Raw genomic sequence first — 288,358 nt, 5'->3', positions numbered from 1 at the left:
TGGCTGAAAATACACCATTCTGTCCTCCTTGCCTACAAGGAGCCAGGAATAGAAACCTCCCCCAGGTTTTAGCCCAGAGAGACCAGCAGCCAGATCACAGAAACGTGTCCTCTTTGGTTGAATCTGCCGCATGGGGGGGTGGGCATCACCTTGGACCTGCTCGAGAGCTCCATGAGATGTGCCTTCCAGAGTCGTGGCTATGGGCTGGACTTTGAGCTGTCACCAGTCAGTTTTCTGACCCTGTGGGGACAGAGCTTTCCTTGTTTCCCGCTTCTGGGGAAGCACCCTTAGTTCAGCATGTGAGCCTCAGGGTCATAGTGAATTGTCCCTGTGATGAGGCATGTAGAAGAGACTGGGTTCCTCTGTTCTTGAAATTGTGAAAGTCAAGAAACAGAAACAAACTGATCTTTAAAAGTTACTAATGGATATCAGCCCTTTGTCGGTCGTGTCATTTGCAAAAATCTTCTCCCATTCTGTGGGTTGCCTCTCTGTTTTCTCGACTGTTTCCTTTGCTGTGCAGAAGCTTTTTATCTTGATTAAGTCCCAAAAGTTCATTTGTGCTCTTGTTTTGCTTGCCTTTGGGGACGTGTCTTGAAAGAAGTTGTTGTGGCCGATGTTGAAGAGGTTACTGCCTATGTTCTCCTCTAGGATTTTGATGGATTCCTGTCTCACATTGAGTTCTTTCATCAATTTTGAGTTTATCTTTGTGTAGGATGTAAGAGAATGGTCAAGTTTTATTCTTCTGTATATAGCTGTCCAATTTTCCCAGCACCATTTATTGAAGAGACTGTCTTTTTTCCATTGCATATTTTTTCCTGCTTTGTCAAAGATTATTTGATCATAGAGTTGAGGGTCCATATCTGGGCTCTCTATTCTGTTCCATTGGTCTATATGTCTGTTTTTGTGCCAGTACCATGCTGTCTTAGTGATCATGGCTTTGTAATATAGATTGAAATCAGGCAACGTGTTGCCCCCAGCTTTGTTTTTCTTTTTCAACATTTCCTTGGCAATTCGGGGTTTTTTTCTGATTCCATACAAATTTTCGGATTGTTTGTTCCAACACTTTGAAAAATGCCATTGGAATTTTGATTGGGATGGCATTGAAGGTATAGATTGCTCTGAGCAGCATAGACATTTTAACAATGTTTATTCTTCCAATCCATGAACATGGAATGTTTTTTTCCATCTTTTTGTGTCTTCTTCAATTTCTTTCATGAGTGTTCTGTAGTTCTTAGGGTGTAGATCCTTTACCTCTTTGGTTAAGTTTATTCTGAGGTATCTTATGGTTTTTGGTGCTATTGTAAATGGAATAGATTCTTTAATTTCTCTTTCTACAGTTACATTGTTAGTGTATAAGAAAGCAACTGATTTCTGTGCATTGATTTTGTATCCTGCTGCATTACTGAATTGCTGTATGAGTTCTAGTAATTTGGGGGTGGAGTCTTTTGGGTTTTCCACATAAAGTATCATGTCATCTGCGAAGAAAGAGAGTTGGACTTCTTCTTTGCCAATTTGAATACCTTTTATTTCTTTTTGTTGTCTGACTGCTGTTGCTAGGACTTCTACTAATATGTTGAACAATAGTGGTGAGAGTGGGCATCATTGACGTGTTCCTGATCTTAAGGGAAAGTCTCTCAGCCTTTCCCCGTTGAGGATATTTGCTGTGGGTTTTTCATAGATGGATTTTATGAACTTGAGGAATGTTCCCTCTATCCCTCTACTCTGAAGAGTTTTAATCAGGAAAGGATGCTGTATTTTGTCAAATGCTTTTTCTGCATCAATTGAGAGGGTCATATGGTTCTTCTCTCTCATCTTATTAATGTGTTCTATCACACTGATTGATTTGCGAATGTTGAACCACCCTTGCATCCCAGGGATAAATCCCACTTGGTCGTGGTGGACGATCCTTTTAATGTACTGTTGGAGTCTAAGAACTTCTCAAACTCAACACCCAAAAAACAAATAATCAAGTAAAAAAATGGGCAGAAGACAGGAACAGACACTTCTCAAAAGAAGACATACAAATGGCTAATGGACACATGAAAAAATGTTCATCATCACTAGCCATCAGGGAAATTCAAATCAAAACCACATTGAGATACCACCTTACACCAGTTAGAATGGCAAAAATTAACAAGTCAGGAAACAACAGATGTTGGTGGGGATGTGGAGAAAGGGGAACCCTCCTACACTATTGGTGGGAATGCAAGCTGGTGCAGCCACTTTGGAAAACAGTGGGGAGGTTCCTCAAAAAATTAAAAATAGAGCTACCCTATGACCCAGGAATTGCACTACTGGGTATTTACCCCAAAGACACAAATGTAGTGAAAGAAGAGCCATATGCACCCCAATGTTCATAGCAGCAATGTCCACAATAGCCAAACAGTGGAAAGAGCCAAGATGTCCATCAACAGATGAATGGATAAAGAAGATGTGGTCCATATATACTATGGAATATTACTCAGCCATCAGAAAGGATGAATACCCAACTTTTACATCAACATGGATGGGACTGGAGGAGATTATGCTAAGTGAAAGAAGTCAAGCAGAGAAAGTCAATTATCATATGGTTTCACTTATTTGTGGAACATAAGGAATAGTATGGAGGACATTCAGAGAAGGAAGGGAAAAGTGAAGGGGGAGAAATCGGAGGGGGAGACGAACCATGAGAGACTATGGACTCTGAGAAACAAACTGAGGGTTTTAGAGGGGGTGGAGTGGGCCAATGGGTTAGCTTGGTGATGGGAGGAGGGCACGTACTGCATGGAGCACTGAGTGTTATACGAAAACAATGAAACATGGATCACTACATCAAAAACTAATGATGTATTGTATGGTGACTAACATAACATAATAAAATAAAATAAAATAAATGAAGAAGAGAAACTGAGGACAAGTTGATCTATTGTAACAGTAAAAAAAATAAAAAATAAAAATTACTAATGGTCTCTTTGTCTCTCTCTGTCTCTGCCTCCCTCTTTCTCTTCACAGATGGAACAAACTCATCTTTGGAGAAATCTGCTCAGAAGTCCAGAAATAGGATGATAAAGTCCCTGCATGAGAATGTAGACTGTGAATTATCATCATCATGTATTTATAAGGCACCTGTTATTTGCCAGGGCCCATTCAGGGTGCTAAGCAGGCAATAGGGAACAAGACAGACAAAAATCTGTCCTCGAGGAGCCTACAGCCTGATATTAGGGTGATTAGGTAGATGTTAAGCGAAGTAAATAGTAAGATGGTTGATGTGTTGGATAGTCATAAGTGCTATGAAGAAAAACAAACCAGGAACCGAGAATAGGGAGCTGGAGATTCACTGATGGTGATGGTGTGTATGTGTGTGTGTGTGTGGGGGGGGTGTTCAGTTTTAAATAGAGGGCCAGGGATGGCCTTATTGGGAAGGTGACATTTGAGCAGAGACCCAAAGAGGCAAGAGAGTGAACTGTATGGAGATCTGGAAGGGAACTCCAGGCAGAGGGAATAGCTAGTGCAAAGGCCCTGAGGTGGGAGTGTGCTTGTGTGGCCCCAGCGACAAGGAGGCTGGTGAGGCTGGAGTAGGGGTGATGAGGGAGCAGGGCAGTGATGATAGCAGTGGGGAGAGGTCAGGTTGCCCCTCGCAGACCATGGCAAGGGCTTGGCTTTCAGTACCGGAGAGATGGCAGCCAGGGGGTGTGTTGAGAGAGGAGAGTCATCACGTGACTGGCTGTTATCAAAGCATCGGTCTGAGGGCTCTGTTGACACGGGCTCTGGGGGTGGGGGGGGGGCAGCAGGGAGCCCAGGGAGGAAGCCCCTGCAGTGACCCAGCTGAGAGGAGAGGGGGCTCAGACACGAGTGGGAGTGAGCAGTCAGAGTGTGATGTGGTTGACACAGCGGATGTGACTTGCTGACACTGCAGGGTTGTGGGGGAGGGGGTGAGGAAAAGAGAGGAATTGAGGGGGTGGATGTCAGGAGTCCAGTGTTGGACGTGCGGGCTTTGAGACGTCTGTGACATGGATCTGAGAGGCAGAGAGTCTGGAGTTTGTGATGCTGCATGAGGTCGCCACCCGAGGTACGGCTGTGATGTGAAGGGATGTAGCATTTCAGCCATCTTCATGACCCAGAGGGGCTGTGGGGCCCTGGCAGGGTGACGTGGTGAGAGAGCCTGTCGAGGCTGCTTCTGGGGAGGACTTGCATGTGGGAGGTCAGTTGGGGTGCTCTTGGGATCAAGCTGTGTGAGGAAAAGTCGAGCTGCAGGGCAGTCCCAACAGAGGCCTCAGCCAATGCCGGGAGGGCATGGGAGCCAGGTGGCCCTTCAGGGGTGACCTGGAGAAGGCCTTGGCTCTGGGCCTTGAGCCATCAATGCTACCTGAGCTGGGGAGCATGTGCCTGGGTCCCCGGGAGGCCCTGCCGTGTGCACCCTGGCGCCCGCTCCTTAAAGCACCCCACTGCAGGGAAGTGAGCAGGCCCTTATGGTAGCAGGCCAGGGTCTATTCAGAAAGTTGGTGAGTTTGGGGTTCCCTGGGGAATCAAGACTGGTGGAATCCGGGAGCTGTGATGTGCCCATGATTCAGGTTATGTTTCTTTTGTGTTCCATAACTCCCCAGCTGAGTGTTGTGAAGTGAGTCTGCCTGGTTCTAGAGACTTAAAGGCCCACCTCACTAACGTCCTTGGGTTGGGGGGCAAGTGAGGAGCAGAAGCCTGGAAGGGGTGAAAGAGAGAAGGGGAGAGCGTCAGACCAGAGTGGCAAGGGACAACACACCCAGTCCATATTAGTGCCATGCCGAGCATTCCTTGGGAACTTCCAGAAGGACCTGGGAGGATACTGGTGGAAGTGCGGCTTTCCTGTTGTCAAGGAGACAGAGGTTCAGACTATTATCACTCAGCCAGAGAAGGGAAGGGTGGCAGGGTGACCTTCTGGAAGGCCAAGGAATTACAGTCATCAATTTCATAACTCCTCCATTGTTTTCCTGGTCAGCCGGGAAAAACACTGGGTAGCCAGACTTACAGGGACCAAGCTGTTTTCTGGCTAGGTCCGTGCAAACCACGTCACTCTGTTTTCCCCCAGCTCCTTACAGTGACATATAATGATGCACAAAAGTGTTTGTAGTTTCTACATTAGGACCTTAGTGCCAACAGTTCTTGCTTGAATCCTGGCTTTGCCGCACATGAGCTGTGTGACCTTGGTTAAGTCACCTCACCTGCTTTTTTATCCATAAGGAGATAAGGTAGATATGGATTTTTGTAAGGGTTGATGCAGGAAGGCACCCATGAAAGCATGTCCTTTCATCGTTGGCATTTGGGAGGCATCAGAAGACCTCAGTCTTTTTTGTCTCTGTAGTTAGGAGCCCATGCCTTGGACCTGAAAGGATGTGCCAATTTTCCTGGCTCTCGGGGAGAGGAGGGTGCTTGGGTGCCGTGTTCCAGGAACCGCCCACTTGGGCAAGTTTCTTATTTGTGCCAAGACCATTCTCTTCCACTCCATCCTTGACTCCTGCCATGGGCACGACTGGTCTCCATCTACCCAGGCTGCAGATAAGCCAGGAACAATGTTATCGTGGTTGCCAGGCCCTTTAGGGCAGAATTCCTTTGTTGGGCAGTCTTGGCTCCTGTGGGGGTTCTGGGTGGATCCAGGGTTAGATGAAGTGCTGAGAGGGCCTGCGGCAGGGCCTGGCTCCTAGTAGATGCTCAATGAGGGTTCACTGGATGAATAAGTGACAGAGAGCTCTATGAGCTGGTGGGTGAGACCTTCTTCTGGAAAGAGCAAGACTGGCTTTGGAATCAGCGCTCACATATCCCTGAGTGTCAGGGGAGGGGGACAAGGCTGTCTCTGGAGTTAGGAGGCTCCAGACTGACTTCTGACCCTGTGATCCTGGGCAACTCCATTTCTTTGAGCCTTTTAAAAACATCTGTCATGTGGAGATAGGGACAACAATTTGTCAAGTGTTGGTGAGGATGCAGAGCAGCTGGGACCCTTCTGCCCTGTTGGTGGGAATGCAAAATGGTGCAGCTGCTGTGGAAAATAGTATAGTGGCACTTCAAAAAAATTAAAAATAGAGCTACCATATGATGCAGCAATTCTGCTTCTGGGCCTAGACCCAAAAGATCTGAAGGTAGGGTGTTGAACAGATATTTGTACACCCATGTTCCTAGCAGCACGATTCACAGTAGCCAAAAGGTAGAAGCAACCAGATGTCTATCGATGGGTGAACAGGGAAAGAAAATGTGGTCTATATATAGAAAGGAACATTATTCAGCCTGAAAAAGGAGGACAATTCTACTATATGCTACCATGTAGGTGAATCTTGATGAAGAAAGCCAGTCACCAAGGGACAAATACTGTATGATTCCACTTATATGAGGTACCTCAAATTCCTAGAGACAGTAAGTAGAATGGTGGGGTGCCAGGGGTTGGCGGGGAGGGGAATGAGGTGTTAGTGTTTAAAGGGGACAGAGTTTCAGCTGAGGATGAAGAAAAAGTTCTGGAGATGGATGGTGGTGGATGGTTGTACAGTGTGAATATACTTAATGCCACTGAACCATACACTTGAAAATAGTAAAGATGGTCAATGTTATGTTATGTGAACTTTTCCACAATAACATTTTTAAAGGGCTGTACATCCACCACCACCTTCATGACAACAACTTGCCTTGATTGGATTTGAGCCTTTTCACTTGCCTACATGAAAAATGGCTGAATCCTGAATAATTTAAAATTCTGGGTGAATTCTGGATGCCATCAACTCATCCGTGTATGGTTATGGTGCCCCTTTGGGGTCAGAAGGGGAGAGGAGATATGGAATAGATGACGTCTGTATTTGAATGTCCCGGAGGTTACTCAAGGTGGAGATGCCACCAACTGAGACATCTTTGACTCTAAAATGCTCCCCCAATTCTCACTGTGGTCATTACTGTTACCCTCATAAGATTTGTGCCCTTGAAGGAGAAACATGAAAACCCATGGGTTGACAAAAGAATGACCTCACTATGGTATCTAACCCACTATTATGTCTTCATCGTGAGTCCAAGGAAGTACCCTTTGCCCCCATAAAAGGAAAATCTAAGACAGATAGGAGGGTTATCACATTAAATATCTACTGGTTGTATCTTTTCTTTTTTTTCATGAACAACTACTCAACATCACTCAGCATCAGGGAAATCCAAATCAAAACCTCAATGAGATACCACCTCACACCAGTCAGAATGGCTAAAATTAACAAGTCAGGAAATGACAGATGTTGGCGAGGATGTGGAGAAAGGGGAACCCTTCTACTGGTTGTATCTTGAAATAACTATCGTAAGAAAGCACTTGGAATGCTGATTTGTCCTGAGTGGGTTCCTTATGTCAGTGTTTTTGAAAGTGTAGACCGGGCACCTGGGTGGCTTGGTCATTTAAGCATCTGCCTTCGGTTCAGGTCATGATCCCAGGGTCCTGGTATGGAGCCTTGCATTGGGCTCCTTGCTCCACAGGGAGTCTGCTTCTCTCTCTCCCTCTGCCTGTCCCTCCCCCTGCTTCTGCTCTCTCTCTCTGTCAAATAAATAAATAAAGTGTAGACCACCTGAGTTGGAATTGCTTGGGGCTCTTGTAAAAAGAGACACAATCCAGGGTTCTACCTCAGACGTACTTAATCAGGATTTCTGGGGGTGGAGCCTGGGAATTTGTATTATTGACAAACCCCTTAGTGATTCCTACTGACTGAGAAGCAAGAGCCCGGGGCCAGCCCAAGTGAATTAATTAGGAAGCCTGGGACAGACAGTGGCCATCTTGGGTAGCCACCATTTTGGTGGGAGAAAAACCAGTGGTGACCACCAGGGGACTGAGGTGTAGTAGTAGGGAATTGGCAAGCAGGAGGCTGGGCTAACCTGATCATTTCTTTAGTCTCAGAAGGGGCAGATTCTGCCCCCTTTTTGCTAGAGTCCAGAGATGGTAGTTTTTGATTGACATATGGTGTGCAGGGAAGGCAAATCTGTATTCAGAGTATCTGTTTCAGAAGAACAAAGTGTTTCCCTTTCCATGATGGAAGTGGTTAAATATAATCAACCTGTCGCCAGGTCACTGGCTAATCACCTCAGAGAATAGTGCCATATCGGGACTCAGTGTTTGGTCTTTGGTGCTGGTGGACTGAGCACTCAGTGGTAGCCTGGCCAGCGTCAGTGAGTGGAAGCCCGTGCATAACCTCCCTCCCTGCCACTTGGACCCACCGGGCCATGGCAGCAATGGCGGAGGAGAGAGCCTGACTGGTGCCCACAAATGGGTCATGCTGTCAACTTGGTTATTTAAAATCCCCCTCTGCTGAAGTTACCCTTTGGTGAGCATTAACATGGGATACAAATCTCTTCACATTCTTTAGCCATTCAGAGAAATCTATCAGTATCCCTCTTCCTCAAACCTCCTTGGCACCAATTTTTCAGTAATGTTCCTTCCAAAGTTCCTGACCATCCAGCTAAACCATGTTCCACAGTCCATGAATTGGTATAGACCCTCACCTTGTCATTTCTTGTGGGCAAAATGCACAACCAGGTGCACAGTTCCTGGTTCTGCCCCTGGGAGGATTTCCCTTCACCTGTCCTCAGAGATGCTCCATAAAGGGACTGTCATGCTTCAGTGTCCATTTTTGGGCTTTGAACACAGTTTTCTGTAACCATGACATACCCTCAAGACCCCGAGACCAACAAGTGAGGTTACATAGACTTTATTTCCAAGAACAAACAAGGTTCACAGTCAGAAATAAATGGGTAGAGTCTGCTCTGGGACACCTATGTTCATTCAGCAGCTGTTTCATGAGTACTTACAACATGGACAGAACGGGTAGTGATGGGTCCTATCATGGACCACTAAGGACCAGTTCAGGAAGGAAGAACTCAAAGGAACCCACTTCCTGACATCAACAGCAATGAGACAGAACGAGTTGAAGAAGCCTCCTTGGTGCCTCTCTTTTCCCACCCAAAGCCCCTTTGGTACTCGTGGGAGGTGGGTACCAGTATTAACTTCGTGCTGGCCTGGGTCCTTGAATGAATGATGCTTGTTCCTGCCGACACCATGAATCCTAGGTGGTAATGGGTACATTCCTTGCCCTCAGTCACTCAAGCACACTGTTACAGACAGCTTTCCTGTCTTGATGCCTAAGCAAGATGAGAAAGGTCTAGCAGTTGGTTTATTTTTGTAAATATTTTTTATATAAATAGATTTTTATATATTTACAAAATATTTATATTTTGTAAATATTTATTTTATAAAATACCAGTATTGGTATTTTAAGAGTTGTGTATTAACCTACTGCTGTGAGATCTGACTCATATGCAGCAAGGACTATCACCCCCTTTGATCTGCACCTCCTGGTTCTTAAGATACCACTCAGGGTTATCTACTTTGTGCAGGCTCCAGATTTCTGGTTTCTTTCATACTCTGCTCTGTTTAACATTCTGATCCTTCTGTTTGCCGTTTAAATAATTTCCTATGGTTGTTTCTTTCAAATGCTGAGGAGGGTTTTAGGCAAGCATACATTGCAGCTTAAAAAGTACTTGAGGTATAAAAAACCTATCATCTATCTATCTATCATCTATCTATCTATCTATCTATCTATCTATCTATCTATCTATCTATATCTATCATCTATTTATCTATCATCTATCTATCATCTATATCTGTCATCTATCTATCATCTATCTATCATCTATATCTATCTATCTATCATCTATCTATCATCTATATCTATCTATCTATCATCTATCTATCATCTATATCTATCTATCTATCATCTATCTATCAATCTATCTATTATCTATCTATCTATCTATCTATCTATCTATCATTTATCTATCTGCCGGTCCATCGTCTATTGTGTTTAGGCTCAAACACACACACACACACACACACACACATTATGTTTAGAGTTAAATATACACACACCTAGGCACACACATTCATGGCAATTCTGTTACCATGGAGACAGTTCTACAATGGCTTAAAAATTGCTTAATGTATAAAAGTATTAAAAGACTATATCCAGTAGGGCACACACAGTTCCACTAAAAAAAAAAAGACCATATTTATTCCTCAGGATCTGGGTCTTTCCCATGAACATGCAGTAATGAAACTTACAAAATTCTCAAATTTAAGAAATTCAGTGCCCCTACTGACCATAAAAACCTATTTGTAGGCATTGAGTCATTTGCCTGTATTTAAGAAGTGTTTGCCAAATTATTGGTACTGCTTTTTTATTTTTATTACTGCTACTAGCATCCTGTTGAGGGTGGGCAGTGAATGATGAGGGTGAAAGCAGTACAGAGAGATGAAAAGGGCCCTTGAGACCATCTGTGTGTGTGTCATGGCCGTCCATCCAAGACAGGCCAGTCACTTCCAGGTACTTCCTTGGGTGAGTGCAATAGCCAGTCTTCACTGAGGGGTCTCATGGGACAGCCCCATGGTCAGTGCTGGGCTGGGCAAGCCCGGGCATGGGGCACTTGCTTTGCCCTATGGTGGAAGGCTGCCCTGGCCAGAGATGGGAGGGGTCATTGCCAAGGATGCAGGGCAGGTGGCTACAGCTCACAGATGTCTGCTCCCACCACCAGGAGACCCAGGTCCAGGTGTTCATTGTTTAGACTCATCCAGAAGAGAGGAGTGATCCTCCAAGCGTCAGGTTGAAGGAGTTTCGAACTCCAATGCAGAAGGTTCAGGAAGAGGCTTTGAGAAACCCACAGCTGCTTTGCAGGGGCCTGGGCTGGCGTGGTGGGAGAAGGGACCACGCAGCCCGGGGTGGGAGCTGGCTCTGCCCACCATGTGCTGCATAGCTTTGGAGCATCGCCTCATCCCAGCCTCATTGCTTCCCCAGTGAGGAGGAGGAGGTTGACGCTCAAGACTTCAGAGACCCCACCCATATCATCTCTCCCCCAGGGGAGGTAACCTCTGTGTTATTTCATTTCTCTGTATCCCCTCCCCCTGCCCCCACAGTACTTAGAAGCCTGCCTCTGACAGATGAGCAAGTGAGCACAGTGCTCAGGAGCTCCGACTTGAGAGTCAGATCAATGAGGGTTCGAGTCCTGGCTCCGAAAAATGGGCACCCTGAAAGGGCCCATACAACCACAGGGTTGTACGAGGACACAGGTGACTAGAAGCACCCCGTCAGAGCCTGATGAGTAGAAGTTCTTATGAATAGGAGCTCCAAGGACCCCTGTAGACTGGGTCCAGAGCAGCAGCTCTGATGGACATGGCCTCCCCAAGATGTTTCCCTTGGTTGTATTCAAATCGGGTAACAATGGGCCTGGCGTTCTGGGAGGGGCCGAGGGTGGTCCCTCAGATGCCGGTGGCCAGAGCCCACAGGGAGGTCAAACACCTCCTGGACTGGACGTCTGCACCATGGACAGGGATCTGAGTGACGATGACAGTAAGTACAGCTGGGGGGACCTGGGGAGCTCACTTCTGTGGCCAGCACCGGCCGAAATCTTCCCTTTGGCCTCTATGCTGTCTTGGGTTCTGGGTCTGTGTTGCTGAGAGCATCCTTCCTTCCTTCCTTCTTTCCTTCCTTCCTTCGTTCCTTCCTTCGTTCCTTCCTTCCTTCCTTCCGTGTGGAAAGCCCATTTGCAGCCTGCTGGCTGTTCTTCCAGTATGTGCCTCTGGGCAGTGGAGGAGGATGGTAACAACCAAGACAAAGAACTTTCCTCCCTGACCATGGTAACCCCACCCCAGTCTTGTATCCTTCCATCTTCCTTTCTCTGGCTGACCCTTCCCCAATGCCCTCTCGCCGCAGCCACATGTGAGCCTGAATACCACACTTGGGCTCAGTTCTGAGGTGAGGTTAATTTGAAAGACATTCCTGGAAAGTCTTTACTGGCGATCTTCCTCTTGCCAAGAGGGGTGTGTTCATTATTGCTTGAGAAACACAGTCCTGGTGACCCCAGTGCTGTCATTCCTGGGACAGAAATACAATGGAATCTAAGGACTATTTAAAGAGATGAAGACAGAAATGGCATTTTATTTATTTATTTTAAAGATTTTATTTATTTGACATAGAGAGACAGCGAGAGAGGGAACATAAGCAGGGGGAGTGGGAGAGGGAGAAGCAGGCTTCCTGCTGAGCAGGGAGCCCGAGGTGGGGCTCGATCCCAGGACCCTGAGATCATGACATGAGCCGAAGGCAGACGTTTAACAACTGAGCCACCCAGATGCCCCAGAAATGGCATTTTAGGAAGAAATGTGCCATGTTTAAAAAAAAAAAATGTTTGATCCTGAATTTGGAAGGGACAATGTGTGGAAGAGTATCAGATTGGGGATTGGGAGGCTGGGGTTCGGGTCCTGGCTCTTCTATGAATTGGCTGTGTGATCTTGGGCAGGTAACTTAACCTCTCTGAGCCTCAGTTTCTCCATCTATAAAAGGAGATGGGTCAGGATTCCCTAATTTGAAGACCATGAAGGTGAGGGCAAAATGTTGAATGAATGTAGTTTTCTGGGGGGGGGGGGGGGGTGGTCCTCAGCTTTCATTTGAATCCCAGAGGAGCTTGTGACACTAGTACATTTTCACGGTTCCCGAACTTGGGGACTTTGAAGGCCCTGTGCAGGTCCAGCTGTATTGTCTTTCAGTTTCAGAGCTGAAGTGGGATATGAAAAAAGCCCGTGTAAATCTAAGCAACACATTTAAAATTTTGTTGGAATCCTTTTTCATATTGAAGTGGGAGACTGTACAGAGATATTTTATCATGTATTTGAGCTGGACCTAATCTGATCTCTGATATATTGGAAATTGTGCAGTCATAATTTTATAAGGTTCTACTAATAATCAAATGCAATTTTTCCTCTTTGAAACACTGCTTATTATCAGTCTTGCAGTTTACAATAGGAGTTTCTTAGTAACAATGGGCTAGGTTGGATCTGGATTCAGATCCAAGCTCTGCCTCCTAATTGTTGGGTGACTTTGCTCAAGTCGCTTAACCTCTCTGGGCTACGTTTCTCACAATAAAAACATAGATCATGTCATCTGGAAGACTTGGTGAAAGATTAATTGGATGTGAAGTGCCTACAGCATCACTCAGAGTCGAGTAAGCATGGAATAAATGTTGACTCTAGAAAATTATCAGATTCTGTCTCCCAGAGCTTTAAAATTAAACTGCTATTAATGAAAAATATTATCACCTGCAGTGTTTCTGTTTTGGCATCATGCCTTTTGGTAAGCCAGGTGAGAGTAAGGTTAACTCTTTAGTTCCCTTAAAATTCTAAAGACTCTGATTCCATCATAGTGTCACCCTCCATGCTGGTTTCCAATATAATCAAACCACAGGGTCTAGTGCAAGGTATGAGATTGTTCAGAAAAGTTTTTAGAAAAAATGCTGATGAACTCTGAAACTAGGTCAGTATTTGTCCAGGTTTCGGAAAGGGAGCCTGCTACGGGACTTAACATAATTGAAATGTCCCTCCTTAGGCGAGAGATGGCTGCCCACTTTGTCCCAGTAGAGTTACCCGCCCCAGTCACGAAAATGTCGTCTCCTCAGTTTTTGAGTCTGGAATGTGGGCAGCCTCAGAAAGAGAGTATCTTCTTCCAGTGACACACTGTGGGACTGAAAGTGGGCATGGACAGAGACATTCTGGGATGTGGCGTCCACATGGAAGTCAGCATGAAGGTCTCTTAACTCGGCCTTAGCTCTGACAGCATTCGGCTCATGGCAACACCTCCCGCCATCGGCCGAGACGCTTCCGGTGATGGGCTGGTCCGCCTTCCATAGCTGAGGTGGTCAGGAATTCTTTCCTACATTCATTTGATCTCTCTTTCCCTGGCACTTGTACTCTTTGGTCTGGATTCTACAACCCCACCCCCGCCCCCCGCCCCCAGGCTACTCAGAACAGGTCTGTTCCCTGTTTAAAATAAGAAGCCTTCAGAGTTTTTTCTTTTCTAGCATGACCAGGTCCTGTTTTTCCAACGGGCCCAGATGCAATGTGGTTTCAATCACTCTTATCTTAGAGGGAGATATCCTAGCCCAGAGATGAAGAAGAAAAATCCCCTCCCTTATTCTAAAAATCATATCCCTTGTAATACAACTTATTTTATTACAGACTGAATCCCCTCCCAGAAATGGTGTGCAAGAGCCTCTTCAAGTCAGACGAGCCCCACCCCATAATTGGAGGAGGGGGCTGCTGTGATTCTGGACAATAGGACCTAGATGGCAACTCCTTACTCCTGGGCGCTGATAGCTGGGGATGGGGAGAAATGATCCGAAGCCACACTGTCACCATCAGTGACCCAGTGCTGAGGGATGGGACTCTTCCCTCGGTACCCTGGCCAGCTCTGTTGCCCAAAGACATTCTTTAGTGTTCCCCCAGGCCAGCTCTGAGTTGGCGACCAGAGACTGGATGAAGCTATCAGGGTAACTTGGTGGGAAAGATGCTGGACTTCATGGCAGGAGCCCAGCTTCCAAGGGCCTTGGTGACTGACCGTGGGGCGTTAGTGTATCTCGCACATCCCTTAGGAGGGAGGCACGGCCACCAGGAGCACAGGCCCTCCCTGCCAGTTTGGCCCTGACCTCTTGGGACAACTCTTAATGGAAAGATAGAGTGTCCCTTTTTCTCTGTTTTCCCGAGTGCTCCTCCCACTGACTATGTTCCCTGAGCCCTGTTGTAGGGAAAGAAGACCAGGGCCCTAAAAAATAAAGTGACTCTCCCCCCAGACTACACAGTAGGCTAGCTATTTGGAGCTGTGCTCATGGCTGGGGGTATAAGGATGAATGCACTGATCTACTTTTCAGGTGTTCAAAGCCTCGTGGGGGAGGCAGACCTCCAGCTGGACTTTTTCTGAATAATTCTTAAAAAGCTGTTTGGCAAAAGCAACAACAGAGTGCGGAGGGGCACAGGGAGGGGGCAGCACCCCCAGGCAGGCTTTGTAGGACGTCAGGCCTGGGCTGAGTCAGGCTGAGGGAGTGGAGGGGGTGTGTCCTGGGCAGGAACAGCCAGAACAAGGCCTGGGAGAAATGGCACAGTACACATGCCAGGGTGAAGGCCAACATCAGTGTCCTGAAGTGACAAGGCAGCCCTGAACACCCCCTTTTCCTTCCCTGCCCTGTGGCCCTCTCTTGGCATGGTGACGCTTTCTACAAAGCAAGACCTACACATCCCAACTAAGTGGACGTTTGTTGTAACATTTGCCGGGTTGCCTCTTGGCCTGCCAGGGGGTCCTGAAGAACTCCAAGGACAGCTTAGCCCCGGCCTTCCCCCCATTTCTCTTGATGCTGATCTCACTCCCACGGTGGGCCTTGTGTTTGCTCTCCCAAATATGTTCTCGTTGGCTCCCACCTGAAAGCTCCCACACGTCTCTCTCCTCTCAAGCCCCAAGGAGGCTCTTCTCTCTCCTCCCCCCTTTCTGCTCTGTTCTTTGTCCCCACCCCTCCCCGGCCACAGGGACTGTTTTCCCTTCTCTCACTTGTTCTGGGCAACGTGGGAAGGTTTTTTTTAAACCCAGCGGGGGAGGAGACTCCACAGGTAATATAGGGCCAGTTAATACAGGGCCTTCTCTGCTAAGGGCCGGAGCTTAGATGTTAGTTGTGGGCTGTGGTGGGCGCCTGGGTCGCCCAGTCGATTGGGTGTCTACCTTCGGCTCAGGTCATAATCCTGGGGTCCTGGGATCGAGTCCCTCATCGGGCTCCCTGCTCAGTGGGGAGTCTGTTTCTCCCTCTCCTTCTGCCGATTCCTCCTGCTTGTGCTCTCTCTTTCTCTCTCTCTCAAAAAAAAAAAAAAATTTAAAAAAAAAAAGCTTTAGGCTGTAGTGAGCCACTGAGGTGTTTAAGAGACGGGATGGCCTGGTCAGCCTTTCTGGTCTTGCTACGAAGACTCTTACATAACATAGCCAATTATTTGTTCTTCTTGGCAAGCAAGACTCTTTTCTTTCTCTTGTGCTCACCTGACTTCTGTTTTTATTACTTTAAATTATGGTAAAATACACGTAACACAAAATTTTTAATCGTGCTGTTCGGCGATATTAAGTACATTCCCATTATTGTGCAACTGTCACCACCATCTATCTCCAGAATCCTTTCATCTCTAACAGCATTCAACAATTCCCCACTTGCCTCTCCTCTTTGCTCCTGGCCAACCCCATTCTATTTTATGTGTGTGTGGATTAGACCACCCGAGTCTCTCCTGTACCATCTTTAGTGTCATTCAAACCACAGTGTATTTATGTGCACCGACTGTATGCAGGAAGGGGGGTTCTCTGTCTGAAAGGGGCCCTCACGCCTGTTGGAGGAGACAAGGTAGGAAACAAACAAAAGCAAGATGGCAGTGGGGCGCCATCTGAACAGAGAGGTGGACTGATTTTAGTGTTTTTAAGATGATTTGTCCTGGAATCAGAGGCAGAAGATGTGGACTCCTTTTATCCTCAGAAATAAAGGGAATGGCATTTTAAAAAGAGGAAGTTAAAGAGGTTATTTGTGGGGCGCCTGGGTGGCTCAGTTGGTTAAGCGACTGCCTTCGGCTCTGGTCATGATCCCAGGGTCCTGGGATCGAGCCCCGCATCGGGCTCCCTCCTCGGTGGGAAGCCTGCTTCTCCCTCCCCCACTCCCCCTGCTTGTGTCCCCTCTCTCGCTGTGTCTCTCTCTCTGTCAATTAAATAAATAAATAAAATCTTTAAAAAAAAAAAAAAGAGGTTATTTGTTAGTTATACCTTGCTCCACAAGAAAAATTCCTTTCTACACAAAAGAAAAATTGCTGGTGGCTGGTGAGCACTACCTTAGAGGTGCTTTGCAAAGCTTTCTCAGCAACCACTTGATGCCATTTGCATGGAGCGATAGGGCGTTCAGCGAAGTGGAAAGGTTCATTGGCTCAGAGTTAGGATCTGAGTCTTAAGCACTCTTTCTGGCTCTGCTGTGAATGTGTGAGCTTGTTGCCCCAGATCCCATCTCTGAGTCTCGTGCTTCTACAAAGCCGGGAAAACAGAAAACAGTGGTTGTTGTTAAATGCAGAAAAAGATCACACCCGCGCCATCCCTTTGTGAGCTACAGGACACAATGCATGTCTTAGGGTGGGGTGGCCCAGCTGCAACTCAGCCCCGACCCCGTGGAAACAGTGATACGGCTGGGGGGGCCCCCTTCGGAATGCCCCACACTGGGCGTCACACAATGACCCGTGACGTCCACGTTCCTGTTGTACCCGCTGAGTCTGCACAGGAAATGACGCATCTGCCCATAGGTCAGCCCAGAGCCCTTTCTTTTTGTACATAACATAATGGTGAGATTAATTTAGTTCTGACGAATTATGACTGCCCTGCGAGGTCAGGGCGGCTCCTGGCTGATGGATGGAGCTCTGAGTTTCCCACCTCTTATTCTTCCCCTCTTCCTGCCTCTTTGTTTGGTTTCCAGCCGGACGTCGCAGCTGTATGGCATTTCTCTGTCTTCTAGCAGCGCAGAGTCTGGATGCCCCAGCAGACCCAAGACCTCGGGCTGGGCGGGGGCCTTCCCTGGGGAGAGGGCTGTGCAGGTCTTGCCTTTCTTTCTATGCTTGACATTTTCATCTCTGGCTTAAAGGAGCACAAAGAGAGAGGAAGACCCTCCCTCCTCAGGTCCAAGGCATTGACTGAGCGTTTCTTGAATGCCAGGCTCGGGGCTATGAGCTGTGTGCACATTGTCTTATTAGATGGGCACTAATATCATCTGCTCTGTTTCACAGCTGGGGGGCAGGGGGTTGAGTTCTGCAAGGATGTGTGGCTGGCACAGTATCATGCAGTCCATGACTCAGACGTATCAGAGCCCATGTTCCTAACCACCGTGCCTCAGGAATTCTGACTCCGACAGACAGCCTTGGCTACAGTCCAACCCTGACCTTTATCCTAAACGCTGATAACCGGGCTCACGGGAATTGTAATGACATGCACGGGCCCTGGTCCCAGAAAGGTTCAAATTCTAGCTTCCCTCTTTCTGACCCTCCCTCAAATCTACCCATGAGTGTCTAGGGCAGCGTGGGCAAAATAAGGCTCAAGGGCCAAGTCTGACCCACTGCCTGCTTTTTCAAGTTTTATTAGTACAAAGCCATGCTTACGTAGTTGTGCATTATCCATGGCTGCTTTCAGCTGAGCTGAGTAATTCAAACAGACCGTATGGCCCACAAAATCGACAGTATTTACTACTTGTCTATTTGCAGAAAAGGTTTGCCGATTCCTGGTGGCTAAAATAGCTGAAAATGCTAATCCACTTATCAGGAGCAAACAGTGTTCAGAACCAAGGTATGAATGAAAATTCCCAATGAGTTGTCATCTTGGGGACTTCAGTACACTTCGGCAGGCACCAGTGTGAAGCTTTGGGTTGACGTCCCTTTGCATCACACCCATCTCTACCCCGGGTCTCGCACCTGTTTCTGCACAGAGTTGTTTGTTTACAAAGATAAGCTTTCCTGCTAAGAAAAGCACTCGCTACATCTATACCCATTCATCTATTTCAGCTGCCTTTGTACATTTCCTGCAAGGAGAAACCGCAGAGATGCGAATGCATTCCTTATTGTCAGAGGCCGGAGACATTTCTAAGTTGGGGGGATTGGAAGAACAAGATGGTTCGTTTGTCTTAATGACCCCCCTCCTCCCTCCACTGTGCATGGCCGCGGGTTTCAGCCTTCCTCCCCACCTGCCATCCCACTTCCAGAGAGCCCCAGCTGCTCCAGCTTAGAATAGGATCTGCTGCTTCTTCTGGCCTCTGTTTTTATTAAACTTGGAAGGACAGGGCATATTATTTTTATTTTTGTAGAGGGAAAGAGTGCTAGGCTTTAAAGAGCTGAGGAAAAAAAAAAAAAGGAGGGATCTAGGGGGTGAGAGGGATCAGCTGTTGATCAGAGTGTGTTCAGTGACTTCATGCAGAGAGAATTACTTTCCACCCACCATTTACCAGCTTACCCTTTAAAGTCAACTTCCTGTAATCATGTTGGCCACTGGAAAGACAGAGCTGAGGAGTTCTTATGCCCCAGCTCGGGGGCTGTAGGGAATGGGTTTGTGTGGTGGCCCAGTGTGCTGGAACTGGAACAGGGGGCCTCTAGCCTGCTCTGACTTCACTGCTGTTCACCCTAGGACTACTGGAGTAACCTCTCTGAGCCTCAGACTCCTCATGTGGAGTGGAGTTAGAAGTCCTGCCTTCTGTATCTCCAGGTGGGAGGGTGGGGTGTAGCAGCAGTTGTGGGGAGATGCTTTATGAGTTGTCCAGCGTTTCTGGGAGCCAATTCTTATTTTTATGCTTTCCTCCCTTGGAGACTCAGGGCTATGGGTATCTCTTTCATAGCCTGGCAGATCAAGTTGAGGGTTTTTATAAACCTAAACCTAAAATATTGAAGTATAATTAACATGCAGTGTTACATGAGTTTCAGGTGTAGAAGGTGAGGTTTGAACAGCAGGTATGTAGTGAGTGATTCTTCCGCAGGGGCTGCCTCATGAAAAATGCTTGGGAAGAACATGGACTTTGGAGAACAGTGAGTCTTGGTTTGAACCCAGCTCCATCACTCATGGGCCTCATGATCTTGGGTGAGCCACAGCCTTTCTGAGCCCCATCCACCTTTTAGGAGAATGGGGTGACAAGTGTCAGTTTGGGCCATCCGAGAAGCGGACACCCAGATGGCATTAGAGGTGTCAGAGGTCCCTCGGAAACACATGTGAAAGGAAAAGGGCAGTGGGAGTAGGTGTGGGCCGGGACCGCCTGCAGGACCACACTGCAGGGGGGGTACACCTGTGAGAGGAGAGTGGGAAGCAAGGCGCCTCAGACCACGGTGTGGCTCCAAGAAAGTCTTGCTCAGGTTTGGGGGGAGTCCCAGAGCCAAGACTGTCTATTATGGGAAGCTGCATAAAAAAAACCACTGTGCACCTCAGTACCTTAAGACTGCCCCCATTTTATTATAGTTCATGGTTTTGTGGGTCGGGAATTTGGGCAGGACTCAGCTGATTCTTCTCCTTGTGTAATCCATTAGGGTCTGTCTTAGTGTGGGTTGCTACGACAAAACACCATAGGCTTCCTGGCTACTAGAAGCAAACGTTTATTTCTCACAGTTCTGGAAGCTGGGAATTCCAAGATCAAGGCACCGGTAGACCCAGGGCTGGTGAGAGGCTGCTTCTGGCTTGCAGCCTGCTGCCTTCTCACCAGGAGCTCCGAGGGCAGAGAAAGAAAGGGCCCGAGTCTCTTTCTTTTCCTGCCAGGGCACTAATCCTACCACGGGGGCTTTGTGCATGACCTTATCTAAACCTGATCACCACCCAAAGGCCCGAACATGGAATACCATTCCATGAGGGGATTAGGGCTTCAGCATATGAATGTGGGGGGCCACGGACCCACAGTCTGTAACAGGGTCACTCAGGGGTACTCAGTGGGCAGCTGGCCTGGCCTGGCGGAGCCCGACGGCTTTGCTCGTGTGCTTGCTGGCTCGGCAGGATGGTGGGGTGGCGGGAAGGCTGGGCTCTGCTGGGCTTCTCTCCATGTGGTCTTAGGGTCTCCATGTTGTCCATGTGGTCTCCCCATTAAGGCAGCTTGATGTCTTTACACGGCGGCTCAGGGCTCAAGAGGGCAAGAAGTAGAAGCTGTGGTCTCTTCATGGCTTCTGTGTACAGAGTTCCCTTGCTTGAAGCAGTCTCAAGTCTGCCCGCGTCCAAGATGAGGAGACATAGATGCGTCTGTTGATGAGAGAAGCGTCTAAGAAGTGTGAGCCTCTCTAATTCAGTCGCTGTCCCCTGGGGTCCTGGGGTACGATCCTGCTTCTAAAGCACCTGTCATGGTGGTTGGCACAGAGTAGGTTCCCAGCAAGCAGAAGTTGCCGTTCCGAATGTTTTTCTCACCAGGATTATTCGTGCCGCTCCTATCACACCCCACCCCATCCCTGCCTGCCCTGCAGATGGGGGCCCGAGTGAGACTGGCTTAAACTGTGAGCCTTTTCAATAACGCACCCAGCCTCACTTGGCAGCTTCCGGTGAACCGCCCCTCCCTCTCTCCTTGCCACCCCCCGGAGGCTCAGGCCTGCCTTCCTCCCACAGGTGTGGTGGACCTTAGCTTCGAGGCCGAGAGTCCTCCGGCGCCCCCAGCCGAGCTCCTGGAGAGACTGCCCAGTTGTGACTGGCTTCTTCAAGGAGGCGGTAAGTCTGTGAGGTCTTGGTTCCTGCAGCCTCTTCCTGGGGCTCCTGCTGGTTGGGGAGATGTCTCTGCACCAGGCCAGTGCTGGGATGGCTCGCCTCTCCTCTGGGGAGCCCTGGGAAGCCTCTTGTCACCATTGGGGGGGGGAATGGGAGGACATGGGGCATCAGCCCTGTGTCCACGAACATTCCATGACCACATCCCTGTCGAAGACTGGAATCATCCTGGTTTGAGAACCATTCTTCTTGCGTTAGCTGCATTAGCATGTGGGGCTCTTTCCCTTTGTCTCATTCAGCCTCACGTTCAGCCAGTCTTTCCTTCTTTCGCCCCACAAACACCTGTGCCTTTGAGCTAGGCTGTTGAGCCCCTGACCCCTCCCCTCTCCCCCAGGACAGCAGATATTCTTCCCACCTTTGGAGGCTCCCGGGAGACCCCTGGAACAAAGGTGCTGGTCCTCATTCATGGAACACAGGTGAGCTGGTGCCATCACATAGGATGTCGCCCTTGCCCGCCCGCCCCCAAGAACCTTCCTTGGGGATTTTAGGGTCCACAGATCTCAACCCTGCCAGGGCCTCAGGATCCCAGACCTGCTGGATCAGATTCTCCAGGGACAGAGGCCAGGAATGTGTATTTTACCAAGCTCCCCAGGCTGTTTGGCTACCAAACTGGGGTTGAGAACCGGAGTGTGGACCAGGGGTTGTAAACTGTAGCCCCCGGCTCTAATCCAACCCACTGCCTATTTTTGTAAATCAAGTTTTATCAGAACAGAGAACCACAGAGAGCGTGGCTCTCTGTTCTCACTTGTTTGCTTACTATCTGCGACTGTTTTTGTACTACACCAGCAGAAGGGGGTGAGTGAGGCAGAGACTGCACAGCCCTTGAAACCGAAAATATTTACTCTCTAGTCCTTCACCGAAGAAGTCTGTTGACCCCTGGGCCCAGGACTCTGGGCAGAGTGCCAGCTTTGTGCAGAGAGAAGGTGGAGCCCCGCTTTCTGGGTCCCGCCTCTTGGCTGGGTGGCTCTGTCCTGCCTCCAAGGAGTCTCCGGTACTCCTGGCCCCACTGCTGCCCGGAGCGCCTCCCCTTCTCCTCCCTGGCCGCCCACCTTCCCTGCCCAGGGCAGACCCCGCTTCCTCAGTGGAGCCCTCTGGGCCATTCTGGGCCCCACACCTCCTGCATGCACGCAGGCCCCCCGATGGCCCAGGCACGGGGTGCTGGAGACATCCCTGTGCATGAGAGGGGCATACTGTTCGGAGTCGGGCTGCTGTGGAGAAGGAAGTGAAGATGGGAGGGAGGGGAAGGAGGAGAGGACTCCCGCTTCCCGTAGGTGTGGGCAGGGGCGGGCTTGGCTAGGAGGGGACATGGCAGCTGGGCCTCAGGGCAGGCTTTCCTAGGAGGACGGGGAGGCCTCCAGAGAGAGCGCCAAGGAGGCGGCCATTGGTTGTGCGCCCCTCACAGCCACAGCCGCTGCAGCCCAGCAGGCTCACGGTGCTCTCTGCGGGCACCGCAGTCAGATAGCTCCCGGCCGGGGTCTTCCTGTGAAGCCTGCTCACAGCTCCTCTGGCCGAGGTCAAGGTCTCCAAGGGCAGGCACGGGGTCTAGCCTAACTTTGCGTCCTTCTAGCTGTGTGACATCTTCTACAGACTTCAGTTTTCCTCATCTGTAAAATGGCCTAATTCATGTTTAAATGTGTGTGTGTGCGCGTGTGTGTGCGTGTGTGTGTGTGTGTGTGTGTGTGTGTGAGTTCTGAGATTCTTTCAGCCCTTCTCATGAGCCTTGCGCTTTAGCTAAAGAAGTTTTGCTGTCCTCTAGAAAGAACTGTGTTTTGCTGTGGGCGTCTGTTCACACAGCTCCCTGCGCCAGAGACACCTCCCCCCCCAGCCAGATGGAGCCCTGAGTGCTTTCCCATCATGGGGGGCCACAGCCAGGCCCTTCCCTTTCTCCCGACCTCAGTTTCCATCTGTGTCAAGAGCGGGCTGGCTGGCCCGGCGGAGCCTGGAGGCCCTTTCCAGAGACCCTGCTTCTGTGCTCTGTCCCCAGCAGAGTCCCCATGATGACAGAAGAAGTGGCTCGGGAAGCCCTCCTCAGCTTTGTGAGCTCCAAATGCTGCTATGGCCGCGCAGCCGCCGGTGACCTCGTCATCCAGGAGCTCAAGCAGCAGACCCTCTGCAGGGTAAGGGGGCCTGGGCCTGGCGGGCACCCCAGGGTGCCTCAGGCATTAGGTCCTGGGTGGGGGGTGGCTTGTGTGATGTCAAATGGGAGAAAGGAGTCCTGGGGGGGGCAGCGCGTATGAAGAGGGGTGACCCTGAAGCCCTTTGTGCTGCTTCTCTGGTCTGTGGTCCACTGAAAAGCTCGAACGTGCTGGGCATCATGGGAAGCACATCACATGTACGTCATATGAAGTCCTCAGTGGCTACCCTACACGGTAGATATGATGGTCACCTGTTCAAGGGGGAGGAACTGGAAGTTTAGAGAGGCGAAGTTACTTGCCCCAAATGTACAGCTAGAAGCGACAGAGCTAGGACTCTAACTCAGGTTTGCTGGCACCAAAGTCCACGTCCCTAAACACACGACTAACCTGCTTCCAGGAGGGGTGGGCCGAGAAAGCTCCATCTACCCGCCTTGTTCCCCAAGTCACATCTGTGCCAAGAAATCATTAATTCATTACCCTTGGGCCTGAAGCTCCGGGGAAATCTGGTACTGAGGCCACAACAGGTGCCTATGTCACTGTCTTCGTTGACTGGGCCACGGGACAGATTTTAAGTCCATACTTTCTAGTGTCACTGGCACAGCCATCCTCTGGTGAGCGTACAATCCCACCAAAACCGCACAAGCCTCACAGGGAGTGGTTAGGACAGGAGGCTGGGGGAAGAAGTACCTGTGTAGCTGTGTGAACTTGGGCAAGTCAACCAACCTCTCTGAGCCTCTGTTTCCTCCAGTGTCAAAGGAGGAGCCAGCTGGTGTCCAAGACCCCTTCCTGTTTTGTGATTTTTGTGGATGGGCTCAAGAAGGAGGCTCTTGACATCAGGCACACAAATCCCTCTGAAGAGGACGTTTGGAGAAGCAGACTCCATCGGTCTCCATCTATCAAAGGGCAATTTTGCTGCTCCACAGCTCGCCTTGTAGAACATTCTGGGTATAAAGAAATGGGGGGCTGAAACCACCCCAGTTGTGAGCCTGTCAGGAGAAATTTCCTGGGGCTGACTGATCTCCCCACAGACGTCTGGGGGTATCTGGAGCAGAAATCGTTGTTGCCGGCTTGTCCTCAGCAGCCTATGGTGCTGGGAGTGGGGCCTTTCGATTTCCCCTCCGAGGCTCAGCAGGTGGGAAGCTTCTTCGTTTTGTATAATGCTGTCTTCCTAAAGGGCATGAGTGTGAACATGCTGGGCTTTTTTCCCTCTGTAGTATCGACTAGAGACTTTTACCGAATCCAGAATAAGCGAATGGACATTTCAACCCTTTACTAGTAAGTGAAATCAGTTTAATTGGGAGCAAATCTGATAGGGGCTGGTGGAAAATATCAGGACACATCTTAGCCACTAACCCTGGATAAGATGCGCTTCTGCTTGCAGCCTCAGTTTCCCCATCCCCTGTAAAAAGAGAGGGTGAGCTTTCATCTTGGACTTCCCAGAGCTGATCTCAGCAAATCCTTCCTGTCTGGGAAGTGGTTTGCAGAAAGACCTAAAAAAAGTCTAGTGTTTGCCTTTGGTCACAGACAAAGGCAGCGTGTGTGCCTGGGCATCCGCCTGCCCTTGAGGCCACCTCCAGTGCCTCCCAGGGTCCCTGTTCACTGTGCCATCCCGCCTGCTGCTGAACCCTGCTTGGAGGCTGAGGGTTCTCCCTGGGGAGCCCTATGCCCTTCCTTCTCTGATGGCCACTCTGGTTCGTCCTTCAAGACTCAGCTCCTGTGTCACCTCTTTCATGAAGCCTTTCAGGATTTCTTCACCTGCTGACACTTTCCCCAATAGAAGGAGCCAGTCTTCTGAGTTTTCAGAGCCTTTATGCCGCTCTGGTCCAACGCTCTCTGCATACCCTATGACCTCGTAGGGTGGTTGCCCCTGTCCTATCTCCTTGAACGGAGGAGCGGGGAGGAGGAAGGAGGAGGGGCGGATGGTCACGATGGTGATGGTAGTTATTGTTGTTGATGCCTCTCAGGGGCCAGCCCGGTGCTAAGCATTTCTATGCCTTCTATTTAATTTTCACTACCATCCTATCTGGTGGGTTCCCTCTATTTATCTCATTTCGGAGAGAAGAGAGTTGAAGGTCGGAGAGGTAGAGTAACTTGCCTGGAGTTACTCAGCTAGGAAGTGGAAGAATCAGGAGTCAAACCAGGTCTGTTCAACTCCAACACATGGTTAAGTCCAACACTTAACCATGGACTCCGAGGGGCTCCTTGTCTACCTGTCCCGTAGCCCAGGATCTTGCCTAATGCCTGGCGTCAAGTGAAGGCTCCGTACTCTTTGGTAAATAAATGAAAGCTTGTCCTTGCCGCTGTTCGCTGGCCTTACAACGATCCCTTTCTGTATTAGACCAGTCAGTGGATGGGCCACAAAGAGGGACCTCCCCCAGGCTTTGGGACATCAAGGTCCAGGTCCCCCCGATGTTTCAGGAAGATACGAAGAAGTTTCAAGTCCCTCACTCATCACTGGTCAAGGTAACGTGATTGTTGGCATCTTTGCCCTTCTCTCTGAGCTGCTTTCCTAGGCACTGTATATTTCCTCAAACTTTATCTTTTTAGAAAGGAAACCCAGAATGCAGACCGGTGGTTCATTCCTTGGCTATCAGCAAGGCGAACTCTAAGGAAACTCAGAGTGTGGAATATAGACCCATACAAAATTCCATGCAAATTAGGGAGTAGTCACGTAGCGAAAGGATGATTCCATTTATCAAACTGTCACCAGCTTTAAACAGTGAGTGTTCACATTCCTAGACCATCTGAGTGTTTTTAATTTATTTTTGTTTTTTATTTTTGCCTGACAGTAAACAGCTGAAGTGATGAATGAAACAGATATAAAATACAGCTCAAACATTATTTGGATTTTCAGCAAAGTCAGTAAAGGGACAGAATTTGACTTCTGTCCCATTTTTTTTGGAAATATAATCATGACACGAGGCGAGGCTAACCTAATGTATTACAAAAGCACAGATGAGATATTTCCTATTATGTTCTCATTTTCACTTTTAGAACTTGATTCAAGCATGTAACTTTCCCCTCTGAGTTTTTGTAGCGTCATATGATGATGAGGACTTTGAGAGGTCCAGAGAAGTTTCCATTCTTTTCTCAAGAGTGGAAAGGTTATTTTGATTCAGGGATTAGATTCCAGTAGCTAACTCTTTGCCCTTCACAGAAATGCTGTGCATTTTTTTTTTATGACTTCTATTCCCAAGGACCTCTTAGCTAGTCAATGGGCCAAGGACACCGGCCTTTGTGGTTTAGCCTGGGAGCATGAGTTAGGACATGGAGCTTGGAGAACAGACTGGGCTGGGGCCCCAAAGAGATGGTAATATGATTTCTTTGGTTTGGCATTCAAGGCCCTGTGGAATCCTAGGCAAGTGAGAATGGCCGTCTTCCCACACTGGGCCTGGGACTGGTGATGCCATGGGGTGGGTGTGGGGCTGGTGAAATCAGGAGGCGTTGGTGCTTGGGAAACTGGAGCCAAGGAGAGCTTTTCACTTCCAGGGATGCCACAAATGCCATGGGCGTGGGCGTTACAAATGCAGCGGCTGCCATGGGGCCGGCATGGTGAGTCCTGGGTGGCTGCTTTTGAGTTAATGATCGTGGGGGAGGAGGGCCCCTGCAGGGATGGAGGGCTGGGCTGGGGGCCCAGGGCTCCTCCACTAACAGTGTGACCTGAGGCAAGTCATCCTCCCTTTCTGGGCCTCCATTTGCTCACCTGTAAAATGGGAAAGTTGGATTGGGCGTTCACTACTGGCCTTTGTTCACTTCAATGGTTTATGGTTCATGATTTTAATTCTTCTGTTTCTCATCTGTCTGCAAACATTTGTTGAGACTGAGTACTCGCTCAGTGCTGGGCCCCTGTAAGAGGACTCAGACCTGGGGGCCTTCCTATCGGGGACCCTCTGTCCTTGGGGAAGACCGACAGGTGACCAGCACATGTAGTATCCAGTGATGAGTCTGAGAAGGTGAAGTTCAGGGGACTTCGAGGGGCAGAATAGATGGGGGCCTTGGGTTAGTGCCCTAGGGCTGCTGTAGTAAATTACCACAAACTGAGGGGCTTAAAACAAGCGATATTTATTCTCTTACATTTCTGGAGGCTGGAAGTCCAAAATCAAGGTGTGAGCAGGGTTGGCTCTTTCTGGAGGCCCTGAGCCACACTGCTAGCTTCTGGCAGTCCCCAGTCCTTGGTACACCACTCCGTCCTCTGCCTCTGTTGTCACGTGGCCTTCTGCACGTGTGTCCTGGGTCCCCTCAGGCGTCCTTTTGAGGGCCCACCCTAGTGCAGCATGACCTCATCTTAACTAATGACACCTGCCAAGACTCTTTCCAAATAAAGGCACATTCTGAGGTACTCTGGTGGATGTAAATGGTCGTGGTGGTTGGGGACGGGGTAGACACTGTTCAACCTAGTACAGGTCCTTAAGTGCACAGCCAGGCTCTGGAGCCATCAGCCTCCTCTTCAGAACCCTTCAGGGCTGCTGACCTCCCAGGAGGAAGCCCACGCTCCTCCCGTGTCCTCAGCTCTCCCCCTTCGCTCTGATCTTTTAGACACACATTGACCACTTGCCTCTCTAGGCCACGCCTTCCTCCATCCTTCTCTCTGCCCACCTGCCCTTCCACGCTTTGGACGCCCACCTTCCCCCTGCTGTGTACGTTCCTCCGCCTACTCATGTGCCACCTGTGGGGCCCTTCTGTTACCTCTGCCTTCACCCCTGCCATATGCCTCCTTCGGGCCTTCTTGGAGCCCCTCCCTGTGGTCTTTTGTGTTCCTCCCTCCACCCCTGCTCTCCTTCCTCCCCACCCTCCTCCCTCAGGCTTTTTCTGGAGTGTCTCCGGAGTCCACTCTGAGCCAACTGTGGGAGTGTAGCCTTGGGGCCTTTCCAAGACCGAGCTCCCCATCCCCAACTCAGCCAGCCTGCCCCTTTTCCCAGTCCCTTTGGCCATGACCATTTGGTCAGGGTGCAGTCTCAGAGGTTGTGGGGATCCAAGAGGAGCAGGGGAGGATGGTGTCTCAGGAGAAACACAGATGTGAGGATGTAGCATCTTTGAAGGCTACAGCTGGAGGGGCCCAAAGATACACAACATTCACCCCTCCCATCTTCCAGCTGAGGGAGCTGAGGCCCAGGGAGAGGAAGTGGCTTGTTCAAGGTCACCATGTTGGGATTTGAAGTGGGTCTCAGGATGCCCTTTGCCCCTCTTCCCTGGGAGGCCAGTGGGGGCTGAGCCTCTGGTGTGTCTGCAGGTGAGGTGCCCATCCTGCAGCGGAGCCAAGCGCAAAGCCAAGCAGTCCCGCAGGTGTCAGATGTGCTCGGGGTCTGGCCGGCGGAGGTATGAGCAGGTCTCCCCATCACCGAGGTGAAGGGGTCTCACTTACCAGCTTTCTTGCTTTTCATCGTCTGCCCTTCTGGAGGGCAGTCAGGAGTCCTGTCTTATCACTCTTGTGCCCCAGAGCGCTGTGCCTAGCAGGTGCTCAGTAAATATTTGTAGAATGGGTGAGCTTTCCTCCAGGCTTGCTATTTTGAGATGAGACTAGAACTCATCCAGCCATCTATGGGTCAGATGTAAGGAATGAGGCACTGTGGAGAGGAAGGGAGGAAGGAGGGGAGACTTCTTCCTGCTCACATGGTGGGGAAATGAACACAGAAAACCAGATCTGTAGGTGAGATCTGTAACTCTCTGGGGATCAGGACCTAGGCAAACCCTTATTTATAACTCATTGCAGGGCTTGAGTGGAGGAGTCAAGGAAGGTTGGTCGACTGACTAAACAATCAACAAAGTTCCATCTCTGTTCACAGGGCTTTGCAAATACTGGGTCATTGCATTTTGTAAATCATGTCCTTAATGTATTTATAAATCTTTAAAGGGAAACAGGAAACCATGAGGAGTGAGACTATTCAAAGTTGTGTTGGTTAATGATACTTTTGGTTCATTGAAGCCCCAGGCCATCCTTCTAAGAAGCCAGAGAGCAAAGCTTTGGCAGACCTGCCACCTGTGGTTGATAAAGAAGGTCTTTGATTTGGAAAGAAGCTCAGGTTTCTTTTGTTTACAAGTGAAAGAATCCAATTTCAAATGAGCTTAACAAAAAAAATTCTGCCCTTGTAACAGAAAAGTCCAGGATTATATTTCTGGAATGGCTTCAGGTTCCTCTGGATCCAGGTGCTTAAACAATGTCACCAGGACTCTGTCTCCATCCCTCACCCTGCTTTCCTTTGTGTTGGCTTCATTCTCAGGCAAGCTGTCTCTTGTGGTGACAGAGGGGACAACCAACAGCTCCAAGCTTAGTAGCCTCAGTTGAAAAGGATATCCCTTTGCTGATAGTTTCACAAAAAGTTCGAGGGCAGATCTCATTGCACTCACCAGGGTCGTGTACTCATCTTTGTGCCAGCCCCTGTGGCCGGACAGATGGAATAAGCTGATGGGCCAAGCCCAGGTCCCAAGCTGGTCATAGAAGGGGTGGGGGCAAGCCCACAATCCAGGTGGTCAGAGTGGGAAAAGGGTGGTCTCCAAAGGGAAACTGGGGCATTGCCACCAGAAGCAGGAGGTCTAGACGGTGGGCAGGTGGAAGCAATTGAGGCTCACCTTAGTCCACCTCTATGAGGAAGGATTTGGGGTGAGCCCTCGAGGAGCTGCCAGCCCCCCCCCCCCCGCCAACTACCCACATGGTACTGACCATGTGCCCCTCTCAGGTGCAGCACGTGCTCAGGGAGGGGCAACAAGACCTGTGCCACCTGCAAGGGGGAGAAGAAACTGTTGCACTTCATCCAGCTGGTCATCGTGTGGTATGTGGCAGTGTCTCAACGCTGTGGCCCAGTGGGGGTGGCTGGGGGATGTGGCCTGGACTGGTTTCTACAGAGAAGCTCCACTTGGCTGGGGCTTTCACAGTGCAGGGACCTGTGCTGGAAGAAAAGGGCTTCAGGCGCCTTGGGGAGGGGAGAGGCCCCTGGGTCTGAAATCCCCGTGTCAGGGGAGGCCCCCAGGCATTGCGGGGTTCTCCTGTGGGGCACCGCACGAAGCACTTCACAGGTGAGGACCGAATGAGGTAATAGAACAGAGCTGTCGGTACTTTACCGGTTTCCCATGGTACAGATGAGGATGCTAAGGAGCTTGCCCGAGGTCCCAGCGGTAGGAATGCAAGCCCTCCAGCCTGGGTTCTTCACCTCACGCACCGTGTACTCCGTTCCTCACCCTCTCCACTTCCAGGAAAAACAGCCTGTTTGAGTTCATGTCTGAGCACCGACTGAATTGCCCTGGGGAGCTCCTTGCTAAAGCCAAAGGAGAAAGCCTCTTTAAGGATGAAAGCACCATGGTAAGGAGGGCTTCCAAGACCATCACAAGGGAACCTGGGTTCTCCCCCCACTCCTGTGAGGGCTGCTTCTCATGGAAAGACAGGCTGGGCGGGAACAGTGCTGCTGAGCAGGGGAGAACCTGCTGGGACCCAGGGGGGCCAGTTCTCTCTCGAATTCCACATGCTCGACCCCTCCCTTCCTCCCTCCACACCCTGACACAAACCTTGAGACCCTCCTCTCATACTAGGCACTATTGTAGGCCTGGGGATACCGTAAAACAAAACCCTTGCCCTCATAGATCTCATAGTCTGGTGAGGGAGAAGGTAATAATATTTCATCCCAATGTCAGATGGTGGTAAGGGTCACGGAAAACATGCAAGCAGGGAAAGAGACAGGAATGGGTGTGGGTTCAGCTGGGGGCTGGGAAGTGACACCAGGCAAAGACCCGAATAGTGCAGTGGGGGAGTGGACCCTGTGGGCTCTGGAGCCAAGGTGTCCAGCAGAGGGAGCTGCAGAGGGAAGCCTTGAGGAACAGCAGAGGGCAGTGGGACAGGAGGGATGTGAGTTGTGCAGAGCAAGGAGCTAAGACATGAGACATGCCAGTGGTCCTTGGCCCTTGGCCTGCTTTTGTAAATAAAGTTTTATTGGAACACAGCCATGCCTGTTTGTTTACATATTGTCTGTGGCTGTTTTCCTGCTGCAAGGGCAGAGTCAAGTAGTTGAGACAGAGACCCTATGGCCTACAGAGACTAAAATAGTTATTGTGTGGCCCTTTATAGAGGAGATTTGCCAACCTCTGCTGTAGGCCTTGGCAGGGAACTTGGCCAAGAAGCCTTGGACATCTGAAAGGGCCTGTTTTCTCTAAGAGGGTCAGGTACTCGGCCTCCTTTTTCTTTTCTCTCTCTCTCTCTCTCTTTTTTTTTTTTTTTTTTTACAGTAAGTAGCGTTTGCAGATTGGCTTTCTTTCACTTTATAGTATGTATTTTTAAAAACTGAGGCATAATAACATACATTATTCCCAGCTGTACAGCACAGTGATTCAATATTTGTATGTGTTGTGAAATGATCACCACAATGTCGAGTTAACATCCCTCGCCATACACTTACAATTTTTATTTTCTCACGATGAGAACTTTTAGGATCTAGACTCTGAGCAGCTTTCAAATATACAACACAGTACTATTAACTGCAGTCACCACGTACATCAATCACATCCCTAGGACTTACTTATTTTATAACTCTGTTTGTACCTTTTTACCCCCTTCTCCCATTTCATACCCTACAACCACCCATCTCTTTCTGAATCTATGAGTTTGTTTATTTTTTAGATCCCGCGTGTAAGTGAGATCATACAGTATTTGTCTTTCTCTGATTTATCTGCTTTAGCATACTGGCCTCAGTGTCCATCCATGTTGTCGAAACTGGCAAGGTTTCCTGCTTTTTTATGTCGGAATAATAATCCTCAGCTTCCTTTCTTTGCCCTAGTCAGTCTGGCTCAGCTGGGGCATCGCCCCTTAGGAAGCCCCACCCCCCGCCCGAGTCAGACAGCAGCAGAGGGGTGCTGGGTGAGAGAGTGGGCTGCAGGTGAAGGAGTGCTCGGTCCACAGCCCCCCTTTCTTGGTGCGTAATCAAAGGAGGTTAAACAATCCCCAACCACTCGGGCCCTCCCCTGTCTGGGCTCATTTTCCCGCCCCTGTGAATTAGAGCTGCAAGGCTCCAGGTGCTGACAGCCTCAGGCCAGCGAGGTGGGCTGCATCTCTCCTGCAGGTGTACCCCATTGTGGATTTCCCACTGCGGGAGATCTCTCTGGCCTCCCAGAGGGGCATTGCCGAGCACAGCGCTGCCCTGGCCTCCCGGGCCCGAGTCCTGCAGCAGGTGAGTGGGGTGGGGACTGGGGGCTGTTGGGAGGCTTCTGGGGTGGGACTAGGGCTCGGAGGGTGCTGGCCCTCTGGTCACATGAAGGAATGTCTGTTCCCTTTGCTGGAGGGCCCCCTCCAGAGAAGGGAGGGAAGGCACCAGCTAGGGGAATGGTGAAGGAGAGGAGCCCTGGCTTAGGAAGGGGGGTGGGGTGGGAGGGGGAGTACTAGAGACTGACCAGAGGCCCGTGTGTCCAGGGGGCAGAGAGCAGAGCAGTGTGGGGCCTCAGGGGCAGGCAGGACCACTGGACGTAGAGATTAAGATGAGAGCAACGGGAAGCTATTTATTGTAGGGTTTCAAGCAGGACTGCGGCTCAGCGTGATTTTGACTCTAACCCCGTGGGTTAGAATCTTCAGAGAGGGAGAGGGAAAGTCCAAGACTCGGGGTCGTAGGCAAGTCTGGAGCCCAGAGTCCTGCCCCTCAGGAGCACTTTCTGTCGTGGGCAGGGATGGCTTCAGGCCTAGCTGCTTTGGTGCTGTGTTGGGATGGCCACTAGGTGGCGGTGGTGCCCGTTGCAGCTTTGAGTGGTCATGGCAGCAGGTGGCGGGGGGGCCGGGGGAGCTGGGGGTTTGGCCAGGGAATGGCCAGCGCCGGAGCTCCTGAGTCTTATAGACTGGGCTTAATTCCTGGTTTTCCTGTGTCACAATGTGGTCCTGGGCCAGCTACTTCCTCCTCCCTGAAGTCTGATTTCTCACCAGTGTTTGTACCACCTTGGGTTTTGGTAGAGAGGCAGTACTTTAAATGCCTGGAACCTGGTGCTCAAAATGTCCCTTTTCCCTCTGGTCCCTTTGCAATAAGTATTTCGCCTTCTCTCTCTGCACGCCTCCCCTGTCTGCAGGAGAGAGAAGGATGCACTTAATTAAAAAGTAATGATGACCATCTTGGAGTAGCAGTGGGCCTCAGAAATCACGGATTTGGGGCACTGCAAACTCAAAGGCCTGCCACCACGGAGTGGTAACATGGGTGGGAGAGCCGCCTTATCCAAAGGGGTGGGCCACCACTCATCTTTGTGTAGGCGAAAGGGCAGCGGTTTCAGACCTTCTGAGACTCCAGATTTTTATATGGAACTTCCAATTTTTCAATATTGAGAACAAAAATTTGAAAACGCTAGGAATACTACATGGGCTGACGGGTTGGCTCCAGCCTGTGGGCTGTCGTTGGCTACCCCTGCCTAGCCCCAACCCATGACGTTTCCAGTAAATCAGAGGAAGCTCGGGGAGTGGAAGTAATTTACCTAAAATCACACAGCTGCTTAGTGGAAGAGCCCAGGAGCAGAACCCACTTCCTAGCTCCAAGCCAAATGTTGCTACTCACTGTGTTCAAGATACACACAGTGTATCTCCTTGAAAGCCAGTGCAGGTTTACCGGGGTCTCCGCTGAGGGGGATCTGGGGCCAGACACACCGCAGGGACAGTTCCCGTCCCAAGTTGGCACCCGCTTGTCAGCTCTGGCACATGCTTGTGGCTCCAAGCCACGCTCTTCCTTCTTAGGGCCTCAGTGTCCTCATCTGTAGAATAAGCTGGGTTGGACGGTGCCTTAGGTTGGGGTCTGCAGAAGCAGCTTCGAGACGAGAGCTTGTGTGCAGGACATTTATGAAGAAAGGGCTCCCAGGAGAAACCTGTCAAGGAGGTGGGGGGCAGAGCCAGAGAGGCAGGGGTCACAGAAGGGCGCAGTGTGGTGAGGGTCGGGTCACTGCCCCATCCCACAGGAGCTCTGAGCACCAGTTACACCTCAGCAACGGTGTGCCTGGGCTGAGGAGGCTGGCCTCGTGTTGTTTGGTTGTGCTCTCTGTGTGCGAGGGGGGTTCTGTATCTCAAGGACAGGACCCTGCAGAAGAACGATGGGCTGTGAGTAGCAGAGAAGAAGCAGATGTGCAGGAATGTGAGTGAGACAAGAACAGTGTCCACGGAAGCCCCCAGAGCATCATCCCTGTGGGACTTTGCTCTTGCCTCACTAGTGTTAATGGCGTGGGTCACACGAAGAGCCCCCAACATTGGGGTATTGACTCCGGGAATGGGAAGAAGATAAGGGCCTGATTTTAGCAGCTTGCAGACACTTGCAGTTATTCTGGGATTCTTTTACTTCTGAGACCATCTGATTTTGAGCCCTTGATTTGGCAGCTGGGGCAACTGAGGCTGAATAGGGGAAGTGAGCTGCCTGAGACCACACAGTGTGTCTGTGACAGGCCTGGATCTTCGGGGCCTCTCCCCTACAGGACAGTCCTGTCTTGGGCAACACAAACACCCTGTGAACCAGTCCCGGAGCGGGGAAGGGTAAACAAGGGGCAAGTGGGCGGATTTTGTTAAAAGAGAGTGCCATGGGAGAAAAGGGCTCTTCTATGAATCTTTTTGGTCCTGCATTTGTAGACAAAGATGCATGCTGATATTTTGCTCAGGATTGAGAAGTTAGCGAGTTGAGTCAGCCTGAGCACACACCTGTCATGACACCATGCCCCCCCCCCCCCCGCAGCCCCCATTGCTCTTAGACCTGGAAACTGCTCATCCTGGAGGGTGACCAAGGTGTGCCAACAGATCCGTGGCTGATTACAAGGCAGCCACTTGATGGCAGCTGATGTCCTAACCAGTCTGTAGCCTTTTGAATCAGAAGCAAATGGAGGCTGGATGGGGTGGTATTGTTGTCCCTTTTGATCCCGGTAGAAAAGGTCGGAAAGAATCCTGCTGCCCAGGCACTCAGAGCAGTCATGTGGGCTCCCATCTTTTCTTGTCTCTTGGTGTCCATTTTGTGTCCTCCATAACAAAATATCAAAGAGGGGTCTTCTGCCTTTGATTTCCAAAATTATCACTTAGACACCACTTTCTGGCATACAGGAAGTCCCCGGATCTCATTTGGTGATCTCAGCAACTCTGTGGTATAGAAGCTTTTATCCCTGTTTCCTAGAACAAGCAAGTGCAAAATCATGCAGGGACCTTCATGGAAGAGGCACTTCTTGACTCTGAGTCCCCTCTTCCTGCCACAATATCACACTGCCCTTCAGCTGCCCCTCCCGTGCAGTGGGGAGCCTGCTTCTCAAAATCCCCTGCCCGGCTTGTTTCCCTTTCCCTGGTGGCCTCTGGACCGTCACCTACTGCAAGAGGACTTGGAACTGTTCCCAAGGAATGGAACTTCCTGAAGTTAGACCCTCAGAGGGGACCCCAACCTAAGGCACCGTCCAACCCAGCTTATTCTACAGATGAGGACACTGAGGCCCTAATCCTGGGCTGTCTACACCATCTCCCTTTGGGCTTGGGGACCCCATAGATGTAAGTCTGGGACAAAGAAGCATCTTGTGCAGAAAGAACTTTGGGGTTTTGATGCAGACCCTGGACCACGGGACGTGCCCAAGGAAGCTCAGCTTCAGCGATGGGGAGTAGCTTTCCTACGTCAGCTGTATGTAGCTGTCCCTAACACAGCAGCACCCGAAGCTGATGGAGGTGTGTGTTTCAGTAGGATGCCAGTGTTCTCCTCCCAAGGTGGTCTGCCGCATTCCATTCAGGGTCCCACAGTTTGGGAAGGTTGTAGAGTAGCTGCTCAGAGAAGGGGTCGGAGCACGAGGGGCTTTAGGACCCCTCTGCTGGGGGCAGTGAGTGCCCCAGGCTCTTAGGTACAGGGTGGTGCTGGGAGGAGATTTGAGCATTAAACACACAGGGCTTGACCTGGATGGTCTTCCAAACCTGAAATTCCATGAGCCCACGGGCCTCAGTTTCTCCATTTCTAAAAGAGAGGGAGGGTTTGAGAAAGACCTCTCTCCAAGGAAGGTCAAGGCAAGACCATGGTGAGGGAGGGAGAGTCCTGAGAAAAGAAAAGCCTGAAGCGGACCACCAGATTTTGGAATTTCTTTGGTGTCATTGTTTTACCTTAAAATTTAATTCAAATTGTATAATCGACTCCCTAATATCTCCATGGCTGTATTAATATAGAAATGCTTAAAATGGCTTTATCTTCCACCTTTCTCTGCCCTTCCTCCCCATCTAAAAAGTAATGCTTTTGAAAGATGTCCCATTTGGCTGGTAGCCTACCATACATCCTGGGACGCCCCTGGGGATGACTGTGCCCCCACTTTGTGAAACATATCATCAGATGGTGGCTAACGCTGAGAAGTCCATTTGGACCAGAGCTTAGTGTGTGTGAAAGAGTGTAGTAGGAGACACACCTAGGAAGGCACATGGGAGCCATAATGCCAACTCCAGAGCGTGAACTTCATCTCCTAGGAAGTAAGGAGCTACTGAAGGTTCTTGAGCAGGCAAGTGACGTGAATAGAACACTGAAGTTTTTCTTGGCCAATTGTTTCCCTAGCGCCAGACCATCGAGCTGATCCCCCTCACAGAAGTGCATTACTGGTACCAAGGACAGACTTACGTCTACTATATCTATGGCACGGACCACAGAGTGTATGTGGTCGATTACCCCGAGCGGTACTGCTGTGGTTGTACCATCATCTGACGCGGCCCAGCCATCTCCGGAGCCAGGAGGACAAATGAGGTCCCAGAGTTTACTCGTCATTGGCTACATTGGACAATCCTATACAAACCCCGGTGTGTCCTTCTAGACAATCCAGCTTATCATCTGTCAAGCCACAGGTCTTTCCAGAGTTCCTCTGGTGGGATCCATCATGTGTTTAACCTATGAGAGTTCAGCTACACCCATTTTTTTGGAACAAACAATTTAAGCGGGTGGGGCCATGCCTCTGGTCTCCAAGCTAACGTCTTGCCCCGATGGAGCTTGTGGTTAGATTTTGCCTCTCCCTTGGCTTGTCTCTGTTCTGCTGTGCTGCTGCTAGTGTGAGCCATTTGCTAAGCCGAGCGTTACTCAGATGTGTAGAGCTATCCTACAAACTGGCTGCCTCTTAATGTGCACCACACAGTGCTCTTAGGCTTCGAGAACAAAATTTACCCCCTATTCTGTGGGCTAGGAATTCAGATGCAGACACAGTGGAGGTAGTTTATCTCTGCTCTGTGATGTCTGGGGTCTCACCTGGGAGATGTGAAGGCTGGGGTGGCTCAAGAGCAGGGGGCTCAGATCATCGGAAGGCTGGTTCACCCAGATGTCTGACCGTGGATGGTGGCTGTCAGCTGGGACATCCCCGAGGATTGTCAGCTGGAACACCTGCAGGCCACTTCTCCATGCGGCCTGGGCTTCCTCACCATGTGGCACCTCTCGGGGTAAGCAGCCGTCATGCACACCCCAACTGAAGAAATAGAGATCTGTTTCCAAGCTGGAGAACAAAGCTGCCGTGTTGGATAAACTGCAGGTCTATGCGCTGGTCTCTAACACGGTGCATGTGCAGGGGTAGGGTTTGGAGAGTGATTCTGGAGATATGTAGATTCTTACATCACCTGCCGACCTTAGAACCTGCTCATTAGTAGAACCTGAACTGGGTGTCCTGTGCACCCAGTCATGTGCATGAACTCCCACTTTGTGCAGCAAGGCTGGGTGGGTGCAGGGGATGCTCTGTCGACTGAATGCCCAGTCTGCTTTGGGGGCCAGCTGGGCCACTGTGCACCTGGTTGGGGGTAACCAGAGGCCCCTGTCATCTTATTCCAACTGCACCCCACCTGGAAGGGGATTGCTACACCCTGAGAGGGCCAGGCTATGCCCCCTTGTTCCCCAAGCTCTTGCTGGCCTGCAGCCCCTGTCCCCCTTGGTTTGGGAGGATGTGGACATAACAGGCCTTGCTGAGGGAAGCTTGGGAAGTCTGAGGCCACCCTCCAGGGCACTGTTGACAAATGATATGCAAATGAGCACTCGCACCCTCACCTGCTACACCCCTGCCCCAGGATTCCCCATATCCCATTCCGTTGCTGCTGTACCCCCGAGTCTGGCCAAACTACTGGTGGGGTCTTGCTTACAAGAGCATCAGCATTTGGAGGGGTGTCCCGCTCCCTTGGGGCTGCATGGAAGACTAGGGAAATTGAGAAGCAAAGGGATGTGAACCAGGAGGCTGAGTCACCTGGTCCTGGCCAACCTTCCAGGCTCAGACTTTGCCTCCCACGCCGGCTGACCCTAGCCAATGCCACACGCTCTGCATGTGGGGGAGGCTGAGGGCGGGATGAGGTTCGTCCTTGCCTTGCCTGGCTCTCTGGCACCTGGGGACGGAGCCTGGTGGTGGCAGGGGAGACAGAGAGAGAATACTACGAGGCTCCCTTCCTCCGCTTCCTCCTGGAGGTCTGCAGTGCTCAAGTCTGGGAGGCCAGCACTTCCGACCCTGGTGTCTCTACAGCCCACCTCTGTGGGGCTCACCCAGGATGCTGCTGCCCCCTGGGGGCAGGCAGGGTTTTGGGTTGTTGCAGTGACTGGAAGTGACACTCCTGGCATTTGGTGGACATAGAACAGGAAAGCTAGCTGGCTACCCCTCTGCACAGTGAAGCCTGTTTCATGTCTTCCACGACTCGCAGATCCGCCGCTGACCTTCACCGAGAACTTCATTACCAGAACCTCAGTGGGGACTGCTGACTGCGGTGCTCACCCTCACTTACCGGTCAGCTCTGCTCTTTGATTTTCCCGTATGGTTAGGAATTGCTCAGGTCCTCTCACTTCCTGAAGTCCAAACTCGTAACTCCCTGACGACTTCGTTACAGCCCCTCACGCCGTCCTGCCTGAGCATCACAACCGGAAATACGTGCAGTAAAATGTTACTTTCTTCTCATTTCTCTGTTCTCTTTCCGTTTGGGCATTAAACTGCTTTTGTGTTTGTTGTTTTTTAAAAACATGGTATGTAAGTGGACTATACCCGAGTGTCATTTTGGGATTAAAAAAAAAAAAGGAACCTCAAGTACGGTAAGGTTGTGGCTTGGTGACCTGTACTTGCTCTTGATGTGTGAACACAGAAAATCCAGCGGGAATAAAGTGGGGCCAAAGGGACACTGTTCCTGTTCAGCACCAGGGGGTCACTAGCCCCAGGGCCCTTAGTCCCCTTGGTTCTGGCAGAAGTCCCAAATAAATCCCGGATCCTCCAGCCGTTTCATAACTCTTGCGTGTTTTTCCCTGTAGTGTAACCTATTTTTATGGCCTTCGCTGCAGCCAGGATATGACTTAATTTTCTATTTCTGCCTCTTTCTGTCAGCCCAGGGCTGAGTTAGCTGGTAGTGTGTAGACCTAAACCTAGTTGAAGTCACTGGGGGATAGAGAGTAGAACACAGGACAGCCCTGACCCCAACACCGGCCACCACGGCCTGTGGCTCTGGTCTAAATTCTGTTTCATTTTAAAAGAACATCGGACTCCAGTGATTTGCTTTTACTTCTTCTTTTTTTTTTAAAGATTTTATTTATTTATTTGACAGAGAAAGACACAGCGAGAGAGGGAACACAAGCAGGGGGAGTGGGAGAGGGAGAAGCAGGCTTCCTGCGGAGCAGAGAGCCCGATGCAGGGCTGGATCCCAGGACCCTGGGACCACGACCTGAGCTGAAGGCAGATGCTTAAGGACTGAGCCACCCAGGCGCCCCTGATTTGCTTTTTCTTTATTGCTCTGCCGAAGGAGAACACTAGCTCTGCTCCTCACTAGTCACTGATGGTTAGTCTGCCAGGTGGCCAGAACCATGCTGGGCTTTGTGAGGGTTTCACAGAGATTGGCAGACTCTGCCCTAAGACTACAGGATAGTAGGAGAGAATGTATGCAGAGGGAAATGTAAGCATGGACATGACTCAGGTAGCTTTAGAAGGTGAGGATACCTGAGACCCAAGTAGTGATTACAGGTGACGGAGACTCAAATTGACTTCAGCAGGAAAGGTCATTGATTAGTTCTTATCCCTTAATAAAGGTCATCATGAGCTTCAGGTACAGCTGGATCCAGGGATTTGAAGGATTTCATTCCAACGTGGTCTCCCCAGCCCTCCCGCCCTCTACCTTTCCTATCTGCTTTTCTCCCTTTTCCTTTTGTTCTCAGGCAAGCTTTCCCTACCTTGGCAATGAGACAGCTACCAGCATCCTGGAATTTCATCATATGAATTCAGTAACCCCTTTGCAAGTGAACTGGCCAAAGAAACTCCCACAGAGATCCCAGGGAGGGTTCTCAGTGGCTCATTTTGGGTCACATGCCCGTCCTTGAACCAATCACTGACCAGTGAATGCAGTGACTCAGTCGGCCAGCCTAGGTCACATGGTACCCCTCCCCTCAAGCTGGGCTCAGCCTGGGGCTATCAGAAAGGGCCCTGGAAGCTGGGCACCTGCCCATTAGAGGTACAGACAGAAAGTGCTGAGTTTATCCAGGGATGGTGTTCAGGAGTTTTCTATGTACTTTGCCCCAAATGACATCTTTTTTTTTTTTTCTAAAATTTTATTTATTTATTTGAGAGAGAGAATGAGAGAGAGATAGAGCACATGAGAGGAGGGAGGGTCAGAGGGAGAAGCAGACTCCCCGCTGAGCAGGGAGCCCGATGCGGGACTTGATCCTGGAACTCCAGGATCATGACCTGAGCCGAAGGCAGTCGCTTAACCAACTGAGCCACCCAGGCGCCCTGCCCCAAATGACATCGTAAGCCAGAGAGGCAAGACTGGGGCTAGGTCCTTTCCCTGCCTCAGCCCTGCCCCTCCCTGCCTGTGTTTGCTGGGGTTGTGGGGCGGCTACACCTCTGCAGTTTGGCTATTAAAATAACAGTCTGGACTGATCTTGGTCTCAGGGGAGGCATAACGGCCCTGGAATCAGAGAGGGTATATGCGTGCTTGTGTGTGCATGGGGGGTGTGCACAGGCGCGTGTGGATGTTTGTGCGTGTGTGTGTTTGCCAGATGGGGAGGCTACTGCTTAGAAGGCAGGAGGGACTTCCTCCCCGACCTGGTTTTCCTGCCTTCACTCCAGGTCCCTGTCATATCTCTGGAGTTCCCAGGACCTGGCCTTCATCACGTGGTTAGCTTGTTGAACCCACGGCCAGCTTCAGTTTCTAGGTCATGTGCAGCCCTTGATATGGAGACTGATGAGAGAACCGTTTCCTTCACAGTCAGGACAGACAACCCAAGTGGAGTTCTGTTGCTCAGCAGCAGAGACCCTTCTGCCTGCAGTGGCTTGGACCCCGCCGGCTCCCGGCAAAGTTCCAGGCTCCATCTGCGCACACTGAGGGCTCAGCGGTCCAGGAGAGGGCATGGGTGTGGGGTCATCTACCTCTCAGATGAAACTCCTGCCCTGCCTGTTATCAGCCATGGGACACAGCCATTCCACTCACCTGGCAAGAGCCTGCTTCCTTACCTGGGAGAAGGGGATGCCACTGCTTGCTTGGCAGGGTGGGTTGGAAAGGGATGAGGTGTGCCGAGCTCAGTGCCGGGGAGGGGCTGTGTCCTGCCTGAAGGAAACGCCTTTGGGGGGCGGGCAGTACTTGAGCGGTTGTCCCAGGGCCTCTCTGGGTGACGATGAGCCAAGCCTCAGGTGCCACAGTGACTGTGAGAGCTCTCTTTCCCGCCAGACCCCCCTTTCTTCATCCTGCAGCTCAGCTCATCCATCCCTACCCCAGAGGTGTTTCTCCTCACCCTCAGCTTGGGCCAGATCCGGCCGCCCCTCCTCAGAGCTGGGATCTCCGCAGAAATCACAGGTGTATTTTCTCCGTGCTTTGACCTGTATCTATCCCCACGCTGGCCCACCCACCGGTCCCACGGCAGGACTGGGTGTTGCTCATCACTCGGTTACCCGCAGTAATATGCTCTTAGTAAATACTACCAAGTGTGACTCAGTGACTGAATGAAGGTTCAGGATATGGATGTAACACAAAGAATATTGCATCTTAATTCCAGTCTCCAGTAGCTGTGTGGTGCTGAGTAAAGTCTTTTCATCTCTTGGGCTTCAGTTTGCTTTTCGTACCATGAAGAGTTGGTTAGATCCCTTTTTCCTTTTCTTTTTTATGGCACCCTTTCCTTCTCCCTCAAATAAAATCTTATGTGGGGCACAGATATTTAAACACTGCTCACAGATCAAGTGGAACTGCTGTGACTGAGGTATGGATGGGGTCCCAGAGCCCTCCCCTGATGCCTGCCCCCTCTTCACCTTGAGCCTCCAGGGGCTTGGTGCCCACTTGAACATGGCGAGGCCAGAGTCTCTCATAATGTTCTGGGAGATGGCCTACATCTCTAACAGACCACAGGATACTCCTGGAAACTTTTTTTTTTTTTTTAAAGAGAATTAAATCCTTGATGTGAGCTTGTTTTCTGATTATTTCTCAGAGTGAAAAATTTTTATAGATAAGAAGGCACTATGAATGTTCTGTCTACTGGTGCTCTGGCCAGTTGATAGTTCTCCTGTATTTTGTCTGGAGCTAAAGGGTCCCGGGACATCCAGCTATAGGGGTTCCCTCTTTCTACCTTGGTCTCCAACCTGGAGGAGAGGGTTGCTACTTGTCTTTATGTCTACAAGTCTGGGGCATTCTATGCTCCCCCCCCCCATCAGCTAATTGCGATTTCCAGCTAAAAGAAAGTGTGACCTGGACAGAGGGAGTTGATATTTTAGGCCAAAATCAGTCACTGTCATTTTAGTTATGATTAGTTTCTGTCCCATGGTCAGAGAGTCAGGCATGACTTTCAGGGGGCTGGGACACAGGGCGGGGCCTTCTGTCAGGGAGCTAGCACAGTGTGGACACAGCCACGTGGTGTGGACTCTGTGGTCACAACCTGGGATTCCCATCCTGGCTCAGCTGTAGTTCACCCATGTGGACTCGTGGACCTTTGATTGCCCAGAGGCCCCATCTGTCAGACGGGTACATTGTGCACTGACTGTTAGGATTGTGGGAGACAAAATGAGTGGCGTATACGGTCTGCATGGCATGTGAGACCTAAACGGCGTGAGAGGTTAATAGTATGAGCGTATACAGGAAGAGGTAACTACTGGGAGGAAGAGATCAGACCCGTAGCATGGGGAGTTGAGCAGAAGGAGGGTGCTGTCGACTGAGTGAACATTTGTGTCCCCTCAGAATTCATATGTTGACATCCTAACCCCTGAATGTGATGGTATTTGGAGATGTGGCCTTTGGGAGGTAATTAGGTCATAGGGGTAGAACTCTCATCCGTGGCGGAGGAGGGCCCTTACAGAAGAGACAGGGAAGCTCCTTTGCCATGGGAGGATATAGTGAGAAGACAGCTGTCTCTGAACTAAGAAGCAGGCCTTCACCACACACCGGACTTCCGGCGCCTTGATCTTGGACTTCCAGCCTGCAGAAATGTGAGACATTAAGATTTCTTTTGTTTCTAAGCCTCCCAGTCTATCGTGCTCTGGGATAGCAGCCCAGACTAAGGCAGAGGGTGTCTAAGTACAGAATCTGAGGCTCTGTGATACAATGCAGTGGTTTTCAAACGCCGGTCCGGGTGGTGTCGGGATCTGACTGCACCAGCCTCCCCTAGAAAGTTTGTCGAAGATCCAGCTTCCCAGTCTCACCCCTAGATATTCAGGATACCGATGGCTGAGATTCTGTAGCCTTAACCAATGCCCCAGGACGATTCTTGTGCATAGTCAGAACAAGAAATTGACATTTGGAGTCAAAATGATTGGGCTTTGGAATCAAAATTCTCCACCTTTAATTTCAGTTGTTAGCTCACTGTGGACTTACCTTCTCTAAACTTCAGTTTCTTCCGTGAAATGGGGACAGTCCCTGCCCCTACCTATCTCCCAGTGTTGTTTGGAGGCTCATATAAGACACGGAATGTGAATGCACTTTGCAAACGAGCACACCACATATATATATCTCTTATTATGGGTGGGAAAGTTTCCAAGGCTTCCTGCTGCTTTTGACCCTGTCCACCAGGGGGCAGCAGGTGCACGCACAGGAAACCTTGGGGCAGTTTCTCCAAGTTGAGTTCCTTGTCTGGCAAAATCAGAACTTTAGGAAGATTGTTCTCAGCAGTTCCTGGGCCATGGAGACCCTTGCAAGGCCCGGGCCTCAGGGAAATCAAGGTATCTTCAGAAAGTTCTTCAGAGATGCATTTAGTATATTTATACTAAATAGTATTCAGAGGCTCCAGTTAAAATGTTTTATCCTTCCAGAAGGACACCATGTGACTGACATTTAGGAAGCACAGCTCGAGATGCCGAACTAGAAGTTAACGGTCCAGGTCAACACAGTAGCTCTTGAATCCAATTCATTCATTCACTCACTGACTCATCTGCTCACTCTTTCAGCAGACAGGAGCTAACACCTTTGCTATGCTGGGCACTAACCAGACCAGGCACGGGGAAAACAAAGGGGAATCAGGCACAGAGATAGCCTTGAAGACAGTTCTCAAGATAATGGTGAACATTTTTGGAGCATCACCCATGTGTCAGGTGCTGTTCTCGATTCTTCATATGTGTTAACTCATGGGAGCCCTGCTAGGTAGGTATTATTACTACCTCCACTTGACAGAAGAGGGAACTCAAGTCCGGAGAAATTAAGTCAAGGTCCCATTGAGCGCCTGGGTGGCTCAGTCAGTTAAGCGTCTGCCTTTGGCTCAGGTCATGATCCTGGAGTCCTGAGATTGAGTCTCACATCGGGCTCCCTGCTCAGCAGGGAGTCTGCTTCTCCCTCTGACCCTCCCCCCTCTCATGTACTCTCTCTCTCTCTCATTCTCGCTCTCTCAAATAAATAAATAAAATCTTTAAAAAAATAAATCAAAGTCCCCCTTTGAGGGGAGAAGCAAGGATTTGAACATGGGCTGCCTGCCTCCAGAGCCCATGATCTAGCTGGTTTAGATGGGGGAGGCAGACATGATTAATGACTTAGCAATGAGAGCTGTTAAGAGACTGGTGCCTTAGTCACTCCATGTTCCCAGGTGTGCTGAGGATCTTACTGAGCTGGGCAGTGGGGCAGTGCTGGAGAAAGGATGCCCCCCCCCCCGGGGGGGATGGGGGCGGAGATTGGAGGATAAATACTCCAGCTCCCTATGGTGGGACCCCTCTGAGACGTGTCTGCATCGCCCTCTGGTGCTCCGCAGTGGGACTGTGCTCCAGGTGGTCCCTGCGGTACCTGCTCAGTAAGGTGTGTTCCCTGCCTTCCAACCTGTTCTGTCTCATTTCCCCACACTCCTCTTGTTTCCTGGGATTGCCTTCCAACTAAAGTATCCCCATTGCAACCCTTGGTTCAGGACCGGCTCTGGGGGGAGCCCTGCCTGGGATACCTATCTCCCTGAAGTTTGTATCCTTTAAGGAGCAGAGAGCTGGATCCAGTTCATAGCTATAGCCCCAGCCCAGAACATGCCCGGGCTGAGTGGAGGGGAGCTGGAGGCTGCAGAGACATGGGAGACATTGATTTGGCCCTGTGGGGAACAGCAAAGGCCCCTCAGAAGAGATGACATTTGAACTGCTGAATCTGGATCCACTCTCCCTGCCTTACCTCGCTATTAAAGTGCATTCTTCCTCATTGATTTCCTCCTGGCCTTTGGCACCCACAAGCTTCCCTGAGGTCTCCAAGAGTCATGATCCAACCCCTGCAGAATTCCAGTGCCCGCTGAGCCCTGCACTATCCCCCTCAAAGCATTTTCTTCCCACGATTTATCAGCACTGTGAACCAATTAATTGCTTTTGCTTAGCTTTCTTTAGTTATCTGAGGCCACAGGTCACCTTTTGGGGCCTCAGTTTCCATATCTGTAAAACGGGGATGGTAATACTCCCTCACCAGGCACTTGTGAGACTTGTGAGTCTCAGTGTAATAATGTGAGGACAGGCTGTCCTCACAAGGGCTTCTCTGGGAACTCCCAGCACAGCGCTGTCATTTTATGCATGAAGGTAGCTCAGTCCCTAGCTGTTTCTCTTCTCCCCAGTCCCTGGGTGCAGGCAATCTTTCAGTCTGATCTTTGCCCTCCCTCATGATGTCCTGGGTTCCTAGAAGAAATCAAAAGGAGAGATGCTCTACTTCTTGCTTGTTTCTTTTGGATGCCCCTCACACTCGGTAGAAATCCAAGCATCTCGTTAGGGACACATGGCCAAATAAGCAGTCCTCCAGACTCCATCCAGGAGACCCAGCCCTACATCTGGGCCTGATTATGCTAATAGAGCCCTAGTCTCCTCCCACCTTAGTATACTATGAAGCTCTGTGGGGTTCCTCTAACCTGGCCTTGGGAAGGCATCGTGATTCCTTCCAATTCCTGTTTCTGCTTTCCACTGATTGAAACATGTAATAATCATGGAGAACATTTATTAAGCCTTTACTGAGTGCCAGGTGCTGTTCTTACCATTTTGCATGTGTTTGGCCCTAAATCTTCTTAAAGATCTTGTGAAAGAAGGAGTTTTTATCCCCATTTTACAGATAAGCAAACTGAGGCCCAGAGAGTGTAAATCACTTGTGCAAAGTCACAGAGCAGAGACATGCAGAGCCCTCCCGCCTGGCTTTCCATCTTGGGTGTAAATGCCGTATGCCAGGATAGATGGTGAGCTTGTGTGTGTGCGTAAGAGGGGGTGACCCACAGTCCTCCAGGGGTGAAGTGTGCCTGAGGCCGGGTGGGCAGAGCAGCGGGCCAGCCCGTGGGTGGCTGGAACAGCTGTGGCTTTGGGAGGCCCCTGCCTGGCAGCTGCTGAAAGGAAGTGTGTTATTCTTCTTGGATAGAAATTTGGGGCCCAACTTTCTCTGTGGCCAAAGCTGACTTGGCCTCTTCTCGAGGTGGGTTGGTCCCAGGTCACCTCTTCTGCCACACCCGAAAGCAGGAACTAGGTTTTGGGATGCAAGTAGCTGTCCAGCCCGTGGCTTCCTGTGTGTGTCACTGTCCGGGGGACGGGGACTCATGGAGCCCTGTGTGGTCCTTCTCCCTGCCAATAATTCATGGGGCTGGAGTTACTCATACATCATACGATATATGATATATGTAGGGCAACCACATGGCATATATATGAGAAACTGTAAAGTCACCCCTACGTTTGAATCAATCCCAACTATGCTCTTTCGAGCTTGAAGACCTTGGCTCATCAATCTCTGTGAACTCAGTCTGCCCATCTGCAGAATGGGATATTAGTAGTAGCTCTTCCTCCTGGAGCTGTTTGAGCACCAAGGGTATGTAATGCGCGGAAAGCCCTGAGAATGGGGTCTAGCACACACTAAGCACCCCATAATGATTACTATTATTAATCCAATGTCAGTGATGATGATTGTTATTCCTGTTACTTCTGTTTGGAGATCTTTGTGGGGCTTAAATGACTTAATGTGTGGCACACAGTAAATTTTCATTAAAGGGTAGTTCATTATTTTGTTATTTTCTTTTTACTAAGCTCTTTTACCCTCATTTGGTCCTCACTCTGGATCTAAGGGAAAGCTGGAATTCCTTTTGTCATTTGAAAAATATTCAAACAGATGAGTAAAAAAGCAAAATGTCTTGTTCCAGGTTTCCTAAAGAGCAAGGGTCAAAGTCGTCCATGAAATTTAAAATTTTGGGGCTCAAAACGCCACATCCTTCTTAGGCATTGAAGACTCCTTTAAACTGTCCTCTGGTTATATTGGAAACCACCTTTTAAACCACGTCAGCTCTTAATCGCTTATTTACGAAACACCCGTCCACCTCCTGTCTCGTCTGATGCACAGGCCTATGTATTGTAAGACCCATTTCAAAGATGGGAAAACTGAAGCTCAGAGAGGTTGCACTTCCTGCCCAAAGTCATGTGGCGGGTTGGACCAGAGTCAGAATCTTCTGGCTTCTCCATCTCCAGCATGGAATTAAAGAGAGTTCCTTTAAGACCAGAAGAGGCTCGGGTGTCTCAGGAAGCACATACTAACACAGAGCATGGGTCTTCCTTCCCTGTCCTGTCTTCCCTGATCACCCTTGCAGCTCCAACTGTCTGTGAGGCCCCTGTCACTGATTCAGGCTCTGTCCCCTCTTGTATCTGATGACTCTGGGGGAGCTGTGTCCTAGAACCAAACGTGCCCCACTTCTCACAGCACAGACCATGTTTGGACATCCCGAGCCTCCTCTCCCAGCGTCTGATCCCTGGCCATCTCTAGGTTCAGCTTCCAGGCTCTTCTCCCAGATCTGGGAGATCTTGCCGCCACCTGTCCACTGTGCAGCTGAGCTGGGATGCTCACGCCTCACCTACTGCCTTCTCCAGACCAAGGCAGGACACTCAAAGACAGAAGAGGAAGGTGTGCAGAGGGGAGATGTGGCTGACGCCATCAGCAGAGTGACTCAGGTCCGGCAGAAAGATAACATGGGTGTACGTGTGGGCACCAGAAGCCTGGCTCACCCTGGCTGAAGGAGTCTGTTGGCCTCAGGGGTTTTCTGCCCGGGGGCCCGGGTGTACCCAGAGGTTCAAACAGTGCCCTGGGGAACCTGTGTCTCTCCATCTCTTGTCCAGTTGGGTGGTATGCTGTCCACCTTAGTTCCAGGCTTAGGCTGACTCTCTCAGCAACTCTTGCAGCCAAGAGCACATGGCTTTCCTGGTTGCTCCAGAAAAGTTTCCAGGACTGAGACTAATGTGGCCAAATGGCCCAGTTTGGGCCAGCTTAGTGCCAATGGCTATGGCCCGGGTGATGAAATGAGCTGATTAGCCAAGCCTTGATCCAGGGAAGGGACCAGCCCCATGAAAACTGCCTGGATCCAGAAGGAGAAAAGGCTGGTTCCCTTAGGTTAATCTGGTGCTGTTCCCAGAAGGGGAGGAGACTCTAGGCAGCCAGATAAGATAAGCAGTGACCAGACCAGGGCAGCATCTGTGCACACTCTCGACGTGGGCCATTCCCCAGCCAACCTCTTTCATCCTGACACGGTGTGCTTGGACCTGTTCAATGTCACACGTGATAGGAACCCGGGTGCACATTTTCCTTTGAGGATGCAGGGACTCTTTGTCTATACCAGGCCTGAGTTCAGTCTGAAGCTGGGCACCCAAGTCAGGCTCCTTGCTCTCCATCCTTCCTGTGGCGCACGCCCATGGAGGATCACCCTGTCTCATAGAGGGCGGAAGACAAAAAGCCAGTTGCTTCTAAGGGACCTAGGTTGTCTTCAGGTGGTGCCGAAGGCAGCCTCTTCCCTTAGGATGACGGAGTGCCTGAGCATAGGCTGGGCTGCTGGAGCCAGTGCAGGCTGGCCCTGGGCGGCGACGGGCAGACTGGGCAGGTGGTTTGGGTCTGTGGTGGTTGGTAGGCATGAGGGAATCTAGACTCTTGCAGGGGACCAGACCAGATCCCATGATGCAAACATGAAAATCCTCCAGGCATCTGCTTCTTTTTCTCATCCCTCCAGCGTGGCTCTGAGAGAGCGTTCTCACAAAGAAAGATCCACTTAGTGGCTGCCCCGTATAGCTGCAGAAAAGCCTCCTTAGCTTTGCCCTGGAGCAGATCGCTGCAGACGTGGCAAACGATCTGCGAATGGATGGGATTTGTATTGACAGACACATGTTAATCCAGATCAATTAGGGAGAATGATTTTATTTATTTATTTATTTATTTATTTGCAACACTCCCCCAACAAGGCTTTGCAGCTAATAGTGAGCTGGAGTGTGCAACACGAATGACAAAAACGTGAACTGGGATGAGAAACTGATTTGCCAGACTGCCTCCAGGGGAGGGCATGGTATGGTCGGGAGGAAATGCTGTGATGACCTCTTGGAACAGAGGGCAGGATGCCTCCGGAACGGCTCTGCATAACTGAAGAAGTTTGAAGTTGGGGAGGGTGTGACTAGTTTTGAAAGCCAGCCGCTGTGCGGAGAGGGCGGGCAGATGGGGAGAATAGCACTGCTGAGAAGGGCCTGATGAATGTTCAAGTGTCAGGTAGGGAGCTTTTCAAGAGAAATTCAGGGTGCTGGCAGAGGTGGGCCTTCCCTGGGAACATACAGAGTGTCAGTAGAAATTATTAAGGAGTCCCCAAATGTTTGGTGGGCTGAATCTCTTCTCTTTACTCGTCTAGCTCTGGGACGCTATCCAGGATAGGCTCTCTTGCCCTCTGGCTTCCTTTGGGTTTGGCCAACAGGGAGCTGTGGGTTTGGCCGATGAGGAGCTTCCCTCTATGTCTGGTCAGGGTCTTGGAGGGAATGAGGAGAGTGATGTGGGGGGCTGTTTATCCCCCTGCTTCCCACTTTCACATGGCCTTGAGTTGGCTGTTGCTAGATCCTGGGAACCCACACCCTGCCCACACCTTTGTAATATTTTTCTCTATTAAACTGTCCCTAAATTATCCTAATTTGAGTGTGCTGGCTGTTTCCTTCCAGGACGCTGACCAACCCACCTGGGATGAGTGCATTTCTCACGGACGCCTGAGAGGGACGGGTCATGCGTCCTGGGTGAGGGGCTGAGGCAGCAGTGCACCCAGGCAAAGGAATTGCTGACTTCCGGTTGTCGCGAACAGGTGCTCTCCAGGGATCTTTTGGCGGCCTGGCTGCCCCTAGCAGCTATGGTGGCTCGGAAGTAAAAAATGTGAGTTCCAAAATAATTAGGGTGGCCCTAGGAACTTACCCAGGCTTGAGGCTGGGGACATTGAGGATCTTGAGACACAGGGAATGGGGAATCTGAGAATTGCTGGGTGTGATCATTTCCTTGATTGAAAACTGAGGCTGTAAGTGACTCAAGTTTCCATGTCAAGGTCAAGTAGATGGCAGCGTCGAAAGAGCTGTAGGGGAGCAAAAATGGGGTTTGGCTTAAGATCAGCTCACAGTGTCAACAAGAGGAAGAGTCAGACAGGTAAATACAGAGTGGAGTTGGCCAGATCGAGTTGGGTGCTGAGCTGGAGCATTTACACAATGGTTCGGGCAAGGCAGCTAGGACACTTCTGTGGTGGGGACACTGAGAAATGCCCCTTCGTTTTGCTGGTTATACATTTATAATTCAGGTTCATTACAGGGCACTTGAAAACCACGGCATAAAAAAGAAATACCCAGGTTCTTCTTCCCACTTAGAACTCAGTTGCTATTTAAGTATATTTTCTTCCGAGTTGTTTTCTTCAGTATAGTAGTCATTCTTTTCCTATAATTTTGCAATCTACTTCCTTCTCCTAGCATTATGAGTAAACATTATGGGTAAACATGATTTTAAAAACTTTCTGTTTTTTATATCATACAGATTGTCATAATTTGTTTTTGTAACTATTCTTATGGTAGTGGGCATTTAATTTTTTTTTCTTTTCTGGTTTTTTTTTGCTATTGTAGTTGAAGATACATGTATATATGTAGTGATATATATACACACACACATATATAATGTATATTGTTTAATATATAATATATAGTTCATATATATATATATATATATTTCTGTCCTTTCAGGCCATGATCCCACTTTTAAAATTCTGAATGAAGGAAAGAATCAGAGATGAACATAAAAAATGTGAGTACAATTTTGTGCCATTATATATATACTTTTTTTAAAGACTCCTGTTCTATGAGGATGATTTGCATTCCAGAGAAGCTGTACTGGTCCCATTTCTCCAACCAGTCACTTAGGAGAGCACAACTGTCAACACAGCGCTGACTGTATGGAGTTGGGTAGGGCCTCATTTCAAGGCCCTGCCCCGCCCCAGGTCCCACCTCCATCTCCATTAGTCTCAAAAGTGAGCCCACTGGTAGGGAGCCCATGGAGTGGTTCCAAGAGTAATACATATCTACTTTCTACTTTCCAGATGTTTCTTCTCTCTGGGACCAGTTCCAGAGCTCCCTGGAAGGTGATATGATGACCTTGGGCTTGAACCCAAAGAGTACAGGAAATTTTTGGCAGGTTGATGGTGGGTTTGGTGCCAACCCACTTAGAACCAAAACACTGTATGTTGGGCTCCCATGGAGGAAGGCATCTGCCTCCGCCTCCCATGGACTCAGAGGCCACCGCAGGCTCCTCTAGGGGACTGCCTGAGTGGCTGGATCCCCTGGAGGGAAGCAGGCAGGATGCACTTTAGGAAGGATTTATGTATGGGGAGTTGGTGGAAGATGAGGCATGCACTAGGTGTGGAATCAGGAGACATGGACCTTGAGAGACCATTGGTACAAAATCAACAGTAGTACAAGAAGCAGGTATTTAGCCTCTCTGGATCTGTTTCTCCATCACGTGGGTGAGCGTTGGAAAGATTTCTAGGGCCTTCCTAGTGAGCTCAGATACACTCGTGCATGTGCAGACACACACAAACACACGTCCACAATATACATTTTATTGCATCCTCCACTTGTTGGATGGTGAAATCACAAATCATTCATCTTTAATGATCAGCTTCCTCCAACTTACCCTAATGCTGGAAATGCATTTAGTAGATTATTGGTAGTAGCTATTAAAACCCGGGGCTGCCTTGCTCATGACAAGGCCCTCTTCCTCTGACTACCCTTGTAGCTGCCTCATGTCCTGTGGCTGGGTAGAGTTCATTTTATTATTAGCGCCAAAAAAAAAAATGATTAAGAAAGTTGATCCGCAGAGCTTGCATGTGGTCTTATCCAGTGTGTATGCAGTCATGCTGCATCACTTTCTCCCCGAGTGCAGGTAACTTAGAGCTGCTGGAGTGACCATCTTGTAGATGTAGAAACTGAGGCTGAGAGAGGGGGCACGTCTAGCAAGAATGCCCACCCAGTGAGCGCTGGAGCCGGGATTAGAACGTTAGTCGCCAGGTTCCAGGCTGGTCCTTTACTTATTTCACCTGTCATTTATAAAAGTAGAACTCCTCAAGTATGAGTCTTATGTGAGTCCTCTTAATTCCTAGGCAGATAGAAGTAGTGGGGAGGGGGTTATGTGTGGCCCAGAGCCTCATCCACCAGGGGCTTTTGAAGCAATTCCATGGATCTTTACAGCTCTACTTACAAACCAAGCAACCTGCCCCATTCATTTACTTAGTCTCTCATTCATCTATCCATTCAACAGACTCGTGATGAGCACTCATTATATCTTTGGCTCCATGCTTAAGTGAGCTACCTCCAGCCCTTCCAATAAATTCTCTGCCCTTGACTTTTTTCCTATGTTAAATTATTCAGATTTGTTTCTGTTGCTTTTCATCAATGAGCCCTAATAAGTACAAGGAGTTTGTACTATTTAGGTGGTGGAGCTGCTTTGGAAGATTTTAGGTAGGGGAGTATCTGGGACAGATTTGAATATTATATAGACCATGCTGTTAACTGAACAATGGATGGCTTGGTTCTTGTGGGCGTTGGGGGGAGAGAGAGGCAAGAAGATTGGTTAAGCAGTAATGAAGACCAGGAAGGAAATCCTAAAGGTATAAGCTATGTCAGTGCTTGTACCAAAGGCAGAAAAGTACCTTTGATTAAGAGCTTGGACTCTGATGATAGATCTGGGTTTGAATCCTAACTGTGCCACTTACTTGTAAGTATAAACATGGGCTAGTCACATAACTTTCCAAGTCTTTTTCATGATCCAGATAGGCTGGATAAGAGTATTTCTGCTAGTGGAGGGTTGGGAGAATTCACTGAAATAACTCAAGTGAAGCCTTCTCATTGCCTGGCTCACAGAAAGTGTTCAGTAAAGGCTGCTAACCATTAATGGTGAGGATGGTGGTGATGGTGGTGATGAGGATGATGATGATGCTGGTGATGGTGATGATAGTGATGATGGTGACTGTGAAGAGGAGGATGGTGCTGATTGTGGTGGTGGTGAGGATGGTGATGACTGATGACTGATGATGATGATGATGAAGATGATGGTGGTGGTGATGATGATGATCATGAAGGTGATGGTGGTGGTGGTGGTGATGATGGTGATAGAGAAGATAATGATGGTGATGATAATTATGATGACAGCTATCAGGGATGGAGATGACAAGTGGGATTTGAAGAAAAAGTCAGGGATGACTCTAGGAGTTCTAGGCCAGGTGACTGAGAGAGCACTTTTTAAGAAAAAAATACCACCCAGAATATATTAATATGGTTATATGCTTTTGTAGAATTTGAAAAGTTGGATATTGTATATCTTAACCCTAATTGGCTCCGCCTGCCTTCTCTGTCCACTCTGACTTCCCCTTCACTCCTGCCTGCTGTGTCTTATGTTGGGTGGTGGCGGGGCAGCTTCAGGAAGGCTGTGCAAGCTTCGTTAAATCTCCGTTTTATCACAATTCGCAGAACACCTGAATTATATTTACTTAACATTTCTTTACCTTGTCTTCTGGTTGTACATGGGAAGCCAAAATCATTTCCATAAATAGAAAGTGGATACAGAATTCAGTATGATGAAAATCAAAGTTAGTTAATGTTGGCTCGATACTGTTGCCGGCAAGGACTCCAAACCTGAGGCTTGCTCTCTGTTAAAAAGGGGGATCAGCTAGCGTTAGAAAGGTGTTAAAGGCACTGGCACCAAAAGTGAGCCCTTGTCCTTATAGACACCAGCAAGAGAATTATGGCAGAACGTGGTAAATTTCTCAGTGTGTGGGTCAGTGTTTTTTAGTGCCTGGGCTGTGGACCACCCAAAGCCATTCCTGAGCTGTGGGTGGAACTCACCCTATACCATGGATAGTCCTGCCCCAAAGATAGGCTGTCATATCACTGTGTCACATGGCTGCACTATCCAGGACCTGTAGAAATTGACATCAACAGGTGGACACAGGTAAAAATTAGCTCAGGATTAATCAGCTTGGCCTTTCAGGCTGGCTTCCTCAAGCAGGCAAAAGAAAGGCACCATCACACAAGGTTTCTATTTAGAGAAGGCATCTGAGCAACTGGGTTTGGGGTGGGCCAGGCTCTGCAGACGGGTTGTTCAAATCTCCAAAGCAAGCTTGCTGATGACGTCACTGGCCACGGCACAACAGTCGAGCTCGGAGACCACTGGGAATCAACTGAAGGGACAAGAAATCTTCGAGGAACTTCCCCAGAGGTACCCACTTCCCATGAAGGAGGCTGAAGCCAGCAAATTGGCCTCCCAGAAAAGAAAAATGAGGATGAGCACCCTCTCTGCCATGTTTTTAATGAGCGTGCTTTTCTCAGTCCCTGCCCTGCTCAATAGCAATTTGCTCAAATGACTTCCAGAAGGACTAATAAGCACTAACATCATCATGGACACCAAAATTGACCTTTGCAAACTATTTGTATCCTTTTAAAATTCTCTTTCTAGGCTGTAACATAAGCAGCGATGCTCAAAATATTGGCAACCTCTCCTTTTCAAGTCTTTAATTATAGAAGATTTCAAACATATGCAAGAGTAGGGAGAGTAGTATATAATGAGCCCCCTTGTACGCAGCACCCTGTTGCAGCAATATTAACTCACGGCCAGTCTTTCATCTATGACCACCTCCCCCTCCTCCATTACCCTGCTAGGGTATTTGGAAGGAAGTCCTAGAATTATGTTATTTCATCCACAAGTACTTAAGAATGTGTTAAGTTGAACCCTATGCTGTTGCTAATAGACAAACATATTTATTTGAAGTTGGCTTTGGCGTGAAGATTCAAACGGGGTCCACCTATTCTGGTAGCTTCTTCATGTTGGTTCTTTCTCTTCCTTCCACCAGCCTCCATCCTTTTTCTGTCCCCCAGGTGTATAGTCATCCCAAGGGGGCATTTGGGGAGGGAGGTACATTTGTTTTGGAACTCCCAAGCTCTTCTGGGGGTTGTCTGCTCTGTGGGGTTCCTACCCACCTCCTTTAGGCACTCAGAGAGGATCTATTTTCTATTTAGGAATGTTGATTCTCCACAAATTCTGATTCCTGAAAAAAGAAGTCCCAGAGATGAGAGAGCCAGTGAATTGGATGGTAGAAGGGCCTCCTTGGTGCTTCTGGACCCAGTGGGGGGCTGGCATGTCTGGTTAAGAATTGACAGAAGCCTCACCACTGCTCTGTGACCCTGGTCCAATCACTCAACCTCTCTGGGCTTTGGTTTCTTCATATGCCACAAGTGAGAATGTTTGTTAGTTATCATTCCTTTCCTTTCCCACCATGAGAATTGAGTCTGCCTTGTTCGTCGCTATAGCAAAATACCTAGCACGTCGTGAGCACTCACTCATCTGCCGGGCGAGTGGATGATGTGCTCTCAGGAACCCTTCCCCTCTGAAGCCCCGCTGTTCCACGACACCTAGCCTGGCTGGTCCTGCCCATGTGGAGAGGTCTCCCGTTCTCATCCCAGTGAGGGTAATCTCCCATCCCTACTTGGCTTGGCTGATGGAAAGGAAAATCATTGCAGAGAAGTGGTCAGAGACGTTGGAGGCCGCTTCCCCAGTGTCCTTGACTGAACGTCCCCCTCCTGGGTGACAGCCTTGGTCCCAGCGCTCAGCTCTATTTTGATCGCCATTTGGCATGTGTCACCTTACAGAGGCCCGGGCCCTCAGGGACAAAAGGCCAAAATCTGCTACAAGAATGGTAATTTGAGGAAACTTGGCCTCCGGCCTTGGGGCTTCGGTGTTCTTTGGGACCAGTTGAGTAATGATATCATGGACTAATTACTTTCGGGACTATGAAGGGCCTTGTCTCCAGGCTCAGCCGGTGTGAGGCCCCAGGGAGCCTAATTTAGGAAGAGGAATCAGTGGGATGGCAGCTGTTGAAAGCGCTTGGCTCACGCCTTCATCCAGAGAATTTAAGAAAAAGGCCATTTGAGGCACCTGGCTCTAGGCAGGTCTTCCCTCCTGAGGCCTCTTAGTTCTTAGAGATGAAAGGGCCCACAGAGGTCCTCTGGGCCCGAGAACACCCTTCCCAAACCCCTAAGAGGTGGTCATTCTGGCTGGGCTTGATTACTTCCAATGATAGGGACCTCAGTCTCCGGAGACAACCCTTTTGAATATTGGACAGCCCTAACTGCTGGACAGTGCCAACCTGGCTTCTACATGGCCCCGTCTGCCTTCATGCCCCTTCCCTTACCCTGGGTTCAGCCTGTGGAGCCACATAAAACACATTTAAATTCCTCTTCTTTGTGGCAATCCTTCAGATATTTGAAAGCAGCTCTTGTGTCATCCCCGAGTTTCTTCTCCAGGCTAAACATAGCTCTTTCAGCCATTGCTCATATGACATGGCTTCAGTCCGTGCCACGGTCCTCATCATTTTCCACTGGACGGGCACCAGCTTCTCACTGTCCTTTAGCTGAGAGGAGTCAGACACTCCCTTTATTCCGACCCTCACACATCCACTGTCACAGCTCTGTTTGGCAGACGCCCACCCTCTTTACATGCAACAAAACCCCCTACATCGTCCTCACACATGCTGCTGTTAAGCCGTGCCACCCACTCTGGGATTTGGGCAGCTGTGTCTCAGGGCCCAAGCACATGGCTTCCAACCATCTGTCCCCATTAAGGCTTCGCCTTGTTGAATTTGTGCTATTGTTCCAGGCTGTCTGGGTATTTTTGGGTCCTAATTCTCTCATTCACCATTGGCAGCCCCGCCCAGCTCTGGGCTGCCCACACAGTCGACTGGGGAGCTGCCTGTGCTCGCTGGGTCACTGGGCAACATGACCGGTGGGAACGCGCATGGGTGTCCCTTTCAGGCTCCTTCGAAGCCATTATTCAGCACCTGCTCAGGGCGGGCATTCGACACATTCCAGGTTGTAGGGTCCATTGGCTCCTGTTTCTTCACCTACTCCCGGGGACAGTCGGGGAGGCCAGGTTGCAATCCCAGTGTCCCAGATAGTCTGTGTCTGAGCACAGTCCCTGCTGACTTGTTCTGTTGAAGGCGATGAAGTGGTCAGCGGTGTCTCCTGCAGTGACCCCACGCTGCTCCTACTGTTCTCTGCTATCTGGAGGACCCTGGAGGAAGCCCTCCATGTTGTTCTGGAAGCCAGAGGGAGGCAAGCGTGGGGGTGGCAGCCACCTGTGTGGGGGCCTGGGGGCTGATCAGTGAAGGCTCTAGGCTCCTGGCTGAGGTCAACAGGAAGGGCTGGGTCCCGGGTGACAGGTGCAGGGAAAGGGGAGCCTCCCACCTCATATTGGCCTGCTTACCTGTGGAACCTTGTCCAGGGGCTGGGCTCAGTGGGTTTATAGCTAGAGGGGCTGTAGGTTTCAACATCTCTCTGGTTTATTTTTCTTCCCCCTTCCTCCCTTTCCTTCTTTCTCACTTTCCCCGCCTTCTCCTTTTCCTCCTTCCTTTCGGTGGTGCCTCCCCACCTGCCATCAAAGTCTGTCTTGGTGTTCGCCATTGCCCCGTGCCTCTGTGTGCCCGGGTTGCAGGCCAGGGGGCAAGATACATATCAATCACCAACATCCATCCTTCTGGTGGGGGGCGGGCCCAAAGTGCACACTGGGCTTCTGGGCGAGCCCAATGTTTGAGCTTCTACTCCATGCTCTTCATAAGCCCTTGAGCTCTCCATGGAATCATCGCACTTTGGGGTCCACATGACAACTTCCCAGATTAATTTTCACACCTGAAGGAGAGTGAAATTTGTCTGTTAGACACTTGGCTTATTTTGGGTTTGGAAAAATGTATGCCTGTAATAGGTGACCTTAAAGTTAGCCCAGGTTATTTTGGGATTCAGGATCCTTCTGAATTTGGGGACAAAGCCTGAGAGGGAGCAGCTCACCATAGGTCAGTGTGATCTGCTGGAACCAGGACCACTTGTGGTCTGGGAGCCTGGGAGAACCAGGAGCTCTCAGGACCTTCTGGAAAGAGTGTAGATTCTCACATCAGTCTTTGGTTTGTATGGTAGCTCTTCCTCTCACTGTGTGTGTGTGATGTTGAGCCTCTTAACCCCTCTGAGCCTCAGTTTTCCACATCTGTAAAATGGGGATAGTCCTTTGCAGTGTCAGTTGTGAGGATTCATTGAATTAGTGCACCACCTGGTAATAGCAGGCATTGTATTTCTAACTTCACTGTTACACCTCTAATAGCACTATAAGCTCTTTTGAAAAATCTGTCACTCTTCTAAAAAGGAAAACAAACTGATGGAGAATATGAATAATGTAGTTTCCATAGGGGGCTTGAATTATGGTTTCAAAATGAGTTCTAATACATGTCTCTCATGCATGTAACTTGGCATAAGTTTGCCTTTCTTCACTGTTAAGTTTTGTTAGGAAGTCTTTGGAGAGGTAAAGTACAGCTGCATTTCAAAAGAAAGATGCTAGGCTTGCCTTTGTTTGGGACAGCTGGGCCCCACAGAGCAAGCGTCTGTCCTGATGAACAATGACAGGTGGGCCCGGGGCCTGCCCTGATCTGTGCAGTGGGGTGGGGTGTCAATCGGGGAGCCTCCCTGGGGTGCCGAACTGGGAGCACTTTTGCGTGGCTACGACAACAGGACAGAACAGTGGCCTGGAGTATCATGCAGGAGGGATGTTGGGAGGCTTGGCCATTCACTTCTCCTGGGCTCCTGGCTAGGGAATGGGGTCCAGGAGCATCAAAGTGGGGAAGATTCCTCCTGCTCTGCTGACCTTCACTTCCGCCTCCCCCATTTGCAAGGCCAAGGTCTGAATTCCATGTTCTCCATCCCGCCTACTGTCCTCACTTATCTGCTCACCGGGCTCAGCCCAGCCCGGCTGCCAGCTCTCTGCAGGTCAAACTGAACTTTGTCTGATCATTTCTCTCCTGGATCTGTCTCCCTTTCCCCTTCCTCCCGAGTCTCAACATGGCACAGAGTCACTAGGATTTCCCAACTCTGAATTCCATGACATGGCCAGCCCATGCCATTCCTCACGAAGTTAAGTCAGCAGATTTCATACTATTTATAGGAAGATACAGCAGTTCAGACCTGGCGCCTCAGAGGCTGGCCTGGCGGCCACAATAAACTTTATTTTCTTTTCTCTTTTTTCTTTATTCTCTAACTTTTAAAGATGATTATTCTCATTGGGAAAGACTTAAAAAATAGAGAAACATAGAATGCTTAGAGTAAAATATTTAGGTTTCACTTCATTCAGTTCTGACACTTAACAGTTGGCATGTTTCTTTCTAGTCTTCTATGCATTTATATACATATCAGTGTAAATATAAATGCAAATACATATGTGTCTGTGCAGTAGAAAATTTAACCTTGCTCACTAGGGCGTCTGGTCTTAGCCCTCAGCTCCTGGGAGGTGACCCTCATTTGCCAGGCGGCATTGGGCCAGCCAGATAGTCACAGTTGATTTAGGGTGAGGGTGGCCATGCCAGAGAGACCAACAATGTGATTTAGGGTGGGGGCTTTGGGTCATGCTCTGTTGACCTGCAGATGAGACCAACCAAGGAATCATTCATGCCTATGTAATGAGCCCCAGTAAACACTCTGAACGCTAAGACCTGGGTGAGCTTCCCCTGTTGGTGGTACTCTGTGCATATTGTCACACATGGATGCCAGGAGAGTAGCATGTCCATGACTCAATGGGGGGAGGACAATGGGAGCTCTATGTCTGGCCCCTCTCCTGGACTCTGCCCTAGGTACCTCTTCTTTTGACTGATTTTAATCTGTATCCTTTCTCTGTAATAAACCATAACTGTGAGTGTAAGAGTTTTCATGAGTTCTGTGAGTTTTTCTAGCAAATTATTGTCCCTGAGGGTTTGGGGCAGCCCCCTGAATTTGCAATTGGTGTCATAAGTGAAGGTTATCTTGGGGACAGGGCCCTCTGACTTTGTAGTTGGTTGGTCTAAACTCATCACTGTGTGAATTTACATGTGTGTGTGCATGCGTGTGTGTGTGTGTGTATTTAAAATTACGTAATTGGGAATTCTATTCATGGTGCTGGCACTTGAATTACTTCACCTTTCATGTGCTTGGAGATCATCTTTTAAGGCTTCTGTGCCTTAGTTTCCTAGGGTATAAAATGGGATTAGTAGCACCACCTATATCCATAGGGTGTTATGAGGAGTGAATGAATGAATGAATGCATGAATATTTTTTTAAAAAGTTCTTAGTACCTGGCGTGGAGTTAGGGCTACCTGAGTGATGATGGTGATGGTGGTGATGATGATGATTTCCATACCAGACCACTGAAGTCTAGCTTATTGCTTTTAATAGCTGATTAATGGTTATCACTTCTGTGATTTCCCTTTGGGTATCCCACAGAGAGCGTAGTAGGTTGGGGGCTGGAGTGATTTATGGGAAATGACTCTTTGCTGCACTACAAGGTCAGATAAATTAGCCAGCTGATCTAGAACAAGTGTTTATTGAGCACCAATTATGTATTGAGCAAACATTAATTTGGCATACACTGTGTGCAGAAGCGCTGTCCTGCAAACTGTGGAATTATCAAAGCAAATGTACCTTCAGGGAAAGAAAAAGAAGAGAATGAGCAACCATTGGAACACACTGTGAATCTGTTCTTTCATTTTATCCTTACTGCAGCCCTATGAGGGAAATATTAGGACCCCCCCATTTTCCAGAAGAGAAAGCTGAGTCTCACATGCAGAAACTTGCCCACCTTGATCCCACCAGGATGTGTTGGGGGCCAAACTGAAGTCCAGGTGTGCTGTTTTTCAGAGCGTTTTTGCACAAGACCCGGACCTTGGCCTGAGACCGCTCATGTTTCTTTGGAGAAGGTGTGTCAGTGGTGGGAAAGACCAGACATGACACAATTATTAGTATTATTATTATTTTTAAAGATTTTATTTGTCAGAGATAGAGAGAGAGAGACAGAGCACAAGCAGGGGGAGAAGCAGGCAGGCTCCCCGCTGATCCCAGGACCGAGGAGCAGGCTCCTCGATCCTGGGATCATGACCCAAGCCGAAGGCAGCCGCTTAACCAACTGAGCTACCCAGGCGTCCCCAGACATGACACAATTAAAGAAAGCTTCAACTCTTAGAAGCACGTCCCTGTTTGTAAAGTTGCTCTGTTAACCAGTGTAGCATTGGAATTTTCAGAATGACTCTGACATAGGCAAGCATCATTACTCCCATTTGCAGATGGGAAAACTGAGGCTCAAAGGGGCTAAGTGCCTTGTCCAGCTGAAACATCTAATAAGGGGCAGAACTGGGAGTTGAGTCTGCATGCTGCAGTGAGTGGGCATAATAGACCTACTGCAAGTGACTGTCTCAGTGACCAGGAGGGACGGGCTCCTGCGGGCAGGAACTCTTGCTCCACCCTTGGACCTTGCCACCTGTCGCTGGAGGGTGCATGCGTCTTCTTGGATTCCTAACTCCTTTCTCTTCTGGGCTAGCTGCTTGAGTCCTCAGGACCCTGGAAGCACATTCCTTTGGGCTCTTGGTAATGGGGCATTTCAAAATGGATACTAAATTAAAAATAAAAGCCTTAATTAGTTTCCTTTGCAGTTTTATCTGCAAACAAATAAATAGCTGCCTCTGGAGGGGTTTCTTCATTTTTCCAGGCATGATTCATCGCCAGATTTATGCTTCCTCTAAGATACAGTAGAAAACTAATGAGAATCTAATCTCTGCTGAGCAGAGGAGGAAAAACGCAAGTCGGCCACGGGGCAGTCAATGAGTGGCTTAGAATGCTCTGTCTGGCCTAGTGTGGCCTTTGAAAGGGTGGCTGAGCTCTGAACCACCAAAATAAGTCACAAATGAAATTGGGATTTATTTTCCACATGAGCTTCAGCTTCGAGACACTCCCAGCACTTGACCCTCCCTGCAGAGGGGGCCCAATCCCCCCAGCCTCTGCAAAGATACCAATCTTCCTCCCTCTGGCATAGCCACCCTGGCATAAAGGTGTCCCAACACCTCCTGGAAACTGGGATCTGGTTTTCCTCCTTGGAATCACAAATAAACCTGGGACAAATATTGGGACCATTCTCTCAGGCTCTAAGGACTGTAGGATTTCTGGGACTTGGGGAATTATTCAGGAACATTCTGCTCCGAGAAACCTTTGTTCAGTGGAAGCAAAACCGATTCATTTGTGCATTCATCCAGCTACTTTTGATTGAGCACCTACTGTGACCCATCCAAAGTGCGAGGACCCGAGGGCACAGCCAGGAGCAGAACAAATGTGGACCTCCCCCCTGCGCCCCCAGGAAGCTGGAATATTTTGTGGTCATGACGAACCTCAGCTCGTACCCACCACAAATACGTGGACGAGGCAGAGATCAATCATTCCCATCTTCCAGGTGACGAAACCGAGGTTGGAGAAGGGAAAGTGACGGGTGACAATTGCAAACCAGTGTTGGAACCAGGGCTTCAAAGTCACAACTTTTCCTACCCTCCTTGCATTTCTAAACCAACACATTTGGCAAACTTCGGGCACGTTCCTTCCTGTTTCAGAGGCTCAGTTTCCCCTTCTCTAAGGCGGGGCTGAGGGAATCTACTCTGCAGACCTGCTGAGGTAGTTGAGTGAGATGACGTAGATGGATATTAATAGGTAGATGCCTGTCTGCAGAAATAGATCAAATAGATAATAAGATGCTTAAAGCACTTGGCATTCTACCCAGAGCATGAGACCAATCGCCATGACAGCATGAATATCGGCTAATCTTTATTGAGCGCTGATGATGTTTCTGGCAAGTTCTATTACTGTCTCTGTTTTGCACTCGAGAAAATCTAAGCATGCTGAAGGGAGGTGATTTGCTTGATGGTTACCCGGTTTACTCTTCATGCTGATAAGGCAAGTACTCAAGGCTGCAATACAGGCACATATTCTACCTATAACTCCAGGAACTACTTTTAAATTAGGTGACGAGATAAAGACAAAATGAGAGAGGAATTACCAGCCAAGCGTTTTCACAAGGCCTTTCCCCTTGCCTTTCACTGGTGGAGAGAAAAGGTAATTATTTTGGACCCCACAGAGGAGAGGCTGAAAAATTTTCCTCAGCTAGCTTATATGGAGACTTTCCAGATGTTGCACTAGGCGTAGACTCTGAAGGAAGACTGGAGCCTTATACTGGTGTCACCTGACCAATGGCGGTGGTGGTCATTCCCTCCACTTTGTTGTGAATATTGAGTGAAGAGTCTGAAATGCTTTGCCCTTGAAGTGCTGCCTGCAAGAATGGCTTGTCCTCCTATGTGAAGCTCATAGGTCCACAGCATTATGTGCTCTGTATAGTGATGCCATTTGACACAGAGATAAATCATTTTTTTTCATGTTGAAAAATTATATATTTTTTAATTTTTTATTGTTATGTTAATCACCATATATTACATCATTAGTTTTTGTAAATCATTTTTTCTAAGTCTCCAGCCCAGAAGATGGTATTTTATTGGGATAAAAGGACACCCAGCTGACTATCTTGGAAATTGCAAGTAAACTATTTAAATTAAGTGCCTGGGTTATTAATGACCTGCTGCTTCAACTGAAGACTTGACTTTAATGTCATTTTTTTTTTTTTTTTTGAGAGAGAGAGAGAGAGAGAATGTGTGTGTGCACAGGGGGGAGTGGAGGGGAGGGGGAGGGGCACAGGGAGAGGGAGAGGGAGAGAGAGAATCTTAAGCAGGATCCACACCCAGCATGGAGCCCGACATGGGGCTCTATCTCACGACCCTGAGATCATGACCTGAGCCAAAATCAAGAGTCACAGGTTTAACCAACTGAGCCACCCAGGCGCCCCTAATCTCATTTTTAACAGACTTGTCCAGAAGCTGTTTCCTTGTTCTCATTTTGCCTTTAATAACCTGCCTCTTGTTTTAAAATAATGTATTGACGAACTGGGAGAGATGATGGACTCTGAAAAACAAACTGAGGTTTCTGGAGGGGAGGAGGGTGGGGGGATGGGTTAGCCTGGTGATGGGTATTGAGGAGGGCACATTCTGCATGGAGCACTGGGTGTTATGCACAAACAATGAATCATGGAACACTACACCAAAACAAATTATGTAATATATGGTGATTAACATAACAATAAAAAATTTAAAAAAAATGAAAAAAAATAATGTATTGAAGTGCATAATTCAAAGGGGGGGAAAAAACAACAGAAAATTGAAATTCCTTTTATCGGTAAGCAAAAAACTAGAAACACCCTCTGCTACTCCACCAATTTTCAGATGTGGTGAAGAAACTTAAGGTAATAATTTCTTTTTGTAGATTTTTTTTTGTGAAAGTATACTTTCTTATTGTAGTAAAAAATATATATATAACAAGATGTACTATTTTAACCATTTTAAGTATGTAACTTGGTGACATTAAGTACATTCACAATGTTGTGCAACCATCACCACTATCAGTTTCCAGTACTTTTTCCTCATCCCAAACAGAAACTCTATAACCAGTCAGCACTAAATCCCCATTTCTTCCTCTTCCCAGCCTGTTAACCTCTATTCTACTTTCTGTCTCTATGAATTTGATTATCTTGAGTACCTTATCTGAGTGGAATCACATAATACTTGTCTTTTTGTGTCTGGCTTATTCACTTAGCTTAATGTTTTCCAGGTTCATCCATGTTATAGCATATTATGAACTGAATTGTGTCCCCTGCCCAGCTACAATTCATATGTTTAAGTCCTAACCCCCCAGTACCTCAGAGTATAACCGTATTTGGAGATAGGGTCTTTACAGAAATGATTAAGTTGAAATGAGGTTGTTGGAGTGGGCCCTAATCCAATATGACTGGTGTCCTTATAAGAAGAGAATATTTGGACACAGACACATACAGAGGGAAGACCATATAAAGACACAGGAAGAATATGACCATCTGAAAACCAAGGAGAGAGGCCTGGAATGGATCCTTCCCTCATGGCCCTCAGAAAAAACCAACCCTACCAACATCTTGATCTTGGACTTCTAGCCTCCAGAACTGAAGAAAATAAATTTGTGTTGTGTAAGCCACCCAGTCTGTGGTACTTTGTTATGACAGCCCTAGAAAACAGCATGTACCAGAGATTCTTTCCTTTTTATGGCTGAAAAACATTCCACTGGATGTATAGACTACATTTTTTTTTATGCATGCATCTGTCAATAGACACTTGGGTTATTTCCATCTCTTGCTTGTTGTGAATAATGCTGCTTTCAATAGTGGTGTGCAAGTATTTGCTTGAGTGTCTACCTTCAATTCTCTTGGGTATATGCCCAGAAGGAGAATTGTTGGATCATATGGTAATTCTGTTTAACGTTTTGAGGAACTGCCAAACTGTTTTCCAAATGGGCTGCACCATTTTAATTCCTACCAGCAAACCGCAAGTGTTCTAATTTCTCCACATCATTGCCAATACTTGTTATTTTACTTTTTGGGGGGTATGTTTGTTTTTTAGTATTTGTTCAACCAGAGACATCAAAATCAACAACAAGGAGTTACACTTCCAGGATAGCAGAGTAGGCTCCTAATAAGCTGTCCTCCCTCAGAGAACAACTGTGAACTCTGGATAAAATACAAGAATCAGTACCTGAAGTCTCTGGAAAGTGCACTAAAGAGAGCAGGTTATGGGCGCCTGGGTGGCTCAGTCGTTAAGTGTCTGCCTTCGGCTCAGGTCATGATCCCAGAGTCCTGGGATCGAGTCCCACATCGGGCTCCCTGCTCGGCTGGAAGCCTGCTTCTCCCTCTCCCACTCCCCCTGCTTGTGTTCCTGCTCTCACTGTCTCTCTCTGTCAAATAAATAAAAATAAAAAATCTAAAAAAAAAAAATAAAGAGAGCAGGTTTTGAATAGGGTCAAAACCTGAAAGAAGGGACCAATATTAAGTAGTTTGCAGTTTCTGTGGCTTCAGCTTGAAGGTGCAGTGCAGTCATGGTGAAATGAATGTAGCTAAAACTCCAATGGAAATCCTGCTGTATCTCTGGCCTGGGAACTAGAACTCAGTTCTGTGGGGCTACTGCAACCACTGGAGAGCAACATTAACGTTCTGGACAGAAGAGAGGGGGAGAAGGGGGACCCCCCCCCAAATTCTTCTTATTCTCTAAAATGCCTCTGGCTGAACATAGAAAACACATGTGCAGGACAGATGTAAGTAGCTTCCAGCTAAGGTTAAACAAAATCATATGTGTTTTTATATGTTAGAAGTAACAAATTGGAAAATAAAATTTTTAGACATTACAGTATCATCAACAATTTAGGCATACACTTAACCAAAGATATCTGAGACTTTTGCAATGGAAGACATTTGCAATACAATAGATAAGACTTACACAAATGGAATGATATACCATATTCATGGATTGGATGACTCAATATTGTTGAGATGACAATTTTCCCCAAAGTGATGTACAGTTTTAACACAATCCTAGTCAAAATTCTAGCAGACACTTTGGTAGAAATTGATGAGCTGATTCTGATGTTAATGTGGAAAAGCAGATGATCTAGAGTCAACCAAAACAATTTCAGAAAAGAATAAAGTTGGAAGACATATACTATCTTATATAGTGTAACTACTGTTTCAAGACTTGCTATAAAATCATAGCAACCAAGAGAGGGTAGTATTGGTGAAGGACAGACATACAGATCAGTGGAACAGAAGGGAGTCCAAAATAGACCTACACATACATGATCAATTGATTTTCAACAAAGGTGCTGAAGCAATTCGATTGGGGAAAGAATAGTCTTTGTGTTCTTTGGGCCAAAGCAGTTCCCAAAGCTAGTCCAGAATCAAGGAACAGGGACATAAACTCTACCTCTTGATGGAAGGGCAGCAAATTCACATGGCAAGGGCTGTGGAGACAGGGAGACATGAAGGACTGGATTCATTTTGGAATCTACTACCCCAAGTAACCTGAATGAGCCTTTGGGACCACTCATCACACAACTCTGTCTGCCTAGGCTTCAGCTCAAAGGCCACCTCCTCAGAGAGGCCTGCCCAGATGGCTCTACCTCAAGGTGACCCACCCATGACCATTTATTACACTGTTCTGTGCAGCTTCTTCATAGCTCCTCTACAATCTTGTTTCTTCATTTGTTCATTGGTCTGTGTTCCCCATTAGGATATGATTATAGTTTAAGATGGCTTTGAGGTAGATGGAAAGAATTGAGGCTGGAAGGTAGCCAGAGTCCAGGCCGGAGCTGCATTGTTCCAACATTAAGTTGTATAAAGGGTCAGGAGTTCAGAGCAAGGGTGTAACCTGATAAAATGGTTATTTTCTAACAAGATTCCTGTGGCAAGGACACTGGAGTGGAATTCCTTGGGAGGTGGGGTGAAGGGAGAATGGGAAGGGGTGAGAACAGGGGCAGAGTGCAGTCCATCTGAAGGTGGCTGTGTCAGTCCAAGTGAGAGTGGATGGCCTGAGCGAAGGGTCAGTGGGGATGGGGAGGCAGGTCCCTGAAGGTGGATATGGCCAGGCCTTCTGATTTTTCAACAGAGTACCGGCATTTAGATGTTCTATGTGGAATCTCAGTATTTTTCATTGTTGGCGAATAATAAAAATTTTTAAACTATGCTGAATGGTGGCACGTGGCCTGACCCCCCACGGACAGCCTCTGCCAGGCATCATAATTGTGATTGCACGGATATAGTTTTAACTTAACTTGAATGCCTGGAATCCAGGTTATTGCTCTGAATGGCTTGCGTGGGTAACACCTAGTGCAGCACCTAGGAGACAAGGTCAGAAGGTGGAGGGCACGGAGCAAGGGAACATGATGAGCCCCGAGGGCGGAGGGAGGCCCAGTTCTCTGCCATCACTGGGAGGATTCCAGTACACGATGAGTGCTCATGGACCAGCTCTGCCGTTTCTTCTTTTTAGTTTCTTCCTCTGCAAAGTGGGAATAGCTCCGTACCTCTCAGAGCTGGTTGGTGGAGAAAGCAAGGTCCTGTGTTCACTCATGTGATGATAACCATGCACCACCTTAGTTCTGCACCCTTTGCCTAAATGAATTCCCTTAAGCCGAACGACAACTCTGTGAGGTTGTTATTATGTATATGTATTTGGTACTTCCAGACCCACCTGCCATTCTATAGAGGGGAGAAGGGCTGGAAATTGAGTCTATAATGGATCATGTTTACATGATGAAGCCTCCACACACATTCCTAATGTACAGGTTTCAGAGCGCTTCCAGGTTGGTGGGCACATCCACATGGTGGGAAGGGAGCACACCCCTACTCCCTGAGGACAGAAACTCCTGCACTTGGGACCCTCCCAGACCCTGCCCTATATATCTCTTCATCATATCCTTCCTAATAACTCTGTAAATGTCAGTGTTTCCCCGAGTTCTGTGAGCCCTTTTAGGAAATGACCATACCTAAGTTGGGGACTGTGGGAACCCTGATTTATATCCAGTTGGTTGGAAGTACAGGTGACAGCCTGGGATGTGTGGTGATTTCTGGGTTGGGGGCAGTCTTGTTGGACTGAGCCCTTACCTTGTGAGGTCTGCACTAACTCCGGTTAGTGTCAGAATTGAGCTAAATTGTGTTACCCACCTTGTGTCAGAGAGTTGGTCGGTGTGGGGAAAAAAGCCATCCATGTGGTCACAGAAATATTCTGTGGGTAGTGAGCATACTGAGTTGGAGAAACAGAGTTTCCTTTAGTTGGTATAGAGGAGTTTTTCCCTTCCAGGGGTAAAACGTCGAATGACTGGTGACGGGCCTTTCAGAGGGCCAGAGGTGGCCAGAGGTGGCCTCTACAAAGAGGTGATATCTGAGTTGATGCCAGAGCCTGCCATGTGACCAGCTGGGGAAGGAAGGAGCATCCCTTGGCACAGCAAGCACAGAGTTCCTGAGGCTGGAGTAGGTTTTGTGTGTTACATCTCAGGCACGTGTGGAAAGGCCTGGATGGCTGGAGAATGGTGAGCAAGGGAGGGAGTGGTAGGAGATGAAGTCAGAGAGGTTGACACATCCCAGATCTTGCAGACTGGGTTTTATTCTATAGGGAGACATCATAAGGCTGCAAATAGGGAATGACTTGAGCTAATGCATGTCAAACATCAGCTTGAGGGGAGGGGGGATGCATCATGGTGGGAGCAGGAGTGGAGACCAGTTGGGACTGAACTGAAGCCAACCAGGTGAGCGAGGACAGAGCACCAGGCACTATGCTGGGCAATGAAGGGGCCACAGTCCTCAGGGGCTCACAGTGTAGAGAGCAGACCACCAGGGAATAGACGCTTACATACCCGGGACAAAGATGAGCTGCTCATCTCCCCAAAATGCCAGTTTCATGAGCCTTGTCTTCCTCACTGGGCCATAGGGTTCTCAGAGTGTCCAACTTTCTCTACCGCATTGCTATCCTGCTGGGAGAAACCAGCAGAACCTCTCGTAAAGTAGCCGTTCCCTGGAAAAGCACTTAACCATATGTTCTAGGCCCCTAACTTTCCTCTCCACTGTGGTCTGGGTGAACTGCGAACGGGGCTCCAGGCCCTTCGGCGAGTGCCTTGAATGCGGGTGGGCCTGTTGGGGGTCACTGGCTCTTTTTTCTACCTTTTGTTACATGTTCTTGTGGAAGTATATGACTTAGACGTATCTCCCCAGGACAGTCAGTATTTTAGTGTGGATTCTGTGAGAATGGAGGTCATGTTTGTCTGTTGTGGTTCATTGAACTGCACTCAAACTCTGGCTGACACAGGGAGTCTATCCACCGGCAGGGACTAGGCTCAGTGCGGATTCAACTAATTGGGGTGGTTTGATTTTTTGCTTTTAAACTGAGAGGGGAGGACCAAACTGCATTGCAGGGAGAGTCTAGTGAAGAATGACAATAAAACAAGAAAAACGAATGGTTTTTTTTTTTTGGATTCATTCTTCCTTTGCCAACCTACCTCAATTAAATTCTCTGAACTTTGGTCAAAAAAATGATGACAGGGCGCTTGGGTGGCTCAGGTATTTGGGTGTCTGACTTTTGACCTCAGCTCAGGTCTTGATCTCAGAGGCGTGAGTTCAAGCTCCACGCTGGGCATGGAGCCTACTCAAAAAAAAAAAAAAAAAAAGTGAGAGAAACAACAACAAAAATAGTGACAATAGCCTTAATAATCGCTTCTTGTTGCATGAGTTGCTACCACTATTCTTAAAGAGGAGTAGAAAGGTCTGGAGAGGAGGAACCAGGAAAACGGGTTCTATTCCCAGTTCTGCTACCTCCTAGCCATGTGGTTTTGAGCAAGTCACATTTCTCTCAGGACCTCAGCCTCCTCATGTATAAAATCCCTACGATACATTTTATCGTCTACAAAATGCAGTGACATCTATCCTGTTTTGCCAGCCATCTGCCAGGCGACCCTGGGCTTGCCACCTAAACTTCCTGAGCCAGAGTTCTCGACTGGCACAGAGGAGTTAGTAACACCTACTCTGGTGTAGGCAAAACCTGAGGCCCACAGTAAGGTCCCTGCACACATGATTTCTAGGCTGAATGACCGATGGTAATGTCTTCCTACTGAACTGTCATGACATTTTCCCTGTTAAAATGTTCCTTTGCTCCACACTTAATATCCTATGATCTACAATGACACAGTCATGCAAAAACAAACACAAACGTTTGAGCTTGTTTTTCTAGGTGCCGGAGGGTCTGTCAGTTTTGGGGAAGAACAGGACTGAGCAAGTCCTCACCAGTTACGTGAGGCTGGGAGATGGGATTGTGTTTTTTTCTTTTAGTTAATTATTATTTTTAAGTGATTCATCTTAAAATTATTATTTTATTATTTTTTATTATTTTATTATATATATATATTTTATTATTATTATGTTCAGTTGTGTTTCATGTTGTCTACTGATCTGGGATGAAGTTTTGTCACTCCCAGCTTAGCTCTGGGCCATTTTCAAAGCTGGTTTCCTTCCTGACGCTGCCATCTTGGGTGGGATAGTAGCCCCAATCCACTACCTGAAAGACCCCAAAACTGGTCTGGCAGCCAGCAACTCCACGGCCGAAAGGCTGCTCCAAGTGGTTGGTTGGTGAAGAAAAACAAATGTGGGGAAATTTCCCTTAGTTCTGCTCTTCATCACTCTGTGGATTGTTTGGTCAAATTGTCTGCTGTGCCTTCCCACCCCTCTCTATGTCCTTTCTCAAGAAGCTTCCAGAAGGAGCCAGCCTGGCAGCATAGGACACAGGGGGCTTTAGCTCCTGCCTCTGTTTGTGAAGTGGTCACTAGCCAGGGAGGACCCTGATGGCGAGATCTAGTCTGGAGCTTTCCCCCTTGTTCCTGGGAACCCTGGGGTCTGTGGGGAGACCTCAGATGTGGCCATCAGTTTGAGGTCTAAGCTAAATGGGGAATGGGGGGAGGGTCTCCAGCTCCCCTCCCCCTGCTAATCCTTGTACTCAGGCTTTCATTTGTTTCATATTCAAGGAGGCTGTATAAAATTTCATCAATATTAATAGTTCAAAAATGTTTGGACATGCCTGAGCTAGCTCATTGGGTGCTACTGAAAGAGTGTTCATCTCAAACTGCAGCAGGAGAAAGCTGGTATTTCTTCTGGGAATATCAACTCAGCAGGCCATACATGAAGAGGACTCTTTATCATTTTCACAAGTCTTTCCTACCTGCTGTCCCATCCGATCTGCTGCAATCCCCAGAGGTGGGCAGGATGGATGTTATCACCTCCATTCTACAGGTGACCGTTGAGGTTTTGCCAGGGAGTCAGGAAGCTCGGATCTGAGCTCAGGCTTTCTGCCTTGTAGGCCAGTGCTTCCTTTGTTTCCTATCTAGAATCCCCAAGAAGAACCGGGAGTCCCGGCTGCTGAAAGGGAACCCTGGTGAGAAAAAGCCCTTAGCTAGTGAAGTGTACCAGAAAGGGTGCCACCCAAATGAGCTACAGACCAGTGAGAGCAAGTGGATGCCTGACAAGCTGTTAAAACGGCACAAAAGGAAATTCACTTTTATAAAGTAGGTTTGTATTTGTAAAGGTGTCTTCCTTTCCTGTAATAGGAAGAGAAGGGCTTAATTACTCTCAGTGGAGAAAGTATGGACTTAATTCTGCGGAACAAATCTTGCTAAACAGTCATTTACTGTACTTTTCCAGTCACCTTTCCATAACTTGCCTCTCCCCGCCAGAAGCCCCAAACCCCTTTTCCTTTGTTTAGACTAAGATGATCTAGAAGCCTCAATCATCTGGCCATCTCCTTGAGCCACATTTTTCTTTGCAAACTACTGTGTATAGATAGGTATGTAATTGAAACTAGGTTTTTTTTTTTTTTCCTTCTTCCTAATCCATTTCTTTTTTCTTCAGTTTGATTCGTTGGTCCCAGCCAATGAGCCTAAGATGTATAGAGGGAGAAAGAATTTTTTCCCTCCCCTTCACTAGTCTGCCAGCGGTGCCCGGATTTCGGGGCATCAGTGGCTGGGGTAGAGCGAGGAGAGCATCAGAATGGTGTCCTAGTCTTCAGGCTGCTCAGAAAGATCCTCTAAGTAACGACTGGGGCTGACTCTTTCGATGCTGAGGTATAGTGTCTGCCATTTCCCCTCTTCCTTAACCTTTCCCTGCGACACTGCAGGTAGTGTTCGCAGAAGGGGAGAACCCGGGTGTCTGACCTCGAGTTAAGGCAGACATGGTAACCCCTCTTCATTCCCTATAGAAAGGAATCCCAATTCGGCATGTGTCTCTGGTGTATTTGTTAGAATAACCATCTGGACTCCTAGCTGCACAGTTGCCTGCAGATGACTTAGCCTTTTGGAAAAAAGCCACCTAATTCTAAAGAATTAGAGAAAATAGCTCTTACTGTGCATTATAAATGGAACAGACAAGATCCGGATTAGCTCTTTCTTAGTATTCCTTTTGGAGAGTTTCCTAGCGTGGAGGATGCCACCTTTGTCATAAACCCTTTGCCAGGAACTGGGATTGCCTTTAAACTTTGAGATGGAAAGAAGTTTCATAGAATAATGTCCCGACTCCAAAGTGAAATTTGTTCCCAGGCTACTCTTGATATGAAACGGATGGCCGATAAATAGAGCCGAATGTACATCCCCATGCAGGGGACTCCTTGGCAAGACAATAGAAAGCTATCACAGTTTGGGCAAAATCTGGAGGATCTCACTCTCACTGGCGGGTTGACAACCTAACAACAGCCTGACCAAAACAAGTACATGTACCCATCAGAAGGCACTTTTGACTCTGAATACAGAAGAAAAAAATCAAAGTCAGCAGGCCAGCAGTGGGCTGCCAGATACATTCTAACTCAGGGACCTGGCTTCTCTTTAGGTCATAGGAAGTATCTCTGGAGCCATGTAAACTGCTGTTCAGTTGTTCCAAAACAAGGTTTTTTCATCTGAAGTTGTGGGCATTTCATCTAGAATATTTGGCATTTTCTTCCAGGCCCCTATTTTGAAACCCTTTCATTAAAAACAAGCAAACAACAAACAAAAACCCACTTTCCTTAAAAAATGTGAACGTTTAGGTGCGGTCATGGCTTAGTCTCTCAGACCACGTGCTAATTTAGAATTTGTGATAATTTTCCAAATTGATTTCTTTTTTTTTTTATCTTTTTTTCAGTCTTTTATTGAAATTTGTAAAAGTGTGATGCCTTCATATGATTTTTATTTTTTTTAATTTTTATTGTTATGTTAATCACCATATATTACATCATTAGTTTTTGGTGCAGTGTTCCATGATTCATTGTTTGTTCATAACACCCAGTGCTCCATGCAGAACGTGCCCCCCTCAATACCCATCACCAGGATAACCCATCCCCCTCCCCCCCTCCCCTCTAGAACCCTCAGTTTGTTTTTCAGAGTCCATCATCTCTCATGGTTCGTCTCCCCCTCTGACATACTCCCCTTTTCTTCCTCTCCTGTTATCTTCTTCTTTTTCTTTTTTCTTAAAATATGTTGCGTTATTTGTTTCAGAAGTACAGATCTGTGATTCAACAGTCTTGCACAATTCACAGCGCTCACCGTAGCACATACCCTCCCCACCAAATTGATTTCTTTTAGTGAAGTTGGACTGGTTGTATGTGGTGTGCCAACCACCTGTGGGGGAGTAGGGTAGGGGTGGCAGTGAGAGTTTAACTTCTGAAAGGAAATGACAGTTTCCAACCTCTGGCTCCAGAAGAATCCATACTGCTCACGGAAGCAAGCCAGGAAGTTCTTCCTAGGTGGAAAAGCATGGGTTGCCCTGATTTAGAAATTCAGCTTGCATAGGCTCGCACACCTCTCTGGGGGGCTTTCTTCGTATGAGTTGTTTCCAGTTGATCTGATGCCTCCTTATATGTGGATTTTACCTCACTGTGCATACCACCCAGTTAGGTAACAACTTTGTGAGGGGCTGGGGTGGAGGGATGGGAGGGAATTTGATCAAATTAAATGTATACTCTAACTCTAAGATGAATCCTTGTAGTAGGAATGGAGTGCTTTCATTTAATGTGTACTTTGCAAGTAAGGATACAAGACACTCAAATTCTGTCCTCCATTTCTACAAACTCACAGAGGACAGCACTTTATTGATTTTGAAAGGCCAAAGTTGCATTTTAAACTGTTTCATAAATCATAGATTGTATAAATAGAGACCACCCCCCCATTGTTTAATCAGCTTAGGCGGCGGGGGGGCGGGGCCCACTCGCCAAATCAGGCCCACCTCCTGATTTTGTAAATAAAGTTTTATTGGAACCCAGCCATGCTAATTTGTTTACGTATTGTCTGTGGCTCCTTTCCCACTACAACAGGAGAACTGAGTAGTTGCAACAGAGGCCATATGGCTTGCAAAGCCTAAACTATTTACCGTCTGCCTCTTTACAGAAAAAGTTAGCTGACCCTGGTCTAAGGTTATGCAAACTGCCCACCCACAGACCAGCTGTAGCCTACAGGTATGTTTTGATGGTGTTTTAAAAAGTGCAGCAACAAACGGGCGTACAAGTAGCATGGCCCCTGCTGTTGGTGCTGGGCCTCCTTCCTCCATTATGCTCATTGCCTGGCACCTGTAGGCACTAGATCCCCACTCCTGGTTAACAGACTCAGGAAGGGGCTTGACTTGGAAGTCTGGAGACCCAGCTTACAGTCTTGCTCCACTTTGAGCTTACCCTGTGATTCTAATAAAGCTACTTCTCCTCCCTGGCCTCAGTTTCCCTATGTCTTATCTGGCTTCTAACCAGCCCTTTTAACTCTTAACACGCTCCAGCCTTGCTGCTAAAGTGTGGTCCTCAGGCCAGGAGCAGTGACATCACCCGGTGCTTGTTAGAAATGCAGTCTCAGACCTCAACCCCGACCCACTGAACCAGAACCCGCATTTTAACAAGCCCCCAGGTGTTTCTCATAAACACTAGGTGCAAGAAGCACTCTAGAATATCACCTTCCTGGTGTGATGTTAGCAGCGAAATAAATTAGAGATGGCTGGGGATTTCCATTCCTGAGTTGTTTTCAGTCCTAGGGCGAGTTAGGTGAGACATAAAATGTTTGGTCTTATTAATGCAACATTTCCCTAGGCACTTGCTTAAGACATTGTAGGACCCACTGTGAGTCTGAGGGTCAACAGAACTGCTCACCATTCTTAAAACACACACGGCACAAATTCAGGACAAGTACCACCTGGCTTTGAAATGGCAGCTTGACTTTACCAGTAAAGAAAGAGTATCTATATTCACAACACTGTGTGTGTGTGTGTGTGTGTGTGTGTGTGTGTGTGTGTGTGAATAGCAAAATGCTGAAATGTCTCTCTCAGTGGGGAGACATTTGTCTCTCCTATTTGGGCATTTGCCAGAACGTCTCAAGAAATCAGAAATGAGAAAACTGATGAGCACATTTGCTGATGGACTTTAAGAAATATACACAGATTTAAAAAAAAAAAAATCACTGTTTCCAAGAGTAGAGGAGATTGCCTTTGAGTCATCTTCCAGGGTCCACTGTCCAGTAACACACACAACAACAATGGTAACAGCCAATCCTTACTGAGCGCTTACTATGTGCCAGGAGCTGTTCTCAATCTTTTCACCTGCATAAACCCATTTAATCCTCAGATCAGCCCAATAAAGTAAAGACTTACTATCCCCATTTTATAATGGAGAAACCTGGGAGCGAAGTGAAACAGTTTATCTAAGGCGACCCAGCAGAGCTGGGATGGGAATGGATGCATCTAGCTCCATGCTGTCAGTGACAATGTTATGCTGCCGAACCCTTTGAATCTATTTGCTGGGAGACTGGGAAGGACCAGGCTGCCGGTGGTCTATTTGCAAGGAGCCCCGGGGATATCTTGGGAAGGGACATAGTCTGGATTCTGCTCGCATGCCCTCTTGTCTGAGTAGATAAGTGTCTGTTATTTGTTACTCTCTTCTGATGGATGGTAAGTCCTTCCACAGCAGGAACCATGCCTCCTTTGCCATTGTATTTCTAATGCCTTAGCACAGTGTGCTTGGGCCATAAATGCTGAGTAAATGCCTGGTGAACGAATGAAGAATGAACTAGTGAGTGAGTGGCCTATTGCTTGGAGGACAAATCACAGAGTCCAACATCAGTGCAGTCTAGTCAAGGGCTGAATCACTCCCACAGTTGGTTGAGACTCTGAACCTCTGAAGGAATCACTGAGGGCTTCCTGGAAGAGGGAGTGTTCGTGCTGAGCCTGGAAGCAGAGTTGCGGAAGGCTGGCCTTTCAGGTGGGAACAAGTATGGAAAGCGCAGCGTTTGCAAGCTCCAGTCCAAGACGTCACAAACGCGTCTCTTGCAGAGGGGGGACCACACAGGCAATGTATTGAACAGACACCTTCCCGCTTGGCTTGGGGCTTTGGCTGGAGCACGTTCTTCTGTCCAGCTTTGGCACCGGATGGTCCCCTTGCGTGGGCCAAGGATGCCCGCCTGTCTGCTCCTTCTCCTTCCCCCGCTTATCAGCTGAAGATGAACTCCGTAGAGCTCTCCTGTCAACTGAAGCACAAACCATTCCCTTGTAGGGCAAAGGCTCGTGATTCTTTGCAACAATATTTCATAATTTATATATTTGATTAAAAACTGGAATCTGCGCCAGCAGCCTGCATAATCTAACATATTGGGATCATTAGCTGCTTGTGTCACTCTTCTATTTTAAAATTTTCCATATTTGAACTCATGGAAGTACATCCTTCACATTTATTAAACTTTTCCCATAAAAACAGTTTAGTAAGGCGCCATCATCTTTCATAGAATTAAAATTAAAAAAAGGCCACAATAAAACCCTTTAGACATTTCCTTTAGGGAATACCATTTTATTTAGGCCTTTAAAAACATTTGTGTTTTCTTGCCAGTAATTAAAAAAATATCAAGACAAATGAGATTTTTAGTGGCTTGATAATTAGTTCAAGATGAGCTTTGTGACTTGGCTTCTATCCTTGCTCTTCGGGGCAGGTCCTCCTAGGCCTCTCAGGAACCTGCATTCCCCAGTCCGGGACAATCTTAGTGCCTTAGGTTCCTTGGGTTGGTTCTCTTCCAACTTCTCAGACTGTTCCTTTTCTGTGCTTTGCTCCTGTTGTTTTATCCACCCTCCTTCTCTGTAGAGAACTAAGCCAGCTCTACTTTGCCCAGCAAGCTCCCCCTCCTCCCCCCCCCAGCTATAACAGGGCCTCTCTCTCACTTTTTCTCCCACAAGGAGCCTGTTTCAGGTGATTTGCTTGTGGTCCCCTTTGTGAATCCCTTCTCGTCCACCTTCAGTTGGCTGGTTGGCACGTGATTGAGACACTGCCAATCACAATAACACAGTCCTCTGGCGCAGTGATTGGTTGAGGGATAGGCACATGACCCATATTGGGCCAATCAGAGTCATTCTCAGAAAACCCGAAGAAAGAGATGGTCTTTTTCCTTCCAGCTCCCTAACTCCAAGGGCAAAAGTGACCCTCTGGCTGCTGCTGGTGGCCATGACTGCTACCATCTAGGTGAGCTTTCCTGAGGGTGAAGCCAACATGGAGAGAGGAATCAGATTCTTTTTTTTTTTAAGACTTTATTTATTTATTTGACAGAGAGAGAGCATGCACACAAGCAGGGGGAGTGGCAGGCAGAGGCAGAGGGAGAAGCAGGTTTCCTGCGGAGCAGGGGGAGCCCGATGTAGGACTTGAACCGAGGACCCTGGGATCATGACCTGAGCAGTCGTTTAACCAACTGAGCGACCCAGGCGCCTGAGGAATCAGATTCTTTTTTTTTAAATTTTTTATTGTTATGTTAATCACCATACATTACATCATTAGTTTTTGATGTAGTGTTCCATGATTCATTGTTTGTGCATAACACCCAGTGTTCCATGTAGAACGTGCCCTCTTTAATACCCATCACCAGGCTAACCCATCCCCCCTCCCCTCTAGAACCCTCAGTTTGTTTTTCAGAGTCCATCGTCTCTCATGGTTCGTCTCCCCCTCCGATTCACTCCCCTTCATTCTTCCCCTCCTGCTATCTTCTTTTTTTCTTTTCTTAACATATATTGCATTATTTGTTTCAGAGATTCAGTGATTCAACAGTCTTGCACAATTCACAGCACTCACCATAGCCCATACCCTCCCCAATATCTATCAGCCAGCCACCCCATCCCTCCCACCTCCCCACCACTCCAGCAACCCTCAGTTTGTTTCCTGAGATTAAGAATTCCTCATATCAGTGAGGTCATATAGTACATGTCTTTCTCTGATTGACTTATTTCACTCAGCATAACACCCTCCAGTTCCATCCACGTCGTTGCAAATGGCAAGATCTCATTCCTTTTGATGGCTGCATAATATTCCATTGTGTATATATACCACCTCTTCTTTATCCATTCATCTGTCAATGGACATCTTGGCTCTTTCCATAGTTTGGCTATTGTGGACATTGCTGCTATAAACATTGGGGTGCACGTACCCCTTCGGATCCCTACATTTGCATCTTTGTGGTAAATACCCAGTAGTGCAATTGCTGGGTCGTATGGTAGCTCTATTTTCAACTGTTTGAGGAACCTCCATACTGTTTTCCAGAGTGGCTGCACCAGCTTGCGTTCCCACCAACAGTGTAGGAGGGTTCCCCTTTCTCCACATCCCCGCCAACATCTGTCGTTTCTTGACTTGTTAATTTTAGCCATTCTGACTGATGTGAGGTGGTATCTCATGGAGGTTTTGATTTGGATTTCCCTGATGCCGAGCAATGTTGAGCACTTTTTCATGTGTCTGTTGGCCATTTGGATGTCTTCTTTGGAAAAATGTCTGTTCATGTCTTCTGCCCATTTCTTGACTAGATTATTTGTTCTTTGGGTGTTGAGTTGGATAAGTTCTTTATAGATTTTGGATACTACCCCTTTATCTGATATGTCATTTGCAAATATCTTCTCCCATTCTGTCGGTTGTCTTTTGGTTTTGTGGACTGTTTCTTTTGCTGTGCAAAAGCTTTTTATCTTGATGAAGTCCCAATAGTTCATTTTTGCCCTGGCTTCCCTTGCCTTTGGCGATGTTTCTAGGAAAAAGTTGCTGCAGCTGAGGTCGAAGAGGTTGCTGCCTGTGTTCTCCTTTAGGATTTTGATGGACTCCTGTCTCACGTTTAGGTCTTTCAACCATTTGGAGTCTATTTTTGTGTGTGGTGTAAGGAAATGGTCCAGTTTCATTCTTCTGCATGTGGCTGTCCAATTTTCCCAACACCATTTGTGGAAGAGACTGTCTTTTTTCCATTGGACATTCTTTCCTGCTTTGTCAAAGATGAGTTGACCATAGAGTTGAGGGCCCATTTCTGGGCTCTTGATTCTGTTCCATTGATCTATGTGTCTGTTTTTGTGCCAGTACCATACTGTCTTGATGATGACAGCTTTGTCATAGAGCTGGAAGTCCGGAATTGTGATGCCGCCAGCTTTGCTTTTCTTTTTCAACATTCCTCTGGCTATTTGGGGTCTCTTCTGGTTCCATAGAAATTTTAGGATTATTTGTTCCATTTCTTTGAAAAAAGTGGGTGGTATTTTGATGGGGATTGCATTGAATGTGTAGATTGCTCTAGGTAGCATTGACATCTTCACAATGTTTGTTCTCCCAATCCATAAGCATGGAACGTTTTTCCATTTCTTTGTGTTTTCCTCAATTTCTTTCATGAGTATTTTATAGTTTTCTGAGTACAGATCCTTTGCCTCTTTGGTTAGATTTATTCCTAGGTATCTTATGGTTTTGGGTGCAATTGTAAATGGGATCGACTTCTTAATTTCTTTCTCTTCTGTCTTGTTGGTGTATAGGAATGCCACTGATTTCTGTGCATGGATTTTATATCCTGCCACTTTATTGAATTCCTGTATGAGTTCTAGCAGTTTGGGGTGGAGTCTTTTGGGTTTTCCACATAAAGTGTCATATCATCTGCAAAGAGTGAGAGTTTGACTTCCTCCTTGTCGATTTGGATGCCTTTAATTTCTTTTTGTTGTCTAACTGCTGAGGCTAGGACTTCTAATACTATGTTGAATAGCAGTGGTGAGAGTGAACATCCCTGACGCATTCCTGACTTTAGGGGGAAAGCTCTCAGCTTTTCCCCATTGAGAATGATATTTGCTGTAGGTTTTTCATAGATGGCTTTTATGATATTGAGGTATGTACCCTCTATCCCTATACTCTGAAGAGTTTTGATCAAGAAAGGATGCCGTACTTTGTCAAATGCTTTTTCTGCATCTATTGAGAGGATCATATGATTCTTGTTCTTTCTTTTGTTAATGTATTGTATCACGTTGATTGATTTGCGGATGTTGAACCAACCTTGCAGCCCAGGGATAAATCCCACTTGGTCGTGGTGAATAATCCTTTTAATGTACTGTTGGATCCTATTGGCTAGTATTTTGGTGAGAATTTTTGCATCCATGTTCATCAAGGATATTGGTCTGTAATTCTCCTTTTTGATGGGGTCTTTGTCTGGTTTTGGGATCAAGGTAATGGTGGCCTCATAAAAAGAGTTTGGAAGTTTTCCTTCCATTTCTATTTTTTGGAACAGTTTCAGGAGAATAGGTATTAATTCTTCCTTAAATGTTTGGTAGAATTCCCCTCAGAAGCCATCTGACCCTGGGCTTTTGTTTGTTGGGAGATTTTTGATGACTGCTTCAATTTCCTTAGTGGTTATAGGTCTGTTCAGGTTTCCTATTTCTTTCTGGTTCAATTTTGGTAGTTGATACATCTCTAGGAATGCATCCATTTCTTCCAGGTTATCTAATTTGCTGGTATATAGTTGCTCATAATATCTTCTTATAATTGTTTGTATTTCTTTGGTGTTGGTTGTGATCTCTCCTCTTTCATTCATGATTTTGTTGATTTGGGTCATTTCTTTTTTCTTTTTGATAGGTCTGGCCAGGGGTTTATTAATCTTGTTCATTCATTCAAAGAACCAGCTCCTAGTTTCGTTGATCTGTTCTATTGTTCTTTTGGTTTCTATTTCATTGATTTCTGCTCTGATCTTTATTATTTCTCTTCTCCTGCTGGGCTTAGGCTTTATTTGCTGTTTTTTCTCTAGCTCCTTTAGGTGTAGGGTTAGGTTCTGTATTTGAGACCTTTCTTGTTTCTTAAGAAAAGCTTGTATTACTATATACTTTCCTCTTAGGACTGCCTTTGCTGTATCCCAAAGATTTTGAACAGTTGTATTTTCATTTTCATTGGTGTCCAAGAATTTTTTTTAATTCTTCTTTAATTTCCTGGTTGACACATTCATTCTTTAGTAGGATGCTCTTTAGCCTCCATGTATTTGAGTTCTTTCCGACTTTCCTATTGTGATTGAGTTCTAGTTTCAAAGCATTGTGGTCTGAAAATATGCAGGGAATGATCCCAATCTTTTGGTACCGGTTGAGACCTGATTTGTGACCTAGGATGTGATCTGTTCTGGAGAATGTTCCATGGGCACTAGAGAAGAATATGTATTCCGTTGCTTTGGGATGGAATGTTCTGAATATGTCTGTGAAGTCCATTTGGTCCAGTGTGTCATTTAAAGTGTTTATTTGCTTGTTGATCTTTTGCTTAGATGATCTGTCCATTTCAGTGAGGGGGGTGTTAAAGTCCCCCACTATTATTGTATTGTTGTCAATGTGTTTCTTTGCTTTTGTTATTAATTGCCTTATATAATTGGCTGCTCCCATGTTAGGGGCCTAGATATTTACAATTGTTAGATCTTCTTGTTGGATAGACCCTTTGAGTAGGATATAGTGTCTTTCCTCATCTCTTATTACAGTCTTTGTTTTAAAATCTAATGTGTCTGATATGAGGATTGCCACCCCAGCTTTCTTTTGGGGTCCATTAGCATGGTAGATTGTTTTCCACCCCCTCACTTTCAATGTGGGGGTGTCTTTGGGTCTAAAATGAGTCTCTTGCAGACAGCATATTGATGGGTCTTGTTTTTTAATCCAATCTGATAGCCTGTGTCTTTTTATTGGGGCATTTAGCCCATTTACATTCAGGGTAACTATTGAAAGGTATGAATTTAGTGCCATTGTATTGCCTGTAAGGTGACTGTGACTGTATATTGTCTGTGTTCCTTTCTGATCTATGCTGCTTTTAGGCTCTCTCTTTGCTTAGAGGACCCCTTTCAATATTTCTTGTAGGGTTGGTTTCGTGTTTGCAAATTCCTTTAGTTTTTGTTTGTCCTGGAAGCTTTTTATCTCTCCTTTTATTTTCAATGACAAACTAGCTGGATATAGTATTCTTGGCTGCATATTTTTCTCATTTAGTGCTCTGAAGATATAATGCCAGTCCTTTCTGGCCTGCCAGGTCTCTGTGGATAGGTGTGTTGCCAATCTAATGTTTCTACCATTATAGGTTACCTATCTCTTGTCCCAAGCTGCTTTTAAGATTTTCTCTTTGTCTCTGAGACTCATAAGTTGTACTATTAGATGTCGGGGTGTTGACCTATTTTTATTGATTTTGAGAGGGGTTCTCTGTGCCTCCTGGATTTTGATGCCTGTTTCCTTCCCCACATTAGGGAAGTTCTCTGCTATAATTTGCTCCAATATACCTTTTCCTGCTTTCTCTCTTTCTTCTTCTTCTGGGATCCCAATTATTCTAATGTTGTTTCATCTTATGGTATCACTTATCTCTCGAATTCTGCCCTCATGATCCAGTGGTTGTTTATCTCTCTTTTTCTCAGCTTCTTTATTTTCCATCATTCAGTCTTCTGTGTCGCTAATTCTGTCTTCTGCCTCATTTATCCTAGCAGTTAGTGCCCCATTTTTGATTGTACCTCATTAATAGTCTTTTTGATTTTGATTTGGTTAGATTTTAGTTGTTTTATTTGTCCAGGAAACGTGTCTCTAATAACTTCCATGCTTTTTTCAAGCCCAGCTAGTATCTTTAAAATCATGATTCTGAACTCTTTTTCTGACATCGTACTAATGTCCGTATTCAGTAGGTCCCTGGCTGATGGTACTACCTCTTGTTCTTTTTGGTGAGGTGATTTTTTTCGTCTTGTCATTCTGTCTAGAGGAGACTAGATGAATGAGAGAACAAAATGCTAACAGGTTAACAATGACCCCAGCAAATATACTCTAAACAAATCAGAAAAGACCTGAAACCAGGGGAAAAGAAAGGGAAAGAAAGAAAAAAGAAGGAGGGGAAAAAAAAAAAGAAAAAGAAAAAGATTAAAAGAAACAAAACCAGAACAAAACAAAACAAAAAAACCAGAATTTGATCAGATATGATCAGACTAGTGTATAGATCAGTGCCACACACTAGATTTTGTGTATATTTTGGTCTGTTAGAAGAAAGTGCCTCCTAAAATTTTAAGGAAAGAAAGACTTATATATGTCCTAAATAAGGGTTGATACAATGAAGGGATGGAAGATGACTGTAAAGATGAAAATTATAAAAGATTTTATAAAAGGAATTGATAAGATAAGAAGTTGTTTGAAAAAAGAAAGAAGAAGTTTTAAAAAAAGAAAAAAAAGGGGAGAGAATGTGATCAGGCAGGAGACTAGAACAAAGCCATACACTAGTGATTTAGGGTATATTTTGATCTGTGAGAAGAAACTGTATCTCAAAATTTTAAAGAGAGAACAACTTATATATATTTGTCAAAAATAAGGGTAAGTACTATGGAGGGATAGAATATGACTCTAAAAATGAAAAATAAAAAAAAATTTTTTAAAAAGGGATTGATAAGATGTTCGTTGAAAAAGGGAAAAAGAAAAATTAAAAAAAACAGTTAAAGAAATTAACTTTGAAAAACTAAAGAATCATTGTAAAAAAGCCATGAATTCCTTGTACAGTATTCCCCTAGCGCTGGAGTTCGGCTGTTCTCCTTGATCGGTAAACTTGGTCTTGCCTACTGTTTATGCTGATATTCTGGCGGAGGGGCCTGTTGCCGTGTTTCCCAGATGTCTTTGCCAGAGGCGGAATTGCCCCGCCCTTGTTGGTCCTGGCTAAGCAATCTGCTCGGGTTTGCTCTCAGGAGCTTTTGTTCCCTGCAAGCTCTCAGTACAGCTTTGGAGGACGAGAGTGAAAATGGTGGCCTCCCAATCTCCACCCGGAGGAGCTAAGAACTCGGGGCCCTGCTCCTCAGTGTGTCCCCAGAGAAAAGCAGTCAATCACTCCTGTCTCCCCGGTCTCTAGCCGCAGACTATGCTCACCCGGCCTGTGACCGAGCGTTTCCATCTCTGGCACCTGACTCGGTGTGGAGTCTCCAAACCCAGCAGATCCCTGCGGTGCGCTCCCGCACAGCTCCTCCCGGGGGAGGAAGGGGGGTCTCCCCGGATCTGCTGCTTGTTGGGTCCCTGCTGGAGGAGCAGTGGCCCGACTGGGCCGCGGATCACAGTTTATGGCAACCCCGAGCTGAGAGCCCGTGCCTCGGCTCCGTCTCTGCAGCCGGCTTCCCCGCTCCGATACCTGGGAGCTCTGCCGCACTCAGGCACCCCCGGTCTTTCTGTGACCCCGAGGGTCCTGAGACCACACTGTCCCATGAGGGTTCCACCCCCCGCTTAGCCACTGGAGCGACGTCCCTCAGCGGAGCCGACTTCTAAAAGTTCTCATTTTGTGCTCTGTGGCTCTATCACTTGCCAGAAGCGGCGACTGAGGCCCCCTCCCCCGCCGTCTATCCTCCCGAATATCGCCTCGGATTCACTTCTCCGCACGTCCCACCTTCCAGAAAGTGGTCGCTTTTCTGTTCAGAGAGTTGTTGCTACTCTCCTCTTCGATCTCCTGTTGAGTTCATAGGTGTTCAGAATGGTTTGATCCCTATTCAGCTGAATTCCTGAGACCAGATGAAATCCAGGTCTCCTACTCCTCCGCCATCTTGCTCTGCCCCCAGGAATCAGATTCTTAACTACATAATTAGAATTACTAGATCCAGTTTTTCCTGAAGCTGGCACTCCTGTTGAGCTTTCTGACTAGAAAAGTGGATTCTACCCAGAGTTTCAGTTGTAAATAAAAATGAACAACATGGAACACAAGGTTGAAACTTTTTCTGGTGTCTATAAGAAGCTTACAGGCAAGGATGTTAACTTTGAGTTGCCAGAGTTTCACTTGTAGAAAGTGGATTCTAGAATGTGGATTCCCTCTCATTTTTGTGTTTGTTTGTTTAAACTGGTTTGAATTGGAGTTCCCTCACTTGCAACAACAGTGTCCCAGATAATATTTATTCTGTCCAAACCCTTTCTGTTATTCAAGAACCAATGTTGTCCCAAACTCAGACCAAAGAAACACTTTATGCTGATGCCTGTAGTTTCTATTATAGAACAGAGGAAATCAGACCAAGGGATCATTTTGCTTCAAATTAGTAGAATCTGACTGAATGTAAACAGCTGTTGAGAAAAAGGAGCCAACACACTTCTTCCTTCAACAGCATCACCTCCAATGTTGGCCATTGCACAGTCTTGTGTTTTATGTAACTTTCTTATGTAAACATTTGAAGCCAAAGTCTGATAACTCAGTGAGTCAAGCACTCATGTCACATCAGTTGCATCCCCATGGGACAGACTTGATTAAAAATCCAAATGAACTAAGGAGAGTAATGGCTTCAGAAGTATATAATGCACCCAAATGTTTTGGGTATCAGTCACATAGTTTTTGGCTAGAATCAAGACCTCACTAATGGGAAACTATATGATGAGGAAATATGTCCCACATGGAGGAAATGTCTCACCCTGCATAAAGAATAACGAAATGTATTGTGTCATGTAACAAGAAGCCCAGGGGTGCGTTCACCGGCTGGATGACATAAGCAAGTACCTAGGCTCTGTTTGACTCTTAGGTCCATCATCCTCAGCTTACTGGCTTGGTCAGCTTGTCTCCTCAAGGTTCTAAGATGGCACCAGGAGTTCCAACCCAACCGCACCCCACTCAAGAAGAGGGACCTCCTTGAGAAATGGCTCACTTCAAAGCTGGGGTAAAGAAAATACAAGATGAACTGCAAACTCCTAATTGTGCTGGAACATTAAAACTGCATGTAAAGAATGATGGTGACATGTCAAAAGGACAATAGCCAGTTTAAAAGAGCTTTCTTTGGCCAACTTTGGGACAATTTGAACATCCAAATAAATAATGATAGTATTAGATTATAAGCTATTGAGCATCAAAATCAATAATGATGGTGTTAGCTTATAAGAGATTTAATAAAATAGCAATCTATATCTCCAAACTGATATAAATAAGGGAATAAATAGAGAGAACTTTTCCTTATAGTAGAATGCTAACTAATACATAATAGAAGGGATGGCTCGATTAGAAAAATCAACATTTGGCAGTTATCATAGAAATTAATTCAGTCAAGAAACATCAATGGATACTTAGAAGCAGTGGGTGGCATGCTGATAAGGGACAGGATATGAACATAGTATCAAACACAAGCATATCTCGTTTTATTGCATTTCACACATACTATGTTTTTTTGTTTTTGTTTTTTATAAATCCAAGGTTTGTGGCAACTCTCTACTGAGCAAATCCGTCAGTGCCATTTTTTCTGACAACATTTGCTCACTTCATGTCTCGGTGTCACCTTTTGGTAATTTCCTTAATATTTCAATTTTTTCCATTATGTCATTATGGTGATCTCTGATCATTGATTATGAGTTGCTGGAAGCTCAGATGATGGTTCTTATTTTTTAGCAACAGAGTATTTTTTAAGGTATGTACATTGTTTTTTAGATATGCTATTACACACTTAATAGACTATGGTATAGTATAAACATAATTTTTATATGCACTGGGAAACCAAAAAATTCATTTGCCTCACTTTATGGGTGATATTCACTTTATTGCAGTGATGTGGAACTGAACCCACAGTATCTCCAAGATAGGCCTGCACCTTCCCTCAAGATCCTCATTTAATACAAAGGGGAAAAGAGTAACTTAACAAAGGAAAAACCTGGCTTAATCAAGTGTTGAAAATTAATATCAACACCTAATAACACAAATGCAAATCTTGTGTCATCTGTTAGGGCACGATGAAAAGTAAACAACCTCCCTTTCATGGCATTTCCCCCCCACCAAAATGCATAACCTGAATCTAATTATGTGAGGATATCAGACAAACCCAATTTGATGGACATTCTACTCAATAAGTGGCCTTCTTAGATGTCGAGGTCATAAATGTCAAGGAAAGAACGAGAAACACTTCCAAATTACAGAACACTGAAGAGATAAGATACTAAATGGAATGCATGATCCTGGACTAGATCTTTTTGTAGTAAAAGATATTATTGGTACAATTGGTGAAGCTGAGGATTCGATGGTAGAGTGTTAATTTCTGATTTTGATGGTGGTTTTGTGGTTATGTAGTACAATGTTTTGTTCATGGGAATTATACACTAAAATACTCTGGAGTGATGGGGCATTGTGTCAGCCACACCCTCACACGGTTCAAGAAGAAAAGTTCTTTGTTCTCATCTTGAAACTTTTTTGGTAAGTTTGAAGTTATATCCAAAGGCGGGGTGGGGGGGGGAAAGCAGGGCTGTTTCTTCCAGAACATCTCTTCCCATTATTCTAAGCAGCTCCCCAGTGGAGAAGCACATTGGCCAGGACCGAGTCACATACAGTTTCTTTTTGGAGCCCAGGGCCACTGGCAACAGTGAATCCTCCAAGAGCCCTAGGCTGTTTGTCCTTGCATTTAGTTGCTGGGTGCTATTGTAAGGATTGGGAAACCAAAGATAGTGAGACTATCCTCTCAAGAAGTTCATGGAGTGGGGGGGCACGCCTGGGTGGCTCAGTCAGTTAAGCCTCTGCCTTCGGCTCAGGTCATGATCTTGGGGTCCTGGGATGGAGTCCTGCATTGGGCTCCTTGCTCAGTGGAGAGCCTGCTTCTCCCTCTGCCCCTCCCCCCCCACTCCGCTTGTGCTCTCTCTCTCTCTGACAAATAAATAAAATCTTAAAAAAAAAATTTCACTGGGGGAGCCTTTCACCAACTAGTAATTATAGTGCAGTAGCATCACTCGATGATCACGGAGTGCCTGGGATACTCTCAGAGCCCAGATGAACCTAAAACACCCTGGGGCAGGGGTGAGGCCAGGGCAGGCTTCCTAGAGAATGGGAGTAATGGCAATGGCAGCTCTTCTTTTGGCTGAATGGGGGATAAAATCAGGCACGAGGGAACACTGTAGGCTTTTAAAGCATACCCCCTTCCGGTTCTGCTACGGTATGCCCCTCAGCTGTGGCCGTTCCACAGACGAGGCAGCTGTTGGGCGGAGTGTGGGGAACTCTGGGGAAAGGAGCAGTCTGAGCAATGGTGCAGAGGAAAGCCCGGAGCATGTCTAGGCCTGGGCAAGCTATTCACCTGGCTTCGGAGTGGGGAGCAGGAAGCAAGGTGGTTCGGGGCCAGGGAAATTAAGAAGCTTGATTGTAAGGCTAAGAAGTTTTGACTTTCTTCTGGGTGTACAACGGGGAACCCTTAAATGTTTTAGAGGAGGCCTGTGTTTCTGAGCAGTTCATCTGGGCAGTGTGTGGAGAGGGGTAAGTTCGTGGTAGGGAGACTCACTGGATGACTGTCTAGGCAGAAAATGTTCAGGGTGAAATATGGCCTTGGGGATGGAGGAAAAATGATGACAGGAGAGAAAAGACCACGCTGAGTGAACCGGCTGATGGGAGAGGAGCGTCAGAGAGGATTTACTCTTCCAAGTACAAGTGTTGGGTGTCATTAGTAGACATGGGGATGGCAGGAGCATGCTCTGGGTGGTATCTGGTGGGGTCGGTTGGGGGACATCACTCTACCCACAGTGGTGTGGACAAAAAACCAGGACAAAATTAGTCAGGCATCATGCTGGGGTTTCAACAGAAAAGAGAGCATATATCCAATAATCTGTCTAGTCATTACCACCACTGCTTAAAACTCTCTGAAAGCTCCCCGTTGCTCTTAGGACAGACTGGTCTTTTCTGTGGCCCACAAAATTGGTGCACCTCTTGTGTCTCACACCCATCCTCCCTTTCTGTATGCACCACACTAGCCTTCTTTCAATCCCACCCATGGGATACAGTCACCACTGTATTTCCAACATGAGTAAGTAGGTATTGAATAAACTGCTGTTACTTCAGTCACGGGGCCTTTGCACATGCCATCCATGCATCCATGCTTAATCTTCCTTTTCCTCTTGGTCTGCTCAGAGTTTACTTACCTTTTAGATCTCAGTTCAAGTGTCACTTTTCCAGGAGCACTTCTCCTGACCTCCCTGATTAGGTCCAATCTCATGCTTTATGGAGACATGTACCTCCCCTTTCTGTAATTTTACATTGACTTGTAGGAATATTTGCCTAAGGCCCATCTCCCCCACAGACTGTAAAATCCAGGGGGCAGGGAGCAGGGAGCAGGGAGCACTGTTCTTTCTGTGAACACTCTTATCTCCTGTACTCAGCATGGGTAATGGAACTCTGTAATGCCCAGTGGTTATTTGCAGAATGAATTAGTGAGTGAGTGAATGAATGAATGAATATTCCATTGGTGCTTCTGGGAAGGGATTGAGAAGCAGGTTATGCTTGAGAAGCATCTTATAGGACAGATAGAATTTCAACAGATAGTTTTGGTCTTCAAGAAACCAGCACAAAACTAGCAAAAGCACAGAAGAGGGCTTGATCAAAGGCAGTTGGTGAATGTCTAGGAGAAATAGGGAAATGGAAATCAAGAGAAACAAAGAGTTCCAAGGCCAGAAAGACAAGCCAGATTTTGGAAAGATCCAAATGTTGCGGAGGTCTTGGTTCTTAACTTGAGACACTGGGGAGCCACGGAGGGTGGGGAAGGAAGATGATACCCCCAAAGCTTCTTTCTGGGGAGACGGACATGACTGGGTAGCAGGTGGCTGGAGACAGGAACTGGAAACAGAAAACATGCAATTGCAATTGCAATACCTTTGGTCAAACATGCGAAGTTGGGGTATTGTAGGTGAGAGATGAGCAGAGGGAAATTCGGGTGGGGAAATGAAAGAAACTTGGCAACAGATGGGAAGTTTAAGAATGAATGAAAGCCACGGGTGACTGGGCTATGGGCTCGTAAGACTCATGTCTTTTTTGTCTTTGGATGCCCCCGTAGAAAAAGAGATTCCTTTTCTTAGAAGTCGTGGAAAGGAAACTAATCTGGGAGCTACAAATGCTCAGAGAGGCCATAAAAAGTGAGGAAATCTGGCCCAAAGATCATTTCTATTTGGCTCATTCAGGGTTCAGTTGGCAACATTTAAAAGCAATGAGATTTCTCATAAACATCCCATATTTCTTCAAGACTGCCCACACTGGTCACCGTGTCCCCTGGGGCACCTGTTGGCTGAGCTCAGGTGGCTCTGCGTGGCTGCTCCCCAACACTCCACCTGGTCTTACTCCCGGAGGAGTTCCCTCATTACCTGTGAAGGCAGCTGACCAGCTCCCGGACACTGCTCTTCGGTGCAGCAGGAAACACGACATGTTCTATCATGGATCTGGGGCTTCCTAGAACTGGGGGGGCGGTGGTTTGGCCTGGAGGACCTACACTCTCAAAGAAATCTGATGAGATCCAGTTGACGAAGAGGCACAGCAGCACTTAGGGTGTCTCCTGACACTATAGCGCTCAGGGTCACAGAGCTCACTGGACGCGGTGAAATCTCTGCCACGGAGTAAATAACTACACTGGGGCATATGTGGACTTCATAAAACTTTTATTGATACGTTTATCACGCCAAAAAAAGGTTTTTTTATTTAAAATTCAAATTCCATTTGAAAAGGAGCCACAAATGATTGTTGGGGTCCCAGCCTGCTCTGGGAGGAGCCCCCACATTCATAAGAAAGCACGCACATTCTACAGCTACGTGATCTGATCACCCAGAACCGTATTCCGGGAAACTCCTAGAGATCCCTTGCAGGACGCCAGCCGTGTCTTTAGTTGGTAGTTGGGAAACAACAACAACAACATAACTCCATTCTAAGACTTCTCAGAACATCGCTGGCTTTGAAACTATTGACCCTCAAGGATCTACCACCACCCAACCTAGAATATATGTATGTATGTGTGTGTGTGTGTGTGTGTGTGTATATATACATATATATATGTATATATATATATATATTTTCCCACTGACATATCACTGTTTTTGTTGCTTGCTGCTGGCACATCAGACCCTTAGGATGGCCTCAGCACACCTGGCCTTCCTTCTGGGTGGGATCCTGTGGGTTCTGGCTGTGGATGGGCAGCCTTTCAGGAACGCTTGGACTTGCTGCAAGTCGGGCACAGAAGCTGCCCCTTGGTGACGATGTACGCCCGGCCGCTCAGCTGCTGCTCACAGCCCTCACAGACAAAGTGTTTTCGGTGCCAGGCCAGGTCTTCCACACGCTGGTAGTCCTCTGAGAATATGATCTGGGGAGGGGAGCAGAGGAAATGCACGACTTGGGTTCTGTCCCTAGTAGAGACAGTGCGTGGAGGACAACTTGTAGATGGTGGTTCCTCCTCTCCCCATTCTCGTCTTGACCTTTAAATGCGTCAGTGGAGGATTCTGACCTAAATCTTAGGCAGTAAGTACAGTATTTGGCACAGGTCATGATTGCATCTTAGCTTCTTAGATGGGGAAAAAAAAAAAAAATTCTCCGCCACAGGCACATTTTACTTATCTAGCATCCATAATACTCTTTGGCCCCAGAACAAAGCCCAGTTGTGTTCTGAGATGGGATTACATACACCAGTGAAGACCGCCCAACCATAGCTAAGGGCCAATGGCCAGTCTTCAACAGCAAGGTCACACAGGATCATGTGGGCTTGGAATAAAGTGACACTTTGGAATATGTAAATATGTATATATATGCTCAGGAATCCCTGAGGAGAGCAGAACAGCATTTAAATGCATTTTATGATTTGGGGGGAACCAGCTGCATGACGTTGGGCAAATCACTTCATCTTTCTGTGCCTCAGTTTCCATATCTGTGGAACGGGGACAAAAAACTGACCCATCCCACAGGGTTTTATGAGTTCTACATGTGTTACTACATATGAAGTACCTGGCATAGTGACTGAGACACAGCCGAGGCCATGGCATTGTCATCGACCTCTCTGAGCTTTTCTCTTCTCAAATGTAAAATGGAGATAATGATGGTCTCTCCCTAAGAGACCGCTGTGAGATGTAAATGGCATGTCACCTATCAAGTATGGAGCAAATGGCTGACCCATTGTAAGCCCTTAATAATGGATGGAGTGTTGCGACTCTAAGTATACTGTTGTCCTCACAAAAATGAGGTTGTGGCGGGGCACCTGGGTGGCTCAGTTGGTTAAGTGTCTGACTTCAGCTCAGGTCATGACCTCAGGGTCCTGGGATCAAGCCCCGCATCGGGCTCCCTGCTCAGCGGGGAGTCTGCTTCTCCCTCTCCCTCTGCCCCTCCCTCCGCTCATGCGCGCTCTCTCTCTCTCAAATAAAATATCTTTAAAAAAAAAATGAGGCTGTGGGGGCAGGCCTGCCGACAGTCCTTCCCCTCTTAACCTCTCTCGAACACACCGTTATTAGGTAAGACAATTGTCGGGCTTTAACTTCATATGGAGAGGAACATGTGGAAGGTGGGAGGATGGGGGAGGCAGATACTGGCTCAAAATGAAGAAGACATTTCTAACCCTCATACGTGCCAACAATGAAGGTAGTGAGTTTCCTGTCGTCACAGGCATGCAGACAGTAGTTACCATTATCATGATTATCATTGTCACCGTTAATATACCTTAGAGTTCCTCTAGCCTGAACTCATATTGGAGAGTCAAACCCCTTTCATGGCATCTCTATTGTATTCAGTTAATGTTTTAGTATTATATCATGTCCTCTCGTATTACCTTATAAGACTACTGGTGGCTCCTATTTATTAATTCCTTGGTCAGGCCCTGTGCCAAGCATTTTCATGCATGATCTCATTTTATCCTCATAGCAACCCCTTGGGACGGGCCTATTTTCCTCCCATTTTATGAGTGGTAAATTGAGGCACAGGAGTTAGGTAACCACACCACTAATCGTGCAGAGCCAGGTTTGAATGTGGGCAGTCTGCTTTCTGGCACCTGCCGCTCCCCCCAGAGTGTTCTTCTGAGCACTTAGTAAGTGGCAGGCATTGTGCCAAGGACAAGACCTGACAAGAATGATGTGTCTGACCCATCCCGAACAACCCCATGAGTGTGAACTAGTTTCTGCCCCCCTTTGCAGATGGGGAAACAGAGGCCGAGGGCAGGACGCGAGCTCTGAGCCTTAGTTTTCCTACCTGTGGATCACGTCCTCAATGAAGCCACACTCACCTCGGCCTCTGGGTCCTCTCCCACAGTAGTGGGAGTACCCTCCCCACCGCCCAGCACCCCCCACCCCCGACTCTCACCTCATCGCAGCCAGAGCACCGGGGCCGCAGGCTCTCGCAGTAATGGCGGCCACACCAGGGTGCACCGTCCTTCCAGAAGTAGATGAGGTCCACCAGCGGCTCGGAACACTTGACACACACAAAGCAGGTGGGGTGCCACTGCTTGCTGTAGCCTGCCCTGTCTGAGTAGACCACAGGGCTGTCGGCAGGGGCCACTCCCTTGCAGAACTCACAGACCTAGAAGGGGAGGAGGACACCAGGGACCCAGGGTGGTCAGGACACTGCAACACGGGTTCGAGCGTCCACTCGTCTCTTTACTTCCTGAGGGCCCTCCAGCTTACTGCACCTCTCTGTTCCTCAGTCTTCTCATCTTCAAAGTGGGGTAATAATATTGTCTACCTAGTAGATGGTTGTGAGGACTGAATAGAGCAGTTGTTTAGCTCAGGGAGTCTCAAACTTTTTATCCTCCAGGACCCTCTATATTCTAACAAATTATTAAGAACCCCAAAGAGTTTTTGCTCATATGGGTAATAGCTGTTGAGATTTACCAAAAGAAAAATTAAAACTGAATAAAAAAATTAAGTAATTATTAATTCACTTAAAAATAATAAACTGACATGTTAACATAAATATTCACAATTAAAAATAACTGTTTTCCCAAGCTGAAAAATTTAGTGAGAAGAGAGGCACTGCTTTATATTTTTGCAAATCTCTTTACTGACTAGCTCAATAGAGGACTGTGGGATTCTCATAATTGCTGTAGCTCCTCATCTCTTGCATTATGTGGTTTTCTTTGAAATATATGAAGAAAATCTGACCTCACACTGGTATGAAGTTGGTTAAAGGAAGGGAAGAGTATTTTAATAGGCTTTCCAGATCACTGTGGAGATTCTTCCTTATTCTATACCAAAACTGGACAGGTGGTAGTTTCTCAAAAGTCAATGTGGAGTCTGAACTGTATCAATCAACCTTTCATCCTGGTTACATTAAAATCCAGGACCACCTTGTACTTTGAAGGGATCTTTTACCCATTTACGCACATATGATTATTTTTAATGAACTTTAAGTTTTAGAAGAGTTCTAGATTTGCAGAAAACTTGTGAAGATAGTACAGAGAGCTCTCATATACTCCACACCTCAATTTCCTCTGTTCTTAACGTCTTAGAGTAATATGATACACTTGTCACAATTAATTAACCAATGTTGATATGTTATTATTAACTAAAGTCCCAACTTTATTTAGATGTTCTTAGATTTTACCTAATGTCCTTTTTCTATTCCAGGATACGTTACATTTAGTTCTCATCTCCTTAGGCTCCTCTTGGCTGTGACTTCTCAGACTTCTTTTTTTTTTTTTTTTTGGAGAGAGAGCGAGAGCGAGCAAGCATGACTGCAGGGGTGGGGGACAGAGGGAGAGGGAGAGAGAGAATCCCAAGCAGGCTCCATGCTTAGTGAGGAGCCAGATGCAGGGCTCGATCTCATGACCCTGAGATCATGACCTGAATCAAAACCAAGAGTCAGACGCTCAACTGACTGAGCTACTAGGCGCCCCTAGACTTCCCTTGTTTTTGATAACCTTGACAGTTTGGAAAAGTACTGGTCAGGTGTTTTGTAGCACGTCCCTCAACTGGGATCTGATGTTATTGTCATGATAATGTTGGGAGGAAAACCACAGAGGTTGATCGCCATTCTCATGACATACTATCCAGAGTACATACTTAATCCATCAAATCTTTTGAGTTATTTTGGAGTTATTTCTGGCTCCTCACAACTCTGGTGATGCTGACGCGGATGATGGCGCTCTCATTTCCTTAAGTCCAGCACCATGCTCAGGATTGTGCACACCTTACTAATACCCCTTACAGAAACCCTGGAAGGTTACTTCACCTCCTAACTTGGCTCCCTTCTAAGGAAATCATTATTTCCCTCCAGACATGGAAAAACGGAGGTTCAGAGAGATTCAGTGGTTGCTCAGTAATGTACAGCTGATAGAAGGCAATGACGGGATTTGAACAGCGGCCAAGCCTAACCCGGAAGCCAAGGTTCTTTCTACTGCACTGTGTGTAGGCGCCAGCAAACCGCAACCATGACCAAACCCTGCTGCTGCCTGGACCTGTAAGATCCACCAAGCTAAGAATGGATTTTATGTTTGAACTCCAGTTCAGTGAAATGTTTTCTCCCAAAAAAGAATTCCATTTTTCTTATTAGTGGACCTATATTATGGACTGAATTATGTCCCCCCCACCCCAGATTCCTATGTTCAAGTCCTAACTCCCAATGTGACTGTATTTGGCCATAGGGCCTTTTAGCAGGTTATTAAGGTTAAATGAGGTCATAAGGGTGGGGTCCTAGTCAGATAGGACTGGTGTCCTTATGAGAATAAGAGAGACCAATCCCCCTCTCTCCCATTCTGTGCACGCACAGAGGAAAGGCAGCTATGTACAAGCCAGGAGGAGAGGCTTTATCAGAACCCTATTGCACCGGCACTTTGATCTTGGACACGTAGCCTCCAGAACGATGAGAAAATAAATTTCTGTTATTTAAGCCACCCAGTCTGTGGCATTCTGTTATGACAGCCCGAGCTGACCAATAAAACCTGTATTACAAAAACCTATGCTTAATGATACTATTAGATCTTGAATTTCAGAAATAGAAAACTCGGTGGAAATTTGTTTTCTCTCTTGTTACATAAAGTACCTACATGATATCATCAGTTTTGGCTCTTGGCCTACAACACCTGAAATATTTACCACCTGGCCCTCCACAGAAAATGTTTGCAGAGCCTGGCTTTAGATGAGTACTTGATCTGACTAAGCACCAATTATAGGTCAGCACAAACAGAAATATTTTGCCATGCAAAGAGGAGCAGGCATATGTTAAGAGCCTAAACACTTGGTATTCTTAAGTTATAGACTTGAATTACATTACTTAATATATATTCTTGTATACAGAGAGGAAATAAAAGTTATGATGATGGAAAGTAGGGAAAGAAAACCAAACGACGAGGAATGCCCATGTACTGACAGGGGTCCCTAAGCACAGTAGTTGTTGAGTGAATGGCTAGATAAAAAATGTATTTGGCTAATCGATCCAAACTGCCTGATGATGGTCCTTGGAATGTGCTAGACTTGTTTCAGTTATGCCCCCACGAATGAATGGTGTGAGTCCTTCACCACAACGAAAACCCTGTTCCCTTGCACATGACTGAGTCCCAGCTCCCATGGAGCTCATCAGAGGGTCTAAACCAAAAACAAGTGATGAATCATCATTCATTTATTTTCACCATCCCTTCGGCACATCTGGGAAGTGTAAACTCTTTGGCAAGCACTGTATGAGTACCAAGTGAGTTTTCTGTCTGTCTGTCTTTCTGTATTTCATGGGACGAAATTTCCAGCCCTTTTCCTCTCGCACAGAAGGGACTTAGTGTCAATTCACCAAACACCCAGTTGGGTATCACTGTGATACACCAGTGGGGCTCCCAACTCCAGATTTCCCAGATGTTGCTTAACATGGAAGCAGGGAAAGGGATACAAATGCACCTGGATGCATCTGGGGAGCATTGGAAGGCACCCACACCCGGCAGAAGGAAACAGAGGGATGGGAGGTCAGGAAGGGAGTCTGGGGGCCGCGAGCCCAGGTTATGGTTGCGACTTCTGGAGGTAATGGGGAGCCATTACTGGTTCTTGAGGCTGGGGGCACCGCATTTGGTTCACGCTGTAGCAAGAGAATTCTAGTGGCGGCAGCAGCGCGGAGGGGGAAGGAAGAGAGAATAATCCGTGGCCGCAGAGCTTGGTCCCCACCACGTCTGAAGGCGCTGTCTCAAGGACCTCCCTCAGTGAGGAGTGTCCCTTCCCTCATTGTTCCCCCGGCATCCCCAACTCATGGCCTCATTACTGCCAGTAGCCTGCCCTTTTCAAAGCAAACAGTGTCACTGCCATTTTATGAAAACAAGATGTCCGGGTAATGAGCCCTGTCAGCGTGTGTCAGGAACCAATTTCCTCCTCAGGCCTCTGATTTATTTTCTGTGCTCCTTTCCCTGTCATCTCAAAGGGTAGTAGATCGGACAGTGTCCTGGTTCTGTCAGCCTGGTGGCCCCTCAGTCACAAGGGGCAGGCTGGCAACCAAGAGTCAGAATGCCTAGCCTGCTTGGTTCCTATGATCCTGGCCTTGCCTTTCTCTGCACAAACTTATTCTCCTACAACCCTGGTACTGAAGTTGACAGTTTCTAAATTGCAGTGGATGGCCGAGAGTGGGGCTAGCTGTGTGACCTTGGGCAAGTTACCCAACCTCTCTGTGCTTTGGGTTTTTTTACCCATCAAATGAAGACTCTAATAATATTAACATCATATAGTTGTTCTTGGGATTAAATGAGATAATAGAGTTAATGGACTTTATAAGGGCTCAATAATAGCTAGCTAAAATCTCCTGTTGTCCCTACCCCAGCCCTCTTTATAGAGGAGAAGCCTGTGGCTCAGAGGGGTTAAATCACTTTCCCAAGATGACAAAGACATGTTGAAGGCAGGATGTGCTTTTGGTTTGGAGGCCTGGGGTTTCTTTCCGTAATACCACGATCACGCATATTGAAAGGAGGTTATTCCCCCCATCAAACAAAGCTCAATGAGCTCTGTTTTTTCCCCATCTCCATTTTTTCCATCTGTGCACGGCCAGAGGGTAGAGTTGCGTGAACCGCATTGTCAATCACTACCCCAGACTTAGCTACAGTCAGTTCCTTCTCCCAAACCACCCCCTGTAAGACAGTGGTTCTCAGGCCTGAGTCTGCCCTAGCACCCCCTAGAGGGCTCGTTAAAACAGACCATTGGGCCCCACACCCAGAGTGTCTGATTCAGACAGGTCTGGGATGAAGTACAGGAATCTGCAAGCTCCCGGGGATGCTGGTGTGGTCAGGGGACTCTCAGTTTGAGAACCACTATCATAGAGTGTTTAAAAATGACCTTAAAAATAAGTTCAGCAAAAATGATACCACCAATTTAGTTTGGTTACAGCCCAAAAGCCAATTTGAATTCCTGGGATGCTTAAATTCTAGACAATTTTTAAGAAAGCCCAGTGTGGTCATTCTCAGACTACTTTCCCTATGAAGGAGATACTGTGGCCAAGTAAAAGTCCCTTGGGACTATGTTAAAAGGCATAGAGAAGAACACTTATCGCTATCATATCAATTGGTTCTTATTCATACTCTCAACCATCTAAAATTAGAGCTTGCCCTTGAGAATCTTTCTAACATTTGCCACATAGCTTAATTTGCAGACTATTTCCCCCTTGCGGGGGAGGAGGTGTGGCACAAATCTTTCACTGGTGGAACAAAGGTGAAGTTTCTCCTTGTGCCACTGAAGTCTGGCCCTGTCTCTGTTCAAATGGTGAGAGATTCTGAATGAAAAGGGTCTAAATGAAAGGGTTTGGAAATTCTGTACTTTGGGCCTTTGCCAAGTGTTAAAACACCTGCTTGGAGAAAGCTGAGGAACACTTTAGATGTTGATGCCTCGGGAGCTAAGACCCTGTAGGGTTGAGGTTCCCTTGGTCGTGGTGTGTGGAAATGATGTGGACAAATTCTTGGACACTCCTCCAACCCATGGGTGTCTAAGTCCCTTCTTTTGATTGTTGACCTCCTTAATGACTTGCTTCTGTTGAACAGAATATAGTGGGAGGGATGTTACCGATTCCTGAGGTAGGGTCGTAAAAAAGACAACACAGTCTCCTCCACTGGGATCTCTCTCTCTATACACAGGTTGGGAGCCCTGGGCAGGCAGGAAAGGAATCCCGAGACCTCTTTGTGAGGGCAACCCTGTGGAGAAGCCACACAGTGAGAGGGGAAGAGGCCCAAGGAGCCCGTTCCTGCCTGGTCCAGCCCAGCTGGTTGTGTCTTCCTAGCATTGAAGCCACAGGCCAGTGAGACAACGAGCTTCACAAGCCTCCAGCTCCCAGCCTACAAGCTGTTCCAAATGATGCCACAAGGGCAGAGATAAGATATCCCCCACTGAACGCTGCCTGATTGCTGATTTGTGAGCAGGACAGATGTTATTTTTTTAAGCCTCTATACCTTGGGGTGGTTTGATATTCAGCATTAGATGACAAGAACACCCAATGTGGGCAAACAGAATCATTAAGGCTTCTGAAATGGGAGTAACTGAGACACAAAGTGTTTTAGGCAACAGTAGGTTAGGGACAGTGGCCAAGGGTTATGTGGCCAAAGAACTGTCTTTAAGGACGGAGCTGTGTTGGCCTTCAGAGAATGATCAACAGATATGGAGAACCCTCTGAACCAGCGATAATCTCTCTCTTGGGGTTGCCAGAAGTTCTGTCCCAATCATTCTGTTCTTTTCTGGAAGTCTCTTAGCCAAAGGCCTACTCAGTCTAAACCCAGAGTGCCTTGTGAAAATCTCACTATTACAATACAGTAAATATTAACACAAGGGCCTTGAATTCAGGCGCTGGGTTCTTTCCAACACAAATACTCAACAATTTATTTATAAACAGCATCTCCCCATTTCCTCTTATGGTGATTATTCACCATCTTTGCAGCCTCGTGTATCCCAGAGGTTTTTTTTTTTTCTTCTTATTTTTCTTTCCTTTTTTGGCCCAGTGTCATTTCTGGCATCTTTAGACTCTTGCGTTCTGTTCCCCCCACACTGTCATCTTCCTGAGATTCCTCACGGTACAGATTGGGCAGGCTGGGTGCAGTGGTTAGGGTGACGGGCTTTGGAATGAGAGCCATGCCATTGCTTCATCACCAGTGAGCCCTCAGACAAGTCACCCACCTCTCTGGGCCTCAGTTCCCTCATTAGGAACATATGGCAGGCCCTGGCTCATGGGAGATGCTTTACGTATGGTGGTCACTGTTGTTGGCCAACCATTTCACCTCACGCTTCTTCTTGGGGCAGATAATTGAATCTGGGGCTCTCTCCCGAGCAAGGTAACATGTTAGGCATTTCTAACTGACTCTCCCTCCTCACTGGTTATCTGATAAAGGGGGAACACGGAGCCAGGAAGGCTTCATAAATGCTACCCTCGGAAGAGAGGCCGTCAGCCTGGGGTGTTCTCAAATCCAGCTTTGATGAGTGTATAGGCAAGGACTGGCTTCCCACCAAAGGAAAAAGCCTTACATGGGGTCGTCTCTGTTGCAGTGGCCATGTGCGGCGCCTGCAGCTGCATGGTTCCTGAGGAAACAGAAGCTTCCATTGGCTAGAGTCTTTGTGGGGTTTGGGGTAAGGCAGGCCTTAGTTCCAGTTCTGGCTTAACCACTCACAAGCTAGATGACTAGAAAAAGGGGAAATTATATTTTGTAGGAGAATTCTTAGGATTCAGTAAAAAAAAACAAAACAAAAAAAAAACAACTATGTGACACCATTGGCATAGTGCCGGGTACAATCTAGATAGTCAAGGGATGGCAGCTGACATCATCATCATCATCGTCATCCTATTAACCTATAAAATGGCAAAATGAAGTTGGATAAAACCAAAGTAATTCATAAAAAGCTAGTAACCATCTTTTACAGCGGTTCGAGTTCTGGGGTGAGCAAACTACATCTGTGGGCCAAATCCTGCCCACCACTTGTTTTTGCAAATAAAGTTTTATTGGCACACGGCCATCGTCATCGGTTTAGATCCTGTCTATGGTCTATGGCTGCATTAGGGCCACAAGGCCAGAGTGAGTAGTTGTGACAGAGACCGTATGGCTTGCAAAGCCTAAAATATTTACCATCTGCCTTTTACAGGAAAAATTAGCCAGCTCCTGTTTTAGTCAATGGAATATGATGCAGCCTACTCCAGAAAAAAAAAAAAAAAAAGATGCTTGTGAAGCTTATGTGGCAACATGGAAAAGTATTTATAGCATAAAAAATGGGATAAAGGGAATTTTCTGTGGAAAAAAAAATCCCTTTAATGTCATTAAAATATCTCCATTGTAAAGAAGGAGGGAGGCAGATGTTGAGAAGCTTGGTAACCATGGCGATTTCCTGGGCCTTTTGGCCCGGGTCCTCCAGCTCAGACAAGGCTCAGGATGCGGGGGTGGGGCGCTGGTTTCAAATTCCCAGAGAGGGGCTGGCAGGAAAGCCAGCCTGCTGAGCCCACAAGCCAAACATCTGCTGCACAAAGGTTTGGAAGTCCCTTGCCCACAAATATGTCCCTTGTTGGGGCAGGAGTCGGGCTGAGCAGCCAGCTGCTGTAAGTTTCCATCTGAGAGGCAGACCTCTGTGGGAGGGTGCTGAGGGGAAGGGGCTGGGTGGGGGCACCGGCAGGGATGATAAACACTAAAGGGTGGAGATTACTCTGAGTGCTATGTTCTGGCTTTCTTTCCCCTTTCTTCAGTTACAAGTTTGGGGTGTAGGGAGAGGCGGAAATTCCACGCCCAGGAAATCCGTATATTTCATTTCTGAGAAAATACCAAGTAAGCATTCTAAAGGCGGGGAAATGGTTTGGTGGGGCTGTTAACAATCAGAGCACTGAGGTCATTGCCCTCGCGGCCCAGGCGCTCCTAGGTTCCATCCAGGTGGGAGAGGTGGGGAGCAGACGGCCTGGAAAGTGGATATGGAGCTTTGCCATGCTGGAGCAAATGTTCCAGGTTGCTGCAGTTGGCAGTTCCCTGGCCAGGGAGACCTCTGAAGCCCTCCAAACCCAGGAGAACTCATGGTGGGTGAGACTGGGGTGCGGTGGGCAAGTCCTTCCATTGTTCTTGGCATACAGACAAGAGGCCCCCAGATTCTTCACTGGATTGGGCTGTGGGTGACTCCAAACACGGCTGCTCATCCAGCAAACATAAATGAGCACACCTTTGTGGTGTTGGCCCCACCCCAGGGCTGCTCATAATCCTCAGGGCTGGTGACGCACAAGGACCTGGGATGGGAGCCCCAGCCCCACCTCTTATCCACAAGCCTCTTAACCTCTCTCTGCATCAGGTTCCACATCTGCGAAATGGGTGTAACAACCCCTACCTCTCCTGCTAGTTGTTAGGAGGGTTCAGAGACATTAAGTTCCCCTCCCACCTGCCCCCCTTCCTTGCCAGCATATACACATGGGGCAAGTAAAGGAAAGAGGGAGGTGAGATATTTTGGGTTTTTAATTGGCCCCACTGATTCAAAGGGCACGCTTCGGGTGACAGCGGCTGAGGTAGCCCCTGGGATTTTTCTACTGCGGTGTCTCCTCATGAAGACAGATACCTCCAACAGCATTTCCCAGGTGTCCTTCATCTCTTAACCTCAGTGTAATAATGATGCTTTTGAAGAGGGTTGCTCTGAGGTAGGCAAGGGCAGCCACAGCTCTTGGGTTCACTCCTCAGATGTGCCTCAGCTGATGTGAGGTTCCCCCGTCCCGTCAGGGGGGGGCCTGAGTGCGGGCCCGGAGCTGGAAAGCTGGGGTGCACATCTGTGAGCCAGACTCAGATCCGAATAACCCTGAAGGCCCAGCCACACGGGGGAGTTGGGCTCAGAGGGTACTGTTCCCCCCAGCCGTCTGGCCCACCCACTGTTCTATGGCCTCACCCCTAACTCAGCCCCTGGGGGCATTTCCACATGGACAATTTGGAAAAGGCTTCTGGCAATAGCGTTCCTCGGGTCTGGATAACCCTTTCCTCTGAGCACATTTTGGTGGAGGAGCTTGGTGAGGAGGACTCCAGGGTCTCACTCAGCCGTTGCTGGCTTCAGGCCCCTCCCAAGCTCTCTGAGGAAGGACACCACAGTAACAGGCGGATAGCAGCTTGACGGAGCCAAGCGAGCTCACTGGAGAACTGCCCTGCCATGTAGGCTGACTGTAGTGTGGAGGAAAGGGGGCTTGTGGCCTCAGGCTGCTGAAAAGTGTGGTTGTGTGGGGTATAAAGCAGTGTATAAAGCAGTTCTGGGTTTCCAGAACTCCCCGTGGACCATTCAGTGGGGAATGGGAGAGTGCCGTGCAGTGTCCTCAAAGCTGGACTCCCTAAGCCAGGAGGCCAAATACATCTAGAAAATGCCTGCGTTGTCATCTCTTCAATCCTCACCATATGCCAGTTTGGCGATATCATTTTTCCTGAGCTTTTATATAAAGTTATTTTTATACTCCTTAGCAGTGGTTCTCAAAGAGTGGCCCCCAGACCAGCGCCAGCATCAACCTGGGTGCTCAGTAGAAAAGCTGAGTCTCTGGCCCCACCTGCCCCTACTAAGCAGGGAGCTCTGGGGTGGGGCCCAGCCCTCTGGATTTTAACCAGCCTTCTGGGTGACTTAAGTTTGAGAACCACTGCCACAGCCTACCAGAGGCTCTCCGAAGATCCTACCACAAAGAAACACATGTAGTTTTGGTCACTCTCAGGTCTCCTAACCTTACATGGCCATGTAACCCCTTTGTGGCCTAATATCCATTAGTTTTCCAAGGAACAAGCTTTGGGCAACAGGAAAGATGGACTTGGGGTCTGACAGAGGTTGGTTCAAATCCCACAGCTTTTCTTTTTAAGTTCTTGGGTGGTTGGGAGCTTTAAATCAGATACTCTAGTGCTTAGCGCTACCCTTGATTCAGAAAAAGCCTGCCACACATATAGCTGCTAACGATAGTAATAATGATCATTCTTTGGATGATAAACCATACTACGTCACCAATATAGTTCTAGGAAAATGGGTTTCATGTGCCCTTCCTTTTGCTTCCATTTTTTCCCCTAAATCACCACTTGGATTTGGGATGTCAGTGTGAGTTCTACAGTTTCCTCCCCACATCTGGGTTCTCAAATGCCCTGGCCACTCTGGCAGAGTTCATTGTCCTCATCAGGGGAGCAAAAATCAGGATTCCTGCCTGATGCTTGGCTCTGGTAAACTGTCCTACACTGCCCTTTTATGAGAAATAGAAGGCAAAGCACACAGGTTGGCCAGCACCCATGTCCACTTAACATGGCTACTCACTGGGCTAAGGCAGAGCAGTGCAGGCAGCACACATCCACAACTAAGTTTGGGGTTGCTGGGGACACACTATCTATGGTCTAAGTCTATCTTGCTGTCTTTATAGGATTTGCTCCCTGGATTCAAGGAGATAAACAGGGAGTTATAAATAAGAGCACCCAGCCTTCTTTCTTCCTGGAACAGATCATAAACAGGGTTTTATAACTCTGCATCACGTAGTAGGACAAGTACTGGATCCAGGTTCTACTCCTTAGAAACTATGGGACCTTGGAAAAGTTACCTACCGTCTCTGAATCTCTGATTCCACACCTGTAAAATGGGTTTGGTGAAATTCACCCCACTAGGCAATTGTGTGAATTAAACAAAGACCTTGAAAGAGTGGGCAGGTATCTGGCACAGAGCAGGTGCTTAATAAATGTGAACTTGAATCCCATCATCCTCCTGGGCAATATGGCCATCTAGATTGTCTCCATCGTTTGAGGCTCTATTTAGTTAGAACGCTCACTTATTCATCCATTTGTTCATTCATTCATGGTTCACATATTTATTGAGCGCCTACTATCTCTATCAGTGGCACCTGCTGAAGATACAGAGATGAAAAAGACAAGCCAGCAGCACCTAGAGGTGACATAAATACATGACATACAGACCTGAATCCACTAATTACATGACTAATTATCTAAGCAAGATTGGAGTTCGGGTAAGGAAGGAGAAGGCCATCTTCCCCAGCCAGCCCAGCCCAACCAATACGGGCTTCCTTCAAATTCCCTGTTCATTGTCTCATCTTGTTGTTTATATACTTCCAAACTGTCACAACTACTTCCTAAAGTTGACGGTAGGCAGAGACCTGGCATTTCAGGCCACCTTTGCCCCACTTCCCTGCTGTGCAAATATGTGGGGCTGAGTCAAGGATAAAATATGTTCTCAGATCAGCATAGCTCTCCTGGGAATGGCAATTGGGAAGTGTCACAATGACTTAAAGAGATCGCCCTCCAACTTGGAATTGGGTGGTATTTATGCTTTAAGGACAGATGACTATTTGGATAGAGGGCTGGAGGGAGAGGAGACTAATTTATGAAACATGGTAACTGATCTAAATTCTTTTTAAGTTGCTGGGACATGTATTCTTCCTGAAAAATAGGTCTTTCCAACACATATCCAAATTTGTGGTAGGGAAAATAGTTTTGTTTTTTGTCTTAAAGTTCTCAGATTAGGGGCACCTGGGTGGCTCAGTCAGTTAAGCGTCTGAGGTCATGATCTTGGGGTCCTCAGATCAAGTCCCCCGTCAAGCTCCCTACTCAGCGGGAAGTCTGCTTCTGCCTCTCCCTCTGCCTCATCCCCGGCCACCGCTCCCCCCGCTGCTTGTGCTCTCTCTCAAATAAATAAATAAATAAATAAATAAAATCTTTAAAAAAAAGTTCTCAGATTAACAGTGTGAGGCCATAGTTCACTGGATGGCAATTCCAGATGAATGGGCCAACACATGGGGACTGGACATGCAGGATGCAGGTTTTGGATGACAAGTTTGAGTCACTGCAGGGAAGGAGGAGCCCAGCCCTCTCTGAATGTAGTGACAGCATCATTGGGGTTGCCATCTCCCTGGGATGTCTGGCTCACACAGGTGCCTGCCAGCCTGTTAGCAGCAAGGCAGGTAATTTGCTTGAGGGCTCCCTGTATTGGGACCTTTATCTCCAAATCCCAAATAGAGGCAGTTGAGGCCAGTTGGCTGATAGGGGCAGAGGGCCAAAGGTAGAAGGCGGCCAGAGGCCAGGAAACAGTCAACATCAGTCCTTGGTGGCACCTGCCTCAAGCTAGTCCTCTTACCTCCTGTGGGGCAGATTCAGGCAAACCAATCCATGAGGCTTTCACCTCCCAGACACTCTGGCTTCTGCAATTTTTCTCAAACAGCCCCCAGGAGCTCACTCCCTTACAGCATGTCTTTTACATGCTACTCGAGGACGCTACCAAAGCACAGCTCAGATCCTGTGACGCCTCCCACCCACAGCCTGTCACAGCTCCCCGTGGCCCTCAGAGGGATGTCCAACATCCGTGCTATTCTCCTATGTGCGGACAGGGTCTTCTGCCTGTTTGATTTCCTGGGGCTTGGCAGAGAGTACAGGCTAGTCAATACTTGAGGGACGAGGCTTGCCGCTTTAGGAAGCACGCCCCTGCTGACCTGGCCAGCCTCGGGTCCCCACGTCCCCCGGCACACTGTGCTTTCAGTCACATGGGACTCCGCTCAGGCCTCTGGCTCCACCGTGCTCTCTGGAACTTTTGTACATGCTCATCTCTATAAGGTGGCACAGAGCTTCCCTGCCAAGCCTGAAGACTTGGATGCATCCTGGTTATTCTTTCCAGGCTAGGCTGGGCCCCAGCTCCTCCTCCAAGCCGACCCTCACCCCAGCCAAGGTTCGATGCCCTTTCTCTAAGCTGTGACAGTTTGGTAGTCTGGGACCTCCCCTGGATGATGAGCCTCTCAAGCACGGTGATTGTGTGTTATTTTCCGCAGGACAATGCCTGGCCCAGAGTAAATGAGCACCACATAGCTGCTGGCCGGGATGAACGCATGGATGGATGCATGAATGAGGGGAAAAGCCTGGAGCTGGGGCCCCAACTGCGCAAGCCCTGGGCCTGGTGGTTTCAGCCACACCGGGAGGCCGGGGAGAGACTTACGTATTCTTTGGATGGGTCGCCGATGCTGCCGTTGGTGGTTGGGGCCGTGGTCTCTGTGCCCTCTGGCTTTTCTGGCTGCTTCCCCTCCTCCTTGGGCAAGCCCCCCTGCCCAGGGAGGGCCACCTCTCCCACGCCCAGCGCCTCGCTCTTGTACTGCTTGACAAATTCTTCCATCACTTTCACCTCGTTCTCCAGAAGTCCACGGCAGCGAGAGGGGTCCTGGTCGTAGATGGGGAGCTGGTGCATGAGCTGGCGGCGGCGGTAATAGGCGCCCTCGGTGCCTGTCACTGGCTGCTTCTCCTTTGGGATGAGCTCCATGTACTGCAGGCCCTAGTGGGGAGGAGATAAAGCAACTGTGATTTGCAGGCACCCACACAGAGATCTGGAACGGGCGAAGTTTCCAGCTTCTTCGGGTTTTCTGCAGAACCTGAGGATGGTCAAGGCAGCAATGTTGTCAATCTGGCAACACCCCAGAGAGGCCTAAATAAGTTTCTGGATGAGAATGGTGTACTTTAAGTCAGTGTTCATTTTAGATTCGTGGACTTTGAGATACAGGTTTGGTTTCCTTCAACACTGAACATTTTTACTTCATTCACCTCATGGCAATGCTCCTAATTAAAAAAAAAAAGTCAATCTAGCTTAAAATTGCTTTTCTTAGAAAAGTATAATTAAATCATTATAGGCATAAGGTATTTCATGGTTTATTAATTTAAAAACAGGCAAAGGCACCTTCTAATAGAATGAATTGACAAGGTCTCAAGGTAATAACATTTCCACATCAGTATGACTGGTAACCATCTGAATACTAATATGTCCATAGATAACTGTCCAATTTGGCTTTTTTTTTTTTTTAAATGAACAGTAATCTTATACTTGGGTGGCTGCCAGGGATGGGGAGATTAGGGGGAGATAAAGGTCAAGGCCAGACAGCATGAGAAAGTGTGAAAGGCAAATTGTTTTCCTTGACAACTGTTCTTGGCATCTGGGCTTGTGACCCTGACACCCCCACTAGGTTGCTTGATTCCCACTGCCCAGGTGGCTGTTTCCATATTAACCCTCTTGGAACATGCCTGCCCCATATCACATCACTTGGGGTTGTACTCATTTTGGAACTGAATTGTGTGAATCAACATGGAAAGTCATACAGCAATTCATAATGACACCCCCTTGTTGTTGCCTGATGTTGGGGAGTAGGGGTGAGGAAGTAGTGGGAGGGGTGTACTAGTCCAGAGCCTGGTTTGCTGAGTTTCATAATAAATGCATTCCGGATGAGAGTTCTGGAGAAGGGAGAGGCAGGTGACCTGCGTTCCCATGGGACTCATGAGGCGAGCAACAGCTGTGGATGCCCCCTAGGGGGCTCCGTCCTAGATGCTGGAACATCTGGCTGAGCCTTCTTCTGGCTCTGTGGGCTCATGGCATACGCCGTTACTATCCCTTCATCTGCACAGTCCCCAGCACTTTTCTAGGTGCTTTGCCAGATACAGGAGATGGCCTAGGTGGTGGACAGAGTCCTGGGGTGTCAGAAAATGTGGGGTTGTAGCTCCTGCCCTGCTTTTGTTCTCTGTGTAAGACTGAGAAAGCACCCAGCCCCTCTGGGCCTCAGTTTCATCATCTGCAAAGTTTGGGGTAGATAAGACTGCATGATCTTCAGGGTCCTGACCACTGTGAGAATTCTGTGGTGACCTCACTCAGTCCTAACCTCAACTATGAGAGAGAAGTGGTAGCACCGACCCGAGTCTACAGGTCAGGAAAGTGGCTCAAGGAGTCCATGGATTCTGGTTGGTCCAAGAGGCCAAGACCGTGAGCCCCCACATATGGAAGAAGAAGCACAAGGGGGCCACTCAGCTGACTGCTTGTCTGGAAAGGGCTGAGTCCTGACTCTGTCTGGGGAAGGCAGGGGGGATGTGGTTTTTCTCTGGGTCAGTATGAAATTGCAGGGGGCTTCCAACACGAACATGCCAGGCAGGTAGGTGTGAAGAATCTAGTCTCACACTTTGGGGTGTGTAAGAATCACTGGATGACATGGTGACTCTGATTTAGGAGTCTGTGAGGGGCCTAGAAGTGAGCACTTTTGCAGGTCCTCCTGGGTGAGTGTGAAGCCGGATATCTGAGGATCGGGGCCTCTCTGGGGACAGTGGGTAGCGGGACAGGATGTGACCCTCAGAGGACAGGGAGAGCAGCAGACTAGCAGCCTACAGTCTGGGGCAGGGCACAGGACCCTGGGGAGACGGGTTAGGGACAACAAGACGGGCTGTGGGGGGCAAATACCTCCCACAGCCATTCCAATTTTGTGCTGGGGCCTGCCCTGCTCCCAGGATCTAAGGAAGGATTTTGGAGAAGTAGAAACAAGGGCATTGCTCACGGTGCCAGAATGGGCACCCAGACTCGGCCATCATCTCATTCATTCCAAGTGTTGAAGCAGTTCCAGTTGCATGGCTGATGGAGCTCATGGGAGCGGAGTGTAACCTCTTCTCCTACAAAGGCTGCTGACCCGCCCCCCCCCGCCCCCAGGTTGAGTGGTTGAAGGCATGGTGGTGCCTATGATCTGGGCACCCTTCTAGGTGCCTGACCTGCGCTAACCCATCTAATTCTCATAGAACCCCTAGGAGGAAGGAATTAATATTACCCCTCGAAACACTGAGGCACAGAGAAGGAACCTCCCGAAGCTCCCACGACTCGTCTGTAGTTGAGACAGCTTGGTACTCAGCAGCTTGGGTCTCAACCACGTGTCTGTGACTTCTCTAGAAGATGAATGATTTGCCAAGAGAAAACGATTTCCTCCAATCTCTAAGAGAGTTTCCTTTGGTCTTGGGCAGGGTGCGGAGGCTGTGTAAGCACCGCTTAGGGCCACCATCCCCCAGTCCCTGGATACATCTGTGACTCCACCTTCAACAGCAGGTATCCCTCCCTGTTTTGCGTTACAATAAACACCAAGGTAGAAGTCCTGCAGCAGTGGCCCCCTGCGGGTAGGTGCTGGCCACCTGCTTGTCAACCCTGCATTCAGTGTCCTTTCCTGGCTCTGTCCTGGCTACAGGTGTTTGTGGCCCGCAGAGTTAAAGGATTCCTGGCCGGGGCCCTGGAGACAGGGATTTTTCCTTCCCCAGGAACCCAGTGTTCCTGTCACAGCTCAAAGCCCCAGCTGGGCACCGCAGCATCCCGCTGCCCCTGGCGTGTCTTCTGCGATGGCTGGCCCTGCCTGGCTGGCCTTGTCTGGCTGGCGCCAGCAGCTGATTGACACACCTGCGGCAGACTCTGCTCGCTGACCCCGGGGAGGGTATCAGAGTCTGCTGTTCAGACAAGCACACTGGTTGGCGTGGGCTTGGGAAGGGGAGGATGGAGACAGAAGGCAGGGTCAGAGTGGGCTGCCTGTGCCGCTCAGAGCTTGTGAGAGAATCTCTCAGGAATCTCTCCGGGAAGCTGATTAAGGTCATGTTCCCCGAACCTTTAGCAATAAGCCTTTTCTCGGAGCAGCTGGAAAGGTTGGTTTAGGTTTCAAGTTTTTCACGAGGACCTTTGAGTCATTTGGTGCTCCGCTGTCTGGCTGGGACATCCTGGGTGAAGGGGTTCCCAGAATCGGTCTTTGTCGGAAGAGGAATCAAAGGGCAGAGAGAAAAGTGGGAACGAAAGGTGCTTTATTCCCAGGGTTGGGCAGGAGGAGGGGCATGGACTCCGGACTCGGAAGACCTGACCCTGCCTATTCTTTCTGCTTCTCCAGCTGTCAGGCAAGGACGGTCAGCGGGCTTCATGGTACATGTCAATCCTAGTCAATAGTGGCTACTTGGAGTGCTGTCTCGAGGAGGATTCTGAGGCCCAGTGAGGGCTCTGTGGGAGACAGTGCCCTGACTGACCAGCAGTGTTTGCCACGGGTATGAGTGCCACACCGGCGGAGCCTCCTCAAAAACCTCTGTTTGCTCCCCTATAAAATGGGGTTATTATGCACGTAAGGAGTGGTGAGGTGTTGATGATATATCTATATGCCTGTCTGTCTGTCTACCTACCTGTCCAGAATGCTCAATGGATGCTGGTTCCCTTCATCTTTTCCTCCTTGCCTCCTCCCAAATCCTGGATAGCCTTCAAAGATTTGCCCAAGTCCCTCCCTATTCTTAGAAATTTATTCCCTTAAAAGTGCTCATCCAAGATACCTGCTTCTTTCTGCTTCTCCTCCTACCTGTCTGGTTCTCCTGGCCTGGCTTGGCAGGGAAGAGCCTAAGCTTTGGAGTCAGGGAGGCCTGAGTCCAAGGCCTGGCTCTGCCATTTAAGCCAGCTATGGGACAGTTGGCTAGTTGTGTCACTTCTTGGAGGCTCAGCATCCCCCTCTGTGGATAAGTGTAGTCATAGTCCATCCCTAACAGTGTTGGAAAATTAGATGAGACCGTGCATGTACAGCTCTTAGCAAAGTGCTTGGCACAGGTAAGTACTCAATAAATACTAGCCATTAGGTTTATTGTGACTAGTCTTTAATGGTTTAAGAATTTCTCCGTTTTTCATTCTGGTTGGGAAGGATGACAGCAAGATCCAGTCCCATTTCCAAAATATAATCAGTCCTGATCACTTGGTAATTAAAAAAAATGTTGGGAGGGTGAATGGGAAGAGAGAACTGTCCAATCTCAGAAAGGCAACTTGCTCAGGCAGGCCAGAGAGGGGGCAGACAGAGGGCCCTTTATACCATGTGGTTTTATGAGCCAGCATTAATCACAGCCTGACGATGCCTTCCTCTGATTAGTCTGGGGCCGAAGCACTTGGGGTTTTCACCAGCCAGTTCCTGACGCCCACAGCCAGCTCTTTTATGAGCTGCTTGCTTCAGTTTCCACTGACATCTTGGAGACCTGCTTGATGGCTTACCCAGACCTGGGCGCTGGAGGCAGACCTGAATGCGGAGCCGACTGGCATGTCCCAGCACTGCTATTGTTGGACGTCACCCTCTGTGGCCCGGATGTGCCCCTGCCTAGCCCCTCCAACTGGTGAAGGCCAATTAACCATGCTGTATTTCCTTACATGTAAAATAATTCCTATTTCACAGGGTGGCTGAGCTCACAAATGCTGACATATTCTTTTTAAAATATGTCTTCAAAAAGTATAGCTTTTAAAAAAGCATCTTGCCAATCTCCACTTGATCTAGAAGGGAGTCCCCCCACCTTTCCCCCACTTAAGCTACAGCCTAGAACTGTGCTGCTCAGACTCTCTATGGTGAAGGATCAGGTTTTTTTTTGTTTGTTTGATTTTTCCACCTATTGCAGAATGATTTGTGGGCTCACCGCATGAGATGAGAATGTAGCTCATGCCATGTTGAGATTTCCACGTGAGTCTGACCACAGTGGAATTCTGTTCAGTAAGAAGACGTCTCTGATCACATGCTTGGATGTCAATTGCTACTAAATTTCCCCAGCATTTCTTCTCAATTTCTGTACCTCTCGTTATGGGCCAGTCACAGGATTTTGTGGCAGTGTCAGTCCACGGACCACATGTGGCCAGAGGGGTGATGTAGTACAAATACTCATCAAACCTACTATGTGTCCTGCATGATGCAAGGTGCTGGGTAGGATGGTGCACAGGACAGGCATGGTGTCTGCCCTTGTGGGCCTCGCTTCACTCCAGTGAGAGAGATGATAACTAAGCAAAGATGCACCTAAGATAACTACACATTGCAATCAAAGCTTCTAAAGAAACACTGGAGAACTGAGAGAGAAACAATGTAGCTAGAGGGTAGGTGGCATCTGCTGTAGATTGGGTGGTTAGGGAAGGCCTGTCTGGGACCTGTCAGACTCAGCCATGCAAAGAGCAGGGAAAGGACCTTTCAAGTAGAGGGAACAGCAAGTGCAAAGTCCCTGAGGAGGGCAAAAGCCTAGAGCGTTCCAGAGCAGGAAAGAGGAAGGTCAGGGCGCTGTAAGGTAATGAGTGAGGGGTCATAGCTGGAGCTGTGGGAGGACTCTGAAGCCTCTCCTTTTTCCCCAGAAGAGATTTAATTAAAATGCCTGGCTTGCATCTCTAAAACTGTAGGGCCTTTTTAATCTCATTAACTTGTGGAAACCACCTAGGCCCTTGCTATTCCAGGTGAGGTCTGGGGGCCAGCGGGATCGGCATCACCTGGGAGAGTGTCAGGAGCGTGGAGTCTCAGGATCAGCCCCAAGCTCACTGGATGTATTTCAGCAAGCTGTCCAGATGATGTATATGCTTGCTGAAATCTGAGGGGCACTGGTCTGGTCCGCTGGGTCTTGAAGGTGGCTGCATGTGGGATTACCTGAGGAGTTAAATGCCCATGTCTGGTGATGGCGATCCTGCAATCTAGAGCTTCTGATTTAACGGTCTGGGCTGAGGCCTGTGCATGGGGACTTGTTATGGGTCTTTGTAGTTGGGTGGCCAGGGTGTGACCTTGTCCTTCTCTGGGTGCCTCTTCCCCGGGGTTGTGTAAAGCTAGTTTGGTTCTCCCTTCCAAGCCCAAGAGGCCTCCGCTGTTGGAGAGGGCATAGAACTGTTTCTCTGCTCCCCCACAGGCCTGCAATGGGTACATCCCAGGCCATTTTGAGGGGAAATGAACATCTCATACATGAAGACAAGCACTCTGAGAGTTTGGAATGATAAACCATCCTTTGTTCAGAAGTGGGGAGCCCAAATGGAACCATGGATGACCCTGGACTAGAGCTGGAAGGGCCTTGGAATTCATAGAGACACTTCTATCCATTTCATGGATGAGGAAAACCGAGGCCCAGGGAGTTTTCACTTCAAGATCACATAGCGAGGCAGGAGCAGGTTCAAAACCAGAGCTATTCCTATCATTTCTATAATCCCGCCCTCTTCTTAACCTTATCTTTGACATTCAGGCCTGACGAACATGTACAAGGATAGGAAAACAACCACTTGGTTGGAGGAAGCTGCCTTACCAGTTTCTGGGTGACTCCAGGGGGGGCCCACTCATAGGTGATGGTGTCAAAGGTGGGATCTTTCCCAGTGGCAATGGGATTGGTCATGATCATCCGATTCCGCTTGTAAATCCGGATGCCGTCCCCGCCTTTCACCCGGGCTGTGAGGGTGGAATACTTGGAGTCCATCAGCAAGCGGCCAATTTTCCGATCGTCTTCCAGCTCAGAGCTGAAGCAGTGGTCTTCGTGGCTGCATTTGCATGACTTGCATATTTTCCTGGGGTGGGAGGTTAATTGGAACATGTGAGATCAACCTCCAGAGAAGAAGAGCAGAGTCCCCTGCTGGTAGCGTCTGCCTTTTTGAAAGCAAGTTCAAGGTTCAGCCTTAGTAACTTGGAAGGGTTGGCAGCAGACAAATGGTAACCTGAGATCAAAAGGCCTCTGGGATTGGGAACTGCATCTGGGAGACTATCAGTCTATTTGTGGGGAATGTGGGATGTGACTTTTGCTGGTAAAAAGAACAGCACATTTTTACTCACTTTGGGTGTGACAGCACAGGCTGTTTCATTCATTAGAGATGCTCGAAAGCAGGAGTCTTTATGACCTGTGGGCTGAACCCGGCCCACAACCTCCTTGTGTAAATAACGTTTTATTGGAACACAGCCATGCTCATTCACTTACATACTGTCTGTGGATGCATTTGGGCTACAACGGCAGACTTGAATAATTGCAACAGAGACTGTGTGGCCCACAGAGCCTAAAATATCCACGATCTGGTCCTTTATATAAAAAAAAAATGCTGACCTCTGCTCTAAGGAATTATTGAAATTGTCTCCCAAGATTCATGAGCCTTGGAGCTTCAGCAGCTTTCAACTCTTTAGCATCCACAGTGAAGTTAGAATACAGCGGAAAATTTTCTTCAAGGAATGGGTGGATAGGACCCAGGGGGAAGGGAATGAGCTCAGAAAACCCCCTGGGCTGGAGAGATTGATGTTCACTGGCAAGGCTTTGTGGTGAGGCTGAGAGAAGGAAAAGCATCCTGGGGAAGTGTCAAATTCACTTGAAAGCCTGATGCTTCTGTCTGACAATTAAAAACTAAAGCATCTGGCTGCTTTGTGCCATGCTGTTAAGGTTTCAAAATCCAGAGTGTTCTCAGTTTAGAGGAAAACCGCTTCCCTCCCTTTCCGGCCTGACACCTGAGGCCTGCTGTATCTCGGCTGCTCTCACGCATGAGATTTAAGAACTCGTTAAGTAAAGTGAGCAACGTCAAGACCTGCAACAGGGATGAGGCAGGCCTGAGCAAGAGAGATGCCACTGCAGTAGCATGAGCGCCTCACAGCCAGGCATGCCTGAAGGAATCCTTTCTTTCCATCAGTAGTTTTTTTTTTTTTTTTAAGATTTTTTTAATTTATTCATTTGACAGAGAGAGAGAGAGTGGCAGGCAGAGGAGAAGCAGACTCCCCACGGAGCAGGGAGCCCGATGCCGGGCTCGATCCCAGGACCCCGGGATCATGACCTGAGCCGAAGGCAGATACTTAACGACTGAGCCACCCACGTGTCCCTTCCATCAGTAGTTCTAAACTAAGGTCACACCCCCAGGAGGCATGTGGTAACACTTTTGATTGTCACTGTCACAACGGGGTGCTACTGGCTTCTATAAGGTAGAGGCCAGGGATGCTGCTAAACATCCCGTAATACAGAGGATAGGCCCCTCCACACCAAAGAATTATCCTATCCAAAATGTCAATAGTGCTGAGGTTGAGAACCCTTGTCTAATGAGGGACGTCCCACTGCAACCTTCTAGGAGCCTACAGTTGGGATGAGAGAGGGACAGAAAATCGGATGGACACTGTAACAGAGAGTAAGGTTGGACCCTGTGAGGGCTGCATATGCTCTGGGGTGGTTCTCTGGTCTGGACCAGTTCCCCCCAGCCTGTAAGTATGGGGCACGTGGAAAAAGGCTCAGGGTGATAAGTGTGGGAGACAGAGGGTTACAGAAAGTTAGACATATTTCTCCAGTGCAAGGCTGATTCTTGTTTTTAATGCACTGATGTACAGCGTGACTTTAAGGCAGGGAGAATGAAGCATTTCCAATGTTATCTGAAGAGAAGCTTGCAGTCCAAGTTCACATGCAGTGGGCTACAATTTGAGAAATGGTAAAATCGATGATCTCAAGGATAATTCCAGTACTTCAAAACGGAATATGACCCTGAAGATGATGCAGGGCAACAACAAGAAGTCTTTTCTTTTTGTTCTCATAAGAAGGGGTTGCTCATTTTACAGAATTGGGGCACTTTATTCATAATAAATATTCTCTTGCCTCTCCCTTTTACGAGCCAGGCATGAGGGAGACTGTTTCTGTAGGGTAGGGGGTAGCACCACTGGTTTACGCGTGGGGAGTGACAGCAGCAGAGGAGGAAGTGGAAGGAGGAAGGGGAAGGAAGTCAGGGAAAGCCTGGTGCCCCACGAGATCCTCTGAGCCCCAAAGCCCTCCATGCTTGGAGCTGGGTGGGGAAGCTGCCATTTGCTTTTTTGGTTAATGAGACTCTCAGGATGCTATTAGAGATGTAGCGAATGCAAAACCGTTTGAAATGGAAAATGCTGATGGATATGAGATATTCTCTGAAATTGTGTCAACATCCCTCCTCCCTTTATTCATACCCTCATGTTGCCAGGCACTGTTGCTGCGATTCTATAGATGAGGAAGATACCCCTCAGCCCCACTCTACTCTTTCCAGGCACCCAGGCTGAAGGGGACACAGACACATCCAGAAAGATCCTCAGTGATATTAAAATGGCTATTTCTACAGTCTGTCCTGGGCTACCTGCAATGCTGGAAAAGGCAAAGCCTTGGACTCTAATCCCAGCCTGAACACTAGCCCAACACAGCCCATGGTCAAGTTTCTTATTTGACAGTGAGATAGTTACGTCAGGCATTGGCAAACTACATTCCATTGGCTGAATCTGGCCCATCCCCTATTTTTGTACAGCCTGTGAAGAAAAGTTTTTACATTGTGACATGGTCGAAAAAAAAATCAAAAGAAGATTACTGACACAGGAAAATGATATGAGATTTGAATTTCACTGTCCTGAAATAGAGATTTATGGGAACATAGTCACATTCATTCATTTACATATTGCCTGTGGATGGTTTCACGCTACGAGGGCCAAGTTGACTAGTTGTGCCAGAGACCACATGGCCTGCCAAACCGAAAATGTTTACGAGCAGGCTGTGTACAGAAAGGTAGCTGACCCTTGGTTTTCAAACTTTGCTGCACATCTAAATCACCTGGGGAGCTCGGGAGACTTGGAGATGCCCCACCCTGGCCCCAGCTAGGGTCCGGAGTGGGATCTGGGCAGGGGTACTTGTGATCCTGTTCAAAGGGGATCTGGATGCCCGTCAAAGTGCCAGAATCCTTAGTCGGTGCCTTTCAGGAACTTAAGCAGCTCTGGTTGACTTTCTCTGGACTGTCTCTGGAAAAGCACAGGAAGCCCAGCTCTTTGGGCAGAGTCATCTGTGAAGATCCACTGCCCCAGGGAGAAGAGGCAGAGCTAACACTGGCCCCCTACGCCAGCATGGAGACAGGACCTCTTCAGAGGGGTGCCGCATGAGGATGCTGGGAGAATCCAAAGAACGACCCCTGAAGAATGTAAAAATGGGTGATCTGAAGAGCCAGTGGTCTGTCTCCCATTTGCATACCATGTCCCCTGCTTCCCTCAGGGGTTCCCTGGGGCTTTTCTCTACTCACTGAAGTCAGTGTGCATTTAAAAAAAAAAAGTGATTAGGATTATGATAATATAAAAAAAAGAATCTCTGCCTCTAAGGAAGAGACTTTCTGTCGGGCTCTCTCTGAAAAGCCTGGAGTCCTAGACGTGTGTGTCCCCCTGCCCTGAAGGGTGGGTCAACCTCCTGAGGATAGCTCAGAAGGCCAGGGAACCCGACATGTCCATCAGGGAAGCAGGAAGCTGCAGACCGCCCGGGGAGCCTCCCCTTCTGTTTTCATGAAAGTCTGCTCTTGTCTTCTCTCTGTACCCTTCTCTCCAAGTAATTCTACCATCTGCCACTGATACAAATTACCATGCTAATTCTACTAACCATGTCACTAGTTTGATTACAGATAGCTTGCCTGAAACTATGGATTGTAAAGCCAGAAGTGGAGCCTAGAGCACATGGGCTCCAACGTTCCCATTTTTCAGATAGGAAAGGTGAGGCTTACAGAGGGAAGTGATTTTTCAAGCTGAGTCAGTACATGAATTTGTCCTGTGATTATTAGTTGGGGGACTTGCTCATTAAAGCAGGCCGGCTGTCACTTGGGTTATTCAAATATCTTTCAAACTACTGTAAGTATGAGAACTGGAGCATAAAAATGCTTTCACGTGGTTTTCCCCCACTAAGTTTCTGGGACCTCCCGGCTCCAGTATGGCTTGAATTTAGGTCCCCGTTAAAGTTATTCCAACCAAAGACAACGCTTGATATTTGGGACCCAAAGCGACAATCCGCATTTCTCAAGGATCAATTTACTTGATGTTCAAGTACTTTGTAGAATGGCGAGGGAATGTGGGAATTAAAACCATGCTGACACTCCTGCTTATAGCCCGGAAGAACAGGGCCCAGAATTGCCATCCTGCCATAAACAGCTAGAAAACCAGACAAAATATGTTGAATGAATCTTTTCAGATGTCAGACAACAGACAGCCAGGGACTGATCCTTGAGAGGGGGAAACATTATTGAACTGAGTTGGTGGGTGCATTCAGGGAACATTACCCTCTGCCCTAAGGATTCTAAAAGGAGGTATCCCAGCTGTTTTTGGAGAGCTGATGAGGAGTCAGCATTGTTCTGTGACAACCTGATGGCAGATTCAGGACCAGGGGGCGAAAGCATAGGGAATCTGACTCTCCTCAAGACCAGAAAGAGCTCGAGTAGCCAAAACAGATGTGTGGGGCATTCCCCCAATGGGGAGTGTGTTTGTTTTGGGAGGAATTTGTGTGGGGGATGGAGTAGGGTTTGGACGACCTTGAAGGTCCCCTGCATCCAGAAGACAACATGAGCTCCTGTGAGGTCGAGAACTGTCAGGGAATGGAGTAAAGGAACAGTCTTGTACTTCAAAGGCTCACGACCCACAGTACTACAGATGACCTTGAAGGTCCCCTGCATCCAGAAGACCACATGAGCTCCTGTGAGGTTGAGAACTGTCAGGGAATGGAGTAAAGGAACAGTCTTGTGCTTCAAAGGCTCACGACCCACAGTACTGCCGACCCACAGTTTGAGAGCATGGGGGTAGGGTTCAAGAAGACCCAGGTTTGAATTCTGCCATGTACTGGATGTTTCCTGCTACCCACTCTCAGTTTTCTGACCTGAAAAATGGAGAAACTACTACCTACTGCTCAGGGTTACTTCAGCATTTAAATGTAAAAGACTTGGTTCAGCTCAATAAATGTTTTTACAATTGCCATCTCACAATGGAAGTCAACCGCTCTGAGACAAATACCTCCCAAATTTTGCTCCCGCATTGAGTGCCCAAGGAAACCCTCTGGCAGAAGAGACAAAAACTCCCTCTTTGCTCTCGTGCCCTACAGAGGTTAGCCTCTCTCTCCCAGGGCTGCTGGGATAGTCACACAGTCTGTGCACTGCACACCTCCAGTGGGTGCCATCCACGTAGATGCTGATGGCAGTAGCACCTGGGAGTTGTGCGGTGGGGCGGCCCTACCTCTGGTTTTCAGAGTCCAGCTGGATCTTATGGCCCTCCCTTGTGGGTATGAATGCACCACAGCCTGGTTTTTAAGTCCTGTGGACACAGTGACTTTTATTTCAGGCCCAGGGGCACTCTGAGATCAAAACAGGGGCGATTACACAGTATGGGGAGATCAACCGCATGCACCAAGCCCCAGGATATAGCAATCCAGAGAGGACCAGGCACCGACTAACAACTGCCCACATCTTCCCAGTGTGGCCTTGGTGGGCTGAGCTTGGTGACCTTCGCCTCGAAATGGTGTGTGAAGCACTAAACTCCTTTCTCATCTTGGCTCCCAAGGGCTTTTCTGCCATTTCTGAATTAGGCAAAGCAGGAGTGCATTCACTCCGGAGCCAGTCCTCCCTGAAATGCATGCATCTTAAGCAGTCCCAGCAGAGCAGAATGACCAGCGGTTCCCAGAAAGGACAGCCAAGAAATGAAAGCAGGCAGAGCCTCTCCTGACAAACTCTTTTACCTCCATGGATGTGGCTCGAAGCCTGAACACGTCCCCTTGCATTTCAAACAAGGCACACCTCTTGCTGACTGCTGCTGGCCCAGGGACATCTGGAAAAGGAGACAGAAAAGAGGGTGTTTTCCTTCCAAAAGTCTTGGACCGGGGATCGCTTGACCTCTAAAAGACTTGGCATGCCAGCAAAGGGATTGTGTGGGGTTCAAAGGGCTCGAGATGAATAAGCCATCAGTTACTGTTTACCAAGAATGGAGAAGACCAGCCGGGAAAATGGCCATAGGGCAGGCAAGTGTGGAAGGGTGGGGCCCTTCCCAGTAAAAATGGAATGAGGTGGGGGCTTTCGGTGCTGTTGCTAGCCAGCCACCAGCGCTCCGTTGGAAACCCCCTGCTGTGAGGGATCATCTCCTCCTTCCTCCATATTCACCAGCTCCCCTGGTCGGTCCACTTGTCACTGAAATGGTATCTTCCAGCGAGTGCCTCCTCTCCCTCCTTTATTTGTGATTTATTGATAGGGTGTGATTAAACCAAAGCTACAGGCACAAACAAATGTTCATGTTGCCAAATGTTTATAGCTCAAAGCATAACTTAAATATTTTGCTAAAACACGGAAAATCAGGAGCATTTGAAGTCTGGTGGTCCTTTGGAAGGAAAACAACACACAGGACAGGTTTTATTCTTTGTCACCAGCTGTGCTGCTGCTGTGTTGAGACCCAGCTGGCTCTTCAATGTGGTCTTCAAATCAGCAATCTCCACGGGAAGCTTGCCAGAAACACAGTCCCTCAGGTCCTGCCCCAGCCCTTCTGATTCAGAATCTGCACTTCCATGAAATTCTAAGAGATTTGTATTACATTAAAATTGAAGAAGAAGGGGGTTAGTGTATGGATCTGCTGGCTGAGACACTTACCTAACTCTCCATTGGGGGTGGGGATGACTTGCTACAGTTAATGCACATGTATTACGGTTTTATCAAGAACAAGGCTTCATCAACTTGTAAGATAAAGGGATAAGGTCCTCATTCAACAGACTGTTGATTCATCTAACCATTTATTTAGCATATGTCAGGCACAGGGATACATCATAGGACTCAGGTGTGCCCTAGAGGTACTCACAGACTAGAGGGAGATGAAGAAGCACATACTTATACCTGCTTCTGGAAGGGGTAAGTTTGAGGCCGAGGAAGCTGCCTGTTATGTAGCAGGAAGGCATGGACTTTGGAGCCTGGGAAACCTGGATTCCAAACCCAGCATCGTGACTCAACAGCCATCCTGGCCTTGGACACACTGGGCTTCAGTCTCCTTACTTGTCAAATGGGTACAAAGATAATGTATGTAAAGTGCCCGCTCACACTGGGTACTAAAAACTGGTAGCTGGTGTTATTTTGCACGCAGACTTTAGGCGCACAGAGGAAGGTGTGAATAAACCTGTACAGCAAGTCCAGGGAGGCTTCTTAGAGGAGGTGACTCTGGATGGGGGTTAGGCAAAATGAGCAGGCAGAAAAGGAGAAGGGAGAAAATGTGTAAGGGCAAAAAGATATGAGAGGACGTGATGGGTGGGATGTTGCAATCTCAGCATTACTCCTTTACTCTCTTTGCTTTTAAGTGGGGAAAAAACAAGCAGTAGAGCATGGGAGACCGTCCTCATTGTTACGGTTAGAGTTCGAAGAAGTACATGAGAAGACACACTCATTCTTCACAATATTTCTCTTCTGCACCTCAGATCCTCCCACAGTGACACCTAGCTCCCCACCTCCCACCCACTGGACAGCTGCTGTTCGCAGCATGTCCTCTCGGACTGCGCTGTTCTCATAGACATTCACAACTCTGCGGAGTAAGCGCCACACTGCACACATTTGATAGCATGTTCACATTTGTGCCTGGTCAGTGCTAGCTTCTTGTTAACGAAGAAAAACAAGAAGATGCTCATCATCAACTCCTCGTCCGAAGCTGGGGAGCTTTCCTTCACAGGTAGAACTTTGTTCTCTAAAGCCCTGGCATCGAACACCTTGCAAACCTCCACCTCTCATTGCTTCTGCCTCTTGTCACCTTGGATTCTACCAGTTGAAACACAGCGATCCTTTCACACTTCATGTTTGAGTGATCCAATGGTTATTTTGGAAGGTATACAACTTACGAATAAGGCTTCATTGTTGGATCATTTTAGAAAGACCCGGAGGCAGCAAAGCCTGGAAACAGAAGAGCTATGTGGAAGCATTTCATAAGTGGCAAAGCACTCTGCGCGCGGGCATTGCTGTTCTAATGAGTGGCTGATTTAACAGTCATCCTATAAGGGGATTAGTCCTGATGCTTGGCCGGCGAGCTGAGCTGCCGGCTCAGGGTTTGCTTAGAAATAGTGATGCGAGGCCGCACAGCACAGCAGGGCACGGCCCATGGGGCAGGGTGCTGGCTCTGTGGTGCCGGCTCTGACATTTATTAGCTGTGCAGCTAGAGGCAACTCATTTCCTCCCCCAGCCTAAGTTGCTCCTCTGTAAGATGAGAAAACTGGCCTGGATCGAGACCGCCAGAATCCTGTTCCACAGAACCCTCATTCTGTGAGATGTTGCAAAGGGGTCGTTGATGGCTGGGAGTGGGAAGGATTACACGATCAAATAAAAATGATGGACACTGGATGTGACATGGCTTTTGGAGCCTCTGAGGTGCTAGCCCATGTGAAGAGCAAGATGGGAAGTGGAGAACAGGCAGCTCTTTCAAGTGAAGAGGTCCAGGCTTTGGGGGTCACAAAGGTCTGGATTTTTAGACCTAAATTTGTTCCTTTCTTCTGCTGGACTTGGGCAAGTGACTGGACTTGCCCAAGTTACATATGGGACTCCAGCTTCTCCCTCTGGGTCGTGGAGATAATAAGAACCAACGTGCGTAGTGGAGCTACTGGGAGGGTTAAATGGGTTGCTACAAGGAAAGGGCTTGGCATGCACATATTATGCACTGGATGTTTGCTGTCCTTGTCAGCACCCTTTGTGTAAATGGTCTGAGAGACCCTGAATCAGATGTTCTAAAAAAAAAAATTCCTTTTCCAGCTTCAGAATTCTAGGGAACTTTAGAGGAACTCCTTTCTAACTCCACACCTCATATACTTTCTTACTGTCTCCTTTGCTTCGTGTGTGTTAAGTGTTGCCTCTCTAAGTGCAGGAAGCAGAGAGTTGGCCTTAGTCTCCATCCTGCTAGTGGGACAGTTTCCATGGCGACAGAAGTCCGTGGGAGAGAAAAATAAATGGCCTTGCAAGGAAGAAGCAGATTTGGGCCATCAGGCCACACTTGCAGCCAGTTTCCTGGCCGACTGCTTAACACAATAAATAGCCATTTGTTCCCTGCATGTCATTCATCCAGGAGCCAGACAGACCTGGCTGTGTCAGACACAGAAAATGATGATCCTGTTTATTGAGAAGAGGAAAACATCAACCAGAAGCAGTGTTTCAGACAAGATATTCTGGTTTATAAACAGTAGGTTTCTCTGATGTGGACTCTGTCTCGGATGAAAGATGGTGTAGTGGTGGCTCACAGTAGCTGAAAACAGAAGAGCTTAAAAGGAGCCATCACTTTAAAAAATGGGTTCCTGGAATGTAGCATCTATTCTATCATTTTTCCTGAGGGGAGATAACATGTTTTGACAATTTTCTTTGGCTTAGGAGAGAGAGTAGGATGTTGTGGAACTGAATCGCATCAGGAACTTAAAAGGTCTTAGCTCAGGCCAGGAGCCCTGGGGACGCAAGGGCTGGGGAGCAACAGGGCCTCCTCCCCCCTTTGAGCATCTCCTTCAGGTGAACCCCCAGGGGAAGTCTTATGGGGGAAAAATGTCACCAAGAACAAGGTAGGACAGAAAGGAAGAAGGGAAAAGCAGAAATGCAACATGGAGTTTAGAAATGAATGTGGGACTCAGGGCTAGACAATGGGAGTTCTCCTCCCATATGTAACTTGGTTTCCTCCTCTGCAAAATGGGTTTTCCCTGCCCCTTTTTGCCTCCACAGGGCTGTTGTGAGCATCAAGTCAGATTAAAAGGTTGTTTGTAAAGTATTTACCATTGTTAAAAAAATTATCCAAAACTTGAGCATAAGGCAGAAAAGTAGGTGGCAGGTCCTCTCAGTGTCATATGGTGGCGATAGTCCCCTCAAGGATTATCTATACATATTTACTTTGCTGTACTCCCAGACTTGGTGAAGCTACATGTTAACTTGGAGATTTCTGTCCGGTAAAGATACAAATACAAGGAGTTTTTATCTTTTTTAAAATAGATAACCTGGAAGGTTATGGTTATTGTCCTATTAGCTAGTTATGTACCTAACCCAATAATTTTGTCCGAACATTAAATTGCCTATAAATACCCAGCCCCTCAAATGCTTTTTGAACTGGTCTAAATATCTTGCTGATTACTTCATTAACTAAAGAGTTGAATAAATCTTTGCTGAGTTTTATTTTATATTTTTACAACAGTCATGATTTTACGTTTTTGGAAATTCTATCTTCAGACCATCACATGCCCTCCTGACCATCCGTGGGTTTGCTTTCTGAGCTAGGGTGTTCTGAATATTGACAATAAATTCTATTCCAGGTCAGTCACTCTGATTTGTCTACAGGTAAACTCTATATTTAGGCATATGTGTCATTAAAGATTATTAGCCAAAATGATTTGCTACTTGAAAACAAACCCTTTCCTCCCCACCAAGGAGAGGTGGAGTGAAGGCAGTGGAGGGTGGAGTAAGGTGAACTTATGAGAAGGTCTGGAAAAGAACTGCCTTCATAAACAGAAAACAATGATCTCAGAAACTCCTCTACTGCTATCACCAACTCCAAAATGTGAACAGCTTGACAATCCATGGAGTGATTTTACTTACTTAAGCATTCTCTTCCTGGACACTTGACAACCCTGTGACGTATAATCATTATTCCTAATCAACAGAGGATGCATGACAGTCTGAGAGAGAAGCAACTTGTCCATTCAGAATGGTCTAGACTGGAGCTTCTATGGGGAAGGGGGGGGTCTCCTCATTCTACCCTCATCTGTACTGGGCTTGAAGCAAAAATGTAATAGCTTTCTTAATGATTCTGACTGTAGCTAACCTTTATTGAGTATACCTTATGTGCTGGGCATATGCCAAGCATTTCATAATATTTATGCTTGACGAGAGGTACTTTTAGTGACTTCATTTTCAGATGAGGAAGCAGGCCCAGAGAGGATAAGCCTCTTTTTCAGGATCCAACAGCTAGTGAGTGATGGAGCCAGGAAGTGAAACCAGGCGGGTCTTACTTCAGAGCTGTGCTCTCATCTAATCTGCTATGGTACTTTCCGCTAAGGGTACAGCACTTGACAGTTTGCAAAGTGTATTTACATTCCTTATCTCACTTGGTTTTTCCAACAACCTTAGGATGTAGACATTTTGCATTTGGCTCATGAAAAAAAAAACATGCTCATAGAACTGATGGGATTTCCTGCTGCTCAGGACATAATTCACACTCATGTCTTTGGAATCCAGATCCTATGATTTCCTACCACATGAGGAGTCTCCAGACCTCAGACAGCCTCCTACGAGTCTAGCCTTGACTCTGGGCATCAGGCCAGTTGGATCCAAACAGATGGGACAGTGTGTCTGTAGGAGTAGGAGGTCCCAGGTTAGGGTTGGGGGCAGCAGGACAAGGCCATGATCACCTTGGTCCCAAGATTTCTACCATCCAACCCAGTTCTGCTAAATAAACTAAAGTACAGACAATGGACAGGCCTCAGGGACAGCTGGAGAGGCAGTGGCCAGAAGAGAAAGTGAATCAGAACCACAGGCAATGCCTACTGCAGACAAGCACCAAGGCACTGGCTTCTCTCCCTGGAAGCCCAAGTGAAGGACAAGAGGTCATGTGCAATTAGTACCAGACCAGGGAGCTGCTGCTCGCACTCCAACCCCAGGCCTGCTGATGACTGGACAGATAATGGCTTGGGGGACAGCATGCTGAAAACTGTCTTCTAAAAAGTGCTACCACTTAAAAAAAGAAGAAAGCCATAATAACCAAGAAGCAAGTCATTTCTGGGCTTATTCCCAACTTGTAACAGTTTGTTTATATTAAGGATATTAGCACCCATCTCATTTTGAAGTTGTATTGAGCTGCCTTTAAAGGGATAAACATTGTTGAGTGTTAGATGTCATGGGGCTCCCATGATGTGGTCCACCTCACCAGGCCAAATGTATCTATTTCTACCTACATATCTACCACCTCTACCCAGATTCTCTTTCCAATCACCTGAGCTTCTTACACTTCTAAATACACACTGGGATTTTTGCACATGCTCATCTAAACCTCAGAGAGCATCACCCCACCCACTCTTTAGGGACCAGCTCAAGTCCCATCTTTTCCATAAGAAAAAGAATTAATAGCAGCTGTAATGAGTACTAGACTTTACAGTTTTCTAGTCACTGTGCTATGCCTGAGCTCAGGCAAATCTTATACCACCTCTTTGAGGTAGGGGGGTCTTGTGGTAGTTCTCAAAGGTGTGGTCCCTGAGCAGCACCTCAGAACTTGTTAGTAGTGCAAATGCTCAGTTTTCACCCCAGACCCACTGACACAGATACTCTGTGTAAGGCCCAGCCATTGTTGTTCAAGCCCTCCAGGTGATTTGGATGCACAGCTGAAGTCTGAGAACCACTGATCCTTTATTCCCAGGCTGTGGATGAAGTAACCGAAGGGAAACTGATTGTCTTAGTTGGCCTGAGGTGGAATCAGAGCCTGAATGTAGGACTTTAGTACTGAAACAAGGAAAGCTCTGGACCAACCACGATGAGTTGGTCTCCCTAATTAAGACTATTCAAAGAGGTCAAATTAAGGTCCTGGAGCTTAGATTTGAACCCAGGTCTCTCTGAATCCTGAATCTCCATTTTAAAAACCAATGCACTACAAGTGATGCCAAGAAGCCTTTCCCAGATATTTTAGGGCACTTATACTTATTTCTCAAGGAACTCCTCTAACTGTAGAATTACAAATACAATTGGCGCCAGGAATTAGAAAAAGAGTGTGCCATGAGTTTGTACTTTAGTAGGGGGATTTGGCCTGGTCTGTGTGTGTTTGGAGGCAGCGTTTCTCAAATTAAGCAGATACTCTGATTAGCATAAAGATCAGCCAGGCTCCAGTTAATATGAAGATTCTGGTCTCACAAGGCTGGGACAAGCCTGATATTCCATAGTTCTACCGAACTCCCAGTGAAAGCTGCTGCTGCCGGTCCGGGGACCACACTTTAAGGAGCAAGGGGCTACATCAGCGGTTCCCAAAATTGTCTGCACATTAGAATCACCAGGGGAGATTTTACCACTTCCCAAGTCCAGGCTGCATGCTGGAGCAATTTAGCCACAATCTCTGGGGATGGGCCACAGGCTGCAGTCATTTTAGAAGTTCCCTCTGCTAATGTTCAGACAAGTCTGGGAACAGCTGGGTCTCCCCATTGTACCCTCAGCCACTACAACGTGGACCCTGAGGCTCTCAGCTCATTGTTTCGACCTCTCCTCCCACATTCTACTTCCAGACCACCATTCCCTACAAGGGGAGTTTTTTTTTTTTTTTTTTTAAAGATTTTATTTATTTTTCAACAGAGAGTGAGAGAGGGAACACAAGCAGGGGGAGTGGGAGAGGGAGAAGCAGGCTTCCCACTGAGCAGGGAGCCCGAATGTGGGACTCCATCCCAGGACCCTGGGATCATGACCTGAGCTGAAGGCAGATGCTTAACGACTGAGCCACCCAGGCGCCCTACAAGGGGAGTTTTTTACAGCATGCCTGACTTGCCTTATTTCATTTTGGTCCCTTCTTCTCTGGCACAAGCCTGCCTCACAGGTTTTCATGCCAAATGCAGGAACTCTCTTAACAGCCAGACAGAAGGGAGACCACAGCCCTTCCTCTGCTTCTAAATTTCACTGGCTGGCTGGCTCCCTCAGGGACTCACACTGATGTTGAGACCCTTTGCCAGGCCTGAGGTCAGGGGTGGTCCTCCCCAGCCCAAGTAGGGACTGAGAGGTCCTGCCAGACAGAGGTGCCCAACCTAGGACACCTAAGGCCCAGATGGCCAGATGGTCACATGCTGCACCATGGAAAGTTGTCCCCTTAAGAAATGTGATCCCTTTGGAGAGTGACCTGGCTGGGAAGTACAATGAGAGCCTCACATTCACTTTCCCATTCAAAAACCCCATGGTCTTGACAAGGTCTGGACTTCCTCCACTTTTTTGAAGCTCCCCAATGATTGAAAGAATAAGTTGCCAAATAGCCTTACAAAATCTTAACAGGGTAATGAAATCAGGACACTAACTAGTACAATAACTGTCATGTGCTGCCCTTCCTGAACACAAACCCTCTCTGGGACATGTCCTACATGCTAGCAGAGGTAGAGTTTGGGGCCCAGGAGCCCAGGGATGCTGGCTGAACAACACAGACTCTTTGCAATCTGTCTGCTCTTACATTCGGGTGACTTTGGGCATCCTATTCTCCATAATGTGTATTTATTTTCTTTTCATGTAATATGGGGGTTCCCTATCTTGCTCCCTCCAATCTTAGGCACAACTATTGCTCTGTGCTCGTTTTCTGCCTTCTGGCTCACTCCCCTCCCTGTTGATGCTCATACTCTTGCCGGGGAAGCCTCAAGCCAGGGCTTCAGTTTGTGGCCAAGAAAACCCTGTTTCCCCAAATAGGAGATGAAAGGCGGGGTCTGTAGCCCCATTCTTGGAGGGTTCTATCTTTTATCCCACCTGGCCTTCAGATGGCTGCCTCAGAATATGGTACGCCAGTCAGAGGAGTGTGCAGACCTGGCTGCTGGTGGTCTTGTTCAAATTTTCCTTCTGCACTGACTGGCCTATGTTCTGATGCCATGCAAATTGCCATGGAAACAACTTAGGATAAGGTGCCTCCTAAAACCACAGCAAGTCTCACAAGGGCAGCAACGAAGACCTTGTCTATATCAGAAGTCATATCTGGGGGCACAAATGTTCTTCAGGGGACTGTGTGTGTACATGGATGTGTATAGAGATGTAGGTGCATGTATGTGTGGGTACGTGTCCAAATCTACCGTTTCTACCCCAGGGTTGCTCCTTGGGCATTTCTAGTCTTCTGTCTGGACAAGCACAGATGTAAGGAAATCACTTCAACTTAGATACCCTTTTCCTGAATTGTGCAATAAGGATAAAAATGCACAGACTAAACAAATTGAGATGAGCCCAACTGATCTCGTACTCAGAATTCTACGAATGGAAAACTTGCTGTTTTTCCTTTTTTGTTTTTAAAGACTTATTTAAAGCAACAGAAAAGGAAAACATTTGGTGGGTGATGAGCTGATGGCAGAAATGCTTGAGTTGTCAGTATTTCAGGGTACAGATTTGATTATCTTTCCTGTTAAATGGTTTGTGTGTATTAAATTGGTTCCACGGGCCAGCTGTGGTTGACAGAGTTAGTCTGATGGATTTAGCCCATGATGTTAGGAGTATCTGGTGTCTCAAAGTTTTGAACAAATGCCCAATAAAAGAATACTTTTTAATGTCTATAAGAAATGGTCTTCCCCCCACCCCCTTCTCTCTGTCAAGATAGTTTGTCCAGGCTTGACTCTAGGAGAACTTGTGTTTGGGGCAAAATACACCATGTTCTCCTTACTAGTCTTCCTCTCTCAACACATCACATTTCACAGGTAAAATTAAGTTGAAATCAGGGCAGCCAGCAAGGAGAAACAAATTCACAGAATCTCAGCGCATGCTGCTCCAGAGTGTGTGAGAAATTAGCAGAATGCCTGGTGGTCCCAGCCCTTTTGGGGAGGTGAAAGAGGCCCGTTGCTCTCGTTTCTCCCCCACCCAGCTGTCCCTGAAATGGGTCTCATTCCCTCTGTTCAGGGTCCTTGGTGTACAATGCCCCCGGGGAAGTTCTGGAAACCACTGGCCAGTTCCTCCTATTGCTTATTCAGGAAGCTCTCCCTTCTCCCCTCCCCTAGAAACTCCTAACCACCATGTAGGACCTGTTACACAACCATCCACATGCACGCACACACACATGTGCACACATCCACACACATGCACGCACACACAACCCTCTATGGAACAATTCTATACTTGGCATCATTTGTTTGGTTCTGTCTTCCCCTCCAGGGAAGGAAATTATTGGAGGTTCCCAAGATTCACATCATGTGTGAACAAAAAGGGTTAATGTAGCTATGAAAACTGAGTAGAAAAGCAAATCCATATGTGGAAAGAGAAATATGAAATGAAAGGTTTCTCTGTTTAAGACCCTGCTCTAGCCTCCCTCCCAATCCCTCCCTCCTCTTCTTTCAGCCAACCTTCACTGACTTGAGGCTGGTTCCAGAAAAGCAGGAGTGCCCAGACCCAGGGCCATGAACAGGGCACACGGAAGCCTGCCTTTGGGCAACAGCTGAGCCCATCCTTAACCGGTTGCATCCTGAATGTCCCCTCCCGATTAGAACGAGCTATCGCAATCATACATGCCCCTGTTGGCAGGCCTAGCTGGCTGAGTCTGTTAGTAATGTCTGCCTCCTACCACATCATTACCTGGCATAATGGAGCAGACACTGTGAGTGCTCCACTAGCCGAGATAGGGGATTATCTACTCCTTTTTCTTTCTGTCTGCCTTTTTGGTAATTTTACTCTTGTATTTTTAGCACTTTCTTCAAAAATAGGCAAAGCAGCCATAAGACTCAAATCAGTACATTTTCCAAGGGTTTGTGGCTCTTGGAAAGGCCTGACGCGAGGGACCTTTGGACAGAGGAGCTCTAACAATTCCATGAGACAGTTCACATGGCTGGGCTCCTTTCCCACTCGGCAGTGGTCCGAGCCCTTGAAGGTGGGCAGCCTCGAAATATTCATAGACTAGGTCTTATCTTTCAAAGGTGAGAAGGCTGGGGTCACTTTGAAAAAGAGGAGTATGGAACAAGGCAGAAAGTTCCAAATCCTAAATTGAACGATTGATGGCAGGCTGATGGCATCCGTGAGATGGCAGTGCATGGAAAATGCAGGAAATCGTCAGGCCCTGCTCAGGACTCTGACTCCTTTGTTTAACATTCCTTTGCCAGAGCAAAAATGATGGTGAGCGAGGGAGAGAGGAAACCAGCCTCCATGCCGCCAGCTTCTTGCTGACAGCTGATGGGTCTGCATGGTTGAATCCAGAGCAGGGCCACAAATTTTATGTTTAAGGGCCCCACTGGACTGAAGCGATAGGATTTTTAGGACTGAACTAATATTTTCCTTTGACACCAGCTCCCTTTGAACTAGCTACAGACGCTGTCCAGGCTACCATGAATAGCGAATTGCACAGGTGCAGACCGATGAAACCATTCTCTCCTGTTTCTGAGAATTACCTGTTTTTAGACAAGAAAGCCCATTATTTGAGGGGTGCCCCGCTTATTTGAAATAGACAGTGGAAGGAGGGTCCTCCTACCCCCACCCCCCCCCACGTCCAGACTTCTTAGGGATCTTTTGAGACCACTAGGTTCCCAAAGTGTGGGCATTGTTTTCATTGACTGAAAAAGGGATTCCCACAGAGCGAGAGTGGGGCACGACATTTCTTGCCAAACTGTTTCCAGAGGCTCCAGTGCTATCTTTTTTTAAACTTGTCTTTTTTCTTTCATGGATAGGCCCTGCCAGTTCTTGGGAAGATGTACATAAAGCCACTAGTCTCACTATGAGCCAGAAGTTATCCAACCCCCTTGGGAATTTTATCAGAGATTTACCAAGTGGTTTGAGGGAAGTTAAGATAAAAGAAAATAAAGTTCTCCTAGGGTTTCTTTACTCTCCCCTCCCCCATTTCCTAAATGAGAACAGGCTGTTGGTGTCCCCAGGCCTAATACCTTCAGGCCATACTTGGAAATTAAAATCTAATTGGCTTCATGATTCTTAGGTTTCAGCCTTTAGCAGACTCCTCCTCAAGGGTAAGACTGACAGCTTGAGGCTGGCAATACTGAACTTATTATACCTCCCCAGTTTTATAAGACCCCTGATTTTAGCGCCCTAATGTCTTAAGAACGTCTTCCTATAAGGATGTTAATTTGGTGTGTGTGTGTGTACGTGTCTGAATTCTTGCAGCATTACTGATCTAAGGATAACACACATTTATTGGGGTTAATTTTGGAAATGGAGAGACTTAGCAAACCAAGTTGGAGAATTTTTAATCTTGCTTATCTGAATCTTAATATAATAGGAAGTGTGCATGTAAAAATATAGCAGTGTTGTTAAAAGTCTGGAGCCTTTGCTTATGCAAATGATTCCTGATGGGAATCTCTACACAAAAATTCTTTTAGGTTAACTTATGACAGTGGAAGCCTTGAGACACACACACACACACACACACACACACACACACACACACACACACACACACACATTTCCTTCAGCCAGCTTTGGTGCCTGAAGTTAAGAAACCACTTGTGTTTTGAGTGCCTCTAGCAAGATGGTTTCCTGGTTTAAAACAGTACCCTTCTTATAAATGACTTCTCTCTTCTTTTTCTTCGCTATCACATATTTTTCTTTTTTTTTAAGATTTTTTTTTTTTTATTTGTCAGAGAGAGAGAGTGTGAACACAAGCAGGAGGCAGAGGCAGAGGGAGAGGGAGAAGCAGGCTCCCTGCTGAGCAAGGAGCCTCATGTGGGACTCAATCCCAGGACCCTGGGATGACCTGAGCCGCAGGCAGACACTTAACCCACTGAGCCACCCAGGCATCTCTATCATCACATGTTATTCAAACTAACACTAAATACATTTTCAAATATTTCATCCTTTCCTTGATTTGCCCCCCTGCATAATGAACTAGTTGTACGTAACTTTATATAGTGGAATTCTATGTTTAAGAAAATCTGACACAAGGAAATCATAGTTTCTTAGAAATGAAAACACCCTGAAGCGTATTTAGGTCAAGTTTTTCTAAGCCTAGTTTTGTGAAACAGAAATTAGCAGATGGTCATTCACTTCACAAATAATTCATTTTCAAGGACTCACCTTTTGCAGCTCATCTAACACAATTAAAATGTAAAATCAGAACTACAGAAGCCAAGTCACTTTCAGAAAATTACCTCTTGAATAATTTTAGGATATTCATTTAACCATACGCCCCAGGAAAGATGCCACATTCGTCTGAGCCTGGCCATACGCAGTGCTTTCTGCTTTGAACATTTCTCTCTCTGTTCACCTGACTTCTATTTGTCCTTCAGGTACCCCTCTCACATGGTCTTAGAAACCCCTATATTTTGTACCGCTTTGTAGTACCCATTACGATTGTAATTATTCAATCCTGAATATAACTCTTTAATGACATTCTTTCCTGCTAGTCTGTAAGCTCTATGGGGGCAGGGTCCCCGTGTATCAAGTTTATTGCTCTACCACCAGTGCCCCAGATACTGCCTCGCAAATATAGCTCCTCAGTGAACATGTGTTTGACTAGCTTCTATTATAACACTTTCATTTTTGCCTTCAATCAACACTTCTTCCATGTTATGTGAAAAGCTAATGCATAATAGCTATCCTTCATCCGAGGCCGATGCCTGCGGGAAGAGTCGGAAAAACAAGAATGACGCTGATTTCCTGTAGTTTCCGGGATTCTAGCCCCTCCTGGTTGCCCAGCCCATCTTGGCCCTCCTCAATGGCTCCCTCCTCCCCTCTAAGGTTCTAGCACTGGTTCTTACCTCCTCTTGATTCTCAACATTCTTCCCTCTTATGCATCGATCTATTCAAATGGCCTCAGCTATTCTCTATGGCTCTCAGTTTGCAGGAGTGTTTTCAGTTCCTGGAACCTCTTCGTGGGTAGACTGATGATGGAACTGCCATCTCACCTTCTTTGCCACCAAACCCGCTGGTTCTCACCTGTTTATAGTATTCCTGACCTTCCAGTCACCCAGACCTGTGGTCTGAATTCTAGTCAGTTGTTCAAAGCAAGTAGACATGGAAAGAAATGTTCTTCTTCCTGGGCAGAAACCAGGTTTTCCTCTTGGAGCGGCCCATTTCTAGTTGGTGCCATCCCTTCTGTGGTGTATCCCCAAAGGTAGAAGATGCTCCCCGGATGGGAGAGCCATTTTCTGAACCTTCTGGAAGGTGACTCACCAGAGAGAGAACAAGTTGCTCTCTAAAGCAACTCAGAAAGTAGAAACCGCAGGCTTCTCCATGAAACAGAATATATACAGGCACTGGGAAACTGTGAAAACTCAAGCCAGCCCGTGAAAGTCGCTAAGCTCTGTAGACTTTCTATGGCATTTCTGGTCTTGGCTCATTGCTTTGGAATATCCCTTTATCCACTCCTGCCCTTGAAATGATTTGCTGGCGGGGCACTGGGGGAGCACTGTTCATGTTGGAGCTGGAGGAGTTGAACCCAAGCCCTGGCTACTTTATCATTACCTGTGTGACCCTGGTGAGCAGTTTCTGCTCTCCTAACCTTGATTTTTTTTACCTTTAAAATGGATCATCATTCCTACCGGCTTCATGGGGCTGTTGTGAGAATCAAATATGACACCGCATATAAGATGTTGAGAAAATTGTAAAGTGCTATAGAGATCAGGGATAATTGGATATTAGATGTTTATGAAACCCTATGTCCCTCCTTCATGAATTCTGTCCTCAGTATATCATCTGTGTGATTATTTTTCTTTAAACAAATTACTTAAAAAACTTATTTCTTGGAAAAAAAAAAACCCTTTCCCTAAAATGTATTTAAGCAGAAGGTAACCATAAAAATATAACAAATATGAAACAACATCATTAAAGTCTAGCTAATACCATTGTCTTTTAAAAGGTCTGAGCCTGAGGGCTACTCTCTACCATGGCCCATCTTTCCGAAACCCTGGAAACATGTTACATATAGATAAGAAATGGCATAGAGGGAAGAGAGAGAGCTGTGGATTGAATTTCCTCCATTTAATTCATGTTCATCATCTAGCTATGTCACCAAGGCAATTTACTTAATCTCTCTGAATCTTACTCATGTGTAAAATGAGATTTCTGTAAACATTAGGCAAAAACTATGTAGCACAGTGCCTGGCCCATGGCCTGTGCTTGGTAAGTGCAGTTAATATGCCTCGTGCAAGGGCAGAGTTGCTATTTTAGTACCTCATATCAAGGGCAGAACTTAATGAAATATTTTGCATTTTCACTTCTGAGGAGTATGGAGTGACTAATAAAACTGAAAATTTGGGGCCATTTGTCAACTAGCAAAGCAAAGACGTGAGTTAAAGTGATTAATGGGACCATCCAGATTTTAGAAAGATGGGAAAAGTATCAACCAGCAAAGTAATTTCACCCAGCAAAACTTTGAAGAGACTTGTCCACTCTTTCAAAAGAGTGTTCATGGTGTCCAGGCCTAGGTTAAAATTATAAAGCACTGAGAGGTGGTGATATTAAGTATTTTTTTTTAAAAAAGGAGTGCCAAATCTAAGTTTTCAGGATGAGAAGAAATATGATGGGTCCAGGGCCTTCTCAGAATTTCTTGTACTTCAAAGAGCATGTACTTGGCAATGATTCTGCTACTTTCCTGAGTTTGGTCAACGTGGCTGAGGGAAGGCAAAACTCTTAAAATCCACACAGATGGAACTTTTCCACTGGCCCTATTTTGGTATAAATATTCATCAAGGACTAGAAATTTAAAGTCGATATGGGTCTGAGCTATGAGTGGTTTGGACTAAACTTCAGCCAATTTTCAGTTGTCCCGCTGGCTCTTGTCTCTCAGGAGGGCCAACTCTCCTGAGATGCGGCTGCTGTTATCCAGAGACCTGAGCCAACTGCCTCCCCAGACCATGGAAATCACTGGAGTTTGTTCTCAAGAGACTTTCAGCCAGAAAGAGGGGGGCCTCAAGGGTCAGATGAAGGTTCAAGTCAGTCGTTTGAAGAAGGAAACAAGTCAAGGCTTGGCTCATCCACCATCCTAAAGCCAATCCTTTAGTAGGCAAGTCTGTGGGAGGATAATAAAACTTGGGACCAGACATTAAAAATTCAGAATCTGGTTTGGGATGGTGCCTTCCCCAACCCTCTCACTTTCATTTCCTTTTCATCTCCCGATTCTTCCTATATCTGCCAAAGAGTCTCCCTCCCATGCCTCTGGCCCCACTCCTACCATGCCAGTTCTCATCCTGGTCCATAGGTTAGAAGGTTTTAGATTAAGCCACATGGGTGAGGATCCCACTGAGGGGTGCTGGTCTCACTTACTCTATTCCATGTCTGTCTTATGTCCTTTGCCCTCATGTTCTCTCTACATCTTTCTACCCCCTCAGGATTGTCTCTACCAGTTTCCCAAAGTGTTGTATCTTTAAAAAAAATTTTTTTTTAAAGATTTGAGAGAGGGAGAGAGAGAGTGCGCACATTCATGCACATGCATGGGAGGAAGGGCAGAGGGAGAGAATCCTCAAGACTCTCCACTGAGTGCAAAGCCCCACACAGGGCTCAATCTCATGATGCATGAGATCATGCGTCAAGCCAAACTAAGAGTCAGACGCTTAACCAAATGAGCCACCCAGGTGCCCCAGCAAAGTGGTTGTATCACTTTACATTCTTCCTTGCAACGTATGAATTCTAGCTGCTCCACATCCTTATCAACATTTGCTATTGTCAGTATTTAATTTTATTACTCTTCTGGGTGTGCAATGCTATCTGACTGTGCCTTTATGTTTTTCTGATGAGTAATAAGGTTGAATATCTTTCCCTACACTTAGTAGCCATTGAGACATCTTCTGTGACATGCTTGTTCAAATCTCCAGCTATTTTTTTTTTTTTTTAAATTGGACTGCCTTTTAAGAATTGATTTGAAGGAGTTATTTATTATTCTGGATATAATCCTTTGTCAGATATATTTACCATGAATATTTTCTCTTTGTGGATTGTCTTTTACTTTCTTAGTGGCATCTTTTAATGAAAGCAGGTTGGTTTTGGTGACCAGCCTTCATATTTATTTTTTGAGCATTCCCTCCAGATGGAAAAGTCACCAGGATATAAAACTTACATTACTCTCTTACCGCTCTAGCATTCCACATAGTAATAAACTATGACAGCTTTGCAAATATTTTAAGATATTACCTCTGTTTATCAAGGTTTTCTTCTTTTTCTTCTTAGTCTTCCCTGATTACTTATCATCTCACCCTGCCTCCTGCCCTTTATAAATCAGATACTTTACATGTGGACCAGTGCTGATTTTTCATGAGTATTTATGATGTGGGTTTGGAGTTCTTAGTGCTTTAGGGTTGCCTATCCCCTTCTCTTTTGCCATGTTTTTGTATTGTAAAAGCTCTCCTCCAAGAAATAGGATAGTTTGGTGGCATAGAAGTGACCTTCCCAACTGGGTGAGATTAGGAGAGATAAATATGCTGTCAGATGGAGAAGGTGGCACAAGTCACCAAACTCATGTCAAAACAAAAACTGGGAGCAGTCTGTTGGCCATCTCACTCAGCTAAAAGCTGACAGTGGGTTTCCCAGAAGGCAGGAACTAACCCAGGAAACAGATGCTTTGATCTTAATCCTGAACAATATGTAGGACTTGGTCTGTTACCAGAACTGGAACATTAGAAAAAAGTGGTAATTGCATCCTTGAACTGAGGAGCTAGGGAAACAGAAGCGATGGGAAAAAGTTGCAGAGAGAGAGATTTTAGCTCACAATAAGGAAGAACTTCTAATATTTAGAGGGGTTCAAAAATAGGTATCTTCAGGAGCTGTGTGTGCTGGTCAGTGGTATTCTCAGAGCATCTGGCTGTCCTGTGCAATTCATCTCATGTTTAAGTCTAAGGATGGGATGGTTGAACAGAATAGTTTTAAAAGTCTTTCTGAACCTGAAATGCTATGATACCTCAAATTCTTACCCCTGCTCTTCTACTAACTAGCTCTGTGACCTTGAGCAAGTCACCTGACCTGAAAGATCTGTTTCCTTGTCTGTTAAATAAGGAGGATGACCTAGGGAAACTCTGAAGCCCTTTCTACCTCTTAAAAATCAATTGTAATTGCTGAAATATACAGTACAAGCATTATTCAAATAAGCATATGATGATTTCTTTTGTGATGGCCCAGCCCTTTCCTTGGGCTGGGTCCAAGGAAAGGTGCAGAGGCGGGTGATGACAGCCATTCTAGATAGAGTGAATCTTATTAGAGGGTGTCTCTCCCCATGGGCTGTTTGGGCCTGTTGTCTGTGTAGGAAGAGAGACTCGAGGAAACACAGCATTTCCATCAAACTTCGACTCTTTTCAGGTCCTTGCAAACACAGGCATGACCCCCATAACTTCATTTTCCAGATAACTGAGAGGGAATCATCTGGGAATTTTTTTTTTAACATACCATATACAACTGACAAAAATCAAGAACAGTCATCCCAGTGACATTTTGACATCCAAACCATGTGTTTTTCATTTTGATGCTTCACCTGCTCTAACACATGGCAACGAGGAGCCCACATTGTCAGGCCAAGTGAGAAATCTGAAGAACTGTACAAAAGGAATTGTTTTGATGTAAGATTCTGGATCTTGTTAAACAAGTTCCATATTTCAAAAGGTTGATTTTCTTTCACATTCCTAGTTGGAAGTTTTCCTCTAAGTATCATTTATGGCATCAGAGTTTAAAGGTGAATAAAAGTTGGGGCACACAAATGCACCCTGTGGCACTCTGGATTGCTTTCATGTTCTGCTCACATGTGCAGTGTGCTGAATTCCACAGGGTGTGTGTGTGTGTGTGTGTGTGTGTTCCTTTCTTCCCATTGATATTGCATATTCTCAGTTATCTGGACCTAAATCTTCCTGCAAAAATTCAAACTCAGGGGGGCTTGAGTTGGTTGGATTTCCTTTGCTGGAACTGGGAGAGTCTCAAGCTGCTGTCATAAAGCTTTCTGCGTGCCAGTTTGGCAGGGCTACCCTCAGCACTCCCAAGTGTTCTGGTTGAGAGGCAAGAGGGAAGTCCTCAGATAAGAAAATAAAAGACACATACGTGGGGATGGATGGATACATGGAAATGTATTTCTCCACAGTTCAAGATGGAGGATATTCCCCAAGTTAGAAGTCAGGTAGGATGGAGAATATACATGCCAGACTTGAAAAGCATAAAGCTGGACCATGACCTGATTCTAACAGCTCATTTATCCTTGTCTCTCAACACTTGGCTCAGATGTCATCTCCTGGGTAAGCCTTCTCTGACCTCCCAGGTGGGGTTAAGTACTGCCTCTTCTGATCTCCTTCAGTTCCACACTTGTATCTCTGACCAAAGTCTTCAGACACTGTTCTCTGATGGCCGCACTGGCTGTTCCTTTTATGAAACGATCAGCTTTTGAGACTCTTTTCCTTCTACTTTTCCTCTGATCAGCTTAGTCCCTTAGTCCCTGGCATACAATAATTGCATATATGTTTGCACGAACTAACTTCTTAAGGTGTGCCAAATTAGAAGTGGATAAACTTCATCAAAGTAATGTTCTTATTCTCTTTACCATTTTGCTCTCATGAGCTCTCTTCACAGTGATGGTAACTCTTGTTTAACATGCAACATTATTTCTCAAGTACTGTGCTAAGAACTTAACAGATTATTATTTTCTAACAAAGTTATCCATTTTTTTTAATTTTAAAATTTTTTTATTGATTTATTTGACAGAGAGAGAGAGCATAAGCAGGGGGAGCAGGAGAGGGAGAGGGAGAAGCAGGCTCTCCGCTGAGCAGGGAGCCCGATGCAGGGCTTGATCCCAGGACCCTGAGATCATGACCTGAGCCAAAGGCAGATGCTTAACCAACTGAGTCACCCAGGCACCCCGAACTTAACAGAGTATTGTTGAGGACAACAACTTTTAGGCCCATTTTACTGATGAAGAAACTGAGGCTCAGAGGTAATGTGACTTGTCCAAGATAATAGGAACTGAATGGCTGGGCTCCGATATAAATAAACCCAGTTTGTCTGCTCCAAGAGCCTCAGATCTCAATCCACTATAGCTGTATGCATGGATGTATGTTTATATATGCACAGATTTGTGTAGAGAATACTGTTAAAGCTTTATTTTGACAGAGGTCTTAATATATTTGGGCTCTTTTGGTTGTCTGACATGAAAGCATCCCTTCTCAGAACAATGTTTTAAATGTATGAAATATGTAGGATTACAGAAGAAACCACTATTACTGATATAGTACCAATATATAAAAACAGACCTGATTTAGTAATATACATGCCTTTATTAAGTTAATTAACAAGACTTAGCAGTGGATTTATTGTTATTTCAGAACATGGACAAATATAAGTGGTACATTAGACATCTATCTCAGCTGGAATAGGATATGAAAGTATCAGATTTCCACTGGTATCAAGGGCACAGGGCCTATATCCAGCTATCTTTTTCTAATGTAAATGTCTTGTACAATAGCTTTATTTGGTTAAAAAAAAAAAGTCAAGGGGTTGCTAAGCTTTCAGGGCTTTTGCCTTCAATCATAACTGAAGGAAATGCTGAATCAGTTAGAGGCTGGGTATACAGGGGTGCAGGTCTTCTTCATTTGCAATCCTCGATACCCTTAATTCTGTCCACAGATCCCTGGTTAAAAATGTCTCCTCTATCTGCTAACAGGATTTAAAAAATTCCCTTGACTTCCTCTAAAATAAGCCCCCAAATGCTGACCCTCCCCCCTGTTATGGCCAGATCCCCTTAACAAGCACACCAGCTAGCCACAGTGCCAGGGCTGGGTGGAGAGCCCAGGAATGCCTCAGCAGGTGGATGGCTCTCCTCCAGGATGAGGGCAGGGCTGGGCTCCACTTTCCCTCCACTTCTTCCAGCCAGTGGATTAGCCAGGTCAGTCACCTTGCTAGTCAGCCTCATGAATCAGTACCTGGACATGCCACTTAGTCATACAGCCCAAACAGATGCCGTCTTCTTAAGGGCAGGTTCTAGGGGTGTTAGTCAGCCAAGAGCCCTTTCTCTGTGCTCCTGTCCTTTGGTGTCTGTGCCATCAACACCACAAAGGACGACCTGGGGTGTTGGGCTGCCTCTGAGGACACAGGCTGAGTACTGACAGTTTGGCGACCACCATGTCGGCAAGGCAGCTGGAAGGGGCTGCTGGTTACCAGAAGTACCTGGGAGCTGCCAGTAGTCTCCCCTGCTCCCCGTCTCAGTCTTTCCGTCGCTAAAGACCCTATTTAAACTGCAATAACTGAGCGGCTGCTTGGGTGGCTCAGTCGGTTTAAGCGTCTGCCTTAGGTTCAGTTCCACATCAGGCTCCCTGCTCAGCGGGCAGTCTGCTTCTCCCTCTACCTCTGCCCCTCCCCTCACTTGCTCTCTCCCTCTCAAATAAATAAATCTTTAAAAAATGCAAAAACTGGGAGAATTATCACACTCATTCCTCTGTTACACTGTAGAGATGACTGGGGTTGGATGAGGCTCAGGTGTGTGCATTGCTGGGACATCAGAGGGTGGGTAGCAAAGGAGAAGAATTAAGTGTGTAGTGCGCATGCACGTGCAGTCCAGATGGCCAAGGAATACACAGAATCATAGAACACTGACATGATTTGGCCTTTATCCTACCTTTCTCAGAAATGAATTTCACCAGACTCAAGGTTACATGGCAGGGACCAAAACTTTCTTATTATCTTGTAGTCAGCACTCAGCACAATGCCTGGCATGTGACAGGTGTTGAATAAATATTTGCTAAATGGAGAAATGAGTAACTCTTACCTTGATTTATAAGCAAGACATCTGAGGCTTGGTGAGGGTAAATGCCTATCTAAGGTCACATGATTGGGGCCAACGACTGGTCTCAGGCAAGGGGAGGGGGGCTTTTTCTTTTTTTTTCTTTTTTTTTCAAAAGATTATAAGACATTTTATTAATGTAATGAATTACAATTATTTGAAAGATACATTTTCAACTTTTTACCTTTTAAACAGCAAGTGTCGCTTTATTTCCAGTATCCATGAATAGTTTTTAGAAAATTATTTAATTTTAGCCTCATATTAAAACTCCATATATTTGGAAAAACACATTGTCTGTCTTCAGTAAAATAAAATTACAGATAATGGTAAAGATTTTTTTTAATAGTTTTTTTATTGTTATGTTAATCACCATACATCACATCATTAGTTTTTGATGTAGTGTTCCATGATTCATTGTTTGTGCATAACACCCAGTGCTCCACGCAGAATGTGCCCTCTTTAATACCCATCAGCAGGCTAACCCACCCCCCCCCCCCCCCCCCCCCCTCTGGAACCCTCAGTTTGTTTTTCAGAGGCCATCGTCTCTCATGGTTCGTCTCCCCCTCCGACTTACTGAGGGGGGCTTTTTAGAAGTGTAGCAACCAGCCACCCAAAGCAAACTGTTGCCATTGTCACAACTTTGCATATGATGCAGGCTAAGTATATTTATGGCTAAGTCTAAGTTTAGCTACAAAGAGAAGGTCCTGCAATCTGATATCTTAGAAGCCACATGTGACATGATGTAGGTAAGCTGAACTTGGTTTTCCATGCTGCAACGCTTAACTACGTATGGGATTTCTGGGCTGTACTGAGGAGAGGGGATGCCAGGAAGCAAGAGGAAATATTTTTTGAGCACTTACAAGGCATCCAGGCCCTTGACGTGCTTTATCTCATTAACTGTTGTTTAGATATAAAACTATTGTTAACTCTCTTTCTCAAATGGGGAACCAGAGGTCCAGAGAGGAAAAGCAACTTGGCAGAGGTTGCAGACCTAGCAAATGGCAGAACCGTGAGTCACATCTAGATCTCCATGCTTGCAAAGGCTATGTGTTTAACCACTTCTCAATTGGCCTCTAAATCTCATCGTTCTATCTCTAAACGTTCACCTGACCTTCTGAAGTTTGAAGGTAGGAGGTTGACATTAAATTAGAGTACTCTGGGCATGGAAGTGACAGAACCTAAAATATACCCTTTTCTCCCGAATTCATAAAAGATGCTGTGAATCAGGGCATCTTTCAGTTATATCTCGTCAATTTTGGACATGCTGTTTCTCCCCCATGTCCCAACTGACCAAGACGATCCCTAGATTCTGCTCAGCTCTTTTAAGTAATGATTCATTTGCATTTTTCTCCAAAGATTAATTTTATAAAGAATCTAATGTTTTAAAACAGGAGAAAAAAAAATCTATAAACAGATCATGTGGATTTGAAACAGCCGCCATGGGCTGGACCCTAGTACTCCTTTGTCCTTCCAAAGAGTGGCTTGCCAAAGGGAGCCTTCGCTTTCTTCCCCCTCAGCAATCTTATTTCCTTTTAAAGCATGTCCCGGTGGGGGCTTGGCTGTGTTTTGCTTGGTCCTGATTCACGTGTTATTGGGTAGGCCATGAGTCAGGCTGACCAGGCATGTAGAGACACACATTCCAGAGGCCAAGCTTATCCCCAGGCTAGAATTTCCTGGAAGCTCTGGGACTCGGATCTCTAGGATTTTTTTATTTTTATTTTTATTTTTTTGGTCAAGGGTCACTGCTTCTTCAGTAATTTTAGGATACTGTCGTATGCTTCCTTAGATTGTCTGTTCACCAGCCTCCTCCCCTGAGAGTTCGACCAGACTTCTAGAAAACCAGGAACCAGGCGAAATCTAGAAAGCCCTTGTTCTATACCTGAAAATGGCTTTGACTTGTTGTGGGTGACCGTATACACCTACTAGTAACCAAGAGATACCAGAGAGGTACAAATGCCTGGTAACTTCTGGCAAATGCTGGGCAATTCCTGAATCAGACTATTAATGTGTAGAGAGACCTTGATCTCTGAGTGAAGCACACAGTGATAATCAGAGCTCCTCTCTACCAGACTGCTACTTCTGAGGAAAGCCTTCTTATTTTTCCTTAGAGTGGAAAGAGCTTAAGGCTTGGGATCAGAGAAGACTGGGTTTGAGTTCTTAACCTGCCATCATATGATCACTTAAACTTAAGTCTTAATTTACTCATGTGGAGAAAGGACATTCACATTTTTCCATGGTAGTCCTTAAGGCTAAATGGGATGTGAGAAATGTCAAGCGCCCTGCATGCACTCAAGAGAGGTCTTTCCGTCCTCTCTTTGGTCTTTCCTCGAATTTATCTATGCTAGCAGAGAATGGATGAGTCTCCCTCTAGAGTTCTTAGGGGACAAGAGTCCAAACAAATGATAAAAGGAAGACCAAACATGTCCCTTCCGAGAAAAAATGTAAAAGGGTTTGCTTCGCATATAAAAGAGCAGACGAGTGAAGAGTTGATCTGGAAGTGTGACAAAGCTTTGTAATTGTTTTATTGTTTCTGTTTTTGTGAAACCACCATCACATTTCCACATCAGATATTTAGGCCTAGATACCAAGTTTAATTTTTGGCCACTGAAAGAGTCTCAGTGCACATATGAGACCCAACTTCTTGTTTGATGTTTTCTATAAATCTTTACAGAAAGCATTTCTAAAGCTTTTGCAGATTCAGGCCATTGATATGTACAGAGATCCAAAAATGGGTTTAGGACATCTTGAATGTTCCATGTAAGGTTACAGAAATATCATAATCTCGAGGGACCCCTGTAGAATCGGTTGGTGGCCCTGTACTTGGCAAGATCATGGCAGCTGCCAGCCAAATTCTCTTCCTGGTAGCAAGTGAAAGGGTGTGTGTGTGTGTGGGGGGGGGTACTTCCAAATGAAGCCACTTAAAGAACAACAGTTGTCTCTTCCTTCTGGATGTCCTGAAAAGCTGTCCCACAATTCTACTTTGAGTGGAAGAGTTTTAGGCCTGTTTTTCCGGAATCACTTGTTATTTGGGAGATAGCATGGTGTATAGGAAAGGTCAATGGGCTGGAGGGAAAATGAAGAATGGTTCTCAACCAAGGTCTGCCACTTCCTAGGAAGAGCGACCTGTCCAAAGTCACCTGATAAATTATGCCTGCAGTTATTAGAATGACTCAACCCTTGCCAGAAAACTTTTCTCCTAATCCATGTTTAGATGGTGTTGGATGAACACTGGGTAGATAAGAACGCCCAAGGTCTACACTCATCATGCCAGATTTCCACTTTATTATTCACACACTATTTTGAATGTGCAAGTTGGAAAGAAAATAATGATTCTTTCCAAAGTCAAAGTCAAATCAAATACCTCTTCTGGAGCCCCGATGACCCCACAGTGGGTTGCTGGAGGAATTATCCCTCACTTTTCTGCTCCTTACCTTATCCTCACCAGAAGTGGTGGGCATGGGGGTGGGAAAGAATGATACACATGTGAGCCTGTGTCAATGTCCCTCCTTCCTGGCCCCCAGCTTTTGCTGGACTCAGCTTATTCTTTTTCTTCTTTATTACCTTTGGCCAATTAATATGGAGAGAAGATCAAACTACAGGCCCTTCAGCGGGGAATACCAAAGTCCTTTTCCCACTGTTCTGCTTATAGAATGGCTAGGAGAAGGTTTTGGAGCCTAGATGGCTGAGAGTAAAGCCTAGAGATGGTCTGTGATTAAGCCTTTCTCTGCCTCCCATCACCCCAGGTGGTAGATGCACTGGTGAAAGTCAATCATCAGCCCCCCACCCCACATAATCACACACGTCGGCACAATACGACAAGCATCTGCAACGTACAAAGTAATGGCTTCAGCATCTGTTTTCGGAGATCCTTTAAGAAGGACTTGGATAATTTCTTTCTTTCTTCTAAAATAAGCCTCTCTTTTGGGCCAACTTGCTTATACACCTATGGGCATGTCTCCAGTGCCTTGGCTATTACGGTCTTTAAGTGACAGCTTAATATATTTTTAAGATTGAGGGAGCCAACGACAATTCTCGAGGAGCCGTGTTTACATTGGATCGGCTCACTCAGGCAGCGTGCCAGCCGTGTTGCACGCTGCAGGAACTGGAGGTGAAAGCAGGAAGGGCTGAGGACAGAGGGGAGGATGAAGCTGGAGGACAGGAAAGCCAAGAGGGAGGGGATGCAGACAAGGGTGTGGGGAGACGCCCAGCTGAACCTGGCAATGCACTTAGAACCATCATTTAATGCTCCTTTGACATTGCGTTGAGGGGTGAAAAAGAGAACCCTTTGGAGCCAGTCCACTGGCTCATGCACAGTCCATAGTGAACTGCTCTTAGATCTCTTTGTCCTGGTCCTTTCTAAATTCCTGCAAGTGGCTCCTTGGCAGCCAGCGGGACTGTATTGTTGCAGAACCTAAATCGGCTTCAGCACATCTTAGCAATCTCAGATAAGCAGCTTGACCCCTCTGGGCCTCAGTTTCCTTGCCTAAAAAATGAAAAGAGCCCCCTGTCCCCTTCCAGGCCTAAAATTCTATGACTCCAGAGTGAAATGATGGTAATCTCTGTTCCATGTAAGCAGATTTTGTATCTGTTGGGGTGGAATGAAGATGAGATCAACATTCAGCTTATTGAGACTGAGCAACTCGCTTTGGATTAGCTGCTCTTCAGACGGGATAGTCATAAAGAAAAGTATGTCCCTCATTCACCAAAAGACTCCTTTCAGCATTCACACACCCATCAAAATATACCATTGCCACCAATAATAATAACTAACTCTATTTGAGACCTTCTGGGCTGAGCCTTTGTATACATTATGTCATTTAATGATAACAGATGCCTTGAGAGGTAGATGCTGCTACTCTGTCTCCAATTTTCAGATAAGGACACAGACTCAGAAATTAATTAGATAGTACACAAGAGGATGTGTACTTGTGTACTACTAGCTGTAAGTGGTAGTAAGCGTTAGAGCTGGGGCATGAACCTCGATCTGGTTACGAGAATAGTAGTACCGGTATTCTTAAATACCCTTAATAAACAATAGAAGAACAAATCCGCAGTAGTGGTTGATTCCACCAAAAGAAATGGCATTTGGCCTTCAAAGCCCTTTATTACCAAGGAATGCTGACTATTCTCAGGGAACTCTCTATGCTAGGAAACCTTCTCTTTCCCAGTAGAAAAACAAATGACGGCTCAAGAGCGGCCCTTGGGAGCATTTAATTTAGCACAGATGAGAGGAGGCAGGTAACTGATTTCTAAGCTCTGCCACTAACTAGGTATGTGATCCACGGTGAGCCACTCAGTTCGTCTGGGACTGGTTAGACAATCTCTAAGGCTACTCCAGGTTTTGGATGTTATGTTCTCCTGAAGACCTTTTCATGACTTTCCAGCTGCTAGGGATTCCTCATACCCCACCTCCCCTTGGGGTTAGGGCAGTAGAGACAGTTTGTATGCCATTTTAAACCATTTCTCATTTTGTAAATAGGTCCCTTACAGCTCCAAGAGTCTTATGAAATCGTTTCAAAACGCCTAAGTGTGATTATGCATCCTGAAGCCAAATGTTATAAAACCCCCCACTGCTGCAGATTTAAAGGGTAAATATGCAATAAAAGCTTTTCAGCATGCTGTTGGTATGACACGGTGTTTAATCACTATTATAACGTTCAGCAAGGAGAGTTTCTCCCCCACTCCCTTCCCTTCCCTTGACTTTTTGAGTTGAAGACATTGGTTAATCTACATAGTGTTGATTGTCCTCCTCATTGCCACAGTCCCAAGAAGTTAAAAAAAAAAAAAAAAGTCCACCCTTTCATCTCTACCCACCACATTCTTTCTCTAAGCCTGTAATTGGATCTAAATGGAAAATAAACCCTTTGCAGGCCAAGGAAGTTGGCACTAGAGGGTGACAAGAAGGGGAACGTGTTCCACCTCTAATCCGGATAATCACACTCTCCGACGCAAAGGAAAATAAAAACAAGGCTTCCTCCAAGTGGTGGCTTTGGCCCTCAGCAAAGAGGACGGTTTCCATGTACTGGGTCTTACTTCACACATTATCAGTCAGCTTGTAGTAAAACCACACCCAAATCATCTGACTTTCTAGAGGACCATGGGGCTCTGCCCCTTTAGCTCTAAACTCTTTCACCTCAGCTGAATTTGGGGAGGCAGTTCAGACACACAAATATCCCGGTGCTACAAGTTAAAAAACATTCATGTACAAAATGTACTGTCCGCGAACACTATGGTCTTAGCTGGACAGATACTCAGTGGTTCACTGGTAGTTTATTGAGTCCTGCTGTGTATGGTATGCTGTGTTGGAACAGAGATGAACCAGAAAGGTTTGTCTTCAAGGAGTTTAGGAAGATGTGTAAAGAAATAAAAGTGGTGCATGCATGACTTGCTACTAGGTAGACATTAACAGGTAGCATACCAAAGTCTAAAGTGTTAGAATTCCATAGAAGGAGAGAGGGACTTGATTCTCCAAATAGTCTGGCAAATGTGATGGGACATGGTACATTCCAGAGAGATGCACTGATTAAGTCTGACTTGGTGTACACATTCAGAAGGGTCCACTGGACTCTGTGTGGGAGTCTGGGGAAGGTCAGCTATGTAATGGTGCAGCTATAAATCAGATGCATGAACTCTGTGCCTCTAAGTCATGTGGCTTGCATTTTTACTTTGATTCTGACATATGTTTGGGGTTTTTGTTTTCTTCCTTCCTTCCTCCCTTCTTCCCTACTCCCTCCTTTCCTTCCTCCTTTCCTTCCTTCCTTTTTTTTTTTTTTTTTTTTGCCTCTTAGTCTACTCCACAAGTAATGGCAGAGGTCTAAAGAGGACTTAGCCCTGCAAGGGTTTAAAAATGACTGCTTTGGGAGATTAACCCACAGGGTACTACTGCTTGTTACTGCTGCTGGGAGAGAAGCGGGGTCTCTCATCCCCAAAACTGGAGACAAGGAACTGGAGGCACAGAAAAGTGAATTGGTCAAAACAGCGCAGCTAAAAAGTGGCAGGGCCAGGGTTTCGGTGCCTAAGGCTTTCCTTATGCTCTGATACCTGCTGGAACCAACGCTCTATAACCCTGGGCTTCAGTTCTCCATTGGCTTAGACTGTGTCTCTGCTCCCTTCCAGCTCACTTGTCCTCTAAGCCTGGCCTGTGCCCTCTCCCAACTACATCCAGGTAAGTAGCTGGTGGGTGTTGGCGCTACAGGCACAGCTGCAGGCCCCTCCTGCAGTAATTCACCCGTGACCTTGTGGGCTCCTGGCCAGCCCTTCCTAAAAGGGAAACGTGCAGACCCTGGGGACAGAAATTAGTTCCCAAGTGCTGGAACTGCTGCCATTGCCAACATCACCAACTAAAAAAACTGGTGCGTGTGTGTGAAAAACAAAACACTAGGATGACAGCAAGAGGGGAGATTCCTTATGAGTAAATATTACCCTCCCCCCAACCTTCACCTCAATCCTGGGAGGGGGAAGGGGGGGAAGGGAGGTTTTTTTTTCCCCCCTACAGACAATAGGATTACTATTAAAAAAAAAAAAGTTTTACTTTATTTAAATTTTAATTAGCATCATCGAAGAAGTTTCTTTGCAAATACTTTACACAATGGCTTTTAAGAGTAAGTTTTTTTTGGGGGGGTGTGCCTGTTAGTTCAAATATGTATCCCCAACTGTTCTGTTTCTGGGAAGTCTTGGAATTTAATGGGTTTCCTGCTCCTTATGTTGAGGTAAGTCTCCGCGCAACCTGGGGGAGGGACACGGGGAAAAGGAAGAATGTGGGTAAGTACAGACAGATCGCAGCTCACCTTTTGAACTCCTTGCTTGAGGTCCTTAGCCACCTTTGCCATCTTCTGTGGTGCAGGAACAGCGCCTGGCTTCTCGGGCAGAGGCGCGAGGGCGCGCAGCGGGGACAGCGCTGGCTGAACGGCCAAGTTCGCGGGCCCAGGGGGAGCTCTGCGCGCAGCCCGGCGCCGCGGGGTCCTTTAATTGGAGAGCGGGACTCCCTCTAAAACCGCGCCAGCCAATCCTCGCGGGCGCTCGCACTCGGTCAGCCAATGGCAGCGCGCGGCTCCCCCCCTCCCCCCGGGCGGCCTGGGCCGGGCCCGGCGGCTGCGGCGGCGCGAGCGCTGCCCTGACGTCAGTGCGGCCGCGGCCCCTGCCTGCCCTGGCGGCTCAAATCTGTCCCTCGAGCCGAGCGGCAGGAATCCGTCCCCACGCCCTTCTCCTTTAAAGGACAACGGGCAGAGGGTGGGGAGGACCGCTGCGCCCCCGCGATCCATTCAGGTCAGAAGGGAGAGTGATCAAACAGGAAGGCTGAGGTATTTTTAGTGAGCTGGGTCCAAAAATAAATGCTGAGCCGTGTTCCCCTTCCCACCCTTTCTGCCTTGTCCTAGGGGGGTGCGGGGCGACGGGGGGAGGCAGGTGGTGTGCAGCCGCACTGACTCGGCCCGCTAACTTTCCCAAAACGGGGCAAGTCCTCCTATCACCACACAGGAGGTGAGAGCCCAGTAAGTCAGGATTTTTTCTTAATTAATATTTGTAAATTATTAATCTGCCTTTCATAACTTGCTTTGTGTAAATCCTCCCAATTCAGCGTGGAGAATACAGTCCTGATTTTATAAGCACTGAGATGTACATCTTTCTAGTTTCAGAATTACCTTGGATGTTATTACCGTGGTGATGATGATGATGATGATGGTGATTATCACTTGCATTTGGTAGATGAGGGCATAGGCTCAGAGAGGGTAACTGGTCCAAAGTTGAACTCTTTGGCAAGGCTTTAAATCTGAGTTAGTGAGAGTGAGAACTTACCAGGGGAGAAGGGGCACAGGATGACAAGAAGCCATAAACTAGGAAATTCTAGTTAAACTCCATAAATTGGGCTGTTGAGATCTGGAAAAGCAAGTTTCTATCTGTGGATTTCTCACATCCTTGGGGTGAAGTGTTTGGCAACATCTAACATAACAAGTCGATATGGACAAGGTCTTCCCTCACTATGCCATGTTGTGTGCCTATAAATCCACATTTCTACTGAGCGGGTTCCACAGACCTGGGGTCCCAGAGGCGTTTTCTTCCCTACCCGGACAGAGGACTACACCCCAGCCCTTTTTTACGCTGGGGAGAATACTGCTCTGTTACGAGGTATTCAGTCCTGTAACTCACGCTGGCAGTACCCCCTGCCAGAAACTAGGGCTCAGGTGGGCTACCATAAAACGAAGTTGCAGGGAGACTGAAGGGGAGGGGGGTCTCAAAGTATTTCATATGACTGATTTGGCGGTGGACTGCAGGTCACATTCTAGGGCTTTCTCTCTAATTGGAGGTACTTTCCTTTTTAAAGCCTCCTGAGTTTTGGTTCTTAACACATCATCATCCCCACCCATCCCAAATCTTGACCAATGATCCCAAATTATGATTCCTTTTTTACATTCCTGGAAAGGGCCTTCTGTGTGTGATTCCCCTTTTCTTCTCTCATGGATCTGCTATAATCGATGTTTGTTTTGCTTGCTCCCAGCTGTAGCCCCAACACCTAGCATGTGATAGACACTCGGAACATGTGTGTTGAATGAATGCAGGCTGAGTTCTGGCTTTTAATCAGTAGTGAGCAGGCAGGCAGGACTTAGGAAGAGATGGTGCAGTGCTGCACCTTGGTCTCTTTTGCCCAAACATCCAAGGTGGGCTGCACATTAAACCAGTGTGTAAATAAATGGTGGCCAACAGAAGCCTGGCCTGAAGAGGTTTCCATGTGAATAGCCCATTCAGTAGCAAATCCTAGGAACAATAGTGCTGAACTGGGATGTCATGCCAGAAGCCTTTATATTCCAGAGTTATAGGAACAGAAGCCAGGAGAATAACAAAGACATGCTTTATCCCTTGCAAATTGGGCAGAAGCCTTCCCAGTGAAGTCATTTCTCACTCCCTTCCCAGCCACCCTTCTTGCCCCGTCTTGAGAAATTATTGTTCCATGGAATAATTCCAATTTTACTAACTTTAACACTGAATAGCTCCAAACTCATGACCCCCTTCCCCTCCTTATTTTTACCCTTGGCCCCTGTGTCAGTTAAGGAGGCAGATATTGTGGCTCTTTCTCAGAATGTGAGAATCAGGAGCTACTGCTTGGAGTGGCCCAGTCTCTTTTTTCTGGAGAATTACCTGTTGTGGCCGGAAGGGTGACCCCCAGTCCCTGCTAGTACTTACTCTTTCCGTGGCTAAAGATGCTCACTCTGACTCTGAACACTGCTCTTGAGCCAGATGTTCCAGGGGACCTATAGTCAGAATCCTGGCTGGACAGCTAGACAGACTATTATAATTTGGGACATTCTGGAAAATGGAAGAGATGTGGCCATTATATTTTAGCCTCATTCTAGCACTGAGATCCTTTTGCTTCTCTTTGGAAGAAAATGGACTCCCTTTTCTAGGTTGGAACAGTGAGAGATCTGATTTTCCCAAGGCTCATGGCTTTGTAGTGCTAGGGCTTATTAGAAGCTTCATTCATCCACCAAGTAGTTTTGGGGCACCTGCCTTAGCCAAGCCAGCTGGGTGCTGGGTACACCCCAGGTAAATAAAAGAATCCTTCCCCTTCAAGAATGTCTTGGTCTAATAAATGTCACTGGGGCTCTCCAGTTGATAAATCTCTTCTCTTAACTTGAACTACAGGACAATCACAGAATAATTCTAATTATTCCATAATAATTCTAATTATTTTTCTGGGAGAAAGTGGAGATTTGGGACAGTCAAGGGCTCTATCCAGGGTCACACAGCCAGTAAGTGGCAGAGCTAAAATTCAAACTCAGGACTTCTAACTCGAAACTGTGTCCTTTCAACTATACCACGCTACCTACCAAACAAATCTTAGGGATTGACTACAGGGAAAAAAGTACGCACTTGAAGGAAGATGGTATTGTTGTTATTGTCATTATCAGTGGGTTTGTCCTAATTGGGATTTTTGACTCTGTGTCTCATGCCCTTTTCATTATTTGTTCATTCATTCATTCATTCATTCACTCATTCAACAAACATTGAACTGAGAACTACAGTGGGTTAGGAAGCCCTGAGCTGAGGATATGACAGACCATGAATAAGACAGGAAAGGTTCCTGCCCTCACACAGCTTCTATTCTAGTGGAGGGAGACAGGCATTAAACAGGGGAACAGGTAATTAGATAAGGTAATTGAGGATGGCAGTGAGTGCCTTGGAGGAGTATGGAGGAGAGATTCCATAATATTCCATTCACATTAGGTGATCCAGTAAAGGCCTGACTGAAGGGGTCATGTGAGCTGAGACCTGAAGGAGAAGAATGAGTCCGCTATGAATAGAGTCGCCATGGAAAGAACATTTCAGAAGGATGGAGTCATGAGTGCAAAGACCCTAAGGTGGGTACAGGCTTTCTATCTCTGAGGGATCATAGGTTCCTGTGGCTGGAGGGTAAGTAAGGACAGGGAGAATGCATAAGGGGACCCGAGGAGTAGGCAGTGACTGGATCACATTGGACCCTTCTATGGAGGCTAAGTTCTTTTTTGACAACAGTGGGGAATTATAGATGACTACTTTCCAGCTGAGACATAAGGTGTGCCAAATATGTCATATAAAAATTTCTAATAGCCACATTAGAAAAAGTAAAAGGAAACAGATGAACTATTTATAATATATTTTAGTTAACCCAATATATCTCAAATGTTGTCATTTCTATGTGTGATTGATATACAGCATTATTGAGATGTTTTACATTCTTTTTTTGGTGTTATCTCTTTGAAATATGGTGTGTGCTTTACACTTGCAGTACACCTCTCTTGAGATCAAACACATTACAAATGCTTAGTAGTCATTTGTGGCCAGTGGCTATCATATTGGACAGAGCAGTTCTAGAGTTTTAAGTGGGGGAGGGGGGTGACAGTATCTGATTTACTATTTAATTCACAGCAAGGACACCCAAGGGGTACTAAAGAGACCTAGCTCATAACTAACAACCCCTCATTATCAGGTGGAAAGACTGAGGGTCTGAGAACCAATAACTACATGTCTGGTCTACTCTGTTTCAGGCAGTGCACTGGGAAGGACAAGTGATTTGCCCAAAGTCACAAAGCTAGAAAGAAGCCAAGCAAACCTTGAACCTAGATCTTTTGGCTTCATGTCAGACACTTTAGGAAATCTCCAATAATCATGGCTCCCGATGACGATGCTTTTATTGTTACATTGTAGCAAGCGTGGCTTGGTTGTTTTAGTATGCAAACATGAGGATTGGCTTCTATTTGGTTATGACTTTTTAGATATATTGGAGTCATTAAAACACTCAACACTTAAAGAGTAGGTATATGTGAATAACCCATGAATCACCTAATATATTTTGAGGTGTATTAATTGATACAAATAATCCCTGAACCATATAGTATATTTTAATGTATATTAATTGATGTAAATGTGCCCCAAACCACTTATATGTCTTAATTTGTATCAACTTGGACCATCATTCATACCATGTATATAAGAATTGTTCACAACTTACATTTTTTTGGTTTCTTTCCTGTCATTCTTACAGTAACTTTAATTTTAGAATAACTATCTAATTTTCTCCAGATTTTTGGATGGCTTCCTAGATCAAGAAAGGCTTTGCCTATAAGGCCAAAGCATCTGGATAAAAACAAAACTTGGTTGTTGGACCCCAGCATTCTCCGGCCTTCTAGCTTAGCTTTAACAGGGACGATGAAGGACATGAGGAGACTCTATCCATTGTGAAGGAGCACTGGATCAGGAGTCCAGAGCCCTTACATTTTGATCCTAGCTATGTTAAAATGCTGTGGCTGGCCATTATCTCTAAGGCCACTTGCAACTCAAATGTATTATTATTTACTAGGAGAAAGTGATCAATTTTCTCTGAGTGTCGGATATATATCCTACTTGGTGCAATGGAGCCATTCTGTTCTTTGCCAGGTCAACAAGAGTATAAAGAGTTACTGCTTAGTTAGGATCCATATCCAACTGGGATCATTCATGAGATGGCTGGCTTTACAATAAGAGCTTAGCTTGGACCAGAAGGGGAGACAGGGTTCCTTATCTTTTGGGATTGTTCTGGATGTTTTCTGTGTTTCCCTCCAGATCCACTCTTTGCTCTCCTCCTCCAGCTCTGTGCCTGGTAGGCTGACACACGGACTCCCGACTTGGGCCCCTTTGCTGTCTTCCTGGGAGCAGGAGACTTTGGTAGGAGATGAGGGGTGAGTATATTTAATCTTTCCTCTTCCTCCCTCTTGGCCTGGGTTTTGAAGATGGTAGTCATGTTCTTCTACCTCTAGCTACAGCTCCTGTGAGCCTGGATATAGCTCTCTCCCATGGTCCCTTCAGGCCTGGGGATGGTCTCTGCTTCCTGCTGTCACTAGCCTTGGGGTGCTTCTTCTCCTCATGTGGGTCCATTGAACCCCGTTTTCTTCTTCATTGATAGTGCCTTTATTAAACTTTCTTCGGTTACCCCTTCAAGTGTTTCTAGCCAGGACCCTGACCCATACAGAAACAAAGTGTGTTTTAGAGATGATCTCAGTGTGGCCTTTGCAGGATTGTTGAGATACAGAGCGCCCTGTGAGTTTCTCATGAAGTTTTTTCTGCTTTCTGCATGTGAAGTAGTTAAAATGATTTGGGGCTTGGCAATTAATTAGAATAGGAAAACCAGTTAGAGGTACTGGGAGAAACAAGACAGAAATTTGGGGACCTTCCCTAGGGCATGTCTGCCAGCTGACCATGGAGTTCTTCAGCCATTGAAAGTGACTTTAAGTATATAAATCCCTTGTGCCTCAGTCTTCTCCTTTGTCAAAATGGGGCTCACTGTGAGGAGTGAATGTGGGGTCATATGCAAAAGTTTGGCCGAAACCTGATGGCCCTTCCAAATGTTCTGTTCCCATGCCAGGGTTCCGGCTGACATGAATCTAGTCTTGCATCTTTGGGGATGAGGCTTGAATGTGAGACACTGGGTAACTTGGAGCAATTTGCTAAGGAGGGTCCACCTTACAGATCATTGTAATTTGCTGACCTGCGTGTACTTTTCAGCCAAAATGTACCAAAATACTTGTGTTCTGCATGGCCCAGTGTGAGTAAGGTGTTGCTATGGCTTACTAAAGAGAAAATATCTTGAACAGGGTAAAGGGGCAATATTGCAGCTCTAAGTTCCTAGTTTAAGAATGATCTTGATCTTTGGGGGAGGGGGATCATGGGAGGGGTGGACTAGCTTGGACGGGTTGGGTGGTGGGTTGACAGTGGCCTAGCCAAGAGGGGATTGTCCAGCTTCAAGGGACATGCTCAGGGTAATTGGTTCCAAGTGCCATTTCTGAGCTACCACCAACATGACTGCCCGGCTCTTTCCAGGGGCAATTTTATTGCATTCTCCCAGCACCTTCCTGAGGCAAGTGGTCTTATTCCCATTTGACAGAACAGCAGACTGAGCCCTAGGGATGTTAAGTAATCATCCCAAGGTTACATAGCTGGTTACAGAGCAGGAATTTGGACCCACACGTGTCGGATTCCAGGGATGGTACTGATGAGAAGTACAGGGCACCAACTAAAGCCCCAGCAATCATTTCTTTGGCACCATGTGCCAGGCCACGCTAATCACATTTAATTCCCTATAGGATAGGGTATGGATCCCTCTGATAGAAATAAACCTCCACCCCCCTCACTACACACACACAGACACCTAACACCTGTGGTCTAATTGTAGGTGTCCCTCAACAACCTAATTATGGGGACCATTTAGGATAAAATTCTATTTTGGAATAACTTTGTGTATACTAGATAATGGGGGAAAATCAGGCCTGTTCAACCCATTAGGGTTAAACAGCCAGGGATTGGGGGAAGCATTGTAGCACCCTGTTTCCCAGGAGACCGGAGATAAAAATTAATACAGTAAAAGGCATCATCATCATTACCTTCTCTCATTATCACGTTTTCCATTCTGTTTGCCACCTTGGCATTTTAATTTTCCGTAGCCTTATGAACCTGCATTACCTGGTAACATCTCCTCATGGGATATTGAAATCATGGGGAAAAATGGTGAAGTTGCTTTTGTATATTACCTTTAGGGGCAAAGTTGACATATGTGGGTTTTGTTCAGATTAAAATGTCTGAGGTCTTATTTATGAACTTGCATCCCTCATAGTTTGGAACCAGTTCTGTGACTTGGGTTCAAGGCTAAAAGTAGAATAAATTGTGAAGGAGATGATGTCTGGCTTGATCCGCTTCCTCTCTGTTACCTGCTTTTGCTCAGTGATTAAATTGCCTGTCTGAGCATCACATTCCGACCTACACTCTTGTGTTTTACTTTGTGCTGCAGCCTCCTTACTCCTCTTCTGCCCATCAAAATCCACCTGACCTAAGCACCTTCTGTCAGCACCCTGCCGATCCTCCCTCACTGGGTTTGGCAGCAAACCATTGAGAAAAGATTGAAGGTTTTGAAGTCAGACATATCTGAGTTTGAGCCCTGGTTATATTATTTATTAGCTACGTGGCCATAAGCAAATTAACTTTTCTCTTAGCCTATTTTAGCTATAAGATGGAAATGATCAGCCCTACTTCCAGAGGGTGGCACCCCGCTTTATGAGGGAGCATATGTGAAGCACCCAAACCATTGCTTGGCACAAAGTAATACCCATGGTTTCCTTCCTCTCACAAGATTTCTCTCTGTTTCAATGTCCCCCCAGTTCTTCCTTGCTTATCACAAAGAGATTCAGAGTACCCCACTATTCCTTCCTCTAGCCTCAGGGAGATGAAACTTACATGAGACTGTTTCTGCTGACATTGTTTTACTTGCATGCTTGTGGCAGATGGTGATTAGGTGCAGGCATGGGTAGACTTCTCACGTGATTAGTGGGCATCTACCCAAAGCAGACAAAGGGCCAGGACCTCAAAGGTATCCCATCCACTGCTGTGGAAACCTACCCTCCGCTTGGATGCTTTCCGTGTTCAAGAACTCATTCTCTCACCAGACCGATCTAGCAGTTTTATACATCTCTCCTTGTTAGAAGGTTCTGTGTTACTTTGGCTGACATCTGTCTTCCTAGAGCTGTCACCTGCCTGTTCTTTCCAGCCTCTGCAATCCATTTGAAGGGCTCTGTCTTTCTCACATGATGACAGTTGATCTATTAGAAAACTGTTGTTCATATGTTCACAAGGTCTTCTCCGCTCCAGACTTCAGGTACTATTTTATCCTACCTAAATTATATTCCATTATTCCATTCCTCTTTGTCAGCAGTCGTGCCTTCCCTTTCTCAGGAGCTATGTTGCAACCTGTGGAGGGGTAGGGGCATCAGCTTTGAAGTCAGGCACATTTGGTTCAAATCCCTCCATGGGCACCTACTGGGAACCTCAACTTACCTATCTGTAAAATGGAAGCAGTAATACCAATATCATAGTCCCCCCAGGCAGATTAAATGTGCTGATGTATAGAAAGTATGCAATCTCTTGCCCGGCATGGAGAAGAGGCAGTAGCTGTATAATTATTATTTATTAATTTCCAGGAGAGTAGCCACCATGCTTGGTTCTCTTAGAAAATCTTCCTAGTGACCTTTAAGGCTTTCATCAGCCTGGAAATGGGACTTTTTTTCCCCCCTCCCTTATACCAGGAAAATGGCATTAAATGAGTGTTCCATTGATTTTGTTAAAATCACAAGATTCTTAGGAGGAAGGTAGGATAGTCAAAATACTGTTCTACGGACATTTTAAATATGTTCATTCAAGTCAGGTTTTAATTTAAAAACATTTTGGATATTCCGTAGCTAAACATGTACATTCTAAGAGGTCCTTTGGGATTGCAGCAGAATGTTCAGACATTCATGGGCAGAATTCCAGTACGCTTGAAAGATGAGTGTGTCCTGTGGCTGATGAACAAGGTATGAAGACACCAAATCCCCCTGACGAAGTCCAGCAATGCCTTGCCCCTGATTGGCCTTTCTGGAAAGACTAGATGAGCTCACCAAGAAGAAAGGGGTGGGTGGGAGATTTCAGGAAAGATTCTTAAGTTATCAGAAATTAGGCATTGAAAGATCTGGGGCTTCCTGTTGATTCCCTAAGTTGTTCTCACAGTCCAAGACACATGGTTGGGCCATGATGTCATCTGACATAGATAGACACACTGAGGCCAGAAACTGTCAAGCAGATTCTGGATCATGATGGAGGGTGGGAGGGATGTGCAATTTGAGGGCCATGTGAGTATGGAATGAGTAATGTTTTCCAGTAGGGTATTATCACCCATCCTATCATTGATAGGGGTGGGGGAAGAACTGAACTCTAAGATATTCAAAGTATTATATATCCCTCTAAATACCCTGCTTTTCCAAGTTAAAATCCTGTGTTTAGTAGTCTAGTCTGTTGTCATGTTAGGACAATATTTTTATATCCAGTTGAATTTAGATGACCAATCTCAATCATTCATTCATTCCTTCATTCATTAAATCACTCAGTTGGTCATTCAGTCATTTGGTCTGTGGTTCTAGCAGTTATTCAGTCTGTCACTTCATTGGTCCTTTGGCTGTTCAGTCTTTCAGTCATTCAATGAATACCTATTGGACATCTTTTTCTGTACCAAGAGCTCTGCTGGGTGTGAGACATGCAGCAGTGAAAAAAGATTCACGGTGGGCGCCTGGGTGGCTCAGTTGGTTAAGCGACTGCCTTCAGCTCAGGTCATGATCCTGGAGTCCTGGGATCGAGTCCCACATCGGGCTCCCTGCTCCACAGGGAGTCTGCTTCTCCCTCTGACCCTCTTCCCTCTCGTGCTTTCTATCTCTCATTCTCTCTCTCTCAAATAAATAATAAAATCTTAAAAAAAAAAAGATTCACGGAATCTACTCTCCTGGGAAAAACAGATGTTAAACAAGCAATTACAATAAAAGGTGATGAATGGGGAGCATTATGATAGGAAAAGCATGGGCCCCGAGGCAAAAGAAGTTCAGTTTGGCTGGAGATCACAGTTTTCTATTACCTAAAACGTCAGATCCCAGTGGCTTAACTTCCTGGGTGTCTAAATACATAACTCCAAACACTCATCCATTAGAAAGAATAAGAGCTGATATGCGTGGAGCTCTTGCCATGTCGCCAGCCACTGAGCCAAGTCCTTTACAAAGATGGTCACACTTAATCTTTGCTGAGTTAGGGACTCTTAAGTGTCCCCATTTCACAGATGAGGAAGTTGAGGCTCAAAAAGGATAAACAGCTTGTCTGTAGTCACATAGGGTGAAGTCGCAGAGCCAGGAGTTGAACCCTGGTCTGTCTGATTCTACAGTCACGGTAATAACCATGAACGTTTCCCCCGCCCCACAATGTGTCCAGGAAGTGGAAAACCTGAGAAGTCAGGGCAATGAGAGCCTTTGGACCTTCCTAGTGTACTCCCAAAGAATCAAGAGCTCTGCAGTGAGCCTCACAGCCCATGGGAAAAAGAGCAAGAACTTGGGGTGACCAGGTCAGAGAGCATCATGGGGCAAACTATGTTCCTGCATCCCAGAAAGTATGAGAAGCTTTGCGGGAAGTTATTTGTAACAGCAAAAAGAGCTTAGGCAATCCAACCCAGAAGCAAATCAATCTTACTCTCACATGTACATTTTAAATGCAGTTAGAATAATATAAAACCGAATTAGAAAGCCTAATATCCACATGATGTCTTTATTTAGTGTAAAGCAATCCATTACACACACTCTCTTTGCTTGTCGGTGATTAAAAAAATAAAGTGAGTCAGTCATTTTTGCAAAAATAGTTCCATATTTCAAAAGAAAATAGTTTTCTTAGAGAACATAGCCTTCTCTCTATTTTTTTCTCTCTCCTTATATCCCCTTCTCCAGCTCAGTAATTTATCTCCTGCCCAGATGTTAGATCATGTTGAGATAATTTGGAAATCTTTGTGCTTAATTTAGACATGACTCATGTACACATTGAGTAGTACCTAAGTTTGGCCAGGGATGAGGATAGTTGCTCGTGGCGGTGGTGATTCAGGCTTGCCTGTGAGTGATCCGTCTTCTATCACTTGAGATATTACTCTATTTCTGTGATGACTCAGCTTGAGTCCGTGCAACTGTGAATACAATGGTGAGCTCCCTCAGCAGCTTCCCATGGTGTCCCCCACGTGGTTGGAGATGATTTTGTGCTCACTGGCACTTGCTGAGTTGGTGCCATGTAGTCTCAATGAAGGCACGAGTGAGTCATGTTTCCATGTGTTTAGCTGTCAGTTCTGTTTGGTATTCTGCAGTTACCCCGGTCTAGTCCATACATCATCTCCTTATTCAAAGGGATGCTTTTACCCGATGTCTTCATTATCATCAAAGAATCTCCTTTCTGGGCTCAAGAACCATGAGCCTCAGAATCCAGCTAATCTGCCTACATCCCATTCTGGTATACAATGGTATTAATTTCCTCTTGACCCCAAGCAGTACTACTCTACTTGTGCAGTACTACAACTGCCACCAGCACCACCACAACCAGCATTTCTCTTCCCATCAGGAAGCAGGATTTTGGAATACTTAGAATGTTACAAATACTGGTTGAATTTCTTGTTTGCTTTATCTCAGTTATTCTGCATGCCAGTCACATGTAGTACATTTATTATTTATTTATTTTAAAAAATTTATTTATTTGAGAAAGAGAGGGTGAGCGAGAGAGAGCACAAGCAGGGAGGAGAACAGAGGGAGAGAGGCAGAGGCAGAGGGAGAAGCAGGCTCCCCGCCGAGCCGGGAGTCCAACGTGGGGCTTGATCTCAGGGCTCCGGGATCATGACCTGGGCTGAAGGCAGATTCTTAACTGACTGAGCCACCCAGGCGCCCCCACATATAATATTTAGATCCTGATTTTGCTTAGGAATTAAAACCAAGGCTTAAATATGTGAAGTAACTCACCTGTGGTCTCACTGATAGTAAATCGCAGAGGTATTATCCAAACCCAACTTATTTGACATGATGCTTTTAACCAAGACATCAGTGTTTTCTACCTTCCTGATCTTTTTCTCCATCTCATATCGTCATATCACCTCTGTGCTGTTACTTATGTAATACTGGCAGCCTGGTACTCACTACGCTCTTGTGAACTAGGCTGCAAGAGGACACAAGTTGTTGGCAGCCTGCAGTACTTGTAACCTACTGATACTGGGACCACCATCTGCATCATCTATCAGAATAAATCCCCTGAAGGAAAACAGAAATCCTGCATTAGCATGGACTCTGGAGGATGACATTCAAGCTCCCAGTCTCCTCTCTCTGGCAGACACTTTTCTTATCGATCTCCAGGTAAGAGAGATTGCTACATGACTTCTTTACCCTGCTGTACTATAGTTTTGTGTTCTCTAGTGGGGACCTCAGTTCTTTCTAGGAACAGTCTCAGGGCGTCTCTAACATTTTGTTCACACTTTTATTTCTCTGGGTCGGACAACTCTAACCTCTGCCCACAAGGACCTGGTGGTGTATTTGGAAATTAGAAATTATCCTTGGTTGGGTGACTGCCTTCGGCTCAGGTCATGATTGTGGAGTCCCAGGATCGAGTCCTGCATCAGGCTCCCTGCTCGGCGGAAGGTCTGCTTCTCCCTCTGCTGCTGCTCCTGCTTGTGTGTGTGTGCTCTCTCTCTCTTTCTCTCTCTGACAAATAAATAAAATCTTTAAAAAAAAAAAAAGAAATTATCCTATGGTTTCTAATTTCATGGGGACTCTAGAGACTGGTGACTCCCAGTGCTGCCTTCAGACTCAGGCAAGAGTGGCTCTGTCCTGTGGATTCCATTCTGTCCCCGGCCCCCTGACCACCCATCCCTTCCAGGCTAGGCTTAGGTTCCATGGACCCCAGAATTCTCTTCTTGAATCCCATTTCTAGAACAGAGTGGAACTCAGCCTGAGGGCCATTCTCCTCTAAGAATGGACTTTGCAACAGTCTGCCGCTAGGCCCCAGGGGGAAACCAAGAGGTGGTTGCTAATGGGGTGTGGAAGGAGTTTGAGTATCTGCACTTACTTGGGCAAGACCCGTTGGGGTGTGGGGCAGAGCTAGGCGTGGGAAGAGAAGGTGGAGACAGACCAGAAGCCAGAGGGGAGTCCAAGAGCTTGGAACTAAAACCCAGCCTTCCAGGTTGTTTTGAAGACATTCGTCATGGTAGGAGGATAGAACATATTGTTTTTTTAAATTTTTTATTGTTATGTTAATCACCATATATTACATTAGAACATATTTTTATTAGGCAGTGCATTAGCTTGATTTATAACTTCTGTATATTTAGACACATATCTCGTGGGCCTCCACTTCTACCCTTTTGCCCTGGCTCCCTCAAGTGTTAAGGATAGGCCTGTTAGCAACTACTAGAGCAACTAGTAGTCCCAGTGTATCTGAGACTAAGGGGTTTCCCAGGATTCAGGATTTAAAGTGCTAGTGGAAAAAGACATGGGAAAACTGGAAGAAAGTGTGTTGATCACTCTAGACCACCCACTCCCTATAATGTGGTGACTGTTGTTGATTTATATAACTGTACAGAACCCAAACTCCTTCTTTCTGGGGCAGAAAGAACTTCGATTTATATTTTCATCATAATAGTGTGCAAGAAATTTCATTTAATGATAGACCTTCTCTCAGAGTCAGGAGATAATTAAAGGTCATTTAACCACTGGCAGGCATACTGTCTCCAGGGCAGGATGCAGCCATTAGCAGTGGCCTTTGTAAACTTGCCACTAAAATCAACAGTGAGAATTCATTGACCACTAGAAGAAGAAACACCATCAAATTGTTGCTGGAAGTCCAGATAGCTTCGTATACCTTGGACTGTACTATTTCTTCAAGAAAGAGGAGAGAGGGGATGTTTCCATGTGGCATTATTCCTATCTCTACCCAGTTCCGACTTTCCAACTTGGCTACAACCACCTAAAACAGCTCCTTTCTAGGGAGTCTACAGGTGCCTAAGAGCTAGGGATATTTTGAGGTGTTTGGCAACTGGGAAAAGGGGAGGTGGAATCATCTTTAGCCAAACAACCTTCTGGGCAAAATTGAGAGGTAGGTGCAATTAATTTCTACCCACGCTGCTGTTTCTACTTTTCCCACCATTTTGTTTCCTGAGTTTTTAGGAATAAGACATTCATTCATTCATTCATCCATCCATTCATTCAGCAAGTGGGGCCAAAAGTGGTAGCACTGCATGCAAAAGAAACAGCACGAGCAAAGGCTCTGCGGCAGGAACATACTTGAAGATCTGAAAGCAGACTGGAGGGGCAGGCCAGAAAAAGAGGAAAGAGGAGCAGAATAGGGTCCGAAAGTCGGGTAGGGGCCAGCTCACATGGGACTTTAGGGGCCACAGTACAGACTTTGGATTTTATCAAGTGCAGTGGATTGATGATCCCCAGAAATAGCCACATCCTCATCCAGGAACTGTCCATGTTACCTGAAAGGACCAAAATGGACTTTACAGATGTGATTAAATTCAGGATCTTGAGATGGGGAGATTATCCTGGACTATCCAGGTGGGTCCTGGGTGCCATCACATGTATCCCTATCGAGAGGGAGAGTGGACAGACAGAGGAGGACCAGGCAGTGTGACCACGGAGACAGAGGCTGGAGTGATGTGGCCACAAGCCGAAGAAGCCTGGCTGCCTTGCCAAGCTGGAAGAGGCAAAGAACGGATTGTCCTCCAGAGCCTTCAGGGGGAGGGTGGCCCTGCTGACGTGCTGATTTTAACCCAGTGATACAGATTTTGGACTTCCGGTCTCCAGAACTGTGAGGTAATAAATTTTTGTTGTTTTAAGCCACCACGTTTGTGATAATTTGTTACAGAAGCCAAAGAAAACTGATACAGGCAGTTTTTGGCTTTAGGCTGGGATATGACCTGATGAGATTTCCATCTTTGGTGACTGCTTTGAGAGCTAGGTGGAACAGAGATCAGAGGGGACAGAAGTAAGAATAGAGAGACCGGCTGGGAAGTTCTTGGCAGCCATGCAAACGAGACACAATGCCCCTGCGGAGGTGGAGAGAAGTAGAACATTCGAGATTTTCTTTGGAGGTAGAATGCCAGGACTTGCTGACAGATTGCCATCAGGAAAGCAGGCTTTAAAAAGTCATCAACAACTTGGTCTAAATGTAAGTAGGCCTTTTCCTCCAAGGGGAACTCATAATTTTAAAAAGAAGCACAGGGATAACCCAGCAGTGGGATTTTAGGCTCTATAATACCCCAAATGTGGAGAAAGGGACTTAGTGAGTTCTGGGCTTGTGGAGTTTCCCTGCCATCCATTCTGTTATGCTGCTTTGCTGACCACCTGCTCTGTCCATAATCGTCACGAATCCTTTTTTAGAAGTACATGGACCACAAATCAACAGATGGTATTTTCCATTCTGTCTCAGAGGGAATTTTCTGGGTTGGGGAGGCACCTGAAAGATGCGGTTTTAAATGCCCCATTGATGTCCTTATGACATTTCAAAGGTTTCCTGTACTGGTTCTCAAACTTCAGCCTATATCTGCTTCACCTGGGGGAGCTTCTATGTCAGGCAGATTTGAGAAATGTGGCTCCAGAGATTCTGATCCTAGGTGGGGGAAGATTCTAGGATAGTGCTTCTCAGACTTTAAAGATTCTGATTTAGCAGGCTGGGGTGGAGCCGGAGATTCTGCATTTCTGATGAGCTCCCAGGTGATGTTGACACGGCTGGTCTCTGGAAAACACTTGGAGTAACAAGATTCACAGAGATCATTTTCAGAGCTGTAAGGCCCCATGTGCCAAGGATGAGCCCGATGATGAGTTTGGATGTGACACCACACGTGTCAGAAACAAAGGTAGCCCAGACACACTGCCAGGTCATCTTGGTGCAGCAGATTCTTTTCCTCTTGAAACTGGTGACACTCTGCATTCTCTCCTGCTGAGCTCATAAATGCCTCCTTGCCAAACCCAACAGGGGCCAGCTTCCCAGACTGGGTTGCAAGGTTGAGGTTTGCCAGGCTCGCCCCTTCCGGGAATGCCGTGGGCCAGACGGCTTCCGTAACGCAGCACCGTCTGTCTTGCTGGGGGCCCATGAGAGTTGGCACACCACAATCATCGTGCTGTTTCCAACACATAATCCCGGCCACACTCTTCCTCCACTTCAAACCCTGCCCTGGCCCTGGTCAAACTCACTGGCCTACCCACAAATTTCCTCCTCTATCTCTAGCTTTTATAGTTTACAACCCACCCAGATAGAACCACCATGAGTTCCTTGTTTCATAGGCTTGATTTCTCTTCCCTCCCCGGGCCTGTGTCACAGTTTAACTCAAACCATCCTCCCATGGTGGTGAAGGATACACACGGTAAAGAGAAAGAAGAACAGAATTGTGACATAGAGGCAGTGCAAACCAGTGGTTAAAAACAGGCTTTGGTATAAATCCCAGCTCGGTCCCACCTCAGCTGTATGACCTTGGACAAGTCTCTGGGCTTCAGTTTTCTCCTCTTTAAAATGAGGTAAATGGGGGCACCTGGGTGGCTCAGTTAGTTAAGCGTCTGACTCTTGATTTCAGCTCAGGTTGTGATCTCAGGGTCATGAAATTGAGCCCTGCGGTGGGCTGGAACTCAGTGCCGAGATTCTCTCTCTCTCTCCCTCTGCCCCTTTCCACCACTCCACCCTGCACTCATACGCGTGCTCTCTCTCTCTCTTTCTCAAATAAATAAATCTTTAAAAAAATAAAATGGGATAAATAAAATATTTCTCACAGGGCTGTCAAAAGGGCTTAATGAGCTAAGGTACTTAAAAGGCTGAATTTTGTGATAGGCCATAATAAGGGTGGAGATTAGCCATTCGGATTAGCCACTGCTCTTTGTCACTCTCTTCCTTTCTAACTTTCCCTTCTGTTCCCCTTCCCTCTTTGCTTTTCCCCTTGAGATCTTGAGGCCTCCATAGAGGTACAGTTCTTGGCATTTCCTCCAGGTGAAATTCCACAGGGGTGGGAAGTATCAATTGTATTTCAGAAACTGTTTTTGGTAATTGACCAATAGGAATGGTTTGGGACTGTCCACTTAGCTACATTGTCAGCGGCACTTTAAAAGGAAATGAATGGAAACGTTCATTATTCCGGCCATTAGTCCAAACTTGGAGCAAACAGGAATCTCTAGGTCCAAACATTTCCCCTGTAAAGCTTTGTTTACCTTAGAGACCAAAGTCAACACAATGAGGTTGAGATATCAGTAACGTGGAAATTATTGAAGTCAAGGGCAGCAGAAGCCTTTTATGAAGCTGGTGTCCAGGGCCACAGTGAACACCTTTTTCTCTAGGCTGGGAACGGGGGGTGGGGGGGAGCATTTCAGGATTGCCCCATCAGACTGAGATTGGTTCATTATCTTTCATAGGGTCACATGTTTCTTTGAGAATCTTATGGAAGCCGTGAACCCGTGAACCTCTTATCTCTTGAGTTATGCCGACTTCTGCCTTTAGTTTCAGAGGCTTTCTGTCCTGTCTTCCCTACCTCCTCAGCTTCAGCTTTCTGATCTGGTTCTACCATCTGGAGAATATTCCTCAGCATCCTTCCTAAGAGAGGCTTACCACAAGGTATGGATTTTTTTTTTTTTAAGGATTTATTTATTTGACAGAGAGAGGCACAGCAAGAGAGGGAACACAAGCAGCGGGAGTGGCAGAGGGAGAAGCAGGCTTCCCGCTGAGCAGGGAGCCCGATGCGGGGTTCGATCCCAGGACCCTGGGATCATGACCTGAGCCGAAAGCAGATGCTTAACTGACTGAGCCACCCAGGCGCCCCCCCCTTTTTTTTTTGAAGAGATGGGGGACTTGTTACATCTCCAGGCAGACATTCCATCCAAGTAGTGGATAGAGGCAGCTCTACAGACTACAGACTACCAATTTCCTTTTCTACCCTGTTCCCTTCCTCTAACCCCTGAGACTGGGATCTGGTGCAAGTCTGTCTGGCACCCTATTCACCGGTGTTCTGGTTTTTCCTTTCTTGAAGGTGCAGAGAGAAGTGCCGACTTCTACCACCGTCCCAGGTTTGGGGGCTCTTATGCACTTGGCTACTATCCTTTTCCCTGAAAGGGAAAGACTCCAGTAGTGTTTTCTTCTCGCAGTCTCTCTATAAAGATACTAGCTTAAGACAGACCTCCTTAATCTCCTCCACCCTCTGTTTACCTTCTTATCTGAAAATATGACTGGATTTGCAGATTAGCCAAAGGAAACAGAGACTTGTTTTTACGACTGGCGACTTGCTTTTTGAGCCTGCCAGTATTTATAAGGCTTAAATGACTTCTCTGTTCCTTGTGTTGTGTGGGAGGAAAAAGAAAAGTCTTACCTACTGCTGGGGGAGAGAGCAGTGTCAACAAGGTACCCCTATTCCCCCCTCTGCTGAAAGCCAGTTTTTCTTTTAAACCAAAGTCCTGGCCACATGAAATCCTTCAGGAGGACAGGGCCAGAGACCCAACTCTGAGAGTCCCTTCTGAAGGGAAGGTGGTACAAGCACAAGATCGTGCCAGCACTCTGAAGAGGTTACTCTTCAAAAAACAGTGGCTGAAGATTTTGGAAGTGACAGGATCTTGTTATCTACCAGACAAGAGCTGTGTGATCTTTAAAGGCAAGACGCCCTAGAGGATGGGGAGATTGCACTGATTCACAAAATCAGTGGAACCACGAGGCAGAGGGAGTTGGAGTGAAAGGAATTTTGTTTTCTTTAGCTCACTCTAAGCTGTTTTTGAGCCACATGTACACGTAACCACCACCTCCCAGGAGTCAAATGTTACTGCGCAGGTGTCCAGGATCTGGGCTGTGCATTCGGAATCCGCATAGCAACTCCACCGAGAAGGAATCCCTGTTGTCACCAGTGCTCTTCAGCTTCACAGAATTAAATGGACAGTCAGTGACTCTGGGTTCGTGACACACGCTCAGAATCACATATTTTAATAATGCCACGAACACTAATGACTCTAGAGTTAGAATGAAAGCTCAGACATTGACACAGACTCACGTTTATGCATAGAGCTCCCTCTCCCATTTCATCCCTGCCACCCCCGCCCCCAGAGGCAATGATTGTCCTGAACCCCATCTCTACTACTCTCTGGCTTTCCTCTATATAATTGTATTGTATTTATGTGTGTTATAAAGATACATGTGTCTACTTCATTTTAGTTGTTTTCACTTTATACAAAAGGCTACTTACAATACTTGGCACAATTTCAGTGTAATACCTTGCTGAGATCCAGCCACATTGTGCGCTTCTGTGTAGTTTATCCACAGTGACAGCTCTGGAAGATCGCACTGTGGGAATATCCCACAGTTTATTCATTCACTCTTGTACTTATGAGTTTTTGGGTGGTTGCCAGCCTTTTGCTCTTGTTAACAGTGTGGCCTTTGAACAAGCTTATGTGTCTCAGTTTTTCCGAATGGTTGCACCGGTTTGCACACTTACTGGCAATGTATGAAAGAGCCTTCAGATTCTGTCCAATGCAATGTTTGGAATGGTGAGATTTAAAATTTTTTTCCAAGCTAATAGACATAAAAAATTTGTCTCCCGTTGTGGCTTTGATTTGCGTTTCCTTGATCACTAATGATATTGAACATCAATTCATATATCTTTTTTTGGCTCTGTTTCCTCTTTTGTGAATTGTTTCTTATGCCTACTTTTCCTATTGCATTGGCTGTATTTTGTTTACTAAATTTTGGGTTTGTTATCTTATGTTCTTGTTACTAATCCAAATAAAAGAATATCTGCATTTTATCAGTGGAGGAAACTGAGTGTCCTAGAGAGTAAGTGACTTGCTCAAGACCATATAGCTATTCATGGTGGACTGGTTTGACCTGGTATTTATTGAGGGTTCCAGGCCTACGCTATCTTCCTGTTGCCGAGTCTGTGGATGTGGAATGTGAGGTCTGGTTCTGGTCCTTGCTACACCACCAGTGGGCTGGAGGGCATTGAATTGGTCCCTATGTCATGGGCCTTACCTTCTTCATCTGTACAGTGACAGCATTTCTTCCAGCAAAGCTCTGTGGACTATCTCCAATTTTTTTAAAAAGATTTATTTATTTGAGAGAGGGGTGGGGAAAGGAGCAGAGGGAGAGGGAGAGAGGATCTCAAGCAGACTGCCTGCTGAGTGTGGAGCCTGTCACAGGGCTCGATCCCATGATCCTGAGATCATGACCTGAGCTGAAATCAAGAGTCAGAGGCTCAAGTGACTGAGACACCCTGGCGCCCCTCCATCTGTTTTGATCCTCACTGCTTTTAAGAAGCCATGTGGCTGATGTACTGGGGAGGGACTGTCCCCCACCTGCCCGCACTCCACTTTGTACAGTCCACCGTGTGGTGTGCGTGGTCTCAGAAAACTGTGTCTGACTGGCAGCTCCAAGGATTTTGCTTGCTTTGGGATTTCGGGGACCTGGAGTGAATAAGGATGGTACTAACAGCTTTCTTACTCTTCCTTGATTATTGGTCATCTCTGTCTCCAGGAGGCCATGATTAAACATAGTAGAAGGGAAAATTGAGGATATCGTCATGATAGCTTTCTATTATCTTGTCCATCCATCAAATAGTTATTAGTCACTTAAAATGCACCAGGCACACTGGGCAGATAGTGTACTTAGGTGTCAGACAGGCTTGAGTTCCATGCCTTTAACTAGTTGGCATTTCGACCAAGTTTTTCCACATTTTGGGTTGCTTCCATGTTTTGGCCATAGTGAATAATGCTATTATGAACTCTGATGAGTACTTTTTTAAATAGGAATATTGGGAGGGTAAGATGAGCTAAGATATGCCCTGGCCCATAATTCAAACTCAATAAATAGTGGTGGTGATAAGGGTGGATCCTAGGAAGGGGAGGAAATGTCAGCGAGAAAGTGCCAGAAGCCTCCCCGAGGAACAAAGGGCTGGATTACTAGAGTCCATCTAACTGCGTGCATACTGCAGAAAAATGCATATGTACTCAGAACTTTTTATTTAGGGCTAGACACTGGAGATAGAGGCCAGCAGTAGAACTGGTTCACATTTACACAGCACTCACCATGTGCCGGGCTCTGTGTAAGCACTTTAAATATATTAACTCACTTAATGCTCACAAGAACCCGGTGAGATAGATGACAACTACAAGTCCCATTTTACAGATGAAGAAAGTGAGGTGCAGAGACTTGAATTAACTTGTCCCAAGTCACAGACCAGTAAATGTTTGAGCCAGGGCTGGAACCCAGGCCGAATGGCCCCACAGTACCACTGCAGAATGAGTGAAGCCGAATCCCTGTCTTAGGAGAGTTCACGTGTCCTGGGATGGACATTTTATCATAGTGCAATCAAAAGTGTCTGAATGGATTCCTGAGTGTTTATGATGTTTACCTCCAGGAGAGACACGGGAATTTATCTCACTTTTTATCTCATTCCTTCATGTATTGTTAGGATTTTTTTTAAACATTGGACATCTCTTAATTCGGTAATAAAGAAAAAAAATCACCATCCAGGCAGATACAAAACAAGGAAATATGGCAGAGGTGACCACAGAGATGTGGGCTGGTGTTGTGGGAGGCTGGAGGAGGCAACTCCTAACTCTAGAGGAGGAGGTGATGGGGGGGCTTGCAGGATGGTAGAAGTGCACTCAATGGAAACAAGCTGAGAGATGTATTCCAGGAAGAAGGACCGGTTGGATGGTTGCCCTCAAAATAAGAAAAGTTTTGGGCCAGAGTGTGGGACATAGGAGGTACATGGTTAATATTAGACTCCCAGTCCACTGCCCTAGGATATAGGGAGTGGCCATTTGTGCCTCTCTCCTGGATTCTACTCATTAGTATTATATTAGTTAGGAATACAGTTTCTTGGTAGCCATTTTCAAAGAACCAAACTGTGTGTTTCTTACGGCACCAGTCTGACCACACAGGGAAAACTGAGGTTATACCTGCTCCTCTGGCAAAAGAGGTTCAAATCATCAGGAGTCAGTGTCCCACCGCCCACCTCCTAGCTTCCCTCTCGGGCAGGGTCCTCGTCACAGCCTCCCTCTGTCCCCTCCTGCAGCTGCAGACACAGGGGTAGGGGAGGGCTGCCCTTCCCAGTAGTCCCCCCAGAAGCCTTAAACTCTCTTTGAGTGGCCCAGACTGAGCTGTGAGCAGGTCCTGAACCAATCCCTGTGGCCAGGGCAACAAAACATGTCCACTGGTGAGACCGGGATTACAGACATCAGATGTCCTTGGGACTGGGACTAGAGTTCTCTCCTGAACCCTGGAACACAAGTGGGAGATGGCAGTTCCCCTCCAGGAGCATTAGGATGATGCTCCCAGAAAAGAGGACAGGCAAAACCAGCCCAAACCAAACAGAAAAAGCAGGCTTTCAGAAATAAACCAAACAGAAAAAGCAGATTTTTAGAAATAAAACATGATTTATTAGGGTATGAGCTCAGGTAGGGAGCCCCTGATACGTCCACATGGAAACTCCTCCTGCGTCTCTCCAAGCTCATGAAGAATTAGGATTAATGAGGGGAAAACTATCATAGAACATGTTCTTTCTGTTTCTTCCCATTTATCTCTCTTATCTCCACTTTTGGATATTTTCAGGCTGGGGAAAATGTGACCCTTTGGAATACATTTTTAATAATTGTTTCTCATCCAAGAAGTGACTTACTTTTATAGCTGCTCATTCAGATCCACTGTTGTCATTGTTTTCATTCTTGGTGTTTCCAAAGGTGAGCTCCAAAGGCTGGGTCAGGGCAGTTGTGTGAGGGGGTAGAGTTCATTACCAAAGTATTTTTAAAGCTTCGGGGCTGCCGTGGACACAGATGTTAGCAAGGTCATATGTCTCAAAGACGTCTAGGCTGTCTCCTGTGACTTTGAGAAATCTATGTTCTTTAGAGAGCTCTTTTCCTGACTGGTAACCCCTTCTCAGCTGGCATGATTGGGCCGTAATGTATAGACATCCACAACCTAAGGAATTGGCACCTGATCAAGAATTCAGACTCTGGAATCAGACTTGTGTTCAAATCTTGGCTCTACCGCTTATTAGCTGTGTGATCATAGGCAAGGTCCTTAACCTCTCTGAGCTTTACTTTTTCATCTGTAAAATGAGGATAACATTAGCATTGAGAAGACTAGATGACACAATGTGAGGAAGCTTAGCCCAGGGAGAGAACAGACCAAGTCTTTATCCTCAGTAAGTTAATAATAAAGTGACAATAAAATGACCAAGACCCTAGATTGTGTTATGGCAAGAATGCAAATGTTGGCTTCTGAGTCTGGATTCCAACCCTGGCTGTCCACTCAACAACTATGGGGACTTGACTCCCTGAGTTTCACTATTCTTAATCTGCAAAATGGGGATGATGAGGCCAGCTTGCAGAGTTAGTAGGTGAATTAAGGTGATTTATGTAAACATTTGACACAATGTCTGGCATAAACCAAGTGCTCAGTCAGGGCACTAGCTTCTCCCTCCCTTTCTGTCTGAGAAGCTGGGGCCAGCCCACATCCCTGTGCAGAGGAGGGGTGCCTGATAGAGGTATGGTGCAGCTGAATTCACTGGGCTTCAGAAGTGAGGGTATTGCACAACAGATGCCGTCATTCAGTGCTGAAAACCGCCAGATCCCCACCGCTGGGTACCCAGAAAGTGCTCATTAAATTATTTCCCCTTGTGACAGGATTTGACATGTAGAAACAAATGCTTCTGTCATGCCTGTAGCAAGTGTCTTCTGCTACCGAGGGAAGCTGCATGCCAATGAGCAGGGTAACCCCAGCTTCCCCTGCACAGCCAGGGCTTCACCTTACACAAGCCGCCTCTCTCACTGTTTCAGTTCCCAGGCAGCTCTGAGGGCAAAGCCTGGGTGGCATTTTGCGGCCATGACCCCACCTAGGAGAGTACTCCGGGGATAATTAATTGCAGTATGAGAGTTTGGGTGGGAGTACTCGGCTTCTAGAGTGAATAATTCACTCAATACAAACAGTCCCCAGCTGCCTCCCACCGAGAGGATGCTGCTTCTCATCCTGGCGCTGCTGCCTCTCAGACTTGCTAAGTGAGAGGCAGACAGCAGGGCAGCAGGATCAGAAGCAGGAATGAGTGAAGATAGATTTGCCTGGAGCTGAGACCTGCAGATTCCCTTTGGGGGCCTCAGGACTGGGAGATAGTGAGGATATAACATGATGCTTATTGCCGGTTACTTCCTTCTCTTCTAATCTGATGTCTCTTGTTCATTCAAACTTGTTCTTGTCTGTCCTTTCTATCTCGTTTCAGAACACCCTGTCCTGTGTCTCTCCCATTGTCTGACCTAGTAGTGTCATAGCCCTACTTACAGTCAGCTTGAGAGAAGCAGAGAGCTCCCCATCGTCCAGAGTGATCCCCCTTAAAATATACAGTAGTCCCCCCTCATCTGCCGGGCATATGTTCCAAGACCCAGTGGATGCCTGAAACTGCAGATAGCAGATGTAAGGTTCAATACTATGTTTTTTCCTATGCATACATACTTATGATAAAATTTAATTTATGAATTAGGTGCAGTAAGAGATTTGTAACAATAATTCATAATACAGTAGAACCATTGCAACAACTTACTGTAATAAAAGTTATGTGATTGTGGTCTCTTTTTCTGTCAAATTATCTTTTATTGGACTTACTCTTCTTGTGATGATGTGAGATGGTAAAATGCCTACATGATGAGATGAAGTGAATGTGATGTAGGCATTGTGATACAGCATTAGGTCACTACCAACTTTCTGATGATATGTCAGAGAGAGACTCATCTGCTTCTATACTGAAGTTTGCCTTGAGTAACTCAAACTGTGGACGAGAGTAGATGACTATATTTCTTGCTGTCTCCTTACAAGGCCTACTGCCATAAGACATTGGGATTTCAGGAGGCTTATGTTGCAGGGAAAATAGATCCCCCAGGAGACTAGCATCACTGATGCTTAATGTGCTGGTTAGCTATCACTGGGTAACAAATAAACGCAGAATCTTGTGGTGTACAACAATGATTATTTATTTTACTCATAGATCTGTGCATTGGTTTACGTGGCTGGTTTGGCTCTGCTCCTCATGGGTTCCTTCTGGGAGCAGGCTGAGGGAGTGGTGTGTTCCTGAGAAAGCTCATTTCATAGGGATGGCAGAGCTGTCAGAGGATAAGCTCAACTGCACAAGCCCATTTCAAGCCCCTACATGCATCATGTCTGCTAACATCCTGCTGGCCAAATCCGTGACCAAGCCTAAAAGAAAAGAGATAGGGTATGCAGTCTTTTGTGGGTGTGTGGAGGAACTACATGGCTTCATGGTCGAGGTTACCAAATACAGGGAAAGGTGAAGAATTGGGACCAATAATTCAATCTGTGACAACGCTTAACACCTGAATATGAATTAGGTGGCTTAGTGCAGGGACAGCAGTCAGGGGAGGGCCTAGCAGATAGGGCTCATACAATTCCATGAGGGGAGGTGAGAAGAATATAGACAAAGCCCAGTTATTCCCTAGATGGTCCGTGATTTGAAACCTGGAGACAGTGTGAGGACACTGGATACCCAATAGCAGTGGTTCTCAAAATTTAGCTTATCATAATTCCCCGGGAAGCTTGTTAATACAGATTGCTAGGATCTACTCCCAGAATTTCTGATGCAGTAGGTCTGGGGCAGGGCCCAAGAATTTGTACTTTCAACAAATTCTAGGCAATGCTGATGCTGTTCCTATAGGAACCATACTTTGTAAACTGCTGCCCAAAGGAAATAGATTTTACTGAAGGCAAGCCAATATTCATTAGTGACAGTCTTGCCTAAGCTTGGCATAGCCTACTCTCTCTTGATTCCGTGCCAGTCCTATTCCATCACCTTTATTCCTTTATTCCCATTCATTTCCCTCTTGATTCTACACCCTATTTTTCTTCTCAGACAGCTCTTCAATCTTTCTGCTTTATAGCACCTCGACCTGTGTTATCCTTCTCCTTGCTCATAGATGAGAGAACACAGCATATGAGTGGCTGGGGTGTGCATACCAGACACACCAGTCACAGCCTGGTGGTGGCTGGGTCATAACCTCCAGGAGAAAAGCACTCCATGTTTTGGATAGAGATCACCAGTTGATATGAAGATTATATTCTAGGAAGTATGTGGGTCCCTTAACAATATTCTTTGATGGTTTGTTTGTTTATTTATTTATTTTTGCATATGTGCAACATCTTGTACTTTCACTTAAAAAATGTGTTTGGTGTCTGGTGGCAGCCATCACAAGGCACTGACTTTAAAAACTTGTGAGGAACGAAGATGTTCCCTTTGAGACCATAACTGATGTGTCATGCACCTTGCCCAGGAGTTTGGGAAGTGGTTAGACCTAAATCCCAGCTCACTCTCAGAATTCAACCCAGGGTTAGTGCTGTCCAGCATCATCATAAACTCCCATTAGGACCAGCTCAACTAGTGGACTAGAGTGCCAGGAGGTCAAGATTATGGGTGTGCCAGCATGCCCTTCAGCTCCTGCCTGAGTAAATTAATGGTTTGAAGATGTTTATAGCTGGGTCCCAGAGAGAGACAGAGACGAAACAGAAGGGAGCTGCTGCACTGGGGCCACCAGTGGCTCCTTTATTGCTAAGCCCTCTTTACATTTGGGAGCCCATGTTGTACAGGTCCCAGGGGCTCAGCCTGTTATGTTCTCTTCTCAGTTCTACACACCCCTTCCCTTGGGACTTTTCCCTCCAGGCCTGGCTGGGGAGTGGTGCAAGTCTTCCTGACTCTTTTTTCTCCTGCCTCTCCAGAAGACAAGTCCAAAGGGACAGTTTGCTGAACTTAATGCTAGTATGAGGGGACATCACAACCATATTGACCATTGGTTAACAAATCTTGACTGTCTGTGAAATGACAAATAAAAGAATCAGGTTCTTTATTTTCTTGATTGCAGGGTTCTATAAATTCTCATTGCTTCTGACCCGGCCTTAGTATAGATATCTTTAGTGAAGGGGTCTTTCTGTAAATGAATGAATGACTTTAATCTCCTCTGTATTAGTTTTCTATTGCTGTGTAATAATTTACTACAAACTTAGTGACTTAAAACAACATAAATGTTAATTACTTCATTGTTTCTGTGGTTTGGAGTTTGGGAATAGCTTAGCTGGATCCCTTGCTCAGAGTCTTATCAGCCAGAATCCAGGTATTAGCTAGGGCTGTGACCTCATCAGAGCCTCAACTGTGGAAATAACCACTTCTGACTTCCTGTAGGTTGTTGGCAGAACTCAGCTGCTGTGATTGTGGGACTGGGGTCCCATTTTTCTCACTGCTTTTCAGCTGGGGCCACTCTCAGCTCCAGAGGCCACCTGAGGTTGCTTGCCAGATGGTCCTCTCCATAGGCCTTCTCACAACATGGCAGCCAGCAGTAGAGAGAGAGCCTCTCCCACTCAAGGATCCTGAGATGGAATCTTATATAATGCAGTGCAATTACAGAAGTGAGGCCCCACTGCCTTTACCATATTCAGTTGGTTAGAAGCAAGTTCCATGTCCCACAGCAATTACCGAAGGCATGACTAGCAGGAGTGTCTTGTCTTTCACACCCTCTGGCCAATCTGAAGATGTAGTACAGCCAGAATGATAGGTACCTCTTGGTCTCCAAAATCACTTTGCTTTTCTGAAGACCTCTGATGGGATGTCATTCAGTTCTGGAAACCTCTTCCTCTATTCATTTCTGTCACCACAGGACATTTTTCCAACAACCCGCCCATTTGGGAAAGGAACTCCAAGACTGTCCGACACTGAGTGGCTGTCATCATCATTGCATTATTTACTTTCATCACTTATTATTAGTTCACTCAACAAATACTGACTGAACATCTGAAAGGTACTGGGCACTGTTTCAGGCACTGGAGAGAGTTGCGAACTTGATAGAGTCCCTGCTCTCATGCAATTTACATTTTACCTAGGAGAGAGACAATAACAACTAAATAAAGAAATGCATAGGCTAGCAACAGGAGCTATGAAGGAAATAAAACGTGGACAGAACATGTCAGAACAGTGCTTTAAACAGGGGAGTCAAGGAGGCTTTCTAAGGAAGTGGTATTGAGTTGAGCCTGGAATGATGGCAGGGAGGCAACCATGTTACCATTTGGGAAGAAAAAAATTCAGGGTAGGGGAAGAGCATGTGCAAAGGCCCAGAGGCTAAAAATAATTTGGCCTATTTAAGCAACTGCCGGAAAGCCCATTGGCTAGTGATGGTAGATGAGGTTGAGGATATAGGCTGAGGGCTGATCTTGCAGGGTCTTCCGGGTCACGGCAAGGAGTTTGGGTTTGATTTTTATGTGATGGGCAGCCACTGGGGGGGGCTTCATTCGAGATGTTACATAATGTAATTTATACTTTATGAGGCTCACTGTGGTCGCTTTATGGAGAACAGAGTTTAGGGAAGCATGGGTGGAAGCGAGGAAACCCATCAGGAGTCTGCCACAGTTTTCCAGGCAGTGATACCACCAGTTTGGGCTAAGGTCACAGCAGGGGTATTGGGGAGAAGTGATTGGAAATGGAACATATATGGAATTGCTTCATTTACCTCCTAAACATGGGAGTCCAACACCCTTTTGTTGTTCACTAAGGAAAGAAATCAGTCCTTGAATCAAAAATGATCCATTTCTTTTGTTTTGCAAATGTTTGAAAATTCCAAAAGGTAATCTAGATCTTTCTGATGTACCATCTCAGGTTGCCCTCTCAGGGCCTCCAGCCACCAACTCTCAGCAGCACGAGGGATTGCTCCAAAGTGGAGCCTCATGAAGTAATTGTAATTTCGCTGGCTGAAGAATTCCACATGCTAGGCCCTTGTGCAAAATGACTTCTGCCCCCATGGTGCAGTTGTAGGGCATCCATAAATATTTTCTCTGTGATTCAAGGAGTAAAGGAAAAAAATGCTACTAGTTCCCAGGGCAAAGGAGTGGAGCAGATTTTGTGCTGAAGCATGATGCAAAGGCTTCTTGTTAACACAGATGTGCAGCCTAGCATCATAGCTAGGAACACAGATGACAGTAGCGTATTTGCATTTGAATCTGCTTTGCTACATGACCCTGAACAAGTTACTTAGCTTCCCGCTGCCTCAGTTACCTCATCTGTAAAGTGGTATGACAATAAAAGCGATCTAATAGGGTGTTACTAGGGTTTAATGAATTAATACTTGTGAAGTGCTTGTTAAAGAATAAAAGTAAATGCCATAAAGGTGTTTGATAATTTAAAAACAATAGTCAGGTATTTTGATTTTAAGGCCCTCATGATGTGTAAAGGAACCCTATTAAAAATCAGCATTGTTTCCTCTTCCTTTACTTTAAATGTCAGCACATTTATTGTGGAAGAAAAAAAAAACATGGGATTTGGTGTCAGATGGACCTGATTTAATGCTCAACTCTGCTATTTAATGGCTGTGTGGCCTTGGGTAAGTCCTTTAACCTCTCCAGAAGCATCATGTCCTTCATGAATAAAACGGAAAGAATGATTGGAGTGGCATGTTTGCAAATAGATAATAACTAAATCTGAAAATAAAAAGCCATTATTTGTACTGTTTTGTGGTGACCTTGTTTTAAATGTGTCCACTATAGCTGATTTCAAGCTATCTCTGTGATGTCCCTAAGCACAGAGTTGGGAAGAAATGCACATAGTCTGCTCTTGGGAGACAGCATGATTGGCTCCAGCAGGCTCGTGAATGAAAGCAATATCTACCATTTACTGAACACTTAATATGCATACAGTCCCAGCTTATTCAAAGTGAAATAGAGTATTTTACTTAATCTTCAAAGCAACCCTATGATGGAGGTGTTAATATCATCCTTATTCTATGGTAGACACAGTAGAGGCATGGCTAGATAATTTGCCCAAGTTCATATAGCTAGCGGGGATGCAAATCACTCACTTCAGTGCCTGGCCCCTGAGAGGCACCCAAGAAGATGCAGACATTGATAGTATTACTTCTATAACAGAAGGAGAGAGATTTCTTAGTATTTATATATAATGTTATATAATAATGTTATAATGTTCCACTGGTTTTCACAAAGTTTACCCCCAATTGTCATACTTCTAAAGGAAGTAAAATATTCTGTCCTTTCCATTAAAGAGAGGATGAGAGTATGAAGTTCAGAGAATCACTCTTAGTTTATAAAGATAAAAGCTGAGGATTTGACTCTGAACATACTTGAAGGAAGGATTAGTGATTGAGAGAAGATGTGGATGTTTGTTGAGTACTTACCATATTCTAGGTGCTTCATATGCATTATATCATTTAATCTTCCAGAGGTAGAAAGAATTCTCCCTCCTCTGCTCCCCATTTGACAGATGAAGATGCTAAGACTCAGAGCAATGCAGTAACCTGCCCAATTATACATCACTAGTAAGTGGCTATGCTGGGATTTAAATCTAAGAGAATGAGCCAGAATTGGTTCATACTTGGACTCCCCTGTCCTGTGAATGTCAGTGAGGCTGTTTTCTAGAATGCAGGTTGGAACTCTGTGAGATAACAAAGAGAGCCTTGCCAGTCACAGAGCATCTCTTGTCAGCTGGCCCAGCCCTTCTCCTTCTGACCACCGTCAGTAAGAACAGTGGCACAGCCAGTGTCATCATCAGTGGCCTAGAAAAACACAGGGGCCTCACTATGGGCCTCTGGTACTGTTTATATGAAACTGCTCAGACCATGCCCCTGGGATGCCCAAAGCCCTGGCCAGTTGTTAAGGGAAAATGTCAGCCAGTGCTCCATTCTGGTCACCATCTGTACACATTCCAAAGGACAAACAGTCCATTTTAGTTGATGACCAACTTAACTTTGTGACTGCAGAGTCCAAGCCCTATTTGTCAGTACTCACATTCCTCTTATTTGCTTTAGGTCCAGGGCCCAAGTCCAGAGCAATCCTGCACTTAACTTCTTATCTGCATGGCCAAGGTGCCCAAGTGGATGAGATTACATGTGAAATTAACTTTGTAAACACTGACAAAAATATTACTATTCTGTTATCTTGAGTTTTCTGATCCAACAAATTGAATGGGAGGGTTGTCTTTAATTTTTGCTGAAGGGGATAGCAAGCCAATGTATTTCTCAAGCATTACTAGGAGCCCTAGAATATCCAAATGAAAAAGGACTCTATTCACTTATTCATTCATTGCTTCAGTCATCAGATATTGTTTGGTCATCTGCCATGTTGCAGGAATTGTTGGGTGTCCAGGCATGATTCTTATTAATGCAAAGCTTATGGTCTGGTTGGGGAGGCAACTTCAAAAAACAATTCTATCTAAAATTGCAACTGTGAAAAATATTATGGAAGAGAAGTATGTGAGCCAATGAAAGCATCTAATTAAGGGGCTTGACTCAATTATGAGGGTCACAGCAGGCTTTCCCAGGGAAGTAACATTTTAGTAGTGAGATGGAGAATGATGGTGGGTAGTGGAGAGAGAACTCAAGGTAGAAGGAACAGCATATGCAAGGCCTGGAGTTTGAAGATAACATGGCTTGTTTAAGAGTGGAAGGAAGATCAGAGTAGTTGAATCATTGAGTTTAAGAGAGCGTAGGATGAGGTGATACTGGAGCAAGAACCAGATCATGGAGGGACTTGACGCCAAGTTAAAGATACTGCTCAGTCTCCTGAGAACGGTGGGAAAGCACTGAAGATTTTTAAGCACCATGGTAACATGATCAGTGTTGTCACTATAACAGAGCATCTGTGGAGGAAAGAATGGAGGGAGGAAAAGGCAGGTTGAGTGTGGGGTTGGGGAGTTCAGATATATCATTTAAGCTGTCAAGGGGAGGGATGATGGTGGTTTGGCCTAAGATGGTGATATTGCAGATGAAGAGAGCACAGGAGGCAACTCCATTCTGGGGAGATTTAGGAAAGTTCATTGGCAGGACTTGGGAATTTTAAAAATTTTAATTTTATTCTTCTGGGGGAAAGGAAAGGAGGTGCCAGAGATGAAGTCCAGATTCATGGCTTGCGTGGATAGATGGATGTTAATCTCATTCACTACCATGAAAACATTGAAAAAAGACCAGGTTTGAGGCCTTCATTAGTCAGCTTAGGCTAGGTTATTCTGAGGTAATCAAATGACCCTTAAATCTCAGTGGCTTACGAGAACAAAGTTTTATTTATTGCTATGCTGTATGACCACATAGGCCAGCTGCATTTCTGTTCCATATCATCTTTACTCTAGGACCCAGGGTGATGGAGCAGAAGCTGCTCATAGGGCAGAGGGAAAAGAGATGAGGCAAAGTATGTGCTGGTTCTTAAAGCTTTGGAAATGACACACATCACTTCTTACTTTTCATAGGACAAAGCTAGTCGCATAGCCATGCCTGAGCATACAATTTACCTACAGAAAGAGCACTTCAGGGTAGAAAACAACTATTTTGAACAGTAAAATCTACTGAAGGGGAATTTAATCTTCAATATCTGAAAAATGCAGATGATGATAGTAAATTTACTTCATAGGATTCTCATGATGACTGAATGAGTTAATGCACAGAAAGTCATTAGAACATTCATACAACATACCCTGTGGTTTAGAAAGGAAAAGGAGTTTCCCCAGCAATACCTGTTAATATGTACACCCACTCCACCTAACTCTCAGGTATGTGGTAAAAATAAAATTCCATCTGGCAAAAATTTACTGACTTTTATACTATGTACCAGGCACTGTGCTGAGCTGAGATTCAGATAGGAAAACTTCCCCTTTAAGGAATTTATGGTATAATAGGGCAAAGTGATGTGCTAGCAAGTAAAAAAACCCAGGGATCATATAAGAGTGTTAAGTCAGAGTGGTCAGTTTTGGACTTTCATTTTTCCCTTTGGATGAGGAAACATGTCCGAATCACCAAGATTTCTCATAAGTGGGAATTCTTGACTTGGGTCTTAAAGCCTTAAGGGGTTCATTAGATAGGCAGTATGGGAAGGGCATTCCAGGAAAGGGGAGCAGCATGTGCACTCAGGGATTCAGAGCTGCATGATTCATTTGTAAACTCTATACAGTGAGTGAATTAGGCACCAGCAAGCACCCAACTCTTCCATTCTTGGACTTACCAAGCCTGCTGGGTTATCAGGGTTTGCCTAATGATCTGACTTCACTGAAACCTCTCAGCTAGCTGCCTGACTCTTATTTTGTTCAGTAGATATTTGAGCTGAGTGTGGGGTGAGGAGAAAGAATTAACCTCAGTTGGAGAATAGTTTTTGCATAAAGTAGAGATACTGTTGACAGTTATAACGGGGAAAGGAATTTTGAGGAAATATTTTGAAAGGAATTTTAAGGGCCAAATAACACAGAGTAATCCCCTTTTCAGTCTTTCTGTACAGACCTTCAGTATAATTCAGCTTTATTGTTTGACTGCTGTAGGTAATAGATTTGAGTGTCTATGTATTTATGTATATGTGCGTGTAAGTATGTGTGTGTGTTGGGAGGAAGCGATATGTTGAACTTGACTGTGATAGAATGGCAGGCTGGCCATGAAAATTCAGGTGCATTTGGGTCCCATATTAGCACCTCAGTGTTGTTAGCATGTAAAATAAAATGTAGGCAGTGTTAGGTTATGAAAATGTAGAAGCAGGCAGGGCCTATTGTGAAAATGGTCTTGAACATCAAACTAAGAACTTGGACTTCAGCACTCAAAGTTAAAAACTATAAGTACACAGGATTAATGTCCTATGGGGGACTAGAGAAAGAACTGCAATCCCTTGATAAAGATGGTTGAGGTGTCCTCACATGACCTCAAGAGAGCCTGCCAACACTGGTGTGATTGTGGAGTGAGAGAAAAAGGAGAATTCTGTTCAGTTTCAAGATAAACAGTATTGCTTAAAAAAAAAAAAACAAAACCTGCCATATCTCTCTATGTGGTGTTGCCATGGAAAGAACTATTTTCATCAGATGTGAGAGCAGGAAGCCACATAAAACAGAGAAATGGCCAGAATGCCGGCTTGAAATATCCCTGGGCTGCCCTAACTTAGCAGCATTTTTAGAGAGGGCAGTTTCTTCATGTTTATATGACAAGAATGAGAAAAATGAAAGGTCTCAATGACCTATTCCTTCCATTTTTCCCATTGACCAAGAAAGCATGCCTAAAATCTATGGAATGGAGGAAATATTCCAAGTAAATGACAACTTGCTGAATGAAGAATGGTCCCAGATGGCATATCTGTGACCTCATGGCCATCACTGCCTTTCCCTCCCAACACCACTACCATCTTTGAATAATATAGAATATCTCATTGGCCTACTGTTAAATGTACACATTAAAACCATTTAATCAGTTGTGGTTGACTTTTCAAGGGGCATATTATGCTCCAGCAAAGTATGAAAGATGGTAATAGGACATACAGATCTTTCCAAGAAAAATATATTTTAAAAAAGAAGCACATTCACAATGTTGGAAAAAAGAAAGCGTAGTCAGAACTTGGAATGAGGTGCTGGAGCCACCTTATGTGTCTGAGAAAATGAGTAAGGGTAAGTAGTGAAGTTATGGGTTCAGATAGGAATTTGCAGTCTTGGGACTCTGGGAGCTGAAGGCTTCTGTCAAATGCACCAGAAACCAGGGAAGCAAATAATATTTTGTTGGCATGTCTGGCTCCTCTGTGGCCCTGTGGGTGGGATCTTAAAGTCAACACAGTCTCTGAGGTTTAACAAAGGAAGGGCTGGCAATTTTAGGCAGCAAAAGGTTAGGATAGTAAGGCTTGTATTTTCTGAACAACTTTTGGGGGAAACAGACCTTCACTTGAGGACTGAGTGTGAAGAGGCATCCATTTCAGAGACCAGACACTCAGATACCAACCAAATGTTATTTCCTGCTTGTTGCATGCAATTACTCTTAGTAACCTCTTGATCGCTCACACTAATAAACATGGGTTAGAAGGGCAGAGTACAGACTAGACAGTTGATTGAAAACAATTGTGTTTGGTGTGGGAATGTGGGGTATGACTCTTTTCTCATGGCTGGTGATGTTTCTTCTTAAAGTTTTGCTTAACACATGAGGCGTATGGGTTTGCTTTCTCTGGATAGCTGCAGGTCAAGGAGAAAGGGGGTACAGAAGCCACTCAAATGCCTGGGTCATGTTGGAATGGCATCCAATTTAGTTGGACAAACATTAATTGAGCACCTACTATGTTCAAGGCAACACGCAGGACAAAAGAATACAAAGAACAGCAGCATGTCATCCCTCCCCTGAAGAATTCACAAGCTATAGTATACACAGATCCACAAATAGCTGTGATTACTGCTAGAACTCTAAAACAATGATGTGAAGTGCTGGGGCTGGGCATTGTTTATGTATGTGATCTCATTTAGTTTTCCCAGGAATTGTGTTAGTTGATGCTATTGTGATTTCCCTTTTTCAGATGAGGAAACTGAGGCCCAGAAAAGCTAAACATTTCCTGAGAACCCATAGCCAGTAATTGTTGGAGCCAGCATTCAAACTGTCTGATTCTGAGTCGGTGGTCTTTCTGTAACCTCACCTTCTGCAGTGGGATCAGAGAGGAGCAGGAGCACTGATGGTGGGGGTGGGGTAGGAGCAGAATTGACTCTGTCATGGGCTGAGGTGGGGTTGAGGCAAGATACAGAAAGAAGATGACACTGGTTGAGACCCCGAAGAATGAATGGGGTTCATTAGGTTATCCAAGGGTGTAACAATGGGGAAGAGCATGACTCCACTAGGAGGAAACTCTGCAAGGGTTTGGAGGCACACAAGGATAGAGTTGCAGGGAGTCTGTTATGGTCCTTATCTGGGCTAAGTTTTGGAGGAAGGAACCAGAGATAACCATTTCATCTTTTTAACAAATATTTGAGTGCCAGGGCGCCTGGATGTCTCAGTTGTTAAGCATCTGCCTTCGACTCGGGTCATTATCCCAGAGTCCTGGGATGGAGTCCCACGCCGGGCTCCCCGCTCAGCGGGAAGCCTGCTCCTCCCTCTCTCACTGCCCCTGCTTGTGTTCCCTTTCTTGCTGTCTCTCTCTGTCAAATAAATACATAAAATCTTTTAAAAGGATATTTGAGTGCCAATGTGCCAGTCTCTGGTGGAGGCACTGGCCATATACTGGCAACCAAAATAGACAGGGGCCCTGTCTACATGGGGCTATCCTTGAGCCAGTCATTAAATGAATCTATGAGTATCCCAACAAACCAATATCATACATATCAGCTAGTGAGATGCTGAGAATTTAAGTAGTACCATGAGAAATAGATCATGGGTTAGGCCCCTCTGACGAGGTGACCTTTAAGTTGATATCTGAAGACCAAGCATGAGCCATGGGGAAGGGCATTCCAGGTGGGGAGATAAGCAAGGGCAAAGGCCTATGGTGGGAAAACTGGGCCAAAGAATACATCGCAACCAAACCTACATTCCAGTGTGCGCTTATGTTTGTCATGTGATCACCCTAGGGGGCTGTGATGTTTGCCTCCAACAGGCTCATGCAGGAGGGCCCCATTTTGGAAATCTTCCTAAAATTAGTGTATGTATTATGGATTCCAAATTACATAGAAACCACTCACATGTTCAACCCAAATCCTTTCCCAAACGGACAGGCAGCCTGGAATGTTACTTAGGCTGTGCATTGTTAAAATGTGCTTGCTTTGTTTGTTCTGCCCGGGCCCTGTCCCCACCCTTTCCCATCTGAACAATTCTGCCAGTGAGCAAATTGCCAAATTTTAACCAAATAGCACCAATTATGCTTCCCCCTTTATTTTACTGCAGCCATGAAAAACAAAACTCCATTAATAATCTCCAGAGTGTTCCCTTTCTCAACCTACGTTAAATGAGGTTTCACCACTGGGATCATTTGAAGACTGTCTGTTTCCATTAATTAAACATGAACTTCTTTTCCCATCTACCCACACTGCTCTTAGTTTGGAATGTTTCTTGGAAGTAATTTTTGTTGTTTAGCAGGAAGAAGAGAGTATTGAGATGTACAGGCTGTTCAATTATTTCCTATTTATCCAAGAAAAAGGAGGTAGAAGCTGTGAGGAAGCAATGGAAAGTCACATCCTTTTCCCAGCCTCCATCCCCTCGCTTGTCCTATGCCTGCTCTGCTTCCATGTCCCCTTCTGCTCCTTCCTTTTGAGTACATGCCCTCCTCCTCCTTCCCCTGCCCATGGGGTGGTCATGTGACTTATACTTGAGGGCCATGTGACCCAGCGCCAACCAATCAGCCCCCTCACAGCCACAGGAATTGGGTCAGACATGGACATGTGATCTGAGCCAGGTTATTGAGTGTCAGATCAAGGACTGGTGTTGAAAGATGGGGGTAAAAGCATCTTTTCTCATGGGGGGCTATTGAGCTGGGAGCGTTTGGGCTTGCAGCTCCTGTTGTCTATCTTCAAAAAGCCTGGTCAAGGGAGAAACTGAGACAGATTCCTGAAAATATTTCTTGAATACTTAGATGCATCCATGTCCTGAAGCCAGTATAATCTCAGACTTCTCAATTATGTGAACCAATAAATATAATTTATTCTTCTCTGAAACTAGGTTGAATTGGGTGTCTGTTTTTTGCAACTCAAAGAGTTGTGTTGAATATGTATCCATAGCCACTATATTGCTCCACCTCTTGTACCCATCCCAACTTGGTTTTTCCTTTTCCTCATTCAGAAGACATTTATGGAGCCCCTACTGTATGCCAGACACATTGCCTTGGGAGCAATGACCCATATCCATTTCTCACCCACCCCCACTTTGCCCTGGCAGGCAGAACCTCTAATAGTTTACATTTACCCTTCCCATAGTGCTATGGGTCAGGCGTGGTGACACTTTTTCCATTCCCCATGGTGGATTTACTTCAAGCAATTCTCTTTCTCTTCTCTGTTTTTTAAATCAAATTTTGGCCTAATTAAAAGGGCATGTCACCAATTTCTGTTCAGTGATGTGTGAAGGGAAATCTTCTGGGGGAGGGGGCTCCTTTAGTAATAAAAATAGGGCTAGAAGAGCCCCTTTTCTTTTGATGGATATTATTTCTGTATGAGACACCAGGGACTGTAGCAAGACAATGGCAGAGCAAAAACGTGGGGAAAAAAAATCTGGTACTTGATGACATCATTTTGGAGCTACTGAATTAACTCAGTCTGTGTCCTCTGAACTTCCTCATATGTGAAATAATAAATTCCCTTATTAGTTAAGACTGGATTGGGTTTTCTGTTGTTCACAATCAAAAGGAATCTAACAGATGCAGTTGCTCAGTAGATACTGATACATTCTCTCTGCCTATTCTTTCTATTGTTTCCATAGCCAACCTCAGTTCACTGGACTGACTTCTGTTTGTCCTCCTCCTCCTCCTCCTCCTCCTCCTCCTCCTCCTCCTCCTCCTCCTCCTCCTTTTTTTTAGAGAGAGAGAGAGTATATGCATGCTAGAGCAGGGCCAGGGGGGTAGAGTGGGGTGGGGGCAGGGGGAGAGAGAGACTCTCCAGCAGGCTTCAGGCTCAGCACGGAACCTGACATGGGGCTCAATCTCATGACCCTGAGATCATGACCTGAGTCAAAAATCAAGAGTCAGATGCTTAACCAACTGAGCTGCTCAGGCACCCCATGTTTGTCCTTCTAATAGCAGTTTACTGTCACCTCTACCAAGAAACCTTCTTTGACTATACTCTCTCTCCCCCTAGGCTGTATCAGGGTACCCTTGAAGATTAATTACTAGGGTTCCTTTGTGTTAACCTAAGCATTTCATTTCTCCCATTGTAATTGCCTATTGACTTGCTGTCTGCTCCTCGACTGTGAGCTCCCAGGAGGGCATGGACTGTGTCCATCTTGATTCCCTTTGTATCCCCAGTTCCTAGGGCTTTGCTCTGTGTTCCAAATGATCAGGGTATGTTTGTTGAATAGACAATGAATGAATGAATGACTGTGAAGATGTTCACAGAGCCTTCCTGCCCCATCTTAGGTGAGTACTGCCAGTGGCCTTTCAGGATTTTTTTTTTTTTTTTTTTTGTGGGTCACTTGCTGAGTAAGTGTTCAGTTCTTCTGTAGTTACTTAAATCCCCTTAGCTGGTTATTTCGTTACTCCTAGTCAATCTGGAAGTCCTGGTTTGGATTCAAACAGATCTGTGTTTAAGATCTCTCCTCTGTCGTTTACTTGTGACCTTGGGAGATTTTCTTAATGCTTGGGAACTTCGGTTTTACCATCTGTAAAATGGGGCTGATGGCAACACCCTATCTCATGAGGTTATGGTGAGAGTAGAAACAAATGTAGATAAAATGTTTTACTCAGCATCCATAATATACTAGGTGCTCAATTATGTTCTCAATTATGATTACTATGAAGCTTTGTGCCAGTCCTGAGGGCTGGGGATGGAGACATGAGTAATTCTAGAATTATAGAGGGCTGACATTTTATGCCCTTCATTATAGAGGAAGAAAGAACTCAGGGCTTCCACCTAGCATCTCCAATGATTATGTTTTTCCATAAATAGTATTAAAAAAACCCCAAAATGTAAGAATGTTTGAGTCTAGCCCAGGAATGTATGTTATGTTCTTTTAAAGGAAATGTCAACAGAATATTGGGTGACAACCAGTCTCACGCTGATCTTTCAAATAAAGCAAAGAGGGCATTCCATGGAAAATATTTATAAAGAACCTTATCTTAAGGAAATTAGCCTCAAGTTTCCTTCTAATTCAGAGTACAGGGGGTTCAGATCATTAGATGTAACAAGACTTTGGGAATGAGGACTCTACAAGCCGAAAAGCTCTGGAGCAGTGCATGGGGGAGTGGGGGGTTACAAAGGCAGCCTGGCCTGGTGGGAGCACTCACCATGGTCCAGAATCTACCTCCACTTTGCCCAGGTTGACATCTCCAAATCTCAGTTTTCCCATCTGTAAATGGGCATCACGACAGGTAGCCATCCAACAAGAGAGATGTGAGGAGTTAGTGCGCATGGCATACTTGGCAGAGTGCCTTGCACATGGGAAGTCACCAGTGAAGGTCTATCCCTCCTCCTCCACCTTTCCTCTTCTTCCTCAGTGACTATGCTATTACTACTGCCTTAACTATTATTACTTCCTTAATTACTACTGCTGCTTCTATTACTATGACTTCTTCTGTTACCCATATATTTCTTTTACTACTAGCTCTGTTACTTCTCTATTACTACTACTTCTATTCTACACTACTGTTAGTATTGTGGTTTCTTCTAGTAGTATTATTTCTTTTATTACTACTATTACTATTTTTTCCCTCTTCCTCCTCCTTTTTTCCTCCTTCTTCTATTACTACTATGACTTCTACTACTCTTTCTATTACTGCTATTACTATTACTACTTTTATTGACACTATTACTTCTATTACTATTACTATTTCCTTCCTTAATTTTTATTTATTTATTTATTTATTAAGTTAAATTAAATTTTATTGTGATATGTTAGTTACTGTACCATACATCATTAGTTTTTGATGTAGTGATCCATGATTCACTGTTTTCATATAACACCCAGTGCTCCATGCAGTATGTGTTCTTCTTAATACCCATCACTGGGCTAACCCATCCCCCCAACCCCCTTCCCTCTAAAACCCACAGTTTGTTTCTCGGTGTCCATAGTCTCTCATGGTTCGTCTCTCCCTCCAATTTCCCCCCCTTCATTTTTCCCTTACTGCTCCTAATGTCCTCCATGCTATTCCTTATGTTCCACAATTAAGTGAAACCATATGATAATTGACTTTCTCTGCTTGACTTCTTTCACTTAGCGTAATCTCCTCCAGTCCCATCCGTGTTGACGTAAAAGTCGGGTATTCATCCTTTCTGACGGCTGAGTAATATTCCATTGTATATATGGACCACATCTTCTTTATCCATTCGTCTGTTGTAGGGCATCTTGGCTCTTTCCACAGTTTGGCTATTGTGGACATTGCTGCTATGAACATTGGGGTGCATATGGCCCTTCTTTTCGCTACATCTGTGTCTTTGGGGTGAATACCCAGTAGTGCAATTGCTGGGTCATAAGGTAGCTCTGTTTTTAATTTTTTGAGGCACTTCCACACTGTTTTCCAAAGTGGCTCTACCAACTTGCATTCCCACCAACAGTGTAAGAGGGTTCCCCTTTCTCCATAACCTCTCCAACATTTGTTATTTCTTGCCCTGTCCATTTTTGCCATTCTAACTGGTGTAAGGTGGTATCTCAGTGTGGTTTTGATTTGAATTTCCCTGATGGCTCATGATGATGAACATTTTTTCATGTGTCTGTTAGCCATTTGTGTGTCTTCTTCAGAGAAGTGTCTGTTCATGTCTTCTGCCCATTTTTTGACTTGATTATTTGTTTTTTGGGTGTTGAATTTGAGAAGTTCTTTATAGATCTTGCATACCAGACCTTTATCTATAGTGTCATTTGCAAATATCTTCTCCCATTCTGTGGGTTGCCTCTTTGTTTTGTTGGCTGTTTCCTTTGCTGTGCAGAAGCTTTTTATCTTGATGAAGTCCCAAAAGTTCATTTTTGCTTTTGTTTCGGTAGCCTTTGAAATTGTATCTTGAAAGAAGTTGCTGTGGCTGATGTCAAAGAGGTTACTGCCTATGTTCTCCTCTAGGATTTTGATGGGTTCCTGTCTCACAATGAAGTCTTTCACCCATTTTGAGTTTATCTTTGTGTATGGTGTTAGAGAATGTTCGAGTTTCATTCTTCTGCATGTGGCTGTCCAATTTTCTCAGCACCATTTATTGAAGAGAATGTCTTTTTTCCATTGCATATTTTTTTCCTATTTTGTTGAAGATTATTTGACCATAGACTTGAGGGTCCATATCTGGGCTCTCTATTCTGTTCCATTGGTCTATATGTCTGTTTTTGTGTCAGTACCATGCTGTCTTCGTGATCACTCCTTTGTAATATAGCTTGAAATCAGGCAACGTGATGCCCCCAGCTTTGTTTTTCTTTTTCAGCATTTCCTTGGTGATTCAGAGTTTCTTCTGCTTTTATACAAATTTTAGGATTGTTTGTTCTAGCACTTTGAAAAAAGTCATTGGAATTTTGATCAGGATGGCGTTGAAGGTATAGATTGCTCTGGGTAGCATAGACATTTTAAAAATGTTTATTCTTCTGATCCATGAACATGGAATGTTTATCCATCTTTTTGTGTCTTCTTCAATTTCTCTCATGAGTGTTCTGTAGTTCCTAAAGTATAGATCCTTTACCTCTTTGGTTAGGTTTATTCTGAGTTATCTTATGGTTTTTGGTGCTATTGTAAATGGAACCGTTTCTCTAATTTCTTTTTCTACAGTTGCATTGTTAGTGTATAAAAAAGCAACTGATTTCTGTGCATTGATTTTGTATCCTGCCACATTACTGAATTGCTGTATGAGTTCTAGTAATTTGGGGGTGTAGTCTTTTGGATTTTCCACATAAAGTACCATGTCATCTGTGAAGAGAGAGAGTTTGACTTCTTCCTTGCCAGTTTGAATACCTTTTATTTCTTTTTGTTGTCTGACTGTTGTTGCTAGGACTTCTAGTACTATGTTGAACAATAGTGGCGAGAGTGGGCATCCTTGACATGTTCCTGATCTTAAGGGAAAGGCTCTCATCTTTTCCCCACTGAGGATGATATTTGCTGTGGGTTTTTCATAGATGGATTTTATGAACTTGAGGAATGTTCCCTCTATCCCTATACTCTGAAGAGTTTTAATCAGGAAAGATTCTGTATTTTGTCCAGTGCTTTTTCTCATCAATTGAGAGCGCCATATCGTTCTCTCTCCTCTTATTAATGTGTTCTATCACATTGGTTTGTGAATGTTGAACCACAATTGCATCCCAGGGATAAATCCCACTTGGTCGTGGTGCATGATTCTTTTAATGTATTCTTGGATCCTATAGAATCTAGGATTTTGTTGAGAATTTTGGAATCCGTATTCATCAGGAATATCAGTCTGAAATTCTCCTTTTTGATGGAGTCTTTGCTTGGTTTGGGGATTAAGGTAATGCTGGCCTCATAGAATGAGTCTGGAAGCTTTCATTCTGTTTCTATTTTTTGAAACAGCTTCAGGAAAATAGGTATTATTTATTCTTTGAATGTTTGGTAGAATTCCTTAGGGAATCCATCAGGCCCTGGACTTTTATTTTTTGAGAGGTTTTTGATCACTGCTTCAATCTCGTTATACATATTCAGGTTGTCAATTTCTTCCTGTTTCAGTCTTGGTAGTTAATAGGTTTCCAGGAAGGCATCTGTTTCTTCCAGGTTGCTCACTTTATTGGCATATAGTTGTTGATAATAATTTCTAATAATTGCTTCTATTTCATTGGTGTTAGTCATGATCTCTCCCCTTTCATTCATAATTTTATTAATTTGGGTCCTTTCTTTTTTCCTTTGGATAAGTCTGGCTAGTGGGTTATCAATCTTATTAATTCTTTCAAAGAACAAGCTTCTAGTTTCGTTGATCTGATCCACTGTGTTTCTGGTTTCTAATTCATTGATCTCTGCTCTAATCTTAATTATTTCTCTTCTAATGCATGGCCCAGGTATTGCTTGTTGCTTTTTCTCTAGTTCTTTAAGGTGTAAAGTTAGTTGGTGAATTCGGGATTTTTCTATTTTTTTGAGTGAGGCTTGGATGGCTATGTCTTAAGACTGCCTTTGCAGTATCCCATAGGTTTTAGACTGATGTGTTTTCATTTTCTTTGGTTTCCATGAATTGTTTAAGTTCTTCTTTGATTTCTTGGTTGACCCAAACATTATTGAGCAGAGTGGTCTTTAGCTTCCAAGTGTTTGAATTTCTTCCAAATTTTTTCTTGTGATTGAGTTCCAGTTTTAAAGCATTATGGTCTGAGAATATGCAGGAAATAATCTCAATCTTTTGGTATCAGTTGAGACCTGATTTGTGACCCAGTATGTGGTCTATTCTGGAGAAAGTTCCATGTGCACTCGAGAAGAATGAGTATTCTGTTGTTTTAGGGTGGAATGTTCTGTATATATCTATTAGGTCCATCTGGTCCAGTGTGTCATTCAAAGCTCTTGTTTCTTTGTTGATTTTCTGCTTAGATGATCTCTTTATTGCTGAGAGTGGAGTATTGAGGTCTCCTGCAATTAACATATTGTTATCAATATGACTATTTTGGTTAACAGTTGGCTTATGTAGATGGCTTCTCCCATGTTGGGGGCATAGATATTTACAATTGTTAGATCTTCTTGTTGGATAGACCCTTTAAGAATGACATAGTGTCCTTCTGTGTCTCTAACTATAGTCTTTAGCTTAAAATCTAATTTGTCTGATAAAAGAATTGCTACCCCAGCTTTCTTTTGAGGTCTGTTGGCACGGAAAATGGATCTCCATCCCTTCACTTTCAGTCTGGATGTATCTTTAGGTTCAAAATGTGTCACTTGTAGACAGCATATGGATGGGTCCTGTCTTTTTATCCAATCTGCAGCCCTGTGCTCTTTTATGGGAGCATTTAGGCTGTTCACGTTGAGAGTGATTATTGAAAGATATGAATTTATTGTCATCATGTTGCCTGTGAAGTCCTTGTTTCTATAGAATGTCTCTGTAAATTTCTGTTCTATATCATTCTTGGGGTTTTTCTTCTTTTATAGAACCCCCCCCTTAATATTTCTTGCAGGGCCGGCTTAGTGGTCACATATTCTTTCAGTTTCTGCCAGTTTTGGAAGCTTGGAAGAATTGGTAGCAATTCTTATATAAGACAAATGTCACTTATTTCTCTGATTCTATTTTCATGGATTTGGAGTTGTTTTTCCCTGGCCTCCTCTTTCCTTCTTGTCTATCAGTTGGTCTTCTAGGTCACTAATTCGTTCTTCTGCCTCACTTACCTTAGCTGTTAGATTATCTAGATTAGATTGGATCTCATTGATAGCATTTTCAAGTTCTGCCTGTTCAGCTTTCATTTCTGCCCTTAGAGACTCTATGTTGCAATTAATCGATTTCTTCATTTTAGCTATTGTCTTCACAACTGCTACCCTGAATTCCATCTCTGACATCTTGGTTATATCTGTATCCATTTGTAAATCTGTGGCATATGTCATAGTCTCTGAGTCTTTCCTATTTTGGGGGTTCCGCCTCCTACTCATTCTGTTGAGGGGTGGTTGAGGGAATGTACAGAGTCCAAATTATTGACCACAACCCGAGCAAGTTGCACCTGTTTTATAGGGACCTTAAGGTTGTTTGGCTCTTGTTCTCCCGGCCTGTCATCTGGGCGAGGGGCCTGCCATATTGTTACTCAGGCAACCCTGTTTGGGCAGAGTTGCCCTGACCCTGTGGCAGGGGATGGGTTCAGTGAAAACCAGTTTTTTGGGGCTTTTGTTCTCTGGCGGCTTTCTCTGGTGGCTTTCTGCGTCTCTTCCTAGAATCAGAGCAGAAGAGATTGTTTCCAACACCCTGCCTCAGAGCAGAGAGAGCACAGTCTGTTCTTTAGTGAGCTCTCCAGTCCACACCATCTCTGTTTCTGTCTGTGCTACTATAAACTGCAGCATCCTGGGTGGTGCACACCTCAGCAGCACTCCCAGTCCTCACCTCCAGGTCGGGGCATGTCTCCGCCCTTTGTGCTTCTAAAACTGCCAGCCGCCCCCAGTTCACATGCATGGCCCTGCCACTCTGGGCTTCAGTCCGGGGGGCTGCCCTAAAGTCCTTTCCCCATCGCTACCGGTCTGTGAGTCTGTGCCCGGTCCCCAGCATGGGAGGCTATCACTCACCAGCAGTGTAGGATTCCCATGGCTCCCTCCCCTGCCATTTATCTTCTGATATGTGCCCGCAGAATCACGGCTCCCTGCTTCATACCTCGAAACCAACTGCCTACTATATTCTGTTTGTAGAGATCCAGATATATCTTCTTACATCTCAGGCTGATTTCGTGGGTGTTCAGAGTGGTCTGGTAGATATCCAGCTCAATTCCAGGGATCGGTTGGAATAGGGTCCCCTACTCCTCTGCCATCTTTTTTTTTAACCTACTATTACTATTTTTATTACCAATGCATCTATTATTACTTTTTCTGTTATTACAACTACTGTTTATACTACTACTCTAATATTGCTGCTGCTACTGCTTCTTCTTCTTCTTCTATTACTACTACTACTGCTACTACATGATCTCATCATTTATAGCAATCATTTCATGTTGTAAATGGGAAATGTAGGCTGAGAGATAGTAATATCCTGCCCAAGATCAGAATTTGCTAGGAGCAGAGGTGGGACCAGAAACCAGGTCTCCTAACTCCTAATACAACAGTTCTTTCATTCCTCCATGCACTAGCATGGCTGGACTGTGTGCTACAATGGTAATTCCCAATCATGGAAACTTAAGGTAACTAACTGGTTCAAGAGGAAACTCCGGGGAACACTGACTGGCTGTGTGACTGTGGGCAAATCTTTTAACCCTTACTTTTCTCACCTACAAAATGGGGATTAGAAAGTGCATATCTCCTAGGACTATTGTGGGCATTAAATGAGTCAACTGAGGTCAAAAGTACTTCTAGCAGAAACTGGTGTGCTCCTAACCAGTAGGAATCTTAGCCACTATCTCTCTCTTCCATGCTCTGTTCTCCCTGTCACAGGAAGGAGCAACTTAGACATTTCCTGAGCAGGTGTCACCTTTGGAAACCAGAAGGCTGCACTTCCCTTACTTGGAGGCACCACTGACTGGCAACTCCAGCCATCTCTGTCTGTCTTTCCCTCCTTATCTTTTTCCTCTTTCCTTTCTTCATCCCCCTCTTTCCCTCCCCCTGTCTTCTCCAACAACACCTTTAATCTCCTCCTTCTTTGCAGTATGGCTAGGAGTTGGGGTGCTGGTTGTAGATAGCATGTTTACTTTGAATAAGCTCTGGTGGGGATTCTTGATGCCTCTGAGTCATCAGAGACCAAAAGCACGGACATGGGAGCTTACCTGTGTGTAAATCCTCACTCTGACACTTATGCACTTTGTGACCTTGGGAAAGTAACTTCACTTGTCTGAGCCTTGGTTTCCACATTTGTTGTGAAAGTTAAAAGTTGAACCGATGTAAAGCTCTTAGTACATTTTAAGTGCTAAGTCAGAGAAAGTCTCACTTCACATTCTGTGTGTGTGTGTGTGTGTGTGTGTGTGTGTGTAAGAGAGAGAGACAGACAGACCCTAACACACCCTGTCTCTTTATATATTTTTACACCTTTAATGCTGGGAGAAGAGTCATGGAAACCTAAATCGGGTTGGGTTGGAGGGTTTCTGGAGCAGCTATTACAATTGGTATTAATTGCTATCATTATATCATCAAACCTCTACACAATCTGTTCATTCTGCTTGTCCAGATGGGCCCAACCCCTCTGATATACCATGTTGACACAGAGTGGGTTTTCTGGGAGCAGACCCTGAGATATTTATTGGTGCACATGATGTTTGTTAAGAGTCAACTGCAAAGGGTGGGGAGCAAGTGGGATTGCTCCCATAGAGGGAGAAACTGAACTGCCCTGCCTGCTCCACAAAGTCTTCTCAATCCAGGGGAGCTCACGAGTGAGTACTGCCTATTGGAGTGTCCCATGAAGTATAGAAATGGCCAGGCTTTTCTATCCCACCTCACTCAGTCACTGGGTATGGGCTGCTCCCAGAAGGCCATGACTTTGGATGGGACAGCTCTCTACAGCTGAGGCAGAGCCCCGGGAGCCAAGAGAGGCAACAAATTCTACTCTGAAGGTAGACATGGCTTTCGAATATTGAAGTATGTAAAGTCTATCCATCACTTAAAAGATGTTCCTCCTGAGTTGTTCTTCTAAGACAGACCACAGAACAGACAACAGAGGAGCTGTAAGAGATCTCACAAACCCTGTCAGCTCCTCTTAATTACCTAATGAGATTCTGAGGTGGGGTGGGGGGGATGTGACTTATCGCAACTGAGCTGGGATTAGAAGCCAATGAATGGAGTAGGAGAATGGGGGTGTGCCTGGCTGGCTCAGTCTGTGAGCATATGACTCTTGATCTTGGGGTTGTGAGTTTGAGCCCCATGCTGTGTGTAGAGATTACTTAAAAATAATAAAAAAAAAGAGAAGCCAATAGGACAGGAGAACTGGTTTTTAAATTTTATTTAATTTTGGATCATTTAAATTTAAATAGCCACATGTGGCTAGTGGCTATATAGGTACCAGGCAGTTCCATAGCCTTAGAAGAATGTATCTCCTTAACCTCTTTGAAAGCCCAGACAGGCAGCAGAGAAGGCAGAGAAACAAGAGTTGTTTGAGCTCTTCTTCCCCGCCCACCCTGAGACCTGTTTTCTTTTCCCATTCCAGGGTGCTGTTAATATCCTTTGTTTGGTTTCAATCCACTAGAAAGACTTTGCTTGCAGATCTGTGAAGATTGCTTACTCTCCTTTGCTCTTCTATGCTGCTTGCAAACATCTAATTTGGTTATCTGCAGACTAGTAATCTCTTATAGTTCATTCATAAGGCACTCATCTAAACCTTGCACTTCAGCTGCTGTAATTTACACAAGGAACTAGCAATTCAGCTCCCCAGGGTTCTACATTTTGGTTTCTCCTGTGCCTTCCCCCATTTCATTTTTGTGGTGAAGCATCATAATTCTCTCTCTTTATGATCTTCTCTTCCCACCTGGGTGGGTTGACCCCCTCTCCAGCCATCCGTGTGGATTATGCCTGATGCTCTGCCGCAGTGGTGATTTTGCTGTACATACTAGTAATGATTACAACACATCAGCCTGTTAATGATTAGAAAGTACCTTGGGGCCTTAAATCTCTGCTTCTGCTTGTGAAGGCATAATTCTAATCACAGATGGTCTGCAAACCACCCTAGATGGAATTCCATCTAGGTTGGGGCACTTTCTCTCTCTCTTTCTCTCTGTCTCTCTCTCTTACTGATTTTCAAAAGGTTACCATGTGCTTTCAGAATAAAAAAAGTGAGCTGAAGGTACTCACTACATTACAAATTGTGTCTGATTCACCTTTCCACAAATCCCTACTTTCTAGATTCACACTAAAGGTGAATTGGTTCTGCTGTAATTAATTGATAGGAATAGCTTTCAGTGAATAAAAGATTCTTCAGTTATTAATAATCATAGCATCTGCATTTGATGAGTATTCATAAAGACCCCATGCCAGAATAAACACTTCTTATTCTTTCCTGTTAATCTTCAAGACCACCCTGTGAGGTAGGTCCTAACATTATGCCCCTTTTACAAAGGAAAAGAGAAAACTGAGGAAATGATTCACCCAAAGTCAAACAGTAGCAGAATCAGGGTTCAAATTCAGGCTGCAAAGCCCATGCACTTAACCCCTGCGCCACCTAGTAATCTGTCCTGTAGTGAGGGGAAAGCTGGAAACCCAGGAAAAGTTTGCATCATTACAGTGGATCTCTTGTTTTGGACTGCCCAGCAATTTCCCCCACCCCCATTTTTTTTGGTAATAGCACCTTATCTTAGGGCAGTTCCCCTTTTGGCAGATCCTGAGAGGAGATTTGGGGACAAATGAGTTATTAAGAAAGTGTTCCCAGGAGAACCCATTAAGGAAGTGGGAAGTAGGACTGTCAGGAGGACATGCCAAGCAAAGGTGCAATCTCAGCAAAGTCCCAGCCTCAGCCTGGTCCCGGGGGAGTTCTGGACTGTAGATGGCATCTGATTGAGGCAAGAGGGTTTCCTACCCACCAGCCCTGGTGAAAAGTTGCCCGTGAGAGATATAAATTCCCAGGCACTCCCAGCTGTCGAGTTTACAAGTGGCCCCAACAGCCCAAGGACTGTCCTTTGAAGGAAGATGCAGGTAGGAGCTGGAAGAAGCAAAGCTTAGGGAGGGGGAAAAGAGAACCGGCCAAAGGGATTCAGGGGAATCTGAGTGGAACAGTCAGGGGTCATGTCCTCTACACACCTCAACTTTCTGTTAAGAAAATACCCCTTTTATATTCCTGTTGAGCCCATCAGTCAAGATCAGGGCTTTTCAACTTTGACACTATTGACATTTGGGGCAGGAGGATTCTTTGTCATAAGGACATACAATGTCCTGTGCATTGTAGGATATTTAGCAGCATCCCTAGTTGTGACAATTTACTGATGCCCCAAAATATCTCCAGAGAGTACCAAATATCTACTGAGAGGAAAATCCCCCCTACCATCACCCATAGAGAACCAGGGGTCAAGGTGATCTGCCTTCCCTGGCCAGAGGAGGGTTGTTTGACCCAGACTCTCCCACCCAGGACTTTCACTCTAGCTGTGTGATGATGGAAGGGCCATACATCATTGGGTTGATCAAGAATACTGTGTCCTATGGAGACGGGGCCTGACTGCTTGCACCTGGATGCTCATAGGTGCCCTGGTTTCTGGCTTCCTGGGGCCTTTTTGTTTCTTCCAGTTTTCCTCTGATTCCTATTCATCAGGACTGCTTAAGCTAACTTGAATCTTTTCTGTTGCCTCTGATAAAGGACCCTTGATAAATGCAATGGTTAATCCCTTAAACTTTATGACCTGATAACTCTAAGCCAGGAATTAGAAAGCAGACACAGAATGGAGAACTCCACTTGACGATGGTCACTTCTTGCTGCTAAACCTTCACTTCCCCTCTTTCCCGCTTTCACATACATTTGTGTGACAACCTTCCAAAGTTGGTTGGATTTATTAACTAACACAGTCAGCAGTTCCCTCTGGAGAAAACCTCTTCCTTTGCTAGTTCACCAAGCGTTGGCTACAGAACAACCTATTGCTTCAGGGGATATCATCTCACTAGGAAACATATAACAGGATTGTTTCCAGGGATTTATCTTTTCTATGTCTCAGGCACAGTTCTTCCTCTCCAAAAAAAGGAGTTGTTCTTCCCCCCCCCCTTTCTCTCTCTCATTCTCTTTCTTTTCTTTTCCTTCCTTCCTTCCTTCCTTCCTTCTTTCTTTTTCTTTCTTTCTTTCTTTCTTTCTTTCTTTCTTTCTTTCTTTCTTTCCTTCCTTCCTTCCTTCCTTCCTTCCTTCCTTCCTTCCTTCCTTCTTTTCACTTGGAGACTATCCATTCTGTTTTCCTTTCCTAGAAAGCTATGTAAAACTCTGGAATTATTTCACTCCCAGAGATGTGTAGTGTAGACTCTTCTTGATGTTTGAGGGTGGCCCTACTGGGGATGGGTATATGTGGCTGAACATGTGAGCCCTGTAAGTCCTCCCACAAGACTCCCAGAATGTGATCTTTTCTTAGCTGCAGCATGCAGTTTTTCTTGGGTTTGTCTGTTTTGCATCAGCTTCACTACTGCAAAGTAGTAGAGGAAAGCATTAATGGTCAACTGGCAGTTTTCAGCAGCACTTATCAAATCCTTATGTTTAAACCATTAGGGAACATTTTAACTATTTAAGGATGTTTTGGGGAATTTGCCATTAAAAAAAATTTTCTTTCTTAAGGATTCATGAAGAATCACTAGTCCTGATGCTAAAAATTATGTAGTGTTTCCTTCACCCACCCCCTGTCTGCCAGGAAGCTCACAGCCAAAATCAGTGCTACTCATAGATTTTATGTTATCTGAACTACTGTGTTTCATATTTCCTCCTCCCCCTTTTCCTTTGTCTAGATTTACTATTACTGTACTTATTTTCTTTGTTATACTCTTTGTTGGAGGCTTCCCCAAAGTCCTTTTGAGAAAGAAATAGGGAATGAATGAACACATAATTTTAGCCAGTTGTTGCTCCTCTGAGGTTGATGATATTGTGGTAAGCATCTTAGCATGATAGTCTCTGATTCTACCCTTTTCCCACTTCTGCACCTTTGAGGTTAGTAAATGGACCAACCCCAGACACCAACAGATACTCATTCAGTACTTGATCATTTTTCCTTTGTTTTCTTCATCTTTGGTTCCTGGGAAGGAACATTTTACAGAGGAATCATAAACTGGTGGCTTGGGTGAGGGCTGTCACAGTCAATGGAAGTGTTTCATCTTGCCATTTTGTTTGGTGTGCCTAGTGTTTTAAGAGGCAATACAGCAAGGCAGGAGTTACATTTGGTTGTACGATAAGCAACTCAGCTCTCTTGCCTTTCATTCCTTTGGGTTCAACATTTTATGCTATGTGTCTGGCCCTTGTGATTATTTGCATTTGATATGCCTGCTTTATGGTTATTAACCCATTTCCCCAGTAGGTAACAAATTTATAAAAAAAATAGTTCCTAATTATAAGAAGTGTTCAATATAAAGTCATCCCAGATTCCCACTGAATGAGCACTTATTTTACTTTTTCTTTACAAGCTCTGACCTCAGAATTTTAATGGAAAATTGTCCAGCACTGAAAGTTTAACACTGAATGCATTAAACACTGTAGATGTATTACATTTTGACTTTTGAGAAGAGGTAATGTTTTATGGTGTATTGTAGTGCCCCTGCTATCCCAGACATAAAATGACATATGTGTGTCTATGTGTTGGCATGTGCATGTTGGATGTTAATGTCTCAGATGTAAAATGGCATCATACGTGTGTGCATGTGTTTGCATGTGCATTTTGGGTTTTGGGAAGTGGACTGAATATTCTCTAAGTACCTTCCAATACCAGTAAGTTTCCAGAAGACCTTGGAACAGCCACTGTCGCTCTCTGAGCTTCAGTTCCTTTGGAGAGCTTTTGACTGGATACATTCTAAACCCTTTTCTGTTATTAACTTCTGTAGTACTGCCATCACCTTGAAATTTAATTAATCTTCAAAATGGTATGGCCTATCAAGAGAGTAAAAAGTCAGCCAACACAATGGGATAAAATATTTAATAATCATGTATCTGGGGGTACCTAGGTGGCTCATTTGGTTAAGCATCTGACTTTTGATCTCTGTTCAGGTCATGATCTCAGGGTTGTGAGATCAAGCCCTGCATCAGGCTCTGCACTGGGTGTGGAGCCGGCTTAAGATTCTCTCATTCCCTCTCCCCTTCCCCTATCTCCATCTCTTAAAAAAAAAAATCATGTATCTGGTTAGGATCTAGTATCAAGAATATATAAATAGCTTTTATGACTCAATAATAGAAAGACAACCCAATTAAAATATGGGCAGAGGACTTGAATAGGCATTTCTCCAAAGAAGATACATAAATGGTCGTAAGCACATGAGAAGATGCTCAATGTCATTAGTTGTTTGGGAAATACCAAATCAAAACCACAGTGAGATAGCAGTTTGTTCCCAGTGGTTGGCCAAAACAAAACAAAACAAAACAAAACAAAACAAGAGGAAAGTAAGTGTTGGTGAAGATGTGGAGAAATTGGAACTCTTATGTTTGTTGGTTGGAATGGAAAATGGTACAGCCTATGGAAAATAATTTGGCAGTTCCTCAGTAAGTTAAACAGAATTATCATATGATCCAGCAGTTTCACTTATACATCTATACTCAAAAGAATTGGTAACAGATGTTCAAACAAAAACTTGTACATATGCATTCATAGCAGCACTATTCATACTAGCCAAAAGCTAGAAACAATAGAAGTATCCACCCACTGATGAATGGATAAATAAAATATGGTATATCCATAGAATGCAATATAACTCAGCCAAAATAAGGAATAAAGTACTGATATATGAGATAACATGGATGAAAATATTCTGCTAAATGAAAGAAGCTGGACATAAAAATGTTACATACTGTGTGATTCCATTTATATGAAATGTCCACGGTAGAAAAGTCCACAGAGACAAAAAGTAGATTAGTGGTCATAAGGGACTCAAGGGACGTGGGAATGGAAAGTAATTGTTTGTTGAGTATGGGGTTTCCTTTTGTGGAGATAACAGCAGTTCTGGAACTAGATAGTGGTGACTCCTGTACAACATTGTGAATGTACTAAACACCCATTGAATTGTGTACTTTAAAATGACTAAAATGGTCAAGGTATGTGTATTTAACACACAACCCCAAAACATCCATAGTGGCCATTTTTCTAGATTAAAAGAAATTTAGAAGACATTAACAACTGAAAACAAAGGCATGGCTATTTTTGTTTCAATAGAATCTGAATAGATTTTTTATAGATAGGTGTATATATATATATTTTTAAAATTTTATTTATGTATTTGAGTGAGAGCACAAGCAAGGGGGTGGGGCAGGCAGAGGGAGAGGGAGAAGCAGGCTCCCCACTGAGTGAGGACCCTGATGCGGGGCTTGATCTCAGGACCCTGAGATCATGATCTGAGGTGAAGGCAGATGCTTAACTGACTGAGCTACCCAGGCACCCCTATAGAAAGGTATATTTTTATATATATAGAATAATATCTGTTTTACACAGTGTTACTCAGTGTGATCTGTATATTGGCAACATTGGCATCACCTGGAAGACTGTTAGAAATATAAATTCTTGGGTCCCTCTCCAGACCTATTGAATTGGGATTCTCTAGCAGCAGACTCAGGAATCTGGGCTTTAACAAGCTCTCCAGACAGTTCTTATGCATGCTGGTTGCTAATTCATCAGGCCAATGGTTTTCAACCCTTGGTGTAGGTAAGAATCACCTGGAGATCTTGTTACATCTGCTGGTTCCTGGGTCCAGAGATTAAGATTCCTTACATGTGGGTGATGTTCACAAACCACATTTTTAATAGGCATCCAGGACATTCCAAGATAGGTGGTCCAAGAACCAGTTTAAGAAATGCAAAAAGAGTGGAAGGAGAATTGATTTTCAAATCGTATTGGCCCTGAATATCACGAGAAGTTTGCTAAAATGTGGTTTTCTGGGCCCCACTTCCAGATGTTCACATTGGATAAGTCTAGGATGGGGCCTAGGAAACTACATTTTATTTTATTCTTTTCAAAAATACTATCCAATTTTATTAGTATAGATAAAATTCATTTACCCCTTAGAACCTGCATTTTAAACAATCTCCTCAGCCAATTCTAATTCAGGGGGTTAAGAGATCACATTTTGGAAAATGCGGCTCCAGACAGGAAGGTCTCAGAGGACAGACGACAGCTTTTAAACCATCGTGCTAGATGAGAGCTATGGCCGCAATATGATAAAATGGGATTAACTGTGGTGTTGACAAGTCCAGAACTTGAATCCAGTTTGTCAGTTACATTTGGAAAAAATATAGGAGATGTGGTTGAGCTGAAGTCAATGTAAAAAACAAAAAGGAAAAAAGTCAGTGTTGTTTTATTCAGTGGTAGGTACTGAGAAAGTCAAAGCAGCTTTAGGCTTACATGACAGAAATATTGTGCCTAAAAAGAGGGAGGTGATAGTCCTGTGGTTATATATGGTGTTCAGACCATGCCTAGAATATCTTTAGGTCTAGATGCCACGCATTATATGGATACACTTTAGTGGGAAGTGAAACTAACTTTTATTAGGCACCTACTATATCCCAGCTACACAGCTATTTATTAACCTATTTGATGTCATTGCATGTTCACAGTGACCCTGTGGCATGTAGATAATACCCATTTTAGGAGACTGCTAGAAAGGGGACGGTAACTTGTCTGCTGATTTTCTACTTCTCCCCAGAATAACTTGACATCTCTCTTGCCACTGGTGCCTATAATCTGGGAAGGCCACATGCTGCAAGATACTCATCATAACTATGGTAGAATGTTGAGATGTCCCATTGTCAGCCCTGTTGTATTGGGAGATGGTCCTTTGTAACATGGGAACCAAGCCATACAGTTTCCAAGTTCAACATTTCCTTGTGGAACGATTCCAGCACAGCGCTGGGATGACTTACTGTTTGCTTTGAGTCTCTGCTATGTGCCTGGTGTAATATTTACCAACTGGTCAGCTTTGTGGACACAGCAGGCTGTGAAACTGTCTGTGTTTGCCCCACTCTGCTCCCCGGCTGGGCCCGTTTCCATGGCAACAGTTTTTCCTGTCAGCAGCCTTGAAGCGATGCATAAAAGAGCACACTGTTGAGTATTGTTGTCTGGAACCTAATGAGGTTGGAGTTTTCTCTTGGATCCTTAACAAGGAAAGAGGAGTAAGTCTTTCTCTTAAGCATTCCCACTGTATTTTCCTGTGCCCTGAAAGCTATCTTTTCAGCTTTGTGCTCTACATCAGCTAAGGAGTTTGATTTTGTGATTTGGTGAAGGGTAGGAATTTCCTCCCCAAAGGACAGTCTTTTTGCAGGGTAGTCATCTGAATTGGACCTGCCAGGTATTTTTCTTCCTACTAAATAGCTCTCCCAAGTTTCCTTTCTCTGTTTCGTTCAGACCTAAACATTTCTGATTTAGCAAATTGTAATGGCCCCGAGTGCCCTCCCAGCCCACGGCTTTACTCTGCCCATCTACACCCACCCAGGGTGTTTCTAAACCCTCATCCGTTGTACTGAATTGCTTCTCTGCTGGAAACGTCTGATGACTCTCTTCTGCTACAAGATGAGCCCCATGCCCCTTATGATGTCACTCGATGCTCTCATGCTTGAACGGGCTCAGCACTGTCCAGTGGAGTTTTAATGCCAGCCACATATATCATCTTAATTTTCTAGTAACCACATTGAAATAGTAAAAATGAGCTGGTGATATTAATGTTAATACATTTTATTTAGCTCAATATATCCCAAATATTATTTCCACAAGCAAACAGCATAAAAATATTAAGAAAGTATTTTACTTTCTTTGTTCTGACTGAATCTTCAAAATCTGCTATGTATTTTATACTTGTGGCACATCTCAGTTTGGGCCAGCCCAACTTCAAGTGTTTAGTGGCTAGTGGCACCAAATCTAGCCCTTGCCTCCCTCTCTAGTGTCCTTCTGTTCCAGCTTCCCACTCTCCCCAAGTTTTCCAGTCCACCAGGCACACCAGAACTTTTGCCATCCTGTGAATTCTTTATGCCCTTGTGCCCCTGTGCCTTTGCACCTGCCCTTCCTGTTGATTGGCATTCCCTTCTGTACCTGAATTTCTATTCATCTTTTAAACCCAGATCCTGTGGTTTGTAAAGTCATTTTCTCTTATGCCTTTTCTCTCATCTCTGTCCTTTTTCCCCTCCACTAGCACTTTGTGTCTGGATAGCCCTGGATGTGTTGTACTGTGATTATTCACTTAAAGTTCTTCTCCACTGTGGGTATGGGCCGTAAAGGCAAGGGCATGTCCTGGCCTCTCCTGTGGCTCCTAGGAAACGTTCGAAGGAGGAAATGAGAGCACCAAAAGTTCCTTTAATGCTGGGATATTCCAGTTTCTCTTCCGGTACAGGCAGGACCCCTCTCCATGCCGAACTATTATTGTCCCTCGACTTTTGATGGTTGAGGATAGGCTTCTTAATATGCCACTTCTCTCTGTCAGTCTACATTTTCATACATTTCCTGAGTCCGACAACGTATACCCTCGCACAAGTGCTATTCCACACCAAACAGCATTGAGACGCTAAATAGGCTGCTCAGAAACACACAACCCCTCTCTCATCCTCCCAAATGAAGTGCAACATTATAATATATGTCAAAAGTTTAAAAAAAGTTCTGGGGTAAATCAGGCTACCATTCCACTCTATTAGCTGTTCCAATTAGCTGTTGTAAAATCAAGGAAAGAGAATTATATTAGAATCATGGAGTCAATGAATTAAAGAATTACTCCAGTGTGCCTGAACAAGCCCAGATGCAAGGTCTGAGAGACTCGGGTGCGATCTTAGTTCAGCTACTTCCTGGCTATGTGAACTCGAGTAGGTCAGAGCCTGTCAGGCTCTCCGTGTTCTCACCTGTAAATTGGGGTGAGTCATGGTGCTGCCCCTCTGGACTTGTCCTGAGGGTTCACTGAGATACTCTGTGCCTGAGAGGGAGATGCTGGAACACCAGGTTATGGCATCTCCTTTGGAGACATTAATGAAAATCAGTCCTCCTTGACTTACAGCCATCTGGGTGTAGCATTCCTTAGCTTTAAGACTTTCCTGGGGCTGAGCTGAGGAATTCATAAGGATTAAGATTCCTGGCTTTGTTCTGGTGAGTCTCCAGTGGGTTTTGCATTTGGTGACATCTAGTGGTTTGATATGGTAGTTGCCAAAGCTGAATGCAAAGCCTCAGATTTGTTCTTCCTTCTGGGATCTACTTTCCCCATCCTTCCCTCTCCATTCCCAATATGTTGTCCCCCACCACACCCCAGGTCTGCCACCTTGGTGTCTCTGTTCCTCCATCTCTCTAGAGTCAGGCAACAACATCTGTCCTCCAACATGTCCCAGCAGTCAGTCCTAACTGGTCCTGTCCCAGCCCCTCATCCTGCTAGGATGACTAGAATGAAGGTTTTGGTGCCAGATGATTGACAGTTCCCTCTGCCTGAAGTCCCATGATCACCTCTACATGGCAGGGTCGTTCTTCATGGACCACCCGCAGCCACCAGCTTCATGAGTCGCCCTGCTCTGCCCAGTCCAACCCAGGCACGGCTCCTCTGGCCTTTCAAGACATTTCTTATTTCCCTTTATTTTAACTCATTTTTCATCTATTCATTCAGTCAATACTATTTTCTGAAAACCCACTACATATCAGGCACTTATTACATCGAATTGTAGTTATATTATTCACATGACTGTGTCCCCCCTAAACAGTGAAATCTACCTCCCCACCTTCATCCACCCCCCTCTTTCTCTTCATTCTCTCTTTCTCTTTTATGTTCCAGGGCTAACACACAACTGGCACACAGCATGTTCTAAATAACAATTTATTTTAATATCTTTTTCCAGGTTTAAACACAAAAGAATCATAAATGCAGAAAATTTCAATCTCCTTGGCACCTGGGATGGGTAATATTTTTGGCCAGTTGGAGCTAGCCTAGTACCCTTCAGATTAAACCCCAACCAACTGTGTATTTGGCCAATAATTGGAATGAACATAAATTTGTGGCTAGTTCAACCTAAGACATTATAGCAAAGTAAGTAACTGGGTAGTTGGAGCAAAAGTGCAATGGATTTTGGGGGAGTGTAAGGTTCAAGAACACAGTAAATGATAGTATAAACTTTGAGCATTTCATTTTCCCTGTTTTTAAAAAATATTAAGCTCCCCTTTGGCAAATGCAGTGATTCCCATTTTTTTTTGACTGTGCCTCCACTATAAAAGCCCTAAGAACTTCTAGTATTTTTATGTTACTTATAAATTGTATGTGTCCTCCTTTGGTAATATGCTATTTTCATTAATAAGTAGAGAAAAAGAAAAAATTTTAAATAATGAGAAAAATTAAACGAATAGGGGTCTAACGCTCTCCTCCTATGCCTCAGGGAGTCATCTCCATCCTCCTGACATCTGGAACCTTCTACCATTTGGGCCCATTGCTCTGATATGGACTCTCTTTTTTACTCACACCTCCCGAACACGCTCCAGCTGTCTCTTCTCCCTGCCTTGTTCATGACGTTCTATCCTCTTGGGGCTCTCTTTCCTCTTCTCCTTCTTGTCCAGAGTCAACCACCTTTGAAGGCTGGCTCCAGATCTTTCCATTTCAGATAACCTTAGGAAAACTGAGTCCCAAGAGAACAGGTGACAGTGCAGGTGGTAGAGTGCAAGGAGGAAGGAGATGGACCCAGGTTTCCCAACTGATTGTTGATTCATTCAACAGGTATTTATTGAAGACTTGCACGGTGTGAGGTGTGGAAACTGGCTCTATTCTATTCTAGCAAGTTCTCAAAGGTTGGCAAGCCAGGATTTACTTTCCTTGTGGTAATTGGAAGCTGGGATGATATTTGAATAAATCATGAAGTCAGTTGGATTTCGTGTCATGGTCTGGTTGGGTAAGCTTGGTCTCTGGAATCAAACATATCTTGATTTAAATCTTGCCAAAATGGCCAACCTTCCATATAGCTTTAGGTAAGAGTTTACCTTTCTGAGTCTCAGTTTATTCATCTGTAAACTGGGCCTCCTGGTATCTATGTCATAGGATTGTTGTGAGGTTTAAATGAGATGATATAAGAATGACCAACTTGCCCTGCTTCGCCTAGGGTTTTCCTCATTTTAGCCCTGAAAGTCCTGCATCCTGGGAACCCAGTCAGTCGAGGGCAATTGGAATGGTTGGTCACTTTCAAAGAAGGGAAGCTGCCTGGAGAGTCCCTATCGTGTAGTAGGTGCTTCATGAATGCTTGTTTCTGTCTCCTGCTTCTCTGTTTAGACTTCTATTTTCTTATATCCTTGATCCTTCTTTCTTTGTTAATTCTGTGAGGTTTATTGAGTGCTTGCTGTGTGCAAGGCTCCTGGCCAGGAAGCAGGGATATGGCAGGGAACATAGCCTTCCTGCTGGTGATGGACAGTTTCTGACCTGCCTTGTTTGCATGGAACCATGGCACTTTATAATGAACTCTTACACAAAAACTCTGGCATCATTTGTCCTTACATTTTCCCCATTCCTCACCAAAGAGAGTATCGCTGAGGAGTGTTACAGATGCCCTTTCCTCAAGATGCCTTTGAGAACTAAAAGAACACGGGAAATGTGATGAAGGTGATGGAAGGCATGCCCAGAATTTAACAGGGTTGCCAGACCAGACCATGACACAAATGGCCCCTAAGCCATCTGGGAGCCTTCAGAAACCTTGTGGGGATTTTGTGTCCCACTCATTGTGCAGAGGGGGCAAGCTGTGGCTTCTGTCAGGATTCCTGCTGGGTCCCTTGAGGAGCCGTCCATGCTGATTTGATCCATCGTGGCTAGAATTCTACCAAGGAATGGCCTGGAAATCTCCACCACTCGAGGAAGCATGTAAACTGGCAGACACAACTCTGGTCTGAGCAAAGAGCAAAGTCTGGATTGGTTTTGGCCACAGAAGTTAGAAAAGGAATAGTTAGTGAATGGCCCTCTTGGGCAAATTGTCATCCCTATTTGGAGATGTAACTTTGTCAGTAGTTCTAAATGGTCTATGAGTTGAGGACCTAAGTACAAATCTAGAGGAGGGGGTGTGTGTGAATGTGTGCATATGTGTGTGGCTATGGGGGCCTCTGATAGGTAGTACATGACACTGTTTAAAAATCCAGCATTGCATTCATTCCTGGCTCCACCAATGCATAATGTGAATCTTGGGTAAGATATCTAGTACCTCATTTTCTCCATCTGTAAAATGGGGATAGCTTGTAGATTTGTTGCAAAGACCAAACTACCTTATTTCATGATTGGATGACCGATATTTTAACAACTTATAATTCAAGAGCATCTTCCCAGCAACAATGTGGTATTAGTTTATTAGGGCTGTTGTAACAAAGTCCAAAAACTTGAGTGGCTGAAACAACAGAAATTTATTCTGTCATGGTCCTGGAGGCTCGAGATCCAAGATCAAGGTACTGGCAAGGCCATACTCCCTCTGAAGGCTGTAGGGAAGGATCTGTTCTGGGAGTCTCTCCTAGCTTCTGGGAGTTCCTAGGCTTGCAGCATCCTACCTCCAGCCTTCACATTGGGTTCTCCCTGTGTGTGTGTCGTCTCTCCGTGAGCATTCTTCTTTGGAAACCAGTTATATTGGATCAGAGGCCCATCATACCCCAGTGTGACCTCATACTAACTTCACTGATTACATCTGTAGTCACCCTATTTCCAAATAAGGTCACCTTCTGAGGTTAGAGCTTTAATACATGAATTTGGGGAACACACAATTCATCTGTAACAGGTGTGTAACATTTTTTTTTAAATTTTCCGTTAACATCTCTTGTAAGTGATGTCCCCTTAGGATCAGTGAACTATAGTGAATCAGTAAATATGAGCTTTTAGCACAACACCTGCCATGTAGTAAACACTCAACTCATGATAAAAATTGTTATCACAATAGTGAACACGTTCTCTGTACTTCAGTTTTATTATCTGTAAAATTGGGACAAGAATACCTACTTGGCAGAATTCTCATCATACTTAAACAAGGCATTACATGTGCCCAGCATATGTTCTTGCATTTAGCAGAAACATAGCCGGTGTCCTTTACTTCCTTCTTTCACTGTGCCTCTCCCAGTGTCTGCACGGTGTCCACAGTGTGTGGCTTATTTTTAGCACTCAGTGAACATCTGTTGGATGAATGAAGAAGTGAATGAATCGTGAGCTCAGTGATTGTATTAGTTGACTTCCTTTTGTTTGGAAATAACAGGAATGCAACTTTAAACTAGCTCAGTCAAAGAGGGGACTGTTTTGGCTCAAGAAACCAAACTACAATAAGGGTGAGGATGGGGCTGGCTTCAGTGACAACTGAGACCAAGCGCTCACTCAGGCTGGCAGGGTTCGTCTATGTCTCCGTCTGCATGAGAGCTTTATCTTCTCTTTCTGAGTTCAGGCTCCTTCTGTACCGTGGGGAAATAGCTGTTAGCAGACACCTGCTCTCACCCTCAGAACTCCCTAGTCAGAGCAGAAGGCTTGTCCTCCCTAGATTTTGCTGGAAAAATCTCAAGAGAGGACTCTGGTTGGTCTGGGCGGTGGGGGAACTAGATGGATGCTGCTCTCCCCTCCACCCCCGAACACATGGACTTGGAGGTTAAGAATCACTTCCCCCAAAGACATAGCATGACGATGGCCATTGGGGAATGTGTGCTGAGCAGCGCCCCGACGAGTGCCACCCACAGCAGTAAGGACTGGAAAAATCAATGTGGATGAGAAGACTTCAGGAGATGTCACAAGGCAATTCTGGTAGCTAATAGCCATGACATGTTTATTTACTTATTCAACAACTTTTTATTAAGTGGCTGTCCCATCCCAGGCTGTCAACCCATCATGCATGTTAGTTTCTGTCATTCCTTACAGTCCTGTTGGGTGGATGGAATACCCACACCTGACCAGTGAGGAAACCCAGGTGTAGAGAGCTGAAGTCCCTTGTCCCAGGTGACCCCGAGAGTGAGCGGCTGAGCTAGGATCTGATTCAGAGTAGGAATCATGGCTACATTTCCCATTAGTTGCGACGGGGGGAAAGATCCTTGATGTGGGGGTGCCTCAGTTCCCTCAGTTTTCCTCAGCACTAACATGGGGATTTTCATAGTACTTAGGTTCCTAGGTTGAGAAAATTGACCAAGACAGTATGTGGACAGGGCTTGTCATGAAGTGTGGCACAGAGTAAGTGCTTAATATACAGCAGATCATCTATTATTGTTGTTGTTAGTAGTAGTGTTTGGCTATTGTCTCTTAATCCCTGTGCTTTCCTCAGTGCTTGAAAGTGTTTTATGTAAGCCGCATTGAAGGCAAATTGTGGGAGACCCCTGGAGGAAATTTACTAAGGAAGGGCGTTCTAGGAAGGCTTCCTGGGGGAGGAGAGAATCCAGCTGCTGTTTTCTGAAAAACTAGAAGGAGGTGTCTAGTCTCCTCTCCCTGTCACGATCCTGGGTGTTCAGTGGCCTAGGCAGGAAGGGACCCCGGTTGGCCTAACACTTGATTGTGCTCCTAAGGAGCCAGATGCCTGGATATCTCAGGCCCTAAGATTGAGGACTCCCTTGTGCTATTGCTGGGGGCTCCTTCTCCCTCCCTACTCTAGGCTTTGTTAGGGACAGGAGTGTGCTCTTTTTGCCCCATTAAGTTCCTCTCTATTAACATGGGTCAGTCTTAGGACTCCTGCCTAGAGTGACTTATCACGGGCCCGAATTTCCCCTCCTGCAGCCAGTAGTGCCTGGGAAACAGAAAGCTGGAAGCAGCAGCAGAGGGCAAGGGGTGCGAAAGCTGCTCAGCAGACATGATGCATACTCCCTTGCTGGCCAAGAATTCAGGCCAGTCTGTAGCCGTGTCGATCCCCCTTTTCAACCTGCTCCTCTCCCCGGCCCCTCCCACTCCAAGGCCCATCCTCTGCAACCCCTCTGCCTCCTTCCTCCCTCCTTCTTTCCTCCCCTCGTCTCCTCCCCCACCCCCCACCCCGTTCCCCTCCTCTCTCTCTCTTCTTTCTCCAGCTCCAGCTTTATTCCCCTTCTCTTTTCTCTCTCCCTTCCCTTGCTTTCTCCCTTCCATCCCTCCTGGGGCAAACAGCTGATTGGAACATTCAGTTTGGCCTGCCCTTTTCGGTTGACCGTCTGGAGCATCCAATTATTGGAGGCAAGTGGAGGCTCTAGGTCTCCCTCTTACTGCCTCGCTTCTGGGTGGTTTATTATGGCCTCTCTAAACTCTGCCACACTTGTTACTAAGCAAGAGGCCACAAAAACTGCCCTCCGCTGTCCTGGGAGCTCCTCACAGCCTGCTGTGTTTCTAGGTGCTTTGACAAGTCCCCACATGAATGGATCACTGGGGAGCTAAACTTTCTAATCAGATCCATCAACAGACAGGAAAGTCCAGAAGACAAAGGTGGGAGACAGACAGGACCCATGGGATTCCAGACACAAGAAACCATTCAGCTGCCTGGCTCAAAAGATGCTTCTCCTGTGTCTACCAAGGATGTATCTGTATCATGGTGTTTCCAGCCTTCCACATACCCTGTGCTCCACTCATTTAATCAGTGAAGAAGTTTTTCTAACGTCCCATCTGCTAATTAATGATCCTCTAGAGAGATTTAAATAGAAGTGTTTGAAGCGCTTGAGCAGGCAGCTTCCAGAGTTTGGACTGATTAGAGTCTATCGGATGCTAACCGCCCCACCCACCCTGGGGTGTGGATTCCTGAGTAGGTAATTTTAAATGTTAATGAACTGCCCCTAGGGTAGACAAAATATAACTTGCATACGTACATATCTATGTCTATAGCTTTCTCTCTGTGTTAGTTTATAAGTAGTACTTTAAAGTAAACTATAATTCATTCTCATTCTTGTTGTTTATGTAGCTGGTAGAGCTTTATAACCACAAACTCAGGTTTGACAAAACAACCCACTTCCCTCTCCCCTTCCTTCCCTTCCCTCCTCATGAAGCTGCAGACTTTATTTAGATGCTGCCGATTTTTCAAGAATGCCTTGTGTTCTAGGATCCGATCCAGATTACCACACTGCATTCAGCCATGGTGCCTCCTCAGTCTCCTCTGCTCGGAGTTTCTCTGTCTTCCCTTGTTTTTCATGACATTGACAGTTTTGAAGAGTACTGGTCAGAGATTTTGTGGGATTCCCCTCAGTTTGGGTTTGCTTGACATTTCTTGTGATTAAGTTGCAAGAGTGATCACTTAGTGTGAAGTTAACCTTGAACATTCTGTGAGGGTAATGTTGCCAGGTCTCTCTCTATTTTTTCCCTTTCCATACAGTGTTCTTTGGAAGCCAGTCAGTGAGTGGGGCCCTCACTTACCAGAGGGAGTTGGTTAAGGTCCACCTCCTGGAGGTAGAATTACCGACTTCTATTATTTGGAATCATTCTGTAAAGGAAGATTTCTCCCTTCTTGCCATTTATTTATTTATTCAGTTGTTTATATCAGTATGGACTCTTATAATTCATATATTAATTTTATACTTTGAGTTGTAATCCATTACTATGCTATTTATTTATTTATTTTTGTTCAAATTGTTTCATGTTTGGCTACTAGGAGCTTTTTCAGGTTGGCTCCTCTATCAATTTCCTATGGCTTTTGTAACAAATTACCACAGCCTTGATGGCTTAAAATGATGCAAGTTTATTATCGTAGAGTCCTGGAGGTCAGAAGTCCAAAATGGGCCTCACTGGGCTAAAATCAAGAAGTTGGCTGCCTGGAGTCCTTTCTGGAAGCTGTGGGAGAGAACCCCCGGCCTTGCCTTTTGTGGCGTCTAGAGACTGCCCACATCCCTTGGCTCGCAGCCTCCTCCCATCCTCAAAGCCAGCAATCCCATCTCTCTGACTTCTGCTTCCTTCTCTGGCTCTGACCCTCTTGCTTCCTCTATCAGGTAGAAGGACCTTTGTGTTACATTGGGCCCATCTGAATAATCCAGGATAGCCTCCCTGCTTTAGTCTGTTCCAGCTGCTGTCGCAAAATACCACAGACTGGTGGCTTAAACAATGGACATTTGTTTTCTAATAGTTCTGGAAGCTGGAAATCAGATCAAGGTGCTAGCTGATCGGCTTCCTGATGAGAGTGCTCTTCTTGGCTTGCAGATGGCCCCCTTCTTGCTGTAGCGTCACATGGCAGGGAGGGAGAGAAGGGGGAACTCCCTCCCGATATCTTTTGTATGGGCACCAATCCTATCACATCAGGGCCCTGACTAATTTAATCTTAATTCCTTCTTATAGGCTCTTTCTCCAAATACAGACACATTGAGGGTGAAGGCTTCAACATATGAATTTTGAGGAGGGGCACAATTAAGTCCATCATACTCCCTCTCTCAAGAGCTTTAACTTAATCACACCTGCCAAGTCCCTTTTGCCATGTAACATAATATACTCACAGCTTCTGGGGATTACAGTATGGATGTCTTTGTGGGGGGCCTTTATTTTTTTTATTTTTTATTTTTTTTAAAGATTTTATTTATTTGACAGAGAGAGACATAGAGAGGGAACACAAGCAGGGGGAGCGGGAGAGGGAGAAGCAAGCTTCCCGCTGAGCAGGGAGCCCGATGCGGGGCTCGATCCCAGGACCCCGGGATCATGACCCGAGCTGAAGGCAGACGCTTAATGACTGAGCCACCCAGGCGCCCCAGGGGGGCCTTTATTTTGCCTGCCACAGCTCTTCTGTCCTTCTGGCATGCCCCATCAAATTTCTTTTTTTATTTAGTTAATCTAAATTACCCTCCAAACTTCCACTGCACAGGGTATAAGTATGTTTTATCTCATGAGTATTGTGGCTTCTATCCTGGGGTCTTTCTAAGGTCCTGAGTAGCAGGAGGGTCTTGGGTAGCTCCAAAGCACTGGTCCATGCTGGTTATTCTTCAGTGGCCCTGAGTCCCACCTCTCTGGTCCTTTGGAGTCTGGGGACTCTGCTGTCAAGCTTGGAGCTTGAGGTTGGGTCTACTGGTTGGGTCTAGTAGGCTGGTCTAGAGGTTGGATCCTACTGATGTCCTGTCACCTCTGGGGTGTTGCAGCTCTTGGGAACATCTGAGAACTTCTCTTTCATCTTTCTTGCTACTCTGAAGACAGAATGCCAGTTCCTTCCTTCCCCCTTGGGGACATCTAGCATAATCATGACCGTTAATTAAATTTTTACAAAGTAAGGGAAAAGCTGTTGACTTTAACCAGGGTCTGCTTTCTTCCCAAATTCTCCAAGTCAAGGAAATACATGTGGGAATTGGGTGGACAGGAGAAAAAGTGAATGAAGGAAAAAAAAAATACCATCTCAATAAATTGTCCTGTCACATTAAGTCAGGGAAAGCTTTTGGAAAATAGGCTTTAAAAAGGAAAAAATCCACTTGAGTGTGGGGGTTTTCTTAGCTTGGCTAAGCATTGTCAGGCGCTTGGGCCAATTCTCTGGAGTTATAAAAGTTGACACTGGATGGGGTTGTCCTAAAAATTGTACTAGGGATCTGTTTTCATCAGGTGTGGTACAGATGTGGGCATGATTGTCAAGAAGGACGTTTATACTCACAGATGTCTAGAAACAGGAGGCTCAGCAAGCCATGCAGCGTCACATGGGAGGACACTCAGATCGGTCAGGAGGCAGGAGAGGGGGGAAAGGTGCAGAGTGTTCACTGAGGTTTTCACTGGAAGAAATAGGGATGTGAAGGATGGTACTCTCAGTATGTTGAGGACTAGATAGTATAGTGGTGGTCCCTAGGTATGGAGTACCTGTCCTGGGTGAGTTTGGGGCAGGGAGAATATTTATGTGATGTGTGAGAATTTGATAAAGGAGATGGTTGGGAGTATAGGCTTGGGATTAGTTGACAGGGCATATTTAAGGCACCTACACTTATGGAGAGTTGTTTGCTGCCCTAGCAACTAGTGAGTCCTGGGAGATAGAGCCTTATCAGGATAAAGGCTTCAAATGCCAGAGCATCAAGAATATAGAAAATAAGAAAATATAATCAGGTTAGAAGTCCACCACGCAAGGGGTCAGCTGACCACCACAGTCATAAGGGAGGAAGGAAAGTGGATTTTCTCATAAGTGAGGTGGTGACTTTTTCTCAGGAAGATATTTAAATGCCCTCTCGTTTAGATGTTGAGTACTTGGAAAGCTTTTGTGTTTGCAAAGAATAGGCAGTTTATCTTACTAGTACTAAGTCATCTTTTCTTAAAATTTTTTTTTTTTTTTTTTTTTTTTTTTAGTAATCTCTACACCCAACATGGGGCTTGAACTTATGACACCAAGATCAAGATTTGCATGCTCTTCTGAATGAGCCAGCCAGGTACCCTGTTAATTCATCTTTGACATAAGATAAGGGTGGCAGACCCACTAACATGCTCACAATTCTAAGATACCAGGCCTCAGATGATGCCATTCTGTTCCATAGACTCCAAACTCTGTTATCCTCCAGAGTGTAGAGGATGGGTGGTGTGGCAAACCCCCACAGGCTGTTTCAAAGACATTTAGGTCTTGCTGTGAACGGCAATGGAATGACTGGGTGAGCTCTGTCTTCTTTGTGTGTGCTCCCCTGTGGGTCACATTGCCTTGAGCATAAACTGGTTGATTGCAAGGGAGGGTGTCTTCAGGTTCTTTCAGAAGCAGACGCTGAACTGAGGATTCGAGGTCAAGTTTTTATCTGGGACACAGGAAGAAAGTTTGGAGACAGCGGAGAGGTGATGCAGGGAAGGGAAGGCAACCAATTGATTGTGACATTTTCTTTTTTATGAAATGTAATTGACACATAACATTATATTAGTTGCAGGTGTACAACATAATGATTTGATATTTGCATATGTTGCAAAATGATTTCCGAAAGAGGTCTAGTTCGCGTCTGTCACCCCATATAGTTGCAAAATATTTTTTCTTATATGAGAGCTTAAGAGCTGCTCTCTTAACAACTTTCAAATAAGCAACCACAGCATTATTAACGATAGTCACCATGCTGTACATTACGTTTCTATGACTTATTTATTTTATAACTGAAAGTTTGTCCCTTTTGACTTTCTTCACCCATTTCCCACCTCCCCCTCCCCAACTCCTTACCTCTGGCAACCACCAGTCTGTTTTCTGTTTCTATGAACTTAGTTGTCTTTGTTTTGTTTTAAAATCCACATATAAGTAAGATCATATGGCATTTGTCTTTCTCTGACTTCTTTTACTTAGCATAATGCCCTCCAGATCCATTCATGTTGTTATAAATGTCAAGATTTCATATATATATTTTTAAGACTGAGTAATACTCTGTGTGTGTGTGTGTGTGTGTGTGTGTACCACATTTTCTTTATCCAGTCACCCATCAGTGGACACTTAGGTTGCTTCCACCTCTTGGCTATTGTAAATAATGCACAATGGACATGGGGGTGCAGGTATCTTTTTGAGTTAGTGTCTTCATTTTCTTTGGATGAATATCCAGAAGTGGAATTGCTGGATCATATGGTGGTTCTATTTTAAATATTTTGAGGAACCTCTGTACTGTTCCCCACAGTGGCTGCCCTAATTTACATTCTCACTGACAGTGCATAAGGGTTCTCTTTTCTCCACATCGTCGCCAACACTATTATTTCTTGTCCTTTGGATAATAGCCATTCTAACAAGTGTGAGGTGATATCTCATGGTGATTTTGATTTGCATTTCCCTGCTGGTTAGTGATCTTGAATGTCTTTTCATGTACCTGTTGGCTAACTGTGTCCTTTTTTTTTTTTTTTTGGGAAAATGTCTATTCAGATCCTCTGCCCATTTTTTAATTGGTTTGGTTTTTTGCTATTGAGTTGTATGAGTTCTTCATATATTTTGAGTATTAATCCCTTGAGTGCATTATTAAAACCAGCAATGGCAATGCATGATTGAAACTCAATTGGGAACTAGTGCCAAACACAAACCCCACAATGATGCCATCTCTGAAGGGTAAGGGACTTGGGGCATTTATACACTGACTCCTGAGAATCCCTGGAGGAGGGCTGCTCCAGGAGTGTTAATTCCTCGGCACCTCTGGCCTGCTGGGTACACTGGCAGCTTGACTGTCCACAGTTCTAGAAAAAGAAACTCCTCTAGCACAGAGATGCAGTGTCTAGCATTTAGAGGCCAGCAGGAGCCCGAAGAGAGGTCTGAGGATATGGAATGGTATCCTGACAGTATCTGCTTCAGGAGACCCCAAAAAGAAGGGGGGTCAAACACGGTTATTAGTTCCCTTAATTCTCATCATTTAGGAATGTGCCCCTTGGGGGACCAGAGTCTCTGGGGTGGCCATGGGCATCACACAGTGCAGGTGCCCTGACCCTGAGTAGCCAAGGGCCATTTCTTCATCACTTCACTGCTTTCTGTCCACTCTAACATTTTATTTTTTATTTGTTTTTTTTAAAGATTTTATTTATTTGACACAGAGAGTGAGAGAGCACACGAGCAAGGGGAGGGCCAGAAGGAGAGGGAGAAGCAGACTCCCCGCTGATCAGGGAGCCCGACATGGGGCTCGATCCCAGGACCCTGGAATCATGACCTGAGCTGAAGACAGACGCTTAACCAACTGAGCCACCCAGGTGCCCCCATGTTAACATTTTAAAACTGAAGGCGTTCTCCTTGATAACTATCATTTCTTGTATGTCCATTTGGCCTTTGGAGAAACTCGGGTCTAGGCACGTTTGCCTTCACTAGCCCATTCCTCCATTAAGAAAAAATAGACACACATATTCCAACTATGTCAGTATAAAGACAAATATATTAACATATATATATACATATTAACATCATGTATTAAAACATTTCAACAACCTAAAAGTTCATTTTTATCTTTTTCTTTTAAAAGGAATTAAAACATGTTCAGGGTCCTCTGAAAGCATTGCTGTGGGCCCTAGGCACTGCCCCTTGTGTCTAAAGCTAAGTTAGCCCTGGAGAAATACACGCGGGAGGGAAAGGTAACTGTTCTGTCTCGTCCTTACACTCTGATTTCCTGGTGGTGGGATGATCCGCAGGCCTGCCTCAAACGTGTGGGTGGAGAAACTCCCGGGATCTCTGGTGGGAAACGTGAAAAGATGCCTGTCTCACACAGTAAAACCTCTGACAGAGTTAAGCTGCCTTTATGGAGCTGAGGAATTACAAACCTTCAAAGACCTTGTTTGCAGGCCAGGGTACCACTTCTCCTCAAGGCATCTTTGAAATGCAAACTTGTTCTCTCAGCAGACCCAATGCGTCTCAGCTTTTAAGATAAATGCTTCAAACTGGCAGCAAACCCCCTTGAGTTTGGTGCCTGGCTTTCCGACAGATTAATTATATCGATTGCTGGCTGTTCATTTGCCTTCATGGCCATCTCTCCCTTGCTGGTTCGCATTTACTTTCTTGCCTTGAAATAAACAAACACCGATTCTGCACACCAGCCTGACGGGTGACCTCAAACCTGTGTGCTTTCACGAGGAGCTGCCTGGCAACAGGCTTGTGGGGCATCACTGGAATTCCAAAGCCTTCATTTCTGGTGGGTTTTGGGGGTTCCTTGGGGGCCAGGAGCCCTGGTGTGCCCTTAGAATGTGCAGATATCCCCGCTGGCAGGGCAGGAAGGGCATGTGGCAAAATGAATCCACACCTGCTCTAGTAGAATCCGCTTGAGGCAGCCGGCAACTGTGACTTTGCTTTGGGGGAGTACTTTGCTTCTCTCAGCGTTCTCATCTGCAAAATGATAATAATAACAACAGGGGCTAATATTTATTGAACTCTCAGAGTGTGCCAAGCACTGCTTTTAAGGCTTTGCAAGGATTACCCTTTTAATCCTCATGGCAGCGGGCTGAGATTTAGAGAGGTAAAGAAACTCAGCCAAGATTAACAACAGGTGGGACCTACCCACAAGGTTCGCAAGGTTCAAAGCTAAACCTGACTCTGAGGTTGTGCTATCTCGGAGTGGCCAGCAGGGGTCACTGAAACTTGATGTTTTGAGATGGTGGAGTTCACCATGTGTCTTGGTGACCTTCACATTTTCCCAAGTGTAGTGGAAAGTTCTAGTATCAATGTAGTGTCGTGGCTATGCGGATAGACACTGTAGCCAGCCAGTCTGCCCGCATTTAAATCCTCTTCTACCACTGAGTAGCAGTGTGACCTTGGACAAGTTAGTCCATCTCTTTATGCTTTGCTTTCCTCATCTGCAAAATGTGGCAAATCATAATAATACGTATCTCATAAAGTTATTACAAGGATTACAAGAATTAGTGCTTGTAAAGCATTTAAAGCATATGGAAAAAGCACAATGTAATTGTTAAAATATTTAATTATCCTTCATAAATAAACATGCAATTTCAGGAACTGAATCTAGAGGATGCCAGTGTCTTATATTAGCTTAGTCTGGTGGGTTTTTGTGGCCTCAGAATCTTGAGTGCAGAGGCTGTGGTTTTAATACCAAATGAAATAATTAGGTGTTGCAAGCATGGGAAGGGAGGGATTCTACATCCTGTGACCCACTGTACTTCATTTTATTGAGCAATTAACATGAACAAATTCACAATTAAGAGTGAAAATTAAAACATAGAGTGTGCATTTTGTTAATGAGGATTTTCTCATTTTGAAAAAGAATGTTGTGCCTTAATTTAGTTCTTGTGAAAAGCTGTTCCCCCCTTGGCAGAGGGCCCTAGCCCTGCTTCAGCAGGAGGGCTTGCTACTTGGGGGAGGGGAGTCAAGGAGCTGATTGGTCCAGGCATGGAAGGGAGGATAACTCATACTTAAGCCTGGAAAACAAAAATCAGAGCTGGAGTTAAAGGAAAATCACACTGGTGATCTTGAGAGAATCGGATGAAATGCTGTTAGAAGCCAGTAAGCAAAGGAAAGCTTAGACATGCCTTCAAGGGCTTGGAAAACTGCCACAGGCCAGAAAGATGCTTCAGGCAAAATAAAGAAGTCATATCAGCCTGAGACTTTTCCAGAAATGATTATTTCCAAGTGAGTGCATCTGTTTTCCTTTTCTTGGGTACACACCTTCCCAGGTGGCTCCTGGCCTGGCTCAGGGTGCCTCCCAGGGACACCTGCAATGGGTCCCTAGCTGCTGTCTCCAGAGCTGACCCCATTGGATCTCAGCACCTCCTGTTCCTGCTCCATGGCTGGCCTGGATTCTGCCAGGCTTGCAATAGATCGACTGTGATGCTTGGGTTTTATCTGGCAACCAAGCATGACTTGTTTTTATAATGAAAGGGCAAAAAAAAAAAAAATGACAAGAGAGAGTCACAGAAGCATGGCTCACAGAGGAGGGCTTGCTTATGAGTGAAAAAGAGGGTCATGGCATGCATTACCTGGTAGAGGACTTGAAATTATTTAAAAAGATCATCAAGATGCTGATGATGAACATGTTAATGCTGCCACTGCCATGTTTACAAGCCCAGCGAGCTTGCCACAGGATAACAGGCATGTGGTCCAATCCTTCCCATCACTCTAGCCGGAATCCCAGGCAGCATCAGAAATGGAGCTTCCTCTTAGCCAGTAGCTGACTGCTGTTGCGCTCGTAAACTGAGACCAGAAGAACCTTCCAGCTGAACCCAGTCCAAATTGCCAACTCCTAGAACCATGCGCTAAATTCGTGTTTCTTGTTTTAAGCCACTAACTTTTGTGGCAGTTGGTTCTGCACCCAAATCTACATGATACACTCAGCTTCAAGTCCCATGCATTCCTCCCAGAACTGGGTGGTGAGACTAGAGACACTAGATAGGGCAGATGAACTAGAGCCGTATCTCTCCTCCCTCCATGTTCCACAGAAGTACACTGCTGTGGGTTTGTGCCACCGATGCCCAATGCTGTGATTCTATTTGTGAACACCTCAACCGAGGAAATGAGCCTTCTGTGTACAACTGAACAAGTACAACTTGCCGTGTGGTTTTCAATGATTTCCTTAACCAACCTGGCTGGCAGTTCCTTGCATATTTAAGAAGAGGAGACTGACACACGTACTTAGTGATTTCTGCCAGCTCTAGTATTTGTGACTCTGTATGACATCACTAGTGTGATGTTCGTACTGTCCACATTTGATTTGGACGGTTTATTCTGGACCACTAGAATGGCACAGAATGATGAGTTTTTTTTTTTTTTTAACCATCCACATAAAAAGAAACAGACCATAAACTTGTTTGTGCCACGGTTAGAAAATTGCTTTACTGACAGTGAAGCAAAAAAAAGTCTTAACTATAAAAGTACAGGTTTGGAAAGGAAATGCTCACATTTCCTGACAAATAAGTTTGCATTATTAAAGTTAGCGGGTTTTGTGGGCTTTTTGTTGAAATTTACAAAACTTCATTTTCTTTGGATGAATATCCAGAAGTGGAATTGCTGGATCATATGGTGGTCCTATTTTAAATATTTTGAGGAACCTCTGTACTGTTCCCCACAGTGGCTGCCCTAATTTACATTCTCACCGACAGTGCATAAGGGTTCTCTTTTCTCCACATCCTCGCCAACACTATTATTTCTTGTCCTTTGGATAATAGCCATTCTAACAAGTGTGAGGTGATATCTCATGGTGATTTTGATTTGCATTTCCCTGCTGGTTAGTGATCTCGAGTGTATTTTCATGTACCTGTTGGCTAACTGTGTGTTTTTTTTGGGGGGGGATGTCTATTCAGATCCTCTGCCCATTTTTTAATTGGTTTGGTTTTTTGCTATTGAGTTGTATGAGTTCTTCATATATGAAATGCTCACATTTCCTGACAAATAAGTTTGCATTATTAAAGCTAGCGGGTTTTACGGGCTTTTTGTTGAAATTTACAAAACTACATTGCTTTTGCCTTTTCTCCTAAATCAGAAAATGGTTTGGCTGACCTAACTGTATAGGTTCTATAAAATATGTTCGTTCCTTCATTCCTTCATTTGTTCAGCCATTGTTTGCTAGGAGTCAGACACTATCCTCCTTCTGGGAGTATGGAACTGAACAAGACAGGCACATCTCAAAGAGCTGGCAGTTTAGTGATAAAAGCAAATCCATGGTTAGGCATTAGAGTCACCTAGTGATTACTGTCATGAAGAAAAAAAAAATTGTTATACGACAGATTAACACTGGCTATGTTTTCCATGAACGGAACACACATTCACTACCTTCATATCTTTCCACCTTGCCCTGAAATTTTCATCCATTCTTAAATGCAGTCACCGGAACTGAGAGGGCATCTGCTTTCAGTGATGCCCACCTCCCAAGTATCCCCAATCAGGAAGAAAGCCCAAGGATGTGGATTAGGGAAGAAAGTGACTCTTAACGACTGAGCCATCCAGGCGCCCCAAAAATGACACTTGATAGCCCACGTTTGGGGGATAGACTGCATGTGAGGCTGGGGTACAGGGCACCACTGTGGCTTCCTCGAGCAGGTGACATTATAGAAAGGAACAAACCGCACTGGAATTTGAGGGCTTGGGCTCTGGTTGCATCTCAGGACTGGATTTTGTGTGTGATGTTGAACATGTCTCTCATCCTCTGGTTCTCAACCTGTATAACAGGGATACTACTACTAGTACCTTCCTCTCCGTGTTGTTGGAAAATCAGATGCAATAACATAAACAAAAGCATTGTGTTAAAGTTATCTTCCAGATGCACTGCATATTCCCTAAGTATGGGGGCCATGTCTTATTCATCTTATTTCCAGAGCGCTTGGCATATCAAATGCTCAATAAGTGATAGTTGAGTGAATGAATGGGTCAGAGAATAAATTAGCACAAGAATGAAATTGAATCCTGTGGGTCTCAATTTTTCCATTTTGCACATTATGGCACCCATGTATAGTTATGCAGGTTGTGCACTGCACAAGTGAATTTGGCTTGAGGAGGTAGGAGGACTAAAACCCAGATTTTCCACTGGCCAAGTCAGGTGCCTGGTGCACAGGCTGCCTTTCATAAAGGCCAGCAATGGGCCTGTCTAACATGAAGGAGTTGGACTCTATTACCTCCCAGAAGCTCTAATTTTATCATTATGTGATGGGGCCCCTGATGCTGTATTCTTCAGAAAACCCCAGATGACTCAGATTTTCCTCCTAGTTTGGGTACCATTGGATTGGTGGTCTTTTAAGGCCTTTCCCACTCTAACAGGAGGTGATTTTGAATGATTTTTTAGATTTCTTGAATTTACTATTTTCTAGTATTTCACGTTAAACTGTCTTTGTTAATGAGTACATGAGCTGCCGTCTCATGATGCCCTTACCCACTGTTCCCTGTCTTTGGCAGGGTGTAGCTGTTGGAGTTCACAAAGGATGTGTTCCCCATTCATCAATAAGGAATTCCATGCCAAGCTAAATTAAAAAAATTTTTTCCCAGATTTCTCCTTCCAGCTTCCAGCACTTGTGTTTTTCCTGACTTCATCAGCAATATCAAATAATAATAAAAAGCAGGGTTCTCTACACAAGATAGAGCTGCTAAGACAAAAGCCTGGTGATGAAAGCGACCAAGGTCTAATTTAATTTATCTGCCTTCATTTCTTTTGCACCCTCTTCATCAGTCAGGGTACAATGAGAAGAAAGAAACCACACAGGAATTTCAGTGAGGAAAGTTTGTGGAGCAGGCTTTCTGAGTTTTAGCACTTGACATTTTGGGTTGGATAATTCTGAATTTGGGGGGAATGTCTTGTGCACTGTAGGATTTTTTTCAAAGATTTATTTATTTATTTTAGAGAAAGGGAGCATGAATGGGAGGGGCAGAGGGAGAGAGAATCTCAAGCAGACTCCATGCTGAGTGCAGAGCCTGATGCAGGGCTGGATCTCATGACCCAGAGATCATGACCTGAGCAGAAACCAAGAATCAGAGGCTTAACCGACTGCGCCACCCAGGAACCCCACTGTAGGATGTTTAGCAGCATCCTTGGCCTCTGTGCATTAGATCCTAGTAGGATTTTCTCTTTTCCTCCAGTTGTGACAACTGAAAATGCGTCCAGATGTTGCCAGTGTCCCTTTGGTCAGCAGAATGGCCCCTGCTTGAGAACGACTACCGAAATAATTATTACCTACATCAGAGATTATGCAGAAAGGAGTAAAGTGAATTCTAAAGAATCACCTATGGCTGAGGGAGAGTATGAAGGAAGGGGCATGCTGAGAAGGGGGACCCCCCTCCCCAAGGTGGGATTCAGACTGTGTTGAAGAAGGTGTGGCTGCAGTCCATTCTGTGGGGGCGTTCTCTCTGACTCTGCATCGGGGTACTGGTGTACAGCTGCTAGGCAAGCAGGAAGCAACTGGAGGGGAGGCAGAGACCAGCCAGCAGGAAACTCCCCTTCCTGGGTGCAGGTGGATTGACTGCAGGATTCCCGTGATTCACTGGAAACCCATCCTGCGGGTGTTGCTGGAGCTGATGGGAATGAGTGCTGCTGTCCACCCCCCTAGCACACTGCTGGCAATAGCTCTTGGTAGGAACCAGAAGAAGAAGCACATGTAAAAGTTTAAGAACAAAAAGAGCCCCTTTTTCCTGCAGTGTCTCTGCAGCGCCCTCTACTGACAGAATTGAGCATCATGCCGTCTTCAAAAGGAATACATCCATTGAGGGGACAATAAAAGAAGATTTGGATCTGAAAGATAGCTGGCATATTCTTGTATTGTGCCTTCCTCTTATCCATCTCTGTACCATCTACTTGGCATAAGTCGGGCACTTAGTATGTACAAAATTAATGTTAACTGAATGATCGAAAGAAAGAATGAATGAATGATGAATGAACAAATGACAGGATTTGCTTTTTGTTTTGTTTTGTTTTTTGGTAGCTGTTTTGGAGAATTTACCACTGGTTTAATTTTTTTTTTCTCCAGAATAGCAAATGGCAGAGTTCACTCCCTCCAATTCCACTTTCCTACTAAATTTAAAATTAATTGAATTATCGTGTTATATCCTCTCAACTCATATAACGGGTCAATTTGATAAAAATCAATTACAGAATTGAGCAATTCAGTGGAAACAAATTAATTAAACTTGTTTGAATTGATTCATTGATTAAACTCCCCAGTTGAGCCAAGAAAACACTAGACAGGTATCTGTTTTTAAGACCAGGATATTAACCAAAGTATTGCTGGCCAGTGAACTAAGTTCAAAAGAATTGTTGCCCAGAAGGCTAAGAACATTAATAATATGAAAATGAGAATTAATTTTGACTTAGGTGTCAAATGATTCCTTGCTGACTGCAATGTGGTAAATTAGCAGTAAGCAGGGATTAAGTTACACTGTCATTTAAAATGAAGAAGCATAGTGAAAAGATAATTGGATTGGGATTGAGCAGAAGTTTGGTGTAGGCTACCTGCTAATGTAGGGGGACTAATGCAATGTGGACAACTCACGTGGCCTTTCAGGGCCTCCCTCTCTTCTAGAATGCAAGAACAACCATACACTTCATTTGGGGGAAGAACAAACATAATATGAACGTAGAAGTATTTTGGAAATTGAAAGTACTACACAAGGGTGCCTGGGTGGCTCAGTCAGTGAAGTGTCTGCCTTCGACTCAGGTCATGATCTCATGGTCCTGGGATCGAGCCCTGTGTCGGGGTTCTGTGCTCAGTGGAGAGTCTGCTTCTTCCTCTCCCTCTGCTCCTCCCCCAGCTTGTGTTCTCTTTCTCTCTCAAATAAATAAATGAAATCTTAAAAAAAAGAAAGAAAGTACTACACACATTTGAGGCTCTTATTAGTTCATAGTTGTTTTAATCTTAGGTTTTAGAAGATTCTGAGTATATCTGAAGTGCTGAGAATATAGTTCTATTTTCTAGCATAAGGCAGAAGCTCAGTGGAAGGGGTTTTTGAATTTAGGGTATCACACATGGAGTCTCCCTCAAGTGTCTCAGGGCCTTTGCACATGCTGTTATCTCTCTCTGGATTCTTCCCTTTCCTCTGCCTCTATAACTCTGACTTATCTTATTGGCTACATCATTACTTCCTGACTTCCTGAGCTGGTCAAATGTCTCCTTTATTTGTTCTTACATAACACATCTCTCCCATATAGTATGTGACACAATGGGTATTTTTATATTTTATTGTGATTATTTGATTAATGTCTGTCTCCCCAGCTAGGCTGTAAGCTCCATGATGGCAGGGAACACTTCTGCTTTTGCCCATAGTGACATTTTTGGTAGGTGTTTAATGACTGATTGTTGGAGGAATGAATGAGTGAATGAATGAACAAACATACTATCCAGAGTTGAGTGCCACCTATTGGGTTTTGATGTGTCGGTCACATTTTGAAAGAAAGGGTGATGCTTAGCTCTCTGCAGCTGTAGAAAGTACACAGGGATAGACACGGTTTACTAGAATGTCCTCAGCATCCAGCCTAAACTCTGGCATACAGTAGGAACTCAATTAATGTTTGTTGAACGAGTTACCTTTGGATCCAGAAGTCTGGGCCTTGATTTTTCTCTCTAAAATTTACAGGCTCATCATACTTGGTGAGGATGTTTAACCCCGCTATCCAGTACAGTGAAAACAGGCTGGGAGGCCAGCATTCCTGGGTCCAAATCCCATCTACTAGATGCTGGACAAGACATTTAACATTACTAGGTGCAAGTCTGCTTATTTACAAAAATGAAGGTAGTATCAATGTCGCAGGATTATTTCAAGTATCAAATGAGAAAAAGTTATTGAAAAAGCCTTGCCTAATACAGCACACATAAGGTATCAGTAAATGTTGGTCACGTTCCTTTCCCCTCATTTATCCTCCATAACATGAGAATAATATCACTAGCTTCAGAATCATTGTATCTCCAATAAGATTATGTACATCATTTTGTAACCTGAGGTGCAAGATTTCCTTTCTTCCCACTCTGCATCAAAAGAAAAATATGTGCAGGGGCGCCTGGGTGGCTCAGTCTTTAAGTGTCTGCCTTCAGCTCAGGTCATGATCCCAGGCTCCTGGGATCGAGCCCCGCATCGGGCTCCCTGCTCCGTGGGAAGCCTGCTTCTCCCTCTCCCACTCCCCCTGCTTGTGTTCCCTCTCTCGCTGTGCCTCTCTCTGTCAAATAAATAAATAAAATCTTTAAATAAAAAAAAAATAATAAAATAAAAAAATGTGCAGAATTAGCATCTGCCACCTGGGGGCACTGTGGTAGTATCTTTGATTTCAGGGTTTCCGCGTAACAAAATAACACCTTAGTGTATCTTTCAAATTGAAGTCTTGAGGTAAGAAAAATGGGTTACATTTAAGGGAGAAGCATTGCTTGATAATGGAGTAGTATCTTTTGTAAATGATATTTTAATGTCCAGGGTCTTACTCTGGAGAATTAGGAAGGAAAATTTTAAAACATTCCTTTATATTCTTAATTTGGAAACATAAGAACCACAAGAACCAGGTAAGTAAGGGAGAAAAGCTTTTATTTGCTTTATTATAACATAATATTATCATAATTTACTTTTTCTCTTGGAGATCCGTTTTGTTTTCTCAAATATTCTCGTACCTTATGCTTATTTCTTCTTCTTCTTCTTCTTCTTCTTCTTCTTCTTTTTTTTAAAGAAATGTTTAGTTTGGTAGACAAATATTTCTTGAGTATCTAATGTATGCCATGCACTGTTCTGGGTGATTGAAATAAGACGATGAGCGGAGAAGTCGAAGCTCCATATCCTGAAGGGGGTGAGGAGACCCATCGTCAACTAGGAAAAAAAATGAACAAAAAGGGAATTTTAATAGGGCGATAGGATAAAGGGTGACTTAGGTGTGCATGTTTGGGAAACACTCTTCAGATAGGGTGGTTAGGGAAGGACTTTCCAACCTGGAGGTGTTTGTTCTCCAACCTCAATAATTGGAAGGATCTGGTCAGGCAAATGCCTAGAAGAACAACATATCGGGCAGAAGAAAAAGCTGGTCAAAAGCTCTGGTGTGGGAATAAGCATGCTAAATTCAAGATAAGCGTTTTTGGTAAATTAATACTATTCCAGTGATCTCTTGCTGCCTGACAAACTGTCCCCAAACACAGTCCTTTAAAATGACGTCTTTATTTTGCTGACAGTTGTGTAGGTTTAGGAATTGAGAGAGGTTCAGCTGGGTGGCTTGTTTTGATCCACCTGGTGTCACCAGCAAGGGCAGCCAAGCAGGAGGACCACCTTCATGATGGTTCCTCATGGACATACTGGCACCCTGATGCTGCCTGGAATCTCTCTTTTCTACCTGGTGTCTTATCCTACAGCCTCTCCATTAGGCTGGGGCTTTTCACAGCAAGGATACTCTCAGAGCATTGGCATTTCTTACTTGGCTTCTGGCTTCCAAGAGACCAGGGTAGAAGCTGCCTGTCTTCTTAAAGATGAGGCACAGAAATTACTTCTGACATGGCATTGTTTCTGCCCAGTTCTACTGGTCAAAGAGTCCAGTCTTCTTTCTTCAAGGGGGAGAAAAAGGAGACTCTACCTCTTCCTTCCTCCCTCTCTTTTCTTTCTTTCCTTTTTCCTTTCTCTCTTTCTTTCTCACTTTTTAATTGAGATATAATTCACATATAACATTATATTTGTTCCAGGTATATAACATAAATGATTTGAGATGTGTGTGTGTGTGTGTATCTTGTGAAACACCACAAGAAGTTTAATTAACATCCATTACCATGCATAATTACAATTTTTTTTTCCTTGGGGTGAGATGAGAACTTTTAAGATCTACTCTCTTAGCAACTTTCAAGTATATAATACTGTATTATAAACTGTAGTTCCCATATTGTATATTACCTCTCCAGGACTTCTTTGTTTTATAACTGGAAGTTTCTACCTTTGACTGTCTTCACCTATTTTGTCCCCCACCTCCCGCCTCAAGCTACCACCAATTTGTTCTCTGCTTCTATGAGTTTGGGTTTTTTGTTTGTTTCTTTATTTGTCATTTTTTTAGATTCCACATATAAGTGAGCTCATAGGGTATTATATTTGCCTTCCTCTGTCTGACTGAGCGTAGTGCCCTCAAGGTAATGGACCTCACCTCTTGAGAGAGTGTCAGAGAACTTGTGGTCATCTTCAATTGCAGCAGATCCTGAAAAAGTTAACAGAAATTCCCTGTGAATGGCTGGGGGCCAGACTTCCACAGCCCAACACCACAGCTCTGGTCTGTAGCACAGATATCAGGTACCAGCCTTGGAGAGTTTTCTTTGGGATCCAGACCCATAACTAGGAAAGTCTGCGCTGAACAAAATCCACTCTGTCTGTTGCCCACCATGAGCATTATCATTAGCATGGACGTAAGTGCATAGCAGGTTTCTTAAGTCCTGATTGTGAATCTATGGCTTAGGGTTTGGAATGGAAAGCAGAGCAAGATGCCAGCTTCTGTGTGTGCATTTTCCTATGCAGAATAGTTCTGGCATAATCTTAAGAGAAATAGGAGCAAAGGGCAACACATAATTACAGTTCAGATACTAAGAGTGTTTAGCATTGAAATAGCCTACAAACCAACTGTAACTAGACACTGGTCACCATGATCTAGCCAGGAGAGTGATTAATTAGATTTGTCCCCTTAAGAAAGATAATTGAGCCATTTGGAGTTGGAGTCCTCTTCTGACTGAGTTGTATGAGGAAAGAAGCAAAGGGAGGGGGGTGAGATCCTGCATTTCTGCCATACCAGCCCTTAGGGAGAAGGAGAGAGATGAGTGGGGACGGAGAATTTTCTCTGGTGGACAGGAGATTTGGGGGAGGAGGGGAAGGTGAGGTGAGCTAAAACAAGATGACTGATGGACTGGCTGGTCTGGAGTCTGCTCTATGGCAGTGTGGCAATCAATAGAGAAAATCATTTTTGTACTGACACGTGTCCCAAATCTCATGTTTGCCTAATGATGGTAGCTGGCTTCACTCAAGATGCAATTGAGCCTAAAAATGTTTGTTTAATGTGGTGGCTGCTAAGTCAAGAGAAAATTGAACCTGAGAAAACGTTGACAGAGTTTACAGTCATAGTCCTCACATATTTTCCCCAGGTAACTACTTCTTTCTTTTAGCACCCTTTTGATGTGCTGAGACTCCAAAACGGATCCTGTTACATGAACAGCTCTTTTTGTTCCTAAATGATATGTCAGCATGGGCAAAGTTTCGTTTCCTATTTGCTCTTGGATGTCAGGAGGGACACTAATAAACCTCTCCTTGTTCTATTGTTTCATCTGGAGCAGCATTTTATTATTCTTGATTATGAATTTCCATGTTAAAATGGATGAATTTACCTGGATGAAGATTTTCATGGCAGCCCTAACAATTGACTGGGAAAGTCCACTTGTGGTCATTTAATTAAAATAGCACTTGGTTGTGCAAACCCCTCAGATGTTGACTCTATGGATAGACCAATTGTCTGGGTTTAATGAGGCATGTTTTTGGGGGGCTTGACTTGAATGCAAAAAGCAATTGAATTAATCACGTATCTCTTGGCTCTCAAATTTTACATAAATAAAGGGAGAATGCATCAGAGATTGCTCTTCCGAAATTGAATCTGGGGTTGGGTTTTATCTTAGCCCGATATCTATGTGCCTATGTGGCCAAATGGAGTCAAAACTATCACTTTCACTGGCTCTCGTCTCTTCTTACTCACACAAGGGTCTGTTCCTTAAAAGAAACCCCCAGGCATTTTGCAGGGTCTTACCAAGGAATTTTCATGTACTCCAGAACGAATCCTGCTATTTGTGTGGTCAGGGGCTTCCTGGAATTTTCTGTTTCTTTTGTCTTCTACTGTGGTTGCTGATATATCCACAAGGGGCTGTGATCTTTTGCCATGCCCAGCTGTGCTGTTTCTGTGGCTGTCTGTCTCCTCTGCAGCCAGGCCTGGGGGCTTCCTCCCTTCTCAGACTGGATGCTGGGTGCTGGGTGCTTCTGTAAAAGCAGGGGAAAGCTGCTTTCCTCTTTTCACATCAAACTTGGTACCTAAAAGGGGACTCCTGCTATGTTGCTTGTGCCCCAAAGGATTACCAGATCGAATCAGCTCTTTCCATTTTAGTTAAAGCTCTCCCTCTTGATAGTGGTAAGCTGTGAGTTCATGGGGCTGAATTCAGGACAAATCATAGTGAGAGACATTCTGCTTCATTTGGACACATCTTTATTCTCTGCTAGACTTTGGGCCTGGGTCAAACCTATGTGTCTGGTGTAGAGGAAAGAACAAAATGGAGGTGTCTGGATGGTTCAGCCGGTTAAGTGTCTGACTCTTGATTTCGGCTCAGGTCATGATCTCAGGGTCATGAGATAGAGCTCTGTGTCAGGCTCCATGCTAGGCATGGAGCCTGCTTAAGATTCTCTCTCTCTCTTTCTGCCCCTCTCCACCCTCTCTCCCTCCTTTCTAAAAAAAAAAAAAAAAAAAGAAAAAGAAAAAAAGAACAAAAGGCCATAAAGTGAGATAGACGTTGTGTGTGTGTGTGTGTGGAGGTGGGGGGACAGTTCCCAGCTCTGTCACCTACCACCTGTGACCTGAGGCAAGTAACTCAACCTTTCAGCCTCTATAGTTTTCTCCTCCTAAAAAGGGAATAACTATTGGATAACATACCCAAAGAACTCGTGGTATAGACCCTACCCATTCCTGGCACAGACCTCTGGGAACCCTTGGAATTTCCTTAGTGAAATTCCTTAGTATGTTAATGAGGTGACTCCTGGTAAGGTCCCTAGCTTTAGGCTGGGTGCTGGTGGCCAGAAAACTAACCATAGGATTACAGTGGGAACTTTTGCCCTACTCCTGACCTCCAGGGAGGGTAGAGGGGTTGAAAACTGAGTTCGGTTACTAAAGGCCAGTGATTAGCTCATTATGCCTGTGTAATGAAACCTTGATAAAATAAACAAAGTTGGAATGATAAGACTTGAAGGAGCTTCCGAGTTGGTGAAGGCCTTCATGCTGGGAGAGTCTGGTACACCCCAGCTCCACGGGGACCGAGTTTCTTTACTTAGGACCCTTCCAGACCTTACCTTGGGTACCTCTCCCTCTGGCTGTTCATTTGTATCCTTTATGATAAACTGTAATAGTAAGCACAGCTCTGTCTTGCATTCTGTGAGTTGTTCTAACAAATTATTGAACCTAAGGAGGTGTCCTGGGAACCCCTAAAGTTGTAGTCAGGTGGATAAAAGTGAGGGTAGTCCAGGACTTTATTTGTCCGAGGTGGGGGGGCATTCTTGTGGGACTGAGTCGTGAGCCTGTGGGCTCTGCACTAACTCCAAGTGTTAGCATAAGAATCAAATTGAATTAGTAGGACACCTAGTTTGTGTCAGAGAATTGGAAAACTGGTGTTGGAATGATGTATTTGGTGTCAAGAAAAACCAAACAGACCCTAGTGAAGTATTTGGTTCACAGTAAGGACCTAGGAACTGTGAGCTCACATTATTGTAATGCTATTTACTAAAATAAAAAGAAAATTAACAAAAACTTATGTCATGCTAACCCAGTGCACATGGCTCATTTAACTTGTTTGCCCCTTATAACAAGTCTAAAAGCTAGGTACTGTTATCCCCATTTAACAGAGGAGGAAACTGAGGCACACAGAAGTTCAGGTACTTGCCCAGGCTCTTCACACAGATAGTACGGGGCAGGGTTCGAATCTAGGCAGACTGCTGCCTGAGGCCACGCCCCTCACCTTTACAGTATGGTTTTGTAATTGATCTTGTAATTATTACTGCAATTTGTTCAGGGAGGCCTAAATAGCCCAAAGAAGATTAATCAGACATGGGAGCTCATCAGAGAAAAATGATTTCATGTTAAGGTAGTCAGATATATTTGTTCCCAAAGGAGGTACTAGCTTTAGCGGGTATAATAGCTTCTACAGGACTTGGATTATTAATAACTTGGAAATTTCTATGATCCCAAGATGACATGTAGAAGCATGAATGTCTGTATACCTTGGCTTGTGCAGATATGCTTGGGTTTACCTGACTTCTCTTGAGAAAGTTCAATCAACTCGAGCCCAATGTTGAGCCTGTTATAACTCCGAGAACTCCACTGTGTGACCAGCTCTGTGCATACAGAGCAGATGATAAATGGATCTAGTGCTGCCTTCTCCCTGGCTAGGCTCAGAGGGAAACCTGCCTCTTGGTGGTGGGATCCCACAGAGGGAGGGAGAAAGGGCCACGTCAGTAGTGCTGCCAAGCGGTCAGTGGAAAATGCACACCCATTTATCACTGCTGACCCAGCAAGGTACCTGACCTGCACAGATCTGTAAATAAAAGGCATTTGAAAGCAAAACCCATTGGAGCAAACAGGCATCACCAAAATTAATGGCTTTCTTTCTTTTTTTAAACCTGATACAACCTGGTAGGGCTACCACTTAAGCCTACTTGATGAACCCATTATATCACTTAATCCCCACAAAGACCCAGAAGGAATGGGGTATTAGGATGACTAAGCATTCTGGTTTGCCTGTTGCCCTGATGCAAATATTAAACGAGCCCTTTTCACTTTCCAACGTGCTCCAGGTTGGACAATAAATTATATGGTCACCCAAGATACTGTGTTTATTTTATGGAAGAGGAAACAGGCACAGAGAAAGTAAATGAGTCACTCAAACTCCTGTAGCAGGTGGGGATGGAGCTGGATTCTAACTCAGGTCAGTCTCTCTCTCCGGTGTTGTAGTGCTTTCTGTCTGAGTCTTCTGCCTTTCAGTACAGAGCAGATGAATGAGCACATCTGCCTGATAATCAGTCCCTCAGGAAGCACTAGAAACTCACTGGAATGACTTACTATTGTTGACAACACTGTTGGGATTCCTCTTTAGGAGTGACCTTCAGAGTAATTTCATTTATTTATTTATTTATTTATTTATTTATTTATTTATTATTATTTATTTATTTATTTATTTATATTTATTTATTTATTTATTTTTGTTATGTTAATCACCATACATTACATCATTAGTTTTTGAAGTAGTGTTCCATGATTCATTGTTTGCATAAAACACCCAGTGCTCCATTCAATACGTGCCCTCTTTAATACCCATCACCAGGCTAACCCATCCCCCCACCCCTCCCCTCTAGAACCCTCAGTTTGTTTATCAGAGTCCATAGTCTCTCATGGTTCGACTCCCCCTCCAATTTCCCCCCCTTCATTTTTCCCTTCCTACTATCTTCTTTTTTTTAACATAAAATGTATTATATGTTTGAGAGGTACAGGTCTGTGATTCAACAGTCCCACACAACACACAGCGCTCACCACAGCACATACCCTCCCCAATGTCCATCACCCAGCCACTCCTTCCCTCCCACCCCACCCCCACTCCGGCAGTCCTCAGTTTGTTTCCTGAGATTAAGAATTCTTCATCTCAGTAAGATCATATGATATATGTCTTTCTCTGATGGACTTATTTCTCTCAGCATAATACTCTCCAGTTCCATCCACATTGTTGCAAATGGCGAGATTTCATTCCTTTTGATGGCTGCATAATATTCCAGTGTATATATATATACCAGCTCTTTTTTATACATTCATCTGTCGAAGGACATCTTTCCATAGTTTGACTATTGTGGACATTGCTGCTATAAACATTGGGGTACACGTACCCCTTCAGATCCCTACATTTGTATCTTTGGGGTAAATACCCAGTAGTGCAATTGCTGGATCATATGGTAGCTCTATTTTCAACTGTTTGAGGAACCTCCATAACGTTTTCCAGAGTGGTTGCATCAGCTTGCATTCCCACCAACAGGGTAGGAGGGTTCCCCTTTCTCCGCATCCCCGCCAACATCTGTCGTTTCCTGACTTGTTAATTTTAGCCATTCTGACTGGTGTGAGGTGGTATCTCATGGAGGTTTTGATTTGGATTTCCCTGATGCCGAGCGATGTTGAGCACTTTTTCACGTGTCTGTTGGCCATTTGGATGTCTTCTTTGGAAAAATGTCTGTTCATGTCTTCTGCCCATTTCTTGATTGGATTATTTGTTCTTTGGGTGTTGAGTTTGATAAGTTCTTGATAGATTTTGGATACTAGCCCTTTATCTGATATGTCATTTGCAAATATCTTCTCCCATTCTGTCGGTAGTCTTTTGGTTTTGTGGACTGTTTCTTTTGCTGTGCAAAAGCTTTTTATCTTGATGAAGTCCCAATAGTTCATTTTTGCCTTTGCTTCCCTTGCCTTTGGTGATGTTTCTAGGAAGAAGTGGCTGCGGCTGAGGTCGAAGAGGTTGCTGCCTGTGTTCTCCTTTAGGATTTTGATGGACTCCTGTCTCACATTGAGGTCTTTCAACCACTTGGAGTCTATTTTTGTGAGTGGTGTAAGGAAATGGTCCAGTTTCATTCTTCTGCATGTGGCTGTCCAATTTTCCCAACACCATTTGTGGAAGAGACTGTCTTTTTTCCATTGGACGTTCTTTCCTGCTTTGTCGAAGATGAGTTGACCATAGAGTTGAGGGTCCATTTCTGGGCTCTCCATTCTGTTCCATTGATCTATGTGTCTGTTTTTGTGCCAGTACCATACTGTCTTGATGATGACAGCTTTGTCATAGAGCTTGACGTCTGGAATTGTGATGCCACTAGCTTTGCTTTCCTTTTTCAACATTCCTCTGGCTATTCGGGGTTTTTTCTGTTCCCATACAAATTTTAGGATTATTTGTTCCATTTCTTTGAAAGTATTTTGATAGGGATTGCATTGAATGTGTAGATTGCTCTAGGTAGCAATGACATCTTCACAATATTTGTTCTTCCAATCCATGAGCATGGAATGTTTTTCCATTTCTTTGTGTCTTCCTCAATTTCTTTCATGAGTATTTTAAGTTTTCTGAGTACAGATCCTTTGCCTCTTTGGTTAGATTTATTCCTAGGTATCTTATGGTTTTGGGTGCAATTGTAAATGGGGTCGACTTCTTAATTTCTTTCTCTTCTGTCTTGTTGGTGTATAGGAATGCCACTGATTTCTGTGCATTGATTTTATATCCTGCCACTTTACTGAATTCCTGTGTGAGTTCTAGCAGTTTTGGGGTGGAGTCTTTTGGGTTTTCCACATAAAGTATCATATCATCTGCAAAGAGTGAGAGTTTGACTTCTTCTTTGCCGATTTGGTTGTCTTTTAGTTCTTTTTGTTGTCTGATTGCTGTGGCTAGGACTTCTAGTACTATGTTGAATAGCAGTCGGGATAGTGGATATCCCTGCCATGTTCCTGACCTTAGGGGGAAAGCTCTCAATTTTTCCCCCTTGAGAATGATATTCGCTGTAGGTTTTTCATAGATGGCTTTTATGATATTGAGGTATGTATCCTCTATCCCTATACTCTGAAGAGTTTTGATCAAGAAAGGATGCTGTAGTTTGTCAAATGCTTTTTCTGCATCTATTGAGAGGATCATATGGTTCTTGTTCTTTCTTTTGTTAATGTGTTGTATCACATTGATTTGTGGTTGTTGAACCAACCTTGCAGTCCGGGAATAAATCCCACTTCGTCGTGGTGAAAAATCCTTTTAATGTACTGTTGGATCCTATTGGCTAGTATTTTGGTGAGAATTTTTGCATCCATGTTCATCAAGGATATTGGTCTGTAATTCCCCTTTTTGATGGAGTCTTTGGTTTTGGGATCAAGGTAATGATGGCCTCATAAAATGAGTTTGGAAGTTTCCCTTCCATTTCTATTTTTTGGAACAGTTTCAGAAGAATAGGTATTAATTCTTCTTTAAATGTTTGGTAGAATTCCCCTGGGAAGCCATCTGGGCCTGGGCTCTTGTTTGTTGGGCGATTTCTGATGACTGCTTCAATTTCCTTAGTGGTTATAGGTCTGTTCAGGTTTTCTATTTCTTCCTGGTTCAGTTTTGGTAGTTGATACATCTCTAGGAATGCATCCATTTCTTCCAGATTATCTAATTTGCTGGCGTATAGTTGCTCATAATATGTTCTTATAATTGTTTGTATTTCTCTGGTGTTGGTTGTGATCTGTCCTCTTTCATTCATGATTTTATTTATTTGGGTCCTTTCTGTTTTCTTTTTGATAAATCTGGCCAGGGGTTTATCAATCTTATTAATTCTTTCAAAGAACCAGCTCCTAGTTTCGTTGATCTTTCCTACTGTTCTTTTGGTTTCTATTTCATTGATTTCTGCTCTGATCTTTATTTTTTCTCTTCTCCTGCTGGGTTTAGGCTTTGTTTGCTGTTCTTTCTCCAGCTCCTTTAGGTGTAGGGTTAGGTTATGTATTTGAGACCTTTCTTGTTTCTTGAGAAAGTCTTGTATTGCTATATACTTTCCTCTTAGGACTTCCTTGCTGCATCCCAAAGATTTTGAACAGTTGTGTTTTCCTTTTCATTGGTTTCCATGAATTTTTTAAATTCTTCTTTAATTTCCTGGTTGACCCATTCATTCTTTACTAGGCTGCTCTTTAGCCTCCATGTCTTTGAGTTCTTTCTGACTTTCCTCTTGTGATTGAGTTTTAGTTTCAAAGCATTGTGGTCCAAAAATATGCAGGGAATGATCTCAATCTTTTGGTACTGGTTGAGACCTGATTCGTGACCTAGGATGTGATCTATTCTGGAGAATGTTCCAGAGGCACTAGAGAAGAATGTGTATTCTGTTGCTTTGGGATGGAATGTTCTGACTATATCTGTGAAGTCCATTTGGTCCAGTGTGTCATTTAAAGTCTTTATTTCCTTGTTGATCTTTTGCTTAGATGATCTGTCCATTTCAGTGAGGGGAGTGTTAAAGTCCCCTAATATTATTGTATTATTGTTGATGTGTTTCTTTGTTTTTGTTATTAATTGGCTTATATAATTGGCTGCTCCCATGTTAGGGACATAAATATTTACAATTGTTAGATCTTGTTGGATAGACCCTTTAAGTATGATATAGTATCCTTTCCCATCTCTTATTATAGTCTTTGTTTAAAATCTAATTTGTCTGATATAAAGATTACCACCCCAGCTTTCTTTTGGTGTCCATTAGCATGGTAAATGGTTTCCAACCCCTCACTTTCAATCTGGAGGTGTCTTTGGATCTAAAATTAGTCTCTTGCACACAGCATATTGATGGGTCTTGTTTTTTAATCCAACCTGATAGCCTGTGTCTTTTGATTTGGGCATTTAGCCCATTTCCATTCAGGGTAACTATTGAAAGATATGAATTTAGTGCCATTGTAGTGCCTGTAAGGTGACTTTTACTGTGTATTATCTGTGTTCCTTTCTGGTCTCTGTTTCTTTTAGGCTCTCTCTTTGCTTAGAGGACCCCTTTCAATATTTCTTGTAGGGCTGGTTTTGTGTTTGCAAATTCCTCTAGTTTTTGTTTGTCCTGGAAGCTTTTTATCTCGCCTTCTATTTTCCGTGACAGCTTAGCTGAATATAGTATTCTTGGCGGCATATTTGTCTCAGTTAGTGCTCTGAAGATATCATGCCAGTCCTTTCTGGCCTGCCAGGTCTCTTTGGATAGGTCTGTTGCCAGTCTAATGTTTCTACCATTGTAGGTTACAGATCTCTTGTCCCGAGCTGCTTTCAGGACTTTCTCTTTGTCTCTGAGACTCATAAATTTTACCATTAGATGTCGGGGTGTTGACCTATTTTTATTGATTTTGAGAGGGGTTCTCTGTGCCTCCTGGATTTTGATGCCTGTTTCCTTCCCCACATTAGGGAAGTTCTCTGCTATAATTTGCTCCAATATACCTTCTGCCCCTCTCTCTCTTTCTTCTTCTTCTGGGATCCCAATTATTCTAATGTTGTTTCCCCTTATGGTATCACTTATCCCGAATTCTGTTCTCGTGATCCAGTAGTTGTTTATCTCTCTTTTTCTCAGCTTCTCTATTTTCCATCATTTGGTCTTCTATATCATTAATTCTCTCTTTTGCCTCATTTATCCTAGCATTTAGAGCCTCCATTTTTGATTGCACCTCATTAATAGCCTTTTGATTTTGACTTCGTTAGATTTTAGTTCTTTTATTTCTCCAGAAAGGGATTCTCTAATAACTTCCATGCTTTTTTCAAGCCCAGCCAGTATCTTTATAATCGTCATTCTTTACTCTAGTTTCGACATCTTACTAATGTCCATATTGATTAGGTCCCTGGCTGTTGGTACTTCCTCTTGTTCTTTTTCTTGAGGTGATTTTTTCCATCTTGTCATTTTGTCCAGAGGAGAATAGATGAATCAGAGAACAAAATGCTAACGGGGTAACAATGACTCCAGAAAAATATACACTAAACAAATCCGAAGAGATCTGAAACCAGGGGAAAAGAAAGGGAAAGAGAGAAAAAAGAAAAAAGAAAAAAGAAAAGAAAAAGATTAAAAAAAATATGATCAAATATGATCAGCCTGGTGCATTGATCAGTGCCACACACTAGATTTCAGGCGTATTTTGGTCTGTTAGATGAAAGTGCCTCCCAAAATTTTAAAGAAAGAAAAACTTATATATGTACAAAAATAAGGGTAAATACGATGAAGGGATTGAATATGACTGTAAAGATGAAAATTATAAAAGATTTTATAAGAGGAATTGATAAGAAGTTGGTTGAAAAAAGAAAGAAGAGGAATTAAAAAAAGGAGAGAATGTGATCAGGCAGGAGACTAGAACAAAGCCATATACTAGAGATTTAGGGTATATTTTGTTCAGTTAGAAGAAATTGTATCCGAAAATTTTAAAGGGAGAACGACTTATATATAAATATATACCAAAAATAATGTTAATTACTATGAAGGGATAGAATATGACTCTAAAAATGAAAAATAAAGATTTTTAAAAAAGGGATTTATAAGATGTTGGTTGAAAAAGGGAAAAAGAAAAATTCAAAAAAAGAAAAAGAAAAAAAAGAAAAGTAAAAAAATTAACTTTGAAAGAGTAAAGAATTGGGGGGAAAAAGCCATGAAGTCTATGTGCTGTATTCCCCTAGTGCTGAGGTTCTGCCGTTCTCATTGATCGGTAAACTTGGTCTTGGCCGGCTGTTCTTGCTGATCTTTTTTTTTTAGTATATGTGCTGCCAAAGCGAGCACTCTTGCTGATCTTCTGGGGGAGGGGCCTGTTGCCGTGGTTCCCAAATGTCTTTTCCGGAGGCAGAATTGCCCTGCCCTTGCTGGTCCCGGCTAAGTAATTTGCTCGGGTTTGCTCTCGGGAGATTTTGTTCCCTGCATGCTTTCCCTACAGCTTTGGGGGATGAGAGTGAAAATGGCGGCCTCCCAATCTTGGCCTGGAGGCGCCGAGAACTCGGGGCCCCACTCCTCAGTGTGCCTCCAGGGAAAAGCAGTCAATCACTTCCTTCTCCCTGGTTCTCGGCTGCACTCTGTGCTCACCCGGCCTGTGACCGAGCGTTTCTATCTCTGGCACACAACCCCGTGTGGAGTGTCCAAACCCAGCAGATCCCTGAGGTGCGCTCCCGCGCCGCTCCTCCTGGGGGAGGAAGGGGAGTCTCCCTGGATCTGCCGCTTGTTGGGTCCCTGCTGGAGGGGCAGTGGCCAGACTGTGCTGCGGATCACGATTTATGGCAACCCCGAGCTGAGAGCCCGCGCCTCGGCTCCGTCTCTGCAGCCGGCTTCCCCGCTCCGATACCTGGGAGCTCTGCCACACTCAGGCACCCCCGGTCTTTCTGTGACCCCGAGGGTCCTGAGACCACACTGTCCTGTGAGGGTTCCACCCCCCGCTTAGCCACTGGAGTGATGTCCCTCAGCGGAACCGACTTCTAAAAGGTCTGATTTTGTGCTCTGCAGCTCTATCACTTGCCAGAAGCGGCCGACCGAGGTCCCCTCCCCTGCCATGTATCTTCCCGAATATCGCCTCAGATTCACTTCTCCACACGTCCTACCTTCCAGTAAGTGGTCGCTTTTCTGTTCAGAGTTGTTGCTACTCTCCTCTTCGATCTCCTGTTGAGTTCGTAGGTGTTCAGAATGGTTTGATCCCTATCCAGCTGAATTCCTGGAACCAGACGAAATTTAGGTCTCCTACTCCTCCTCTGCCTTGCTCCTCCCCCTTTGTTTTATTTTTTTAAGAAGATTTTTAATGTTAGCAAATACTGGTCCTTTTGGGATAGAATTCAGTTTTGGAAATACCCTCAACACTTTCATAAGTGAGTCTTGTGAATAAGGTGGGAAATTACCTGGGGCACCTGGGTGGCACAGGTGGCTGAACATCTAACTCTTGGTTTCAGCTCAGTTCGTGATCTCATGGTCGTGAGACTGAGCCCCTCTTCAGTGGGGAGTCTGCTTGAGGATTCTCTTCCTCTGCTCCTCCCCTTGCTCTCTTTCTCTCTCTCTCTCTAAAATAAGTGAATAAATCCTGAAAAAAAAGTGGGAGGGGTCCCTGGGTGGCTCAGTCAGTTAAGTGTCTGCCTTTGGCTCAGGTCATGATCCCAGGACCCTGGGATCGAGCCCCGCATCGGGCTCCCTGCTCAGTGGGGCACCTGCTTCTCCCTCTGCCTGCCACTCCCCCTGCTTGTGTTCTCTCTCTCTGTCAAATAAATAAATAAAATATTTTAAAAATAAAAAATAAAATAAATAAGTAAATAAAAAGTGGGAAATTATTCTGGGGAACGACATTTTAGAGCCAAATCAAAGCCTTAGTTTGAATTAGTGACTTATGTGTTTGCTTGTTTGGCTGGTGAAATTGGCTTTGAAAAAAATTCCCAAAGAACCATTTTGCAGATGTTTTGAACAGTGACAGTGTCATTTGAATAGGTTTGATTTCCCAAATTATTTTTTTTAAGCCTCATTTTATCATGCCTGGTAAATGTGACATATTGTATCCAGTCTTTCCTAGTAGCTAAGCACATTTACCTTGGAATGAGTGGATGAGCTTGCCTAGGTTGTTGGAATTTCTGACCTTAGATGAAGAAAGTAAATCAATTCTTTCCCCAGAACTCATATTTCTCTTAGTCATATTCCCAAGCCTTCATGTTCCACCAAGTGAATTCCTCTGTGTGTAACTGTCTTACATTTTAAAAATCGAAAGTCCTGGTAACCTATGTTTGCAGTACTTAATACCTTTCTTTCAACATATGATAATGTTTTGGAGGATTCATCTACTAAAAGTAATCATTATACAATTTTAATTGCTCTTTTTAATTTATAAAGCAATGTCAACTCTACTTTTATTTCTTAAGTTCAAAACAACCAAGGGAATAAAGTGAGTCAGGTGTAGTCACGCACATTAGAGGTAAAGAAAGGGAGGCTCTCAAGGTCGTGTTTTGCTCATGGTCACATAAATCTAAGTGGCAGGATCTGGAGTTTAGGGTGTGTATGGCATCCAGTTATTCATTACCTTCCTTTCCACTGGAATATATTCCCTTCTTCTTGATTGTTCTGTTCTCAGAGATCATTGACACTTTCAAGTGTGTATTAGTTTTCTATGGTGGCTGTAACAGATTACAACAAACTTGGTGGCTTAAAACAATAGAAATTTATTCTTGTACAATTCTGGAGGCCAGAAATTTGAAGTAAGCTTTACGCGGCTAAAACTAAGTGTCTGTAGACCCATACTCTCTCTCAAGGCTATAGAGGAAAAAAAAATCCATTTTTTTTGCCTTTTCTAGTTTCTAGAGCTGCTTCATTGGATTCCTTGGCTTTTGGCTCCTTCCTGCATCTTCAAGGACAGCAGGATATCATCTTTAAATCTCTCTTTCTCTGTTCTGTCATAGTATTGTATTTTCTGTGGCTAAACCTTCTTCTCATTTCCTTTTATAAGGATATATTTGATTGCATTTAGAGCCCACACTGTTAATCCAGGACAGACTCAGCATTTCAAGGTCCTTAGTTTGTCACACCTGCAAAGTCTATGTGTTTGTCTATGTATCCATCCGTCCATCATTCATTCATTCATTCATTCATTCAATATAAGATAACAGTCACAGGTTCTAGGGATTAGAATGAGGAGGTATTATTTTGGGGAGAACATGTTGTTATTCAGCCTATCACAGTCCATGCTTTGGCCTTCAGAGAGTCACATCCATCCCACTTGCAAAACGCGTTCACCCCATCTCAGCATTGCCCTAAGTCTCAACCCATGAAAATATCAACTCTAGTCCAAATTCTCTTGTAATTGCCATCAGCTCAAATCTCAAATCTCATCATCTAAATCATATAAATCAGGTATAGGAGAAACTCTTGGCATGATTCATCATGAGGAAAATTTTCTTTCCATGTGTAGACCTGTAGAGCAAGAGAATATGTTCTCTACTTCCAAAATACAGTGGTGGGACAGGCATAGGATAATAGGCCTGCACATTCCCATTCTAAAAAAGAGGAAATGAAAAGAAGGAAGGAGTCATTGATCCTAAGCAATTTTAAAATCCAGCAGGGTAAGTTCCATTGTCTCAAGGCCTGAAAATAATCCTCTGTGGCTTGTGGCTCTGACCTCTCAGCCCAAGGCTCCACTCTGGGAATTATTCTCCCCCTCCTTTTTTTTGAAGTAGTATATATTTGCAGCTGAATGGTTTTATGAGCCTGTTTCTTGCCTTCTCTTCATTTTGTTCTCTGTCTCTTTCCATCAAAACTGGCAGTGTTTCTACAAATAGAACACTCACAAAAATCTGGTGGTTCTCCAGTGTATGTCATAGGGGTTCATGTCATTAGACAAAGGATTTGTATTTCCTGGATGATCCTATCTGTATTCCCAGCTTTTGCTGAGATGATTTAGGGGATCTGTAAGTCACATGCCCAGTTTTGTTGGCTCTCCCCAAAGGCTGTCCAGCTACATTCTTGACCTACTCTTCCGAGCATGATTTCCAGACATTGATTACCTTATCTCCTAATTTTGGCATCTTTTGCAATCTGGATAGGATGTTAATTCTCCAAGTCATCAAGCTCTGATTCCTTTTTGCTTAATGTTTCTTCCTTCATATTATGTCTTTCCTTTCACATTTTACTTTGTTTTTTTAAAAAAAAACAAATTTTTTTTCATATAAATAAATTTATTTATTTGACAGAGAGATAGAGAGCACAAGTAGGCAGAGTGGCAGGCAGAGGCAGAGGGAGAAGCAGGATCCCTGCTGAGCAGGGAGCCTGATGTGGGGCTCAATCCCAGGACCCTGGGATCATGACCTGAGCCGAAGCCAGACACTTAACCAACTGAGCCACCCAGGCACCCCTCACATTTTACTTTAAATAGCAGGAGGAAATCATGCTGCACATTCACAACTTTATTTGGAGATCTCTACAGCTTAATGTCCAAGTTCATAACTTACAAGTTCTCTTCATGCAATTGTAGGACACATTTCAGTTTAGCATTTTGCCACTGTATAAACAAGGGCTACGTGTCCTTCAGTTGCCAATAACATGTTCCTCACATCCTTCTGAGACCTCACCAACAGTGCATTTTATGTTCACATTTCTATTAGTGTGCTGTCTAAAGCAATCTTTTTTTTTCTCTTATGGTTCTCAAAATCCAGCTTCTACCCATTAACCCAATTGCAAAGCCATTCCTAGGAATTTGTTACAGTAGATACCAGAAACCTGTAATTGTTCCCCATTGTTACTGTAACAAATTACCACACTCTTGGAGGCTTAAAACAGGAGAAATTTATTCTCTCATGGTTCTGGAAGGTAGTAGTCTTCCTTAAGTTTCACTGAGCCCAAACCAAGGGCTGTACTGTCTCTGGAGTCTCAAAAGGGGAATTCATTCCTGGCCGCTTCCAGCTTTTAGTAGCTATCAGCATTTCTTGGCTTGTACCTGTTGATAGAATCTCTGTCTCTATCACCGCATTGCATTTCCATTTTCTGTGGCTGTGTCAAATTTCTCTCTCCCTCTTTTTTTTTTTTTTTTTTTTTTTTTTTTAGTAAGGATACATTTGATTGCATGTACTGATCGTATTTGATTGATTGTATTTTGGGTCTAGCCAGATGATCCAGGATAATTATCCATCTCAGGAACCCTAATTTAATTACATATGCACATTTTTTTTCTATATAAGGTAACATTCACAGGTTCTAGGAATTGAGGATATGTCTTGAAGGCATTATTCAGCCTACTGCAAGCTTATTTTCCGTGTCTGCATCTTGCTATGGTTGCATGATATCTAGGAATATCCATTACATAGCACTGTAGTGTACACACATTAGGTTGCTACTTGCCTCAGAATGTCTTGTTCCACTCCCCCAATCTCTTGTGAAAGACCCATGCCCTAGTCATGGAGTAAGCCAGACTGGACCAGTCACAAGTCCTCGGTACCCTGACCACTGTGGTGGATGCCTGACCCAATCTAGCCAATCAGAATTCTTCCCTGAGATTTTAAAATTGAATCTAAAGAGAGAAATGCTACAGGGATAGGAGACTGGAGCTGCCTTTCTTCACCATGTGCTGAAAACAAAGAGGACTCACCTTGGCAATTTCTCCTTTTTCACTCCGGAAATACATAAAATTCTCAGCAAGGAAGTCCCTTCCTCAAAGATATATCGGCCTCTGACTTCTTGTCTCAGTGCAAGGAGGTCAGCAGATGAGACGTGGCAGTCTAATGTGTCTGAGCCCACTAAAATTTTTAAATTTTTCAAGAGGTTACTTTGGTACATTAAATAATCGATAAATCACCTTGGTACCTTAATGGCTACACAAAAGATACTTCAAAGTCTGTTTAAACACAGCACACGTTGATTTCTGCTTCCTTCTGAACCCCACTAAGGCAATGAAAAAAGAATTAAAAGGTTATAAATCTACACAGACAAAGGGCATAGGAAAGGCACCAATAGCAAATTAAAGATGTCAACAAGTGTAGGGTGCCTGGGTAGCTCAGTTGGTTAAGCGACTGCCTTCGGCTCGGGTCATGATCCTGGAGTCCCGGGATCGAGTCCCACATTGGGCTCCCTGCTCAGCAGGGAGTCTGCTTCTCCCTCCGACCCTCTTCCCTCTCGTGCTCTCTATCATTCTCTCTCTCTCAAATAAATAAATAAAATCTTTAAAAAAAAAGATGTGAACAAGTGTAGAAATGGAAAGCAGATGGATAACTGGAATGGCAACTGGAGGGTGAGAGCAAGAAAGCTGGAACAGCATGTCTGGAGAGTGGAATTCCAACAAGAAACAAGCCAACTTTTGCCACAGAATTCTAGAAAGACTTGAAAACCAGAGCCCACAGATATTTCTAAAGACAGATGTGTAGAATCAGTGCAGTAGAGGATAGCTCTCATATTTGTAGCTGTCCATCATCTTTTGAGTAGTGTTTCTATATTTAGGGAAATCTATAGTCTTGCTTCCCCAATCTAAAGTCTAATACCCAGCTTCCCCTACAGTCATGGTATTTGGCTGTGCCAATCAGACACAATGACATTTTAATTTAGAAATGAGCAGAGGAAAGAGAGTCTGTGTTTTCATTCTTTAAGCAGAGGACTCGAGCTTTTAGTGGAAGCAGTCAACCATTGGTTATAAGGTCATGTTTCTTTATAAAACTAGCTTTGGTGGGGTGGTAGTGGGAGCAGTGATCATCTATTTTGGTGCTCAGTGGTCAGCAGAATCTGTGAACATTTCCTCATCAGGCCTGTTCTATTCAGTGATTTTGGACTTAGTTCTAAAAGATTATCTTGTAGCCTGGCTTTTTAGTTTTCTCAAGAATTCAGTGAAGTACCTGCCAGTTGATAAACTCCTTTCCCATTTAAATTGCCCAAGTCCATTTCTATGTATTGCAGTTTTTTAAAAATTTTATTTATTTATTTGAGGGGGGTCCACAGAGGGAGAGCACAGAGGGAGAAGCAGACTCCCCGCTGAGCAGAGAGCCCAGTGTGGGACTTGATCCCAGGACCCTGAGATCATGACCTGAGCAGAAGGCAGACACTTAACTTACTGAGCCACCCAGATGCCCTGGATTGGAGTTTTTTTTTAAATGCAGAAAATAAGTCAACCCCTCCCCCGTACCCTATTAATACTGCATATGTAATGGATTGTTTTATCTGAGATTCCATTTCCTACTCCGGAGGACCAGGTAGTGGATTTTCCCTATAGCATCTGGAGAGACTCAAAGGGGGTTCAGATTGAGGACATCAGGAACAATGGCTAGCTGGACTCAGACATTAGAATGAAATAAGGCGAGAGACTTCTCAGTTCAATCCCCTTCCTCTCCTCAATTCCCAGAACATAGGCAGCAGGGTATATACTCCTCAGGCAGAGACAGGACTTTTCTTGTGAGTAGTTGGGTACTCCAAGAAAAAAGGCCTCTAGTGAGTTAGATAAATATCTACCCAGTCACCCTCCAGTAAAGTCCAGCCTAGTCACCACAAACTGCCAATTAGGACTTTATTGCCTTTCTCTTAAATATCAGTGGATGTGCAGGAATCACCAGAGTTTGAGGAAAGCTTCTATTTTCAAATGAAAAAGACCAAAGCAAATACTGGGAGGAAATTAACTTGTTGAAAATAGTGATAGTGAAGTGAACAGGAGTCAACTTAATTTAAAAAGCTATAATTAATATATTCAGAAAGAAAAGAGAAGATATTTCATAGATAAAACAAAATATAATCTATTTTTAAAAAGAACTAGAGAACAAAGAGTTCTTGAAAATGAAAAATATTATAGCAGAAATAAAAAAAAAATCAGAAGTTTGAAAATTAATGTTGAGGCAATTTCCTGGAAAGCAGAGCAAAAGAACAAAGCCATGGGTAGCAGGAGAGAAATGAGAAAATCAGGGAATCAATCCAGTAGGTCCAACAACCAACCAAGAGAGACACACAAAGAGAAGAATTTTAAAAAAATCCTATATATAGGATTTGAGTAGTGTTTGAGAACCAAAGAACTTGAATCTCCAGATTGAAAAGACTCACTGTACTCAGCATATGAGTCTACATCAAGGCATATTACCATGGAATTTTAGAGCATGAGGGATAAAAAGAGAAGATGTTAAAAGTTGCCAGAGAAGAGAAGACAGGTCACATATCAAAGAATAAAGAATCACAATGAGATCTTAATTCTCAGCAGCAAACTTGGAAGCCAAGAAGTCGAGGGAGCAATGTCTTCAAGACTGAGCAAAGGCTTCTCACCTAGGCATCCATATACCACTAAACTGTCAATCAAATGTGCAGGTAGAATGCAGATGTGGGAAGTCTCAAAACATTTATATCCAGGGAGCTACAGGATGGTTTGCTCCAACAAGCAAAAGAAAACATCAGGAAAGAACATAAAATTCTGGAGATGGGGAATCCAACTCTGAGAAGGAGTAAAGGAATTTCTAGGATGATGAGGAAGGGATTTCCTAGTATGTCAGCTGTTCAGGAGACTCAGTGAGCAGGAGGACAGAAACCTTTTGCCAAAAAAAAACCTCCCCCAAGCCCCACAAAACCAAAAAACCTCACCAAACTTCAAAGGGAAAATGCAGTACTAATGATTTCCTAAGGAATTGGAGGTTTTTGAAAGGGGGTTTGTAACTCTGTCAGAGAGTCTGAGAAAAACTGGTGAAATTAGAAAACTGAGTAGATGAAAAATAAAGGCATATAAATAAATAAATAAACTTTAGGGAAAATACAATGTTGTATAGAAAAGGGAATGCAGGGCGCCTGGGTGGCTCAGTTGGTTAAGCGATTGCCTTCGGCTCAGGTCATGATCCTGGAGTCCTGGGATCGAGTCCCACGTCGGGCTCCCTGCTCAGCAGGGAGTCTGCTTCTCCCTCTGACCCTCTTCCCTCTCGTGCTCTCTATCTCTCATTCTCTCTCTCTCAAATAAATAAATAAATAAAATCTTTAAAAAAAAAGGGAATGCAGTTGTAGTAGACTATTGGTTTCATTTGTGAATAATTATATAACACTAATTTAAATAGTAACTATTGATACAACCAACATTGTAATAAAACTGTATTACAAGAAGGTAGAGATGAAACGCATGTGGGGAGGGTGGGGGCATAGGGTGTAAAAGTGCTAAAACTTTACTTTCCTATAGAAGGAAATCAATGGATAATCCTTAAAATAATGAAGGAATAAAAATATACATGTATAGAAACACAAAGATAAATGTTGGAAAAAGGAGCTAAAAGGATAAAAAATGCTTGGCTCTGGGGAGCAGGACTTAAGGGTAGGGTAGGGGACTGCTCTTTTACATTACAAGACTTATAGGATTATTTGTTTTTGTAAAACCATGAACATGCATTACTTGATTAAAGTTCAAAACCAGCCAAACCTTGGAAAAAAATGCTTGGATCAAAATGAACTCTCACAACCTGTCATTGGGAATGTAAATTAGTGCAATCAATTTGGAGAACTGTTCAGTAGTATCTACCAAAGCTGACTATACACATACTGTATGATCTAGCAGTTCAGTTCCAGAGATGTGTATAGTTGTGTGTGCCAAAAGCCATACAAGCATGTTCATGGCAGTACTATTCATGGTAGCTGGGGACAGGAAAGAACAAAGTGTGCATCTACAGTGGATATTGTATGGTCATGCAAGGGAGAGTGTTATCATAGTGCAAATGAAGTGCTGTTACATGTGACTCATGGATGAAACTCACAACATTGTGCCGAGCAAAAGAAGTCAAACGCCAAAGAACGTATTGATTCCAATTATATAAAGTTTGAAACCAGGGAAAACTAACCTGTGATGACAGAGGTTAGGATACTGATTGTCTTTGGGGAAGAGATTGGGGAGGGTAGAGAAGGGGAGAGCTGTGAAGGGGGTTCAGTGTGCTGGGCAGTGTTCAAGTTCTTGAGCTGGTTGCTGGTAACATGAGAATGTTCACTTTGTAAAACTTTGTCAAGCTATACTCTACTGATTACACACTTCTGTGTATATAATATATTGAAGTTAAGTGAATTACCTTTTTAAAAACATTATTTAATAAAACACTCATACTTCTACAACAGTAGGTCAGCCCAGGAAGAGATGCCCATCGTGACCAGAGAATATGCTATTCTGGAAAATTAGGAAATTATCTATTAACTTATAAAAATACATTTATAATATATCAGCAAATCACACGACCCAGCAATTGCACTACTGGGTATTTACCCCAAAGATACAAATGTAGTGATCCGAAGGGGTACATGCACCCCGATGTTTATAGCAGCAATGTCCACAATAGCTAAACTGTGGAAAGAGCCAAGATGTCCATCGACAGATGAATGGATAAAGAAGATGTGGTATATATATGTATACATATATATATATATATATGTATACACACACACACACACACACACACACAATGGAATATTATGCAACCATCAAAAGGAATGAAAGCTTTCCATTTGCAATGACATGGATGGAACTGGAGGGTATTATGCTGAGCGAAATAAGTCAATCAGAGAAAGAAATGTATCACATGATCTCACTGATATGAGGAATTCTTAATCTCAGAAAACAAACTGAGGATTGCTGGAGTGGTGGGGGGTGGGAGGGATGGGGTGGCTGGGTGATAGACACTGGGGAGGATATGTGCTATGGTGAGCGCTGTGAATTATGTAAGACTGATGAATCACAGACCTGTACCTCTGAAACAAATAATACATTATGTGTTAAAAAAAAGAAGAAGATAGTAGAAAGGGAAAAATGAAGGGGGGGGAAATCAGAGGGAGAGACGAACCATGAGAGACTTTGGACTCTGATAAACAAACTGAGGGTTCTAGAGGGGAGGGGGGTGGGGGATGGGTTATCCTGGTGATGGGTATTAAAGAGGGCACGTGTTGAACGGAGCACTGGGTGTTATACGCAAACAATGAATCATGGAACACTACATCAAAAACTAATGATGTAATGTGTGGTGATTAACATAACATAATAAAATTAAAAGAAAAAGAAAATCTCAGCAAGCTGAAAATGGTTATTTCTTGGTTCTTGACTTTTTACTTTGATTTAAGCACTTTTTTTTTTTTTTGGATTTTTCTTCTCTGTGTACATTCTCCTTTAAGCTGCCTCAAGGTTTTTTTTTTTTTAATTTTATTTTATTATGTTATGTTAGTCACCATACAATACATCACCAGTTTTCAATGCAGTGATCCACGATTCATTGTTTTCATACAACGCCCAATGCTCTATGCAGTACATGCCCTCTTTAATACCCATCATTGGGCTAACCCATTCCCCCACTCCCTCTAAATCCCTCAGTTTGTTTCTCAGAGTCCATAGTCTCTCATGGTTCATCTCTCCCCCCGATTTCCTCCCCCTTCATTTTTCCCTTCCTTCTCCTAATGTCCTCCATGCTATTCCTTATGTTCCACCAATAAGTGAAACCATATGATAATTGACTTTCTCTGCTTGACTTATTTCGCTTAGCATAATCTCCTCCAGTCCCATCCATATTGATACAAATGTTGGGTATTCATCCTTTCTGATGGCTGAGTAATAGTCCATTGTATATGTGGACCACATCTTCTTTATCCATTTGTCTGTTGAAGGGCATCTCAGCTCTTTCCACAGTTTGGCTATTGCAGACATTGCTGCTATGAACATTGGGGTGCACATGGTCCTTCTTTTCACTACATCTGTGTCTTTGGGGTAAATACCCAGTAGTGCAATTGCTGGGTCATAGGGTAGCTCTATTTTTAATTTTTTGAGGAACCTCCACACTGTTTTCCCAAGTGGCTGTACTAACTTGCATTCCTACCAACAGTGTAAGAGGGTTCCCCTTTCTCCACAACCTCTCCAACATTTGTTGCAATCCAAAAATTTGTATGGAATCAGAAAAGACCCCGAATCGCCAAGGAAATGTTGAAAGAGATAAACAAAGCTGGGGACATCATGTTGCCCGATTTCAAGCTATATTACAAAGCAATGATCACCAAGACAGCATGGTACTGGCACAAAAACAGACATATAGACCAATGGAACAGAATAGAGAGCCCAGATATGGACCCTCAACTCTATGGTCAAATAATCTTCGACAAAGCAGGAAAAAATATGCAATGGAAAAAAGACAGTCTCTTCAGTAAATGGTGCTGAGAAAATTGGACAGCCACATGCAGAAGAATGAAACTCGACCATTCTCTAACACCATACACAAAGATAAACTCAAAATGGATGAAAGACCTCAATGTGAGACAGGAATCCATCAAAATCCTAGCAGAGAACATAGGCAGTAACCTCTTGGACATCGGCCACAGCAACTCTTTCAAGATACATCTCCAAAGTCTACTGAAACAAAAGCAAAAATGAACTTTTGGGACTTCATCAAGATAAAAAGCTTCTGCACAACAAAGGAAACAGTCAACAAAACAAAGAGGCAACCCACAGAATGGGAGAAGATATTTGCAAATGACACTACAAAGAGCTGATTTCCAAGATCTATAAAGAACTCAAACTCAACACCCAAAAAACAAATAATCCAGTCAAAAATGGGCAGAAGACATGAACAGACACTTCTTCAAAGAAGACATACAAATGGCTAACAGACACATGAAAAAATGTTCATCATCATTAGCCATCAGGGAAATTCAAATCAAAACCACACTGAGATACCACCTTACACCAGTTAGAAAGGCAAAAATTGACAAGGTTTTTGTTTTGTTTTGTTTGGCGTAATTAATGATGACTTTGAAACTATTTGAGGGGCACCTTGGTGGCTCAGTCAGTTAAACATCCAACTCTTGATTTTGGCTTGGGTCATGACAGCAAGCCCCATATTGGGCTTTGCACTGGGCATGGAGCCTGCTTGAGATTCTCTCTCTCCTTCTGCCACTCCACCCTCACACGTATGCTCTCTTTCTCTCTAAAAAACACAAAAAAACAAAAACAAAGAAAGAAAGAAAAAAGAAACTATTTGAAACATTGAGATGGACCTGCTCATGCTTTTAGGTGCAGTTCTGGTAAAAAGAAAACAAAGGCAGAACACAGGAAAAGTAATAGTCTAGTAAAGAAAAGAGCGTGTATTGATTGGATTTCCTCGGGGGAGGAGGTGGGGCTGGATTTCTCCTATTATGCCCTTTTATGTTGTTGTAAGAATCTTACTCCCTGAAATAATATAATGCATCGATGACCTTGGTTTCTCTCAGAAGTGTTTAAGAAGAGAGGGCATTCATCTTGCCTTTGCCCTTTTATATTATTTGTGTTGGAAATCTTCATTGTGCAAACCTAGGAAGGAGGGGAGAGGGAGCAAGTTACATTCTCCTGACCTTCACATCACCGCACTATAAAAGCCCTTCAGTTGCAGGCATTTGCCTTGCTATCCTGTTCCAGATCAAGGGATAGCAGAGGGAGACACTCTTGAAAGTTCAGCCTCTTATACTGAATTACAACGGGTGGGATTGCAGGAGACATGAAACAGCCAAAGTTGGCTGGTAACTGGATTCATACACATGGATTTGTGCCTGTAGTCAGCAACCTGCAAGGGAAGGCCCTTCTCATGAAACATTCTGTGGGGTCCTGCTGGGGGCGAAGGAGCCAAAAATTCTTCAGGACATAAAACAGAGTTCGGATGCCATCAAACTGCATTTGGTCTCTTCCTTTTCCCTCTAAGACCCTCTAAGGAGATTATTTGAGAGCAGGTGCAGCTATTCAGTAGGTTGGGGGATTACAGCAGCAACTGGTCATTTAAATGCCTGTGATTATCATTCATTGGCTTTACAATAGATATAACATCTTATAATACTTACTGTACTATACCCATATAGCACCATAATCACATCAAATAAGAATATATATATAATATATAGTTATAATACTATAATACTTATAAAGAGGAACTGATTTGCTATGGAGCCAGGAGAACTGGATTCACACCCCTAGTCTTTCTTTAACTATTTGTGTGAATTTAGGCCACTTTCTTGCTTTCTCTTTGTCCCCATTCCTGTCTCTGCTACATGAAGTAATTATGCCTATATGGAAAGCTATGGTTTTTTTTTTTTTAAAGATTTTATTTATTTTTTTGACAGAGAGAGACACAGCAAGAGAGGGAACACAAGCAGGGGGAGTGGGAGAGGCAGAGAGAGAAGCAGGCTTCACGCTGAGCAGGGAGTTCGATGCAGGGCTTGATCCCAGGACACCGGGATCATGACCGGAGCCGAAGGCAGACGCTTAATGACTGAGCCACCCAGGCGCCCCTATGGAAAGCTATGTTAGGGTTAGCACATAGTAGGTGTTCATTAGTTGCTAGGCATTTCCCCCTTTGTACCCTGCAAAGTTGTCTTTTGAACAAATTTTAAAGCGTTGCTATCTGTCCAAAGTCATATATTGGGACAGCTCGAATAGAGATTTATTTATGCCTCTAGGTATTCCTACTGCTTACAACAGTCTTGCAAAGAGCAAGCCACTGGAAGGGCGCCTGGGTGGCTCAGTTGGTTAAGCGACTGCCTTCGGCTCAGGTCATGATCCCGGCGTCCTGGGATCGAGTCCCACATCGGGCTTCCCCTTCTCTGTGGGGAGCCTGCTTCTCCCTCTGCCTCTGCCTGCCACTCCCCCTGCTTGTGCTCACTCTGTCTCTCTCTCTCTATGTCAAATAAATAAATAAAATCTTTAAAAAAAAAAAAAGAGCAAGCCACTGGAGTCATCTTTTAAAAATAAACATTAGATCTTGTTGCTTCTTGGCATACAACCCTTCTTTTATCCTTCCCTACATATGGAGTGAAATCCAAGCCCCTTGTCATGTTCTACAGATCCCTTCATGGTGTGGCCCTTTTCTGCTTCTCTGATTCCATGTCCTAACCACCTGGATTGCTAACCGTGTCCCTAACAGTTGCGACACCTCTCTGGTCCTTAACTGTGCCAACAAGCTCATGACTCAGTGACTTGGGACTTGATGTTCCCCAATCTGAATTGCTTCCTTTGCCTCTTCATATGGCTGGCTCCTGCTCATCCTTCAAGCATCAACTTTTACCTTTTCCAGGAAGACACTGAGATGGAATTTAGCATGAATGGTGTTTCTTATGGGGGCTCTTAGCATCACCTGCTATGGGAGGGTGGGGATGGAGCCAGTGTGGGCAGAGGGAGACATGGAGCAATGCAGGCCAGGCACAGCCCCTGGCTGACCAACATAGGGAGCTCTGGATCTAGAATGACAGTGCTTCTTCCAGCTCGTAGCCATGGCCAGGCCTTTATACTCTCTCATGAATCAGCCTTAATTGGGGGTTTCCCTCCCCACTGGGAAGGATGTGATGTTGGGGAGTGTTGCAGCTGAGGCCATCCCTGAGAGGGTTGACAGCTGAAGGCCAAGAGCTGACATTACTCCCAGGCATGAAATCCTGCTTTGAAGGAGGATCTGAGCATCATGATCTGTCATACAGCCTTCCCTGCACACCCAGTATCTGTCCGGTTGTTTTCTATCTGAGAGTCTGATTATTTCCTTGTTTCCTCATTGTTTCTTCCCCTGGGCTGGGAGCTTCATGAAGACAGAGCTCTGGGTGCCAGGGTGACTCAGTCAGTTAAGCATCTGCCTTCAGCTCAGGTCATGATCCCAGGGTCCTGGGATCAAGTCCTACATCTGGCTCCCTGCTTTGCAGGGGGCCTGCTTCTCCCTCTGCCTCTCTCTGTCTCTCATGAATAAATAAATAAAAAAATTTAAAAAGAAAAGACAGAGCTCATGTTTGCTTCCTTACCTGTTATTTTACCATCTCATTACATTGGGCTTAGTATGGTATGCTCTTAATATGGATTTATTAAGTGAATGAATGAATAATGAATGCTTAATGATAATCATGAGAGTTATCAAAGACTATCTGTCTCTTAGTGTAACATTGAGCTTGCAGAAGAGGGATCATGTCTTTGCTCAGTCTCTCTGCCGTTTATCATCAGACAAGACCATGAGCAAAATGACGCCAGAAGAACTCTGTGTTCTAATACTTTGATCTCTATGAGCAAGAGAAGAATGAGTAGTCTCTGTGGAATGGAGATGGCTAGGGGAGTGGTCACCCGGTCTGTAGGTGTCCAGTCCTTGTCTCCACGGAAGCAGCAAGATATAGTGGAGAAAACCCTGGCCAGCTCAGAGGGCCCAGGGCCACCACGGGCAGTACCAAGGGTGGAGAGCACCTCCAGCGAGTTGAAGACAATTAGGCCTTGTTGCCAAATTTGCCAAATTGCCAAATATTTTTTGCCTCACTCAATATGAACACTCAGAAGCTGAATAGTTTAAAACCCATTAAGTGAAAAGAAAAAAAAATAAAGTGCTACAAGGAGTAAATTATGCCTAGCAAACTGAAGATTGCACTGAGTCTGTACTCTGCTTTCCATAGCAAGTAAATAGGAAATACCTACTTTGCACATAACAAAATAAACTGTATAACTACTTGGCTGTTGGAGCTTTGTACTTCAGAATGTAAATGTACATCAGTTTTTGTATATTTGTGAATTCATCTGTGGGAGGAGTAAAGGAAATCGAAGAGTTAAAAAAAAAAAAAGGAGTTCAGATACTTCTATAGCAAGTCAGACAAGAGCTGTTGGCAACTCTGCCTTATGTCATTTGCTATTAATTGTTTATAGGCCAGAAGCTAGCTTAGCAGACAGCTTCATACTCTCTTTTCCAGGCCAGGGAACATTTACTTGGCATGCATGCAGTAATTCAGACTTAATTTTTGTATTTATTCATTTACTCATTCTTGGGCAAAAAGAATTCCCCATGATGCTTGGGGAAGGAAGGGATGGTCAATAGTTTTGGTGGGTTGATTGGGTTTATTTGCTTTTTAAATTTAGTTCCTTTTTTTTTTTTTTTTTTTTTTTTTGTTTCAAAGAGATGCTTTTATTATAGCATGGGGACAGGACCTGGGGGCAGAAAGAGCTGCACCATGATTGTGAAGAGTGGCTGATTCTATACTTTTGAGTTTGTGGAGGGAGGGGGGTAGAGATAATATAAGTTTCTAAGCAATTTCTGTATGCTGAATGTGAGGTTTACAGGACCTTAGAGGTCTGGCTATTGCCAAGATAAGGTTGCTGTCATTTTTGAACAACAAAAGAAAGAAGAAGACACAAAATATGTTTGTAGAGTTAAGGAATATTTTGATTTTCTGTTTATACAGTAATATATATACTAATTACAGAACTTAAAGCCTTGGTTAAGAGAGACTGTATCTTGGGAGGGGCTCCTGGGTGGCTCCATTGGTTAAGGGTCTGCCTTCAGCTCAGTCATGATCTCGGGGTCCTGGGATAGAACCCCCCATTGGGCTCCCTGCTCAGCGGGGAGTCTGCTTCTCCCTCTCTCTCTCTGCCCCTCTCCATTGCTCATGCTCTCTCTCTCTGTCTCTCACACACACATTCTCTCTCAAATAAATAAATAAAATCTTAAAAAAAAAAAGAGTGACCGTAGCTTGGGAGAAAAAGGGGAGAGTTTTGGACAAAACTATTAACTGGCTATCTTAAGGGCACAGGTTGGGTAAGGTATATGTGAAAGTTTTTTGTGCTTTTGTTTATTGTTTGTTTTTCTATTTTAAGTTTTCTGCTTTGTGCATGTATTACAGTTGTGATTGGAAGCAACGCTATAACTAAAAAAATGTAGTTTTTTTTGAACTGCTTTGAAGATAGAGGTCAGTAGAAAAGGCTCTTCAAGAGTCAAAGCTGTTTTATTTTGAAAAAGAAAGAAGTCCTCCCAGTATTTATTTAGAGGCTGCAAGAAACAGTCATTTTTCTTTGAAATCATCATTTTATATTTGTCCTTGCAGATTACAATTTGTCATCTTTGTCAAATTGTTTTCTTTTTTGTTCAGCATTAGAATGTGAGCATTTTCCCATGCCACTGGGTATTCTTTGAAAGCATTTAAAATGGCTACGCGGTATCCTGTTCCATGGTTACACCATCCTTTCCTTAACCATCCCCTGCTTGTTGGGCATTTGTGTTGTTTTCTGCTCTTTTGCTCTTAGAAACAACTGTCATCAATGTCCCTGTACATGAGCATTTGTATGCCTCTTCGAGGATTCCCTTGGGATGAATTTTGAGAAATGAAATGCAGAACCAAGAGCATGCCCAGTTTAAGGCTCTTACGTGTAGGTGCCCTCGCGGGAGGCTGTGTGTGAGGGTCTCCATTCCTCCGGTGCTTCTTGGCCTTGCATTTGCCTCAGGCTCGTTCAGCTGTCTGGAGAGAGGCTGCTCGAAAGAAAATGCCTCACTCTTCTCGGGCTCAAGTCGTCATCTCCTGTGTAACCTTGGGTGAGAAGATTCACCACTCTGGGTCTCACTTTCCTCATCTGCAACATTAGAGCAATGCCATGGGCCCTCCAGGTTGTAGCAGAGCTCAGTGGTGCTCCATCTCCTATGAGCCAGCAGTTGTGCTAGCGACTTTGCATCTCGCTCCTTCCCCATAAACATGGAGACGAATATGGGATATGTACAGGAAGTGCTTATGTGGAAGAGTTTGGTAAACTGGGTTTTCTTGTCTCTAAGAAACTGTTGTCATAGCTTTTGGGACCAGCAAATGGTAAATGGTGTCACTTCGTGAGAGTGGGTAGGTGTGCATTTTGATAGAGCCATTCACTTTAGGGCTTATTGTTTAAAGTAATTAAAGCTTGACTTTCAATCGTGACATTAAGAAATAACAGATACTTGACTTGTGAGTTTTATTCATTTTCAGAATCTTGTCTTTCTTGACTAGGAAAGGGGACTCTGGAGCACCCCCATTGCCTTCCCTGTTTGAGTTCTCTGATAGGACTTAAGGGCATTAGGGAATGGCACAGCGTTTTCATCTGAAATTTAAAACCTTGATTTTCTTGCTTATTTGAGGCATACCAATGCCTGGCACTTATTTTCCTTTCTCTTTTTCCTGTTGTGTCAGCTAATGGGGGATAAGAATCACCCCAAATCCCATGACTCAGAAGTAGTTTGTTATAGCTAATATTTTGATTACTTCCTTCCTGATTGAATTCAGATGTAATCCCAGATACACATGCAGAATATGTTAAAAGGATTTGGTTTCATGGCATATGTTTTATAACTTGATTTTTTTGTCATTAATATTATATCTTGAACATTTTGTTTTATCGTTAAATAGTCTCCAACAATATGGTCACGGAGTTTTCTATCATAGGAATATACTATAATTTATTTAACCAAAGCCCTATGTTAGACATTTAATCTTACAGCTTTTCACTTTTATAAATAATGCTACAGTGAATAGTCTAGAATATCTGTAGGTATATCGGTGGAAATAATGATCAAAGGGCAAGGATATTTTAATACTTCTTGTTGCTTTTTCCAAACTGCCTTACAGATACAAGGAACATCTTTACCTCAATCAGCTATAATAAGTATGCCCGTTTCATCAAAGCCGCTTACACTTGATATTATCTTAAAATATTTCTTCCGAATTTGAAAAATACTTAAATTTTTTTCCCTTCTGATCCTGGTGAGGCTGCACATTCTTCATGTGTTGTAGGGCTCCATTATATCTGACTACAGTATCCCTTTGTCCATCCAGGTTCCCTCTCTCATCTTCTCATCTCTCTGCCCTTGGGAGGTGATCTCTGGAAAGATCACCAATAGGCTACCCTGCCTGTCCCTCTGTGGGGTTAGGCCAATGGGAGCCCCAGCAAGAGATGGGGTGGGAAGGGAGAAGAGCAAAGTCGGGGTGTTTATCCTCTCAACTTCCTCCATCCCTATGTAGTCAGCTGTGACACAGACTCAGTCCCCTGTGTGCCCAACGTTCTACATGACTGTGTTGGCTTCCATGTTCTGGAACCTGTTTCTCTGTTCGTCCTTCAGTTCCCAAGCATCCAGACTGCCCCACTGCTATTAGTCCAGGTTCCTGCACTGTCCCTTGAGATTTGGAATGAATCCCTTTGTAAATTCCTCTTTGACCCGTTCTTGAGTGTTGCATCTGTTTCCTGTTGGGACCCTGCCTAATAAACATGATCTTAGTACTTGCAACAGGCTGCACATACTCACAGGTCATCAACCTGTTTTATAAACCATGAAGTTTAGGCCCAGGGAGACCAAGAGTCTGACCTCAGTTGAGTCTTCTGGTTGTGCTGACAGAAGGATGAAGCATGGTGAATTTTCATCAGCAGGGATTTTTTTCAGGAAAGGTAATTTCTAGCATTTAACCATGATGCGGTGTTCAAACAGCGCCATCAATGCTTTACTTTGTCTTCATTAACAGGATCTTCTGGTGCTGCTTTTGTTCATGTAGCTGGAACACACAGGAGGGAACATGGACTTACCGGATGGGCTGGGATCCCATCCCAGCTCTGCCAAGTCCTGGCTGAATGACCCTGAGCCAATTAATTACTCTCAGTAAGCCTCAATGTCCTCATCTGAGAAATGGTTGTCATAATAGTAGCTGCTTCAGAGGCTGTCATGAGTTCATTCTTATTTGTGCTCTCCACTCTTGTTTGAGAGGATTATCTAAGACATGCAGAGGGGTTAGGAGGAAGTGCTCAAAAATGGCAGATGCAATAATGATAAGTAATGATTACGTTATTTTTACTTCCTATTCCGTTAAATTATTGTATCTGCCAAAGGAGAGCGATCAAAGATGTATTTTCTCCATTCCATAGAAGATTCCATAGCTATGAATTTTAACTCTGCTTGCAGAGTACTATGGGATTGCACCTAAGTCACTTGACTTCTGATATTTCTTCATCCTTAAACTGGATGAAGACTCACAGACCACTCCATGCAGCTTCCCATACATGTTTGAGAATCACTTGTAGTTCAGGATATGGGTCTCCTCTGGAATATCCATGATGACATTGTAGTTTCTCTCTGGAAATGTCCTGCAACACAAAACTCATTTCTTCTTTTTTTTAAAATTTTATCTTATTATGTTATATTAGTCACCATACAATACATCACCAGTTTTCAATGCAGTGATCCACAAAATTCATTTCTTGTGGAGCACCTGATTCCATGTTTGCAGAGTTCTCAAAGAATAGTATTCATTTTATTAAGTAGATCTCTGCCTTCTTTGGGTCTGATTTAGGATTTCTCAACCTCAGCACTATTGCCATTTTGGTCTGGATCATTCTTATTGGGAGAGGGCATCCTGTGCATTGTAGGCTGGCCTCTGTGTACTAGGATGTCAGTAGCACACCTAGTTGTGGTCATCAAAATGTCTCCAGACATTAACAAATGTCCTCTGGAAGGCAAAATCATTGCCAGTTGAGAACCACTACTTGAATTTTTAAAAAATTGCATTTCCCCCACTGTTTCCTATAAAGCATTTGAAATTTTTGGTCAACTTCCCCAATCCAGACACTCTTACTTAGATATATTTTATTTTCCAGTGGTTTGCTAATGGTGTGCAAAGGCCTTTAGAACTTACTGCAGTCAGACATATTCCAGGGGTCACAATCACATGAGCCAATTACTTAACACAAATACTGGTTTTCTTATTGGTTCTGTTTCTCGGGAGAACCCTAACACAACCACCTACCATGACCTAGCATCATCCTAAACACCTGAGATTTATAAAGAAGCAAAAAGAGGCAAAATACTTATTTTTTTGTCAAAAATCTGCAGGGTAAGCCAGCAGGCTGGAAACCCAGAGAAGAGTTGTAGTCAAGCCTGAAGGCCATCTGCTGGCAGAACTCCCTCTCTTGGGAAGGTCAGTCTTTTCTGGAAAGCCTTCAATTGATTGGACAATGCCCATCCAGAGTATAGAGGCAATGCAATTTATTCAAGTTTATTGATTTAAATGTTAATCCCATTCATAAAATACCTTCACAGAAACGTCTAGAATAGTGTTTGGCCAAATATCTGGGTACTGTGGCTCAGCCAAGGTAACACATAAAAATAACCATCACAAAGTTCCATGAACATTGTTGAAAAACCATAGACCATTAGGATTGGCAGAGATTAAACCAAAATCATTTTACTGATGAAGAAACTGAGGCCAGAGTAATAGTTACATACTATCACTTGGAGATGGAGTCAGGACCACAACCCAGCTTTCTGACTCTGTTTACCTCTCTCCCTTGCCACTTGTTTCAGGTCTTCTTTCCCTGTGGAGACGATTGAACATCAAAGGTTCTGCTTCCCTTTGCCCCCAGGGTCGAGGCCATACCAGGAATTACTCAGTACTTCTCTTTTATTCCAGCCTCCCTTGCTACTTTCTTCTTAAATCATCTCCTGGAGCTTCCCCCATCCTAGCTCAGAACAATCTCATTCCAACTGTATGATAGATTTTAGTGAAATGGCACCTTCTTATTTTCTTAGAAACAGGTTGATAGCAGTGAGAATGCTTTTCTTGTCCCCTTTGAAAAAAAATAGGCATAAATAAAAACAGTGATTTTCTCTATAACTAAACCAGGCAGTTTATCCCCCCAGGCTATTGACACAGGAGAATCTAAAGGGGAAAAAATAGTAAATATTTTCAGCCAGGTAATTCACAGTGAATAAGACAGCAACATATTCCAACTGATAACAGAAATTAATTTGGTATTTCATGTAAGGGCAGGAGAGTTCATATCAAATGTGGTCCCCAAGTCTCGAATTGAAACTATAACAATTTCCTCTTCCCTACTAGAGGAAACACTCTATGGTGAGGTTATTGTGATTGCCCTGCCTTTTATTTATTTATTTTATAAAGAAATACTTAGCAATTTACATGATGTTGGTTTCTTGAAACCTCAGGTCAAGATTCTTGGGGAAATTCAAGCCAATGGTACTTTTGCCAGTTAAAAAAGTCATCAATTTAAAATGCTTCATTGATTGAAATGATTTCATTTCAGTGTTCAGGAGATGATTTCAAGCAGTGTTCTAAAATTATGCTTGCTGCTACAGCTGCTAAAAACATTCTTTCAGGGGTCAGTCAGTCCTCACCAGGGGCAGTTATAGCCAGATCGTGAAGCACTTGGGGGGAAGGGAAGACGTTGGGACTATAGAGCAGCACTGACTGACCTTGGAACTGTGGTTGGGAAGGTCATGAGTAGGGGACCACACCTCCTGGTTGGCTAGGAGCGGTCTCAACTTATACCTTTTATCCTGGTTTAACTAGAACAGCACATGCAACTTTGGTTGGTTCCTGGAATATACCTAGTGAAGTCATTCTATTTGCTGTTTCTTCAGCTGGCAGTACTCTTCTAAATATGGGCATGGCTGGTTCTTTTATATCTTTCAGGTCTTATGTCAAATTGTTAGCTCTTTAGAGATGCTTCTTAGTTACTCTCCATCACAGTAATATTTGTTGTTCTGTTTGCTATGGTCTGAGTGTTTGTGCACTGGCCCTCATATGTTGAAATCCTAACCCCCAAAGGTGATGGTATTAGTAGGTGGGGCCTTTGGGAGATGACTAGGTCATGAAGGTAGGGTCCTCATCAATGGGAATGCTGCTTTTATCAAGAGACTCTACAGAGCTTTCTTGTTCCTTCCACCAGGTAAGGACACAGAGGGAGGGTGCCAACTATGAAATCGGAAGGGGGCCTTTACCAGAATCCAACAAGGTTAATGTCTTCATTTTGGACTTCTGAGCCTCCAGAACCATGAGAAATAAATATCTGTTGTTTATAAGCTACCCAGTCTGTGGTATTTTGTTATAGCAGCCCGAATGGACTAAGACACCTTCATACAATTACACCAATTTCAATTCTCTTGTGTATTGATCTTTTTGTTTATTTTCTGTCCCTCCCTACCTATGGTGTTCCAAGTGCCTGGCACTATGCTTAATTAATAGTAGATTTTCAATAGTGTGTTGAATAAATAAAAAATAAATGAATGAACTGAAAGGTTCTGTATGTGTAGTTAATAGAAAGATAGCAGTAGTAATAAATTTTCAATATAGTAGCTTAGTAGAAGTTTATTTTTCACTAATGTCAAGTCCAAGCAGTGATAGTGGGCTGGCAGTATAGAGCTTGAAGGCAGAGTCTCTGCTCCATAGAGTCATTTTGGGATCCAGGCTGACATAGCTTGTCCTACCTACACTATGTGGCTCTCACAGACATTGACATCTAGCCAATAGAGTGCTGAGAGAGAGAGAGAGAGAGAGAGAGGAGAGAGGATTGTGCAGGAAATTTCTATGGTCTGGGCCTAGAAGTGGTGTATATCCCTTTTGCTCCTCTTGTTTGTTTGTTTATGACATGATGGACACCAACTTGAGCTCAGAGCCTAGCACAGTCAGTAGTTGAATGAATAACCAAGCATCTCTTGATCACTAACTATATTTGGGCACCGGGCCAGACACAGAACTTAACATGGTGTGAGCACATAGTAAGAACTCCATAAAGACTTGAAATCAACGAAGAATTTCTTTGATTCCTTTGACGACAGACCAACCTCTGACTCCATGGAACACAGAAGTTAGCAGAACAAGTTCTGAAGTGACTTTCTGTGCTCCAGAAGGAGCAGAATACAATAAAAGAATAAAATACATCAGCTCAAGAGCTGTGCAAGGAAAAGGCCTCTAACCCTGCTCTTTGGGTCTCCCATTGTATTTTGCTCCTTGGAGAGCAGTGAAAGTCACTTCAGAACATGATCTTCCATCTTCCCATTTCTTCCCAGAGACACAAAGTGAATTTCTATTCTACTTTTTCTTGACCTCATGTTCTGTTCCACTGTGTGTGTTGCAGGGGATTAAAAAAAAAAAATCAGGCTGAGGCACCCAGCATATTTTAAACTTTAAGCAAGGAGTCTTTGGATTGAGATCATTGAGTGGAGCCCTAACCACCCTTTTGTGGGAGGTTGGACTCTTCAGGGGACTCCAGACCTGTGTCCTTTTGCAGAGATTTATCTCATAAAGGGAAATGTCATGTTGGGCACCATAAATATGCTGACAGGCTTTCATTGTTTTTCTCCTCATTGCCACAGTGAATGGTTTTGCCAACCTCTTACACAAGGGAGCAGAATTGGGAGCAAAATTTGTCCTGTGACAAATATTCTAATTCTGAGATTTCCAAAATTTCATTGGCTGGCTTGAAAGAGAATATGTGATACCATTCTGGAAATGTGACACTCCTATGTGTATTTGGCTCTGTTCTTATGCTGAGGATACAGAGAAGGAAAACCATATTCCCATGGCCCATCCCCATCCTTCTTCTGTCTCCTCTTTTCTTTCATTTTGATTCCATGGCCTTGGCAAAATGATGCTCCTCAGCTCTTATTGTCCCCCTGTTTGTCAACAATAATGCTATCCGTCATTGTGCCTCACACTTTCCAGAATGCTTTCACCCAAGTTATGTTGGTAGAAGTGTTTTGAAAACTATGAGTGTTTTGCCAGTGTGTAAGAATTTCACCTTCTCCAAAACTAGTCAATTGGCCAAGAAGCAACATGTCTGATGGCATCATTAATACTTTAAATTTTCATTATTTTCCCATTTTTATCCTCATTAAAACCCCCAAAGTTAGCCCCAAGCAGGCATTGTCCCATCATATGTCCCAGGGTTTGGGTGATAGTTCCCAGGTGAGAAAATGGGGGCCTGGGTGACTTGCCCATGGCATGGAGCTATCATGTGACAGAGTCCCTGTTAAACCCTCTTAGTCTTATGGAAATTCTGGTGATCAGGCTTGGCATCAAATATTACGTCAAGGAACTTTTATTTCTGTTGCACATTTCTGAGGTATTTTGTTGCGGTGATTGACCCCTTCCTGAAGGAGAGGCAGTGTCACCTATTGACAATGTACACACTTCAAGGACACACAGATTAGTGTTTAAATGGAGGCCCCGCCATGTAACGTTGGTCTGTTCACCTTATTGCTCTAATCCTCACCCACACTCTCCTGAAAATGTTAGTGAAGCACCTATCTTCATCCAGTTCTTACAAAAATTAGAAATAATGGCATTAAGGTGGTAATTCCAGTAGCTATGGCTATGTAACAGACACTGCAAACTTAGTGGAATAAGTTAATAGCTATGTTCTTGTGCTCATGGTTTCTGGGGGTCAGGGACTTTCGTAGGGTATGGCTGGTAGCTTGTCTTTGCTCTGGGATGTCTAGGGCCTCATCTGGGAAGACTCCACTGGCTGTGGGTGGGGATCTTCTGGCGGTTTCTTCACTCACATGTGTGGTGCCTAGCTGGGATGACTCTGAAGCGGGGCTTGGTTGTGGCTCTCAATTGGAGCACACAAATGGCCTCTCCACATGGCCTGAACCTCTCATAGTATGGCAGCTGTGTTCCCAGAAGACTGGGACATACTGAACACCAATATGTCAAGGGAAGCAGGCAAAAGCTGCAGTGCCTTTTATGACCTAGCCTCAGAAATCATGTAATATCACTTTTGCTTGAAGGAATATGGCATAAGATTTAATAGTAGCAACGTTGAAAAGACAAAGGAGACCTGCTGAAGGTGATATTTTTATTTAAAAATCTCTACTGTCACAGATGACAGGCCTTAGATAATTTAAAGCCTTTTTAAAAAATTATGAATTATTATCATATACAGAAAAGCACATACACATAAATATACAGGTTAATATTTTTTTTATTAAGCAAATCCCTATGTAATTACATAGGTCAAGATACAATGGCCAGAACTCAGAATGCTTAGGATGCACATCTTGATGTTAACCTCTTTTTGCCCCATGCAGATGACTACGGGGCCAACTTCTGTGGTAATCACTAGCTATGTTTTGCTGTTTGTGAACTTTATATACATGGAATTATTGTATGTGCTCATTTGTGTCTCATTTTTTTTTCCTTCTCAATATGAGTTTATGAACTTGGTTCATGTTGTATATGTAGCTTTAGCTTGTTTATACCACTGCTATAGAATATTCTGTTGTGTGAACATTTTATCCATTCCCCTGTTGGTGGACACATGGATTGTTTCCAGTTATTTCCAGCAAATAATGCAGCCATGCACATTCTTAAACACGTGTTTTGTTACACCTGCACACACATTTCTCTCAGGTATCACCTAGGAGTACACATTCAACATGAATAGGTTGTGGCAGACTGTTTTCCAAAGTGATTGCACCAATTCATGCTCCCAGAACGGTACAAGAGAGCTCTGTTGTTTGAATTTCACCCACACTTTGCCTTTTCATTAAGTTTTTTTTCCTGAGGTTTTATCTTATTCTTTCCTGAGTTTTTATCTTGTTCCTTCATTTGAAACATATTTTTCTGTGTCCTTATTTTGCTCAACTCTTTGTGTTTGTTTCTCTGTATTAGATGAAACAGCCACCTCTCTCCCAGTCTTGAAGGAGTGGCCTTGTGTAGGAGATGAATCTTATCATTCAACCCTGCCCTAGCTCTTGGTTGTCTCTTAAATCTCTATGATTGTCCAAGCAGCCTATTTTGTTTTTAACAGCTCTCACTTTTTGAGGGTGTGCCGAGACTTGTCAGTGTTCAAGTGCTGAGCCAACTCAGCACCTGGATTCAGGCTTATTGGCAGCCAAGCCCTCAGACATCAGCTTTTAAAACTATGAACATGTTTAAAACATGTTCATATATAGTCCTATGAAACCACATGCATAATCCCTGGTGGATCCCAGAGCCAGGTGATCTAGAGGTGTCCCCTTGGCGACAGTCACAAAAATCAGGGCTCCAGATGAATATATAAGCTCCTTCCTGGGAGTTACTGGTGAACTGAAGCAACCCAGAGGGAACACACCAAGATGCCCCCCCCCATCCCCGCCTATATCCCTTGAAGAGCCTGTCTGTAGTCACCTGGATGTGTGCCAAACCTGAAGCCTGCCTCAGATTGCAATTCTCTTTTACTCCTGAATAAACCCATCTTTTGCTGGCAAAATAACTGGCAGTTTTTAGTTTTTAGTTTTTAAATTTTTTAAAAGATTTTATTTATTTGACAGAGAGAGAGATAGTCAGAGAGGGGAACACAAGCAGGGGGAGTGGGAGAGGAAGTAGGCTCCCTGCTCTGCAGGGAGCCCGATGTGCGGACTCGATCCCAGGACCCCAGGATCATGACCTGACCCAAAGGCAGATGCTTAACGACTGAGCCACCCAGGCGCCCCTGGCAGTTTTTATTTTTATTTTTAAGGATAACAAGTGTCAGGGGACCCAGGAACACAAGACTCCCTGACACCAGAGCCGGGTATACAGGAGGTGTCCCCTGGGCAGCAGCTGTGGGAACTGGGGCACCAGACACGTGTCAGAACTGTCCTCAAAGAGATAGATACTGGAGCTCTGGAGCACAGCAGAGGGAGAGCTTGAGTAGTGGCTGCCTTCTGAGGTTTCTGGAAAAGTTTATAGCCAGCCCTTAGATGTGTGTTTAATCAGAAGCCTGCCCCTCAGGCTGCAGCTATGAAAATCAGCTCATAGGCCTCTTTCACAGAAACTCCCTGCTCCTGGGTCTGTTGCTTCTTGCTGTGCCCTGGGGATAGCTGTTTAAGAACTCCTACTCCATTGATTATGGTCCCATGGGACTCGCAAGCACCAGGGTAAGCCCCACAGGCCAGCAGAGCCCTCGGATATAGAGGTGTCCAGGCAGCAGCTGCGGAAATCAGGGCCCTAGTCAAGGGCATAAGCTCCTTTCTGGGGGATACCCGGAAGCTGGAGCGAAGCAGAGAGAGAGAGAGCACAAAGATTGTGTCCACCTGCCTCCCTTCCCTGGGAGCATCCTGTAGACCTCTAGATGTGTGTCCTACCTGAAGTCTGCCCCTCAGGCCAAAGCCCCTGCACCAGCAAATAGGCCTCCTTCCCAGAAAGCCTGGGGGAGTATTTCAGTCCGAGGTCTGTGCCTTGCTCTGGGGTGGGAGCCTGCCAGGAACGGCCTCTTTAATTGTGTTGTCCCATGGGACCAGGAACGCGAGCCACCCTGGCCTCCAGGGCCAGACTGTGAAGGGGCCTTCCCTGGACCATAGCCGACAAACCAGGTACCAGCTGTGTGTAAAGCTCACCTCCGGGAGATACCGGTGCTGTGGGGTCATAGTTGAGGGAAAGCATGAAGGTGGCACCCACTGATTGAAGGGTAAAGATGGCCACTGCCAGGAGGAAAAAAAAGAAGTCCAGAGGTGGAGGTGGGGGGAAACCAAGGGGTCTGCTGTCTTTCGCCAGGTAGAGGGAGGGTGTAAAAATGGCCATGCCAGCCATGAGGGCCATGCCCCTCAGGCTGATGCTTTCAGATGAGCAGATGAATCTGTTCCATGCAGTCTGGGCACTTTTCAAATGAATGCTTCCCTGCTTTGCCCTGGGGGCAGGTAAGTCTGCTCCAGCACTTTAAGAGCAGTTTCTCTGCTCCAGCCCTTGTGTGTCTTTGTGCAGACATGAACCCTGTTACTTTTCAGTCAGATGTTTGGAGGCCTTGTCTCTCAGGTGCAAGTACTAAAAGTTGGGGGTGCCCAATGCGGGGTACAAACTCTACACTCCACTGGGAGAAGTTCCAGGTGTGTGAGCTCCCTCCCGACTGTGGGTAGCTGCAAACTGGAAGGGGGTTGCTTTATGGTGAGGTTGTGTCCCAGACTTTCTTACCTGCTTCCGTGTGGGCCTTCTCCTTTTTACCCGGTGGGAAGGAGCTGTCTGGCTGGTTTTGGGGTCTTTTTAAGAGGAAATTGTTCCGTATGTGGCTGTAGATTAAGTGTGTCCATGGGAGGAAGTGAGGTCAGCTGCCATCTGGGACTGCTGCTATAATGGGCATGGAGTGGTACATCATTGTAGTTTTGACTTGTATTTTCTGGATTTCCTAATGAAATTGGTTTTGTTTTCATGTTTATTGGCCATGTGGACATACTTTTTTCGTGAAATGCTTATTCTTGCCCTCTTCTACTTTTCTATTTCACTTGTCTTTCCCTTATTGATATGTAGGGGTTCCTCATGTATCATGGGTTGTGATATTATGATTTGTAATAAGAAATACATATTGAGTCTTTGTCCCTGTTTTTGTCACAGAGCTCCTTCCATTTGTGGAATTTCCTAAGTGTTGAGAGCAGTAAAGTTGCCTTTTTTTTTTCTTTAAAGATTTATTTATTTATCAGAGAGAGAGAGAAAGAGAGTGCACAAGCAGGACGAGGGGCAGAGGCAGAGGGAGAAGCAGGCTCCCTGATGCGGGACTCGATCCCAGGACTCTGGGATCATGACCTGAGCTGAAGGCAGGCACTTAACGACTGAGCCACCCAGGCATCCCAAAGGTGCCTTTTTTATGTTAATGAACCACTCTTTGGATGGGTGGGGGCTACCTGCCAGAGGACCCAACCTTACGATTACAAGGCTAGAACTTTTAGTCCCACTCCTTCCTTGACCTCTTGGGTGGGGAGAGGGGCTGGAGGTTGAATCAAATGCTATTTGTTCCTGATTTAATCAATCAGCTATGTAATGAAGCCTCCATAAAAACCTGAAAGGACATGTTTCAGAGAGCTTCCAGGTTGGTGAGCGGATGTAGATTTGGGGAGAGGGGTGTGACTGGAGAGGGCATGGAAGCTGTCTCTGCACCATCTCTTCTCACCTTGCCCTATGTAGCTCTTCCAACCGGCCCTTCCTGAGTTTCATTCTTTTGTAACAAACTGGTGATCTAGGAAGGAAAATGTTCCTCTGAGTCCTGTGAGCCACGCTAGCAAATTAATTGAACCTGAGGAGGAGGTGGTGGAAACCTCCGATTTAACCAGTTGGTCAGAAGCACAGCTGAAAACCTGAGCTTGCCGCTGTGTCTAAAGGCAAAAGGGGAGGGCCTAGGAGCAGCCTTGGAGGACTGAGCCCTTAACCTCTGGAGTCTGATGCTTTCTCCGGGTAGGTGGTGTCAGAATTGAGGTGAATTGTAGGACACCCAGGTGGTGTTGGGGAATTGCTTGTTGGGGTGGGCAAAAAAACATACATTGGAATTGGCTCCACAACACTTAGGGCCTTTGTTAGTTATGTAAGTGACAAATTTCTTTCTCACCCTGTAACTTACTTTTTCCCTTCATTGATGATGTCTTTATGTGAACATTTGTGTGCTGCTTCTTTTGTTCAACATTATGTTAGGAAGGTTTTCATGTTGTGTTGGTAGCAACAGTTTGCTAGTTTTATATCTGCATAGTATTCTATTATTCAGAATTCTAATACAGTTGACCTATAATTTTTTCCATAAGGGTAACTGCTTTTTTTATATTTTTAAGGCTCTTTCCATATGCTGAGGTCTTATGGATACTTTGCTGTATTATCTTATAGAAGCCTTATTGTTTTGCCTTTCTCATCTCTGGAGTCAGCAAACTAAGGTTAGCAAGAAAATTGGGCCCACCACTTGATTTTATGAATAAAGTTTTATTGGAACATGGTCACAGTCATTTGTTTACATATTGTTTCTGGCTGCTTTCATGCTACTATAGGAGAATTGAGTCTTTGCAACAGAAACAGTAAAACCTGTAAGCCTAAAATATTTACCATTGGTCCTTTGCAAAAAAAAAGAAATTGTCAACTTCTGATTTAGATCCAACAACATATTTGGTGGAAGTTGTGTTTTCATATCAACAAATGGGTTTTTCACCTCCTGGTGAAAATCCTTCCATCTTTCCACAAACATTTCATTCAGTGGCTACCTTGTGTGAGGTCTTGTTGATGATAGGCATTGATGATATGTAGAACAGAAATATGGTTTGTGCCTTTTTGGACTTCACGGCTTGGTGGCACTGTGCTTAACTTGCATGGGCTTTGTCATACCAGCAGAGCCATGTGTAAGTTAACAAACATTTACTGAAGAGATTTTAAAAGGTACCACGTGTTATGTTAGGGATACGAAACTCATAGATAAATATGACTTTCTCATAGCCCCCAACAGGGTTTAGAGTCCAATAGGGTGGCCTTGGTAAGCAGCTGATACCATGATGAGCTCATACTTGATGACATGATGATATAATAGATGCTCACAGGTGTGGTTGTGTGGACCTAGAGGAGTGAGCAAAATAATCATTTTTGGCTCATGAAATATGACCAAGACAGAATTGGGCAAAAAAAAAATTTTTTTTCCTTTAAATTTTTTTATTGTTATGTTAATCACCATACATTACATCATTAGTTTTAGATGTAGTGTTCCATGATTCATTGTTTGTGCATAACACCCAGTGCTCCACGCAGAACATGCCCTCTTTAATACCCATCACCAGGCTAACCCATCCCCCAAACCCCCTCCCCTCTAGAACCCTGTTTGTTTTTCAGAGTCTGTCGTCTCTCATGGTTCATCTCCCCCTCTGATTTCCCCCCCTTCATTCTTCCCCTCCTGCTATCTTCTTCTTTACTTTTTTATCTTAACATATATTGCATTATTTGTTTCAGAGGTACAGATCTGTGATTCAACAGTCTTGCACAATTCACAGCGCTCACCATAGCACATACCCTCCCCAAAGTCTATCACCCAGCCACCCCATCCCTCCCACCCCACCCCCACACCAGCAACCCTCAGTTTGTTTCCTGAGATTAAGAATTCCTCATATCAGTGAGGTCATATGATATATGTCTTTCTCTGATTGACTTATTTCACTCAGCCTAACACACTACAGTTCCATCCACGTCATTGCAAATGGCAAGATCTCATTCCTTTTGATGGCTGCATAATATTCCATTGTATATATATACCACTTCTTCTTTATCCATTCTCTGTTGATGTACATCTTGGCTCTATCCACAGTTGGCTATTTTGGACATTGCTGCTAAAATCATCACAGTGCACATACTTCTTTTGATCCCTACATTTGGATCTTTCTGGTAAATACCCAGTAGTGCAATTGCTGGATCGTATGGTAGCTCTATTTTCAACTGTTTGAGGAACCTCCATACTGTTTTCCAGAGTGGTTGCACCAGCTTGCATTCCCACCAACAGTGTAGGAGGGTTCCCCTTTCTCCGCATCCCCGCCAACACCTGTCGTTTCCTGACTTGTTAATTTTAGCCATTCTGATGGGTGTGAGGTGGTATCTCATTGAGGTTTTGATTTGGATTTCCTTGATGCCAAGCGATGTTGAGCACTTTTTCATGTGTCTGTTGGCCATTTGGATGTCTTCTTTGGAAAAATGTCTGTTCATGTCTTCTGCCCATTTCTTGATTGGATTATTTGTTCCTTGGGTGTTGAGTTTCATAAGTTCTTTGTAGATTTTGGATACTAGCCCTTTATCTGATATGTCATTTGCAAATATCTTCTCCCATTCTGTCGGTTGTCTTTTGGTTTTGTGGACTGTTTCTTTTGCTGTGCAAAAGCTTTTTATCTTGATGAAGTCCCAATAGTTCATTTTTGCCCTTGCTTCCCTTGCCTTTGGCAATGTTTCTAGGAAGAAGTTGCTGTGCCTGAGGTCGAAGAGGTTGCTGCCTGTGTTCTCCTTTAGGATTTTGATGGACTCCTGTCTCACATTGAGGTCTTCCAACCATTTGGAGTCTATTTTTGTGAGTGGTGTAAGGAAATGGTCCAGTTTCATTCTTCTGCATGTGGCTGTCCAATTTTCCCAACGCCATTTGTTGAAGAGACTGTCTTTTTGCCATTGGACGTTCTTTCCTGCTTTGTCAAAGATGAGTTGACTATAGAGTTGAGGGTCCATTTCTGGGCTCTCGATTCTGTTCCATTGATCTATGTGTCTGTTTGTGTGCCAGTACCATACTGTCTTGATGATGACAGCTTTGTCATAGAGCTGGAAGTCCGGAATTGTGATGCCGCCAGCTTTGCTTTTCTTTTTCAACATTCCTCTGGCTATTCGGGGTCTTTTCTGGTCCCATACAAATTTTAGGATTATTTTTCCATTTCTTTGAAAAAAAGTGGATGGTATTTTGATGGGGATTGTATTGAATGTGTAGATTGCTCTAGGTAGTATTGACATCTTCACAATATTTGTTCTTCCAATCCATAAGCATGGAATGTTTTTCCATTTCTTTGTGTCTTCCTCAGTTTCTTTCATGAGTATTTTAAGTTTTCTGAGTACAGATCCTTTGCCTCTTTGGTTAGATTTATTCCTAGGTATCTTATGGTTTTGGGTGCAATTGTAAATGGGATCGACTCCTTGATTTGTCTCTCTTCTGTCTTGTTGTTGGTGTATAGGAATGCCACTGATTTCTGTGCATTTGATTTTATACCCTGCCACTTTACTGAATTCCTGTGTGAGTTCTAGCAGTTTTGGAGTGGAGTCTTTTGGGTTTTCCCCATAAAGTATCATAACATCTGCAAACAGTGAGAGTTTGACTTCTTCTTTGCTGATTTAAATGCCTTTGATTTCTTTTTGTTGTCTGATTGCTGTGGCTAGGACTTCTAATACTATGTGGAGTAGCAGTGGTGATAGTGGACATCCCTGCTGTGTTCCTGACGTTAGGGGGAGAGCTCTCAGTTTTTCCCCCTTGAGAATGATATTAGCTGTAGGTTTTTCATAGATGGCTTTTATGATATTGAGGTATGTATCCTCTATCCCTATACTCTGAAGAGTTTTGATCAAGAAAGGATGCTGTAGTTTGTCAAATGCTTTTTCTGCATCTATTGAGAGGATCATATGATTCTTGTTCTTTCTTTTGTTAATGTGTTGTATCACGTTGATTGATTTGTGGATGTTGAACCAATCTTGCAGCCCAGGGATAAATCCCACTTGGTTGTGGTGAATAATCCTTTTAATGTACTGCTGGATCTTATTGGCCAGTATTTTGGTGAGAATTTTTGCATCCATGTTCATCAAGGATATAGGTCTGTAATTCTCCTTTTTGATGGGGTCTTTGGTTTTGGGATCAAGGTAATGGTGGCCTCATAAAATGAGTTTGGAAGTTTTCCTTCCATTTCTATTTTTTGGAACAGTTTCAGGAGAATAGGTGTTAATTCTTCTTTAAATGTTTGGTAGAATTCCCCTGGGAAGCCATCTGGCCCTGAACTTTTGTTTGTTGGGAGATTTTTGATGACTGCTTCAATTTCCTTAGTGGTTATAGGTCTGTTCAGGTTTTCTATTTCTTCCTGGTTCAGTTTTGGTAGTTGATACATCTCTAGGAATGCATCCATTTCTTCCAGGTTATCTAATTTGCTGGCATAGAGTTGCTCATAATATGTTCTTATAATTATTTATATTTCTTTGGTGTTGGTTGTGATCTTTCCTCTTTCATTCATGATTTTGTTGATTTGGGTCATTTTTCTCTTCTTTTTGATAAGTCTGGCCAGAGGTTTATCAATTTTGTTAATTCTTTCAAAGAACCAGCTCCTAGTTTCGTTGATCTTTTCTACTGTTCTTTTGGTTTCTATTTCATTGATTTCTGCTCTGATCTTTATTATTTCTCTTCTCCTGCTGGGTTTAGGCTTTATTTGTTGTTTCTTCTCTAGCTCCTTTAGGTGTAGGGTTAGGTTGTGTATTTGAGACCTTTCTTATTTCTTGAGAAAGTCTTGTGTTGCTATATACTTTCCTCTTAGGACTGCCTTGCTGTATCCCAAAGGTTTTGAACAGTTGTGTTTTCATTTTCATTGGTTTCCATGAATTTTTTAAATTCTTCTTTAATTTCCTGGTTGACCCATTCATTCTTAGTAGGATGCTCTTTAGCCTCCATGTATTTGAGTTCTTTCCGACTTTCCTCTTGTGATTGAGTTCTAGTTTCAAAGCATTGTGGTCTGAAAATATGCAGGGAATGATCTCAATCTTTTGGTACCGGTTAAGACTTGATTTGTGACCTAGGATGTGATCTATTCTGGAGAATGTTCCATGGGCACTAGAGAAGAATGTGTATTCCGTTGCTTTGGGATGGAATGTTCTGAATATGTCTGTGAAGTCCATTTGGTCCAGTGTGTCATTGAAAGTCTTTCTTTCCTTGTTGATCTTTTGCTTAGATGATCTGTCCATTTCAGTCAGGGGGGTGTTAAATTCCCCCACTATTATTGTATTGTTGTCAATGTGTTTCTTTGCTTTTGTTATTAATTGCCTTGTATAATTGGTTGCTCCCATGTTAGGGGCATAGATATTTACAATTGTTAGATCTTCTTGTTGGATAGACCCTTTAGGTAGGATATAGTGTCCTTCCTCATCTCTTGTTACAGTCTTTGTTTTAAAATTTAATTTGTCTGATATAAGGATTGCCACCCCAGCTTTCTTTTGGTGTCCATTAGAATGGTCAATGGTTTTCCACCCCCTCACTTTCATTCTGGGGGTGTCTTTGGGTCTAAAATGAGTCTCTTGCAGACAGCATATCGATGGATCTTGTTTTTTAATCCATTCTGATATCCTGTGTCTTTTGATTGGGGCATTTAGCCCATTTACATTCAGGGTAACTATTGAAAGATATGAATTTAGTGCCATTGTATTGCCTGTAAGGTGACTGTTACTGTATATTGTCTGTATTTCTTTCTGGACAATGCTGCTTTTAGGCTCTCTCTTCGTTTAGAGGACCCCTTTCAATATTTCTTGTAGGGCTGGTTTTGTGTTTGCAAATTCCTCTAGTTTTTGTTTGTCCTGGAAGCTTTTTATCTCGCCTTGTATTTTCAATGACAGCCTAGTTGGATATAGTATTCTTGGCTGCATATTTTTCTCATTTAGTGCTCTGAAGATATCATGCCAGTCCTTTCTGGCCTGCCAGGTCTCTGTGGATAGGTCTGTTGCCAATCTAATGTTTCCACCATTATAGTTTACATATCTCTTGTCCCGAGCTGCTTTCAGGACTTTCTCTTTGTCTCTGAGACTCGTAAGTTTTACTACTAGATGTCGGGGTGTTGACATATTTTTATTGATTTTGAGAGGAGTTCTCTGTACCTCCTTGATTTTGATGCCTGTTTCCTTCCCCACATTAGGGAATTTCTCTGTTACAATTTGCTCCAATGTACCTTCTGCCCCTCTCTCTCTTTCTTCTTCTTCTGGGATCCCAATTATTCTAATGCGGTTTCGTCTTATGATACCGCTTAGTTGTTTATCTCTCTTTTTCTCAGCTTCTTTATTTTCCATCATTTGGTCTTCTATGTCACTGATTCTCTCTTCTGCCTCATTTATCCTAGCAGTTAGTGCCCCCATTTTTGATTGCACCTCATTAGTAGCCTTTTTGATTTCGACTTGGTTAGATTTTAGTTCTCTTATTTCTCCAGAAAAAGTTTCTCTAATAACTTCCATGCTTTTTTCAAGCCCAGCTAGTATCTCTAAAATAATGATTCCCAAGTCTAGGTCCGATATTGTACATTAGTATGTAATGTCCGTATTGAGTAGGTCCCTGGCAGACGGCACTACCTCTTGTTCTTTTTGTTGAGGTGATTTTTTCCATCTTGTCATTTTGTCCAGAGGAGAACAGAGGAATGAGAGAACAAAATGCTAACAGGGTAACAACAGCCCCAGAAAATATACTCTAAACAAATCAGAAAACACCTGAAAGCAGGGGAAAAGAAAGGGAAAGAAGGCAAAAAGAAAGAGAAAAAAAAGAAAAAGAAAAAGAAAAAACAAAAACAAAACAAAACAAAACAAAAAACAGAATATGATCAAATATGATCAGGCTGGTGCATAGATTAGTGCCACACAGTAGATTTTGGGTGTATTTTGGTGTGTTAGAAGAAAGTGCCTCCGGGCGCCTGGGTGGCTCAGTTGGTTAAGCGACTGCCTTCGGCTCAGGTCATGATCCTGGAGTCCCGGGATCAAGTCCCGCATCGGGCTCCCTGCTCAGCGGGGAGTCTGCTTCTCCCTCTGACCCTCTTCCCTCTCGTGCTATCTCTCATTCTCTCTCTCTCAAATAAATAAATAAAATCTTTAAAAAAAAAAAAAGAAAGTGCCTCCAAAAATTTTAAAGAAAGAGAGACTTATAAATGTACAAAATAAGGGTTGATACGATGAAGGGATGGAATATGACTGTAAAGATGAAAATTATAAAAAATGTTATAAAAGGAATTGGTAAGATAAGAAATTGTTTGAAAAAAGAAAGAAGAGGACTTAAAAATAAAAGAAAGAAAGAAAAAAAAGGGGGAGAGAATGTGATCAGGCAGGAGACTAGTACAAAGCCATATGCTAGTTTTAGGGTACATTTTGATCTGTTAGAAGAAACTGTATCTCAAAATTTTAAAGAGAGAACAACTTATATATATATGCCAAAAATAAGGGTAACTACTATGAAGGGATAGAATATGACTCTAAAAATGAAAAATAAAGATTTTTAAAAAAGGGATTGATAAGATGTTGGTTGAAAAAGGAAAAAAGAGAAATTCAAAAAAAAAAACAAGACAACTTTGAAAGACTATAAAATCATGGTAAAAATGCCATGAATTCTATGTGCAGTATTCCCCTAGCGCTGGAGTTCTGCTGTTCTCATTTATCGGTAAACTTGGTCTTGGCTGGCTGTTTGTGGTGATCTTCTGTGGGAGGGGCCTGTTGCCATGGTTCCCAAATGTCTTTGTTGGAGGCAGAATTGCCCCGCCCTTGTTGGTCTGGGCTAAGTAATCTGCTCGGGTTTGCTCTCGGGATCTTTTGTTCCCTGCAAGCTTTCGGTGCAGCTTTGGAGGACAAGAGTGAAAATGGCGGCCTCCCAATCTCCGCCCCGGCGGAGCCAAGAACTAGGCGCCCCGCTCCTCAGTGCGCCCCCAGAGAAAAGCAGTCAATCACTCCCGTCTCCCCTGTCTCTGACCACACTTTGTGCTCACCCGGCCTGTGACCGAGCGTTTCTATCTCTGCCACCTGACCCCATCTGGAGTCTCCAAACCCAGCAGATCCCCACGGTGCACTCCTATGCCACTCCCAGGGGAAGAAGGGGAGTCTCCCCAGCTCTGCCGCTCGTTGGGTCCCTGCTGGAGGAGTAGTGGCCTGACTGTGTCACCGATCACAGTATGGCAACCCTGAGCTGAGAGCCCACGCCTCGGCTCTGTCTCTGCAGCCGGCTTCCCCGCTCCGATACCTGGGAGCTCTGCCACACTCAGGCACCCCCGGTCTTTCTCTGACCCTGAGGGTCCTGAGACCACACTGTCCTGCGAGGGTTCCACCCCCTGCTTAGCCACTGGAGCGACGTCCCTCAGCGGAGCCGACTTCTAAAAGTTCTGATTTTGTGCTCCGTGGCTCTTATCACTTGCCAGAAGTGGCGGATGGAAGCCCCCTCCCCTGCCATCTGTCCTCCCAAATATCACCTTGGATTCACTTCTCCGCATGTCCTACCTTCCAGAAAGTGGTCACTTTTCTGTTCAGAGAGTTGTTGCTATTCTTTTCTTCGATCTCCTGTTGAGTTCGTAGGTGTTCAGAATGGTTTTATCCCTATCCAACTGAATCTCTGAGACCAGACGAAATCCAGGTCTCCTACTCCTTTGCCATCCTGCTCTGCCCCTGCTCCCCCCAAATTTTTAATGTTATTTGTAAAGAGGCTGTGAAGTCACCCCTTCCTTATTCTGAGCAAGCCCCACTATACACCCTGCTATGAGGGGTGTGAACACTGGTCATGTTATTCATTAAATTAGTCATCCTGATAATTATAGGAGTTCAAAAATAACTACTAATCAGCCTGAGTAGAGAGCTAATCCTAGGATTCATTGACATGCATCTAAGATAGGCTTGTTAATTCTGCATACACGTTTAAAGGAAGTTATATATAAAAAAGAAGAGATATATTCCCTTAGGGCTCTCGATAACCTTATATGGCATTAGAATGGCAGTTTAACATCCCTCCCCTCAATGTTTAAAACTGCATGTGAGACTAGATGGTAAGACATTTGAAGTCTCTATACATAGGGGATTTTTTTTCCCCCGTCTCTCAGTGTTCCATTGTCAAGTGACAGGTATGGGAGAGGCACTTGTCAGGAGACTGTAATTACAAAATAAAAGCACTAACAAAATCGGCTTATTTAAAAAAAAAAAGATGGGCGCGCATGAAATGCGTTATGACAATCCAGTAATTAACTGACCAAAGCCAGTGTTTTTCAAGTTTGAGCGATGGATTAGACTATCCCACATATAGTACTGAAGACCAAGTTGAAATGTAAATACTATTCACTTTATTAAGAGCTCTCTGATCTGGGCTGCTGGTATCACTAATGTTTAATTTGGTTTTGTATCTTCTTGGTGTCTTCCCAGTTTTGCTTTCAAATAACCAGATTATTAATATATTGTTTGTTTTTATTGACTAAATGATCTAATGCAACTGTTTTTTTTTTCTTTGTAGATGTTCCCACTTCTCATTCAGTGAGTAGTTTGGGACAGGAGTCACCTAAGATTCCTATTTCTTTTTCTGAGGGTCCCTGAATTGGGACGGTACTCAATGAGAAAGGAAGTGACGCCATGACGCCGTTACTTTATTTATCAATTGCATGGTCAGAATGATGACTGATTGACATGATTTGAAACTCAATCTGCCATATTCTATTCTCTTTGTCCATGTAATACTTTTAGATTGGCTTCTTACTGGGGAAGGGTTTCAACCTGCAACTTGGCAGTAGAGTGGGGCAACGGGAAGGATTGATTGATTACTAACTGTGTGCCAAGTACCAAGCTGAAAGTATTTAGAGTAGGGATTGTCAAACTTTTTCTGTTGAGGGGTATAAAGTGAATATTTTAGGCTTTGTCACAGGTACTCAACTCTGTCCTTGCAGCATAAAATTAGCTATAGATAATACTGAAACAAATGGCATTGTTGTGTTCCAATAAAAGGTGTTTGTTTTGTTTTGTTTTGTTTTTAATCAAAGCAGGCAGTGGGCTACATTTAGCTTGTGGGCTGTAGTTTGCAGAGCCCTGATTTTGAGTGTTGGGGCTGGAAATGTTGTGAGAAGTCATCCGCCATAGCCCAGGTGATTTCAAACCATGGCCCTTAGATCTCCAGGGTTTCCCCATGATGGATGGGCCTCTGCCCCATCTCTTATCTTCAACTGGACTAGTGTAGTCTTTTATCCATCTATATTGTGGGGTCTTTTCACTGGAGCAAAGATTTCTTAACTAGCTTTAAAAGTTTCAACCCTCTCCCAATTCTCATCCCACTTTATAAATTGAAGAATTGAGGTTGATGGAAGCTGTGCTTTCCCCCCATTAACTAACACATTTAGTTGTCAGAGCTGGGACTTCTACTCTGCACCAGAGGATCTCAGATTCTAATGCTGCCTCCATGCCATTTAACGTTCCCTTCTGAGGAATGATTTTTCTGTTCTTTTGTTTTTTGTAGCAGTCACTTACCAGCATCAGAAATTTGTGAACAGATTCAGTTTCAAGAGATTAGATATAACATTTCTCTAGAATGGAGGAGAACCCCAACAATTCTAGGTACAGTATCTTACAAAAGATTTTGAACTCCTACTCTGTGACCTTGTCCATGTGCAGTCCCATATGATCACATCCACACCTCAGATGGTGGTAAAAAAAGGTCTGTAATGTCATTTTCTAGAGGCTGGCGATAGCCAGTGTTTATTTTATATCATTCGCCTGCTTCATATAGATCCACCACCCAGCTCTTATGTTTCCATACAGACTCTCTTTGCTTCAAGTTACAAAATTGAATTTTAAACTAAATTAAAAAAAAAACACAATGGTGCTTTTGGCCTTGATGGAAGAAACTGTTCTGTGTTTCCCAGTTGCATGGCAGGGAAAACCTGAGGGCCAGAGCGCAGAGAGTTGTCTGGTTTTACACGCCCAGATCTGCCCTGCTTGGGACCTGGATTCCCACATCAGTGGAGGTCTAACGGGGGAAAGACAATCTCTTACCCCCTCCATACACTGACTCTCACAGGACAAAGCTTCCAAGGAAGGAAAAAACCCAAACTAATTTTCTTTTCCTTTTCCTTTTTCCTTTTTTTTCTCTTCATTTCTCTTTTTGAATGAGTGTTTTCACTTTCTTTTTTTTAATTTTTAAAAATTTTTAAATGTTTAATTTTTTAAATTTAAATTCAATTAGCCAACATATAGTACATCATTAGCTTTTGATGTAGTGTTCAATGATCTATTAGTTGTGTGTAACATCCAGTGCTCATCACATCACATGCTTCCTTAATGCCCATCACCCAGTTACCCCATCCCCCCACCCACCTCCCCTTCCACAACTCTCAGCTTGTTTCCCAGAGTCAAGAGTCTCTCATGGTTTGTCTCCCTCTCCGATTTCTTTCCATTCAGTTTTCCCTCCCTACAATTTTCACTTTGTATCTCTTCTTTTGAATACAATTATAATGGAAACTTAAACAAAGGTCATTTCAGAAAAGAAATAGAAGGGTTTTACTCAGTTAAAGCAAATATTCCTCCTAAACTTTTAGGTTATTTCTGTATATATGGTTTATTTTGGAGAGATGACAGGAGATAAATAACTTCTATTCGAGATAACCAATGATAAATCCCCACGTATAAAAAGATCATTGATTTATAGATATAAATTTAGGTTCTTTTCTACTGCTTTATTTGTTGGCACAGAGAATATGGTGTTTTAATTAACATCATCTGATTATTGTATTTTGTTGTTTTAGATGTGAAGCATCACTTTGAGGACTATATGTAAGAAACGTATAAAAGCCATCTTGATGGAATTCCACTCGTGTGTGTGTGTGTGTGTGTGTGTGTGTGTGTGTGTGTGTATTTTCTCAAGGAAGTAACATTCGTGAAACAATCAGGGTTTTTATTTTGCTGGATCATTTTAATAATTTATTTGTTTTAAGAAAACAGCATCATTTATGTGGGAGTAATGACAGCACTTGTGAGAGAAATTTTAAATGTTTTCCTGATGGCTTTTTTTATATGGCTTATTGTTATTTTTAAATAGACTTTTAGTTCTGGAAGAATTATAACAGCATTATAGAAAGTACTGAAAGCAGAGGGAAAATACCACCTATATGACTTAGGAAAGATAAACTTGGATATTTTCAGTTTTCTCCTAATTCTAAATTTTATAGAGTTCTCTGTTTCAGAATTCCAGAGAACTTGGTGAACCTTGAGTATTCCTAGCCTCCTACCTGCCTTAAAGTCTGATGCATCTCAAGACTGGTGGATAAATAAGAATTTAGGTAGCTGAGAAGAAGGGAAAGGGCAATCTAAATCTGGAGGGTGGGGAAGCAAATGGACCAGCCTGGACAGAGGACAGAGCACGACAGATTTGGCAAACAGACAGAAGTTTCATAGAGCTTCTCTATGAAAAGAACAGAGGGTCCCTGGAGTGGAGTGGAGTGGAGTGCCAGGAGTGAGGTTGGAAAGAGTTTTGAATCAGGTTATGAATGACCTTAAATGTTCTGCTGAGGAGTTGAGGTTTTTCCTGTTAGGCAGATATGGAGTGAAACTCCCATCAGAAGGACCTATTGGAGTCCCTACTTAAACTCATCAAGACTGTGGAACAAAGAAGTAGATCAGTGGTTATGACCAGTCAAGGAGAAGTATCATTGCAGCTATGGGGTAGTCATAAAAGAAGATGTCTCTTTCCTTCTCCTTCTTCTCCACTTCACCACCATTTACAAAGAAAGTGGGAATGTGAAAGAAACTTCTGGCACTGCCTACCTCCTTCCTTTTCAGGATCTTGAGCCTCCATTTTAGTGTGTAGTGAGGAGGAAAGGAAAAGAGGCTGGCTTGGGAGCAAATATGAAATTGATGCTATGAAACAAACAGGACTGAGCCTAAAGGACCAACCTGAGACTGTTTTGATAGGTGACCAACAAGTTACACAATCAGACTTCTAGTCAGGGAGCAACAGGAATTCTATAGAGGATAGTTGGTGGCAATTCCTGGAAAAGATAAAATCAGTTCACATTTATACTCCCATGAATGGAGACCCCTTCCTAAATGTGTTGTTGTGCATACTAAGAAATTTAAGAAAAGCAAATGGAAAGGGATTTTTAGAAGTGGATAATTGTTGAGATTTCTGTATTCTCATGAGATAACTGTTTCTAGAGCTAAGTGAAGATTTTTAAAAATCAAGATAATATGGTTACTTATTATGCAGAAGATTCTTCTGCATTTTGCTCAATTTCATAGTGCAATAATGTGATTTTGTTGTCTTAAGAACTTAATAATTAAAAAAGAACACTCTTTCCCCATTGAGTTGAAATGAATGTTTTTAGTCTTATCAATTTTTCCTATTATAACTACTAACAGACCACAGCTCCCTCCCCTGCCCTTACCCCTCAACCTGATGAACATTTCAAGTGCATTTCTCTGTGGAGAAAGTCCTTTAATGGTTGTAATCTATCAAGAGGTTCTTTTGAGATTATTACAAAGAAGTATTGTTGATTGATCAAAAAATAGAAGAAAATAGGAGGGAACAAAGAAGACACTGTGAATGAAGCAAGTGCCTGGTGGGTTAAGGATTCAGTGGTCAGGGTTGACCAGTGCTAGGAGAGAGGCTTCAGTGGGGAGGACTCTGTCACTTGTTTGATACTGGATCCCTAGATGGCACAGTTGACTGAGGGAGTTGTCTATGGCTAATCTGCATTTTATTAACTTTAATTTTAAGGGAGAGAATGCATTGGAGAGGCAGAAAGAGCTAGAGATGGGAAAAGGGTGACTCAGTAAGTGATTTTGTTTTTTGAAGGATCGAGATTTATTTATTCAACACACACATGCAGAGGACTAATTTTTTATTTAAATTTTTACAAAAAGGGAGATTTGTATCACCACCTTTCATGAAAAAAAAGCATCAGTCATTATAAGTGGAAGGTTTACATTAATGCATGTTAAAATATAACATGTTATTAGAATGAAAATAGTCTAGGCTCTGCCTAAAATCATCTCTGGTCCCCCCAGTGTGGTACAATCTCTGTGAGAGAATTCCTTTTATTAGCTGACATAATGCAGCTTTAAAAAAAAATGGTATTAATCTCGATTCTATTGTCATCTAATTTGGAACAAAGGCATTAAGTCCAAAGTTAGATTCATCAATCATAACACAGGAAATGTTACTGACATCCATTATGAACTCCACAGTTGATTAGTTCCCTTGATTAAATAGTGGTGCAGCTGATAGGAAAACAGGAGAGGAGCCTGCCACTCTTGCAAAGAGAATTCCCAGCTCCGAGTCCCTATGGAATTGAGAAAAGAGAAGTGGTAGATAGCAGGCAAAAGTAGGGCTGCTTCAACAGTAACTTGGTACTCTCCAAAACCTCAATCCCATGAGTGGGCTCCAGAGATACTGCTCAGTTCCCTTTTTACATACCCAAGTGTGGCTTTCTCTCTCTCTCTCTCTTTTTTATTGGCAGGTGGAGTATGTATGTGGGGGTAAACTTAGCTGTGTAGCTAGATAATCTTAGCTAGAAAAGTAAGACCCTAAGTTAAAAAAAATAATCACAGCATCTGATGTGAATAATACCTGAATTCTGACATTAACCAAATGCCACCTTTTTGGACAGCAGCATAGAAATAATGTCAAAATGTTCTGCCATTTTTTTTTTTTTTTTAAACAGCAGTTTTCCTGAGAGATTGGAAAAACAGGAGGAGGCACACTGATGACATTTTGATTACAGGCCCTTTTTGGAAAGGCATTGTGGAACTTTCTGCTTAACCAAGTTGAAAAAAACCCCTGCCACCTCAATCTGCATTCTTTTTAAAAATTTATCTTTATTTTTATCTAAGTAAATGGCAAAACTTTCCAGGGGTTGTTTGCAGAAATTGTAAAATGTTTCAGTGGCAGTTAATGAACTTACTTTGAGACAGCTAGCTGGTTGTTAATAATACTGCTTCACGACTCAGCCTCATCTGTAAGGCACTGAACAAGAGGCTGCTGTGCCTTTCATTCCCCCTTCAACCTTCTCTTTGAATGCTTCTTGATCTCCACTGTATGATTGCTCCTCTCTTCTTAACTCTCAGGACTTTTTTGGTACCTCTCCTATGTCCTATCCGTGTTAGCTTTGGTCTAAAATTATTTGTTAATAGCTTACAAAGTTCTTCGAGGTTAGCACTTTGGATTTTGTAGGCTAATTGAACATTTGGTGAATGAAATAAATGGATGCTTGGAGAGGGATGGATCAATAATGGATGGATGGATGGATGGATGGATGGGAGGATGGATGAGTCAGTGGAAGAAATTGAAAAATAGTTGTGATTTCTATAATATTTGACAGACTGAGAGACTTTGACATCTTTCTATAGACCTTGAGGATGGTTTAATGTATAATGGTATTGCTTAAAAAATAAAATAAATATAATACTTTATATTTTATTTATGTAAAATAAATTTATTTTTTATTTAATTTTTAATTTATTTTTGTAAAGATTTTTATTTATTTG

General features: G+C 44.8%; 2 protein-coding genes and 1 long non-coding RNA gene across 10 annotated transcripts; 2 read left to right on the top strand and 1 right to left on the bottom strand.

Moving 5' to 3' along the window:
- Window positions 1-11,323: 11,323 nt before the first annotated feature.
- SSUH2 (ssu-2 homolog) lies at window positions 11,324-37,492 on the top strand. Of its 5 annotated transcripts, none has more exons than XM_025884748.2 (12): window positions 11,324-11,360; window positions 20,943-21,041; window positions 21,430-21,511; window positions 23,083-23,212; window positions 24,445-24,505; window positions 25,569-25,693; window positions 26,720-26,782; window positions 28,461-28,546; window positions 29,905-29,997; window positions 30,419-30,524; window positions 32,272-32,379; window positions 36,715-37,492. In XM_025884748.2, exons 1-12 carry the CDS (start codon window positions 11,333-11,335, stop codon window positions 36,859-36,861), a joined length of 1,128 nt encoding a protein of 375 aa, XP_025740533.1. In that variant the 5' UTR covers window positions 11,324-11,332; the 3' UTR covers window positions 36,862-37,492. The 5 variants fall into 5 exon arrangements, with proteins under 5 accessions (XP_025740533.1, XP_073757881.1, XP_073757882.1 ...); XM_073901780.1 differs by having other exon boundaries at window positions 23,080-23,212; XM_073901781.1 differs by lacking the exon at window positions 32,272-32,379 and having other exon boundaries at window positions 23,080-23,212.
- A 54,563-nt stretch (window positions 37,493-92,055) lies between these two features.
- Window positions 92,056-150,502, bottom strand: LMCD1 (LIM and cysteine rich domains 1). 2 transcript variants are annotated; one of them, XM_025885204.2, is made up of 6 exons: window positions 150,369-150,502; window positions 120,968-121,056; window positions 114,782-115,037; window positions 107,904-108,233; window positions 94,384-94,599; window positions 92,056-92,407 (listed from the first exon to the last, which is right to left on the bottom strand). In XM_025885204.2, the coding sequence occupies exons 1-6, from the start codon at window positions 150,408-150,410 to the stop codon at window positions 92,249-92,251; spliced, it is 1,092 nt and encodes a 363-aa protein (XP_025740989.1). In that variant the 5' UTR covers window positions 150,411-150,502; the 3' UTR covers window positions 92,056-92,248. The 2 variants fall into 2 exon arrangements, with proteins under 2 accessions (XP_025740989.1, XP_073757691.1); XM_073901590.1 differs by lacking the exon at window positions 120,968-121,056 and having other exon boundaries at window positions 150,369-150,495.
- A 138-nt stretch (window positions 150,503-150,640) lies between these two features.
- LOC141374214 (uncharacterized) lies at window positions 150,641-218,242 on the top strand. Of its 3 annotated transcripts, none has more exons than XR_012380946.1 (5): window positions 150,641-150,881; window positions 153,799-153,932; window positions 155,653-155,768; window positions 162,606-162,800; window positions 162,963-163,058. It is a non-coding gene; the product is annotated as an uncharacterized lncRNA (long non-coding RNA). The 3 variants fall into 3 exon arrangements; XR_012380947.1 differs by having other exon boundaries at window positions 150,641-151,070; XR_012380948.1 differs by lacking the exons at window positions 162,606-162,800; window positions 162,963-163,058 and adding an exon at window positions 218,158-218,242.
- Window positions 218,243-288,358: the final 70,116 nt, after the last annotated feature.

The sequence above is a fragment of the Callorhinus ursinus genome, unplaced genomic scaffold (assembly GCF_003265705.2).
Source record: "Callorhinus ursinus isolate GAN/ISIS: 27379988/994484 unplaced genomic scaffold, GSC_fseal_2.0 scaffold15, whole genome shotgun sequence".
Taxonomy (NCBI): Eukaryota; Metazoa; Chordata; class Mammalia; order Carnivora; family Otariidae; genus Callorhinus; species Callorhinus ursinus.
This window is presented reverse-complemented; position numbering and strand designations above follow the sequence as displayed.

Coding starts and splice junctions, on each gene's coding strand:
- SSUH2 (XM_073901780.1), top strand. CDS start 11,333: ATGGACAGGGATCTGAGTGACGATGACA. Junction 21,512..23,079: donor TCCTCATTCATGGAACACAG/GTGAGCTGGTGC, acceptor CTCTGTCCCCAG/CAGAGTCCCCATGATGACAG. Junction 29,998..30,418: donor ATCCAGCTGGTCATCGTGTG/GTATGTGGCAGT, acceptor CTCCACTTCCAG/GAAAAACAGCCTGTTTGAGT.
- LMCD1 (XM_025885204.2), bottom strand. CDS start 150,410: ATGGCAAAGGTGGCTAAGGACCTCAAGCAAGGAGTTCAAAAG. Junction 108,234..114,781: donor CTGGAGTCACCCAGAAACTG/GTAAGGCAGCTT, acceptor CCTCCCCACTAG/GGCCTGCAGTACATGGAGCT. Junction 94,600..107,903: donor GCGACCCATCCAAAGAATAC/GTAAGTCTCTCC, acceptor CTCCCCTTCTAG/GTCTGTGAGTTCTGCAAGGG.